We start from the raw sequence: 286,890 nt of genomic DNA, 5'->3' as shown, positions 1-286,890 counted from the left end.
AAAGAAAGAAAGAAAGAAAGAAAGGAATGAAGGAAGGAAGAAAGAGGTCTGGCATTTATAAGGCTTATCAAACCAACCAGAATCGTATTAATAATGTATATTCAATTATATGTTCACCCTGGAGTCTGAAATGCGAAGCACACAGTTGTACTATCACATATGGGTATTAGTTTTGTTCCTTCTAACAAGAATGTGACAATCATAAACATCTCAATTTTAAATTAAGAGTACACTTAGTATTATTGATTTTCAACAGTCACTTAAAAATAAAAGAGACTATGCCAAAAGCTGAGAAAGGTTTAGCAAGTATTTCAAAAGACAAAAATCTTTCATTAGTAAGGATTAGTGAAATAATTTTTGAAGACAGGAATAAAACCAGCAAATGAAATACGAAAATAAAAGCAAATTACCTGCCAATGAGCTTTTAAAAATTCAGCGTTCTATTAAGCAGCTATGATCAAAAATAGATCCCAATCATTAGAACCCTCTAAATAGCAACTGGGAAATTGTCCATTTGTGTAATTTTTTTTCTACACAGTCTCTAAACCTCCTAGGAAGCAAAACCTCAGGCCATTAGGAGAAAGAAGTAAAGCCTAACACCCCCTTGCACAGGAAAACACGAATCATAGCTGTAGAAGGGTAGGAAAACAAAAAACAAAAAACCTTTCTACCTCTCTCTGGGGGAGGAACAGAGAACCACCTTTGGCCAAAGACCCCATACTGACACCATACAGGTTTTCCACTGCTGAGGGAGCAGCAGAAAATTCCTCAGAACCACTCAGAGTTTAGTTGCCAGAGATAGAAAGAACAGAAACAGTAAGGAGGCCCAGGCACACAGAGTCTCCCAGAGACTGAGGCTGACCAGAAGAACAGAACACCTCCTTAGCCCCACTGCAGCCTAGTACAGAATACCAAACAGCAGCTATCTGGCTCGTGAGGAGCTGCGAGAGCGCAAGGAGACGACCACCCTGGGGCTCGGCTGTGCAGGATGACTGAACACTGCTCGGTACTGACACTGAGAAAAACCCTCCGGCATGTAGGCCCCTGTGTTAAGGTAACAGCAGCCCAGTGACAAAGCGATGTGAAAGCTGTGATAAACTGACAGTAAGCACAGCAATAAAACCCCAAGTCAGCCTAGGTTCTGTTTAATTGACTCAACCTCCCTTATAATGGCATAAATACACTGATCTCATCAGCCTCTACAATTCTATTCAAAATTACTGGAGTATAACAAAAAAATGAGAAGACACACATAAAAGAAAAGCAGAACAAAATAAAATAAAACAACCCAAAACCAAAACCAAAACCCCATTTTCAAGAGGAAAAGCAATCAACAGAAACAGACTCAGAGATGACCTGAAATTTACAACTACACGACATGGACTTTCTATGTTAAAGAATCTAGAGAAAAAAGTGGTCAACACACCTATACAGATGAAGAATTTAAACAGGTAGATGGAATCTATAAGAAATAGTAAAATGGAAATGCAATACCAGAAAGAATCAGTGATAAAAATTCTTTCAACAAACTCATCAGTTGATTAAACATAGCTGAGGAAAAAATGACCCTAAAGATAAATCAATATAAATTATATGAACTGAAACACAAAAGGGAGAAAAAGGGGTGAAATAAAAAGAAAACATGGTATGTAAGAGTTGCTTACATACAAGTAACTGAAATCCCAGAAAGAAGAGAAAGAAAGGAGCAGAAGACATATTTGAAGAGCTGAAGGACATAAATAATGAAGGACACAAAACTACAGACTCAAGAATTCTAAGCAGGATAACTCCTGAACATATTAGTCAAACCAAAGAGAAAATCTTGATGGCAGTCATGAAAGAACTAGGAAAATAATTAGACCTCTTGTTTAAAACTATGTTTTAAGGCAGTAGAACAACATCTTCAAAGTGTGTATGTGTATACATATATATATATACACATATATTAAATATAAAATATATTATTTTATACTAATTAATATATATTAAATATATATATTTTATATAATACATTAAAAATATTTAAAAGTCAATACAGACTTGCATATGGAGTAAAAAATACCTTTCAAAAACGAAGGTAAATACTTTTTCAGACATCCCACCTCCAACCACCCTACTTAAAAAAGGAAGGCCAAGAGAAATTAATGTCAGTAGACATGTGCCTCAAGAAATGTTACAGAAGTTCTCTAGGCTAAAGTGGTTATTATTCCAGGACCCTCGAGACTCTAAGAAAACAGTTTGGCAATTTCTTATAAAACTACACATACACTTACCATATGACCCAGCAGTTTCAATTCCTAAGCATCTATTCAAGAAAATAAATATGTTTATGTCCACATAAAAACCTGTACACAAATGTTTATAGAGGTTTTAGTCACTGCCATAAACTAGAGATATTAAAAATGTCTATCAACCAGTGAATTAATAAACAAAGTGTGTTACAGCCATACAATGGAATACTACTCAAAAAAAAAAAAAAACTGCTGATACAAGCAGCAACAGGAATGAATGTCAAAAGCTAAATGGAGGGGCATGTGGGTGGCTCAGTGGGTTAAAGCCTCTGCTTTCGGCTCAGGTCATGATCCCAGGGTCCTGGGATTGAGCCCCATGTCGGGCTCTCTGCTCAGTGGGGAGCCTGCTTCCCTTCCTCTCTCTCTGCCTCCATCTCTGCCTACTTGTGGTCTCCGTGTGTCAAATAAATAAATAAAATCTTAAAAAAAAAAAAAAGCTAAATGGAAGCAGACAGACATAAAGACTATTATGAGCAACAAGAAATAGATGATTGTTGCCAGTAGCTGCAGTGAGTGGCAGAAGGGGTGGGAGGGAGACTGAACAAAGGGTCATGAGAACTTTTGGGGGGTGATGGAAATATTCTGTATCTTAATTGTAGTAACAGCTAGAAGACTGTATAGGTTTATCAAAATATACAGAACTTATACATAATAAGGGTGAATTTCACTTTCTATAAATTATACCTCATTAAAAAATTTTATTTAAAAAATCTTATAAATACAAAGTCAATGTGATAAGATAATAAAAGAATCTTCTCTCAATTTTAAATATGAAACCATTTTAACAAAATAAAAACACATTAGTCATGCTGTATAAAGTTTATTCCTCAAAAAAATCTCATCTATTTTAGAGGATGTTTTTTATATTTTATAGCACATTAATGGAAATCAAAGAAGCATATTATCTAAGCACATAAGTACCAACACTAGAGTTTTAGACTAGCATACTAAACAGCTGGATTTCAATCATTTAAAGTTGTATAAGAACAGCTAAATTATAAAATGCTGATTAAAGGGCCAGGGAAGGTTAATGGGATTCGGGCACATTGTCCTTTCCATAAATTATTCTAAATCAGGTAACGTCTAAAGTACTTAGAGACTAGCAGGGGTTTTGACCTTTATGATAAAAAAAGCTCTTAGAAACACCGCGAAGATTCTGAAAAACTATAAATTTATTGTAGTTGGTAATTATTTTTAGTGCATTATGAAGCTCTGACCATTATTCACAGTGATAATAAAAAATGAACAAAGATGAAACAATCTCTTTTGTAAAAATCATTTTGTGTTATTTTTATGCTTTTATTACTGTGATGGCATGACTGGGCTAAATATTTAGCCCATTAGTCACCATTTAAAATACATATATGCACCTTTACAATACATGTATACTTAAATAATCAGAGGTACTGAAGTACCTTTCTCTAAGCTCTTGAAGTATGTTGTTTCTTAAATGGGTCTCTTTTTTTTTTTTAAAGATTTTATTTATTTGAGAGAGAGAGAGAGAGAGAGCATGAGAAGGGCGAGGGGCAGAGGGAGAAGCCAGCTCCCTGATGAGCAGAGGGCCTGATGTAGGACTTGATCCTGGGACTCCAGGATCATGACCTGAGCCGAAGGCAGTTGCTTAACCAACTGAGCCACCCAGGTGCCCCTTAAATGGGTCTTTTTTTTTTTTTTTTAAAGATTTTATTTATTTATCAGAGAGAGAGAGAGACAGAGAGGGCATATATGCAGAGGGAGAGGGAGAAGCAGACTCCCTGCCAAGCAGGGAGCCTGATATGGGGCTCGATCCCAGGACACTGGGATCATGACCTGGGCCGAAGGCAGATGCTTAACAACTGAGCCACCCAGGTGCCCCTTAAATGGGTCTCTTGATAAGATACACATTCAGTTGTGTATTCATCCACAGTATTTTTCATTCTTTACCTAATCTATTGTTTTTTAAAGTTCAATTTTTTTTTTTAATTTATTTGACAGACAGATCACAAGTAGGCAGAGAGGCAGGCAGAGAGAGAGACAGGAGGAGGAGGCAGGCTCCCTGCTGAGCAGAGAGCCCCATGCGGGACTAGATCCCAGGACCCTGAGACCATAAAGTTCAATTTTTAATTAAACATACATACAGGGGCGCCTGGGTGGCTCAGTGGGTTAAAGCCTCTGCCTTCGGCTCAGGTCATGATCTCAGGGTCCTGGGATTGAGCCCCGCATTGGGTTCTCTGCTCAGCAGGGAGCCTGCTTCCCCCCTCTCTCTCTGCCCGCCTCTCTGCCTACTTGTGATCTCTCTCCGTCAAATAAATAAATAAAACCTTAAAAAAATTAAAAAAAAAAATACGTACAAAAGGATGCCTTATATATAAAGTTTAATAACTAAAAATCCATGCACACAACCAAGCCGAAGAAGAATATTATTTGAAAACCTCATGTATCCTTCCATGATCATATCCCCTCTTTTTCCCACAAGGAACCACTAGTCTAAAAATTTGTTTTTCATACTTTTATTTTCTTTTTTAATTTTACTATGTCTGGATGGATCTCTCAATGTACAGTTGACCACTGAAAACAGGTCTGAACTACATGGGTCCACTTATGCACAGATTTTTTTCAATCAATACAGTATAGTACTGTAATTGTATTTTCTCTTATGATTTTTTTTTAAGATTTTATTTATTTATTTGACAGATAGAGATCACAAGTAGGCAGAGAGGCAGGCAGAGAGAGAGAGGAGGAAGCAGGCTCCCTGCCGGGCAGAGAGCCCGATGCAGGGCTCAATCCCAGAACCCTAGGATCATGACCTGAGCCGAAGGCAGAGGCTTAACCCATTGAGCCACTCAGGTGCCCCTCTCTTATGATTTTCTTAACATTTTCTTTTGTCTAGGTTACTTTTTTGTAAGAATACAGTATATAGCGACGCCTGGGTGACTCAGTTGCTGAAGTGTCTGCCTGTGGCTCAGGGCATGATCCCAGGATGCTGGGATCTAGTGTTATATTAGGCTCCCTGCTCAGTAGGGAGCCTGCTTCTCCCTCTCCCTCTGCTGCTTTCCCTGCTTGCATGCTCCCTCTAACAAACAAATGAACAAAATCTTAAAAAAAAAAACAACACAGCATAAAATACATACAATATACAAACTACGTGTCAATCAACTGTTCAAGCTGCCAGTAAGGCTTCCAGTTAACAGTAGGCTATTAATAGTTCAGTTTTGGGAGCGTCAAAGATACATGCAGATTCTTCCCTGGGGGGAGGTCAGTGTCCCTAACCCCTGCATATGCAAAGGTCAATTGTATAGTCTTGCTTCGTAGTCAACTTTCTGTAAGAGAAATCATATTTAGGTCTCTTCTGTACCTTGAGGTCTTACTCAGATGCCTGAGACTTGTCTGCAAATGCTAGCTGTAGCTGGGGGCCATTGTCTGCACTGCAGGATAGCCTAATGGAGGAAGATACCACAACCCCGAATCTAGTTTCCATGTTTTCCTCCTGATAATTCCATCCTCTCTCAAACTCACAACTATACCAGAATTTCACAAATATTCTCTTAAAGTGTTAAAAAACCTAAGTGTTTAGAGAAACGATTTTTCTAAGCTAGTCCCCTTCAAGTTGCGTTTAATTCCACATCTGTTTAAACTAGTTGTACGATTACATAATTTATTTATATAGCAACCAATTCACTAAGAATGCAAATGGAAAGCTCTTTTTATGAAAACAAAATTGAATACTTCGGAAAGACTTAATAAAAGCAAGCAGCCAAGTCAAATTGTTAAACTAAGCGTGGAAAGACAATTGAAAGAGTAAGTTAAAAACGCTGCAGCCCTCAGACTTCCTTCCAAGTGTTTCAAAATTCTCATCATACTTTAAGGAAACCCAAACAGTTGATATGGAGTGGTACAAGACTGTCAGAGGCTACATGACGGCTTTGGTCCTACATCAAAAGATTGCCTTTAAAATGTACATTTGTGGGGCACCTGGGTGGCTCAGTGGGTTAAAGCCTCTGCCTTTGGCTCAGGTCATGATCTCTGGGTCCTGGGATCAAGCCCCACATCAGACTCTCTGCTCGGCAGGGAGACTGCTTCCTCCTCTCTCTCTGCCTGCCACTCTGCCTACTTGTGATCTCTGTCAAATAAATAAATAAAATATTTTTAAAAAATGTTCATTTGTAATTCTTAGAAGAAAGTATTTTTACTTTTATGATTCCCAGATTTAAAAGATTTTTTTCCCAATATGGACCAATTATAGTCAATCACATCAGTAATGGATTCTACTTCATTTACTTTTTATTTCCACAGAGGATTCAGGTAGTGTACAAAGAAATACCAATAAATTTAAAACAAAAAATTGAAGCAGTCAGTAAATAGGGTAGAAAAGAGATGCAGCTGTACTCATAGCAAAAAATGAATGCCGGGGTTCCTGGGTGGCTCAGTGGGTTAAGCCTCTGCCTTTGCTCAGGTCATGATCTCAGCTTCCTGGGATCGAGCCCTGCATCAGGCTCTCTGCTCAGCGGAGAGCCTGCCTCCCCCCGCCACCCCACCACCTGCCTCTCTGCCTACTTGTGATCTCCGTCAAATAAACAAATAAAATCTTAAAAATAAAAAAAGAATGCCATGTTTCCATTATACTTTACTAACGATAACTTGTCTCCCTGTTTTCTAGCAATCAGTACAACAAAGCAAATAAAATCAGTTGTGATATTCAAATTATCAAGAGCTTAAATCAAACTTAATACTTAGGAAAAAAGTATTATCTATAATATAGAGATCAGAAAAAAATTTCTCTAGTAGAGAAATTTATTTATAAGATAATGACTGAACTACCAACAAACCCCTACAGTAAAAATCATAACGTGTCCCAAAGGACTCTATTTTGATGAAATACGTACTATCAAACACATATACACACATACAGATATATATGTGTTGATACATTTTTTAATGAATGACATGATGCCAAAATACTATTTAGTAAAAACAACTGTAAGAACAAATACCACCTTCCCCATACTCTGACAATATACACTAATCCAGGACTAGATTTTAGAGTATTTGAGAGCAGTGGCTCTGAAAATGCTTTCGGGTAATGTACAACTTTGAAATTCCGATGAAAAACTGACCAATTCCCTCAAATCTTTCTAAGACTTACTTTATTTATTTATTTATTTATTTATTTATTTATTTATTTGACACAGAGAGAAGGAACACAAGCAGGAGGAGTGGGAGAGGGAGAAGCAGACTTGCCACAGAGCAGGGAGCCTGATGAGGGGCTTGATCCCAGGATCCTGGGATCATCACGAGTCGAAGGCAGACCCTTCACTGACTGAGTCACCCAGGTGCACTCTGCCCCCCTGCAAATCTTATACAGAATTTCTGAGAAGTTTAAGTGCCTCAAAAAAGCCTAACCAGGGGGCGCCTGGGTGGCTCGGTGGGTTGAGCCGCTGCCTTCGGCTCGGGTCATGATCTCGGGGTCCTGGGATTGAGCCCCACATCGGGCTCTCTGCTCGGCGGGGAGCCTGCTTCCTCCTCTCTCTCTGACTGCCTCTCTGCCTGCTTGTGGTCTCTCTCTGTCAGATAAATAAATAAAATCTTTGGAAAAAAAAGAAAAAAAAAAAAAGCCTAACCAGGAATGCCTGGGGTATACGACTGAAGGTTAAAAACTCTTCTACTAGAGCAGTCATTGTGATTACAGGTCCTTCATATAGTGCCTGAAAACCATTTTCTCTTAATACTTTGAAAGGTGTTAAGCTTGAGTGCATTCAAGATTATGTACCTGGAGTGAAGCTATTCTAAGTCATAAGTGAAATATAGAGCCATATGCTCTTAATGATCTGTTAAGCTAAGGCAGGACTCACTTCCCTTATCGAGAACTTGAGCTTAATAAAGACGGCAGTCTCAGCACATTACTCCAGTTGGAAGCTGGGAGGGTACTTGTCTCTACAGCCAAGATTTCCCTTAGAAAACAATTTGGGTGCATTCTCAATAGGAAATAAACAACCAGAGATTCCATGCTATGAAGTATGAAAATCTTTTAGCCTAGAAAAAATTCTTAAAGAAATCCAACTAAATAAAGTATCCAGTAAAGTATATCCTGTTTTTAAGCAATGCAAATTGATTTATGTGGCAGACGGAATTAACTAGTTTTAATTCTTCACTCCTCGGTTGTAGTACTGTACATCCATACCCTTACCATGTCCTCAATGCAGGCAAAGTGCATGTCCCTGCTCCATGACTTTGAGCTTACTCGTGTGATATGCTTAGTAACAGTAAGTAAGCAGATACGACATGAGCAAAGGCTTAAAAAGTGTTTCACTGGGTTTACTCTCCTGTGATCCTGCCTTTTGGCAAAAGAATACGCTTCAGACAGCAGCTGGTTCAAAGAGGCTGAGGAACAAACGGGGCAGATCTAGACCCAAGAAACAGCCTGGAACTTAGTCCAGGCTTAGCCTTCATCAGCTGAACCCCAATCCTATATATATATGAGTAAGAAATAAAGCGTGAGGTTTGTATGAGTTTTGGGATGATTTCTTACGAAGTGTTATTGTAGCAATTACTAACAAATACAGTAAATACAAGTTGTAAGTTGCAAAACATAAATATCTTTAACTGAAATGTTATATGCACTATTAGCTTCAAATCCCTGGGGGCTTACATGCTAACCAGAGAAAAATTTTTTTTTCCCATGAGGGAGGGTGACACCATATACCGAAGTAACCATTCTCATCCACTTTGACTATTTTACTGAGAGACAGGTTTCAAACTATTTTTCTGTCTATAAGGTTTATGTTCAAATAGCTCAGTGAATCAAAGGCAGGGAGGCAGGGCTGATAGATAAGTCCTGGTGGGGATAAGAATTTTTAACCCTGAAATATTTAGAATTGAGGGAGCACGGTGACAAAAAGAAGCCTGAACTATAGCTGCTTTTACTACTGTTTTAAAATTCTCTGCATATATACCCTTATTGATTGTGCCTTGGGACACTGCTCCCCTCCCTTCCCAACCCTTCTCCCTGTGAGCCACTGAAACAACTCATGCTTATTAGGACACAGAATTCCAAAAATAAAAGTCACAAAGTAACTTATGCAAATACCCAAGTTGTTATTATTAAGTGCAGTAGTACCAGAAGTTCATTCAATTATTTTATGAATATTAAAAGCTTTATAAAGTTAATCACAATGGAAAAAATTAAGGTCTTTGAATTATAACCAGATTAACATCACAATAGGAAATTATCTCAAATGTAAAGCCACTAAACTAAGCTAATGCTTATTCACTCTATAAATATAATTCAGATCATACAAACCGTTTAGTCCCAAATTCTATTTTCAATGTATTCTATTAACTTTCTTTATTCATTACTCTGGTTTTACATAATAGGTTACTATCTCAGAATCACTGAGGGCCAATGAAAAATAAGAGTACTAATGCTCCAAGATTATTTTTAGTCAATTAATGCAAGTAATAAAGTTATAAAGATAATGTAAATCTCATCCATTATCAATATCTACATAATTTAGTAAAGTTTTTTTAAATTATCCAAATGGAGCTATTAATATTTCAATGCAAATTTTAATAATCTAAAAAAAAAACCAGCTATCATTTCTTGATTTCATATTAGAGCAAATAAAAAGGACATTTTTAAATAGCACAGTTCATGAATAATCACTTTAGGTTCTGAAACTACAATCTTTCCAATTTAAAACTATTCAGAACTGTATTAATTGGAAACTGCAGCTCAGACAAAATTTTTTAACATTAGAGTAATATATAGTCTATCTTGTGTATAAAATATAATACATGACTCCACAGTCAAGATGGCGGAGAAGTAGCAGGCTGATACTACTTCAGGTAGCGGGAGATCTTCTAGATAGCTTATCTAAAGATTGCAAACACCTACAAATCCAACGGGAGATCGAAGAGAAGAAGAACAGCAATTCTAGAAACAGAAAATCAACCACTTTCTGAAAGCATATTTTCCTGGGGTTGTTGCCACCCTTTTAGTATTTTACTTGCTCCTTCATATACTCTTATCTGGACAAAATGACAAGGCGGAAAAATTCACCACAAAAAAAAAGAACAAGAGGCAGTACCAAACGCTAGGGACCTAATCAATACAGACATTGGTAATATGTCAGATCTAGAGTTCAGAATGACGATTCTTAAGGTTCTAGCCAGGCTCGAAAAAGGCATGGAAGATATTAGAGAAACCCTCTCCGGAGAGATAAAAGCCCTTTCTGGAGAAATAAAAGAACTAAAATCTAACCAAGTTGAAATAAAAAAAGCTATTAATGAGGTGCAATCAAAAACGGAGGCTCTCACTGCTAGGATAAATGAGGCAGAAGAAAGAATTAGCAATACAGAAGACCAAATGACAGAGAATAAAGAAGCTGAGCAAAAGAGGGACAAACAGCTACTGGACCACGAGGGGAGAATTCGAGAGATAAGTGACACCATAAGACGAAACAACATTAGAATAATTGGGATTCCAGAAGAAGAAGAGAGAGGGGAGCAGAAGGTATATTGGAGAGAATTATTGGAGAGAATTTCCCCAATATGGCAAAGGGAACAAGTATCAAAATCTAGGAGGTTCAGAGAACCCCCCTCAAAATCAATAAGAATAGGTCCACACCCCGTCACCTAACAGTAAAATTGACAAGTCTCAGTGACAAAGAGAAAATCCTGAAAGCAGCCCGGGAAAAGAAGTCTGTAACATACAATGGTAAAAATATTAGATTGGCAGCAGACTTATTCACAGAGACCTGGCAGGCCAGAAAGAGCTGGCATGATATATTCAGAGCACTAAACGAAAAAAACATGCAGCCAAGAATACTATATCCAGCTAGGCTATCATTGAAAATAGAAGGAGAGATTAAAAGCTTCCAGGACAAACAAAAACTGAAAGAATTTGCAAACACCAAACCAGCTCTACAGGAAATATTGAAAGGGGTCCTCTAAGCAAAGAGAGACCCTAAAACTAGTAGATCAGAAAGGAACAGAAACAATATACAATAACAGTCACCTTACAGGCAATACAATGGCACTAAATTCATATCTCCCAATAGTTACCCTGAATGTTAATGGGCTAAATGCCCCAATCAAAAGACACAGGGTATCAGAATGGATAAAAAAACAAAACCCATCTATATGTTGCCTACAAGAAACTCATTTTAAACCCGAAGACACTTCCAGATTTAAAGTGAGGGGGTGGAAAAGAATTTACCATGCTAATGGACATCAGAAGAAAGCAGGAGTGGCAATCCTTATATCAGATCAATTAGATTTTAAGCCAAAGACTATAATAAGAGATGAGGAAGGACACTGTATCATCCTCAAAGGATCTGTCCAACAAGAAGATCTAACAATTTTAAATATCTATGCCCCTAACGTGGGAGCAGCCAACTATATAAACCAATTAATAACAAAATCAAAGAAACACATCAACAATAATACATAATAGTAGGGGACTTTAACACTCCCCTCACTGAAATGGACAGATCATCCAAGCAAAAGATCAACAAGGAAATAAAGGCCTTAAATGACACACTGGACCAGATGGACATCACAGATATATTCAGAACATTTCATCCCAAAGCAACAGAATACACATTCTTCTCTAGTGCACACGGAACATTCTCCAGAACAGATCACATCCTCAGTCCTAAATCAGGTCTCAACCGGTATCAAAAGATTGGGATCATTCCCTGCATATTTTCAGACCACAATGCTCTGAAGCTAGAACTCAATCACAAGAGGAAATTTGGAAAGAACCCAAATACATGGAGACTAAACAGCATCCTTCTAAAGAATGAATGGGTCAACCAGGAAATTAAAGAAGAATTGAAAAAATTTATGGAAACAAATGATAATGAAAACACAACGGTTCAGAATCTGTGGGACACAACAAAGGCAGTCCTGAGAGGAAAATATAAGTGGTACAAGCCTTTCTCAAGAAACAAGAAAGGTCTCGGGTACACAACCTAACCCTACACCTAAAGAAGCTGGAGAAAGAACAAGAAAGAAACCCTAAACCCAGCAGGAGAAGAGAAATCATAAAGATCAGAGCAGAAATCAATGAAATAGAAACCAAAAAAAACCAATAGAACAAATCAACGAAACTAGGAGCTGGTTCTTTGAAAGAATTAATAAGATTGATAAACCCCCGGCCAGACTTATCAAAAAGAAAAGAGAAAGGACCCAAATAAATAAAATCATGAATGAAAAACACCAAAGAAATACAGACAATTATAAGAACATACTATGAGCAACTCTACGCCAACAAATTTGACAATCTGGAAGAAATGGATGCATTCCTAGAGACATATAAACTACCACAACTGAACCAGGAAGAAATAGAAAGCCTGAACAGACCCATAACCAGTAAGGAGATTGAAACAGTCATCAAAAATCTCCAAACAAACAAAAGCCCAGGGCCAGACGGCTTCCCGGGGGAATTCTACCAAACATTTAAAGAAGAACTAATTCCTATTCTCCTGAAACTGTTCCAAAAAATAGAAATGGAAGGAAAACTTCCAAACTCATTTTATGAGGCCAGCATCACCTTGATCCCAAAACCAGACAAGGATCCCATCAAAAAAGAGAACTACAGACCAATATCCTTGATGAACACAGATGCAAAAATTCTCACCAAAATACTAACCAATAGGATTCAACAGTACATTAAAAGGATTATTCACCACGACCAAGTGGGATTTATTCCAGGGCTGCAAGGTTGGTTCAACATCTGCAAATCAATCAATGTGATACAACACATTAATAAAAGAAAGAACAAGAACCATATGATACTCTCCATAGATGCTAAAAAAGCATTGACAAAGTACAGTATCCCTTCCTGATCAAAACTCTTCAAAGTGTAGGGATAGAGGGCACATACCTCAATATTATCAAAGCCATATATGAAAAACCCACCACAAATATCATTCTCAATGGAGAAAAACTGAAAGCTTTTCCGCTAAGGTCAGGAACACGGCAGGGATGTCCGTTATCACCACTGCTATTCAACATAGTACTAGAAGTCCTAGCCTCAGCAATCAGACAACAAAAGGAAATTAAAGGCATCCAAATTGGCAAAGAAGTCAAACTATCACTCTTCACAGATGATATGATACTATATGTGGAAAACCCAAAAGACTCCACTCCAAAACTGCTAGAACTTGTACAGGAATTCAGTAAAGTGTCAGGATATAAAATCAATGCACAGAAATCAGTTGCATTTCTCTACACCAACAACAAGACAGAAGAAAGAGAAATTAAGCAGTCCATCCCATTTACAATTGCACCCAAAACTATAAGATACCTAGGAATAAACCTAACCAAAGAGACTAAGAATCTATACACAGAAAACTATAAAGTACTCATGAAAGAAATTGAGGAAGACACAAAGAAATGGAAAAATGTTCCATGCTCCTGGATTGGAAGAATAAATATTGTGAAAATGTCTATGCTGCCTAAAGCAATCTACACATTTAAAGCAATTCCTATCAAAGTACCATCCATTTTTTTCAAAGAAATGGAACAAATAATCCTAAAATTTATATGGAACCAGAAAAGACCTTGAATAGCCAAAGGAATATTGAAAAAGAAAGCCAAAGTTGGTGGCATCACAATTCTGGACTTCAAGCTCTATTACAAAGCTGTCATCATCAAGACAGCATGGTACTGGCACAAAAACAGACACATAGATCAATGGAACAGAATAGAGAGCCCAGAAATAGACCCTCAACTCTATGGTCAACTCATCTTCGACAAAGCAGGAAAGAATGTCCAGTGGAAAAAAGACAGCCTCTTCAATAAATGGTGTTGGGGAAATTGGACAGCCACATGCAGAAAAATGAAATTGGATCATTTCCTTACACCACACACGAAAATAGACTCAAAATGGATGAAGGACCTCAATGTGAGAAAGGAATCCATCAAAATCCTTGAAGAGAGGGGTGCCTGGGTGGCTCAGTGGGTTAAGCCGCTGCCTTCGGCTCAGGTCATGATCTCAGGGTCCTGGGATCGAGTCCCGCATCGGGCTCTCTGCTCGGCAGGGAGCCTGCTTCCCTCTCTCTCTCTCTCTGCCTGCCTCTCTGTCTACTTGTGATCTCTCTGTCAAATAAATAAATAAAATCTTAAAAAAAAAAAAAATCCTTGAAGAGAACACAGGCAGCAACCTCTTCGACCTCAGCTGCAGCAACATCTTCCTAGGAACATCGCCAAAGGCAATGGAAGCAAGGGCAAAAATGAACTATTGGGATTTTATCAAGATCAAAAGCTTTTGCACAGCAAAGGAAACAGTTAACAAAACCAAAAGACAACTGACAGAATGGGAGAAGATATTTGCAAATGACATATCAGATAAAGGGCTAGTGTCCAAAATCTATAAAGAACTTAGCAAACTCAACACCCAAAGAACAAATAATCCAATCAAGAAATGGGCAGAAGACATGAACAGACATTTCTGCAAAGAAAACATTCAGATGGCCAATAGACACATGAAAAAGTGCTCCATATCACTCGGCATCAGGGAAATACAAATCAAAACCACAATGAGATATCACCTCACACCAGTCAGAATGGCTAAAATTAACAAGTCAGGAAATGACAGATGCTGGCGAGGATGCGGAGAAAGGGGAACCCTCCTACACTGTTGGTGGGAATGCAAGCTGGTGCAACCACTCTGGAAAACAGCATGGAGGTTCCTCAAAATGTTGAAAATAGAACTACCCTATGACCCAGCAATTGCACTGCTGGGTATTTACCCTAAAGATACAAACGTAGTGATCCGAAGGGGCACGTGCACCCGAATGTTTATAGCAGCAATGTCTACAATAGCCAAACTATGGAAAGAACCTAGATGTCCATCAACAGACGAATGGATAAAGAAGAGGTGGTATATATACACAATGGAATACTATGCAGCCAACAAAAGAAATGAAATCTTGCCATTTGCGATGACGTGGATGGAACTAGAGGGTATGTTTAGCGAAATAAGTCAATTGGAGAAAGACAACTATCATATGATCTCCCTGATATGAGGGAGAGGAGATGCAACATGGGGGGTTAAGGGGGTAGGAGAAGAGTAAATGAAACAAGATGGGATTGGGAGGGAGACAAACCATAAGTGACTCTCAATCTCACAAAACAAACTGAGGGTTGATGGGGGGAGGGGGGTTGGGAGAGGGGGGGTGGGGTTATGGATATTGGGGAGGGTATGTGCTATGGTGAGTGCTGTGAAGTGTGTAAACCTGGTGATTCACAGACCTGTACCCCTGGGGATAAAAATATATGTTTATAAAAAATAAAATTAAAATAAATAAATGCTATTTCAAGGGAAAACAAAAAAAATATAATACATAATGTTATATGTAACAATGTATACTATAAGTTATATTTATTACTGCTGGCTTTATTTTTACACAATAAATCCCACCATAGGCAATAAAAGTATAATACAAGTAGCAATTAGAATTAATCCAAATAAATGTCCCCAGAATATTTTAAGAATCTTACATTTGTTAAGCAAAGTTTACTTATATTTAGTATTAAAAGTTTACATACCTGAAGTTCCAAAAACTACATCCCAAGGGGAACTAATGGGCTGTTCTTCTCCTTGAGCTCCGCCTTCTTTATCTGTACCTTGAATTCCAATGCCAGCTACAGTGCTCACCATCTCAGCTTCTAGATCAATCTATAAAAATTAACATATTTTACGCAATGTATGTCACCTTTGTTTTTTTTTTTTCCTTTTGGTACACGAAGATTTCCAATAGAACATATAGAAAGTTTTTGCAACACAAATACTCCTAAAAAATAAAAAGCTAAAAAAGGACTAATCAAGAATAGGGGAAGCTTGTTATTCAAATGCACAAAACACAGTCCTTTTCATTTCCCCACCCATCCACTCCCCGCTTTCCTCATCATTGTACTCTACAAGGATTGGTGTTGATGTCATCTTAACTATAAAAGGTGTTGAAGAAAGTGAAATTTGAAATTTCAAAGCAAAATCTAGAAAGATGCATGTTTCTTAAAAGTAAACATATGTATTTCAATTATGCTTGACTAGTAATTGACAAATATAGATTTTAATATGTGCTAGGCACTGATCCAAGAATCATCCATCCATCCACCCTCACAATAACCTATGACTGGGATTTTAATTTTTTTTATTTTTTATAAACATATAATGAATTTTAATCCCCAGGTAGGACTGTGATTTTGATTAATATTAAGGAAACTGATGCACAGATCATAAAGGCAAGACAAAGATCTGGGATTTAAACCCAGTTAGTTCTAGCTCTATTACATTACATGGCCTCCACTTTATAAACTGGAAAAATGAAGTCTACTGTAAAAAGGCACTTCGGTTTAATCTCCTAAAATCCTTCCACCCACATTTACCATGAAAATTATCAAACACAAAAGTCAAAAGAATTTTGCAGCAAAGATCCATATACCCACTACCTCCTATCAACATTTCATTTACTTGCTTTTCACGTATCTTACTGAGCTATCTATCCATGTACACTTTAAGATGCATTTCAAAGTACACCATAAACATCAGTACACTGGCCCTAAATATCTCAACAGGCTTATAATTAACAAGAATTCTGTATTTTTTCGGTTCCCTTTTTTTTGGAGCCGAGACTTACAAGGAAATGCACATATCTTAAGTGTACCATTCAATGAATTCTCATAAATGCATCGTAGCCTCAACTTACATAAAGATACTGAATGTTATCTTCACTCCAGTAAGTCCCTGCAAGCCTCCTTCCAAACTCTCCTACCCCCAAAGGCAAATAGTACTGTTTTTCCATCATAGGTCAGTCAGCTGTAGCTCTTCCAGGACTTGAGATAAACAGAATCAAACAGTACGGACTCTTGTGTAGGAGGCGTCTTTCACTTAGCAGGTTTTTGAGATTTATTCGTATATATGTAGTTTGTTCCTTTTTACTGCTGAACAGTATTCCATGATAGGAATATACCACAGCTTATTTACTTATTTTCCTACTGATGGATACCTGGACTATCCTTCAATAGAGCTGCTCTCAATATTCTTGTTTAAGTCTTTTGGTGAAGGTATCTTTTAACTTCTCTTTTGTACATATCCAGGACGGTCACTGCCGTGTTACAGGATTAGTTTGATTAAAAAAAAAGGGGGGGGGGCGCCTGGGTGGCTCAGTGGGTTAAAGCCTCTGCCTTCAGCTCAGGTCATGATCCCAGGGTCCTGTGATCGAGCCCCACATGGGGCTCTCTGCTCAGCAGGAAGCCTGCTTCCTCCTCTCTCTCTCTCTCTGACTGCCTCTCTGCCTACTTGTGATCTGTCAAATAAATAAATAAAATCTTTAAAAAAAACCAAAAAATTAAAAAAAAAAAACAAACTGCCTGAGGAGTGGTCTATAAATGATAAATACATTTCTGTATTCCCTCCAATGTATATAAGTTCCAATTACTCCACATCCTTGCCTTGCAAACCTATGGCTTAGTCGTTCTTTCTTTCTTTCTTTTTTTGTCAGTCTTTTTAATTTTAACCATTATAGTGGATGTATTTCATTATGGTTTCACTTTGCGTTTCCTTTTTAACCCATGATGTTCATTACTTTATGGGTTTGTGGTCATTCTTACATCTTTTTAAAGAGGTCTGTTCAAATCCTTGCCCATTTTTTATCTGTAGGAAACTTTATATTTCATGGATCTTAGTCCCTTCGGATACATTTTGTAAATTTTTGTGACTAATTTCTGACAGCCTGTAGCTTGTCTTCATTGTCTTAACAGTGAATTTTGGTAAGTTTTAAATTTTGATAAATTCAAATTTATCTTTTTTATGACTGTATGTGTTCTGTCTTTGAGAAACCTTGCCTATCTGCAAGTCACAAAGATTCTCATGTTTTCTTCTAAAAACTTCATGGCTTTAACATTTACATTTAGGTCTGTGATGCATACTGAATAGATGTTTGTAATATGATGTGTGAGATAGGGGTCATGTGTCTTTTTTTCCCCCCAAATGAGTATCTAGTTGTTCAAGCACAATAGGTAGAAATGACTTTCCTTTCTCCCTTATTACTTTGATGCTTTTTGAAAAATATGAGGTTACTTCTAGAAATGCCATTCTTTTTTATTGAAATACACATCTATCCTTATAAAAGTATCACACTGTCTTGACTTAGTATAATATTACACTAAGTCTTTAAATCACATGGTGTATCTTTTAACTTTATTTTCCCAAGATTGTTATAGATACAATAAATCCTTTGTTTTCAAACCTCCATGTAAAAATATTGGAATCCACTTGTCATTATCTTTAAAACAAAAGAAAACAAAAAAGCCTGATGGAATTTTTATTTCAGATTGCATTAAATCTACAGGTCAATTTGGAGAGACTAGATATCTTAATCTTGAGCCTTCCAATCCAATCATTGGATTAATTTTTCTCAGCAATGTTAAATTTATTTTGTGTTTTATTACTATAAAATTTTAAAATTCCTGTATTTTGTTAACTTATTCTCTGTATTTTCTGTTACTGTAAATAAAATTATAAAATTCTAACCTATTACTAGTATATAAAAATACTGTTGATCTTTTTATACTGATCAGCAACCTTCCTAAATTGACTTATTCAAGCAGTTTTTCTCATAGATTTCTTAGAATTTTCTACGTAGCTGATAAGCAATTACCAAATAAAGACAGTTCTTCTTTTTCAGCCTGTATGCCTTTTCTCTTTCTTGCCTTATTACAATGGCTAGTACTTCCAGTATAATTTTTAACAGGTGTGGTGAGAATGGGGATCCTTGCCTTGTTACCAATCTTGGAGGAAAGGCATTCAATAATTTGCATTAAGCATAGCTCTAAGATTCTTGTAGATGCCCTTTATCATACTGAAGATGTTCATTTCATGTTTACTAATTTTATCATAAATAGAAAAACATTTAAAAACATTTAATAGCTAATCTAGCAAAGCAATCGTATGGTTATTATCTTTTATTCTGTTACTATGGTAAATTACATTGAATTAGTTAAGCAGTATCCTCCTGCATTATTTTTAGTGGCCATTCTTTAATCTCCTGAAAATGTAAAGAATATTCATCAATGTAACCTTATTTATATTTTTACTGAACCTAATCTGCAAAAATACAATAGGCATCTAGGGATGGGTCCTTGAAATACATCTTGACTTAAGAAATGTATTTAAGACTTGGGGCACCTGAGTGGCTCAGTAGGTTAAGTGTCTGCCTTCAGCTCAGGTCATGATCCTGGAGTCCTGGGATCAAGCCCACATTGGGCTCCCTGCTCAGCAGGGAGTTTGCCTCTCCCTCTGTGTGCTGCTCCTTGTGCTTGTGCTCTCTCTCTCTCTCACTCTCATTCTATCTCAAATAAATAAATACAATTTTAAAAAGAGAGAGATGTACCAAAGACTTGTTATAATAATTCCTCTTGCAAAAGCCACAGGTCCAGGTGATGTTAAGAGGAGTTTTAATGAATATTCAAAAACTATTAATTCTAATGTTAGACAAATTATTAAAAAAAAAAAGAAAAAGAGCAAAAATTAATTAGCTCATTTGATGAAGCTGGTGTGACCTTGATTTCAAAATCAGGTGAGAACAGTATAAGAAAATATAGAGCCATTTAATTTATGAACATGAATTTTTAAAATATTTAATTTGGGATAATCAAATCCAACTTGACTTTTAAAAAAAAATCATGATTAGGCAAGATTTATCACAAGAATAAAAAGGTGACTGAACATCAAAAATCTATTAACTCATTATATCAAGACATCAAGGGCAAAAAATTATTTCAATAAATGTAGAAAATGCATTTCACAAAATTATAAAATAATTCTTAGTAACCAGGAATAGAAAGTTTAGCCTCATGAATAATTTTATTTCCCAAAGTTATAAAAAAATATTAAACTTCTGGAGAAAATTTACTCCCTTTAAGATTATGAGCATGACAAGACATATACTATTACTGCCAATGTTTAAAGGCATTTGAGGTTTTTGCCAACAATAAGATGTATAAAAATAAGAAAAGATAAAACTCCCATTTGTTTTTCCAGACAATATAATTATTTATATGAGAAACAAACAGAACTTTACAGGAATGGATAGGCTAATCCTAAAATTCACATGGAATTGAAAGGGGCTCAGAACAGTCACAACGATGCTGAAAAAGAAGAAAATGGGAGGACTCCTACTTCCTGATTTAAAAACTTATTAAAAGTTACTGTGATACAGGCATAAGAACTGATATATATGTCAGTGGAATAGACTTGAAAGTCCAGAAATAAACCCATGCAGGTATGAGTAATTATTTTCTAAAGGTTGCCATGACTACTCAATGGATAAAAAAAATTTCACAAAATTATATGTTTTGTGGGGAAAATGGAGATAAAAGTCTCTTTAATACACGATTCTGGGATAACTGGATATCCACATTCAAAAGAATTAAGTTGGACCCCTACCTCACATCATATAAAAAAAACAAATTCAAAATGGAGCAAAGACTGAACTCAAGGGGCCATAACTATCAAACTCTCAGACGAAAACACAGGAGTAAATCTTCATGATCTTGCATTTGGCAATGTAATCTTACATAGGATACCAAAAGCATAAGCAATGAAAGAAAAAAATTGGGAATCATCAAAATTTAAAACTCTTAACATCAAAAGATATGATTAAGAAAGTGAAAAAAACAACCCACCAATGTGGATTGTGAGAAAGTGTCTGAAAAATCACATATCCCATAGGGATTTGTATCTAGAATATACAGAGAACTCTTACAAGTCACTTAGAAGAAATGCAACCAGGTTAAAAAACAGGTAAAGAATCCAGACAGACACTTCTCAAAAGAAGACATACAAGAGCTCCATAAGGATGGGAACAGACTTCTTTACTCATTAGGGAAATTATTAACAAAACCACAGAGGCCAAATCATACCTAGTAAGAGGGCTAGAACTTAAAAAATGGAAAATAACAAATAATGGTGAAGATATGGAAAAAATGGAACCCACAAATATTGCAGGTAGAAATGTAAAATGGTACCACCACTGTGGAAAAGTTCAGCAGTTTCTTAAGAAGTTAAACATAAAATATAAAACATATAATTCAACAATTCCTTTACTTAGGTATCTACCCAGGAGAAATGAAAATATGTGTTTACATAAAACTTATACATGAATTCATAACAACCAAAAACTGGAAACACACTAAATGTCCATCAACTGGTGGAAAAAATACGGTATAGCTATACAATGGAATGCTATTCAGCAATACAAAAGAATAAACTGCTGATAAGCTACATCACAGATGAACTTCAAAAACATTGTTCAGAATAAAAGATGACACAAAAGGCCATATATTATATGATTCTATTTCTATGATATGTTCAAAAGAGGCAAATTTATAGACAGTAAATAGATTAGGACTAGGCCTAAAAACAGGGATTAACTGTAATTGGGCATGAGGGTTCTTTTTATTTTTTTATTTTTATTTTATTTTTTTTAATTTATTTGACAGAGATCACAGGTAGGCAGAGAGGCAGGCAGAGAGAGAGGAAGGAAAGCAGGCTCCTTGCTGAGCAGAGAGCCCAATGCGGGGCTCGATCCCAGGACCCTGGGATCATGACCTGAGCCGAAAGCAGAGGCTTTAACCCACTGAGCCACCCAGGGGCCCCTTGGGCATGAGGGTTCTTATGGGGGACTGAAAATGTTCTAAAACCAACTTACAGTTATGGCTGTACAACTTATGTACATTTCCTAAAAATTCTTGGATTGTATACCTGAAATGAGTGCTATATAAAATACATCACAATAAAGTTGTTAGAAAAACACACGCAAACATTACATCTTACAAGGTCATATACAAATAGAAAGATGTGAATTAAACATGCCAGAATGACTGGCTACAGGTCTGTTTATGTAGGGGAACAGCAAGAGTGGGGCTAAAAAGGAATTTATAAATTACTAAAGAAATTATTCTAAACAAAAGTCAGGTCTGCATGAAACAGTGATATTTGGGGCACCTGGGTGGCTCAGTGGGTTAAAGCCTCTGCCTTCGGCTCAGGTCATGATCTCAGGGTCCTGGGATCGAGCCCCGCATCGGGCTCTCTGCTCAGTGGAGAGCCTGCTTCCTCCTCTCTCTCTCTCTGCCTGCCTCTCTGCCTACATGTGATCTCTGTCTGTCAAATAAATAAATAAAATCTTTAAAAAAAAAAAAAAGAAACAGTGATATTTGTGAAATATGAACGTATATGATCAATCTTCTGCAAATGCGGCCTTAAACAAAAGTAAACTGCAGTCCGTATTTTTATATATTTAAAAAGAGAAGAAATAATAATTCCATCTCACTTTATTTTGCAGACATTAAACTAAGTCATATAATTTAAAAATAAGTTCATGTAGTCTAAATTTTTGTGATTATGCTACTTAAAATGTATTTGAAATGCAGCGAATACTCTAAAACCCATTACATTCTAAAGCAAGAAAAAACCCACAGAATTATAAAAAGTACACTCTGAATATTGTGGGCTAAATATCTATTTTAACACCTTGTTAGATATCCAAGACACCATGCTGAATTATAGAAGCATGAATACAACCCTGAAAAGACAATGATAAACAAACAGTGACCTTTAAGGATTTGGTAACAACAGAAAGGCACTTTTTCCCAAAGCAGGAAATGGTGACATACCATAAAATCATTAATCCTACAAAAGGGTCTGCCTAAAAAAGACTCTTCTGTCAAATAAATTCAGAAATATTGCACATATATATCCCCCCACTAACGTATTCACAATATATTAACATATTAAAGTCTCTAAGAACAAAGTCTCCAAGACTTATAAAGAATAAATCTGCTTTAATTAACAAATCCACAAAATCCTTGCCTCAGATGTTTTCAAATTAAAAGGAATACACACTTCAGAAACTATTTCACTAAATAGGTTATTTGCTCAAAAATTCATTCAACAAATATCTATTGAACACCTATAATGGGCCAGCCTCTGTCCCAGGTGCTTAAGATTTCAGCAGTAAAAATAAATTTTGTGACCTCATGGAAATTTACCTTAAAGTGGTATACAAGTTCTATACATGTTTTTTCCTATTATATTACATGATAATATTGCCAAATGGCACAAATATCAATACAGAGAAAAAAGAGAAAAGCAAGGAAGTACCTGAAACAATGTGTTTTGGCAGGATGGGTTAGATGAACTTAATCACTTTCTAAATAGACAGCAACTTAAAGGCCAATGCATTATAGCCAAAATATTCATTAATATGAAATGTTTAAAATAACTGAGTACTTCTACAGTGGGATACTATGCAGTCGTATCACTCACGTGACTAGTATGGAAAACAAATTTGAAAGACCTGCAGGAGATTATGTCCAGTATGATTTCATTTGTTTAAAAAAGGATTCTCTAGAGACAGCCTTTTAAATATAAATTTATTTGTACAGGAGTAGAAAATTACTGAAAAGACAAATATTTTAACAATGATTAGTTATCTCTAGGGACCCAGAATAGATGGTACAGCCTTTTTTGCCTTTATGTATTAATTCATGTCTAGTACATAAAAATCCTATATAACTTTTATAATGAGGTAAAATGAGGGGTGCCTGGGTGGCTCAATCGGCTAAGCATCTGCCTTTGGCTCAGGTCATGATCTCTGTACCAGGATCCTGGTACAGAGTTCCGCATCGGGCTCTCTGCTCAGCAGGGAAGTCTGTTTCTCCCTTTCCTTCTGCCTCCTCTCCCTGCTCGTGCTCTGTCACTGTTTGTCTATCTCTTGCCCCCAAATAAATAAAATCTTTTAAAAATAATTTTAAAAAATGAGGTAAAACAAATTTTAAGACTAACTGATAATTATTTCCAGGCAAAGCACTAGAGCTGAAGGGAGGTGGGAATGGTATGATTTTTTTTTCTAGGTTTGAGAAAATTTAACTGAAAAAAGGACATAGCATCACTCTGTAAACAGTGGTTAGGAAAATATCGCAAAATGAGGAGTTTTGGGGTGATGAGGCACTTTGAAAAAACGGATTAAAAAAAAAACCTGATCGACAGGTTTGTCTTCTGTGACAACTACAGGCTGACACACAGAAAAACAAGCTACCTAAGAATAAAACAGAAGCAGTTACCTCTGAAAAGAGTTCCATTCCAAATATTTAATGTAGCACGTAAATGCCATTTTTTTTCTGAGTAGAAGATTAAAACTTTCCTTAAAATTGAAAATTACCTTTCTTATAAGGTGGTTTTCAGTATCTGCCACATATATGATATTATTCCTTATGGCTACACCCTGCGGTGAATTAAAAGTTGACTCTGAAAATACTCCATCTTTTCTTCCAGGGTTGGGTCCTAAAAGACAAGATTGCCACAAGACAATTTTTTTCACTTAAAAAGTTATCTCAACCCCCCTCCCCCAAATATTTTTCTTTCCTTTATTTTCTTTTTATTGTATCTATAGGGGAAGACGGATGTTAGCTGAACCTATTATGGTAATCATCTTATAACATATATAAATCAAACCAAAATAAATAAATAAAATTTGTATTTAAAGCTGGGATTTTAATATAAATAGCATGATACTTTCACCTAAAAACTATTTCTCAAGATATATTTTTCTCAAGATTAAGTTTTGCTAGTGACAGGGCTTACTGGATAATGGTTACTATAGTAGCATACATCAGAAAATATATTTTTTAAACTATTTTAATTATCTACTACCTGGACTAGAAAGAATTAAAAATAATTTTAATCTTTTCACATCTAGATGAATGATTTTTTAACAAATTTGGAAGATATACTCCTTTGGCAATACACAGAAAATTATGAACCTTTTTCTTAGAAAACTATATATGCCCATAAGATGTCACAAACAATTTCAAGGGGTTCCTAGATCCTGAGGGCCATTCAAGCATTTCTTAATAGTCTATGTACCCCAGGTTAAGAAACCTGCATATGTACTATTTCACTTTGCCACAAAGTTCTGTAATATCCTATAAATGCTTGGAGAGACAAAGAGTGGTTCTGGTTCTAATGGTTCTAATGGCCTACTTCTCAACTTCTCTAATACATGCAGAGTTTCAAGGATGGAGAGTACACAACATAAAAACATGTAAGTGTTATTTCTGTGACCAGACAATAAGCCATACAGAGCCTGTAAGTCAGCACTCCCAAACTATGCCTTGCAGAACTCTGCTGTCCTAGATGTTAGTAAGAGAAGTAGTATAACGTAGTGGCCAGGAACATGAACTCAAGAGCCCACGTGACTTAGTTTAAGCTCAACTTCTTCCTAGCTAATGATCTAAGCAAGTTCTTTATATCTCAATTTCTCTTCTGTAAAATGGAGTAATAATATACCTAACTTATAGCACTGTGAGGACTAAATTAATACAGGTAAAGTGCTTAGAATAATGCCAGGCATATATATGTTTGCTATTATTACTATTATTAATAATACTATTATTGTTGTTAATGGGAATTTCCTGTGGGAAAAAGGGAGAGTATCATGGTCCCTTTAGATTGGAAAATATTGTATGGTATAACCTCTTTTGAATAGTCATGAGGTACATAAGCAAAGTAAAAGACTGAGGAGTAGAGGGACACCAACACCAATAAATGTCTCTTAAACACCTAACCAATATTTCTAATTGTATCTGACCACAGAATTTTAAAAATTATTGTAGATAACTTTCAATTTATCACAAGTTACTATTATTCCTAAAAACAGGTTTGGGAAAGGTAGCTTACTGCTGGTTTTTCTGTTTAACAAAGGAAAATATTTATTTATACCATTCTTAAAATTATACAATTAAAAACCTTTTAACCACTTAAATGAACCTACCAAAACATAATTTTTAAGCAACAATTCTCGTAACTGCCTGTCATCAACTCAAACATCAAGTTGCTGAAACAAAAGAAACATAAACACTAACATACACTCTAACAAAACAAAAACAAAAAAGAAGAAATGTGAAAAATTCAAGAGCTAGGGGAATAATATCTAGGCATCCTAAGAATAGCACCAGGCTTAGGAATAAGACTAGTTTATTTGCATTGGTAATGCAGATAACCCCTACTCTATGTATTAATGCTGCATATGTTACCAAAGCAGGATTGCAAAGAGATGAATTACTTTTGACTGTTATGTTACTAGATGTCAATTCAACTTGAGTAAGCCGGATTAATAAGAATGTGCTTAACAGGTTTTATTAACTATGTAGATGTCAGTATAAGCCTGTTTTAGATCTAAAACCAGCGTGATAAATTTCAATTTTAATACATTTCCTTGAGCTTTTTCACTGTAAAATATATTATGTATCATAACTAGAAGCAAACTTTACCTCCAATGCTGTACTGAATTTCTCCATTCTTCCAGACGACCAAAATTCTATGATGTCCAGTATCTGCTATTACCAATCTATTAGAAACATGGTCTACTGTTACTTTGCCAGGAAACAGCAATGGTGAAGGTGGCAAAGAATCTTTATAGAGTTTTACTTCAATTTTATTATCTCGGATCTGTCCCCTGTCTTTGTAATACTTTAACGCCATGGAAGTATATAAAAATAGTTTATCTTTGTGTCCCTCTCCAATCAAAGAAAATAACATATTTCCACGGGGTCCAAGTATGACCAGAGTTGGCCAGCAGGAAACTTCTAGTTCTTGCCAAAGACTGGCATCTGCATCATTAACCACAGGATGGGTGATGTTGTATCGAAGAACAGCGCTCTTAATGTTATCCAGGACTTTTTCATTTGGAAACTTAGCCGAGTGAACGCCAACAATCAGAAGACCATCTAAATGGGAAAAATTGTAAGTTAAACATCACGAAGCATTGAAGTTTGAATGTCACCATCCACACATTAGGTTATGGGTCATTAATGAACAGTCCAGAGTTTTTGTTTTTGTCTTTTTTTTTTTAAGGGCAGAACTAAAATAGTGTTTTCAACTGCATTTAAACATGAATAAAAAAATTAACATTTAAATCTGATGACAATCTTGATTACATAAAAATACATACGATCAAAATAATGTGGGTATTTCAGGACTGAACCTCTTTGTGTCCTTTATCTAGACAAATTTTTTAAAAACAATTTTTTTAAAGATTTTATTTATTTATTTGACAGAGATCACAAGTAGGCAGAGAGGTGGGCAGAGAGGGTGGGGGAAGCAGGCTCCCTGCTGAGCAGAGAGCCCGATGCGGGGCTTGATCCCAGGACCCTGAGATCATGACCTGAGCCGAAGGCAGAGGCTTAACCCACTGAGCCACCCAGGCACCCCAATGTTTGCACACTCTTGAGCACGCATTCTCTCTTTGTTGAATAAATGAAATCTTTAGGGAAAACAAAAACAAAATTTGGAAATGAAATAGACTATAAAAAAGATTCCTTTTGTCAATCTACTTACCCCATAACACTCATTTAAAATTTGATGTATTTCATTGACGTTGCTTATATGGAGAGGTTATTTATTGCAGTTTTCCCCTTTAAAATTCATAGTGGCTATGAGTGCTTTTTGCTAGTATTTATTGTCGTATTATCCTCTTAGGTTTTTCTGGCCTACATACATTACAGATTAACAGAAGGAATATAAGATGATTCTATAATATAAGGTCTTTATTTAAAATTACTATTAAATGGGGGCGCCTGGGTGGCTCAGTTGGTTAAGCAAGTGCCTTCGGCTCAGGTCATGATTCTGGAGTCTCAAGATCAGGTCTCACCTCCAGGTCCCTGCTTGGCGGGGAGTCTGCATCTTCCTCTGACCTCTCCCCTCTCATGTTCTCTCTCAAATAAATAAATAAAATCTTAAAAAAAAATACTATTAAATGGTTCTTAAAACAAGCCTCAATTTCAGATAGCAGAACTGCTAAAAACTAAGAGCAACATATTTCTTTTACCTAATCAACACAGTGTGTCAAGAAGATGATATAGGAAAAAAAAAAGTAAAAAGCATTTGGCTGGATTCAGAGAAAGAACTCAATACTGACTACCAAGATAACAGAGGTAATATTTAAATTATAATTTCCTAACCCACTCATCAAAAAATATGCACATCAGCATGAAGAAAAAATAAAACCACACAAATTACATAACAGAGGTGATATGTAAATTACAATTTCCCAACCCACTCATCAAAAACTATGCACATCAGCATGAAGAAAAAATAAAACCACACAAATTCGGAGGTGTAATTTCCTGATAGCCCATCCTTCCATTTGCAACTATTAACTCCCAACAAAACACATACATCACACACATACACACAGAGCCCCTCTGTATAAGGAACCAGAAAAGTACACAAAAGCAGGTACATTGTTAGCAGGGGGTCAAAACTTGGAGAAGTCGACCCTGAAGGGGAGTTTCCAGTTTCCCTTTCTCTTTCATGGCTTTGCCCTCAAGATGGGCCTCAGTTTAGAAGTAATGCAGGTGGTGAAAACAATGGAACTCCCTTCCTGGCCCAAGGAGCCAGGGAGACTGGAGGGTGTGGAGAAAACCTCAAGGGGAGGAGAGCAGGAGACGGGGACCCCCCACATCTAAGTATGAACACTCACAAGTCTTGGCTTAACTCCTAAACTATACCTGTTTGAGGCAGGCCTACAAAAGTGTAGCAGAGGCTGGAGTTGAAGAATCAAGGATTGAGTTGCTGAGCTGATGAAAGCAGAGCAGAGCTGATTGAAGATGAGACAGAACTTAGAGTCTGAACCAACAAAGCTGAATGCCTGTGAAAACAAGTGACAGACCCCAGCACCAAAATAAAGCCGAAGTATGAATTAGTAGACAAAGACTTTAAAGGAACTATAACTATGCTCCATGAGGTAAAGAAAAACACACTTGAAATAAATGAAAAGATAGGAAATACAGACAGAAATAGAAACTCTAAGAAAGAGCTAAATGAAAATTTTAGAACGTAAAAATACTATATTTAAAATAAATTCACAGGATGCCTGCGTGGTTCAGTCAATTAAGCAGCTGCCTTCGGCCCGGGTCATGATCCCAGCATCTTGGGATCGAGTCCCACATGGGGCTCCTTGCTCAGCAGGGAGCCTGATTCTCCTTCTGCCTGCCATTCTGTCTGCCTGTGCTCTCTCTCTCTGACAAATAAATAAAATCTTTAAAAAATTAAAAAAAAAAAATTCACTGGATGGCAATGGTAAAAAAGAGATGACAGAGAAAAGAGTCAATAAACCTAAAAATAGCTCAATGGAAATTATCCAATATAAAGAACACAAAGAAAGAAGACTGGAAAGCAAAAATGAACAGAACTTCACGGACCTGCGGAACAGTTTAAATGATTTAATGTAAGTAGATTTGGAATCACTGAAGAAGAAGAAAGACTGGGCAGAAAAAAAGTCTGAATAATACCAAAACTTCCAAAATTCAACTGACGATATAAATTTACAGAATTCAAGAAATTCAAGAACTCAAGAAATTTACTCTAAATAGGATAAATCAAAAGAAAATCATGTTAAGACTCTGAAAACCAAAGATTAAAAACCAAACCCCACAAACATTTTGAAAGAAAATACACACAGAAATGACATTGTGATTAGTGGTTGTTCAGGCACTGGGAAGAATGGTGGTGGGGAGGAGTGGGAAGAATTATACACTTAAAATATGTGTAGTTTACTGGGTGTCAAATATACAAAAATACAGTTTTTAAAAAATTCATTAGCTCTGGAGTCATACTCCCTGTAATCAAAATCTGGCTTTACGACTTGCTGAGTTACTTTGGGCAAGTTACTTAACCTCTCTGGGCATTAGTTTTCTTATTCATAAAATTGGGAAAATAATAGTAACTGCCTCATAGGTCAGTTTTGAGGATTAAAAGAGATCATCTGGGGTGCCTGGGTGGCTCAGTGGCTTAAGTGTCTACCTTCGGCTCAGGTCATGATCCTGGGGTCCTGGGATCGAGTCCTGCATCAGGCTCCCTGCTCGGTGGGGAGTCTGCTTCTCCCTCCCACTCCCCCTGCTTGTGTTCCTGCTCTCACTGTGACTCTCTCTGTCAAATACATAAATAAAATCTTAAAAAAAAAAAGATAATCTGTATAAGACATTTAGCATAGTACCTTGTATACTATAAAAGCTCAACGAATGTTTACCATCCTTTTTTAAAGTTATAGGTACAAAAATAAATAAAAGAAAAATACATTTTCTAACTAAAGCAATTACTAAAATAAAATAGCAAGGAAGATACATCGTTTGAACAAACACAAAAAATAAAAGCTAATACATACAATGCTTATGCATAATAATCATAAATAAATATGAATGGGCTTCACTCATCTATTGAAAGAAAAAAATCTGGATATATTCTGTATACCAGAAATACAACTAAAACAAAGTTAACCAAAAAAGCTAAAAATAAAGGGGTAGGCAAAGGTGCACCAGGAAAAGAAAGCAATACAAGGTCATGATCCTAATATTAGACAAGGCAGATTTCAAGCACCAAAGCATTAAACGTGACAAACATTTTAATGCAAAAAGCATTCACAAGAAAGATAAAACAGTAACAGGCTAAAACAGTAATGAATATCCATGTACCAAATAATGAAAGCAGCAATCTAATAAAGCAGAAACATGCCACTCTCAGTGTGAACCAGATCAAGCAGATATAGAAAGCCTAATTAACATAATCAGTGAGGTAGATCTTATTGATACATATCAAATTATACTGTGATAATATATTTTCTTCTGAAATATACCCAGAGTATTGATAAATACTGATCACATAAAGAAAGCACTATGAAGAATACACTCTAACCACATTATAATAAAACTAAATATTAATAACAAAAAACAAAAGTAGCCTCCATGCCCAGTGTTGAGCCCAATGCGGGGCTTGAACTCTCAACCAACCCTGAGATCAACACCTGAGCTGAAATCAACAGTCAGACACTCAACCTACTGAGCCACAGGGGCATACAAAAAAGACTTTTGTTTAGGAGAAACACACTATTTCTGTGTATTTCTCCTTTACTCTCACATTACGACCACACTCACAACACTTTTGACACCAGAAATGTGGGTTTTTGCCCCATTAGGCAATTGTCTGTAACACTGAATGGGTGTCCCATGATTCAATTCTGATATTAACCACAGTCAGTGCAGACACCACAGGTTAAGGGTTCAATCCTATAAGACAGATGGCCCTGCCACTTTAGATGCCAATCACAAGTAATAGGTCCCCAAATTATCCTCAACTTCTGTTGCACTTGTCTACAAATGAGAGATTTGACTTTTCCCTTGGATTCAATTATTTGTTAGAACAGCTCACAAAACTCAAGGCAACGGTTATGTTTATCAGTTTATTATAAAAAGATATAATAAAGGATACAAATACACAGGACAAGTTGTGGGAGTGGGGGTGGAGCTTCCACTCTCTCACCAAGGCCTTCACTTTCCCAGCACCTTCATTTGTTTACCAACTTGGAGGTTCTCTGAATTCCGTACCTCTGGAATTTTTATGGAGGGTTTATCACATAAGCATTATAGATCATTAGCTCCATTTCCAGCCCCTTTCTCCTCTGGAAAATGGGGTATAGGGCTCAAAATCCCTTGCTTCTAATCATGGCTTACCAACCAAAGTTCACCTCAGAATAAAACACACTGTTAATCTCCCAGGAAATTCCAAGGGATTCAGGAACTCTGTCAAGAACTGGGGGGGTCAAAAACCAAATATTAAAACAAATGATGCCCTAGTGCTCTTATCACTTGGGAAGTCACAAGAGTTTCAGGACCTATGTGCCAGGAACCCAGGACAGAGACCAATATACATATTTTCTATTATCTCAACACCTGTCCACTTAAAAATTTTAAAACTATCAGCTCGACAGAAAGATGAAACAAAAGTTGAAATTACAGAATTTCTAAAAAATGATAATGAACATACTATATAATTTATGACAGAAGAAAACTCATAGTCTTCAATTCAGAGCCTTAAACATTTATATCAAAAATTAAAATAGATGATTAAATACCCTGCTATAAAAATCTAGGAAAACACATAAAAGACCTCAAATAGCCAAAGCTATCTTGAAAAAGAAAAACAGGGGTGCCTGGGTGGGTCAGTTGGCTAAGCATCTGCCTTCAGCTCAGGTCAGGATCCTGGGGTTCCAGGATCAAGCCCCACATCAGGCTCCCTGCTCAGTGGGGAGCCTGCTTCTCCATCTCTCTCTGCCTGCTGCTCTGCCTACTTGTGCTCTCCCCTTCTCTCTCTATCAAATAACTAAAGAAAATCTTAAAACAAAACTGGAGGTCTCCTAACTCCAGACTTCAAGTTATACTACAAAGTGGTAGCAATTAAAACTGTATGGTACCGGCATAAAAATAGACACAATGATCAATGGAATAGAAAACCCAGAAATAAACCTGTAATTACATGGTCAATTAATCTTTGACAAAGGAGGAATGAATAAACAATGAGAAAAAGACAGTGTCTTTTTCAAATGGTGTTGGGAAAACTGGACAGCTACATGCAAAAGAATGAAAGTGGACCAATTTTTCACCATACACAAAAATAAACTCAAAATGGATTAAAGACCTAAACGTGAGACCTGAAACCATAAAAATCTTTGACAAAAACACAGGCAGTAATTTCTCTAACAACAGGATAGCAATATTTTTCTAGATATGTCTCCTGAAGCAAGAGAAGTAAAAGCAAAAATAAACTATTGGGTTGAAATCAAAACAAAATGTTTCTGCACAGCAAAGAAAACAATCAACAAAACTAAAAGGCAACCTACTGAATGGGAGAGAGATTTGCAAATGACACATCCGATAAAGGGTTAGTATCCAAAATATATAAAGAGCAGATACAACTCAACACCCAAGAAACAAATAACCCAATTTAAAAATGGGCAAAAGACATGAACATTTTTCCAAAGAAGATATCCAGATGGCTAAAAGACACATGAAAAGATACTCAACATTACTCATCAGCAGCAAAAATGCAAATCAGAACCACAATGAGGTATCACCTCACCCCTGCCAGAATGGCTAAAATCAAAAACACAGGAAACAAACAGAGAGGATGTGGAAAAAAAGGAACCCTCTTGCACTGTTGGTCGGAACACAAACTGGTGCAGCCACTGTGAAAAACAGTATGGAGGTTCCTCAAAAAATTAAAAATAGAACTATCCTACAATCCAGTAATCACAGAAATGGGTATTTACTCCCAAAATACAAAAACACTAACTCAAAAAGATACATGCACTCCTGTATTTATTGCAGCATTATTTATAACAGCCAAACTATGGAAGCAGCCCAAATGTCCATCCATAAATGAGCAGATAAAGATGTGTATATACACACACACACACACACACACTGGAATATTATTCAGCCATAAAAAAGAATGAAATCTTAACATTTGCAACAACATGGATAGTTAGAGAGTATAATGTTAAGTGAAATAAGTCAGTCAGAGAAAGACAAATACCATATAATTTCACTCATATGTGGAATTTAAGAAACAAATGAGCAAAAGAAAAAAGAGAAAGAGACAAGCCAAGAAACAGACTCTTAACTATAGATAACAAACTGATGGTTACCAGAGGGGAGGAAGTGGGGATGGATGAAATAGGGGATGGGGATTAAGAGTATACTTGTCATGATGAGCACTATGTGCTCATAGAATAGAATTGTTGAGACACTATATTGTACACCTGAAACTAATGTAACACTGTATCTTAACTATACTGTAATTAATATTAAAAAACATGTTCTTTGGGTTTCAGGAGGGTTTCTACTTTTAATCCAGTGGTTACCTTTGTAATAATACCTTTTATCATTTTACAAAAGTATTAATCCCCATTTTTCATAAACTTTTATTATCTGGTCAATAATTTTTTAAATTAATTAATTAGAGAGAGAGAGAGAGCAAGCACGCAGGGGGAGGAACAGAAGGAGAGAGAGAATCTCAAGCAGACTCTGCACTGAGTGTGGAGGCTGATGCAAGGCTGATCCCACCACCCTAAGATCCTGACCTGAGCAGAAACCAAGAGTCAGACATTCAACTGACCAAGACATCCAGGCACCCCAGTCAATCATTTTTAAATGGCATCCTTTAATTCCCACCTATCACCTATACAATAATCAATAGTTCTGTTTTCCATTCTCTCCTTTTTTCCCTTTCTTTTTACTTGTATTCTATCTCTATATGATTTTACATTATTCTTCTACTCACAGGTGACAGTTATATTTTGTCAATTTAGCTAAAGTGATACTGTTTTCCAGTATTCTAGTCCCTGCTTAGTTCTTATCCTTTAGTGAAAGAGATACTTTACGAGCGAACTGGAGGCGCAGAGGCAGCAGCAGCCATATTCTCTTTTGCCTGGAAGACTGGTGCAGCGACCATGCGCTACTGCATTTCACACTCTGCAGCTTATGTGCCGTCTCACCTTGCTGGCTGGCTGGTTGTGGGACAGCAGCTAAGCCCCCCACAGCTGAACCACAGCTCCTGCCAGACCTCCTCCCTCAGCTGCTCCAACTCCTAGGTCAGATGAGTGTATAACTCCATAACAAAGGACAACAACTTACTCTGTTGGTCACCTCACTACTTAGCTTGGAAGTCTGCATGGGTCCCAGTTCATGCTCGCAGGTGGCAGCCGCTTCTGCTCTCCCTTATTTCATCTCTATCTTTCCTTTTCAACTGCCTGACCAGCTGACTTCAAGTTGAGGCACCAGACACACAAGTAACAGTCATATGCAGACTAGATAAGCAGCTCCTGCAACTATATTAGGTCAAGCGCCCATAATAAATCCTTTATTATTTCTCATCACGGATATACATATGAAACCTTCAGCCATCCATCTCTCAAGTGGATTCACCAGAAAGTAGATTCACAGGTGCATCTATTCACAGGTGATTCTCTGAGTTCTTGAACATTCAAAACTAGTTTTCTATAAGCCTGATTGAATCTTGAAAGATAGCTGGTTAGCTATAACATCCTTGGTTTATAGTTTCTCTATATAAGATTCTTTAAAATGTACTGTTGCTTTGCTTTGTATGTTATGTATGTAAAGACTGTCCTGTCCAATTTACGTGCTTCTGAAAGTCATAATTTTTCTTGGAGGTCCTGAAATTTTTTTTTTTTAAGATTTTTATTTATTTGACAGGGAGAGAGATCACAAGTAGGCAGAGAGGCAGGCGGGGGGGGGGGAAGGCAGGTTCCCTGCGGAGCAGAGACCCCCCCCCCCCGATGTGGGGTTTGATCCCAGGACCCCGAGATCATGACCTGAGCTGAAGGCAGAGGCTTAACCCACTGAGCCACCCAGGCGCCCTAGGTCCTGAAATTTCTTGAACATCTCTAACGTATATAATAGTTTAAAACAGCATACTTCTTGGGCTGTTATTCTGTCAGTTTTCCCTGGTATCTGGTAGTACCTTTCAATATATAGATCCAAGGTTTCTTTTACTTTCAGAGCATTTTTTGGATTCTAATTTTACATTATTAGTTTTGGTCAGTTGTTTTGATTTTTGTCTTTAGTCTCTAAGCAGTCTTGTGTTTGATCTCTTCTGCCTGTCTTTGTATTCAATCATTTCCTCTGTTTCTACTTTTTTTTCTAGCTAATTTTCATTCTCTAAGTTTGTTTACCTCCCACTTTACTTCAATGCCCCTTATTCATTTTATATGAATTTATTGCCCCTTAGGCACCTTGTAATTTAGTCTTCATTTCTAACATAATTCTGATCTTTTTTACTCCTTTTCTGAGTTCAAGCACCACTCATTTCTTACACCTTTGGGTGGGGGGGGGGGGGACATTTCCATTCTTAGTTTTTGAATTTCTGAATCAAGATCCTTTTCCAGTATTCCTAAATGCTGTTTGAGGATTGATCGATTGATCTTTCTATAATTCAGTATGGGTTGTGTTACAGTTTTTATCATTTTTTTGATCACTTTTAAAAAAGATTTTATTTTACAGAGAGAGACATAGGAAGAGAGGGAACACAAGCAGAGGGAGTGGGAGAGGCAGGCCTCCCGCTGAGCGGGGAGCCTGATGCGGGGCTCGATCCCAGGACTCTGGGACCATGACCTGAACCGAAGGCAGCCGCCAGCAAACTGAGCCACCCAGCCACCCCCTGATCATTTTTAAGGAAGAATGTTCATCAGCATTTCAACTCTGAACCACATTTTCAGCTTTTTATAGTTTACATGGATGTGATCTGCTTTGTAATATTTGTAATATTTCCATCCATTTTGTGGACAGGGCTCCTAGGCTTTTCCAATAGTTCCCTTTTTCTATGTAGTTTCATTTTTGGGTAGCATCGTTAGAAGGAGGGATTGATGTGTATTTTCTTTCTTTTTTTTTTTTTCCCCTGCAAGATCCTTAACTTTTCCCTCTTATTTAAAAAAAATTTTTTTGGGGCGCCTGGGTGGCTCAGTGGGTTAAGCCGCTGCCTTCGGCTCAGGTCATGATCCCAGGTCCTGGGTTCGAGCCCCACATCGGACATTCTGCTTAGCGCGGAGCCTGCTTCCTCCTCTCTCTCTGCCTGCCTCTCTGCTTACTTGTGATTTCTCTCTGTCAAATAAATAAATAAAATCTTTAAAAAGAAAAAAAATTTTTTTTAAGTAGACTATCTTCAAGGGAAACTACACCTCTGTATCCAATTCACTCTAAGAAGCAATGCTTCTCTCAGGCTTCTGTTCTTAGTCCCATACTCCTCCTTCAAAAGCTAGTATTATGATCTAAAACTGTGTTCAATATTTGGCATCTAATTTGGAGTTTCTCTTTCTACTGGTTAAGGGGTCACTCTGTGCCTTGCCCAAGACCTGTGATCCACTCTTCTTTTTTTCATGGAGTCTTTTAGCCTCTCCCATTCCTGTTCCAGCACCTGCAGGCTTGCAGAAGAGGTCCTTTAATGGAATTCAGTTTATTTCTCAACCTACAGGTAATTTGAAGGCCATGATATTCTGTTGTTTACTATTGCTGAATGAATGATCAAGCGTGGTTTTAGTTACTCTTTTTGTTTTTATATTTGAGGAAGATGAAAAGATAAATGAGGAGATTCAAAAACAGGTGGCCTTCCTTCTCCTCCAAACCCAGAAGTAGGAGAGATAAATTACTGTTTTTAACATCAGTTATACTGAGATATAATTTACTTAAAGTAAATTTTGTCCCTCAATACTTTGTTAACTGATTAAATAAATATAACTAAACCCTAAAACCAGCCTCTTACTTAACGGGAAAAAATGAGAAGTATTTCCAGTAAGATAAAGAAAAGGCAAAGGTGCTCACCGTCTCTACTACTACTGAATAATGAATTGGGAGGGGATTTTTAGCCAACAAAATTAGATAAGAGAAATCAATTATAAATAAGATTTGGAAAATTTCTTTGAAGATAATATAGCATGTTAGGGAAACCACAGAGAAACAATTGTAAAACCAAACCAAGTAATAAAAGATTCGGGAAGCAGAACATAAAATTAATAGATAAAAATCAATAGCCTTTATATACCTATACAACAACCAGTTAGAGTATTTAATGCTAGACGAAACCCCACTTAAAATAAATAGCCACAAGTAAATGAAAACACTTCTAACCACATTCTAAAATGCAATTTAAAACTACATCAAGGGGTACCTGGCTGGCTCAGTCAGAAAAGCATGCAACCCTTGGTGTCAGGATAAGTTTGAGTCCCATGCTGGATGCAGCGTTTACTTAAAAAATAAATAAAACTACACCAAGGTACCACTCACCTATTAAATCAGTACAAATTAAAAAGCATGTCAATACATTTTACTGGGGCAGCAGTGGGGGAAAGAAGCATCTTACCCTCTCTTAGTAGGAATGTAAACTAGTACAAGTCTCCTGGTGCTGAATATAGCAATACCCAACAAAACTATGCCTTATGTATTTAACTTTGACCCAGAAATGCCCCTTCTAAGAACTTACCCTTAAGATATGCCACCAGCAATATAAAAACATATTCACGAAGTTATTCACTGTTTGTAACTGTTAAATATTGAAAACAAACTAGAGGCTGATACAAAGGATAGGACAATGGCTGAATTATTTATTATTCTAAATTACAACACACACACACACAATGGGGTGCTATGTACTATTAAAAATAATCAGGAAGTTCTCTATATGGAGTGGCTACCAGGATACACTGATATATTAAAAAAGCAAAATGCACAAAAGCAGAGTAGGTCACCATTAGTATTTTTCTAAGAAAGAAAATAGAAAGAATGGAAGAATGGGATGGAAAGAATAAGAAACAGGCAGAAGAAATGGGTAGATGGAACTGTACTATCTACACAGTTCTGACTTTCAGGACCCTGTTTAAATTTTATATCCTCAAAAACAAACAAAATCAACTAAAAATACAAACAAATGAATCTAACTGTACTTCAAATGAATAACATAACCTCATGGGGAGTGGGAAAGCCTAATCTAAGTTAGTTTTTAATTAATTGAGAAGACTAGAAGCAAAGACACCCCAGTAGCAATAAGCACAAGTAGCAAAGATCTTGTTTTCTCAAAACCCATTCCCAATATTCAATGCTAAAAGGAATCAGAGCTCCCTGGAGAAATGGCTGATTCAGAGAAGGGGCTGGGAAAGTACAAGAGGAAACTTTAAATATTTTGTTGTGACAAGTAAAGAAGTACTCAAAGAATGGTAAGGGCATGTCAAAATAACACAGGTGATAGCCTGACGAGGATTCCATTCATCAAACAGGGAAAATATGAACATCTAAATACTGATGGTGATGATTATAACCCAATGAATTAAATAAGAATTCATGAGTCAATGGGACGCCTGGGTGGCTCAGTTGGTTAAGCGGCTGCCTTCAGCTCAGGTCATGATCCCAGTCTCCTGGGATGGAGTCCCGCATCAGGCTCCTTGCTCTGCAGGGAGCCTCCTTCTCCCTCTGCCACTCTGTCTGCCTGTGCTCACTCTCTCTCTCACTCTCTCTGACAAATAAATAAATAAAATCTTAAAAAAAAAAAAAAGAATTCATGAGTCAAATCTCTATATATTTTATATGTGTAACATGCATACACACAATATATATACAGCAAAACACACATTACATCAACATACACATACATATACTCCTTCTGATAAACATACTTAACAGTTCTTCGAAGAAGTGAAGATTAGGGGGAGATGGGAATCCCGAGAAGGTGTTAACTAGGTGAAGAAAATAAGGAAGGAGATTCATGGAGCGAAAACAACACACATAAAACACAGTGCATGAAAGATAGAAGAGATTAAAGACGGTATGTGACTAAGCACAGAGAACAAAGGGAAGCAGGGGACAAAATAAGAAAAAAAAACCTATAGAGGCAGGATCAAAATTGTAAGTCATGTAAAGGATGTTTTAGATTGTTATCCTTAAGAGCAATGGAAGTCATTTGGAGAATGAAGTGCAAATCTCAAAGATAATTTACACTAAATCCATGACCTTCTCTTCCAAAACTGTCCTTTCTATAGTGTGTCCTTTCACTGAATGGCACCAGCATCTGTCCAATTATACAAGCCAAATACCTACCTAGGAGATCTCTGTAATAACCAAAGAGCCCTCTCTCATCATCCATATTTAATCCATAACCAAATGCTATTAATTTTATTCCTCTGTAACTAGTTTCAAGCTAGTACCAGGTCCCAGAGGGAGCACAACAACCTTGTCCTAGATCTCTTACATCCGTTCTTGAACACTAATTAGTTACCCATCCAGGAGTGCGACTAATCTTTAAACAAACACAAATCTCATCATATCACCCTCTTCCAGAAAATCTTTCATTGCCGTTTGTATAAAAACCAAATCTCATCTCCCCAGTATATTTATCACTCCTTCTTCCCTCCCCTCAGGGTGCTACAGTAACCTGGCCTTCTTCCGGTTCATCCAGAATATCATTATTCCTCTTGCTTTGATGCCTTAACACATAATGCTCCTTCGGCCTGGAATGTTCTTCACCCTCTTTTACCCAGTAAAGCCACATTTTTCATCTAGATCTCAAGCTCAATTTTTACTCTTAAGCTTTAAATTCCTCCAGATTAAACTCCATTATTTGTTTTCATAGCACCCTATAATCTTCCTTAGCACTAATCAGAAATTATAAAGCTATTGGTGAGTATTTGATTATAAGTCTTGCCCCTGTTAACAAGACTATAATTCCCATTAATTATTTAGGTATCATGCATGTTTCATTATTCACTAGCACAGTGCTTAGTACACAGTAGGAAACAAAACAATGACTAGATGGGACATAAACAGTGAAGAAATTTATGTATTTATACAATATATAAACCATATTATATTGTCTAAGTAGACTGTATTAATCTACAAAGACAACTGCTAAGTAACAATGCCTCACATTTTTTCAGTGTCAATAATCTTAAACAGATTAAAAAAATACTTTGCTTTTTCTGTTAACCATACACAATAAAAAAATAGGATGTAAAAGATCCTTCACTTTATGAATCTTTTGCCAGCACAGGGATCAAAACTACTCCATATGGAAGGAAAGGAGGGAGAGGGAAATGGAGGAGGGAAAACTGGGAGGGAAGTGGGAAGGAGAAGCCATATAAAAAGAATAACCACTTCTAAAATAATAGTAATAAAATAATAACTTCAAAAAATCATTTTAAAAACTTCAAAGGTCTTATTTTTCAGAGATACAAATATACAGAATTGTACTAGATTATAACTGTATATAGCAGTATATATAACATTATATTTATATAATATATAGTAGAAAGCACAGTTTAATCACAAACACTGTAATAACCTAGGTAAATGCAAGGACTGAAAAACAGTTGAGGAGTTTTACATGCTAGGAAATTGTAAATGGAGACATTCTGAGATCTAAACGACAAGGATGACACTTCCCTAGGTTAGAAAAGATAAGGGTATTCCAAGCAGAGTGAACACTAAGTGTCAGGGCCTTAAAGCAAGAGGAGCCGTGACACTGAGGAACTAAAGGCAGGCCAGGGAGGCTAGAACATCGTGAGGAAGAGGAGTAGGGTGTGGACAGGTAGGATTTTAGGTTTCGTACTAAAAGCAATAGATACATGAAAAGACCAAAATCACTGAACACTAAAGCATAGAGCTGAAACGTATTTGAATTTTTTAAGAAGTTTTTTTTTTATAGGGGCGCCTGGGTGGCTCAGTGGGTTAAAGCCTCTGCCTTCGGCTCAGGTCATGATCCCAGAGTCCTGGGATCGAGCCCGCGTTGGGGGGGGGGGGGGTCTCTGCTCAGCAGGGAGCCTGCTTCCTCCTCTCTCTCTCTCTGCCTGCCTCTCTGACTACTTGTGATCTGTCAAATAAATAAAATCTTAAAAAATAAAAAAAATTAAAAGTTTTTTTTTATAATTTCAAAAAAGGACGTTGCCCTGTGTCTCTCCTGACATACCCTCAAAGTGCCACAAACTGACCAATATTTCCATCGTACTTCATCTATTCAGAATATATGGACTGCTTCAGAGAGAAAATATAAAGTGTGTACATATTAAGAATTAACATAGTATGTCTGACTGGTATTCTTTTGAAGGCCTGCTTATAAGGGTGGCCCTTGCCAGGATTTCAGGAGGGTGCCTGCCATTCCCAGAACGGTAAGAGTGGCTTGCTAAGCCTAAACTGGTGTACAAATAATATGGTTTATGCTGGGGACGCCTGGGTGGCTCAGTGGGTTAGACCTCTGCCTTCGGCTCAGGTCATGATCTCAGGGTCCTGGGATCAAGTCTCAAGTCGGGCTCTTTGCTCAGCGGGGAGCCTGCTTCTCCCCCCTTCTCTCTCTCTGCCTGCTTCTCTGCCTACTTGTGATCTCTCTGTGTCCATGAATAAATAAAAATCTTAAAAAAAAATATGGTTTATGCTGAACACCTGCTTTCTTTCTGGGACTCTAGAATTTTCCTGCAGAAAATTCCTCCAGAAGCTGCCTATTTTGGCCACCCCCCAAGGAAAAACCTTGGTTGCTGAGTCTCTAATGAGAGTCCCTGGTAACATCTCAAATGTGCTATAACAACTCCTTGCTGGGGAATTAAGTTGTCCGGTATGACTCCACTAAGGGAAGAGGAAGCCTGTGTTTTGTCTCCTCTGGACTTAGCCTCATTCAGGCACCTCTTCCCTTTGCTGCTTTCACGTTGCATCCTTTAGCTGTAACCAATTACAGCTGTGAGTCCTCCTAAAGAATTGTGGAACCTGGGGATGGTACTGGGAAACCTGACACACCATCAAATTATATATGGAGTCACTGGAAGGTTTAGTTTCATTATAAAATTAGAACTCATTCTTCTAATTTTTAATAAAGTTAAAACAGAAAAATAGCATCTACTACATAGTGAGAATACCAGCATTTACCCAGTAGTAATCCTAGCATTTAGGTTGTTAAGTCTGATTTAATTATGCATTAACATAGACATATTAAAATATGTCAAGTGTTCCTAATAGATTTTTTTATGAAATAAGAACACTTTTCCTTAATAGCCATTGTGCTACATTTGTGTATTGTATAATAACATTATCATTAATGCATCCAGCATAAAAAGGCAATAAATTTTATATATTCTCAAGTACAAAGAGGAAAATAAAACCCCCAAATGTGAGCTACCTATCAGTTAATGTAAGTTAATCAGTTAATGTAAACATGTGCTAAATCATTATGAATTAATAACAAGCTTAGGGCACGGCTACATTTAAGAATTTCCTAAAGATCAAAAGGCATTTATAATGTCTCATGCTATCCTGAAAATGATACCGGTCACCGTTAAAAACTTAATTTTAAAAGCTATTTTACAGAGGAAGGAGACTGGGTATTAATTTGGACCCTTTTCAGGCTGTTTTTGAATTAATAAGCACTTCCTCAGTTGGCTGAGCATTTCTGGCTTACTGATGAGATGAGCTGAATATTCCATGGAATTTAAAATAGGCTGCTGAATGTCACTTCAAAAACTATTAGCATTGCTGCAAATATGTTCAGAAACATAGCAGATAGTGATGATACATTCGCTGTAAGAAAGCAAATTAATTTAGTGACAGCTTATTGAGCTTTCATATGAAAATCTCTGGGTATACCTGCTTTTGTGAATATGAATTGAATGTATATTTTGAATAAAAAATATTTTGAAGTTACCAGCATTTTCATAAAGTAGCATATTACTGAAGTAATGTTTCTTTGAAATTACAGTGTTGGGATCACTTCAAGTATCTCACTTCTCAGAAGTGCATTTGCATGTAGAAATAGTTTTTATTTTGTGTCACAATGTGCTATAAAAATGATGCTCCAGTAAACGGATAAAGAGATTACAAAGACCCATTCCAATAAATTCTTGAATTTGCTTCAGGTGTGCGGTAATTAAGTTAACCACATACAGTCTTTTACAGGTTATCTAAGTATGGAAACAGTTAATTCTGGAATTCTTAACCCAGTCTTTCATCCTCCTATTAAACAAACAAACAGGGATGCCTGCGTGGCTCAGCAGTTAAGTGTCTGCCTTTGAGTCAAGTCAGAATCCTAGGGTCCTGGGATTGAGCCCCGCATCACAAGGCTCCCTGCTCAGCGGGGAGCCTGTTTTCCCTCAGCCTGCTGCCACCCCCCCACCCCCCACCCCTACCCCCACCCCCGGCTCCTGCGCGTGCACGCTCGCGCTAGCTTTCATTCTCAATCTCTCTCTCTGGCAAGTGAGATAATAAATCTTTTTTAAAAATAAATAAATCAAAAACAACTTTAAATATCTCTGTATCTTCAGTGGAAGAGAAAGGCTAAGCTATTAAGAATGTTAACTCTTTTTTTTTTTAAAGATTTTTTTTTTAATTTATTTGACAGAGAGAGATCACAAGCAGACGGAGAGGCAGGCAGAGAGAGAGAGAGAGAGAGAGAGAGAGAGAGAAGCAGGCTCCCCGCTGAGCAGAGAGCCTGACCCGGGACTCGATCCCAGGACCCTGAGATCATGACCTGAGCCGAAGGCAGCGGCTCAACCCACTGAGCCACCCAGGCGCCCCAAGAATGTTAACTCTTAATAACGAAACTTTTCACAGCTGGTCTGAACCTAAGGCACCTTCCCCTCATCTTTCCCAGAAGTCCCTACAATCCGGCCACACTCAACTACTGACCTCTCCCCAAGCAGCCTACTCTCCCATGCCTCCCTACTTATCTACCTGTCACTTCCTCAGCCAGCTTTGTCCAGCTCACTTCTCATTTTCAGCTGTAGTAAGTTCAAGCTTAACTGTCTGCTCCTCTGTGAAATCTTTTCCAATGCTTCCAAGCAAAGTGAATTACTCTTTTCCACAGGTTCCATGATGCTTTTTATTCAACTCTGTTACATTATTTCCTCAGCAGCTAGCAGAGTACTCCGCATATATCACATGTTCAAAAAATACACTCACTTGCATGGGCTTGACCAAAACACACAGGGATCCAAAACTAGCGCTAATAAGATACTTTTACTTCTTAAATCAATACAGATAAACTTTTGAAAACATGAGTTAGCTGCCAGTAATACCAGAGACCTTTATAAAGCTCACTGACTGGCAATTTTAAGATAAAATATATTATAATTTATAAGCATCTGAGGTTTCACTTGCACTGAAGAGTTTAACCCAGCATTCCTTTTTTAAATTCACTTTTTTTTTAAACCAAGTTATCTTTCAATTCTGTAATATATTCTCGTTTTTGCTCTAAGATCAGTGATCCTCTATCCCTTTTATCACTCCAATTGTGTTAATTTAAGCCTAATTAAATCAAACCTTTAATTAGTTGCATTAACCTCATATGCTCTTCTTTAGAAAAAAGAAAAGAGAAAGATCTGAAAAAATTTCAAAGTTCTAAAGCAAATATTAAGTATAATCTCTTACATCTTCAGAATTTGTAATACCATAAAAGAGGATTTCCTAGTGTGCTTTGGAAAACATTAACCTTTATAAATCATTTTTTAATAAAGCAGGGTCAAAGAAAAAGTATCTGCTATAATATTTGGCATTCCACTGTAGTTCATGTCATCTGAAATTAAAGGAAGTATAATCACATTTCCTAATAAGAACTTTAAACCTTTATATCTTAGTGAGAAGAGTGTAAGATTAGAGTCACAAGTTTTATTTTCTCATAAGACAAATTTAGGTAAGTCTAAATATACAAAATGAACTTTTAAAAAATACTTGATCATAAAAAAGTAAATCATGTCCTTAACCTCAGAGGAAAAAAAAATATACTAAATCCTGGCTCCTTAGGAAGCTAAACCATTATCACTAAGCTTAACTCTTCATGAGAAGGTACAGGGAGTCCTTAAATCATAGATTAGAAATTACTTTTAGAATCACTGAAGTCTTGCCAAATGTTCATTTTCCTATGAGCAAATGAGTCAGCTACTCCTCCAGTGCCTATGCCTGGACAGTCTGCTAGAAACCAATTAAAGGGCAGATACCTTTATCGGAGTATGTGTGTTCTAATGCATGAAGATCAGGCAATAGGTGAATGCAGTTTATGCAGCAGTAGGTGAAGAAATCCAGGATGACTACTTTTCCACACAGATCCTTGTAGACAGAAATAGGCTCTCTGGTGTTCAGCCATTCTAATCCTGAAATTTACACAAAACAGACTATCATGATTAAAGGAAAAGGCAGAGATAACTTATCTAAAACTTTCCATTAAAACATAAACCATTACTATTTCTAAGGAAGGGCTGAGTGGGTGGGGTAGATGGTAAAGATTCTATAATGGGGCAGTATGCAAATATAGTCAGAAAAAGCTACTAAATTCTTTCAGAAATAGTACACTAGTCTGTGTGTGAAAGAAAGCAAGATCAACACACCTAGGTAAAAAGCGAGAGTAAACAGCAAATATTAAGAGGACCTAAGTACACAATCAGGTTCGAATGAGGCTATCTTAAAAGCAAAACAGGACGAAACTCAAAAAGGGGTAAAGTGTTAAAATATAAACATACAAAATGCCTACGCCAATTTCATAAGAACTAAAGTGCTCTGGATTTGAATGAAACCTTAAATACAAAATATTTTAAATGCAAAGTTAAGCAAAATACACTATTACAGATTTCATGGAAGCAACATTAATATTGATGAAGAACATGTTTCCTTCCCTCCAAAGAAAGGGAGAATCTTATTAATCTGTACTTTGATAAATCAGAATTTATAATTACTTGAGCATGACTTACAATTTTAACTATGGACTGTAAAGATTTTGTTAAAGATTAAAAGTACAACATCTCTACTTAACCAATCTAGAAAAACAAAGATAATGAGCTCATTGTTTATAAGTACAGCCACTAACACTATTAATTACATCTCGAAAGGTATTCAGAAATATTTTATAGAAACTGAAAAACAAAACTGGGTGGCATTAAGTGAATAACAGCAACTAATGACTAGTAACAGTAACTGGAGTTACTCAATTAAAACAAAATTCTAATAAATAAATAAATAACCTGCAAATCAAACTAGTCTTTTGCCTTAACGAGTCCAACCTAGTGAAGTTTTGGGGCAGAGTAAGCTCTTAATTATGCATTTTAATAAAGTGTTAATTGTATACCAGATCACGTAATCATATAAAACTTCAAATTTATGTATGTTTCACATCTTAACTGCAAAATATTTATGAATCGGTCTTTTAAATTTATTTTCTGTAAATACTCAAGAGTGACTTAGATTGGAGAGTAAAGAAAGTATTATTACATGTCAGTTATTGTGCTAGCCAGGCTTAATAATAATAATAAATTTTACAATAACAATTACAATAAATATAATTTTTAAAAACTTAACATCCATTGAGCTGTCCTACAAACTAAGAACTTTAGATATACTACCTCTAATCCGCATTATTCACCTGAAAGCTAAATACTTGTTCTTTTTTATGAGGAGTAAAGTAAGGCTTGGAGAATCAAGTAACTTGCTCAAAATCATGCAACTAGCAAATGAAATAACTAGGATTTAATCCCAATTCTGTCTGAATCCATCCATTACACCACAGTTTCCCATAAACACATCTCTTTTAAGAAATGAACAAGGCATACTGTTTCTGAGATAGTTGTTTATAGTTGATTATAGCTTAAAGAAACCAAGAAAAACTTACCTAGTATTCTGAGCTCAATAATCAGACCCTTCAGAAAATTTGACTAGGTCACATATGAAGCCTGAATATTTTGTTGTATTATTTATGAGTCACTAAGGTCAAATCTCATGGTAATAAAATACACCCACTGTAAATATAAACAGGACTAGAAAATAAAAACACTGGCCCAAAACCTAACTGGTAGCCTGTTTATAACACTATACTATGTAACTAACTTCTTACAAAGTTTTTTAAAAACATGCACATATGTATATTATCTGTTAAAGTTCTTTTGATGGGAGAAGCAGTCATGAACCCAATTCTTTCATAATAACTCCACAATATTTCAAATTCAGGATAGGATTCGTAATGGAAAAAAATAAGCATTTTTGAAGGTGGGAGCAAAAGGCTTGGAAAGACAGGTAAGACTATTTTCAAAGGCAAGGTTCTGGTGTATCTCCCATGAGATACCGAACCCTGCCACAGCCAACCAATTAACTATACATGTGGTTTCAGTGTCACGCCAGGAGACATGCCAACACCAACAAAACAATGCCAGTCTCAACCAAAGAAGGGAAAGTACGGTTTCATTTATCATTCCAAGATGTTCTTCCCATATAGCACTACAGGGAGTATCCGTTCCCTGGTGTTCCAAACCCTCACAGAGCTGGGGTTCAAACCCTGGAGACAGGCCGTAATTGATGCAGATTTTTAAAAAACTACAAATTTCAAGACTTTGAACAGCGAAGTGTGGTACAGCTAAGACACTTGCCAGTCTGGGGTCTGCATAATCCGGCTGCGGCGGTTATTAGTTGCGAAGCCTTGAGGAAATTACTTAGCCGTCTTGTGGCTGAGTTCCCTCAACTATAAAAACTATAATACTAGGTCTTTAAGAGGTCTCAACGAGTTGTAGAGAGGATTAACTAAAACAGTCCCCCGATGTGTTTACAATTGCATGTGGCACAGAAGGGATCAGTAAATGTCAGCATTACGCGCAGAGGAGGACAGTGACGATGCTGGGCAGCCAGACTGAAAGGAGAGGGTGGCATGGACGTTTCAATCCTTGCCAACCGGGGCCACTAAACATTCATGGAATGTCTACTGAGTTAACACAAGGCCCCGGCAGGGACTCGGGATACAGAGGCGAATGTGCACGTCCCCGCGCACCAGAAAACCACCCTTTCCCGCCGCCTGCGGACCCGGGGAAGCCGCAGAGCTGGCGATCCGCCGGGGCGCGGTCGCACAACCCCGCCTCGCCCCCCGCTTCAGGGGAGGGCTCCGTCCCCGAGGAAGGGGAGGTTCCGGGAAGGGTCCCCACCCCAAAGCCTGTCCCTCACCTTCCGGAAACTCGGGCACTGACAAGTCCTGCTCCCAGCCGTCCACCTTCTGCAGATACTGGTAGACCAGACTGTCCTTCTCCTCCTGGGTGACGGCGTCGAGCAGGGCGTACTCCAGCGGGGTCTGCGCGGGGAGCAGGCCCGCGAGGCTACAGCCCCGGGCTCCGGGGGCCGCCATGTTCTCTCCGGACAGTCCGGAGGCGGCCGCCGGGCCCGCGGGAGAGTCTACAGTAGGGAGAGAGGAAGCGATTACGGTCCTTTGGTTTCAAAACGGCACATTCACCTCACTCGCCACCGGCCCCCGCTTCACGTAAACAACACCTTTTTCTTTTGTAATCATGCATTCCAATGTTAAGGTACAAACTGTCGGAATTCCCGGGCCCGTAGTTTAGCCACCCGCCCAAACCACCCCGCCCCTTCCAGAGCGTCCCGGCACAACCGAGCCTGGACATTCAGAGCGCCAGATTCAGCATGGGGAAAGTCTCTGGGTCCGCGTTCCTGGAGCTCTGAGAACCATTCCCCCCACACTTCACTTTGGAAATTAGCAGATTTTAGAACAAAAATAAGATAAAATAATATAAATCAGTAGGACCTAAAAGGACACAAACTTTTTCAAAATCCCGCCCTTAGACCAGGATCAGCCGATTCGACACGGCGCTGGCAAGAGGAAGTTGTTCCCGCCAAGACACCAGAGGTAAAGCGGGTAGGGATATCCTCATGGGGTGGGGTTTTGTTTTGTTTTGTTTCTTTTAAGTTGAGAGTGACTGGCAATGGCTTTGGCTTATACACAAATACAGTATCTTGTCACCCTGCAGTGCTGAAAGTGCGAGCACGAACAGATTGTCAGCGGAGCTGGGGGAGGTGGGTGCCGAGAGCAGCGGAAGCAGCTGGAGCTACTCCCGAGGGTGTACGGGTGGCAGGTGGGCTCCGGCGAGGATCCGGGTGGGCTGGGCCTCCGACTTCAGAAGCGGAGGGCTCTTAGAGCTTTTATGGAACCGGCTGTGCTCGCAGCTTACTCATTCCCTTTCCTAGAAGGGGTAAGGCCTTTCTCACCGAAAGTTGGCCTTGCAGCCTCCTGAGCACAAGGAGAAGGCAGAGCAGGTGGGAGGCATCAGGCAGGTGACCCTTGGTTTTGAGGCTCGTGGAGAGAGGGCTGACTACATCTAGGGTAGACCACTTCTGCAGCTGGAGTTAGGAGTGTGGGTGCCCTCAATGCAGGCACAACTTCACATATTTGAATTTTGTTTGTTCATTGTGCAGTGTGTGCTCATTGCTGCTGAAGAAGACACGGGACAGACCCAGGAAGCTGAAGTGGTCAGATATCCAAGAGACAAGAAGGGCATTTACTAACCCTCCTCTCCCGAATCACATACCTCATTGATTATGGTGTGATTATGGTTGTACTAGCAAGCTGAGATAGCCATTTAATGTTTGGAAACCCTGCTACGCAATTGCCCAGAGACTGTGGTTTTATTTGTGAATAATTTGGACATCGTCCAGTTGAAAGGGAACTGACAGGAGCTTTATAACAATTTTACAAAGGTCATTCTAAGGTTAAGCTCTTGGACCAATATTTCTATGAGTGCTTAATTTTCAAAGTATTACTGATTCTTATATTTATGAATCAAGTCCTTGGAAAGGCTAACACACTGGAATGAAATAGTGGTCGCAATGGGAAAATTCTCAGATGCTACTCCTGGGGTAGGTTCTCTTAATTTTATAGTGGTATAAATGGAATAGCTGGTGTTCTCAGGTATAAGGTTTGTAGTTTGCCAATATATTCATTATCAAAGCTTTAGATTCCCATCAAGTTAGGGGGGTTTTGTTATTTTTTTTCCCTCAGAAAAATAGTTCCATTAAAAATTTTTATAACAAGAAATAGATTCTCTATTTACTTAAAAATCATTTTGCCATGTTAGAAGATGATTTTTTGGAAGAAGACATCTGGGAATACAAATCTAAAAGAAAACCAAAACCAGTACATACAAATAATTGCTCTGAGAATATTCCAAAATCTGTTGAAAAAGCAACAGATGGAAAATACCGGTCAAAACGCAACAGAAATAAAAAAAGAACTGCAGAACCTAAAGAGAAGACAAAGGACCCCGAAGTGTGCTTCGGAGAAACAGATAGTCAGAATTCCGTAGCTTCTAGTCAGAATTCTAGCTGTGGAGATGGTATTCACCAGTCCCAAGACAAGGAGACAACTCCAGGAAAGCACAATAGGACTCGCAAAAACAAACAAGTATCTCCAAAGATACGTCCAGTTTATGATGGATACTGCCCAAACTGCCAGATGCCTTTTTCCTCATTGCTAGGTCAGACACCTCGATGGCATGTTTTTGAGTGTTTGGATTCTCCACCAGTTTCTGAAACAGGTAAGATGACAAAAAAGGGAGTAGTCTTTAAATAGTCTAAAAAACCTGCATTCGGCCGATGAATCAGTCCAATGGAACGAGCAAGGCAAACAGTAAAGTGAAAGGGAGATGAGGCACTGAAGTGTAAATGACTTAGAAGGAAACAAGGAAACCCTTCTTCAGGGCGGTTAAGAGATCATCATCGTCAGTGGTTTAATTGTAAAGAATGTTGCAAACTTGAAAGCAATTGAAATGCATTGTATTACTTCGTAGAAGTTCCTAAACATCTCAGTGATTTTTCATAAATGTTAATTGAGCACAGACTCTGCTACCTTCATTCCTTACTTACTTGACTCTCACAATGACTGCAGAAGGTAGGTGGTATTGATGTTTTACAGATGAGCATTCTTGAAAGTTAAACTCCCCATTTGTTACCTTTTGTGAAACAGAAATTTAGAGAATTATGCATATAGTCGAGTCTTCTAAATGTTGAATTTATCATGCTATTTTACAGGAAGGAGATCTGGGAAGGAGTCTTAGATTTTTAAGACTTGAATTAAAAATGTGCCAAATGATAACTGAAGTAACGTTATGCTTTTATTATCTTTTGAGATATACAATGTCATGTTTAACATGTAGGTAGTCCTACTTGGGAGTATTTGGAGAATGCGTTGTTAGGATGATTTGTATATTTCAAGTTATATATACCATATATGGATTTTTAAATCTCAAAGAGTTAGAATTCAGCAAAATAAATATACTACTCAGTATGGCTTTCATGTTATTTATGATTCAGAGGACATCTTATTATTAATCTCTAGTTATTTTAAAGTACTGTATAAAGACACAAAAGAACTTAAAAATTTTTGGTATTAGCTTTTTTGTTTAAAGATTTTATTTATTTATTTGACAGAGAGAGAGAGAGAGAGAGAGATCACAAGTAGGCAGAGAGTCAGGCAGAAAGAGAGGGGGGAGTCAGGCTCTCCACTCAGCAGGAATGCTGAGGCAGATGGGGGGCTCGATCCCAGGACCCTGAGATCACGACTTGAGCCCAAGGCAGCTGCTTAATCCACTGAGCCACCCAGGCGCCCCTGGTATTAGCTTTTTTTTTTTTTTTTTTTTTTTTTTATAAAGTGGAAGTCTCGTCAAATGCTGCTAATTTGCTTTTAAGTGGCTTGAAAATCAGAAATGGAAGTTGGAGTCTCATGGTGAGCTTCTCAGGGTGAAATGTCTTTGATGAAGCCACCTCAAAGAGATTTTTCTTTTGGTTTTTCACTGACTAAACTCCTTTGAATAGAATCTCAGATGGACTCTTGAACTGAATTCTGTGCCACAACAAATACTTTTTGAGGTGGTTTTAAGTTAAGCAGCGAGGTCTTCTAATTTAATGTAACGTCTTTTTTAGGAGGGAGAGTGGGTCATTTTTTGGATAAACCTGGAAATTGGGCACCTGGCTGGCTCAGTCCGAAGAGCATGCAACCCTTGATCTCAGGGTCATGAGTTCAAGCCCCACACTCGGTGTAGAGATTGCTTAAATAAATAAAACTGAAAACAACCTGGAAATTAACATACAAGGGGTTACGCCATGATGGTTTACAGACTGTTTCTCTATTATGTTATGACGGGGAATACTTCCCCGATTATTATTAAAGTTCATCAAATTTAATTTCAAATCTTAGAATCTATTCAGTGTATGAACAGCTATAACTAATTAAGATTGTTATTACTTTTACTATATGCGGTGTAAATATTAAATAACGGACCGTAATTGGGTACTTTTAATTGTCACAAATCCGTATTACTTGATAAGATAAAAACTGGGGTTGAACTTCAGTCAACTAGTGAACTAGTCTTTTTCACTCTTTATTACTGGAACAATAATAAACTAGTGAGCACCTATAAACACCTTGTGTAAATATGGAGGGTAATTGAAGGGGCTCACGTTTATGAGAGTTTCTAAGGGAGGAAAAGGTGTTAGTCTTAACAAAATTTTTTTGGGAAAAAGATCATCTGAAAAGAAATTTAGAAAAGTATTTGATTTAGAGATAATACGTAGCATGTTGCAAAACCATGCTGGATTATTATTATTTTATGCTGGATCTTTTGACTGTATAAAGATAGGCATGGTGCTAAGGCCTCAAAGTAGGACTGAAGACTTCCGACTTAGGTTTTAAAGCTGTCTGTGCTTTGATCCTGCATTACCTTTTTTTAAAAATTTTCAGAGTGTCCTGACGGTCTTCTGTGCACCTCAACAATTCCTTCTCATTTCAAGAGATACACTCACCTCCTGCTGGCTCAGAGCAGGGCAAGCAATAGTTCCTTCAGCAGCCCACCACCTGGGTCAGAGGATTGCTTCAGTGAGACTAATTCAGGCCTTCTCTGTGGCCTTGAGGAAAGATGGTCTCTGCATCAGAAGCCAACGGAAAGCTTAAGAAATGTTGCAGCTCACCCCTCGTTAGTGATACCGTGTCTAAGGAAATCTCAGTCTCCACCTGAAACCAATAAAAAGATTTCTTCTTCTTCGACAGCTATCCAAACGTCCCAACAAATCCCACAATTTCCAGAAAGTGTTAATAAGGACAAACTGGTAGGAGTCAGTTTGGCTCTTGCTGAAGAACGAGACAGCCAAAGCAACTCAGAATGCATATACTCCCCACTGCCAGGAAATGACTTTAGTAGCTGTGAAATCTCTTATTCTCCACTTCAAAGTGATGAGGAAACTTACAGTATGGATGAAAAGCTGGGTGATTCGCAGCAGGAGATACTCTTTACGGGGAGCTCTAAAGATGGCAGCATGGAAGAAGATGGCAGCGTGGAAGAAGATGACAGCAGCTCCACTTTGTTTCGAAAACTCCATGGGTCCTTCCTGAAGGACCAGCAGGAGAGCGGCCCCTACGTGGATGGCTTCTTAACTCAGGATAAATACCACGAAGTATTGTATAAATTCAGCACTCTACCTGATTCATCTCAGCTTTTTTTCCAAAATAGGGATGTTTTTCCGTGCGATGACCCTGTGCACACCGATAATGATTTTGCGCTGTTTCCATCTGCTTTAGCACAAGGGTTTACTTCTAGTTATCAGGCTGCTAATGCAAAACTTGGTAAGCCAGAATGTCACCCATCTCAGTCAAATAAACAGAAACAGGTAGTTGAAGAATCAGCTGTTTGCAATCAGGTTTCTCTTCCGTTGCTTAATAGTGAGATGCCCAAAGCTCTCGAGGGGCAGAGAGAAGGGGATCTTTCTTTCCGTCCAACCCAAAGTAAAATTAGAAAATCATCAAGTAAGAACTTCAAAGCAAAGAACAATGCTAATTCAGCATGTGTCTGCAGAAAGGCATTAGGTGGTCGACCAGACAGTAAAGTTACAGTTCCCAATACAGAGAATTCTTCCAGTTCTCTTAATACTCCCGAGTCTCGGAAAATGTTGCCATCTGGTCCCAACTGTCCTGCAACACCGCCTTCTTCCAAAGTAATGAAACAAATGGATATAGGTGTTTATTTTGGACTACCACCCAAAAGAAAAGAAGAGAAATTGCAGGAGGGAGGTGCAGTGGAAGGGATGAACTTAAATCCAGTTGTAAGTCCTAATGAAAAGAGGTCCCCCCGGCAGCGCAAGAGGAAAGCAGAAAAATCTTTAAGTGATTTAGAATTTGATGCAATGAATTTAAGTGAGAGTCAGGCCTCTGTAGAACTTCCTAGTGAGAGGTCACGGCGTCAAAGAAAGAGACCTAAAAAGTCAGATTCACTACAGGAAGGAGAACATCAGAAGAGGTCACATCACCTTAACAGGGCAGAATCCAGAAGAGTCAATTTAAGGAAAGACAAAGTCTTCGTAAAATCACCTTACAGCAGGCTGCAGAGAGGGAACTCGAAAATCCCAGAGTCACCTAATGCAGGACAATTAAGAACAAGGACATGTCCATTCTATAAGAAAATACCTGGTAAGTTGAAATACCAGTACTTTACGTATCTACAAAGAATCAGCTTTCAAAAATTGTGTGTTTATTGCCTATGTTGTGTGTGTTTGTACAGAACAATTTTTTGTATGTATTTCCTTAGTTTTTCATACATCATTGACGTGTAACATAGATTTTTTTTGCCTATTTAAATGTTTTTGTCCCATTCAACTCAGCAAACTTTTATTAAATAAATTTTGTGTACAAGATACTATACTAGTAGGTAGATTTCACAGATTTGACCCAGAGGAGTAAAGGTCAACTTAATATGGAAAGAGGAGAGGCTCTCTGTAAGTAATTATAATAAAGACCTATATAAATTATAATTAAATTTAATTAAAGTGAAGTAACGTTTCTAAGCACTTAAGAGAAATACAAAGTGCTTAATAGCCTTAAAGAAGGAAAATTAACAGATTGTATAGGTCATAATAAGTGCTGAACATTTTTTTATCATGTTCAGTTAGCCACTGTATAGTTCACAATTAGTTTTTGATGTAGTGTTCAGTGATTCATTAATTAAGTGTAACACCCAGTGTTACACTTATCACTCATCACAGCACGTGCCCTCAATACCCATCATCCTGTTACCTCCTCCCCTCTGAAACGCCCCAATTGTTTCTCAGGGTCCATAGTCTCTCATGGTTCATCTCCCTCTCTGGTTTCTCCCCCTTCAAATTTCCCTCCCTCCCCCTATGGTCCTCCATGCTATTGCTCATGTTCTGCATATGAGTGAAACCATATGATAATAGTCTTTCTTTGCTTGACTTACTTCACTTAACATAATCCCCTCCAGTTCCATCCATATCGATACAAATGGTGGGTGTTCATCCTTTCTGATGGCTGAGTAATATTCCATTGTGTATATGGACCACATCTCCTTTATCCATTCAGCTGCCAAAGGGCACCTTGGCTCCTTCCAGTTTGGATGCCAGATATTTTTAATCCCTATCATAATAACTCAGTTTCTCATCCTTTTTTTATTTTGTAAGTTCGCATGCCTTCATAGATGAGTTAGACAAATATGTCCTAAATGAATTTTATGAAACCAGTAATTCTTATCCTGAAAAGGATATGAAATCTGCCAAAATATACCTGGTTTCAGAAAGATTGTTTAAAGTACTTTGATAGTTGCAATCCATAATTTGCTCAAAAGGTTTGTGTAGGGATTATCATATTTGTACATCACAGCACCAGTTTTGTTTTATAGTACTTATGGTGATGAATTTTCTGTATTTTAAGTGAGCTTGAGACTAGTAGGCCATATGTAGGGATAAGCCTCAGTGAGTTGTGAAGGTGGGTTTATTGACTTACCCATCACAATTCACACGCTTGGTTATTTCTTCCATGAACACTTTTCAGAAGAGCTCAGCCATTTTTTTTTCTTTATTGCTCCTCTAGGTAGCCTGTCTTTGGCATTTATTTTCTTCTTTCCCTTCTTCCTCCCCTACCTCCTGTTCTCCACAATGAAATTCAAATGCTACGGACATGCTGTCCATCTGTTACTGTACTGTGACCCAATGGAGGGCCATGACCACTGTAATATGTATGATTATTTGGGCCTGCGATCATTTCTGTGCCAGTATCAATTGCCACAATAGAATAATACAAGAAGAACATTAGCATTTTCCTTTCGCTGTTTCTCAGAAGTAAAGGATTTTAGGTCAGTAAAAAAAATAATAACTCATTTGTAGCTTAATTTTTTTAGTACAGTTATTCACTTAAAAAAAAAAAAAAGCCTGGGCACCTCCGTTGGTTAAGCATCAGACTCTTGGTCTTAGGTCAGGTCTTAATCTCAGGTCATGAATTCAAGCCTTGTGTTGGGTTCTATGCTGGGCATGGAGCCTACTTAACAAAACAAACAAAACTAAAAAAAAAAAAAAAAAAATTTTTTTTAAAGCCAATCCTGGGATGTTTAGTAGAAACTTAAAAGACTAATTTTCATCTCTAGTTTGCCTTTTTGCTGAATTTATTTTGCATAAGTTTTTAAGTTATGAAGCTTATTTGGAATCAAGATATAAAGGCATTAGGGGGTTCACTGTTTACACTCAGACTGGCCCTCTTTCACTGTGTCGGCTCTTGCTCAAGCAGCCGTATGCTCTTCTGTTGCAGGGACGGGCTGTACCGTGGACGCCTTCCAGTATGGACTGGTTGAAGGGTGCACAGCCTATTTTCTCACACATTTTCATTCTGATCACTATGCTGGATTGTCTAAAAACTTCACATTTCCAATTTATTGTAGTGAGGTAAGTGTTGGCCTGCCTAATTCTAAATTTATGACATGTAGTGAATTTCTAAGCGATTTGGTTAAAAAAGAATAACATTTGAAGATCTATCATTCTACTAGAAGAGATGTGAGAAAACAGATTCCACATTAAGATTCTAAGATGAGTTATTGTCAGTAGTTAAAAAAGACTTTTTAAAAAATTCTTTAGTATATGGAAACAGTAAACAACCTTACAGTGTAACTAAAACACCTAAGTTCCATTCAGTAAACATTTATTGATGCCCAAAAAGACATTCAGGGGGAAATACCCAGGTTCAAGGAGCTCACAGCCTTCAGGGGACACATTCACAGATACACTGCAATGGAATCTGTATTGTGACCAAAAACGGAAGGAAACACCAGCCAAGTAGAAGAAAGTGCTTTATTCTGGCCCAGGCCAAGGTTAGAGAAAGTTTCACAGTAGAAGAGATACCTTGAGTTAATTATTAAAAGGTGACTATTTTAATGCCACTACTAAGGGCTTCTACTAGAATTCAGTTTAATCCTCAAGCATTCTTGAATTATTTTATTGAAATAAAATGAATTTCTTTTTACTAATGAAGCAACCGAGGCTGGGAGAGATTAAGTGATGTGCCCTAAGTCCAGAGCCAATAATGGCAGAGTCAGAATTCGCAGGTCTGTCTGATTCCAGAACCAGGCAGAGGAAATAGGAGCGGACATCCCAAGTAGAGAGCAGAGTTTGCATTCAGGCGTAGACAACCGAGAAATCTACCCATTGCAGGCTCTTCAGATAATTCCGAACGGCTAACCGTGAGATAGGGAAAAACAGAAGATAAACCCCCAGAAATGAGCAGGGGCCGGATCATAAAGGGTTTTGTATGTCATCTGGGGATGAGGGACTTTTCATAGGTGAGGGAGAGTCCGTGAACTGTGTGTAAGCAGAGTTGTGACATAGTCATGGTAGGAAATTCTTCCTGGCATTCTGGAGGGTTTCCATGAATGTAAGTAAGTGGGAGTACAAAGAGACTAAGATACTTGGTTCTAAACTAGATCTGAGGTAAATGACTTATCTAGTGTCCTGCTGTATCAGCAATAAGCACATTCTGTTTTGCAGATAACTGGAAATTTGTTGAAGAGCAAACTTCACATACAAAAACAGTACATCCATCCATTGCCGATGGACACGGAATGTATAGTAAATGGTATAAAAGTTGTTTTGCTTGATGCCAATCAGTAAGTATTAAAGTTACTTTCTGACTAGCCTAGTTTTAAAAACGATTTAAAATAAAATAAAAACATATTAGTTTGGGTATTAAAGAACGTTCTTGTATTGGAACTAATATGGTTGATATTTTAAAAACTTTGAGTAAAACATGTTTCTCCTTCTGAAAAAAATAATGTATGCAATTACAGAATAGAAATTAAATGTACTGAGAGATCCTTTAAATGTTACCTAATTCATTTTTAATGCATTTTAAATTACTATCCTTCACATATGAGACCATCTTATTTTTTAGAAAAAAATTTTAACATGATGCTGCTGTTTTGAAGAGCTAATCTTTTGCCATTTTCTTTATTTTTTTTAATTTTTTTGCTATTTTCTTTAATATCACTTTTATAGGTTAACAGCTTGCACTCCATTTAGATACCAAAGGATTTTTTTTTCCCCCTTTTAAGAAATCCTTCAGGCTTTCAATACTAAAGACTTGGAAGATTTTTTTTCTTAGAAGTAGTTTCCCTTTTTCCCTCATTTTTTCTTTTTAGTGTAAAGCACTGTTGGTATCCTGTTACCAAAATGCAACTGTCAACTGCACTTCTGTCTTGTTTTCATAGGATTTTAGCCATCACAGATGCTTTAAGAATTAAAATTAAGACTAGGTCTCCAAAAATCCAGACCCATGCTCTGTCTTCAGGTTGCTTTTAACTTTTTGTCTGCTAACTTTGCTGTTGTTTCTTTTTTCTTTCTTTTTTTTTTTTTTAAAGAGGGAGTGGGGGGTGCAGCGGGAGAAGGAGAGAGAGAATCCCAAGCAAACTCCCCGCTGAGCGCAGAGCCTGAGGCAGGGATCCACACAGGGCTCAATCTCACCACCCACAGATCATGACCTGAACCTAAACCAAGACTCAGACGCTCAACCAATTGAGCCACCCAGGCTCCCCTGCTGGTGCTTCTTTTTTAATCGATGATTATAACAGCCAAGTTCTGATATTTTTAGTCAACTTTATTAGGTACAATTTACATAAATGAAATAGACCTATTTTAAGTGTTTGCTGAAAATGCACACCCATGTAATACCCACTTATAGAAAAATATAGGAAATTTCCCCCACCCCAGAAGGTTTCCTTGTGCTCCTTCCCAGTCAATCCCCAAGCCCAACTCTAGCTCAGGGGACCATTGATCTATATTCTATCACTATGTCTTAAATTTGTCTTTCCTAGGGATTCAGTGAAATGAAATCCCATAGTATCTACTCTTTAGCCTCCAGCATCTGTCACTCATCATGTTTTTGAGATTCATCCATGCCGATGTGTGTATCAGTAGTTTGTTTCTTTTTATTGCTGAGTAGTATCTACTGTAAGGGCACACTAAGATGTCTTTATTCACCTCTTGATGGACAGCTGATTTTTGTGTATTGACCTCGTATCCTGAGACCTTGCTAAACTTGCACATTAGTCATAGTAGGTTTTTTATAGATTTCTGAAAATTTTCTGCACATACTATCATGTCATCTGTAAATATAGACAGTTTTGTTTTACTTCTTACTTTCTGTTCAGAGTGCTTCCCCCGCCCCAAACTTGTCTATGATCCTGGATCAGACTTCAGTAAAGTGTTGAATGGGAGTGGTGAGAGCAGATACTACCTTGTTCCTGACCCTACAAGGAAAGCTTATAGTCTTTCTCCCTTTAACTTGATGTCAGCAATACAGTTTTCATAGATGCCATTTATCAGGTTAAGGAAGATTCCCTCCATTCCTAGTCTACAGAGAGTTTGTAATCACAAATGGGTGTTGACTTTTGTCAAATGCTTCTTTAGCATCTACTGAGGTGATCACATAATTTTTCTCCTCTATAATGTTAACAGGGTAAACAATAATGAGGGACTTTTTTGAATTTTAAATCAGTCTTGCTTCATTGGGTTAAACTCCACTTAGCCTTTAAAATATATATATATTTTTGGGGCACCTGGTTGGCTCAGTTGGTTAAGTGACTGCCTTCGGCTCAGGTCATGATCCTGGAGTCCTGGGATCAAGTCCCGCATCGGGCTCCCTGCTCTGCAGGGAGTCTGCTTCTCTCGCCGACCTCTCTCCTCTCATGCTCTCTCTCTCTCAAATAAATAAAATCATTTAAAAAATTAAAAATAAATAAATAAAAAAATATATATATTTTTAAAATATATATATTTTGCTTTAAAAATAAATATATTGCTGGATTTGATATGCTAAATATTTTGTTAAAGACTTCTTTGTCTGTTTTCCTAATGGATATTGGTCTGTAGTTTTTTTAATAATACTTTTGTCTGGTGTTGATATTAGGATAATACTGGCCTCACAAACTATTCCTTTCTACTCCATTCTGAAAGTTGTTGTATAGTATTGGGGCTATTTCTTCCCTAGGTGTTTGATAGAATTACCCAGTAAAGTGATTGCGGTCTGAAGTTTTGGGGAGGGAGGTAAGGGGAAATTTTTAGTTACAAAAGTAATTATTTCCTTTCAAAGTGAAGTTTCAGATTGAAAGTTCTATGTGTTTTGGCAGTAATTTCCAAGCCCCAGTGTGTCAGGGGTCCCCAAGACCACGCTGAGGCTCAGTGGTTCTCTAGAAGGACCCACCGGACTCAGAAGGGCTGTTGTACTTACCGTTATAGCGACAGGATACAGATTAAAATCAGCAAAGGAAAAAGGCAAATGGGGGCAAAGTGCAGGAGAAAGCAGGCACGAGTTTCCAGATATCCTGTGTCCGACGGAGTAGCACAGATGCACTGGTTCTCCCAGCAGCGGCATTCACCACACGTGCCATGCGTGGCCAAGCAGGGAGGCTCATCTGAGCCTTGAGTCCAGCCAGGGCTTTCACTGAAGGTCGGTCATGTACACATGCAACGCCTGTGTGACTTGCCTCAGCTCCTCAGACTCCTGTCCCCAGACAGACAGTTGATGCCAATGATGTTATCTATGGTGACTGTCCAGTTAAACTAGGGACGCACAGGCCCCTGCCTCAGGCATACAAAGCGCTCTTATCAGGCAGAATATTCCAAGAGTTCAACTCCTCTCTCAAGAGCCAGCCAAGGACTCGTCCTAAAGGCAGGCTTAGGTGGGGAAGTGTGGAGTTGGAACAAACAAGCCGAATTAGTCCTTTCCCACACACCACTTTTTTTTCCCTTACTATTGCGACGTAGACTTCGTAAAATGCAGCATTTCCTGTGTAGTACCGTGTTGTACCGTCATGTGTATTACCTTGCTGAGCGTGAGAAGCCCTCTTCCTTCAGCTGCCTCATGTGTGTTAAGACTATTCCTTTGAAATGTTTGTGTTCAGCTGTCCAGGTGCTGTCATGATCCTGTTTCATCTTCCTAATGGTAATGTCTTCTTACACACGGGTGACTTCCGAGCAGATCCCACCATGGAACGTTCTCGTCTTGCAGGCCAGAAAATCCACACGCTTTACTTAGATACAACGTAAGAGAAGCTTTCTTTGTGTTTTTCCACTGACAATATTTGCCCTGCTTTTTATGAACAATGTGTATGGTTGCTTAGGTAATCAAAACAATGGCTTATTGTAAAAAAAAAAAAAAAAAGACGACTTATTTTCAATTACCATTTTAAGATCATTTATCAGAGAACTGCTTTTGAAAACGTAGTGGCTTAAGAACAAATTTGGGATGACATGTCTTAACTAACTACAACTCAATTTTTTCTTTTCTGTGATTTCCTCTGGTTTATTGAGAATCCTGTTACTGAAACAAGGAAGAAAAATTGGGGGGCAAACTTTAGGAAAACCCCTTTTTAGGTTATCTTTTCAAAGTTCCTATGTAACTATTAAGTATAATTGTGAAGAAGAAACAGAGGCCAAAATGTGATTCTGTTTCTGAATATTCAAAATTACTTTGTTCCTTCTCCAAAAGGTAATTTAAAAGTGACAACTTTGAATTTCTAAATGTTATAAACATAATGGTACCAGCCATTTTTTATTACATATTAAAATATCTCATCAATTTGTTAGAAATGAATTATGTCAACTATTTCAACCTGTTTTGAGAAGTGAATTTGGATGGTATACTTTAGTAAAAAAGATGGTCTTCCCACATCCAGTTTTCTAACACTGTAGCTAATTTTTCCATTCTTTTATATGTACTCTAAATAAATTAAGAAAATAATAAGTAACTCCCCCCCCTTTTTTTTTGCCTCGTGTTCTCTACATAGAATTCTGAATTTCTTTGTGGGTTTTTCACAGAGAGAAGACAAATGTTTTCTCTTCTTATGGCTGACTCACAAAAACAATATATTTTTTTTGATGTTTGTACTTTATGACTTTTTTTTTTTTTAAAGATTTTATTTATTTATTTGACAGAGATCACAAGTAGAGAGAGAGGCAGGCGGAGAGAGAGGAGGGAGCAGGCTCCCTGCTGAGCAGAGAGCCCGATGCGGGACTCGATCCCAGGACCCTGAGATCATGACCTGAGTCGAAGGCAGCGGCTTAACCCACTGAGCCACCCAGGCGCCCCATGACTTCTTTTTTTAGTGAAAAAATGCTTAATTTTCATCCCAAATAGAGATAGCTATCTCGTAGTCTTAGGGTTAATTTTTCATTGGGTGTTACTGTATTGAGGTAGACTGGATCTGTTGTATTGTTGTAATACTGCATATATTTCTCTATCTCCTCAGAAGAGCGGATAACCATGAGAATATTAACTATTTGATTTAAAGCTGTTTCATTAAATTCACGTTTCATTTTATTATTTTAAGAATTTTTTAAACTAAATCAGAATTCTTTAGTTCAAAGGTAAACCCTGTCACTTGTATTTTCTTCAGTAGTGATTAGAGTTAAAATAAAGAGATGCTGAAGTATACAATTCACAGCTAAACTAGTCAGCTAGAAATGTCCTTGAAGAAAAAGAGGTGATTTCCTTATATGAGGGCAATAAAAAAAACACACTGTAAAAGCCGTATTGGAAATGTAGAATTCCATCATAAATTATCCATAGCTTGTAACAAATATTTTAACCACAGGCAGTGGAATGACTGTGGCGGGGTTAATGTACCGTTACAAGTAAGTTTGCTAGAGCTTGGTTTCTAAAATAGCATCTGCCTTAATGCTGTGGCTTTTCTGTTGCTCATTTAATAAGTACCGTATTTCCATCTTACAGATACTGCAGCCCAGAATACTCCTTTCCATCTCAGCAAGAGGTTATCCAATTTGCCATCAACACTGCCTTTGAGGCAGTAACTCTAAACCCACGTGTTCTCATCGTCTGTGGCACTTACTCTATTGGAAAAGAGAAAGTCTTCCTAGGTGGGTGGTGGTTGTCTCTAATTTACATTAATATATTATAAAGATCAGATTCTCTTTTGCATAAAAGCCCTTTCAGTCTGGGTGCTTGCACTCGATCCTTATTTCCTGAAATGGTGCAGTATTACCTTTGAAGAAAAATTTGGTAGAGTTGGATTCATTTAAACTTTGAAAGGCTTCCCTTTACGGAAACCCTCGATAAGTGTGTTTATGGTAGCCTTTACATCTGCAGAATGTTTATAGAGCAAATGTCCGCACTACACTAGTATTTCAGAAAACTTTGAAAAATGACAAGTGCAGAGTCACATTGCTGCCTCCTTTGAGGATAACCATCAATTAATTATTTTAGAAAACAGTTTTAGTTTTTGTACATAAATGATTTTGGATATGTAATTGTAGTTTGTCTAGATGGCATAATACTATTTCACAAAATACTTTCTGTGTCTCCCTAATTATGGTCACGTCATGTCAAACACTAAGATAGGAAATAATAAAGCCTGGGTTTTAACTCCTTCAACTTTGCTGCTTTTCCTCTACCCCTCTCTGTATATCTTTTGCAGTTTTTAAATACTAGGTCTTTAAAAAGAAATTCTTCGCATTTCTCATAATTTACTTCCTACAGTTAACCAACAAAAGTATTTAGCCTTTTAGAAATATAGCAAAAGCATGAATGTTTTGAATTTTTGTTGTTGGTGGTGGTGGTAAATTCTTATTTTAAATTTTGATAAAGTTGTAACTTAATTATTTTTTTCATAAGCTGCAGTTTTACCATTTTTAACCTTTTCCTTTGCCTGTAGCCATTGCTGATGTTTTAGGTTCAAAAGTGGGCATGTCCCAAGAAAAATATAAAACCTTGCAGTGCCTCAACATACCAGAACTTAATTCCTTCATCACTACAGACATGTGTAGTTCACTGGTTCACCTTCTCCCAATGATGCAGATTAACTTTAAGGTAAGCATCCACGAGACACGCATTTTTAGGATGGACTAGAAAAGGTAATACAATGATTATAATCTGGAATCCCATCATAGCTGCATTTAATGCAGAGGAATTCAATTACAGTGGAGTCATAGTAAACCTTGTGCTAGATGATCTTTTAAGTGGAAATAAAAATGTTTTTATTTGTTGTGTGTGTGTGCAGCTGTGTGGAATAATTCATGGGCCTATAGGAACTAGAGAATTATTATAAAAGAAACAAAAATATAAAAGTATGCAACTATCTGCTCATCCAAATCTTCTGTGTTTAGGATTGTGTTCCATTTCTTTCCATTGAGTGTGGAAATGAACAGAGAACTTTTCTTTAGGTCTTTTCTGTGTTAATATTAATCCCTGATAACACTGATATATGTTAGAATATGACTCGTTGTGAGGATTAAGTGAAACAGTGGAAGTGTATCCTAAGAGCAAGTTCTGGTATCAGCTCTGAGGTGTGGATTAAGATACAGAGAGGTTGGGACACCCTGGCTGGCTCAGTCAGTAGAGCATGTGACTCTTGATCTCAGGGTCGTGGGTTCAAGCTCCATGCTGGGCACAGAGCCTACTTAAAAACAAATAAATAAGAAAAAGATACCTGTTAGGACCTCACTGTGATTTGGAGGACTTCTCTGTCAGATTTATTCATATACTAAGATTCTTTCCATTTACTAACATTTTGATACCTAGCGATGGAAAACATCAGACCTGTGTATTAGAAACAAATCAGAACATAATGTACACCAAAGAATGTATTTTCACTTTTGCTATAATTTCATGAACTAACTTTTATAGAACTTTTTGAAGTAGCTTAGGATGTCCATTACTGTATCTGCCTTATAAATAATAACACTTAAAATTTATTAATAAAATGAATATTTTATCTCTATCCCTGGAATTACAAGGAAATTGTAACTGATGGAAATCCTTTCTTCATGAGATTAAGGTGAAATTTTTATGGCCTATCATGAGTATATACTTCATAAAAATTTCAGGGATAAACAAGGCAGTGTTTTGCCTCTTTAAAGCCATGTTTGGAAACATATTTTAAATTTGGGAGGCTGCTAATTTGTATGGCAGTTAATGAAGTGTTAATTATAAAATGAACATTGATACCTTGAGGAGATAGCATTATTTTTAATGATTTTATCTTACAGTTTTATTTTCTACTAACTTAGTTTGTTCCATTTGGACAAATGATCCATTTAGGAAGATAAGGGGTGGAAGAGTCGGAGTTTTATAGAAACGAAGGGACTAGAACTTTTCATGAAAGAGTTTTTAAAGGTTCCCAGTGCTGCTGGGAGGTCATAGAAGGAAAGAATGGCAATTTGGCGATTAGAACATCTTTGGTGACCTGCACAAAAAATGTTTTAGTGAAGTGATATTGGGAGGGACCAGATGGCAGAAGGCTAAGGAGTGAATGAGAAGGTGTAAATAGCCTAAAAACATGAAAAAAGAAAACCAACATTACTGGAGCTCCTGGGTGGCTCAGTCAGTTAAGTGTCTGCTCTCAGCTCAGGTCATGATCACAGGGTCCTGGGATTGAGTCTCACATCAGGCTCCACTCAGCTAGGAGTCTGCTTCTCCCTCTCCATCTGCCCTTCCCTTCTTACCCTCTTGTGCTCTTTCTCAAATAAAGAAATAAAACCTTAAAAAAAAAAAGCAAGAAAGCTGATGGTCACATGAGACTGTATTTTTGTTAGTACTTAAAGGCAATGTTTTGCCACCAAAAATAGTTTTGTTGCATCAGAGCCAATGCCATTTTGTGAAAATGTCAGTGGATACGATTTTCAGTGTTCATAAGGCAGGCTTGAAAGCCCTAGAAACCCCATAAAACCATTCATGCTATCCAGTTTGACATCCCAGATCCACTTATGTGATACGGATTGACTACCACCTCTGATTTAAACCCAGCCAACCGAATGTGGTAAAACATTATAGTAATAAACAATAATGTAATAGATGATCATTTACCTGTGAGAAACAATTCTAAGGGCATATACCAAAACCATTTTTGTCACAAATAGGTTACCAATAAACAGACAAGTCATGGATCAGAGACTTTATGTTGACTAGATCATTCTTTTTTTTTCTTTTTTTAAGATTTTATTTATTTGAAAGAAAGGGAGCATGGCGGGAGTGGGGGGTGCAGAAGGATAAGGACAATCAGACTCCCCGCTGAGCAGGGTTGCTGCACCACTGATCCCAGGACCCTGGCATCATGACCTGAGCCGAAGGCAGACACTTAATCAACTGAGCCACCCAGGTACCCCTTGACTAGTTCATTTTTAATAATATTATTAATAAAATGGCAGTAGTTCCCAGATTGTGGTTTATGATTTAGTCAGTGGCTGCTGGCAGTCTTTTCTGTGTGTTTGGGTTGGATGAGAATCTCTTTCTGTTTGTGGCATAGGTTAATGATATTTTTATGGTAACTCTAATTTGTTTTATGAAAAGCATAAATTCTCACTTAATTCTACTGAATGATTTTGTGGAGCAAATAGAAATGGATGTGTTTGATGATGTATTGAAAAGTGGACTCTCACTTTATATTAAATGTGTAATTGCTCTAAACCTCGGTTTTGTATTATTTCCTTTTCCTTTTAGTTAGATCCTAGACTAAGCGAGACAAAACTCCGAAAATTTGTAGAGCCAGATTATAATGAAAGCTTAGTTTTTGATCCATAACTTAAACTTTTTTGTAGGGAGGCAGTAGTTGGTAAGAAATACGACTGTTTAAATGGTAGGTATTGGGCTCCTGGGGGGCTCACTTGGTTAAGCAGCTGTCTTTGTCTCAGTTCATGATCTCAGGGTCCTGGGATCGAGCCCCATGTCAGGATGTCTGCTCAGTGGGGAACCTGCTTCGCCCTCTCACTCTCACTCTGCCTGCCACTCCCCCGCTTGTGCTCTCTCTGTCACTCTCTCGCTCTCTCTGTCAAATAAATAAAATCTTTAAAAATAAATGGTAGGTATTTAAATTAACAAGAGATCATTGATTGATACAGAGGAGAAATCAGAAGATTATTTAATTCACCAGTGAAATATAAATATCTGATAAACACAATCAGATGTTTAGCCTCTAACTAGTAATCAAACATAAAACTAACAAAACAAGGATATGTTTGTCTCCTACCAAATTGGCATACTTTTTAAAAAAAGTAATATTCCTATGCTGTGACTTAGAGAAATTAGCACTCTCGTCCACTTGGGTAGAATTAGAAGTTAGGGGTAAATCCTTTAACTCAACAATCCCATTTCTAGGAATTCCTACACAAAATGAGTCCTTTGTGAAAAGGTCAGACTGCAAGGCTTCTAGTTGCTAATGGTATAATAGATGATGAGAATTAGAAAAAGTTAAGAAAGGAAACAGTTTCCATTAAAAAAAAAAAAAGACCCAGGAAGTGGTTTTTTTTTAACCATCTCCCTTCTAGGCTCTAAGCTTCCAGAAGGTTGAAGGGCTATGTCTCTTATCCACCACTCTGACACCCACAACATGGCCTGATCCTGGAACAGACATGTATTAGATGAGGAGTGAGTTGATGGATGCATGGGTTTGTCTTTTGTTTTCTTCAGAACTTTCTACCAGCATCTCCTACAACACTTTAATAATTCAGAATATGGGTGATGAAGGAAGAAAAAGCAGAATATGGATGATGAAGGCAGAAAAAGCAAACCTGGGGAAATCCAAAGTGATACCATGGGCAGTTTAGATTTTTTTATTATTTTAAATAATGCTAAAACTTTATTATTAATTTACACTAAGCCCTCAACACTGTGGGTTTTGCCTGAAGACCAAAAGTATTAGACTTTTGTATCTCTTCTGCCATCACTGTTTTTATTTGGATTTTTCTTATCTTTCAAAGATTGAACCTTGGTCGTTGATTTTCAGATTTCATCAAATGTCATCACTTTCGATAACTTTAGTTTGGAAAGTGGTACTCAAGGTTTTTTAGGGAAGCATAGTACTCCGAATTATAGCAGCAGGAAAAGTTTTACAAGTATTCTAGTTCATGTTTAAAGAGTGAAATGGAGTAAGACCCTGAGAAGAGTGCTAGTGCACTCTTGGAAATGTACGTGCATGTTGAATATAATGCCGTTCATAGAATTATTCCCATCCTTCTATCCACCTGTCAGTCCTCCTTTGTACATATGCATATGGATATGTTTGGGCTGTTGTTTACCAGTGTTAATATTGGTACCTCTAACACCCTAACAGTATATTCAATATCCTAATAGTAGTAGGATTTGGAGAGTTCCTTCTTTCTATTTTCTTTTCTGTCTCTTTCTATCATTCTTTCTTTCTTTCTTTCCTTTTTTGGTAGCTATCTGAATTGTAATCTTTCAATTCATAATTCTTATGTTGCCTCACTTTACTTTTTTTCAGGCTGCGCTTAAGCTTGTTTAACTTTAGATAAAGTTAAAGATAAAGAATCATTAAAGTTTAATGATTCTGTTTTTTTCTGGAAGTACGGATCTAGGTTATTACAAATTAATGTTTACCAAGTGCACACTCTCTGAGACTATACCAATGTGATCATTCTGTTTTATTCCCCATAAGCCACCTTCACTGACTGTTAAATAAATATTCTGTTTTTATTTAACAGGCTTTACAGAGTCATTTGAAGAAGTGTGGTGGAATATATGATCAGATTTTGGCTTTTCGACCTACGGGATGGACGCATTCTAACAAGTTAACGAGGATAGCAGACATTATCCCCCAGACCAAAGGAAACATCTCAATATATGGTATAATTATTAAATTTTTTCACTTTTAATGTTTGTTATGACATTTTTAAAAAGGAACTGTAAAAATTAGATCTAAGAAAAATGGACACCAGTGGATCTTTAAAAATCGAGTTTCAAATTGTTCTACACTCTCTAAAGCTGTCCCTTTAGTACATCATACACTGATAGACAGGAACATGGCAGGAGGAAAAAGTCATGGGCTAATAAGACATGGTTCGTTTGCATGCTTGATGCTGTGTCGAGGAACGCGTAGAAGAGGGACAGATGGTGCCACTGGGCCTGGAAGCTCAGGAGCCACCCACTGTCCAACTGTCAGCAGGAAGACTGGATTAGATGCCATGACGGCAATAGGTACAGGCTTGACTCCTTTTTCTCATTTCCCGGTGGAGGTTTACCTTTGTCCTCAGAAATCGCTTATTGTAATCGTGGCTGATGGAAACGTTTTTGATATGTCCCTAGACTAGTGACTTAATTTCATCCCCTAAAGATCCCAGTTAAAGCAGGACCCCTCTTCCCTTTCTCTGTGCCACTTGATCTTTAGGAAAGATGAAGGGATTTTTTTAAGATTTTATTTATTTATTTATTTTGCTTATTTTTTTTCTGTGTACAAAGCTCAGGGACTAGAATCTGCTTACTTGCTCTGGAAACCAAGAGTCTCTTGCTTGTCACTCTTCACATCTTTCTCCTATTTTTTCCAGGATATTCCTGAAATCCATAGCTGAGTGAAGTGCTTCAGAGAAGTCTAATTTAAAAAGAAAGCCTGATTAAAAATAAGAGTCTATAGAAATACATACGAAGTATCTACACAGAAAAGTAATAGGATTATTTAATGTTCAAAGTTTCTGTATCATTTTAATGTTTTAATCTTTATTTTCCATAAAAGTCATTAACAAACTTTTTTATCGGAAATAAAGTACCAAGGAGTTTTTGACAATACTCTGGATTGCTTTCCTTTTTTATTTTACTTTGGGCTTGTGTATTTTTTTTTTTAATAATTGGATTTTTTGTCTGCAATATCTTTTGTGTTACAGGAATCCCCTACAGTGAACACAGCAGCTACCTAGAAATGAAACGCTTTGTTCAGTGGCTGAAGCCCCAGAAAATCATACCAACCGTGAATGTTGGCACCTTGAAATCTAGGAGGACAATGGAGAAATATTTTAAAGAGTGGAAATTGGAAGCTGGATATTGATGTTACCCGAAAGGACTCAGATCTAGTTAAGTAACTTAGGTAGAGCTCGTTACTAGTTAAACATTTGGTGATCTGAAATATGCTGTGTGTGGAAAACCTCGTGAAGGCTGCTCGGATAGCTTGTTTTCTCATTTATGTGTAGTATATGTGCCGCCGAAGCGAGCACGCTCATTTATGTTTAAATAGCGTGTTGCTGGTGCCAGGCATCTCTCAGCATCATCAGTGATGATGGAGACTGCTCTCCCAAGCCCTGGATTCTTGCTCCTTCATTGGGAGCAGGTATCCTCTGCATCTAGCCTCAGGAGAGGCAGCAAAGGTAGCCTTAGGGACCAAAGGTCTCATGATCATAGATAAAGGACACTGAAAGCTTTATATATAAGTAATTATGTATCTTTAAAATTATTTAATATGGAGCATATTTTTATGAAATAACTTTTATAATGTACTTAAATAAAAAAATCTTAAATTTGCCATAGTGTCTTTTGGTTTTTAGGATTTATAGCTGTGATGTTCATGCAATTTTATTTTACTTTTTTTTAAGATTTTATTTATTTATTTGATGGACAGAGATCACAAGTAGGCAGAGAGGCAGGCAGAGAGAGAGGAAGGGAAGCAGGCTCCCTGCTGAGCAGAGAGCCTGATGCGGGGCTCCATCCCAAGTCCCTGGGATCATGACCTGAGCCGAAGGTGGAGGCTTTAACCCACTGAGCCACCCAGGTGCCCCTGTTCTTGCAATTTTAAAAAATTTCAAGGGAAATAATTCAACATTTGATACTAAAGAAGAGGATTCAGAGAACCTAGGTAATCACCCAGTAAAGGATGGGGAAAAGTTTGCATGAATAGATGTTTATCTAAACTGTTTACTCAAGATGTCAGATAACTAGAAATTCAGATTGCAACATTGTTTGTTTTTTAAGTGAGATTATGTAATTTATGAATCTTGCTGTCGCCCACCACAGACAAAGTAGCTGATCCAAAATAAAAATTCGAGACAGGGGCGCCTGGGTGGGTCAGTGGGTTGAGCCTCTGCCTTCAGCTCGGGTCATGATCCCAGAGTCCTGGGATCTAAGCCCACATTGAGCTCTCTGCTCAGCGGGGAGCCTATTTCCCTCTCTCTCTCTGCCTGCCTCTCTGCCTACTTGTGATCTCTCTCTCTGTCAAATAAATAAATAAAATCTTTAAAAAAAAAATTTGAGACAGGCCAATGCATGTTAAAAATGTGTTTATGGGATTTAAATGAGAAAACACTTATAATGCACATATGCATGTGTGTGTATATGCATATTTTTACATTACCTCTAGCAATGAAATTATCTGGGGGAATTTCTTAATTAATGTTTTCATGGAAAATTATTTCCAGTAATGATTTCAGTAAGGATAGTATTCTCCATGAACTTTATTTTCACAAGCTTGGATTTTACATTGCTGTGGAGGTCAGAGTTAGAGGGATCGCATTTTTTTTTTAAGATTTATTTATTAATTTGACAGAGATCACAAGTAGGCAGAAAGGCAGGTGGAGAGAGAGGGGGAAGCAGGCTCCCTGCTGAGCAGAGACCCCCCCCTCCCCATGCGGGCTCAATCCCAGGTCCCCGGGATCATGACCTGAGTCGAAGGCAGATGCGTAACAACTGAGCCACCCAGGCGCCCCTAGAGGGATCACATTTAAGGAAGGAAAAGCTTTTAGGGGCACAGTGGCAATAAGCCCAGTTTACCTGTGCTCTCTGCTGACTTCAATTACACATTTAAAATATTCTAACTTACTTTTCTATAAAATATTCTAACTTGTTCGGGCTTTTGATGTTTTAAACTTTTTGTAACTTATAAATTGTTCCAACTTATAATTAGAAAAAACTTTGTGTAGTCCTCAAAAACAGGCATTTTGGGGAGATGGTCAAGTCACTTATAGTCATTTTAGTTTATTATTTGAGTAATACTTTTTTCTTAGAACTGTCCTTTTTCATTGGTAAAAAGATTTTTCATGATTTTGGAGGTTTGACTTCAAAAACCCAAGCATGTTATTTAAGGGCAGCCTCAGCCTTTTTATTATCCAATGCATAAAACCTCTTTCGACACAAACAGCACTATTTACAGCAGCTCGGAATGATTTCGTTCGCTGCCATTGCCGCAGAACATGCAGAACCTCATTTAGGGACCACCCCAAAGAGTTTTAAATATAAGTCACAATCACAGCCAAACTCCCCGAGGCTCAGTCGAGAGCTATATATGAAATTCTTAGTTCCAACACCTCACACTTCGGTAGATAAAAAATTTCAATTTTAAAGTGAAATGAAAGAAGAAGAAATCTACCATCAACCCAAAATAAACGGATGACAGCTCTTGAACATCTTAAACACGTGTAGGGGGAAATAGGATTAAGCCAGTGCAGAGGAAAATGTTTTACTCCGTATTTGGGACTTTTCAGAAAGCTGCTTCACAACCTTACCTGACACTGAGCATTGAATTCCCAGACACAGTGACACTTGACAGGCCGATTCCAAGTTGTCATGACTTGGGTGTCACGGGAAAATCTTTTCTACTTGATGTCAGTGCCTTCTTAAATCTAAATCACTTATCCCCGATTCTGTATTTATTAGTGTACCTAAATCAACTACTGAGTTATAGGCCTATCAACCCAAGGCATCCAGAATTTCCATATTTGGTGCTGAATAACCATCAATAAGAAGACGAAGGAACTAAGAAGGGAGTCATCTTCAAGTAGTAGTCCTCGAAATAATCTGTCTTGAAAGAATATTAATATTGTCTTGTAACCTTTCTGGTGGTTTTGCTACCGCTTGTTCTGTTCACTTGAGGTTGATCTTGGAAAAACGCCAATTAAAAAGTTACTGGAGGGGCGGCTGGGTGGCACAGTTGGTTGAATGTCTGGCTCTTGGTTTGGGCTCAGGTCGTGATCTCAGTCCTGACATTAAGCCTCATGTCAGGCTCTGCACTGGGTGGGGAGCGTGCTTAGTCTCCTACCGCTCTCTCAGCCCTTTCCCCCCTCCACCCCGCGCTTATGCTCGCACTGTCTCTCTCGAACAAATGGGTAAATCCTTAAAAAAAAAAAAAAAAGTTACTTGAAGCCAGCAAACCCATAAATTAATGGTTATAAATAATAGAACAGTTTAGATATAAGAACTACTTCTAATCTGAATAGTTGGCAGCTTTGAACTTGGCAGTCATTATACGATGCTAATTATGTTGCCTCTTTCCCTTAATATCTACCCCTACCTCCAAAAAGTAGACCTGCTCTTTGCATAGGTCTCATTCCCCCCATGATTTCACAGTTCCATTTTTGGTAAGCCAGAAATAATCTGTAAAGCATTTGTTATAAAGTGTACCAAGTCTACAAAACTGACTATAAATGCAAAATGATTATTTTCTTAAATATTCGTAGCCGGGCCAGAACTAGGGTGAGGCAGAAGAGGTTAGGGTGTGTGATTTTAAGGGGACACTGGTTCTCAAGGCTGACCCTGCACTTGCATGGACTGAGGAACTGGGGAGGGAGAGCCTCCTTACATTTTACACTAGGAAACTCTCTTGCCTAACCCTATTTCCAAGCCCAGCTTCATAGCATCTGATTATATGTTTTGCTGTTTTGGTGAATCCAAAGTGGTTTTCTAAATAAAATACTATTAAAGCTTTGTTTTCAATATACATTGACATGTAATTTTTTTTTTTTAAGATTTTTATTTATTTATTTGTCAGGGACAGAGGGAGAGAGAGCGAGCGAGCACAGGCAGACAGAGAGGCAGGCAGAGGCAGAGGGAGAAGCAGGTTCCCTGCCCAGCAAGGAGCCTGATGTGGGACTCGATCCCAGGACGCTGGGATCATGACCTGAGCCGAAGGCAGCCGCTTAACCAACTGAGCCACCCAGGCGTCCCTGACATGTAATTTTTATAATCTGAACTGAAGAGGGTACATTTTCTATTTTTTAGATTTTTTTTTTTTTTTAATTATTTGACAGAGAGAGACAGCAAGAGAGGGAACACAAGCAGGGGGAGTGGGAGAGGGAGAAGCAGGCTTCCTGCTGGGCAGGGAGCCCAATGTGGGGCTTGATCCCAGGATCCTGGGATCCTGACCTGAGCCAAAGGCAGATGCTTAACAACTGAGCTACACAGGTGCCCCTGAAGAGTGTACATTTTAAAGAACTTCCAGATTCATCAGCATAGGGCTAATTAGTACCTGTTTTTCTAAGGCACCAAAACCCAGATTCCTTTGAGACTTACCTTCCAGAATATGTAAACACCTTCAGGGCAAGGTTTATCATATTCATTTTATGATCTAGTTCCTTTTTCTGTGTCTGGTCTAGAGACATTTCTAAGTGCTTGAATGAATCTTGAATAGACAGTGAAAAATCCATTCACATCCTAAGAATTTGACTTCCAAAATTCTTTCACGTGTTTTCCTCAGGTAAAAATAGTTTCTCTCCAGAAGAACCACTGAAAATAAAAATATATTGAAACTACTCCATTGATTGTTTTCGGTACATCAAGACATCTGTTATTTAGACCCAATTCAGTGCCAGAGCAATTTAGAGAATTAGAAAATACGCTTTTCTTTGTCAAGATGTCATTGAGCTCCCCCCAACCAGAGCTCTTATCAGTCAACATTATTTGTTAATTAACTGCTATGTGCTCCACACTATCCTTGGTGTTGTAGGGAAATTAAGATAAGAACTATTCAATCTAGGGGTGCCGGGTTCAGTCAGTGAAGCGTCTGCCTTCAGCTCAGATCATGATCCTGGGGTCCTGGGATTGAGCCCCGAGTTGGGCCGCCTTGGCAGGGAGCCTGCTTCTCCCTTTCCCTCTGCCCCACCCTGCTGCTTGTGCGATCGCTTGCTTGCTTGCTCTCTCAAATAAATAAAATCTTTAAAAAAAAAATTCAATCTAGCAAGCACGTATTGCGTGATTATTCTGTATAGGCGAAGGGGTTACAAACCTTCGTTGGGGGACTTCTGCATGAATAAAATGGTCTCAAACATAAGAGAATATTAGGAAAGAAAGACCTGCACAGAAGCACTGTAACAGGCAAGCTGTGAGATGTGAAGGGCGTGGGAGCACTTAAAAGGAAAAATTTAAAAAAAAAAAAAAGGGGGAAGGAAAGATTCATTCTCATAAGGGAGAGTCCATCGAGAAGACAACTTTTTACATGGTCTTTAAAAGATTGACAGAAAATAATAAAATAAAAATAAATAAATAAAAGACTGACAGACTTCTCATACCATAAACTGGAGAGCCACACAAGAAACCACCAGGTCCTGGAGGCGTGAGCAGCCAAGAGTGGTGGGGGAACCTGGAGCACTGGTGTGTTGGTGTTGGTGGGTCATGCTCGAGCTAGAAAGGCAGGTGGGGGAAGATGACTTTCGAGAGCCATACTAAGTTGTTGGCGTTGGGCCCATGGTCAAAGGAACGAGACTGATACAAAGCAAGGTCAAGCAAAGCTTTATTTTGCGCCAAGCATCTAAAATCAAACCGAACGTTTGGGGCCGCGCCTCTTACAGAGAAGGCGACCTCTCTCTGCTTCACATACTAACTTTTTTTTTTTTTTAAGATTTTATTTATTTATTTGACAGACAGAGATCACAAGTAGGCAGAGAAGCAGGCAGAGAGAGAGGAGGAAGCAGGCTCCCCGCTGAGCAGAGAGCCCGATGCGGGGCTCCATCCCAGGACCCTGAGATCATGACCTGAGCCAAAGACAAAGGCTTAACCCACTAGCCACCCAGGCGCCCCCACAGACTAACTTTTAAGGGCAAAGGCCATGTGGTTGGGCCTGGCCACGCATAGGTGGCCAATGAGATTGTAAACAGAGAAAGCTGCACAGTCATGCTAGTTCACACATAAGTGACCAATTGAATCACAATTTATCCTATAGTAGATATTTGAACTAGCCTATCACCTTGGTCAGAATTGGCGCCCAAAAGATGCCCAAAGGGCCGGGCCCATACTCCTTGGTAGCTAGGGAGACAGTATGTGCCCCCACTGATTGGATACCTCCACCTGGCCTGACCCACCCTTGTATTTGGGCTTTGTTACCTGGGACTGGTTTCCAGGACTTGTTTTTAAATAAATCCCCTGGGGGAAGAGGGGGGCAGGGACAGTTTAAGTTTTGTTGCATAAACAACAAAATCACTGTTTAACCAGATGGAATCGCTCTGTCTAAACAGGCCCTTACAGTCAGGAGGTTATTCTGAAGGTTATTCAAGAGGTTTTGAAGATTTCGGGGCAGTCGACACAAATGTATGTGTTAGAAATGAAGAAAACGTGAGTTAGAAATCGATACACACACATGAATAGTATAAAAGTATACGAATTAGAGATTAACAGGAGAACTGGGCCAACTCTTGAACCTCGACAAACACATTGTAATTATGGGGTCTCGGTGAGGTGTTGATGTTTAAGACAAGGCCCTTGCCTTGGAGAAGCTTAGAATTTTCTTGGGGGCCTGGGTAAAAGCTAACAGACGTAAAATAGTTAAGAGATAGATTTGCGCGGTTTTATATCTTGAAAAGGAGAGAGAGGGGTAAGTTGGAGTTGTTTGAGCTACTTAGTGAAAGAGGATATATGAGAAACTAATTTAGCAACACAAAACACAGTATGTAAATAATTCACGAGTGACCAATTGAACTGCTCTTTAAAAAGCTCATTTAATTTAAATAAAACTTGGTTATGTAAGTGTTGCTCTTATGTTTGGGATGGTATTCGCTGGCTTAACTCCCTGTAGAGCTCTTGTAGATTATGGATTTAAAAACACCTAAGAACGCTGTTTGCTTTGTCCTAAATATGATAGACGTTTTTTCAAGAAGAAAAAGTTTCATAAAGTCAAATTACATTCTCTGTATAAGCCCCTCTGTTATTTCGAAATGGAAAGCAAGAGCTTGAGATCATAAAATGGCATCAAAGCAGTGCAAAGCAGTGCTTTATACACTATTAGATAATGTTATTAAACTGTTTTTTTAAGTTTGTTTGAAAGAACGGTTACAGACTTCCTGTTGAGGCTCTGAGCTCTGATTACATATCACATGGGATAAGTAGATAAAATTTTAAGTGAACTAAAAGCAACAGTGTCTGGAAGGGGAATAAAAACCAAATACCCTGGTTTTGCTAAATCAGCCAGTTTCTATGTATGAAGGTCTTTTATCCACAGAAAGAGTGCTGAACTCTGTTATGTTTTGAGTTTTTGAAATAGGTTTATTGAGATATAGTTACATACTGATTAATCCACTCATTTAAAGAATGCAATTCTGGATGCCTGGATGGCTCAGGTCATGATCCCAGCATCCTGGGATCGAGTCCCACATCGGGCTCCTTGCTCGGCAGGAAGCCTGCTTCTCCCTCTGTCTCTGCCTGCCTCTCTGCCTACTTGTGATCTCTCTCTCTCTGACAAATAAATAAATAAAATCTTTAAAAAAATGTGATATATAACCATAAATCTTAACCCAGATTTAAAATTTTTAAAATTGCAGCATGCTATTTAAGATCTTCTCTGAAAGCTAGATAAGGAAATAAATAACTTATCTGGGTCCTGTTTAGCCCTGAATCCTATAATTATATAATCCCTGGCTAACATCAAGTTTTCCTTTAAGAACATAATAAGAGCATATACTGTTTTAAACAACCCAGCGATTCATATGTCACGAGAATAATCAGCCAAGAAACTTATCTTTTTGTTTCAAAGCTGTTGACTTTTATGTAAGAACTCTATACTCCTTCCAGGTTGTGCTCTGGTAATTTATTCATTGGTATTACAAATGTTAACAAGTTTCTGACAAAGAACAGGTGACATAAGTTGGGAGTCCTTAGAAGTTCAGCATAAAGTTCTTTTTGTCACCCTTCAAAATCCCTGGACAGGAGGAAACAGATGGGTTTGGTTATATTAGCCTTGCTGTGCCAAATAAACAGTCAAAGAAAACGTTAACTATCCTTTTGCTGCGTGTCTGTAGCTAGGCTAGGAATGGTGCTTGATGCTAACCACGCAAGCTTGTCAGCTGCTAAATATTTAACAATAGAAGCTGGAAATTTTAAAAATACGCGACATTAAAAAGCGTGTTTGAATCCCCATTGGTTGACTTTATTTATTTATGAAGTCATCATAAAATAGACGCTGATTAAGGGTGAGACCCAGAACACATTGAGTAGAGGAAGGGGTTTGGATTCCTTAGGGAAGTCCTCAGGGATCAGGTAGCATTCCAAGTGGGCTTTTAAACATGAGTACAATTGGGATTCTCAGAGGGAAGATAAAGCTAAAAGCGGCATTTACATCTTAAAAAAAAAAAATCGAACATAGTTATGAGTAAAAGCTTCCTCTCAAGAAAGAGATGGAATAACATTCTCACATCCAAGAAATAGGTAAATGTCCATTGAAGTCGTTCAGGTGAGAAGCAGAGCAGTTCAAAAACCACCAACAAGACAGATGCCTGCCTCTACAGGGCTAGAGGAATAAACAGAGCAAATGAGACAATCCATGATAGTGGAAATGGAATGGCGTGGGCAGAAGCAGAGTCCAAAATGGGGGTGGAAGGATAGAGGAGAGTCGCCGGACGAAAGCCAAGCCAGCTCATGGTCCCCTCCTGGCATTCAGTCACATTCAAAGCAACAACTCGACAAAGACAAATCGGAAGGCTTTTGAATCTTTCCTGCAGTGTCACAAAAAGGTCAGAAGGAGAGCCTCATTTTCAGTGTATTTTACCAAGTTACAGTTTACTGCAAAGGAGAGAGTTCTTAAGCTACAATGTTCATGGAATTTCAATTAAATTGATGGCCAGATCATGCTTATTTTTTTTCTCCTCTCTCTATCCCAAGACTCCTTTAATACCTGAGAGGTATTAAAAAGGAATCGGTTCAGAAGGATGAGAGATTTCAACAGTAAATGTCTGGAGGACAGAAAAAAATAAGCTGGCCTGCATAGATGATAGATAGTCTGATAGAGGATCTGCAGTGAAATGAAGCCGTGTATTCGTGTGCATTGTGTGCGTATAATGATGTAAGCGAAAAACTAATGACGCTGTTAACTTGAGGCGAAATAACAGCTGTAGAAGAAAGGAAATGGAACCTACAAGAAAGTAAATGGAACCAGTATGCTGTGTGGTTCTGCAATGAACGATATGTACATACTCATGCTGATGTAAATAGTGATGAATGATTCAATCAAAATCAACCATAGGGTGCTATTAAGGAATGGGGAAAGGGGAAGGTGTGAGAGAGAATGGCTACGTCAGCTCCCTGCTGAAAACTCTGCCATTGCTTCCAACAGAATAAAAGTGAAATTCCTGGCTGTGGTTTTGAAACCCCCACATCATCTGGTCCCTGTCTGCCTCCCTGTTCTCATATCCTCCAGCTCTCCCTTTTGCAACCACCAAGGCATGGCACAGACTTCTTTCTCTTCTTTAAACAAGTCAGGGTCTTTCTTTCCTCAAGGCCTTTGTTCCCGATCATTTCTCTGTGTGAATTGTTCTTTTGGCTGAGAATAAGTCCATCCCCGATACCCATTCTCCTCTTCTTCCACAGTAACAGAACTTTAGCTCAGCTCATGGCTGCCCAGAAGAGAAACCATTTCAAGCTTCTCTTGCAGCTAGGTATGTCTATGTGACTACATTCTAGCCAAAAGGAGGTAGGCAGAAGAGGTGAGAAATTGCTGAACTGTGCCCTTAGAGAGAGGTGACTTGCCCTTCTCCTTCTCCCATGTTGCTAGTGGAACACAGATGTGGTGCCGCCATCTTGGACCATACAGATGGTGGAGCAAGAAACTAGAAGGGGCCTGGACCCTGGAAGACCTACCCTCAGGCTGTTCTCTAAGGCAAAAAAATAGACTTCACTCCCTTAAACAATTGCAGTGTCTGTTACATGCACCCAACCCATATCCTAATTAACACAGCTCTTACCATAGATCTTCACAATGCAACTCAACTCAGATGCTGTTGTCAGAGGAATGTGTCTTGACCACCTTACCTGAAGTTGGTCTTTTTTTTTAAAAGATTTATTTATTGAGAGAGTGAGAGAGAGAATGAGAGGGGAGAAGGTCAGAGGGAGAAGCAGACTCCCCATGGTGCTGGGAGCCCGATGTGGGACTCAGTCCCGGGACTCCGGGATCATGACCTGAGCCGAAGGCGGTTGCTTAACCAACTGAGCCACCCAGGCAGCCCGAAGTTGGTCTTTTTAATCTCTACTACTATGTTTTATTTTCTTTATAGCACACGATGGTATACTAAATTGTTTTATTTAGTTATTTGTTTTGTAATTGTCTTTCTCCTAGAATATAAGTTTCATGAATGCAATGATCGTATTTGTTTTGTTCATTGCCTGGAATAGTGCCTGGCCCTGTGAATAATATATATTTTTGAATGATTGGCTATATCACACTGCGAGTTGATAGGTAAAATAGATGAATCAATTTAAAAAAAAGTGTCAGGGTGCCTGGGGATGGCAGAGTACATTAAGCATCTGAGTCTTGGTTTTGGCTCAGGTTGTGATCTTGGGGTCATGAGATTGAGCCCTGAGTCAGGCTCCATGCTCAGTGCAGAGTCTGCTCCAGATTCTCTTTCTTCCTCTCCCTCTGCCCCTCCCCCCACTCATGCAGGTTCTCTCTCAAATAAATAAATAAATCCTTAAAAAAAAATGCCATACCCAAATTATTTAGAAATATAGAGATAAGTTTGGAGAAATAGCAGATAAAATATTCTTAAATGGCTGCTTCTAGAAACCAGGGCTGAAATGGGGACAGGCGACACAGGGTGCTGCTGCTTTTTATTATAAATGCTTTAACATTATTTGATTTTTTTTAAACTTTGGAAGAGGTCAAAGTTAGAAATAAACAAATCAATAAAACACTGTGGAGTCATCAAGTGATGTGTGGAAGAATGGCTAATAATGTGGAAAGACAGCCATGACATGAAAATAAAGTGAGTGGGTTACATAACAGATTGGTATGTAGAACAAGATCCAGTTTGGTATATGTACAAAACACATACGCATAAAAAAGACCGTATTATAGTCAATGCATATGGCAAATTCCTAACTTTAGATGGAAGTGGATATTCAATTTTTTATTAATAGAATCAGTTTTTCCTCATTAACAATGTTGAATGAATATAAGACTTCAGGTTTGAAGGGATACCGTGTTGCCACAGGCCTTGGCCAAGCCCTTGCTTTAGCCATCTAATGAGAAGTTTTACCCATTCTAAGAGCAGTAAGGAGCCACTGAAGATATTAAGCAGAGCTGGTGCGAAAAAAAAAATCGGTTGTAGGTAGATTTTTCTCCCCTGTATTGTGGAAATGGTTTGGAAAGGCAAGCTTTGAATCACAGAAATGAATTAGGAAGGAGGTGAGGCCATCAAGGCAAGAAAGGAGGGATAGGAACCTATCATAGGAGAGTAGCAGTCTGGTAGAGAGAAGGCGGCTGTCTCAGAAACAAGAGGGTGCTGTTAGCAGGATGGGTGGTGAGAGTGAGAAGTGTCCGAGGCTGTGAGCTCCTGGAAGGCAAGGACCTTTTTGACCTCATAGATTACTCCATCCCTGGCCCACCTAGCACAGTCTCTAGTCCATTCTGCCATGAGTAAACGTTGAGATCTAAAGAAGAAGAGAGAATCAAAGATGAGGCTCAGAAGTCTGATGAGGTTACCTGGGTGAGGGATGGGGTGTTCGTTGAACAGTGACACGAGGACCGGCGTGGGTAGAAGGAGACCAGGGAGGAGCTTGGACTTGCACTGTTGAAATTCCTGGTGCTCATTCATCATGAACACCTATCACGATCTCACCTCGAGATAGGTTTGCGGTCACCAGAATAAAGATGGTGCCTTGAGTCAGAGAAGGGAATAGTGCTTCGTTAGAAGAGTATTGGGTGAGAGGAGAAGATAGGACAGACCCTCTGAGCAGCTCCCAAATTAAAGGACAGTTGGCTAAGGAGGAGAATCAAAGGAAGTGACCTGAGAGGCAGAGGCGGGGATATCTGGCATCACAAAAGAAGGGAGAGTCCGCAGTGAGAACAGTTGCCAACAGAGCATCAGGATCAGTCCTGAAAAACACCCGTTGCGTTTAAAACAAAAGGGTTGTTGGTGACATCGAGTGGGGGTTTCAGGATGCCCAGGGCAACTGGAGATTGGGAACCATTTTACTGTGTTAAGGAGACTGGTGGAATGATCTACGACCTTTCCTCCTTTTTAGTTCTCTCCCCACTTTTTTTTTAATGTGTCTCTGAACTTGTACCCACCACTGCACTGTCACCTTCTTATCAACGTTCCAGTGGCGAGTTTGGCAGCAGGGAGGTTTTTCCACTTGGTCACACTGGTAATCTGTGCACTATCAGGAGGCTGACAGGGACTTGTTTGTGGTGGTTCTGAATGGGGCTGCCACAAAACCAGTCCTCCAAGTACTTGGCTTTCCCTGCTGCATGATTATACCCGTAGTTCCTGCATGTCCTTTCCATCTTTCCTGGAATAAAGACACATACACATGCACAAATCCAGAAAAAGGATAATCAACTTTGTGATATTAAAAATTACACTACCAGGGGTGCCTGGGTGGCTCAGTCGGTTAAGTGGCTGCCTTCGACTCAGGTCATGATCCCAGGGTCCTGGGATCGAGTCCCACATCGGGCTCTCTGCTCAGCGAGTGGAGAGCCTGCTTCTCCCTCTCCCTCTCCTTCTCCCTCTGCCTGCCACTCTGCCTACTTGTGCTCGCTCTCTCTGTGTCAAATAAGTTAGTAATAAGTAAATAAATAAATATTTAAAAAATTAAAATTACACTGCCACCATAGTCTAGATTATTGATTGACATTTGCATTGTGTATTTTCTGAACTTTCTTGCCCAAGGATGTTCTCACCCCTGGGCTATTTTCTGAATATAGCCTTTTCCTCTTCTTTGTTCATCCCTCAAGCCATTATTTCACTTTCTATCCTAGCTCCATAATACTTTTCCTTTATAATCAACCAGCCCTGTTTCTTGATTCTCCTTGAACAACACAAAATCTCTATCATTTTTCTCATCTTTCATGATTTCCTCTTTGTAATAACTCTTGGAAGCAGTGATTTGGAAAATTATATTGGAATATTAAGAGCATGTTGATTTTGTGGTAGAGTGTACTGTGTTCAAACGAAGTGCTTCTAATTATATACTACCTGTTTTATCATCAAAACATTCATTCAAAAAACACTTCACTGAGCACCTTCCTACTGGTGGGTCCCACACATGTGCCGTAAATACCCATAGCAAATACAAGCCCCAGCAATTATGCCATACATTTGTGAATGACTGAGAGACCTCAAGCAGCCACTGACAGGAGGTTTGGGGGACAAGATGAGATGAGATTAGTCTTCACACTTGGAAAATCCGGGAGATAAAGCCAGGGTCGCGTTCCACAGGGGGAGTGGTGGTCTCTGTTACAGCAGTCCAGACAAGGGCAGCTGAAGCGATGAATGGCAAGTCTTGAGTACCTTTTAGTGATGAACAGGAGTGGATAAAGCACCCCACACTCCACCATGCCTCTCTGGTGATGAACACCTCTTGACTGGAATAGCGACCAACCAAAGGGAAAGGGGGGTTTTTCCAGTTCCATTTAAACCTGGTGAAATTAGCCAGAGGAGCTGGGAATATAACATCATTTTTTGATGGTCTGAGGGGCCAGGGGTTAGCTCTGCACAAATTGTCATCATACAACTTGTAATTAATGTAGGGCTCTACATTAAGAAGAAATCTTGCTTAGGCATCAGATATAGTAATGAAAACCTTTGGCTTAATGTCCAGAGGCTATAATTTAGGCCTGGTTCTGCCACTAATTTTGTGACTTTTAGCAAATTAATTCACTTCTCCAAATTAATGAAACCCGGTCTCAGTTTCCTCCACTACAGTCGAGAGAGCGGATTGCTCTCTAGATCATGCTTCTACAATTCTGTGTGTCTTTTAGCTCAGTTTCTTTCTTTCCTTCTTTTTTTTTTTCAGTGTGTTTCATGTTAGTGTTTCATGTTTCATTTTTCCAGGGCTTAGGCATAATGGTATTTATCAGCCTAATTATTGCAATGAATCTGTTCTACAGTATTAAAATATGTCAGATGAGAAAATGTTTTGTGTACTCCTCACTTAATATTTACCTTTCTTGTGTATAAACAGCAGAACTCCCCCGGCTTAGATATGGGATCACAGAGGTGGACCAATGGGGAATCATTCCCTTGTAAGGGTACTAACTGCAATATGGTTATATTAACTCTAAAATAGGGCCAGATGCCCACAGCAACAGAACAGGCTGTCAGTAAGTGGTGGAAAGAGAGAGCAGAGCACATTCATTCTTTAGTATTCTCAGGGTATAAGCAACACATAGAAACAAAACAAACCCACAGAGGTAGATTATTCATTTTGATCAATAAGGTATTGGTACAGATCATTGGTACAGATCATTGATAAGGTGTTGGTACAGATCATATTATATCAATTGCCAAATGATCATTTATGGTTCAGAAGTGCCATTTCCAGAATCACCTAGTGATGCGTTGCATTAACAGGCTTTGGCAGGACTAAGGGAACTCTTTGATGATTCCCTGTGTGGCTAACACACCACGGTATCTGTGTGGTACATAAAATAAAGTGATGGTCCAAGAGGCATCAAAGAAAAGGATGCATTTAAAGGTTTGAGGTGGTTATGGGGAGAATCGAAAATTGAAACATAAGGAAGTTGAATGGCCCTGAGTGAGAACTGCTCATTTCGACCCGTAGGAGAAAACTTTGGCATCCCATTGCCTTCCACGCATCCAGGATTCCCTCTATAGGCTTAAGATAGTCACGTTTCCAGAGGGGGGATGGGTCTATTCCCAGTAAGGAAACGCAAGACCAGGCAATGGCCTCTGGTGGGGGCACAAGGAAACAGAGCTATTTTGCTTTTGAAAAAAAGAGTAGCTTTTCAAATTCTCCTCTCTTTTCCCTCTCCAGATTATTCTCCAGAGGCAGCTCCTCAACCACAAAAAGCAGGGCTACAAACAGTGCCAGGGGTCAAACCACTGCTAACGCTCACCCATTCTTTCAACTCCTTTCTTCCTGACCGCATAGCTAAATGTTCACGAGATAATAAGCATTTCCCTCTGTTTATCCCTAAAGGGGTCCATGGAGACATTTTTTTCACCATTTCCTGGCTTGGTGAGAGAGGATGTTGTCAACCAACTGCCATTTTACTGGTGAGATTACAGTGTCAAGACCAAAGGGCAGCTGGTTTGCTTCACCGATAAAAGAATGAAAGCCCTTGCTTGTAAATAGCTTTGTCTGTGTTAGCAACCTCTTACATGGTCTTGCTACCCTCACATTCCCCAACTGCAGCTTCAAAAGCTCTGCTCCATTCCTAGGCTATGTTACCCTGGTGACTGATCTTAATAATCAGCTCTTGGAGTTTTCCTTGGAGGCAGTGTCTTAGCACCTGTGTATGATGGCTTTGAATGCGGTGGGACAGATGACTGTGGCCTGTGGCAGGTGTGCCTGTGCCTGGTAATGGCGGTGATGGGGTAAGGTGGGGAGTTGAGGGGGAAACGCTCCCTTGCTACGATCTGAACAATGGTGTGCTACTGAATTTTGCCACCACTTTGCATCGCATGTGTGATGGTTATCTTAAACATATGAAAGGGGATTTATTCCCAGCCAATGCTGAGGTGCTGGAGAGGCGGCCTCTTGGCTTTCTGGAAGTTCTGAATCTCACGTCCAAGTTCTGCTAGGAGTTGATACTGACCTACTTTGTCTTCTAAAAATGGTCATGTGACAGAGTTTGCAACAGTTTCTGGAAAAAGAGGTAGGTAGGGTGAGAGGAGAAAAGAGTATAGTGCCTAAATGAACCAAAAAAGGAGGAGTCAGAGGAGAAGGGAAGGAGAAGAGGAAAGGGAAGAGGAAGAGAGGAAGGGAGAGGGAAGAGGAAAAGGAGGAGGGGGAGAAGGGGGGGGCTAGTGGAGAGAACAGGAAGGGGAAGAAGGAGAGGGAGGAGGGGAAGGAAGGTAACCAGATGATGAAATGAGGCCAGTTTTGGGGCGGGGGGGGAAGCATTTGCCATTATATCTTCCCAAAGCTTCCAGAAACTTCCCACTGTGTAATGCTTAGTTCACTCACAAAAGGGTCTTTTAACTCCTCATGGGTTTCTTTCTGAGCTTAGGCAGAAATTATTCCAGATGGCAGCTTAGTAAGTGGGTGGGAAGAGCTAAACCAGCTCTCCCTCATTCTAGGCTTTCTCAGAGCTTGGTCCATGGGCCTTTCTTAGAGTCACCTAGGGCTCTAGTTTAAAAAAAAAAAAGGACAGATTCCTGGACCTAAATCATATCTTCAGGGGTGGATTCTGGGGATTTGTAATTTTCAGGTGTTTTTACTTCTGTATTTAAGGAGGAAGGGCCCCAGATGCTTCTTAATGCCCATAAAAATTCACGAGCCACTGCTTTAATCCATAGGACTCAGAGCTCTGTTTTTCTCTCTGTAAAAGATAGCATTTAACAGCTTTTTAGCGTTTGAATCATCAGCCAAGACACGTGGGTGTTGCTTAGCTCTAAGCATCCTGAAGCATTAGAGAAATATGTGGGTACAAATACTGAAAGAGAAAACTGTGGCTACATCGTTACGACACAGAGTCAGAGAGCATAAAAGATATTAGTTTAATAGGTCACTTAAAACAGTGGCAACCAGGAACCATATGAGCCAATGGCTTAAGCACGTAAGTAAGCACATGTCCTGAGAAAGAAGGTGCACCTGAAAACGGAGCTCCAAGAAGGAAGTGGCTTTGCTGGGGATCCCTTCACAGGCTGCCCTGCAGTGAATTTCTAGCACATGGCTCAGCACGCACAATCTGTGGGCTACCAGGCCAGCTACTGTAATCTAAGGCAGAAACACATCACGATCTAGTGCCTAGCCAGGTGGCTAGCTTACCCCCATCCTACAAACCCATGCTGCCATGTTTTCTCTGGTGGGCTTGATGGGCCTGAGCTTCCAGAAGCTACTCATGAATGACCCACAAAGCAGAGGGAAGTAAGGATCATGGAGAGGGGCACAGATTGCCGATGGTGTGGTGAAAAATAAAACACAGAGTGCACGGAAAGCCTGGTGTCCTAGAATACTGAAGGCAACAGACAAAACAGCCATGTAGAAGTCCCTATGCTTTCCATTTTGTGTCCCATAATGACACATCCATTAAACATCATTTTTCTCTGGTAGGAGTTGAACAAAGAAATTCCTGTATGCATTTTAGCTTAAACCAAACTAAATCTATTAAAAATAGGATCTGAAAGACAATCTGAGGGTTTTGAAGGGGCGGGGGGGTGGGAGGTTGGGGGAGTCTGATGGTGGGTATTATGGAGGGCACGTATTGCATGGAGCACTGGGTGTGGTGCATAAACAATGAATTCTGTTACACTGAAAAGAAATTAAACAAACAAACAAACATAAATAAATAAAAATAGGATCATTAAATAAACAGGATCAAAGAATCAAACATTCTGAGAAGAAAACAGTCAATGGTAGCTTGCTTTTGGTCTCCAAAATTAAAGATTTTTGGCAGTCAGTAATTCCCTTTGAGTGGATTAAGTGAACATTTTGTGAAGTGATGAATAGAAAACAATTCTGGGGGCGGCTGCCTGGCTCAGCTGGTGGAACATGCAACTCTTGATCTTGGGGTTATGAGTTTGAGCCCTGCATTGGGGGTAAAGATTTCTTAAAAATAAAATATTTAAAAAAAAAAGAAAGGAAACAATTCTGGTTTTTTTGTTTATAAAGGTTTATGTTGATAAATTAGTCCTCTGCTTTTCCTTCATCCTAGTAGGGTTTGATAAATACTGCTTACCTATTGACCCTACATCTTTTGTTGTTGTTGTTGTTTTCTAACAAAAAACCTAGTAGGTGACTAGGGAGATGTGCCCAGCAGGGACAGAGGAAGAAAAATCTGGTTAGGAAGAGGGAACAGCAATGTGCATACATCTCGAGGCGAGGAAGAACTTAGAGCCTTTCAGGAGCTAAGTGGAAACCAGTAACTGGAGTGTGGGAAGCTCAGGGACGGTGACCATGATGGTGGGACTGCCATCACGTGGGGCCTGCGTGATGGTGACAAGACAGCTAGTTTCCATGTGGGTGACAGAATGCTGTCAGAAGAGTTGGGAGTGACCTGATCCACATGTTCAAAGATGTGAATTTGTTTCTCAAAATTTGCAATAAATAAAGGTAGAAGAAGAGGAAAATAAAATAGTCCATATTTTGTTGTTATCCTGATTTTTTTGGTTGGTCAACTATTGTTGCTGACAATTAATTGATTAGACTTTATATTATTTTATTTAATTTATTTATGTTTAAAAGATTTTTATTTATTTTATTTGACCGAGAGAGAGCTCAAGCAGGGGGAAGCAGCAGAGGAAGAGGGAGAAGCAGGCTCCCCACTGAGCAGGGAGCCAGACAAGGAGCTCGATTCCTGGAGTCGTGACCTGAACCGAAGGCAGACGCTTAACCAACTGAGATACCCAGGTGCCCCTAGACTTTGTATTATTTTAAAAAGTAATAAATACAGGTACCCCCCACTTTTCAAAAATTCACATTCCACCACTTTGCTTTTCCGAAGGTACTACCTGAGTACCTGCTCTCACTAACCATGAGAAAACCAGAGGGGCTTTTTGCTCTGGGGGAAAAAAAGATAGAAAGAGAAAACAGGGGTCAGTGTTTCTTTGGTGTTTGGTGGCAATCCCCTACAGAGGCAGCACACCCGAGCAGTGAGGGTGTCGATGCCAACTTCCCTCCCTGGGGGCGACAATCAGCATCTTGGCATGAAGCCTCCGGAGCTCTGAACTGTGTCTGTGAGCAACTGTGCTTTATCTCCATTTATTTTGTGCACCCATTAACAGGATGTGTCTGTCCTAGGCATCAGAAAAGCCTAAGGAGCACCTGGCTGGCTCAGTCACTTGAGCGTCCAACTCTCGATTTTGGCTCAGGTCACGATCTCAGGGTCCTGAGATCGAGCCCTGCATTGGGCTCCACACTGGGCATGGAGCCTGCTTAAGATTCACTCTCTCCCTCCCTGTCTGCCCCTCCCCAACTCACCCTCTTTTTAAAAAAAGAAAAAGAAAAAGAAAAGCCTAAGAGAGGTTATCTTTTGAGTCTGGAAATGCTCAAAAATTTTCCATGTAAATGAACGGTAATTACCTCCAAGCTTTACAACATTGGCTCACTTAGGGTTTCATAGGAGCAGTCTACTCTTTGTTGGTAGGGGTGGGGGTGGGGGGCTGAGGGGGTGGGCAACCTGTGCTTAAAACAAGGACCACACTTTGGGGTGACTAAGCATCCATAGCCAGCCACCAGCCCGGGACCCCCAAGTCATGATAGACACTTGATAATTTCTTCTTGCTAATGCTGCTTACTCTACTTCTGTCTGGAAAGGAAAAGACCCAGATAAGGAATATAAATCCATGATGTCTGTAAAACATTATCAAAAGGGATACAAAAGGAGGCTAGGAACGCAGTGAATAGAAACCACAGAAAAACTTGTCGTGGAATAGGTGTTGAACTTCTGAGTTGTTGACTACACACATGAAGCCACTGTTAACGATTTGTATTACTCCTTACGACATAAGCTTTTTATCTGTTTACTTGTTAAATTTTGCTGTGTTATCAGGCTCCATTAAGATTACTGACCAGGGCTCCTGGGTGGTTCAGTCAGTGAAGCGTCTGCCTTCGGCTCAGGTCATGATGCTGGGATCCTGGGCTCCCTTCTCAGTGGGGAGCCTGCTTCTCCCTCCCCCTCTGTCCTACCCGCCCCCCCGCACTCATGCTTTCTCTCTCATTCTTGCTCTCCATCTCAAATAAATAATATCTTTAAAAAAATAAAAATAAATTTTGAGAGTTTACTGACCATTCATCACTTATATATTTTGAAAGAAAAATCCAGTGTATTTCCAATTTCTTGCCATTTCTGTATTTATCGTTGCTTTGGTAATCAGTCCATTCATCAATTTTTCAGAAGCCCAGCTTCAAAATTCCACCCCCATACTCTCCCAAATAAAATTGTTGACACTCAGAAACATAAAGAAACTTAGGTAAAAATTTTGCACGTACATGTGACCCTAATTCATCCAGTGTAAAAATGACTTTTGAGAGTAAAAATAAGAGGAAAAAAATCACTGTTGAGAGGGGATGGGATTTCAATGTTGTACCACTTCCAAAGCATTAGATACGTCCCTTAGACATTCCCAGTGTCTTTTATTAATCCATTGGGTATATCACTCAGAAACTTACTTAACCCTTTTTGAGCACAATTATGCTTTCAACCTGTACCTCTTAATGGGGTGAGGAATTCCTTGATTTTATAGGTATTTGGAAATGTGTTTATCTTAAATTCACTTCCTTAAATTATACTTTCAAAATGTCCCTAGTGCTCTATGCTCAGTCTCCACCTAAGCTCAGTGACCCCCTCCTTCTGGGGCAACTTTGCAGGGGGAGGGACAACAGCACTCCTTTGTACTCCTAGGAGAGGGGTTGATGAGGAGCACTCTGGGGAGAGGGACACCAACCAGACACAATAAAAAAGGAGCCTGTACAAACTGTAGCCTGGGTTCCTTAAGAGAAAGGAAATTAAAGCTTGATGGAAAGCCTAAGGACAGGAGGTGGCCATAGTCACAGGCTGGGGAGTCAGGCAGCCTGGGGTGAGTTCTTGTCCTTACCAGCACGTTGTTTAACGTCTCTAAGCCTCATCCCTTCTTCTGCAAAATAGGTTAATAATTAGTCCTCATTTCCTGGGGTGCCTGTGTATAAAAAATGAGAAGATGGGTGTATGCTAGCTGCTCAGCACAGGGCTGCCATGTCAGAGGTCTAGAACGTTCATCTTGATTGGCTCCAGCTGGCTCTGACTTTACAGAGGGTCATCACCATGGCAAACTTTCATCTCTAGGACTCTGGACACAGCAGCCCCCCAGGCCCTCCCTGTGCAGCTCTGACCCCTCTCCAATGCAGCTTGGAACGTGGCATTGAAATCCCCTGATGGTGTCTTGAGTGTGCTACGGTATATAGAGAATTTCGGTTGCACATCCCTTCCCCAGGACACGATGTTTCATTAGTATTTGTTTTCAGCTGTGGGATTTTGAGCCCATGCTTTCAGAATACTCCATTACGACTTTGCAGGAGTCGAGGTGATACCTGGATCCCAGGGTTCCTGAAGCACGGTTGCTTACACTGAAACTTTCTATTTCCATTCTGGCCACTCTCGGAACTCAGCAAGCCCTTCTACCATTTATCCTTATCCACTTGGCATTCCGCTTCTGGAAAAACTTAGCATGATGTACGAACTTGTACGAACCCAATTCTGGGTCATTTGTAAAAATTTAGGACTAATTTGAGCACACATTCCTAAGAAGTCACTAATATTGGCAGTTTCTATTTAGAGAAGAATCATCCATCTATCCCTAATCTTTGAGTTCCCAGCTCTTCTGGTCTGGATTTATTTTATTTTAGGACTAAAGCCATGGGTCCAGGCTAATTTGCATGTTAGCTTTACATGGTTAGGTCCATCTGTATTTGAGATTTGACTTTTTGCACGATTAGCTTTTAGCTCCTGAGAACCATCCCTGAGACTCAGTACAGACCTCAGGTTGGAGACACCAAGTCTGACCCCCAAGCATGCAGCCATATTGGCTCTTCTGCTAACTCTCCTTTGCTGGGCATTGTGCCAACATGCATGCTCGGACTTCACTAGGGGACACAAATTGCAATTCTATTTTTCTTAATGTCTTTATGCCCCCGAGAGTTCTTGTCATGAATTAAGTAACATAGCTGAAATTGATATCTAACTTGATAAACTTCAAGTGCTGGAAAGCCTGAAATCACCAAATTCCATGGGAATCACTTGCAAAGCTTTCCTTCTGTTGTTGTGTTTTGTCAGTCCTGAAATATTAGCCAGGTATGGTTTTCAATCCAATGAAAGCTATGTGCTTCCTGCATACAGCAGGGTAAGGAAGTCATGAGGTACCTTCCCTGCTAGCAGCTGGGCCTTTCCCCTGATGACAGTAACAAGTGCGGCCACTCTGGGTTTTTTGTTTTGTTTTGTTATTTATTTGACAGACAGAGATCACAAGTAGGCAGAGAGGCAGGCAGAGAGAGAGAGAGAGAGAGAGAGGGGAGGAAGCAGGCTCCCTGCTAAGCAGAGAGCCCGATTCGGGGCTCAATCCCAGGACTCTGGGATCATGACCTGAGCGGAAGGCAGAGGCTTTAACTCACTGAGCCACCCAGGCACCCCCGCTCTGGGTTTTAAAGATTTTATTTACTTATTTATTTGAGAGAGAGAGAGAGAGAGAGAAAGAGAGAGCATAAGGCGGGTGGGGCAGAGGGAGAAGGAAAGAAACTCAACCCTGGGCTCAATCTCATGACCCAGAGATCATGAGATCATGGCCTCGGCTGGAATTAAGAGTCAGACGCTTAACCCACAGAGCCACCCAGGCGCCCTGCCACTCTTCAGTTTAAAAGCCAAGAGTGAATCCTGCATCCTTGATACTTTTTTGTTCTGACTCCAAATTCCAACAATATACATGAAAGCCAGGCCTCTCTTGCATTAAAATGCATGGTGGACAGCAATCTCCCTCTTGCTTGTCTGGTGCACCATTATTTACAAATCCCTATCCCACTCCCTCTGCTTCCCAAATCCAGACCAGTATGGGCAGATATCCCAAAAGCCTTGACTCAGAGCTTTGGTAAATCAGTTTGTTCTCTTTCAAGAACCAGGTCTGGACCAGCTGGGAAAGTTCCCGGGGGCAGGCTGGGATAGAAGAACCTACCTACTGTTTCTCTGTATCCTTCTATCCTCCTGAATGCCACCAGTTCTGCCTTTGTGTGTTCTACTCAGTAACCTAGTGTCCTTCCATCACAGGGGACCAGCAAGGTGCTGGGGGATTAGAGCAACTCCACGCCTCTTACTCCTTCTCCACGTCAGCCTTTGAAACCCTCGAGTCTTCTGTGAGCTTTTCAAGGCTTCTTGTTATTTCATCCAACGAATCTGGGAGTGAGGAGTCCTAGGTTCAGGTTCTCATTTTGCTACTAACTGAGCTACCTCGGGCAAGTCCTTCCACTTTCCCCTCCCCCATCTTTCAACCTCAGTCGGGAGATGAGAATGTTAGATCTGATGGCATCCCACACTCCCTTTAGCTCTGGGACTCCATGGAGGAAGAATCTTTGAGTGTCTGCTCCGAATGAGACAGGGAACAGAAGTCCTGGAGCCCGCCCATCAGTAACTATGGTGTAGTCCGTGCCCGCAGGCATACCAACGAGAGTCAAGTTTATCAGTCTCAGGCTACGTGTTATGAAATGCCCGAGCAGCTGACTTCTGAGGCTCACAATTTTGACTGCAAAGCCTGAAAATAATACTGATTATAGTTTGTAAACAAATCTGTGAGCTCTGGGGAGGCCAAATATCAACAGTCTTTTGCAATTTGTTGGCACAGGGACAGACATCTGCAAATTGTAGATATTTACATAGATGAAATACAATACTCAAAGGGGATTAGACGACATTTCAGTAAAAATGAAATGTCCAGTCACCGTATCATAAATTTAATTCCAACCAGAATCTTTATTAAGCCTTTTGGGGCAGGAGGACATGGGGATATAAACATTTTAAAACTCGGCTGCTCTCCAGAAGCCCGCAGTCTAAAATGCAGCAATGTTCTTTCCAGTTGCTGAGAAGAGAATGTCCTATTTTAGTCACATTTAAGTAACTTTAATTGAACCGTTAACTCCTTGTTAGATAGTTCTTGAGACACCGAGAAAAAGTCAAGGCATGTACAGGTATCTAGAAAAATGGCTACATTTTGGGATGTGTATTCTCGGCCACACTTGACAATGAGTCAGGGTCGTTATTAGACCGTGGCCCTTAGGGTAAAGCTGTACACATGGGAGGCTCTCGAAAAATGATTGCTGATGAAATGACCTTGAGATTCCAATATACCCGAAAGTAAATTTTAATTAAAGGAAGTGATTAGCACTTATACACTTGAAAATTGTATAAATGGTTTGGATTTCCCTTGCTTTTCTACCTAATCTCCATTTTACAAATAAAGAAACTGAGGCTCGCGGAGATTAACTTGCCCACGATCACCTTGTCAGGGCATCAAGAGTCCTCCACCTTTAATTTTAAATTCCATAGTTCTTTCCAAAGTCCTGATGGTGTAAACCATAGATAAGCACAGACATAAATATGGATAGAGATATTTCTCCCATTAATTGTATGCTTTTGGAGGTAAGGAAGTCCTTGAGAAAGAACAGTATTTTTGTTCCGCGGTTTTTTTTTTGTTGTTTTTTTTTTTCCCTCTGCTTCTCCTCCCCTATCTTCCAGGCTTTCCTATATACCTTGTTTTGATTGCATGTGTCAAATTTTTAAAAAATGGTATTAATTTACTTGATAGAGGGAGACACAGCGAGAGAGGAAACACAAGCAAGGGGAGTGGGAGAGGGAGAAACAGGCTTTCCGCTGAGCAGGGAGCCCAAGGTGGGGCTCGATCCCAGGACGCTGGGATCATGACCTGAGCCAAAGGCAGACACTTAGCAACTGAGCCACCCAGGTGCCCTGCATATGTTTGAATTTCTGAAATATCGTACCCAGATAAAACTTTCAGAAAAGCCAAAAAACACGACCTTGAGAATATATTTTTAAAAAAGATTTATGTATTTATTTATTTGAGACAGAGAGAGAGAATGAGTGGATGGGAGGGGCAGAGGGAGAGGAATGAATCCTCAAGCAGACTCCGCACTGAGCAGGGAGCTCGACAAGGGGCTCCATCTCAGGACCCTGAGATCACAACTTGAGCCAAAATCAAGAGTCCAACTCTTAACCGACTGAACCAACCAGGCCCCCTGAGAATAATTTTTAAGAAGTCCTTCAATCTTTAAATATTCCTTTTGGGGGTGCCTAGGTGGCTCAGTGGGTTAAAGCCTCTGGCTTCAGCTCAGGTCAAGATCCCAGGGTCCTGGGATCAAGCACCGCATCAGGCTCTTTGCTCAGCAGGGAACCTGCTTCCCCAACTCTCTCTGCCTGCCTCTCTGCCTACTTGTGATTTCTGTCTGTCAAATAAATAAATAAAATCTTAAAGAATAAATAAACAAATAAATAACAATAAATATTCCTTTTGGTGCCCAATGTGCATTGACCTGGCTTCTTAACCAGCCTGGCATCTGGCCTGGTTTTTTATTTCCCTCTACTGCTACCTACTGGTGGTAGATCTGCAACGGCATCTTCCAGAACATAGACCACGTGATCCATCATGTTTCTAGGGTCAGATTCTCCGTTAAGACCTAAATCAGTGATTCTCAACTCTGGTTGCATATTAGAATCAGATGGGATGTTTCCAAAAACTCTGATTGCCAAGCCCTTCCTCCCCACGAGGGATTCTGATTCAATGTGGTCTGGGAGGGGGCACATGCATTGGTATTTTTTTGAAAGGCTCACCAGAGAATTCTAATATGCAGCCAGGATTGAGAACTACTGACCTTCTCTATCAAATGTACTAGTACAGAGATAATTAGGAAGGTTAATGTAACCATGAAAAATATGCATTCAATTTTGTCATATCTAGACCGGTTTTCTAATTTATGAACAATTTGCTTCAACTCTATGTGACTTTAATGAATTAAGAAAGATTGAAATTATTTTCTCTGTAAACTTTTAGGATTTTCCTCATGACTAAACAGGAGTCCAGCCTAAAATGAGTCAGCCTTATTATTTCTCACATTACATATTTATAACCTATGATATAAACAAATGCTAAAAATAAAATGAATTATGAAAAATGTATGATTCAGAGAGATAGGCTTACATTTCAAATTCGTGTTCCTATAAAGTTAGTGTTCCTTTACCACGAGTCTGAGTTAGACTAAGAAATCAGAGGCTTTCTTACTGTTTTACGCAGACAGATTGAAAAGGTAATTTATCGGAGATTGAATTTCTGTTCGGTCATGAAGAAAACCGAAATTTGCAGAAGGAGAAAATAATATATGATTTAAACACACACAGACACACACACACACACCATACGCACATCATGTATAGATCTCATGTATTTTCACAAATTGCAAATGAGTGGGAATAAGGGTTTGATCTTCTTGGAAATGAATTTAACAAATGATTCACAGAACATATGTTAGAATAAGTAAATATTTATGCTATGTTCCCAGGAGATGTTCCGTAGGCCTGCAGGTTAGGAAATGTCTCCATACCATAGTCAACCCCAATCCCAAACCCAAAGAAAGACGTGGCTTACTTATTCTATGAATGTCAGAATCTTTAATCCTTACCTGTACTGCAAGGCCTTGACCCTTTGACCTGCTACACTCCGTGGGATCAGGGAAACTGTAGCTGGGGCATTTTCTCCCTCACTGTGTGAACTTTCTGGGAAAAAAACCAAAACCTAAAACTGAACCAAAACCCAAAAATCCCACCCAGTATCTTCTTAGCTTAAAAAATTTCAGGAACACGCAAGGGATTCATAGACTTGTTAGGGGGTGTTTTCTCAGTCTAATGGGGGAGGATTGTCACTGTTATTAGTCTCCATGACAATTTGTACTAGAAAAGAAAAAGTTACATAATATAATCCATTCCTCAGTAAAATGAATCTGAAATTTCCACTGAACTTAAGAGATTTCCAATAAATTCAACTCTTACAAAAAAATAAGGAAATGGTGAAGAGAGGCAGAGTAAATTCAGTTGGTTTTAGTCTTATTGCCTGATTTCAACCAGATTTAAGTTCTGAAAATATTGTGCAGTTATTTATTTCCATGGCTGAAGGAATAAGTTGCAAAACTAGGGAGATGGAATCTTGAAATAATCTGAAAACAATCCCCCAGCCCGGTCTCATCCTTTTGTTATCTATAGGATTAGACTGTAGTCCTGTGACTTTCCTAATGTTGTAATTTTGGATTGGGCAAGATTCTATTTCTGATCACTCAAAACAGACCTCGGGGAAGTAATGGGACTTTGTAAACTTCTGTTAAAATCATTTTGTACATGGAAGGAAATAACTTCAGTGCCCTTTGGTACCAAAAAGTAGACAGCCCGCTCTAAATTCCTGAGATTATAGTGTGGATGTATGAACCAAAATGCTATCACTAAGATGAATTGTTCCACCTGGTTCCATTTAAAACCAAATGGGATTACTCACAGAGATCCAATCTACTTGACTTAAACATCAATTTCTTTGGGAGGGAAGGTTCATTATCTGGAATCCAGATGTGGGTTTAAAATGGAGCTGGTGGGGAACCAGAGAGCTTGTCCCTTAGCTGGGGTCGTTACGGTCGGTGTTGGAGCTCAGACTAAATCCAGATGTTTTGCTGTTCGCCAACACCCCACCGCCTTGGGAACCCTACTGTTGAGTTCATGGGTAACATTACCCTCTTTTTGCTTCTTCTGAGAAATGCCAACCTCTGCAAGTTTTTAACTGATTTCTTCCTTTTTTTTTTTCTGGATGGTGCACTGTATCATTCGAACGTTAAATTCAGAGATCTGTGTATCCAAAAGAGGTTGCTAGGAAATGTCTGATCCCTTCCAGCTTCCTTGCAGAAATGCAGCAAAATTATGAAGTGAAAAATGCCTGAAGTCTTTACAAGGGTACACATGTGGGGTTACTACTTCTCAGAACAAAAACAAGTTATTTAAGAGATTACATTTGTCAGGAAGGGAAAGATTAGGCTGACAGTTAGAAACCACAATCCAGCAAGACCAAAGATTTTAGGAATAACAGAAAATCTGTGAAAGTGTTTTGATATTGTTAGCATGTTAAGTGTATTTAATATTTTCAAACAATTAAAATATATGTATTTCAATGAATTCTGGTACACTGAAAAGAAATAAAAAAAAGAGAAAAATGTTAAAATAAAATGAAATAATAAAAAATAAAATAAAATATATGTATTTAATCAATAGCATAGTTATACTTAACTATAGAGTAAATACATTACCAATTTTTAAAATATGTATATAGTTAAGTAATAATCAGCATGCACAGTGTTTAGAAGAATTTATTTTCAATTCAGAAGTCGGTCCTAGGAAAAAAATTTGTAGAAAATATATAGTCTCTGTCAATTTTGATGGAAAACACATCTATTATTATAAATTCTTTCCTCTTTTTAAAAAAGATTTATTTATTTATTTATTTGAGAAAGAGAGTAAGAAGGAGAGAGATAGAGAGCATGAGATGGGGTAGGGTCAGAGGGAGAAGCAGACTCCCCCACTGAGCAGGGAGCCTGATGTGGGACTCCATCCTGAGGCTCCAGGAACATGACCTGAGCCAAAGGTAGTCGCTTAACCGACTAAACCACAGGCAGTCGCTTAACCAACTGAGCCACAGGCAGTCACTTAACCGACAGAGCCACCCAGGCACCCTATTATTATAATTTCTATGCTGGAGGTGATGATTTTACCAAAATACAAGCTCTATGAGAGCAGCAACTTGGGCTTTTTTTGTTTATTGCTGTAGCTTTGGTGCCTTGAATAGTACCGGGAAGGTAACAGGTGCTGGAAATTGTTGAACCAATGGCTTTTCTTAAACAGGTGTAAGTTGGTCAATGAGTAGCCAGGACTAGAAACTTGGGAGGATTTACGAAGGATTAAGAACATTTCATACTTGGATCTTTGTCTCAGTTTCAGGTTGAGGTTGATCATGCATTTGGGAATAAGGAAGTGATTTCAGCTTTGACTCTGATTTCTGTTTTCCAAATCTTCAGCCCATATGTTTACGGGGCGGTGTTCACCTTGACGATCTTTAATGCCACAGATGACAATAGAAAGAAGTGTGCTTCCTTCCTCCCGTCTCTCTTCAGGGTTAGGTATTTACTACATATTTGTAGAGTTGCGCTGGACTGTGGAACTCAGGTGTTAAGGGTTGCTTCCTATTTTTCTTGGCAAATGTTAACCTGGAAACAAATTGACATCAGGCCTCAACATATAGACATCTTGTTATTCAGGCCTGCCACAATGATTAAGTTTGGTTTTATTTCCAGGCCTGAAACGAAAAGCAGTTAACATATGGAGAAATGCTGCACAACTCCTTTGCACTTGCCAGTTACTTTCAAAATAAGTGCTATCTGCAGAATTTTCCATGCAGTTTGGTGATAGATTTATGTTCGATTAAGATGCTCTGGTTAGGGGGCACCTGGGTGGCTCAGTGGGTTAAAGCCTCTGCCTTTGGCTCAGGTCATGATATCAGGGTCCCGGGATGGAACCCCACATCAGGTTCTCTGCCTGGCGGGGAGCCTGCTTCCTCCTCTCTCTCTGCCTGCCACTCTGCCTACTTGTGATCTCTCTCTGTGTCAAATAAATAAATAAATAAATAAATAAAATCTTTAAAAAAACCCCCCAAAACAAAAAAACCCCCACAAGGTGCTCTGGTTAAGTATTTCAACAGGAGGCCCCCTATGGGGTCAGGTGGTTGACATCAAGGGGCTAAATTTGCTCTATGTATCCCCCACCCAACCAGGAAGACTCTTGTGAGACCCTGTGGCTGAATTTTCGCAGGACGGTGCCAGGGGGAGTTGAGCACCCAAGGAGAGGGAGCAGGGAGTGCACTTCCTTACCTCCCTGCCACACCTTCTGTCCCTACATAGTCCTCAGAGTAGGTACAGTCGTCATCATTACATGCCAACTTTCAACACCCTTTACTTCCTTTCCAGGTAGGAATCTTCACAGTCTAGGGTCATGGGATCTCCAGTTTTCCCATCTGAAAACACTTATGGTTTTGCTGGGTATTCAGCTTGGTTTTTAATAATGGATGTCTTGAGAGAGTCTAAGCAAATGCAGTGTGTGATAGTAGAAGCTGTACCTGAAGGGCACTGAGTCTTCAAGTGATTTGCTCCTGCCATACACTCTGGCCACAAACTCCCCTATTGGCTGGGAGCTCCAACTTGAAGGTACAATATATATTTTTTAAGATTTTATTTATTTGACAGAGATCACAAGTAGGCAGAGAGAGGAGAGAGTCTGATGTGGGGCTTGATCCCCGGACCCCGAGATTATGACCTGAGCTGAAGGCAGAGGCTTTAACCCACTGAGCCACCCAGGCACCCCGAAGGCACAATATTTATGCCATGAAGTTGGGTGGCAGGTCAACGGAGTCTTTGCCACCGTGGGGGAATAAAAGCAGGTAGGGATGCTTCCTACCTTAATGGTCATCTAAAGAGTGTTTGGTTTTTTTCCTGAACCAAAAAGGTGCATGATCAAAGGAGGCTTAACGTGAAGCCAGATCACTTCTTGACCCCCCAAACCATAAATTCACAGCCTTTGATTGTTCTGTTTTGTACAAGGAGGTGAGAAAGTGACTTCTATCACGTCATTGCTATACTATAGGTCTCGCTTTAAATTCTTGAATTGCTTGGAGCACGTGGACCAAATACATGCTAGAACCGAACAAAGCCTCTAGCCTAGAAATTTTCCGATACAGTAACACATAGAAAGAGTTGTCTTAGTTACACAGCACAATGAGAATAGCGGAGAATTAAAAGCCTGGGAGAAAGAGATAGAGGGAAAAAAAATGCCAATAGGTACATAAGAAATGCATCTAGGTAGTAATAATAATAAAACTTGGGACTCTTTGCTAAACCTAATGAAATTCAAAGAAATTTAGACAAAGATCTCAAAGACCTATCTTCCTCTGAAGAATCCCTGAGAGATAAATTCTCTGTAAAAATGATTCCTGTGACTGCAGTCTATTTGATGGGATTAAAGGAATAATCCTGCTAATTCAGTGACCAGCCAACCTCTCATTATTGTCTTTCGATACAGATAATAGCCAATTTAACCAGCAAAAAAAAGTTTTTAGGTATTAACCTTAAAAAGGGGAAGAAAGGATAATTTTCCAAAGGGAAAGTAGTTACTGGAAACCACCTTGATTTTATGTTGACATTAGGATTTAAAAACAAAACATGAAATCTGACATCAGTAAAACTGAAATGATTTGGGGAATACCCAGGAAAGGTCAAGTCAGATGAGTTGGATTTGTCATTCCAGCAAAAGGTAAGGCAAATTTTAGGAATTTGGGGGAGGTATCTATAAGGTTTTGCATTTCTTAACATTTTGTGGGGAATATTAGCTCAGGTAGACCTATCATCCCAGTGCGTCAGAACACCCTGGCATATCTCTCTCGTAACCCATCTGTAATTTGTGCCCTATTTCCGGGTCAGTCAAGAGCGTGGAGCCGGACTTCTCCTGCAACTTAATAACTATGTGACCCCAGGCAAATAATTTCACTTTTCTGCTCCTTCATTTTTGCATGAGTACAATGGAGGTGATCAAAGAGGTAGGTAACCGCTTAAGATTGGTGTGAAGATTCAATGAAAGTATGCTACCAAAGGACTGGGCATAATTCCCGCTGTACCCCAAACACAAAAATAAATGGTATGTTTCACGGGGCGTCTGTGTTCCTCAATAATCAAAATCTTTCTAAAAATGGTAATTTTCATTATTGTTATGTGCAGTGATATTTTCACTATCTTGCTCATTTCAAACTCATCTTTCTCCCTTTGCTCAACTTGCTTTCTCCCTCATCTTCCCAAATATCACTCATCCTTTTAGGCCAAGTTTAAGCCTGATCTGTTCCAAGGGGCTTTAGACATTCCCTTGTAGGCACCTCTTGTTCCTCTGAAATCCCTCATCGCCTGTTGTTTGTAAGGTAGATTTTAGCATTTAAATACCTTCTTTCTTCTGTTACTTAGGTTACTTGGCTCAGGATAGCCACATCTCTCTGAGTGGATTTAGAATGACAGGCCTGAGGGTAATCAAGGATTCCTTAAAAGATTAGATGATCATTTCTCCCGCAAGGTAGTATTATTTCCATTTTACAGATGCGGTAACTGAGGCCCGAGAAGCGAAGTATATGCTCTAGGCCCCAGGTCAAACTAAATGAAAGGTCAGTAGGACTGTTCCATGGGCTTGGGAGCCAGGCCAACCTGGGTTTGAATCTGTGACCTTGGGACGATGACTCAACCTCTGTGAGCTTCTGCCTCCTCTTCTACAAAATGAGGTCTTTCACGTGTGAAATGATAGCACTTACCTTGAAGTGTTGTTACCTTGAAAGTGTTGTTTATGAAATACTGTACATAAAGCCCCTGGGAAGGGCATATGTTGTTCAATAGATGCTCCAAAAAACAAAACAAAACAAAAAAAAACAGACCCTTTCCATTCCTTTCTGTAACTGTAAGAAAAGAAAGCACTTTAAGGCACCTTTTAAGCTCCAGGCCTGTATTAAGCAGCACTGAGTAAATACTTGTTTATCGACTCAGGGCAAAGTGAAGGATATTTGCTAATGAAAAATGTGAGAATTCTATTATCCGGAGAGTGTCTGAGCAGCATGCCTTTATCATGAGTCTGAGAGCTCTCAAAGACCCTAACACAATAGCAGTGACAAGACACAGCTTGCTTGCAAAGAATCCAGACTTATGTGCAATAACATGTTTATTGACAAATATCCTTAATAGATTTACGTGTCACAGAGGAAGTAGGTACAAAGTGATGTGGAAACACAGGCAGGCAATTGGTTCTACCTGAGATAGAGGAAGGATGATACTTGGTCAGACCTTGTGGGGTCAAGTGTTTAAATGAGTAAAAAGTGAGTAAATCCTCCATTATAAAAGTGCTCACAGCACTGGGGTTAGCTTTACTTTTATTTTTTTTCCATTAATTTCTGAATCCTAGAGAGTTAATCAGGCAGTTCTGGTACGGTTTTAATGATGCAGATCGTCTACATTCTCAAATTCAGCAAAACTCAAGGATTGGGAACTCAAGGAGGGAAGGATTGCAGGAGGCAGAGGTGGCTATGGAAAAGCTCTGAAGCAGTGAATGATGGGCACATGACTCCCAGCCCCCGTCAGACCCGGGGAAGAGAAGCATCTTTCCTAAACTGATGATGACACTAGTATCAAGTCTATTTATACAGCTCAGTAAATAAATAGTGCATTAAAAATGTTCACAGCGCTGCCTAATAAATCCACAGCCCAGCTCAAGCTTGGCTTATGTAAGCTGAGAGGAGTCCTGGCAGACTTCTCCACGGTCTCACCCACTTTGTTTGGAAGTGTGAGATATTAATTAAAGAAAAGCGGGATTACTGCATGCAGGCTGATTAGAGCTGGCAGCGCCTTGCTAGCCATCTGCAATTGGTGAAGACTGATTCCTCCCCGCATCTCTCCCTTGACTCCAAGCCTTACTCCTTCTCTGCTTTGCTCATTGCTAGAGCTTCTCCTCTCCTCACTGCATCCTCATGATTTGGTCGTTGTTCAGGCGCTGTGAAGACGTTTCTACGACAACGTTAAATTTTGTGATTTTCGTCGTTTTTGTTTTGTTTTGTTATTGTGTTTTTTTGTGTTTTGTTTTGTTGTTACTGCTGTTGCTGTTAGGGTTTTTTTTGTTTGTTTTGTTTTGTTTTTTGGTGCTAAGTTTATGAGAAAGCAGGATCCGATTAGCAAATAAGGCAAAAAAACATTTGATCAAGGAGTTATCTTTCCTCTTTTTCTATGGTCTAGCCCTGCATGTCCTACCCTTGTAAGTACTGAGGCCTCTTTTGTCCTCTCTAGCCATCATCCTTCTGCTCTAAGTTAAGACTCAGTGTTATTTACCCCTTAGTATGAATGAGTCTTTAAGCAGGTTCTGTAGTCCTTGAGGTACTTTTATTTACTTTTTTAATTTTTAAAAATATTTATTAATTTATTATAGAGAGAGAAAGAGAGTGTGAGCAGGGGAGAGGCAGAGGGAGAGAGAGAATCTTAAACAGACTCCACCCTGAGTGCTGAGCCCAATATGGGGCTCAATCTCACGACCCCGAGATCACGAACTGAGCCAGAATCAGAAGTCAATGCTTAACTGACTGAGCCTCCCAGGTGACCCGAAGTACTTTTAAGATTTAATGGTAATAAGAATTATTACCTATAAGAGAGTTAAAGATTTTTGTTAATCAGGCAATCAATTGTTTCTTACATAGGGATGCCCTTACCATCTTCACATGAGGTAATGTTTTAGAAAAGACTGCTCCATCCGTCCCTGGAAGGAGAAGACTGTACCTGCCTTTAGTCTTCATCAGTTCTAAATGGAGCCTGTCTCCAAGGTTGGGGGAAATGCCTTGGTATCCAATATCCAATTTCCCTACCCGAGTTGAGAGTTTATGAGTGAAATTTTTTTATTTTTTTTTAAAGATTTTATTCATTTATTTGACAGACAGAGATCACAAGTAGGCAGAGAGAGAGGAGGAAGCAGGCTCCTCGCTGAGCAGAGAGCCCGATGAGGGCCTCGATCCCAGGACCCTGGGATCATGACCTGAGCTGAAGGCAGAGGCTTTAACCCACTGAGCCACCCAGGTGCCCCATATTTTTGTTGAGATATAATCTACATATCATAAAATTCACCTTTTTAAAATGTACAATTTGGTGGGTTTTAGTGTATTCCCAGAGTTGTACACACATCACCACCATCTAATTCCACACATTTTTTACCATTCCAAAAAGAAACCCCATCAGTATCCACGAGCAGTTATGCCCCCCATTTCCATCTCTCCCCTTAATCTACTTTCTGCCTATACAATTGTGTGAATTCTGGGCCTTTGTGACTGGCTTCTTTCACTCAGCCCAATGTTTAGAAGATTCCTCCATCTGTAGCGGTTGTCAGTACCTCATTCCTGTTTCTGACTACATCATATTTCTGCATATCATATGGACAGATCACATTTTACTTATCCCTACATCAGTTGATGGACACTTCCATTGTTGGGCTATTGTGAATAATGGTGCTATGAATATTTATGGACAACTTTTGTATGACTATATACCTCAGTTCTAGTTGACAAGTTTTTACCCCTGAGCAATTTTTACAACCATATCCTTAATTAGGTTATCACCTCCTTGAGGTCCCATCTTTTGTTCTTGTTAATATCACCAGTGTGTGGCACTGTGCCCTGATCCCAAGAGGTGCTCCAAAGGTACTGACTGGTGAGAGTTCAAACAGCTCGAATTGTATAAGGACTAAGGAGTTCTCTACTACGGACTTTGAGAACTTCTCTGGTCCTGACAATTATATTGTGATGGTTACACTGGGGGATTGACCAGAGGTAAAATTCCAGCACCCCCCCACCTGTAAGAGAAGAAGTCACCTTTCCTATGAAGCTTTTCCCAAACCTCCTACATAGGATTAGTCTTTAAATTGCTTACTCATTTAAGGGGCACCTGGGTGGCTCAGTCAATTAAGCATCTGCCTTCGGCCCAGGTCATGTTCCCAGGGTCCTGGGATTGAGCCCCACATTGGGATCCCTGCTCAGTGGGGAGTCTGCTTCTCCCTCTTCCTCTGCTCCTCCCCATGCTCGTGCTGTCTCTTTCGTTCACTTTCTCTCTCTCAAATAAAGAAATACAATAAAAAAAATAAATTGTTCACTCATTTAACACTGAATTTGTACTTTAACTAAGGATTTAGGATCACGGACTTGCCTCGTAGCTCTCTATGTGTATGTTTGTATCACCCCCACTCAAGGAGAAGGCTTACAAAGTCAAGGATCCTTCATTACTTGTCTTCTGTCCAGAGGACCAGCCCAGCGGCCTTTGTTAATGGAGCTGGGCGTTCATCACTTGTTAATGTGAACGTTACATGGATCCAGATGACCATCTAAAAGGAGAGATGTAAAAAATGCTGAACAGTCATGAACAGGAGCCTCCAGAGAATTCTCCCAGTTCCTGAAACATACGGTGTGGACTTTTAAGGTTCTCCTGGGCGAGTGGCCCAGAAGATGAATGGATATTCTTGAAACCAGCGGTGGATGAGAAAACTGAGTCATTCCACACATTCCCTGTTTTCCTTGGGAAAGTGCGCTCCAGGCTCGCCGTCTACATCTCTGAGCCTTGGGGGTTATCCTCTTCAGGAGCTCAAGCCGCCTCCTCCTCCAGGAGGCTTTCAGCACAGTGTAGAGCTCAGCTTGCGGCCTCCAGAGCTAATCCATCTGGCTTAACTTTTTGCTCTGTCATGTACTAACCACGAACGAGTTAACTGCCCCATCCAGAACAAAGCTCCGGGAAGATTCCGTAGCATGGCCAGGCTGGACGGAAGCCACGACCAGCCCTCCTTTCCACCATCATCGCTTGCCTCTCCAAACGCCTGCATCACCACACGGTTTGGTAGTTCGTCGTTCTCCACTTTTTCTCACCGAGTACTTGTACTTGGCTTCTGCTCATTTTCCTGGCGGTCTCACCCACGCGGACCACACTTGGAAACCAAGAGGCAAGCAAATGACAGCACCACAGACATCACTGTCAAGAGAACTGAGCAGCCCACACCAGTGTCATGGAACCCTATACTAGAAGCGAGCGGGCATTAGTCACAAGATCTCTCACACTCAGAGCCTATATTGACTCTTAGTTTGTGTAGGTTTAAGACAAGCTGCACCGTCTGCTTCCTCAGCCCCCAGCAGGAACACAAGCAATCCGGGATCACTTGGTAGAGAAGGAGATAGTCTTCAGGTCTCAGTACTCCTTAGGAAATATGCAGGGTGTGGCGAAGGAATACCACAGCCATGACCCCGAGTAAGAGGAGTTGAGAAAGGGAAAAAAGGGCTGGCAAGTTTTAGAAAGATGATGAACATAATTTTAAAATTAAACTTATGGAATAGTGCTTCCTCAAATGACATCAGGTAAACCAGAAATTACAAGTCATTTTTCCCTTTGTCACCACGTCATAAACTCTTGTGAAAGGGTTTTAGATCTTGTGTTTGTGTGTGTGTGTGTGTGTGTGTGTGTGTGTGTGTGTATCTCTACAGCTCCCAAGTCAATGTACTTGGAGAAATCTGCTAACTCTTGAGAAAACAGATTACATTAAAAAGGCCCACAGTTTGGCTTTAAAAATCAATTGGATCTGGCCCCGTACCCCCAAAAGATAGGTTATCGGAATCACTGATGTATTTGAAAACACCATCAAAAAGAATGCTTAGGAATTATATAATATAACCCCAAATTTAGTGATTCCTTCTTTCAAATATATTGGTCAAGCACTCATCATGAATGACACACTGTATTTACATGCTAGGATCATGATGATGAACAAGACAGATGTAAGTTATTTACCCCTCTTGGGGGTTTGACATTCTGGAGCGCGCTGTCCACCAGGACGTCCTGTGAGGATAGTCTCTATCCGTGCTGTCCAATACTGCAGCCTCTTGCCACACAGGGCTACTGACCACTCCAAATGTGGCTAGTGTAACTGGAAAATGCAATTTGAATTTTATTTAATTTTTGTTAGTTCAAATTGTAAAAGTCACATGTGGCTATTAGCTACCGAATCGGGCAGCTCCAGAGCCTAGGACTGTGAGTGCAAGATTCCCATAAACCCTTAGTTTTCCAGAACCATCTAGCCAGAGTTGGTATTGACAATGCCTTCTGAGATCCTTCCAGATCCTTGACCATTAGACAAAGAATTCATTAACTCAGACCCTTTTAAAGACTTTTTGCAATAAAACACATTTCTTGCATATCTGGAAATTCAGCTTCACTAAAGAACTCTGAGTTAATCCACATTCTGAATCTGAAAGACCTCTCCCTTTGGGCCTGTTTATGATACTTTAAATTCTCCTTATCCTAAAAGAAACTCTCTTGGCATCAGCTCTGAAGAGAAAGGTGGGGGGCGAGGGCCATTGTGGGCTTGGGCTTCTCAGTTTAGTAAAGAATTATTGTTACCTGGTGCCTGAATGGCTTAGTGGGTTAAGCGTCTGTGTTCCGCTCAGGTCATGATCCCAAGGTCTTGGGATCGAGTCCTGCATCAGGCTCCTTGCTCCCTGGGGAGCCAGCTTCTCCCTCTGCCCCTCTCCCGCCACTCGTGCGTGCTCGCTTTCTCTTGCGCAAAAATAAAATCTTTAAAAAATAAGGAATTATTATTTCCCACCTGTCTTCTCTGTCTCTCCCTCTCTCAACACAAACACGTACATATACGTGTGTGGCTCACTCTACATAACCCCAGGTGCCTTTCTTAGAATCGACTGAACCGTTTGTGTCCTCAGCAGAGAGACAAAGTGGGAAGACAGAGACTCCCTCTGGTGTGGGTTCTAGAGGCTCGAGGCCATGAGCAGGAGGGAGCGCCCAGGGAGATGGTGAAGGCCTTGAGGTGAAGCTGTTGGCCTGGGAGATGGAGGCGTGGCCCGGGCCTCAGGGAGCCCAGGTCAGCCTCTTTCCCATGTCTGGGCTCTGGTTTCTTCCCCAGCCAGACTGCAGCGCTGCACCAGAACAGTTTATAATCCGTTCTTGTTACTGCCTTTCCTCTACAAGTATGCCTAGAACAGGGCCTCCCTGTGGGGATAAGGGTCAGTCACTCTGCGGGCCCTAGCCCCACCTTTGCCCATGTTTATCCGCCTGGAACCAAGTTAGAATGAACATCAAGACAGTTCTGGAAGCAGAGAGGTCACAGATGGTGTAATGCACTGAGGAGGGGTGTGGATGTGGCTGGGGGTGGGCAGTGTGAGGCGGTCTGTCCCACCCTCTCTGCTCTGGGGAAATTATATGAGGCACACGTCTGTTCAGCCCTGGCCTGGAGACCTGCCCCCACCTCAGCAGACCATCCTCCAGCTCTCAGCCCAGGGACAGAAGACGACTCCAAAAGCTGGGGGACACACGCCTTGATCACCAGACTTCCGGGCCAGTTCAGTCAGCAGCTTTCCTTGGGGTCACTACCTTTGTTGGGAGGAAGAAAGGCCCCTCACTGGGCAGGGACCTAGGTTGAATCCTGGGGGAGAGTGGCTGGCCCCTGGCTTGGGGAAGGGGAGGCACAGAACAACAAAGGCTGAGGAGGAGGAATGGCCTGCAGGAATGGCTTTACCGGAAGCCAAGCAGTAGGTTCCTGTCTCCATCCAATACCAGCTGCATCTAATGGCCTGTGGAGGCAGCAGGGTCAGGATCCTATGGCCTCTGGCAGGCCCTGGTTAGGACATCTCCCACCCCCCCACCCCCCTGGGACCAAGAGCAAGGAGCGACACTGGGCTTCTCACCTCTGGAACAGAGTTCTCTTTGGAAGAGGAGGAGGCAAGGGGTTGCCACCATTAGCCTTTTCCAGAATTATTGAGAACTGTGGGCCCTCACCCGTCAAAACCACCCACGTGCCCATTCCATGTCCTGCAGCCTCTCAGAAGCCACTTTGCCTCTTACCATGACCCCGGGGCTGCTGCCCCTCAAGGGTCCCTTGTCCACCTAATCCAATCATCTGGAAGTGGCCGTTAAAATGCAGATTTCAGGGCCCACCCTGGACCTAAGGAATCAGATTGGGTTGTGGGTGGGGGAATCTGGGAATGTGCCCTGAGGCTTCCCTTTGGAAGCAAAGCCCTCAAGTGGGAGGTGCCCCTAGAGCAGGACCCGGCTTAACATGCCCCCAGCTGATTTGGCTACAATAGGAGGGCTGGCGGACCCAAGGCTGGCACAGCGCTCTCATGCTGGAGGGCAGAGAAGAGCCTGGTAAGGATATAGTTCATCCCAGGAAGGGCTTAGGGCCTGGTGGCTAAGCTCTGTCCATCTAATTTTAGCTTTTATTAGCATTGTGGTGTAGACTTCTGAGCCAAACAACGGGAGGACCTTTGGGCTTCAAAGGAGTGTATCTCCCCACATTGCTGGTTGCTGGACAGTTTTACTTCGATGGTTTTGCATTTCCTTTCCTGAAGTGGCTTGGTTTCTTACTTTTAAAGATTAAAAAAATATATATATTTATGTAAATTCTCTATTTTTATAGAAACATACTTATTTAAATGTATGTTTATATAATAAATGTAAATAAGATATAAATATAAATCTATTTTAATAAGAAATATACATTTATATAAGTATATATTTATATAATAAATATATATTTATATAAATATATAAAATTTACTTATTTTCCACTTGTATTTTTTTAAATAAAAGTGACATGCTCATTGCAAAAAAAAAAAAAAAATTCAAACATAATAGAAATGCCTCCCCCACATGGCCAACCGTGCTCCTACTTCTCAGAGATTATTCTTACGGAACAAAACAGCATTGTCAAAGCAGCAGCTGCATAACCAGCACTGAGTGCTCACTGCGTATTGGGCAGTGTCCTAGCTGCCGTCCATACCTCACCCATTTAAACCTCACGACAACCAGATGAGCTAGGCATTTCTCTCTTATTAGGGTTGGGGAAATTTTGTATACACATATACATAAATGTAAATACCAATAATTTATTTTTGTAAAAATAGGACGATGTCATGCCTGCTGTTCTGCAAATTGCTTTTTTCTTTTTCTTTTTCTTTAAGATTTTATTTATTTTTTTTAGAGAGAGAGAGAGCACAAGCAGGGGGAATGGCAGAGGCAGAAGGAGAAGCAGGCTCCCTGCTGAGCAAGGAGCCTGATTCGGGGGTCAATCCCAGGATCCTGAGATCATGACCTGAGCCAAAGGTAGACGCTTAACCGACTGAGTCACCCAGGCACACCGCAACTTGCTTCTGTCATTCTTACTATATTGCAAACATCTTTCTGTGACTCACATGTAGAATATTTAACATCTTCAGAGCAACCAATCCCAGGAAGTGGGATTCCCAGGAAGTCCTCATAATTAAGCAATTCCTAAAGAATTTATTTTTTATTACAAAAATGCAGTGAACATTACAGAACAATCTGGGTTGGGTGAGTATTTCCATTGGACAGATTTCTGGAAGTAGGAACAGTAGGTGAATCCACACACATCAGATCATTCCGTTGTATACCTTGACCTGATACCATGCCATGTGTCAATGACATTTCAATAAAACTAGGGAGAAAGCAGAGTCTTCAATCCAGCTTAAAAAAAGAAACAGGAGGTAAGGATTTTTAGACAATCTGGATAACAGATCTGTATTTGGATGTGTCTTCTGTCTGCTGAAGGTCTTTTCAAACCTCAGTCCAAAAACAAAGTGAAGATCAGGACATCTGTTTCTCAGATTCTTAGATTTCTTAGATTCTTTTCTGCCACTATACAGCTATGAAACTGGGAACCACAGAGGATACAGCTTTACTATTGTTCCTTTCTGACATGCTGTGTTCTGTCAGTTTCAGGCCTACAACAGAGTGATTTGACAATCTTGTACATTACGCTCTGCTCACCACAGTTAAGTGTGGTCACCAAACAATATTATTGTGGTATCATTGCCTCTATTCCCCAGGCTGCACTCTCCATCCCGGAGACTGCCTTATTTGATAACTGGAAGTTTGTACCTTTTAATCTCCTTTGCCTACTTCTCCTGTCCCCTCCTTCTGGCTGGCCACCACCAGTTTGTTCTCTGTATTTATGAGCCTGTTTCTGTTTTGTTTGTATTAAACGTTTGGGGCCTTGATGTCTTCCGGCACAAAATGACAACGTGGTAAGACATATTTCCTGAAGCCTCCTTATGCTCTAACGTTCCCAGATTTGATTAGTCCTTTCACTCTCTGCCTCCGTTTTCCTGTTTATGAAAAAAGACTTGATGTTTTTGGCTTGTAGGATCAATTACTGTATCAATTAGTTAAAACCTTTCAAATTCAGAAGTGTTAAGTCATTGCCTTAATTCCTTGTAGAGAAAACAGATCTTTACTGTATATGACCTGAAACTGCTTTGACTTCTAGAATAGTTACTGGGTCTTTAAGAAAACAAGATAATTATTGAGTCCAAGAGACGACTCTGCCCGGCATTTTGGACCAAGGACATGACAAGGAGCAGGAGGTGTTTGGGAGAACTGATATGATATCACATCTCTCTGGAACCTTGCGTTCCTGGAATGAGCATTTCCAACCGTATGTTCCCAACAGAGAAGGGATTACGTGGGGTACCGCCTCACAGAACACACCGTGTTCATCTTACATGAGGGACTTACCCAATCTCGGTGGTGTGTGGGACAAAGTCTGAGATATTGAGGCCTTCCATTTCCTCTGTGTTCCACAGTCATTACCACCCTTGGCCCTCTCAACATCCCGGATGCAAATAGCCAGAGAGGGGAGTTATCCCCGCCGTTAAGATGTAGATGCCGAAAATCAGAGAGCTGTGTTAACTTGCCTCGTCTCACACAGCGGTGAGGGGCAGAGCCCCTGCAGAGTCCAGGGACCCTCTTTGCTCCTCTGCGGGTCTTGGCCTGTTACTCTCCACTTCCTTTGCACTGACCCTTTCTAATGGCCGGACTCCTCTTCAGTGTCTTCCCAGGTCCAGACTTACCCAGTTGACAAGGTAAAACACGCTCATTTTTTAAGGAGCACGTGCAGGAGACAGCATGAAATTTCTCTGAATTTGGGATCCGGCCGATGGTGAGTTTTATTTTCTACAAGTAAGAAGGAAACTAAATGACTAAAGATTATCCTTATGATTGATTGTTCTCAGTCTGTCCTCATTAACACCCTCTGAAGCTGGTTTTGAAGAAAATCCTACCATGAACCACAAAATCTGGGCAGAGGAGCAACGATGACTTACATAGTCAGGTGGAGGATGGATTTTACTTTCTGGCGGCCGCCAGCCTGAGTCTTTAGGGTAGACCCGATGGGCCCAGTTGTACCAGGATGTAAAAGCTTCTTGAAACTAGAAAATCCAGATAAAACCATAAAAAACCAGCACAAACAAGGCTGGACAAGCCCCGGACAAGATCAGGGGGAAATTAAAATTTGATGTGTTTCCCCTATAATCTAGCATCTCCTCCTTTCTTTTTTTATACACACCCCTTCCCCCCAACCCTTTAAATCTCACATGGCCTTCTCTCAATGTCCCTACCCTGTCCTCAACCCAACCTCCTCGTCTCTCAACTGTAGCCCAACAGGAGGGAAAGTAGATGGGATCAGTCCAAATGCTCTAAAACAATTAGGGCCCTTGGCTGCCCCTCCTTTGGTTCCACACATCCCCCTCCTTCCAACATTCTTTTCCCTTCCAAGGACCAGCTATTTGAATTTTTAAAGAGAACTGGACATCCATTTTAACATAAACAATAGTCAGGAATGGGAGGGGGGATGGGAAAGTAGAAGTTTTTGATTTCCCAGATAACCATGTTGGCGAACGTCCCATATTTCTCCATAACATCTAATTGTTATCCAATAGAAAGGGACAGTCAAAGTCAGCACAGGAGAAATGCTGTTGTTGCCTTCCACACAAGATGCTTCACAGTCTAGAAAGGAAGTCTTGGTACTCTGTAGTTAGGAGTGCCCAAGTGAACTTCCTGCATTTGCTCCCCAGCAAACCCTTCTCCACACCCCACCCACCCCTCTTTTTGGCTTCAGAGCTGATGCCTAGCTCTTTGGATCAAAGTACTGTTTGGTAACATTCAGAAGATTATATTGAACACTTGGCCGCAGGGTAGGTTTCTGGCCAAGGAAATACATTATAGTCCCCTGATTGTTGGACTGAGCCCCTGACATCTACTTCTTTTCCAAACTCCTTTCCGGTCTTCAAAACCCAAGCCAGACACCACCTTCTCTGAGATGCCTTTCTGGTCTTCCTCAGATAGATTCACTCCTTTTCCCTCTCTGTTCCCATGGCCCTCTGTTCACATCTTAAAGCACACACTGTACTGTAACTAGCATATAATGTGCCTATTTGATCCATAATATGTGAGCTCCTTAAGCTTTGGCTGAGGCCATTTATGTAGCTCTAGGACTTAGCCCAGGATCCAGCATAAAGGAAGTGTTCAGTCAATGGTGAATGAGTGACTGAAGGGAGGAATGAGTCCTTGCCCTGCCACTAACTAGTTATGTCCCTTAGATAATTCCCTCACCCTTGCTGGATTTCCCCATTTAGAGAATATGGATATGTTTTTTGGTTAACCAATGAGGTTATTGTATAATGCAGAAGAGATAAGAATTATAAACCTTGGAAGAAATTGGAGAGATCATCAAGCACAGTGGTTTTCAGGAATTTTAAGCCAAGGAAACGTTTCTTCCGGGAGAGCTAACAGAGCCAATGTAGGAAGCAGATAAATGACAAATGTAGATGATTCTTGTTGAAATCTTATATGCATACTGTCCCCTTATTCACCTCTTCCTCAAGTCCTTGTCTCTTACGGGCCCAAGGAGCACAGGTTGAAAACCAACTATCTCACCGTAGAGAGACAAAGGTGAAGCCCAGAGAAGAAAATGATTTTCCCAAGGTCATGTGGCATGTTAGAAATAAACATAGGCCGGGGAAGGAATTTGCCCCACTGAACCAGCACCCACAGGAAGAGCCATGGCTAGCCCTTTGAGAACATACATAGTTAATACACACTCACACGTTCTGTTTAATTCTTCTAATAACTCTGTGAGGAAGATATGGTGAGGCCAATTTCTGAGATAAGGAGCCTGAAGAGTTAAAAAGGGGACCCTGGCCCACGTGCCCCAGCCAATAGTTGGAGAAGGAAAAGCAGTAAACGCAACAGAGTGCCTAGTGTGGGCCAGTCCCATTTGTAAGCACGTGATACCAATTATGACAGTTAATTCTCCAACAATGAGTATGAGCCTTACTCCCGATTTTGCAGAAGAGAAAGTTGAGGCACAAATTGGCTAAAGGAAATGGGACACACACCCTGAGCCAATGGGATTCCCTTGCAAGCTCCTTCCACCACCTCATGCTGTGTCTGAGGTCTTGGACCCTGATGTTCAGTCTCCTACCCCTGGCCCTCTCCAAATACTCCTTTATATGAAACAGTTTTGAAAAGCTTCTAAAATAACATTCTGTCGGGGCGCCTGGGTGGCTCAGAGGGTTAAGCCGCTGCCTTCGGCTCAGGTTATGATCTCAGGTCTTGGGTTCGAGCCCCGCATCGGCCTTTCTGCTCAGCAGGGAGCCTGCTTCCTCCTCTCTCTCTGCCTGCCTCTCTGCCTGCTTGTGATTTCTCTCTGTCAAATAAATAAATAAAATCTTAAAAAAAAAAAAATAACATTCTGTCATTTGCATGTATTTGCATGCACTGTTTAGACTCCACCCAAGACCTTGGTCTTATTCCTGGCCAGGGCCGGGCAGCAGGACTCACCTCCTTCTGGACAGACCGGCTGAGAAACAAGGAGGCCTCGTCCAGGCCATGGGGCTTCAGGTCGTTCACGGCCAAAAGATGATCTCCGTGAAAAAATAAGCATCCCAGGCGTGGGGGGCCTTGCCACTGAGCCACACTGCAATGAGACACGGCATTCAACTCAAGTGTGAGACTGCGCCCGCAGGACACAGACTAGGGTTCCCTGATGACCATCACAAGCTTCTTAAGCTATTGTGCACCACATCTGACGCAGACAAACTCCATTTTCTTTCGGAATATTCGCTCATCTGTCACTACTGTTGGACCCTACCCTTCTTCCAAAACCAACTCTAATCATACCGTCTCTACACAGTCCTCCTACATTCCCCTTCCTTTAATGACTCTCCCTGCCCCAGGACTTCTATTGCACGGTGGGAACACCCAATCCTTGTATATTTAAATCACATGCATTTTATATTTGCTTGTTTATGTGACTGTCTTTTTCACCAGGCTATGAGACCCCAGAAGACAGCACTACCTTCAAAAAATATTGTTTTACAGCCACGTAACTCCAAATAAACAGAAGCTGTTTAATAGGTATTTACTGAAAGGGAGCACGTGATGATTACACAATGACTATCTAATGAATAATACGTGAATGGAGGGATGAGCAAGCCCAGGCACAGAGAAGTCAACAGTTTCAGTCAAGTATTTACGAAACCTCTGAGATTGTTAGGAAATTTGAAAAAGTGGAAGATCGCGTTTCCTGCCCTCTTACAGAACTTGTCACCCCTTTACATTGAAGGGGTTTCTTCCCTTGTAAAAATGTAATCTTCCACCCAAACAAATTGCAAAGGTTTTAAAAGGATTTAGAATCAAATAAACAGTGCTGATTTTAAGAAAATTCTCTCTTTTGCTTCTGTCCCTGACCAAGAGGTGTCTGGAAGTCTTTGACCTTGGTCCTACCTTTTCTTTTAGACCTTAGATTCTTGTTGACTTCACACACTTCATTCATTTATCCCATAGTCATTGCTCAGTGATTAATGACTTAATAGTCATTGCTCAGAATGATTTCCCCGGACCATACCTATTCCTTTCTGCTTTTCTTTACCTTCCAAGTATCAGAATCTTGCTGCTTACTGGACTTTTGGGTCCTCCTATCTGCAACCCACAGCAACACCCTTCTTTCTGCCTCTAACCAAAGACCTTTGGTGATAACAGCAACACTACCATCCAAGCTCTCTGTTTTGCCACATACAGAGTTTCAAGATAATTGTTGTCTCCCTATCTTCCCACCCCATTTATAATCAAGAACCCTCAGATCTCCCACCTACCATATCTGACCTGCGGCTTCTGTGAGAGTGAGATAATTGATGATGTCGGAAGGAGAAAGGAACACATTTAGTTGCTCCACTTGGCCTTCATCAGGGATGTTACTATGAGATAAAATGTTTGTAAAAGTCACATCAGGCCATAGTCTCTGGTTCTGAACTGACTTCCTGAGTAGACTTTGCCCTCTTACATCTAAGATGGTATTTTCCAGCTAAAGATTGCCCCCCAGATTTGCAGAATATGAATTTAAGTTATTCATTAATGCCCTCCCTACCCCTCTTGGAATGTGGTAGTGCATGGCAGATAGTAGAGTAAAAAATGGACTAAGTTGATAATATATCACATCTATCTGCTCATTTCTCCACTGGAAATGATTCATAGAAACGACAATGGGAAGAGTGAAAATGGAGAACAATCTCATCAGATACCTCTTGGTATCACTCAAAGCCTATCCCTTCCCCCTCCCATTCTATAACCAGACACCATGCAACTTGTGTGCCCGTAATTTTAACTGTAGACATTGGGGGACACGCTACTTAGTTCAGCATGATCCAAAGTTCCAGGGCCTGAAATACTAGCCAGGGGAGAATTTTTAGAAATATTTGAAAATGTTACCCACAGCCCAGGGGACCGCTTTACTTCTAGCTCTGTTACTCACTGTCCATCTCATCAGTGAGAAGGGGAAGCTGGTCAAAATGTTGGCTGACTTGGAGATTTTTAGGAATTACTTTAAAATTCAAATTCTGAGTTAAAAAAGGAAAGCTGCCTTGCTCTAAGGGCCCATAAAGTTTTAGAAATTAGAACTTTACTTGATTAGAATAGATAATTGCACAACATTAAGCGAGGCCAACCCCTTTTTGTCATTCACGGTCTGTGCTTCCATATTGGCAGGTGGAAGACAAGAGTCACTTTGTGAGTCTTGTTCTTGTAAGTGAAGTCCCCTGTTCTGGATCTCTGGAACGGCCTGGGATTCCTTGTTGCTATCAGCAGTCTCGTGGGACATCTCTCTGAAAACACTACGGTATGAGAAATTAATACAATATCCTTTTTCAGCAGGTCTGTTTACAGCTTTCTATGGTCTGTGAATCAGATTTCAGTAGCTAGGAGCCTTGTGAAAACTAACAAGGTCTTCAAGTATGCCTAGCCTTCAGAATCACAGAATCAAACTTGACAGACTTTTCTTCTGAAAATGGAAATGGCATCAAAATAACCCTTGACATTGGGAGGACTTAGAGCGCAGAAGGGAGAATGCGAGTATACATTCAGAATAGAAAATAAGTTCCCCAGGAGATAGAATATGGTCTGAGGTGATCACTCAATGGTTTTCAGGAGGTAGAGAAATCATTCTCACGTCTTCTTGTTTTGAGACTATGGAATAATGGAGTAACTTGGTCTATGGCAACGCTTTTGAATTAATATGTCAACAGTAATGGTTCTAAAAGACTGCGTTGGTTAAAAATCAGTTTTAAGAACACGGCAATTTTACATACTAGGATTTCATTGACATGTAGTGATTCTCAGTTGTCTCGGAGAACTGGTCTAGACTGTCAGCCTCGGCAGATTCACCAGAGTCACTGGAAGCAACGAAAGTATTCAACTGCAGACAAGAAGAATGGACGTAAACGCAAGTCCACCAATAGCCAGGGACCTCGTAACCCTTCCATGATGGCCCTGGGCCCTGAAATGGTAAGTACATCCCCCACGGGATGAACAGTGGCCTTCATTCTAGGAGACTGGACTCGGAAAGCCTCTCCAACTCCAAGTCTGTTTCCTCCTCCTGGGTTCCCCCATGCTCCCAATATAGCGTTTTATTGGACTGCATTGCTGGACTGCATTTATTTTTCTGTTTCATCCCCAGGCACTTAATGATATGAACTCTTTTTCACAGCCGGTGCTACTGGAGGACCCTGTCACCTGGCTGGGCCAGACTTCCACACAACACAGGGCTGCAGAAGTCCTAGAAGTGCATCCTCCCCCCCAAGCCCCAAGAGGCTCTCCACAAACCCCTCATGACTAAGTCATTGGGGGAAATGGTTGATCCAGAACCCTGAGGGTTTTTAGCTGCCTGCCTAACAGATTCATCATGAACCCATAACTGGAAAAATCAGTTTTTCCGCTGCTCCCCTATAAATGGTGGACTTCCAGGGCCAGCTTTCAGGCCCCTGGCTTCACGTGGATGGCACCTTTGCCCTCTGGCCTGACGAAGCTGTGTTCAGGCTTTGTGAGGTCCCACAGCCCCCTCTGACCTCCTTGCCTTCACCCATGTATCTCCTCCTTCTCTGAACTTCTACTGCACAGTTTTGTACTTAATTTGCGGGGGCAGGGAGGGGGATCTTTTTTACCAATGGCCTTTTAGCCTAGTTTTACCAGCCTTACTAGTTCAGTTTTACGTGGTCTTCTCTCTGGAAATCACCTCCCCTGCCTTCCTTCCCTCGTGCACTCCATGCATTTTCCGAGCATCTCTCATCAGCATGGAGTCCTTTCTGTCTGGTATCCTGGGTGCTCCTATTCAAGAGTCAACACTGTGACACATCACCTGTGCCCCATTCATCACTCTGTTCCACAGAAGCCCGCCTAGTCCCCCAGGAACAGCACGCAGCCAGGGCCCAGCAAATATCTGTACAAGGAATGAAGGGTTAATGGATGGAGGGGGTTACCTCTAAAAGAATGCTTTTAGGACTAACATAATAACTCTCTTCTTCTGTATCTTCTGTAGTCTCTGACAAGAAATCATGTAGTAAATGGGCTTGTCTGAGTCCTGGAGAATTTTTTTCCATTAAATGCTGGATAAAGAGATGAAGACAGAATTAATTATTTTCTTTCTTTCTCCCTTTCTCCATCTTTCTTTCCTTTCTTCCTTCCTTCCTATCTTCCTCCCCTCCTTCCTTCCTTCCTTCCTTCCTTCCTTCCTTTCTTTCTCTCTCTCTCTCTTCTTTTTGCAGGGGACAGAATTAAACCATATGCTCTTTGGAAAAGCCATCCTAGATTAATTGAGTTGAGAAGATCAGAGGATCTTCCAAGGTTACAAGAAGAAGCCCACACAACTTGAACTTGCCTCTTGCATCTGGATCACCTTGGTGATATAAAAATATAAGCCCATCTTTCCGGCTTTCTCTACAATTGGGATCTGTAACTCAGAACAAGTGGTTCACTCCGGCGGGGCTGGGGGAGTTTGGGGGAGTGGTGTTCTAAAGGCACTTAGCTCTGCCATGGAGGTCCCCACCCGCACCTACTAGTTTTCACCCAGTGCCATCTGAGAAGGTAATTAGCCCACGATCAAGGCACCACACCTTCCCTCTTCCTGCTCAATATTCCTCTTTTGTGTTCTGCTCACATACTTCTATTGTTTCCATAGAAATGGAATTTGCTCATGTTGATCATGCGATAGCATGAATTATAGTCTTCAAGGTAATGCAGGTTCAACCAACTACCACCTTCCCTCCCCAGCAGATACAGGATAGTGTACTGAAGTAGCTGCTGTGCGTGGCAGGAGAATTGTTCTAAGTACAACTTAATTCTTCTAAGAACAATGCCTGGGAGCAGGGGGGTTTGAAAAGGTCTTGAATGTGTTCTAAGAAGTCCTTGAAGGAAAGGGATTTTAAAAACATAATCCTTTCACCTGTGTCCATTTCTCTGGTGCCAAGATCATGAAGCCAGACCACGCCTAGCTGGGGGTGAAGAAGGGTTCCCACTTAGTTTGGGCAACAACAAGCCCTAACAAGGCAGACAGTACTTGTAACTGGAGCTGACTGAAAAATCACGGAGTTGGAACACAGCGTGTGAAAAGGCAAGACAACCCCCAATGTTATCTTTAGGGAGAGGGGTATGTGCGTGAAAAACAAGAGGCATTTACTGAAAAGAGTTATCTTTTGCAACCCATTTCCTGCAAATACCAAATGAGGTGTTTGGGCTGGTGAATTTGATCCACTATAGAAAGCTTTTAAAATAGTTGGAGAGCTCCAGCTAGAAAGAACAGGAGCTTATGCTGTATTCACACCTGCTGCATACCCAGGGAGAAGGGAAAGTCAATGGTTATATCTCTGAAGGACAAAAGGTATCCATGGCAGAAAAAAAAGCAAGCAAACAATTACTCAGCCCACTTATCCAGACTTGGGAAGATTACAAATCTGAGCAAACCAGAGAGTATAATCACAAATCACTTTCAAGGGCCAGGTGCATTTTTTCCCCTCAAATGGATTTCACTAGAAAGAAAGACGAAGTCACACGCGCGCGCACACACACACACACACACACACAGGGAAGCAAGATTGATCTGGGTAAGTGAAGGAAATTAACAAGAACCTTGGTGTTCCCCCAGAAGTACAGATGATAGGGCAGAAAATCAAGTGGTGTTTCAGGAATCTTTTCACAGAGGTACTCTGTGCCCTCTGTGTGAAAGGGAGGAAAAGGCTGGCAGCCAGGCTTTTGGTTAGCTGGAGGGCTCCCCAGCTCACATACGTGGATGCAGGACGAGGGGCGCCCAGAATGAGTACCTTTCGAGGTAGGCAGGGCGAGCAGTAAGACTCATTGTGGTACAAGAAACAGACTGAACGTAAGACCATCACTAGCGCTATGAGTCATTCTTATGGTGGGTTAGGCTTAGAGCAAAGTGTCAGATACATTGGTAAGACTTCTGAAGCATCCGCGGACCCCCAGGCAGGGCGTCTGAGAAGGAGAGAGAGAGACGGGAGTCTGATTACCATGTCTGGAAGACTGTTTCTTGGTGTGGTGGGGCCGACCGCTTCTGATGTGCTGGAAGGACCAAGGAGAGGGCTGGGGTCTGAAGAGGGCCTTTTACCGCCCAGTGAGAATTTCTCCTGCTTACGGAAAAGAAATGTTACAATCAGGGCACGACTGATCTTTTCCCTGGAATTAAACAACAGCCTTGTGTCTGGGCTTCCTACCTCCTGTCTTTTACCACGAACATTTTTACCCCAGCCAGCCTTCTCTCACTAAGACAGGACGCAATCGTGCCTCTCTGCCGCTTCCAAACCTTTGAGGACTTCCAGCCTGGCCTTCAGATGCCCTGAGTTTCCCTAGACCCACCTTTCCAAAGCGACCCCTCTCTGCAGCCCACCCCTTGGCTCTGATCATTTTACTTATAGACCCGTCTCACTTTCCTTCCTCCTTGGCCTCCGCTTTCTTTGTCAGCATCGAACAACTTAGAAAACACGTCAAAACAATGCCTAGAGACCGAGTTTCATTTATAAAGGTCTGCCCTAAGAAAGGACACGTGTAAATTCGCGAAGGTTCTTGGGAAGTAAATGAAACACTTAAACCTATTAGTCTTTACATGAAAGAGATATTGCATTGAAAACGCAAGAGATAGGAAAAAGCATTTTTACAGAAACCACCCTAGACATAGTCATTCAAAAGGTAGCCGTTATGCACCTAGCATAACAATGATGGAAAATACTCTAGCTTCAGCGACTCTTAATATAATGCCACAGTTCCCCTTCACTCCTCTGGCCCCAGTAATGAAGACCTGAAGTGTCTTGCAAGACACAAAAGTATTTCTTCCTATTGTTACTCATAAAAATGACAAGGATGTACATTCTCCCACTTATTTATTCCTCATATTAATGCCAGTGGCTGAGAAGGAAAAGAAAAAGCTACCATTGTTTCCTCGTGAAATAGGGTGTGCTCGTGTGCCCTGGCGTTTCATGAGGGAGGGAGTCACCTGTGGGCTGTGGCGTGCTGTCTCTCCCCCAAGGCAGAATGATGACACGAAGGAGACCCAGTCTTTAATCTTCTCCCTGTAGATAGGAATAAACTCGCAGCTGGTGTGTGGCAACAATAGCACCTGTGTTCCTTTTGAACCAGAGAAGGGTTCTTTTATTAAGGTCGGAACAGGCAGTGGGAGCAGGTACCGGGGAAATAAAGATTTTTTTCTGAAGTAGCTTCAATGACCCACGGACTCCTCACCACCTCCACACTTGTGCACTAGAATTAATCTTCACCCCGCCTCTGTGAGGCGAGCGCAGGGAAATGGGGGAAGAACGCTGGAAAATAATGGTAATAATCACAGGGTTTGGAGCTCTTGGCTTTGACACTGATTTCTTTTGTGTTCTTAAGCGAGCCCCTTCACCTGTCAGTGCCACTTTTGTGTAGCTATTCTGGTATGCCTCCCTTCGGGGAAGGCATGTGTTTATGAAGAATGGGTTTGAATGCATTTATATAAATCACATCGTCTTTTCTATTGACTTTTCACGACGATGTAAAAAGAGAGCCTTTGGCCTTGGGCTTCATCTGCAACAGATCAAGGGTCTTCATACTTAGGGCGTTCGCTACCTCCTCTTCCTCCCCTGACCCTGGCCTTCCTGCCAAGCAGATGATCATCTATAAAGGATCCATTAGGCACTCTGCTAGCCCCAGGAGCCCCTCTTAAAAACTGAAGACCCCCTCAGGGATGAGTACTGCCCCTCCCTAACATAGGCAGCTTGTATAGTTGTTTGTGAATTTTTTTTTTTTTAAGATTTATTTATTTAAGAGAGGGAGAGAGCGGGTGGGGGGGGGTGGGAAGAGGCAGAGGGAGAGGGGGACAAGCAGACTCCTTGCTCCACAGGGAGCTCATTCTCACAACCCATGAGATTGTGACCTGAGCTGAAATCAAGAGTTGGACGCTGACCCAGGGGAGCCACCCAGGCATCCCTGAGTGTATTGGGTCCTTTCACATGAAGTGCATCTGGGGTGATGGTGATAGGGGTATGGGTTGAATTGTGTCCCCTCAAAAATTTGGATACTGAAGTCCCAACCCCCAGTACCTCAGGATAGGACCTTATTTGGAAATCGGGTTGTGTTGTTGTAGCTGTAATTAGTTCAGATGACATCGTACTGGCCTCCTAATCCAATAAAACAAGTGTCCTTATAAAAAGTTTGGATGCAGAGACACACACTCAGGGAGAATGCTGTGTGACCCTTAGAATTCTGCTACCACGAGTCCAAGAACTACCAGAAGTTAGGAGAGACTGAAACAGAACTTCCCTAGGACTTCAGAGGGAGGATGGCCCTGGGACAGCCTGATTTCAGATGCCTAGCCTCCAGAACAGTGAGACAATACATCTCTGTTGTTCTAGGACACCCAGTTTGTGGTCCTTTGGTATGGCCGCCCTAGGAAACGAATACTGGGATTTTTCAAGATATTGTCACAAATGGGGAAGACTATCAAGATGGTCTTGAAGGGTGTAGGCATGGGCTGCTGATCAAAGGGTGTTGTTTATCGGTTTATAATGTTTCATTTGTCTGTGTGTCTATTTTTTATTGGGCGCACAGGAAACACTCTGTGCTGTCTTACGACTTACCTGTCCTGGCCAATGAGGAAGTATTCCCTGTTAGTAGTTCGTATGGACATCACCTCATCAGGGAGACATTTAAACATCTTCTGTACAGATTGCATTTTTTCCTGGCCGTGTATGCCAACTTCTACACTGGAATTCCTGTCAGATACAGACACAAAGTGTTAAACAGATTTGAACATGAAGACTAGCGTTTCATATTAGGATTCAAAGTGAATAAAATTTAGATCTGTTTGATCAATGTCTGATAATTTCAGAAAAGACGTTTAGATCTGGTTCACCACTGATAGAGAATACTTTACTTAGCCTCAAACTTAATTCAGAGATTCTTTTTTCGGTTAGAGTCTTTGTTCTACAAAGTATCATGTTTTCTACTTTTCTTTTTGTACAAAATTTCTGAAAGCAAAGACAAAAAAAAGCCAATCTAAATACTTTTTAAAAATCCATGTTGACTTTATGAAGTGATGATTTTATCAGCCCTCATCCATAAATTAGTGAATCAAAATCTTTTGTAACTAGATGCTTATTGAGTAATAACTTATGAACTATAGCATACAAAACAAAATAAGTATTTTGCTATGTTTTACTCAAAAATGTTCCTCATTTTAACTTCTTTTCAGCAACAACTACTGTTGAGTGTGAAGCCTTTGGTTCTTTCAGTCAATGATTTAAATTTCGATTTGCAGGCAACTTGTTTATATTCTCAATTGGATACACACCGGTCGATTTCAATGGACCCTCGGCGATGTTGGTCTTTGTAATAGGAAAGACGAAGGCTCCTTTCCCCACTCTTGGAAAGAATGAAAAACCGCCTTTTCCAAGAAGACTGAAAAAAAAAAAAAAAAAAAAACGAAACCATTTTGCATCTTAGTTAAATCTCAGAAGAAAAGAAAGGATTTTTAAAATGCTCACAAGCCGGTGGGAGGCCTGTTAAATCATGGTACACACTTACAGCAGAGAAGAAAAGCTGAGGAGGTGGGGATTTAATAAAGTAATCTTGTTTGCAGACTTCATTTTCATAATAAAATGCCAATGGTTTGCCTAATAAAAGAAAGTGAACAGATTCAGTTTTTTCCCTGTAAATTTTGGAAAAGAGAACTGCTGCAATCGGAAAACACTATTTACCTCTGGAAAGGTCTGCAAATTATTCAGTTATGGGAAAGAACATCTCTAATGGGGCCAGGAAAACAAAGAAGACAAAGGACCACCACGGTTCCTCTTACTTGTCCACAATCAGGGCCTTCCTTCAGAAGACATGTGGAAGCTCCTTAATGTCTAGCTCTAGCGTCTGGGGGCACCTTGCTGGCTCGCTAGCTGTGAGCCAAGGTTTGTCTCTACTCTTGGAAGAACCAGGCTGAGGAGCAGGGTAATTCTGCCTCGCCTTGGCTTAGCAAACAAAAGCAAAACCACCTGCTATTGAAAATGAGGTGTCAGAGTGGTTAAATCACAAGGTTTCCCAAATATGAACTGCTTCTCAGTAAGTACTGACATGTATAGGGTCTTTTTTTTCCCCTGTATTTTCAAAAATGTCTTCCAGAAATCTGCACTACTTTTATTATTTAGAAAAACATAATGTTGTTATAATAAAATTTATTAAAAAAACAAAAAGAGCTTGGTTTTGCTTTCACATCCAGGCTGTTCTAGTTTGTCCTTGATTTTATAAAAGACAGACTTTACTAAAGAGTTAGAGCTTTTATATTAAGTGGAAACAGAGTCAGGATTAGGTAGCACAGTTGATGGGGCTACTATGCTATCGTCTATCTAGTAATTCTTTTTTTACACTTTTTTTAGAATAGTTTTTTTTTTCTTTTAAGATTTTATTTATTCATTTGAGAGAAAGAGGGAGAGGGAGCAGGAGCAGGGGGAGGGGCAGAGGGAAAAGCAGGCTCCCCACTGAGCAGGGAGCCCTGGGTGGGGCTCCATCCTAGGACCCTATGATCATGACTGAGCTGAAGGTAGATCCTTAACCGACTGAGCCACTCAGGTGTCCCTTCTTCAACATTTTTTTTAGAAAGTTTATTTATTGGGCACCTGGGTGGCTCAGTCATTAAGTGTCTGCCTTCAGCTCAGGTCATGATCTCAGGGTCATGGGATCGAGCCCTGCATTGGGCTATCTGCTCAGTGGGAAACCTGCTTCTCCCTCTCCCTCTGCCACTCCCCTTGTTTGTGTTCCCTCTCTTGCTGTCTCTCTCTCTCTGTCAAATAAATAAAATCTTAAAAAAAATAAAAAGTTTATTTAAGTAATCCCTACATCCAACTCAAATTCATGACCCTGGGATGTCACATACTCTTCCAACTGAGCCAGCCAGGTGTCCACAGAATTGAGTAATTCTTAGGCAGCTGTCCTCACCTTGCCTCCCTCTCGTCCCTCTGAAGCAACTCTGTCTGCTTCCCATCCCTCATCCCTATACACACACACCCCACACACACTGGAAAAGGAAAAGAAAAAGAAAAAAAGAGAAGGAAACAATATTGCTATTAGCTCTTCTTTAAAATCATCATGTGGCCTTGGATGAACACAGGTTTATTTACTGAACAAGTATTTGTAGAGCACCTTGGATCACCATCTCTCTGTTTCCTCATCTGTAAAATGGAGACAATAGCACTGACCTTACGAATTTGTGGTGAGGACTGAAGGAGTTAATACATGGAAATATCTCAGCACTGGGCCAGGCACACAGTAGGGCTCACTGAAGAGTAGCTATTATTAATCTGCCTATAACATAGGTCCTCTTTGGTGGTACTAAATTTAGAGGATTCAAGGGATGTAGGTATTTTATGAAAATTTGGTGTTGGAAGTCTCTAATAACATTGTATACAATTAGATGAATCTTTTTTTTAAGGTGGGGAAGGGCAGAGGGAGAGGGAGAGAGAATCTCAAGCAGGGTTCATACCCAGCATGGAGCCAGACATGGGACTCGATCTCATAACCCTGAGATCATGACCAGAGTTGAAATCAAGAGTCAGATGTCCAGCTGACTGAGCCACCCAGGTGTCCCTACAAGTAGCAGAATCTCAAAGTAAAGTAAGGGCGCCTGGGTGGCTCAGTGGTTAAAGCCTCTGCCTTCGGCTCAGGTCATGATCTCAGGGTCCTGGGATCGAGTCCCGCATCGGGCTCTCTGCTCAGCAGGGAGCCTGCCTCCTCCTCCTGTCTCTCTCTGCCTGCCTCTCTGCCTACTTGTGATCTGTCTGTCAAATTAAAAAATAAATAAATAAATAAAGTAAACATCTGTGAAGACATTGCCCAGTTTAGACATTCCCAGGGTGTCCCCAGTATTCACACAGACTACCAGCTCCAGAGCATAAAACCTCTGATAGTGTTTGTTGACCATGGCAATGGTATTGTTTTCTCCAGAACTGATGCTGAAGAATCACCAGCTCTCACCCTTCCATCAGCCTTATGGCCAGCCAATGATTAAATCATGCCTGTTTCACTTCCCAAATACTTCTGGGATCCATCCCTATTTCCCTGTTCCTATCAGCACCGCCTTCAAGATCTTCAGACGCTTCAGTACGTTTCAGTTCATGTGAATTCGAGAACTTTGCATGTTTTTCACTGTACTGTTTCCGTAGCTGTCCATTTGGACCCCCTAATTCCAGTCTTGACATCTTCAAATCCATTCCTGACATACCGTTGAGACTAAACACCAAATCTGACTGATCTAGGGCTTTGGGCAAAGACAGAAAAACAGAGACTGGGTCTACCAGACAGAGATATAAAATAGTGGTTTTCAAGACACTGAGCATGGGCAGCTAATGTCACTGATCCGTAAGAGATGGGAAACAATCCCAGTAAGTCCTACAATCCCCTTGAGAGAGATTCCAGGCTACAGCACAGGAAAGGGGAACTGAGGTGGAACCAGGCGATGGCTGGGTTGAGGAGACAGAGCTAAGGGTTCAGGGAGATCAAGGCTCTAGGGTTCACAGGACAGAGTGCTGGAGAGGGAAAAGAGAGGGAAGAGCTTCACACAAAGAATCACAGAAACATGCATCAAGTTCTTAAGTATTCAAGAATATAAATCAATATGTGGGTGTGAGGAAACTACCCGAGGCCAAAGAACCACTAGAAAAGATTAGAGGGAACAGTGTCTGTGCTCTTACAGAACCAGAAGAATTAACTGTTCCCTCCAGCCAGACTGGTAACATTTATAATTTATGGGGCATTGGGTAGGGTGCTTCAAGAGGTCTTGACTCAGTATTGAGGGATAATTATCTCTAGGCTGAGGACTGTTCCTTAAAAGGATCACATTGTTTCCAAAAAACTTAACTGCCTCCCAGGACAAAGCTCAAGGTTTTATTGAAATACAAAAATATGCAGCACCCAACAAGGTCAAATTTTTAATGTCTGGCAATGAATCAGAGACTACCAACTATGCAAAGAGGCAGGAAAATCATGGCCCATAATTGGGAAAATAATTGATTGAAATGAGCCTAGAACTGACACAGATGTTCCAATAACCAGAGAAAGCCATAAATACAGTTACTATAACTGTGCTTTATAGATATGAGAAATTAGGTGGAGATACAGGTGATATCAAAAAGATCCAAAGTGAACTTCTAAAGGTAAAGACTGCAATGTCCCAGCAACAAACAGACAAAAATACAGGACAGATAGCATGAACAGCAGATTTAGTGCAAGTGAAGACAAAGTACTAGGGACTATCGACATGAATGCAGAGGAAAAAGAATAAAAAAACATTAACAGAGCAGCAGTGCACTGTGGGACAATTTCAGTGGCCTACAACATAAGTAATAAAATCCCTAAGTGGGAAAGTGGACAGGAAAACATTTGAAGAAATAGTGCCAAAAAGTTTATAAATTTAAGGAAAATTATAAATCCACAGATCCAAACAAGGTCAGGAACCCCAAACACAGGTACATGAAGAAAATGGCATGAAAGCACATCGTAATCAAACTGCTCAGAACCAGTGATAAAGGAAAAAAAATCTTAAAATCAGCTGGTGGTGGAGGGATGGTGGTGGTGTTTGGAATATGTACACAGAAGGAAAAGGAAAAAAAAAACTAAGATATTAGATTTCTCACCAGATACAATGTAAGCCAAAAAAACAGTGGAGCAACATATTTAAAGTACTGAAAGAAAAACACTGTCATTCAAGAATTCTAAATGCAGCAAAAATATCTTTCAAAAATAAAGGCAATTTCAAGACATTTTTCAGACATACAAAAGCTAAAGGAATTCATCAACAGGAGGCCTGCATTGTAAGAAACATTAAAGGAAGTCCTCTGGCTGGGAAAAAAAATGGTATCAGTAGAAATCTGAATTTTATTTCCTGTTTTCCTTTTTATTTTCTTTTATTTTTTAAAATTACCATAAAATGTATTATTTGCTTCAGGGGTATAGGTTTCTGAATCATCAGTCTTATACAATTCACAGCACTCACCATAGCACATACCCTCCCCAATGTCCATCACCCAGCCACACTATCCCATCCCCTCCCACACCCCCCAGCAACCCTCAGTTTGTTTCCTGAGATTAAGAGTCTCTTATGGGGGGCACCTGGGTGGCTCAGTGGGTTAAGGCCTCTGCCTTCAGCTCAGGTCATGATCCCAGGGTCCTGGGATCGAACCCCGTATCGGGCTCTCTGCTCAGTGGGGAGCTGGCTTCCTCCTCTCTCTCTCCCTCTGCCTGCCTCTCCGCCTACTTGTGATCTCTCTCTCTGTCACATAAATTAAAAAAAAAAAAAAATCTAAAAAAAAAAAAAAAGAGTCTCTTAAGGTTTGTCTCCCTCCCCGGGCCCATCCTGTCTCATTTCTTCCCTCCCTACCCACGACGCCCTGTCCTAATGAAATCCTGCCACTTGCAATGATGTGGATGGAACTAGAGGGTACTATGCTAAGCAAAATAAGTCAATTGGAGAAAGATAATTATCATATGTTTTCTCTGATGTGAATATTTTTTGTAATAATTGTTTTTTATTTTAAGATTTCATTTATCTATTTGAGAGAAAGAGAGATAGTGAGAGAGAGCATGAGCAGGGGTGTGGAGAGGGAGAAGCAGACTCCCTACTGAGCAGGAAGCCCAATGTAGGGCTTGATCAGAGGATCCCAGGATCATGACCCAACCTGAAGGCAGACACTTAACTGACTAAGCCACCCAGGTGCCCCTGGAAATCTGAATTTATATAAATAAATGAAGAACACTGAATGGTAACTGGAGAGGTAAATATTTGAATTGTTTTTTTATTTTTAAATCATTTAAAATTCAACTGATTGTTCAAACAAAATACTAACAATATGTTGGGCAGGTTGTAGCATATGTGTAAGAAAAATACAGTTTCAATAAGTAAAATGCATGAAGGTCAGGAGGGGAAAATAGAAGTATACTTTTGTAAAATTCTTATATAGTATGTGAATTGGTATAATATCACTTGTAATAAGATAGACTGGGTTATGTTAAAGATACATACTATCAGCCCTAAAGCAACCACTAAAATAACAAAACAGTTACAACTAATAAGCCAAGAAAGAAGATGAATAGTATCATAGGAATACTCAATTAGTTCAAAAAGGGGCAAAGAGGAAGAAAAAGGGGAACAAACTAAAAAACGAGACAAATAGAAAACACCACGATGATAGACTCAGGTCTGATCATTTCAATAATCACATTAAGTATACATATCTAAACAATTCAATTAAAAGACAGAGATTAGTCAGAGTGGACAAAAAAGCAAGACCCAACCGTATGATACTTACAAGAAATGTATTTCAAATATAAAAAATATATAAATATATAAAAAAATATATATATTCAAATATAACAAATTTTTCATTTTTTTGGAAAATATTTTTAAAAAATACATTCAAATATTAAAAATGATATACTCAAATATTTTTTAAAAACCTGTATAGTACTTACAAGAAACATATTTCAAATATAAAGACACTAATAGGTTATAAATAAAAGGTCAGCAAAAGGACATACTATGCCAACAGCAGTCCAAAGAAAGCTGGGCTGGCTATTTTAACAACATATTTCAAAGCAAAAAAATATTACCAGGGATAAAGGTTTTTTTTTTTTTTATAATGATAAAGGGGTCAATTAATCAAGAGGACATAACAATCCTAATTACGTACCTAATAATAGAGCTTCATCATACATGAAGCAAAAACTGATAAAACAGCATAGAGAAATAGACAAATCCACAATTAGTCAGGGATTTCAATACCTCTCTCTCCATAACGGATAAAAAGAAATAGGAAGAATATCATAAAGATATAATGGACTTGGACAATTTGTTCAACACTATCAACAAACTCGTGCTGACTGATCTTTATAGAACACTCAACGACAGCAGAATGAACACCTTTCTCAAGGGCACATGCAATGCGTACCCAGGCAAGTCATGTTCTGGGCCATAAAACCAGTCTCAACACATTTGAAAGGATCCAAGGTTTACAAAGTATATTTTCAGAACATCATGGAATCAAACTGGAAATCAATAACTGAAAACTTTTAGGAGGGATGTATATGTTCATTATCCTGATTGCGGTGATGGTTTCCCAGGCATATACACATATCAAAACTCATCAAATTGTACATTTTAAATATGTGCGGTTTCTTGTATGCCATTTTCACCGCAAAAAGCTATTTCAAAAAAATACGACCAGCCTAAAACGCAAATCTAATGATGCCTTTCTCTTGCTCAAAAGGCTACAAGGATTCCTGGTCTTATGAGATCAAGGTCAGGCACGGTAGAGTGCCATGGCCTCATCCTCAACTCTCCCCTGTCCTACTTTCTACACCCGTTGTCCTTTGACACACCCTGCCTCTAACCCACCCACTGCCTTTTGTTCATGCCACCCCTCTCTGCTGAGACCTGCCCTTTTCCAATCTCTTTTCTTTCTTTCTTTCTTTCTTTAAAGATTTTATTTATTTATTTGACAGAGAGAGTGATCACAAGTAGGCAGAGAGACAGGCAGTGAGAGGGAGGGAAGCAGGCTCCCCGCTGAGCAGAGAGCCCAATAGCTCAAGGTCATGGTCTCAGGGTCTTGGGATCGAGCCCCGCATTGGGCTCTCTGCTCAGAGGGAAGTGTGCTTCCCCCTCTCTCTCTGCCTACTTGTGATCTCTCTGTCAAATAAATAAATAAAATCTTAAAAAAAAAAAAAAAGAGGAGAAACAAGATGGGATTGGGAGGGAGACAAACCATAAGAGACTCTTAATCTCACAAAACAAACTGAGGGTTGCTGGGGGGAAGGGGGTAGGGAGAGGGTGGCTGGGTTATGGACATTGGGGAGGGTATGTGCTATGGTGAATGCTGTGAAGTGTGTAAACCTGGTGATTCACAGACCTGTACCCCTGAGGCTAATAATACATTATATGTTAATTAAAAAATTAAAAAAAGGATTAGGGTCGCTAGCATCCTTTAAAAAAAATTAAAATAAATTACAAAATACTCTTCAGTCTTTTCTGGTCTAGTGTGTGTTTGAGTAACATCTCCAAGCGACAGATGGAACAGCTGGTTGATGAAAATCAGAAAATGTCAAATTTCTAGACAGGTGAGCTCTTACAAAAAAATGAACCGAATCCAACAGCCCCTGCCACACTCTCCATACCAAGAATCATTGTCCCCGAATGCCACCCCTTAGCCTCACTAAAACTGTCTTCTGGATCCTGGTTAGCTTGATGAGAATTGTTTGTCACGTTCAATAGTTTTTTACTTCAGAGAGTATACGCCCTGGGTACCTGGACTCTTCTGAGGTCTGGGTTCCATGATGGCTGTCTGTTCTCCTCTGTCAAAAGGAAGAGTGAAAGGCCAGTTAGTCCTCAAACAACAGTGTGCTTCACTGATAAGCCACTGGATCGTGGAGCCTTAGGACGGTGCCCACAAATGTCCCTGCGATGGGTTATCAGCCTTCCTCTTTCCAGTCTGCTCCTGAGGCTGATAGTCGCCACAGTAACAAGGTCACATCCGGGCAACTTGTGTTCACTGAGGGGCAGTTCTGTGGAGGTGTTGGAAGGAGCCCTGTTCCCTGGACTTTCCTGCTCCATAAGGGACTGTGACAACAAAGTCCCTGCGGGAAGCAGCACCAAGGAGGAGAGATAAGGACAGGGCACCAGCAGGAGGCTATGGACCCAATGCAGCTGAGGAAGCCTGTTTCGCCAAGAGGAAGCATAAGATAAACCCTCCTCCATGCCAGGAACTTGCTTCCTCCAGAGGGAAACTCAAGAGCAAGGACCAGGGCATAGCCCCGTTCTTTTAACCCGTCTCAGGTGCCTGCCTGGCTCTGGGGGTGAAACGGACTCCCGAGAGCTGGAGCTCTTTCCTGGTAGCTGTGGGGAGATCCCTTGACCACCTTGGCACCCCGCGAGAAGGGGGACCCCACAGGGGAAGGGCCTGGGGGCAGGGGAGATCTTTCCAACCAGGGATGTGTTGGTGATCAGAGCAAGACTCAAAATAGAGAACTGCGTCAAGCAAAGCAGAGCCAGAGCAGTCCCAGGAAGATGGGAGGCAGCCAAGGGCTCTTTATCTGCATTTTGCATGTTACATATAATACATATAAAATGTGTTAACATGTGTTAACATGCAAAAATTGTGTCAACCAACTCTAAGGCTCCTGGTTAATAGTAGGCTGTTTGTGGTTTTGGGGGGGAGTCAAAAGTCACCCGTGGATTTTCCACTCGGGGCGGGGGTCATCGCCCCTAACCTCCATGTTGTTCAAGACTCAACTGTGTATGTAGAGAAACAATGGATTTCCTACGGGACATATATTTTATATTATATGTATGAATTTCATATTACATATTTGCAATCTATGTATACATACATGAAATCCATTATATATGAAACCTATTATATAAATTTTGCTTCGATAACATAAGCAGTACAAACATAAGCTTATGTTATAGAAACAAAATTCTACATTATATATGAAATCTCATTCAATTTCATATATATATGTATAAAATACATAGATTTCACATATATTGTTCCATATACTACAGAACTGACACTACTTTTACAATTGTGTAATAAAATACATGGATTTCACATATATTGTTACAATACTACAGAACTACTTTTATAATGGTGTAGTACCCATTTTACAGATGAGAAACTGTTATCAGGGATACTAAGCAATTTGCCTTTAACCACATAACTAAAAAGAAGCAGAGCCAGAATTCTAACCTCAGAGTTGTCTGAACCACTTTGCTTTTCCTATTTAAGAAAGAAGAATTAAATCTTTTCATAGTTCGGCTTGCATTTCTTGTCATTGCCCACAAACAAAAAAAGCCTTTCAGATTTATCTCTTTGATCTATTCAGGAGAATCGACCCACTATCATTACCTATGACCTGTTTATTTTAACGTCATTTGGGATTTGATCGGTGTGATACCAAGAGGTCTTATTTCCTTCTGACTGTACAATTATGAACCAAGAACCCCAAACAGCAATTTTGCTCAATTAATATTTCAGATTACCACAGCCTTGGGAACCTAAAACATTCAAACCAAGCAGTACTTACTAGTAGCCGGGGGGTCGCTGGTTCAGTTCTCAGCAGAATGCCCCATCCATCGGTCTCCTGACCATATCACTGTTCGGTCTGAGCACTAACTGGTGAGGTGAAAATTAAATACAATCTGTTTGAAATGTAAACCAACAGGAAGTTCCTAAACTGCTACCTTAGGGAAGATTTTGTGCTGGCCTTTAGCTAGTGTGGAAGCTGACGTCCTAGGGGAAATCCCGGCCTTTCATTTTTGTGGCTTGGCACAGAACTGCCCTTGGCATTCCAACTGTCTAGCATCAAAAAAATAAGAGCAAACAAATTAAAAAAAAAAACAAACCCACAGTCTTTGTTCACAATCACAACGTTTCTTATTGAGAACATTGTCAGCCTTGCCTTGACCTCATACACTCATTACTGTTGCAATAATGCCGTTGCTTCCCCCCCACCCATATCCTCCCAACATCCTCCTGGGGAAGGTAGGGGAGATTCCTTTGTACCAGACGAGGAAACAAAAGCCTGACTTCAACACACTTGCACATGCCAAGGGTCCCCAGGACAATTTGCTTCTTCATCCATAACAGTTGTCATCAACAGGGTGGCACGAGGCAGACTCCTAAAAATAAAAGTTTTGCTCACTCTCCACCCCCTCTCCACTGCTTGTGTGCTCTCTCTCTCTCTCTCTCAAATAAATACCAAATAAAATCTTTAAAAAAAAAGGAGTGTTGCTCACAAGAGGCATGGTAGTCAAACCTTATTGAAATTCTCTTTTTGCTTCCAGTGTACTCTTCTCATCTGGTTCTCTTCTGCTTTGTCTCTTTGTTGGCTCCTCTACCTGCATGCACGGTCTTCATTTCAGAATCCCCAGTTCCTTCCTTATACATTCCCCCCCCCCACAAGTACTTCTTGATGCTGGGAATGTTGAAAGTCTCTTGAGATTGGTGACCTTGAATTTAGCAAGATTCCTGTCTGACTGATGTGTGGCATTCAGTTGTTCAGGAACAGAATGGGGGGAGCTGAGGGGTGAGGTTCATTTCAGGTTAATGGTTTTATTTTATTTATTTATTTATTTATTTAGTGCCAGGGAGTTACCACAGATAGACAAAGGACCAAGGGAACGTACCATATTTGCAAAAGCCTTCCCCAAAGGATGAACCATGGAATCCGAGGCACATACAGAGGAGAGAGAATAGAAGGGGACTCTTAGCAGGGAAGTGCTGGTGAGATTAAAGAAAGATGGAGCAAATTGGTGGAAAAGTATGAGGTCTGCATAGAGACAGCATGACTGACGATCTTAAAAGTAGAGCAGTTGCAGGGAGTGGGTGGCTTTGCTATCGTGTAAAAGGAAGATCATTGGGGATGAGGAGGTCAAGGAACTGAGAGGGTAGGGTGTTTGGTCATCCACTTGGACATCCAGGTTATCCTTTTTGAAGGTCTCTAAAGGTTTTTGAAATATGAGAAAGAGATTAAAGGTAATCATCTACACACCCCCCCAACACATACACAACACTGTCTATTTTTATACTTGGATTCATTCGTAGAAGCAAAAGCAGATACAGATGTCTAAGGATGACCCTTGGATCCATAGAAGATCAAAGTTAGAATATTCTTTATTTCAAAAGAATACTTTGGTCCAGTTCCTGGGGAATACGGATGTCTATAGGTGATAGAGGATGGCCTGAAGATTGTGGCTTAGGGTGACAGATAAGAAGACCACCACTGGGGCCAGATGAGGGATGATGGGGTTTCTTTTTTCTTCCTCTCCTTTCACCTTATTGCCCTAAATCCTTATATGGCCCACTTGGCTGGCATTGGAGCAGTGGGATCAGGTTTGTTAGGGAAGGGGTGGCAATGTAGCTCACAATAGGAAGAGAGAGAAACAAGCAAAGTAGGATAAAGACTCCCAAAAGTTGGGACCCCACAGAGTAGCTTTTTTCCCAAAAGCCCATCTCTTGCATAGGGTTGGATGCAATTCCTGGCACCCTCTGTTTCTTAGATCCTCCTGTTGGTCAGCCATGAGGCTTCCCTGCTTCTCAGTTATTTGGACTTTGATTTCTATTGTAACAGAAATAACTGTCTTTCTTTTCTGGGCTTGGAGAAGAAAAAGCCTGTTCCATATGGATTTTGAATAAACTGAATTTGAGGAATCAGGCAAAACCCATAAAGTCAGCACTTAGCATTATTTCATTCTTCTGCTTTTGCTTTCTGACAGATGTGTGCATGTGTTATGTGTGTGTGTGTGTATGTGTGTGTGTGTATGTGTGTGTGTCCATGTGTGTGTGTGTGTGTCTATTTTCTAATGTTTATATCACTTTCATTTTGTGTTCATGTTGAAGGCAGTTAATAAGAAAGAATATTTTATTTCAGCATTTATTTGTCCCAATTGGATAGCAAGCACTATTGGGGAGAAAAGAAGAATTAAACACAGACATGGTTCTTAGTGGCCTTATAAGCTACTATGGGAGGTAAGCGGCAAAACAAAATCAAGCAGTGTGTTAGTCAGGGTGCTAGCAGGGGACAGCACTCTCCAAGGATTTATGGAAGAGAGCTATTGAAGGGACTGTCTATAGCGGTGTGGGCTGGATTAAGAGAGCCAACAAGGGGTGGAGAAGCATTCAGTGTCTAGCAACAGTGGGAAACTGTTACCACCTCCAGGCCTGCTGGGGTAAGAGGAGGGAGTGGTGTTTCCAGATTCTGATGAGAGTGGTAGCTGTGAGTGAGGTGCCATGACACAGAAGCAGTGGTTTTAGGAAGGTGAATGTGCCAACTGTCAAAACCATGGTCCTCATGGAGAAAGCAGGGTTGGGTAGAGGTGGGATAGGAAGGGGAGAAGCCAGCAAAGGACATTAGGAAGGAGCAGGGGAGTACGTGACAACACAGAAGCATGTGGTATCTGAAAGTGGAAGCCAGTGTTTTGGAAGGAGAGAGGGGTCATCCACGGCAAATGCTGTCAAGAGGGTGAGAAAGATGAGAACTGAGAACTGGTCGCTGAATTTGGCAAGATGAAGGCCATCATGACCTTGGCAAGAGCTATTTTAGTTGAGTGGTGTAGAGTAGAAAATCTGATGGGAATGGGTTAAAAAGAGAAATGGTCCATCTGCTGGGGTACAGAATGTAGCATAGAGGAGTAGAGAATAGGGGAGAGTTGTTTTGGAGAAGCAAGTGAAGATGATCCAAAAGGGAATCCAAAATGAAGATTATGAAGTGGTGAGTGCTGTCAGAGCAATGCAGAGCAGAAGTAATGGGAATCCAGAGGAAGGACGTGTTCTTCCAAAGATGGAAGAAGATGAAACCAAAAGGGAGATCTCATGGAGGAGGTGACATGACACCTCAGCTGGGTCCTGAAGACTCTTACCCTCCCACTCCCCAATTATCCCTGGCACACATGTGAATCTTGGATAGTAGACACTGTCTTGATCCCAGCCTTGGCCTCACCCACTGGTTCAGCAGAGGAATCTGTCTTGTGAGAGGGATGCTGGGTCAAAGGCTCCCTTTCTTCCTCTGGGAGGTGCAATATGTGGATGGAAGAGCATTTTGCTTCCTTGAGGGAAGTCAACCTGAAAATGAAGCTGACACAAGGAAAGAATAGAGCTGAAAGAATCACAGAGATGCAGGGCATTCCTCTTGATGACTGGGACATCTGGGATCAAACCATGCTTGAATTCCACCCTTCCTCTGGACTAATAGATTAGGAGAAACTGATACTCCCTTGACTATCTAAGTCAATTACATTAAATGGTCTTATGCAAATGGAAATGATTTTGGCTGAGAGATGTTATGATTTGAACATTAGGAATTAACCCAGGGATAGAGAGGGGAGAGGGAGTTTGGGAGGAAAGAAAGGATAAAAAAGGTATGGTAAAAAAGAAGGAGCGAGCACACTATTTTTGAGCATGGAGTCAGAATTTTCAGATTCATTGCTATGCTCTGTAACTTAGAGAAGGCACTTAACCTCTCCATGCCTCAGTTTCCCCATCTTGAAAGTGAGATTGATAATAGTAGTTACTTGATAAAGTTGTGATGAGGATTAAATGAGCAGATATTTATTTTTTTAAAGATTTATTTATTTGAGAGAGAGCGAGACAGAGAGTGCAAATATAAATGGGGGAGGGGCAGAGGGAAAGGGAGAGAAAATCAAACAGACTTCCTGCTAGAGCAGAGTCCCCACATGAGGCTCAATCTCATGACCTGAGCCGAAATCGAATTGGGTGCCAAACAGACGGAACCACCCAGATGCGCCTGAACTAGTTTTTGTTAGATGCTCTTTTATCTCTGTGCATGCCTAGTTGCCTTGCTCGGGTACTGGTCATAATATTTGGAACATCATATGTAGAAAGCAATTTGAAGGCGAAGGTGATATCCTCCTTGAGAGATTTTAAATTTATTTCTCTCAGGTCTCTGATGGTACTAGCTATCTAGTTTTTTCACCCATTCAGATGTGGCAAAATGAGCAGATATTTGTGAAGAGCTTACAAGAGTTCTCGGAAGGTGGTAAGTACTTTACAAGTATTTGTCAAATAAATCAACGGCATTGTGTCTGCAATCTGCAACTGTGCATGAGCCCCACATCTAAGGAGAGGCGCTGAGCTCCCTGATTTGGAAGACTCTCCAAAATACTCCACATAGTGACAGTGTGGGTGCCAGATGACTCTTCCTATGTTTCACACGAATAAAGAGAGTCCCTAAGGGCTTAGAAATCATCTAAGAGAGAACTGATAACAAACATCATGATGGAGCCGAACCCATCAAATCCAGAATCAAATCACCAAATTTATGTTGTGGTCTGCTTCAATTCACTAGGAGAACTTGGGGTTGTCCCCTTTCTCCTTCTAAGGGTAGGGGGTGACAAGATGACTGCCAGGTACCTAACATCCCTAAAAGTCTACGGTTTCATAACGCCACCTTAATTGATTCTGTAGTTTACCATTTACAAAGCCTTTGCAGTGCCTCCTTCTGTTCACACAAAAACCTCTGAGGGAGGGCAAGGCAGATATTCTTCTTCCTGTTTTACAACCATGAAGGGAAACTAGCTGATAAGAGGTTTGATACCAGGGGCGCCTGGGTGGCTCAGTCGGTTGAGCATCCGTTTTTTGATTTCGGCTCAGGTCATGATCTTGGGGTCCTGGGATTGAGCCCTGTGTCGAGCTTCGTGCTCAGTGGGGAGTCTGATTGAGGATTTCTCTTCCTTTCCCTCTGCCCCTCCCCGCCATGCTCACATGCTCTCTCTCCCTCTCTCTGTCTATCTCAAATAAATGAATAAATCTTAAAAAAAAAAAAAAAAGGTTTGATATTAGATAAGTTACCACTGAGGGTAACAGGAGCTGAATCTCCTGAAAAACTCTGGGAGCTGGTGTAGCATCTGCCAGTCATCTCATCTGGGGGTGAGGGAGTTGGGGTATTTTCATGCCAGCTCTTATCAGTCATCAGGGGAGATTAATTTCTGGCACTTCTGGCTTGTCGCACATGTAGCAAAGTGGGCTCAGGGACCAGAGGGACTCCTAAGGGGAAGAACGTGCCTGTCTGCCCTTCAGAGCTGGCCACTGCACTACAGTGTTGAGCATGAGGGGCTACTGACCACCACCGGCGTGTGCTGGTTTCCTTTGGTGGGATGCTCTAGTTCCCTTTATGTGCAAATAGGTCTGTGAAATGTGGTGTTTTGGTTAGGCACATTGCTCTTTTGACCTCAGTCATGTTTCTGAGGATAAGAAAGTCATGACAGGCTAAATAATGACCTGCCCCAAAGATGTCCACATCCTAATCCCTGGAACCTATGAATATATTACCTTATATTACCTTACATGCAGATGTGAGTAAGCTAGGGACCTTGAGATGGGAAGGTTATCCTGCCTCAGCCAGGTGGACCTGATGTGACCACAAGGGTCCTTATAAGAGGGAGGTATTTGGTCACAGGAGAGAGAAGATGCTATATTGCCGGGTTGAAGATAGAGAAAGGGCCCAAGGGGTAAGGAATGTGGGCAGACTCTAGGAGTTGGCAAAAGCCAGGATATAGATTTTCCCCTTAAGTCTTCAAAAGAAACACAGCTCTGCTAAGACCTTGATTTCCGATTTTTGACCTCTAGAACTCTAAGAGGATAAATTAGTGTTGTTTTAAGCCACGAACTTCATGTTCATTCGTTACAGCAGCAATTGGAAACAAATACAAGGAGAATGGATATCAGATGGGTTCATGGAAGGGTCTACTTCAGGTGTCCGGTAGATAACTCACACAACTTGTGCGAAATAGAAATGTTCATTTCACCAATTTCATCCCTCCCACAAAACATGTTCCTGGTTTCAGGGAATGGCACCATTTATCTACCTGTTTGTGCCATAAACATGGGAGCCATCCTCCATTTCTAGATTTTTCTTACAATCCCATTTCAAATCTACCAGCAAATCCTGCTGGCTCTACCTCTTAAATAAAGCCCAAACCTGACCACTATGTCATGGCCACTCCAGCCTGCCATCAGCCTACCAAGCAACCTACAGCAACAGCTTCCTACCCGGGCTCCCTGCTTCTATTCCTTCTCTCTTTAATCCAGTCTTCATAGTGTCTTTTATAGGAGTTCATCAGATCTTATTACTTCCCAGCTCATATCCCTCCAATGACTTCCAGTTGCTTTAGCATAAAATCCAAGGTGCTCACCATGTCTGAAAGCCCTACATGATCTGGCCCTGCCTGCCTTTCATCCTTATTACCCAGCACCCTGCTCTGTAGCACTTGCTTTCATGATGTTTCTTCAACAGGGCCAGGTGGTAGCTGCCTCAGGGCCTTTGCACTTGCTGCTTGCTCTGCTTAGAACCATCCTTTTCCACATATCCACATGGTGCACCCCCCTCCCCTGCCACTCTACTCAAGTTTCTGCTCAGATGTAGGCATTGGAAAGGGCTTTCCCAGGCTTCTACCTAACTTAACTTTCCCTTCTCCCATTTCTCCTTATCCTGCTTTATCTTTCTTTCTTTCTTTCTTTCTTTTTTTAAGTTTTATTAATTTGTCAGAGAGAGAAAGCACAAGCAGGGGGAGCGGCAGATAGAGGGAGAAGCATGCTCCCTGCTGAGCAAGGAGCCCAATGTGGGACTCAATCTGAGGACCCTGGGATCATGACCTGTGCAAATGCTTAACTGACTGAGCTTCCCGGGAGTCCCCTAATCTATCTTTCTTTATAACATTTCTCACTGTATGGAAGTATATGAACTATCTGTATTTTCTACTAAAATATAAATTCCATGAGGACTGGGACTTTTCTGCTACCTGTTCTATCCCCAATGCCAGGAACAGTGCTTAGCACATAGTTCAATGGATATTTGTTGATTAAAAATGTATGTATATATAAAAGGTTATTTCCTGGTAGGTGACTGTCATGGTTAGTTAGTCAAAGACAAGTGCTGACTTCTCCTGTAGGTGTGACTTACTCAGCACAAGATTTCCTACATTTTTACATAACCACCCACACCTTCTAAATCTTTATGCCTGAGAGGGAAATTGGTCCTCAGCTACCACAAGTCCTTTAAGAAGTTAGAGGAAAAATTATGAGCCATCTGTGATTTCATGGAAAGTACAAATCCTCCGACACAGCCCCTTTCAATCACAAATGGATCATTTTGCCCTCTTGAATGAGAGGGACCGCTGTTCCCAATGGATGTGGCTGTTAGGTGCTGGTGGGTTAATTACAGAAAATTCTCACTTGCTTTTCTTATCTCACCCACTGCTTTTTGCTCACATCCAAATCTCCTGGTTTTAAAAGTAGCCATTCTCATTTGTTCTTGGTACTTATTTTAAAGTGTTTATAATGGTTGTTTTTCTTTTTTAAGCAGATGGAATGTACCTATCTTTACAAATTCCCTCCTCTCTTTGTTTTTCTTTGATCCCTCTTCCCTTCTTGGGGAAGGTCACACTACAGGGTGTCACCGTCCCTTAGCACCCTCCCTAGGAACCAAGTTTTCTAACCCGTTGAACTTCCCTTTCACAGGTTATTCTACCACTACTTTGCAAGGTTGGCTGCAAATTGGAATCACATGGAGGGGGGTTAACAACACGGATTCCTGGTCCCACTCTCAGTGTCCTGGCTTAGTAGGTCTAGGTGCTGCTTGGGGACTGGAGAAGCGCTCCATGTGATTCTCAGGTGCAACCACAGCTAAGAATCAGCATATCTAGTCCCTCTCATTGAGGTCTTAGAACCTCCCCTTCTGAATAACCTCCCCAACTCCTTGGAATTTTCCATACGTCTCCTTAAATTTACAAAGACCTGGCTTTTGCTTGATGAGTCAGAGTTTTCATAATGACACCCACCAAAGGAAATGTATCCTTACTCGATTTGATAGTTCTGCGGAGTTTGCACAGCCATTCCACACACATGACTTCTCTGACTCCTCCCCACTTCCCCGTGAGATGGGAATTGGGGGTTGGGGTGCGGTGACGGCAGCCGGAGCAGCTCTCTGCAGTTTGGGCCAGAGTGGCCGCTGTGAGCAAATAAACAAACAAACAAGCAAAGCAACAGACAAAATCAAAGCAAGAATGACAAACAACACAGAGCAAAACAAATGGAAACGAGATCCCTCAAAAACAGGATGCCAGGTTAAATCGAAATTCCAGGGAAACAATAATTTTTTAATGTAAGTCTGTTCCATGCAATATTTGGGACATACACTAAAACCAATTGCTCTGAGAGTCTAACGTAACTGGGCACCCTGTATCTTATTGGGCATCTGTGCACTGTGTGCCCATTCCTCTCCTGAAGCTCGGGCTGGTGGCTCTGCCATTCTCTTGTCTTCCTGTGATCTCCTAGCAACTCGTCAGCTTGAGCTCCTGCCCACGTTCCTCCTCCCTTCTGTATGGGTAGCCATTCTCCTCGGAAAGAGCCTCCTCTGGATATTAGAATCTACTTGTACTTCCTTTCCCATCCCCCCCTTTCCTTTCTCCTGTGGCCTAATTATTTATAGGTTCAAGCTGGTTTAAAAAATATAATCAGGGGCGCCTGGGTGGCTCAGTGGGTTAAGCCTCTGCCTTCGGCTCAGGTCATGGTCCCAGGATCCTGGGATCGAGCCCCGCATCCAGCTCCCTGCTCAGCGAGGAGCCTGCTTCCTCCTCTCTCTCTGCTTGCCTCTCTGCCTACTTGTGATCTCTCTCTGCCAAATAAATAAATAAAATCTTTAAAAAACCAAAAAACAGAATCAAACATTTATCCGGTCCTGTGTGCCGGGCATTGCGCTAAATGCTGTGCCTTCATTATTTCATTTACTCCTTACATGGCTCCTGGAGGTTGATGCTGTTTCCTAGGTACCTACACAGGACTCTTTCCCTTTTAAGATGGAAAAACAAGGTTTATGGAGGTTGAGAGGTTATGCCACTTGGAAGTTGTCAAAGCTAGAGTTGAATGGGGCTGTCTGACTCCAGAGCCCTGGTTCTTGACTGGCGTTCTAGGAAATCAAGGTGGGTCTCAGAGCCTTGTGGAGTTGCTAGTCAAATCTTCTACCTTGTTCTCAAACTCATGGCATTTGGAACCACCCCTGGATGGACCTCTTCCGTGCCATGTGGGTGGCCTGAGAGATTAAGTGTTGACAGTAGAGCAATCCATAAGATGAATATATATTTTTGGAAACTTATTTTTAACTATGAGAAAAAGAAGGCTTTTGAAGAAAGACCTTGGCGGCCATTGCCAGCCAAGCAAACACTAAATCAACCCAGGGACAATGTTCTTTAAACACGTTTGCTGAGACTAAGGGGCAGATAGTTTACATGGATTCTGGGGAGGTGGCCACAAATATACTGTGTCAGAGAGGCTTTTTTTGAGAGTTCCATATCTTTTTGGGTATAAGCTGTCCCTGTCCTTTAGCAGTCTGTAAATATTTGTGCAATCAATGTACGCTGGCAAATGTCTCAAGAGGAAAGCAGGCTTCATCAGGCTAAGCAAAATTGTAATTAGCAACACAAAAGAAAAAGAATTTGTCTCTTTCATCTCAGTGCTTAAAAACTGTCAGCATTTAATACAGCTGGAAGCTTCAGAAAGGATAATTTGCAAAAGCTGATTTTCCTAAGCTTTTAAGAGTTAGCCCTTTACCCTAGGATAAAAAACATTCCCTTGAAAATTATTTTTTCCCTTCCCTACTTAACATTAATCCTGTTAATACTAATTATGAAAGGTGATGTAGACGGAATTAAACATGTTAGTTATGCTGTCAAAGGGAGTGTTTTGCATTGTGATATCCACAAAGAACCAGAGGAAGGAAAAACATGAGTGGCCCAGCTTGTTTAGAAATGATTGCCTAAGTGATTAGAGAGGAAGAGGAAAGAAGTGGGCCTGCTGACACCAGCTGGGGAAGCAGGGCACCTGGACCTATTCACTGCAAGCTGTGTGCTTTCTGTTCCTTCCTTGCAACTGGTGGGCTGCCTCACAAGTTGCCATGGCCTTGAAGGTCATGGAGAGCCTCTGAAGTTCCTGGGCAAGTGTTCTCGAGACCTGAGCACATCAGCACCTTTGATCCTTTGCCATTCAATCTTGGGGTAAGATGGCTAGCCAGGTGTTAGTTTGTGTCCCCCTAAAATTCTTGTGTTGGAATCCTAGTTCCTAAATATGATGATATGTGAAGGTGGGGCCTTTGGGAGGTGATTAGATCATGAGGGTGGAGTCCTCATGAATGGACTCATGCCCTCATAAAAGAGACCTCCCGACCCCCCCAAAGCTCCTTCCCCTCTCTGCTGTATTCAAGTGAGAATACAGCAAAAAGGTGAAACCTATGATCCAGGAAGCTGACCCTCACCAGACATGGAATCTGCCAGTGCCTTGATGTTGGACTTCCCAACATCCAGGACTGTGAGAAATATTTGTTTGTTGTTTAAGCTGCCGACTTCATGGTGCTGTTACAGCAGCCTGAGCTGATAAGACTGTGAATAACCAAGTGTGCGAATAGTCAGTGCATTGCTGGCCCTTTGCTGGTCTTTTTCCAGCTGCTTAATTTAGGCCTTGCTGCCACTCGAGCTGATCTGCAAAGCAGCCTTTTGATAGCAGTATAACACACCTGCATCAGAATATCCAGGCAGGTTGTTAAATGAGCAGATTCCTGGTCTCCATCCCAGGAATACTGGGTGCAGGGTTCTGCTTCATGCACAGATCCCCAGGGATCCTCAGGTAGGTACACAGAGCTTGCGAATCTCTTAAGTAAAAATGTCAGCTTCTACCCACCGACCTTAATTTCCCCTTCTGTACTGCCTCCTCTCAGCCTTTCTTGGGTGGCTAACCTGAAAGGGGATTAGATATTTCCCCCGGGAGCCCCTCCCTCAATCCCCAAGTGGAGGGACACCCCCTCATCTGCATTCTGGAGCAATGTACGCACAGTTCCTCTACAACTTGCCATGCATGTTTATAGTGCCTTGAAAATCAAAACTCATGGAAAAGCCAACTCATCATATCTGGCTTGTGTGTTTTTGACTGTGGGCCAAGTAATTTTTAATGGCTGTTCATGCATTAGCCTGCAAGCTACTGGGGTTTCCAAGTCCACTTCAGTACTGTGGCAGTAGCCGGGTCCTTCCAAGATCGGTGTGTTTGTGTTAATTACGAAGGAAAAAGAATTACTTGCCATCTGATCTCAAACAAAGCTCTGAGGTTTATCCAAGGGTGATCTATGTCCTGAGGGCACAGTGGCAGGGAGAAGTAAAATTCTCTTGGCATCCCCCGGGGCTCTGAGGATGGGTGGGAAGAGACAAGCTCTGAGGCTTCAATGCCCAGTAGCTCCTGAATCAAGGAAAACATGCAAGCATTGGCTCCCATAATCCCTTTCTACCTATGCAGACAATTGAAAGGCTGCAATTCACATCTGAAGACACTTTGAGGGACACCTGAGTGGCTCAGTCGGTTAAGTGGCTGCCTTTGCTCAGGTCATGATCCCAAGGTCCTGGGATCAAGTCCCGCATCGGGGTCCTTGCTCAGCTGGGAGCCCGCTTCTCCCTCTGCCTGCCACTCTCCCTGCTTCTGCTCACTCTCAGGCAAGTAAATAAATAAAATCTTAAAAAAAAAAAAAGACACTTTGAAAACAGAGAAGCAATCCTATTATGTGGCTCAGAAGGCTCATTTAAAATGCGGACGGGCATAAAACATCTACCATGTAAATCAAGGGCAACATGTCATTTCATGAGAAGATATTAGGGTTAAGAGATGCTTAAACAGGTGTCTTCTGTGGAAGCTTCAAAATATACCTGTTCTTTCCCTAATTCCTTGTAGGACTATTCTGTATTTGTGGTTCCACGTTCAGAAGTGCAAAGGGCAAGCAACAATGTATAAACAAGGGAGCCTTGCCCTCCAAACTGAGCTTCTCAGACCCTAAGATGCACCTGGATCCCCCTGGGGACCTGGTTACAGGGCAGATTCGTGTTGAGCAGGTGTGGGGCGGAACCCAAGACCTTGCCTTTCTGACAAGCTCCCCGGGGATGCTGACATCACTGTGCACACACTCACACACTCGATGCTGCAAGACTGAGTGACCCATCTACAAGGCAAACAGTGTCAACTAACCTTCTGATCTATGTGTCTTTGAAGAACTCTTAAGGATCCCATTCCTTTGGAAATTAGAGATACCTGGGCTGAGGCTCCTTGTCTCCTGGCTAATGACGCAGATGAACTCTTGCTTGAACCTGGTGATCATTACAGCTTCTCCCTTGGCCAGATATTTGCTGGAAAGGGGCATGAAAGATGAAAGGCTAGAAGGAGGGAGACATCTGCTCCTCCAGAGTCCAAAGGCAGTCTTTGGTTCCCAGAGCAGCTGGTGCCAAGATTTTCAGGCGATGGGCTGCAAGACTGGACAGAATAAAGGATTTGTCACGTAGGGCCTGTGCCCTTCCAGAGGACATCATCTTCCTTCTCCCAGAGGGGCCTTCCTTTCCTGGAGGTTTTAAACCATGTGAATACACTGAACTCCAGCACTTTGAGACCTATTTTGGGCAATTCATAAACACAATAGGCTTAGCTGGTTTATGGAAATTTGCTCAGAGAAAAGGCCCAGGGCAGAGCTTAAAGCTGACTGTGAATGTATTAAAAGTTAACACTTAAAATTGGCTAATGGCACCTTGAGAAAAAAACAAAGATAAGCCCAGATTTGAGCCCATGATGCCAGTGAGGATAGCATAGGCCACTGGCTTCCTTGGGAGCCAAGATGGGGCTCTGCCTGTTACCCCTGCAAGGGGCAGGTTGGGTTGTAAATAATGGGAACTAGGAATGTGTATTCACCAGGATTGAGTTCTTATCAGAATTCTGGTTTATAGGAAGATAAGAAAGTTTAAGAACGGAGATGTTGACTGACTATATACCCAACTTGAAATAGGATCTCTGATCTTGATTAACAAGGGTGTCTGCCCAACGAAGTGTTGGAGGGGGAAGGCTCTTTCTTAACAGCCCTTTCTATCTCTGGTCTAAAGGACACGAAGGAATATTCATTATTTGTGAGCTTAGTACCTATGATCGCTCAGAGAATTTTTAAAGGAACCCCAAACCCTGACACTGGGGATCTTTAATGAAGCCTACGAGGGGAAGAACTAGAATGTTGTAATTTCTACTTTCATTTACAATGCTCTTAAGCCCATTTATTTCTACGAGAGGTTCCTTTAGTAGGATATTCTGTTTTCCAAAGAACGGCTGGTGAATTCTGAGAACGGTGGGGAGGATGCTTGTTGATTCTTGATTCATGATCTGCACTTAAATTTTGTACATTTGGTGTATTTTAGATGGCAGGAAACCAGGGACAGATTGAATAAACTGGCCCTAAATTAGCTTTCTTATTGAAACAAGATAACTTCTACTTGCTCTGATTTTATTGCCAAATTAATAAATGGTAGCCCATGGCAAATAGCTTTCTAATTAACCCTTTATGTGAAGAGTTTAAGCTTCCAAAGGGACTGACTTATTGCTGTATTCGTGTTCCAGCTTCAAAAGAGACAGGAATTATATTTTGTGTGGAGGTGAAGTCAGTGGGGTTGATTCTTACCATGGTTTTCCATTTTTCCACTGCTATAAAAAACTTTAGAAGGAAAGCAAACTGAGCAGGTTAGGAATTAAGCAACCAGATTGTAATCAATAAATATGAATATCTGTGTGTTAACCAGTTATTGGGCCAGAATAGAATTGTCAAAAATTCAAAAGGTAACCTTGAAAACAAAGTGCAAAAATCTTTGCCATAAACGTTTCCCCCATAGAGAATTAGAGGCAACAAAAAATTTTACTCAGAAAAAGGATCGGAATAATCTAAAAAGTTCCAGGTAGATTTCAAAGCTAAAAAAGATTATTTTGCACATAGTGGGCAATACGAAGATTATCTGACAATTCCATGAATAAACTGAAGGGAGGAATTGTTGCACATCCGGGAACAGGATTACTTATATTCATATTATGGGCCGTTCTGATATGCATTCCTTGTTCCTGCCCTGCCTCACTAGGCTTTGCTGTGCTCTGTATTTGCAGGAAATCACATTTCCCAGGGTCCTTGCAGCTGGCTTCCAGGTAAGGCACAGAAGGAAGACTCAACGGTGGGAGAGATGAAGGCAGGGTATCTCTCCATATCTGACCCAGCTGGTCTTGCCTCATCTCAGGCCAGAGCTTTGTCTCTGCCATGGCTCCAATTCCCAATTCTTGGAGGTCTCAGCTCTCACCAGGCAGCCCCCATGACCCTTCCGGCTCCTGTGGGCTACTCCAGTTTCTGGATCGAGGGGACCACACCTTTTCATAGTTCTAGGTGATCATAGATTCCTTTCATTTGGCTTCTCTTTTACTATTTTTGTAGGTCAATTTCCTCTGTTAAATTCCTTCTTTGAAATACCTAAAACAGTTTCTGTTTTCTATCTGATACATATTAGAATCACGAACATTCCACCCGGCGCCTCCCACCACCCCCACTTTATCTGGGAAGTTTTGCATGAGAATCTGTCCTAAGCCAATGAAAAATCACTCAAATCACACTCAATACCCACTTTCTGCAACACAGGGGAATACAGCCTGCTTTTTTTCAAGCACTGGAATGCTCTGGGCCAGGTGGACCCTGTCTGCCATGTCAACACAATCATGGTGGACACAGCCAAGAGTCTGTGGAGGTTGTTTCTGTTGTATGTACTAAGTGGGACAACAAGGAGAAAGACATGAACAGAAAATTAGTCTTAAGAAGAAATGACAAAGCCATTGAATGGATAACATTGTAAAAAATAAAAAAAATCTCCAAAAGACTTAAGAATGTAAGACAGCACCAGAAAGTTTCCTTCCTGTTGAATCAATAAATGTTCCTGAATTAAAATCCTTTAGAATTTCCAGGTATTTCAAGACCGTTAAAAAAAAAAAAAAAAAAAGACTCATGAACAAATGATCCATAGCTTTTCCGCTTGAGTGCATCCCTGAAATGGTTACTTTTTCAGAAGTAGAGTTCCTTGGTGAGCATGGAGACCACACATGAGATCTGCTTCTTCTCATGGAAGTGGGGGTCATCAGACTGGGACTCGAAGTGCCTGGCCACCCTGTTGTTCACCCTGGTGAGGATATGCAAGATCTCCAGGCTCTTGCCATGCTCGTTCAGGGTGGAGCATAGGGCCTGTACAAACCAAGACCCACTTCCTGGGTTCCTCCATGAGTAATAGCCTTCAACAAAACAGAAAGGAGACGATCAAATCAGCTGAGCTGGCTGCTGCCCCACGTGCCACCTAGAAGGAGCTCTTGGTGCATGAAAATGCCCAGCCTAAGTGTTCTTGCACAGATAAATATGAAACACCTAAGTGTGCAGGAGACAAATGGGCACATGGAGCGGAAATGCTTGAGAAGCACTCTGGAACTCCTCACTGCCCTTTGCGTGGGGGGTGGGGGGGTGGGGAGCTACTTTCTAATTCAAGCCTCAAGAGAGGAATTTGCAGGAGAGAAGAGTCACAAAGATGCTAGGTTGCTGGCTTTGAAGGTGGAGATGGGGGACAACGAGTCAGGGAATTCTAACATGCTGGAAAAGGCACAGATGTGGATATCCCCCCTAGAGCCTCCAGAATATTCCTTCTGGGATTCTCGTCACCCTGCCAACCCATTTGCAATTCTGGCCTCCAGAACTGTAAGATAATAGGCTTGTAAGGTCTGAAGCCACTGCGTTTCGGGTAATTTATCACTGCAGCAACAGGAAACCCATACAGCCCCCACCCTGCGTTCTGATGGTGGAGTGCCCCTGTCTGGTTCACAGGCAATGGACCTGATACCTGGAACTGTAGAATAGGCGAAGAGGAAGTCGGCTTCAACGGGGATCTTATATCGAGGATTGGCATCTGTGTCATTGATCGGCCCTGAGTCGGCCTGGACCCCATCATCGAGCTCTGTCCCCCGGCAAGCCTAAGTACCAAAGCAGAGATCACTTCCTGGAGTCAGGAATAGGGACATGCGAGCTCTTCATGGCTGCGTCCTGGTGCCTAGGGATCCACTCGGTGTGCCCTAGTGGCTGAATAAGCATTCGATATAGAAATACATAATGAACAAAGCTTGTGTCAAATTAGCAAGCAAAGCAAATGAAAATATCGCAGTGTCTTAAAGAAACCCTCACAAGCACTGATCTGATGCAAACAGAGGTGCCAAGCACAGCAGGGTAGAGAAACGAATCCCGGATTTGCAAATCCCAACTGAAACAGCGCGTATATCTGTAAAAGTGCTAGAACCCGTCACTCTGTCATCCCTGTCATCTTTTTCCTCTTTTAACGGCACGGGCTTTGAAAAGGGATTACCTGAATGAAGAAGAGTTTGGGTTTCTCTAGAAGGCTTCTGCATCTGTCCCCCCTAAAATGGGCCGTCAAGTCCTTTATTGCTGTCACACCATCTGTCCCATAAATTAAATTCTCTTCTCCGTGGCTTAGCAAGATACAGGCGAAGCAAGCGGAATTTCTGTGGTCCTCTTCAGAGGCTGCGAGCAAGCAGTTTGAGGATGGAAAGATTAAGATGTAAGGCCTTAGTGGGTTCTCCAAAGGGTTCTCCCTCCCAGCTTGGCAGGGGCTGCCGACTGTCAGACAGGTGTGCAGGGGAAGGAGCCCCTCTCTGGAGAGAAGGAAGCCCAGGGGAGAGAAGTTAGAGACAGGGAGAAAATCTAGAATTCTCACACGGTGTGAAACCTAGAGGGGGTTGCCTCATGAGGAGGTGTGCTGCCCTGTATGGGAGGGGTTCAGGCGGCTGCTGGGAGGCAGCATGGGGGCAGTGGGGTGCTAAATGGGCACAGCCCTGGTCTCTGTTAGGTCTGCGACACTAGGCAAGTTACGTTGCCATTTTGTGCCTTAGTCCCGTCTCTGCAAAGTCTGTTTAAAACATAAACAACTGAAATATAGGGAGATGATTAATCTCTCTCTGCCACCAGGGAAAAGCTGACACTTCCACTCCATTCTGGACAGAAAGATACTGACTTGTTCCTTCCCTACGAATCAGCTTTTGGAAATTGAGACTGTTCCGTAGATACCAAACCTATCCTCTGCTGTCCTACTTGCTGATTTCAGCAGTTTCCTGAAAAGGTCTCAGCCTGGGCCAGAGTAGCCCAGAGGAAGGAAAGGCTCCCAGGGCTGAGACTGCTGTGTGCCAACTGCCCTCCAGAGACCCCTGGCAGGCTGCCCCTTTCCCCGACAGGGAGGAGGTGGGCGGGGCGGGTAGGGGAGCGGGGAGGAGGCAGGCGCGCACCTTGCTTCAGCAGGTCGTGCATCTTGGCACAGGAGCAGTCATTATGGACGACCACATCAAAACCCAGGTTTCTGAAGCACTTGAACAGAGCCTCGGCATCTTTGTCCGTTCCATTGCGGACGCCCATGCCTGTGGGAATGAAGGCCACGGTGAGCGATCCCTGGCTGAGAGCGGCCTGCCATCTGCCTCCTGTCTGGGCGCTCAGCACAAGCCTCGCGGGCCCTGGTGTCAATGCTCGCAAGGTCATAGTTTAAATGAGCAACTGCGATAAGAAGCGAACTCCAAGGAGAAGGTCACTCAGCCTGCCCACGGAAGGTGAGCCTTTCATGGCAACTCTGCCTCAGTCAAAACCAACAGCACACTTGGATTCTTAGCCCTTCGGTCCAAGTCCCGCATCAGCTAATGCACGTGGTGGGACCTCAGACTCGAAGCTCCCGATGTCCCTCATGCCTTCTTCCTGGACACCTAAGTAGCATCGACACTGACCTGTCTTTTTGTCGAAGTTCTTGTTGTTTATGATGATGCACTTGCCCACCTTCTCGAAATTCATGTTATACTGGTATGTAGGCACTCGCTCCTGGGCTGTCTTGATTGATTTCCCTGGGTCATTTTTCTTCTTCTTACTGGGGAAACAGAAAGCCAGTCAGGGGCTGTGGGAGATGTGGGGACAGGAATGGCCTCCTGACTCTACAGTGAGCATGGAAGGGGCGCCCAGGAAAGCCGGAACCCCTGTAAGAACAGGCGCGAGGGGGGCAGACGGCTCCCTTTAAAAAATCGTCGTATTTAAAACAAACAGGCTCTCCTGCTCTGTTTCGTCAGCTGTCGGAGAGAGGAAGGCTAAAACGGCACCGTGAGGAGCTGCGCTGACACGCCCACTGGCACGGCGACAGGGCACCGGTGACCCAGAGAACGGCACCTGTCACCCTCCCGCGTAGCCGCTGGGAACCGACATTGTACTTCCACTGTGGAAAACTGGCAGAATCTACCCAAACTGAGTTTAAACACATCCTAGGACAGAGCAACTCCACTCCTGGGAATACATCCTTGAGTGGAACAAACGCGTTTGCAGAAAGGACCCAACTATGCATGCGCACAGTGGTGCGGTCCAGCAAGGACCCCGAGCCGCAGGTACCCCAAACGTCCATCCCCAGGGAACAAGCCGCTGAACACGCACGTGAGGAGAGACTGCGTTATGAGAATGAGCAACCATGGCAACGCGGACCCAGTCTCACAACGATACTATTGAATGAAAGAACCCACACTCAGAACACTATTACCTGAGGTTAGACACGGTTACGTTAAAAAAGGGGGGAAAAGGAGCAGCAACTTAAAAAAGAAAGTAATCCCCTTCCAATCTCCTGACAACCACTGTCCAGTTTACCAAAAGTCTGGCACAGAGGCTGGAACATGCAGCATCATTGAGAGGACACAGAAAACAATGTCAAGTGTGAGTGGAAAGCCGCCGTGCTGGTCGTCCATGGGAATGGAAACGCCGCGAGAGAAAAGATTTTTTTTTAATCTGTTCTGAAAAATCCCTGAATCCCCAATATCTAGAACAGTGCCTAGCATATAAGTTGTTCCATATTTTTTTTTAATACACTACGGACCAATATCCCTTATGAGTACAGATGAATTTATTTATTCATTTTTTTAAGAGAGAGAGAGAGAGAGAGACAGCACGCAAATGGGTAGGGGCATCTTTTTTAAATATTTCATTTATTTATTTGACAGAAAGAGCCAAAGAGCACACATTGGGGGAATGGTAGAGGGAGGCAAGCTCCCTGTGGAGCAGGGAACCTGATGTGGGACTTGATCACAGGACACTGGGATCATGACCTGAGCTGAAGGCAGATGCTTAACCAACTGAGCCACCCAGGTGCCCCAAGAAGGAGAGTATCTTAAGCAGACTCCATGCTCAGCGTGAAGCCTGAGGCAGGGCTCAATCTCATGGCCTTGAGATCATGACCTGAGCTGAAATCAAGAGCTGGATGCCCAACTGACTGAGCCACCCGGGCACCTAAATGCAAAAATTCTTGAGCAAATGTTAGCAAGCCGAATCTGGCGATCTATGAGTAGGATTATTCATCATCACCAACTGTGACCAATTTCAGGAATTTAAGGTAGTTTAACATCCAAAAATCAATTAATGTAATCCATCACTTTAATAGACAAAGATAAAGGACAAAAACCAAATAATCAGCTCCACTGATGCAAAAAAAAAAAAAGCAATTGACAAAATTCAATACTCTGTAATGATAAAAATGCTAAATAAACTAGGATTACATTGGGTCTAACTCAACCTGAAAAGGGCATCTATGAAAAACTCACAGATAATATCATCCTTAATGAGGAGACACTGAATGCTTTCCCTGTAAGGTCGAAAACAAGTCAAACATGCCCACTCTGGCTGCTTCTGTTAAATACTGTATGAGGGGTTCTTGTCTGGGCAGTTAGGTTAAAAAGATGTGTTCTAGGAATGAATGCATCCAGTCTTGTGCCCTCATTTTACACACTTGGAAACAGGTGCACAGGACGGTAGGGGTTGTTCAAGGTCAGCCAGGCAGGGATGAGCAAAGTGAGACCATGAGACCACCACGTGGGCCTCAGGTGATGTCAGCCTCTTGAGTCGCCCCACACTCCAGAGCATTTGTAAGAAGACTCGTCCGCCACTGTTCCCAGATTCTCTTCAAATGCTGGAAGGAGTAGAGTGAAAATAAAAACTCAGCTTGTTACCTGACAAAGGTGGGCCTTTCACCCTGAGTTTCGCTGAACCTCGCCTGTTGTAGTTTCTTAGAACCTCTGGAAGGACGTGGCCTTTGCCGCCGCCCCTCCTACCTGGGTCCAGGTCACAGTGTGGCTCTGTGGGTCCAATCTCCAGAGTGCTTACTGCTGTCTTTCAACGGCAACCCCGCTCTATCCTCCACTTCTCTAAGGCCAACTGTCTTCTGTGACACCACTTGATGTCTAAAAGAGAAACAACCTCCACCTTCTCCAGATTTTTCCTCCCTACCCTTTCTGTCATGCTTCTTTCCCCAGGGAGGCCGCACAAATGAGCGCTGGGCTGAGACACAGGCATCTGCCCACGGGATCCTTCACAGAGCCTTGACCTCCTCTCCTGGAAAACAGAGCCTTCTGTGACCCTCGTGGAATGACGTGGTCGATTTCATGGGCAGGAAATACTCTCGTGTTCTCTCCCTCTCCTGAGCCTCCATAAAAGCTCAGTGGAGATGCATATCAGCAAATCGAGCTTCTGCAGTGTTCAAGGACACACCATGCGCGGGGGAGCAGGATTTACTTCTGAATTCCCTGACGACCCATCCCGACAGTGTTCTCTGTGCATGTGGAAAATTATCTGTATGTGGTCTTTCACTTGCACATAAAATCTTCAGTTTATGCCTCTGAAGGAGGTGGAAGCGGCTCCATTGTACCCATTCTATAGGTTATAATAACCACTAACAGTGGTCAGGGCTTACGAGGGACCAGGACCTTGTTGAAATTCTGCCTGCATTTTCTCATTGCCTCTTGACAGGTCTTTAGCTAACTGAAGGCCACTCAAAGACCCTAATAAGACTAGGGCCAAGTCTAACAGGCTGGAGGTCTTTAAGAGATAAAAGTCTACTTCTACCTTCTGCAATATGAATTATTCTAAAACAAACTGTACAACAACATCCAAGTAAGAAACTCACTGTGATTATCTTAAAGCTGCTGCCATCAGCCCATCCACAATGATAAGCAAAACAAAACTGGTGAGCCTCTTTTATAAGAAAAACTGGCTTGGCTATGAGTTACATGAAACAAAAAAGGACTCCGCTTCTATTAGAATAGATTTGGGAGGTAAACTTTTTTTTAAAAAGGAATACAAAAGGGGAATAAAGATATACACTCTTTAAAGAAAATACTTTCTATGGCTACAAAAAGTACCTTAAAATTGAATATGAAATGTGATTCTTATCCCTGGTAAACATTTCAAAAGGGAGGGAATTCCCTTACCTAGCCTGCCCCTTTCTTGAACTCTCATTTTTCACAACGAAATAAAGTATTTGCTTCCTCTTTCTGGATTTGAGTCAGTCAATATTTATTTTTCCTTCTAACCCAAAGAGCTTTTTGCTAAGCCCAGATCTTCCCAGACCACAGATGTGTCTTAGGGAGCAGTCCATTCCATCCCCCTGACCTCTTCTTCCTAAGAGGCACCAGCCTGGGGAAAACACCATCTGTAGCTTAACTTTGGGGATGCAACACCTGTGATCAGTTTAAAGCACGTAACTGGAGAGACAAACAAAAGGAAGAAATGATGATCAAGATGCAGAAAGCACCAGGAAAAAAAAAAAAAAGTGGACCAGAGTCCACGACATAAAAGATACATTCTGCTAGGATCAGAGTCCAAGTCTGCCGCCTACTACTAGTCGCAAGGCTTCTGAGCACCCTCTCCTGGGGATTAGGGCCCTTTCTGTTCCACTTTCCCTTCAAGACCCCACAAGAGCCGTGGCTTCACTTCCATTCTGCTAATTCTGGCTGCAAGGCTGCTGCAGAGAAAGAAGTATTGCCTCCCATTTAGAATGAGAAATGAATTCCAAGAGGCGACTGTTTTAGGACAGCTGCTGGTGGCTGCTTCTGCATGCACCTGGGGCAGTGGTCTGGCTTGAGTATTTGTCTTGTGCGTGACACCTCACGCTACCTGGAAACACAGGGGACTGGCGAGTCTTCTCCCTTTCCCCACTGCCGCTCTTACTTCCAATCGTCAACCTTAAGAGCATGCCTCAGTTAAAAGACCTGGCGGGCGGACAGGACTTTGTCCAGCTGGCCACTCCCATCAGGACCTGAAGGACAGGTGTAAAGATCTAGTTCAGCCTCTGCTTCCTGGTTGAACCACGCGGGGGAGGGTCTTTTGTCCGGATAACACAACCCTGCAAGAAAGCATAAGGAAGTTCCCTGTGTCCTGATGTGGGATTTCCCAGAACGCAGATGAAGCATGAAAGAAAACAAAGGGGCAGGACAATGAGAATAGTATACTACCATTTGGGGAAAAAAAATGAGGGGAAAATACCGTATCTTTATGTTCGCTTATATTTGCATAAAGACTCTTGAAGGGTCACATAATGGATAAACCCATTAATTCCAGGGCTGGACGGCTGGTCTTTGAAACCTGGTTCTACCACATAGCTGAGTGATCACGGGCAAGTTACTTAACCTCTCTAGGCTTTGCTTTCTCCTTTGTAAAAAGAATAAAATTATATCCTCTGCTTCACAGCCTGTGAACAAGTTGATATTCACAAAGCATTTAGGACAGTGTGTGGTCTGCAGTCAACAGTGCACCAATGTTATTGTTATTAGTAATGGTATTTGTTGTATAGAATAACGAGTGGCTACCCGTGTGATGGGGGCCAGGGGCAAGGACAGCAGGAAGGAGGAAGAACATGACTGTATTTCTTTTTTAGTACATGTGAATCAGTTATTGAAAAGGTTAAAATACAGATTATTTAGTAGTTAAAAATCACCTGCTGCAAATGGATTTCATTTTCTGGCCTATTTTGAAGATTACTGGATTCATACTTTTTTGTGCTACTCATTCCAAGGGCTCCTAAGACACCCCGTGATTCTGTGTTTCACTGTGATTTCACATGTGACTTTATTCTCCAGTCTTCTGAGCTTCCTCCTCTTCTGTGTCAGTAACAACGGTGTTAATAAATACAGTCACAATAAGTACCACTTTGGAAGACTCACTGACTTGTACACATGACCCCGTAGGTCTTTCCAACAACTCTGTAGGGTATTGGCCCCATCCCATAGGAAAAGATGACACGAGGTTACCTGAGAACACAATGCCAGACTGGGATGAGAGCCCAGACCCAGTCACAGGCCCAAAACCAACTCCCCTATTCCAGTATTTCTTGCCTCTGTTACGATCCAGATTCCAGGACCTTGGCCTAGACTTAGAGAATCAGAGCGTCCTAGAGATACCCACACCCTCCCTCTGATGTGTGAGGGCCTCAGCACTAGCCTGTCTTCCTACCACCCGGGCCCTTTTTCAAAAAAAGATTTTATTTATTTATTTGAGAAAGAGAGAGAGAGCGTGAGCACATGGTGGGGAGGGGAGGAGCAGAGGGAGAAGGAGAAGCAGACTTCCTGCTGAGCAGGGTGCCTGATGTAGGGTTCATCCCAGGACCCCAAGATCATGACCCAAGCCAAAGGCAGACACTTGACCGAGTGAACCACCCAGGTGCCCCTGCATGGGCCCTCTTGACTCTAACATTTCACGGCTGAGCCCCAAGCTGGCCCTCTCCTGTCAAAGGCCACTTCCCAACATGGGTGCAGCCTTCAGGACCCTTGATTTGTGGCCAGAAGGTCGAACCAGGTACACCTGGGGAAGCACGGCCTGTGCATGGTGCCCGTCGGCAACAGCGAGGCTGTCTGCAGGGTCACGTGTGTGATTTACAATTTCCTGCAAGGTCTCCCGGGGGTGCCAGGCAAACAGAATGGGGGGGGCCTGCAATTACTTGAACACCACAACCGAAATGCTCCCAGGAAATGCCACCCCTCTTCTGCCTCATTTGCCCAGTGTCTGGAGAGTCCCCTGCATGGCCTTGGTGGTACAGTAACCGAGAGTCCAGGGCGGGAAGCTTTGCAATCCCCGAGCCAGCAACTCATGAAGAGTTACTGTCTGTTTGGAAATCAATTGCTGGAGCCAAGCAGATCCTCAGATAAACAACTGCTGTTGGACATGGGCAAAGGCCTCTGGGGCTCCAAAGAGATTGTGGTCATTAATTAGCCATTGCAGAAAGATGCCAACAGTCCACAGCACGGCAGGCTCGCCCGGGGCTGGGGAACGAGAAGGATACTAAGAAGCTTTCAGGGCTTCCAGATGAGCCATTTCTTCAGCTGGTAATCCTCCCCCAGAGACAGGATCTCCTAAAAGTGCCCATTTTCACTGCCTTGAGTTCAGAGGACTTTTCTGCAGAAGATCCGGGAACACGTGTGCATGGCTATGGCACAGTCCCCAAAAGGGAGGGTGCGTGGAGCCTCTTTCAGGACTAGATCGATGGAAGCGAGCCCTTCCCCTGAATCTGACCAACGGCGCAAACGGTTCAAGAACCCCTTCCCATTTCCCTACGTCACCAGCAACAAGGATTGTTAATGTCTGTGTGATGCTTTATGTTTTACAGAGCCTGTTCATAATCATTATCCCACTCATCCTGCGAAGGATAGATGAGAGACGTGCAAAGACACAGCAAATTAAAGCTGGCCATGGTATTTTTTTAAGTCAGATTCTAGTATTTCGGGTTCTACCTGCTCTCCATTCCCTGACCCCTTCTCCTCTGTCTCTGCTAATTCTCTGCTGATAAACCCAGCTTTTATCTTGACCTTTTTCACTTTCTGAAGACTTTGGCCAAGATTACCATGCTGAGAAGAAACACAGGATTCTTGTTTTGAAACCTGCTATTAATTGCAAGGCTCATGATAAACCAGAAGAGTGAATTAAAAGTTCCAAATCCTCTTAAAAGATCCTGTGTTTCACAATTGGCTACAGATTTTAAAAAATAAATCTGGCCGTGAAATCACTGTTCTTAGGGCCAGATAAGCACGACTGCACTAACCAGGACAGGCTGGCTGAACGACCTAGCAAGTGTTTGTAAGTGTGCACTAAAATGCAACAGGAAGTTCATGTACAGCCATGCTTCCTAACCATCTTTCTCGTTTCTCTGTGCTGCCTTTCCTCACCCGTATGAGCAAGGACCGTTATCTTCTCTTCCCAAACGTATTCACATAAGCTCAAATATCTGCTAGGAACACAGATCAAGACAGCATTGATTCTCAGGAAGAAACTAGATGACCCTCACTTCTTAGGTTAGAGACCCATTTTTTTGGAACCTCAAATTCCACAGTGCAAGGCCAACTCAGTCAATTCAACAAAGTCAGGAGGCAAAAAATTACAACCAAGCTCTGATGGTTGTTTATATAAAGAGACGTCCTTGAAGAGCCTACAGCAACTTGTACCAGAAAACATTAGAGGATAAAAATACTCTGCCTCCTTTACGAAGAAGTAAAAAACCTCAGAAAGTGCACAATGAATTTTTACAATCCACTCTGGGTGTGAATGTAATTTTCCCCATCACCGAGTGGATAAATACAGGTTTTATCCTCTTAACAGATCCCCTAGGCTACTCGAGATGTGAATTATACCTTTCTATATTTGGAAGGGGATAGAAACATGCAAACCTGCTACTGTTTATTTTCTAAAGCGTCTCCATGAATAGGATCCCCAGAAGCTCTATCTGTTTGCAGACATTCATCAGCAGGAAAGTAAACACACCACCAGGCACACATTTCCCCAGGGCTGTTTCATTCGGAACTAGAGCTCTGGTTTTCGTAGCTGTTTTGTCTAAATATTTTTGGGATGATTCATTCATGGTTTCAACATCTGAACGGCGGGTATCCCCGACACTCCTGACATAGCGAGGCAGAGAGGAAAGGAAAGAGTGAAGGTGGTACCTCGTGTCTCCATCCGGAAGCACCCCCCTGTGCGTCAGAACAAGGCTTCGTCCGACAACTATGGGCAGCGAGTTTCCTTCTTCTCTGTAATAATAAAAACTCAACATGCTCGGGGCTCAGCCGGGGACAGCAGACTGGCACAGCCCGCCCAGCCCTGAAGGCCCGTGACTGAATCAGCAGTGAACTACAGGCTGGAGTTTTCCATGGGACCATTCACACTGGGGCTGGGAAAGTCACACTGGCCTCCCCCTTCTCTGCTGACCGGCAGAAATGCCCAGGCCCACACTGATGCATCCTCCCCGCTCTGGGACGGCTCCCTAAAGAAAAAGTGACTTTCTAGGAGCATGGGATCCGAAGGGTGGGGGGAACCCCAAACGTCCACAAAGATACAACCAGCAGCACCATTTGTAAGAGTGAAAACATGGAAAGAGGGGAATGGCTAAGCAAGAGACTGTCAGTAGAATAACAAACCGCACAGCTTTCTAAAGTGATGAGCATGCAAATGGGGGTGACCCACCAAAGTGCCCGTCTACAAAAGGTGGCAGAACGGCACACACAGAAATGGCAAAGTATGTGAAATTATATGCAAGTAAATGAACAAAAATAGGAGGTGACTCTGTGATTAATCGGAGTTCAAATTCTTTAGGCTATTTTTGTCCTTATAAAAGTACTCAAGGTATTAACACAAATAATAAAAACAAAAGGCTACAGAGGCAGGCCAAACACCTTAGTTTTCAAATAAGGCAGATAAGACCTTTTTCAATGGTCTTGAATAAAGTGAGTGATCCAGGAGTTCCTACCCCTTTCCCATCTCACCCCTCCAAAGGCAATGAGGAAAATGTGAACACATGAAAACGAAACAAATGGTTTAACGATGCTTTCCTCAACTTCCTGGTTCAAAGTCACGGCCAGGGGAAGGTGTGGAGCTCAGCACCTGCTACCCCTCAGCAAACTGAAACATTTGCCATCCTCAGGTCTGTGAACAAAGGGAAAAACATCTCTGTACATTCTTTTCTGAAACTCAAATTTGCAAGCATACACCTACTTTGGGAAACAAAGTTAGTTTAAAATAGGCTGGGGAGAAAAAGAGTCCTTCCCCCAAACTTATCCACGTGCATGTTTCCCTCCTCCCCACAAACAACGAAGCACAGAGACCTCTGACAATAAAAATTGATAAAGGGGCACCCGGGTGGCTTAGTTGGTTAAGTGACTGACTCTTGATTTCAGCTCAGGTCATGATCTCAGGGTGGTAGAATCGAGCCCCATCTCGGGCTCTGTAATAGGGCTCTCTCTCCCTCTCTCTGCCCTGCCACCCCCTGCTCAGGCACGCTCTCGCTCTCTCTCTTAAAGAAAAAGGAAAAAAAAATTTGATAAAAGAGTAAAAGAAATTAGCCAGGGGGGGAATCAAGGACAGGATTCCCTTTTAAGAGTCTGAAACTCATGTCTGTATTATGGCTACAGGCTCCAGAACTTAGAGTGGCTAACAGGACCCAGCCTGCACTCTGACAAACTCATTGCATTTATCCTTTCTGCCTTCAGAGGAACGGCAGACTCTCCGTAACAGAAGCATGCCAGACAGAACACCCTGAGTTCTCCAGTGAGCTTTGGGTTTGAAAGTGCAAGGCCACGCTGTGCCTCTATTACTTGTGACCACATGTGCCCCAGAGAAACAGAGGCCTTGGTTTCACAGTATTCCTTCCTTCCTGCCCCCCCCTTCCTTTCTTAACAATTTTAATTATTTATTTTAGATGGGGGGAGGGGCCAGAGGGAGAGGCAGAGAGAATCTCAAGCAGACTCCCTGCTGAGCTTGGAGCCCGACATGGGGCTCGATCTCATGACCCTGAGATCATGACCTGAGTGGAAACCAAGAGTCGGATGCTCAACCGACTGAGCCACCCAGGCATTCCTCATAGTACTTCTCTATAACTAGACTTGCTTCTAGAATAGTGATTTTTTAAAGATTTTATTTTTTTTATAATTTTATATGTCAGAGAGAGAGAGAGAGAGAGAGAGCGTGAGTGAGCACAAGCAGGGGGAGCACCAGGCAGAGGGAGAAGCAGGAGCTGGATGCAAGATTGGGTTCCAGGACCCTGAGATCATGACCTGAGCCGAAGGCAGCCGCTTAACCAACGGAGCCACCCATGCGTCCCTAGAACAGTGTTTTAACATTTTCATTACTATGAAAACTGGATCATTGACTCGTCTTCTTCATTTGTTTTCTTTTAACCCTCCAGCTCACTTCTCCCTTCTAGGAGAGCAATGACCTAAAATAACTGGTGGGATTCTCCACGTGTGGAGCTTCAAAGTCTCTAGATCCCGTGACCCTGTTTGAGAAGCGTGGCTCTCTGCTCCTGTAACGGGTACTTGGCTCTCTTAATCAGAAAGCCCATCGCCAGCCCTGCTGGAACGCATCCATCCCTCGGCTGAAGTGAGGCAGAAAGGGAGCAAGTTCAATGAAGAATTAAATCTGCTGACCCACTTGGGCAGGAGAGAAAAACCGCACTGCTGGGGGATTCATGCGGCTGGAAAGCTCCGCGCCACCATGGTCAGGACTGGCGCTCGAAATAAGGGGTGGCGGTCTGGACCCTAAGTTAGAGCTGGGTGTTGGGTCCGGTCTTGCTGGGTGACCGTGGGTAAAGAAAGCACTTTACCTCCCTGGTCTTAACTTTCCTTGACCATTAGAGGAGGGAATTGGGAGACTTCCCATTTTCAGTAGTCTTCTAGTTTTAAACATTACAATGGGAGGATTTCCTCCCTCTCAGGAAGGATGTCGGTTTCTTCTTCCTCATCACTCTGTTCAGCAAACTGACAGTTACTTTATTCAAGCCTCACAGAAAATCCCAGGGGCGGGTATTCATATCCCCATTATGCAGAGAAGAAAACTGAGGCTCAGAAAAGTCAAAGGACTTGCTAGTCCCTCAACGAGTGATTGGGAGGCCAGGACTAGAACCTGGGATGTCTGCCTCCAGACCACCCCTGCGGTGTCATCACCGCTTCAAACACAGCACTGAACCCTGGGTACTGTTTATATACACATTTGGGAGACAGGCATCTGGTATTCTATCACCTAGAATTCAAAGACTTCCTTTATGGAAAAGCCAACTCCTTGGGTTATATTTTAACATTCCTTTTTTTTTTTTTTTTTTTTTTTTTGCGGGGGGCTGGGGGTGGCCAGGCGTCCCTGGCTCTCTTTGAATCAATGGGTGTGACGGAAAGAGCTTTTGCTTCATTTGGAACATACTCTTTCGAATGAGCTAACGGTCTGCTATCTTTGTCCTTTCCTCTAATTCCAAAACATCACTTCTCCTGAAACACCCCCTCACCTCCAAATGAAAAGATAGGCCACCTGGATCTTTCTCATAATTATACAAAGAACACATATTTTCACGGGGATCTGTTTACATATAACACTTAGCTGGTGGAGAAACCCGAGTGGCCATGGAGGAGAAAGAATTAGAAGCCAGTGGCTGTCACGAAATACACCAGAGGAGCACAAAGGCCGGAGCACAGAGGGGACACCAAGCAGAACGCCCGTGGGCTCTGAACCAGGGCTGCAAAGACTGGGAGTTTATCAAGTTTTGAAAATGAGGCTTTTCTCCTGCTCCCTTGGCTCGGGGACTAGAAGGATAAACAACCACCCACCCCCTGCAGGGAGGCAGAAGTTTCCAGCAAGATCCCGGGGAAATTTGAGGGTGTGAAATGTTTGCTACTTTGCCTTTTATTTCCTTTAGCAGGGAGGGGAAAGGAGCCTCTGATTTCACAGCTCAAGTGTGTTCCAGGGAGGATCTGCAGGAAGGTGCCAGGCGGGCCGGTCTTGGACCTACAGCGGTACCTCCAGGACCCCACGCATCCTGTCCGGGGCCTCCACGCACGTTCCCGTGCTTCAAGGCCCAGCCTATCCTCACTTTCACGGTGGCTTGGCCCTGACAGGCCGGCTCCTCCTGTCCTCTGATAACTCCATTTCCAACTCTCCGGCCCTCCCTGCCCCTGCCTCCACAGTTCCCAGTACACTACCATTCAGCAATTAGCTCTTTGTACTCATTTCCGGAGCCGTGCCTAGGCATTCAATAAGAACCCGAGTTCACACCAAGGCAGGGACAAGGCGGTGACCTTGGATGGTGGGTACCCCTGGGCCGGGTGCTAGGGTTTCCTTTACCTTAACTTCAAGAGGAAACCCTCTTCACCTGCACAGATGATTCTAGAACTTGTTCCATAAACTGTGGTTCATAACGAACACTGACGGCGCACGTACTGATTTCTTTGAAGTCTTTTCTGTTTACAAGTCCAAACACTTTGACTCATTTTAAATTAATATCTCGAATATTTTTCCTTTGTGGTTTCCTGTGTTTTCCAAATGTTCTTCAATAATCAGGAAATTAGAAAACATTTTAATAAGATTTTTTTTAAAAGTAGAGTTAAAGAACAGCCGGGTATACCCAGGGCCCACGGAACAGAAATAAAACGATGCTGTGATGCCATCTAGTGACACTGAGGCGACAAAGCCAAGGTAAGTCAGAGCTTGGGACTACCTGGGGCCAGTGAGTCCTCCCTGGCATTGGGGGGTGGGGGGAAGGGGACTTCTTTTTGTTTCCCCAAATCCTTACAGTCGGAAGGGGAAGGCAGGTGTCCTGAATTAGAAATGGGCAGGGGGCACCACTGTCCCCCACCCACTGCCTTACCAGACAGAATTCTTACACTTTGTAGAAGGGAGCTGGGGACGGGATAGGCTGGCAGGGTGCCCGCTACTGGGGGCAGGAGAACCAGAAGCAGCCCGGATGCTCACACACTGGCAGATTCGCTCTGCCGTCTTCACGTCCCCCCTCCATGAGTTAAATTCAGCAGAATTTAGAATCTCAAGACACAGAGCTGAAGGCACAGGGTGTCGACCCTGCCAATGGGCCAGGTATGCCCATGGACACCCACCCTTCGCGGCAAATCACATTGTTCTGAGTCTCGCCCCATCTCAGGCCAAGTCACTGGCACCACCCAAATCTGTCACACGCTCTCGGGCAGCGAAGCCAATGCAGCAGGAATGTTCAGGGAAGCGGTGAAAGGTGGCAAACGCTGGTGCCCTTCTGTCATTATGACAATAGAAATAGGGATTTCATCACCCCTTTCTCTAGCTGGAGGACTCAGGGCTCACCACATGACTCCAGTCTTCTGTGGAGTTCAGGTGCCACTTTCCTCAGCATCTCTCCCCTCTTCGGCCCTTCCTCCTTTTGGTCACAAAGTCCCGTTGCTTCTACCTCTTGCCACCTCTGGGGTCTAGCTGCTCCGCTCCACCTGCTGCATTCAACTGGCAACAGCTCCCTCTTCAGGACCTGCCCTGCACTCCAGCTTAACCCACTGAGCCACCCAGGCACCCCTAAGTCAATCTACTTCTTAAACTCTTTCATGATTTCCTTGTTCTTAGGATCGATTCCAAATCTTTAATGTGACTTACACACAAGCCCTTCTAAACTCTGGCCCCTGCCTATTTCTCTGGTCTCCTCTTCTGGGGTACCTGCCACACCCCACACCCCTGCCAGCATGCATCGCCCTGACCTCACACACCTATACCCCCCTTCACCACCCTCCTGCCCCCATCAAGTCTCAGCACACATCACATCTCCCGGGGAAGCTTCTTTCACCCAAGACCAGGCTATGCCTCCTTTTCAATCTTACTCCCCCAGCACCCTGCTCTGCCCTGCCGACCGCCACCCTGCCTCGGTTACCTGTTGCATGCCTGCCTTTCCAGCAGGAACGTGAGTGTCTGGGGCTGGGGTCTTGTGGGTCTTGTTGACCTTGTTTCCAGCTGCAGCTCTGGGCCAAACACAGAGCCTGATATGTTAAGGCAGCAGCTGAGAAGGCAGCCGCAGGTGAGTGCAGGTTCAAATTCACTAATCAACTACGGGACTTGGTACAAGGGGCTTAACTTCTCACTGTTGCTCCATAGATATTTAATGAATGACTGGAAGAATGAATTAGTGACCCAAAATAGCACCTGACATGGTTAATTTTATTCATTTATTTAAATACTTCACTTATTTATGAGAGAGAGAAAGAGTGAGAGAGAGAAGCAGGCTCCCGGATCAGCAGGGAGCCCGATGATGTCGATGACGTCGGGGCTCCATCCCAGGACCCCTCCAAGGACCCCAGGATCATGACCTGAGCTGAAGGCAGACTCTTAACCGACTGAGCCACCGAGGCACCCCCTGATATGGTTAATTTTAAAGCCATATGAAAGAACCTTCCATCTTAAGTTAAAAAACAAATGAAAGGAAAAACCTAAATTTTAAGGGTTCATCACAAATTCTGGAAGAAGTTTATTTGAATTGACTGCCTCCTTGGCAGGTGGCCTGTGCCTCACATAATACAGGATTTGGGTTCGATGCCCGGCGAAGGCAGAGAAAATAAGCAACTAACAATTCACAGCCTGGAAGAGTAAGACATTCAGTTGCCATTTACCGTAGCAAAGTATTGTTTGCTAATTCAACAGTCCTGTCTTGTAACCCATACAACGAATATAGACAGCCTCTAAATCCCGAACGTGACTGACAGACAAGCCCTTTTAAAATCTGGCCCCTGCTCATTTAATTTAATTCAAATATTTAATTGGAAAATGGAATATGATTCAAGTATTTTGCAAGGATAATTACTGTTTATTTTGATAACATGAAGCTTGAGGTCAACGTCAGCCATGCTATTAAAGAAAAAAGGTCAGCACACTAGAATACAGAAGACTATGAGGGCTTATTGACCTTTCCAAAGGATGTAAGGGGGTTAAAAAAAAAACAAAACCAAACCCATATCACAGACTGTATCTATTTTTGCAAAATGATGCACCTGTAAGGCAGAGGTCTTCAAACAGGGCACTAAAAGACCTTCCAAGGGGTGCAGACATAGGCAGCTTTAAGGAAATGATCAGATCCTCAATTTCCATATGCATTTTTCCTAAAACTTGTCTGCCTGATTTACTGCCTACCCTTTCTCAGTTTCCTATCTCCCAATATATGAAAAAAGAGCAGAATCTCATCCATCCTAATTCCTAGGTAATGTCAAAACCTTCTTATCCTCTAACAAACAGACAATTCAAGTGTTAGTATCTGTGGGTCTCCTTGGATGAGGCACCACGATGGGCTTCCTATTTGTGTTAAGAGTCTAGAGAGGGTGAAGGATGGCATTAGAAATGGGGCTGTTGGGGCGCCTGGGTGGCTCAGTGGGTTAAGCCGCTGCCTTCGGCTCAGGTCATGATCCCAGGTCCTGGGTTCGAGCCCCACATCGGGCTTACTGCTCGGCGGGGAGCCTGCTTCCTCCTCTCTCTCTGCCTGCCTCTCTGCTTACTTGTGATTTCTCTCTGTCAAATAAATAAAATCTTTAAAAAAAAAAAAAAAAAAAGAAATGGGGCTGTTGGGGGACACACTGGGCTGTTCCAAACTCAATTATATGTTTAAAAATATACTAATAAAAATATGTAATATAGTAGAATGGAATGGGAGCGATGTGGTTTTTAATATGACTTTGATTTTTTTATCCCCTGATTATTTCCAAAGACTATCACTTTTGGGTTAGAGTTCTGTGACAGCAAAGCAAATAAACACTGATTCAGGGAGGTAAGCACAGCATTTTCTTTGTGCCTTTCCTTCCTCCTTCCTTTCCTCTCTCCCCGCCCTACCTACCTTCATCAATCCATCCATCCATCCAACCTTCCTTCCATCCATCCACCCATCCATCCACCCACTATCCTCCAAGAATCAGAAACATGGCTGGTTGTCATAGGGATACCTAATAACACATTTGCTGAACTGAAAATGGTATCAGACCTTTACTGGTTGCAAGCAAATCTGGTGAGTCCAAGAAGGACTGGCTTTGTCAACTGGAAGACAGAACAGACATTTTACCTAAGTGAATGAGCTACATTTGCAGCTCCAAGGTCTTAACAATGAAATATTTTAAAAGCAGATAGTTTAAAATAAACATTTACCAAAAAGAGGGAAAAAAAGGATATCAACAAATGTTTAGCATTGCTGTTTAATTATCTTATCTCTGTCAGGAATATCTGGGGTTACATAAGTTGCCTCTAAGTAAAGAGGAACAGGTTTAATGTACAGTTTTGAGAAGTTTTCAAGTAGCAATAATTGTGCCTTGGATAAACCTCATTGGCTACGATACTGCCACTGCGCAAAGCTTTTCGAGAAGTTTTGATGAAGCCTTCTGAATGTACTTCCCAGAAAGGAAAAAAAAGTAAATGTTTCTAAGGGCTGAAGAACATTCCTTTTGTAAGTCAGGTAATTTCTAATCATTCTCAATGCAACTGCAGAAGGAACTAATTGATTTGTCAGTTTTTGGCAGAGAACTCAGAAGGAATTCAAAGAATTAAGTGGCATTATTAGAGTAGAACTGCTGTCATCCCATGTACTTATTCATGGTTTCTCAGAGCTTCTACCCCTAAAAATGATAAGTAGGCAAAAAGAGGGGATATGGAACTTCCTTATTCTAGCAATGACTATTTGTCCATTTATTTGTAAACTAGTTTTTAAAAGCCTGATTTCCCATAAGTTGCAATTTAAATGCAATTTCTATGTATTATTGTGATGAAGAACAATTTTATAGCACTGATGATTTATCAACATTTCTGTTTGGACCAACTGTGAATCAGTAATAGCCAGGACAGAAAATTAGTCTAGGAGAAATTATTAGTAACTTAATATAGGAGAAATTTCATTTAATACTCCTGATACCTGGAAAAAGGCCTTATAGTTTATGCATCTGTTTACATGCACAGCTATATGGTACAGAGATTCATGATGAGGTGAGCAATAAAAGACTTTCAAGCAACTACACCCATTACAGCAGAATAAAATACTGTGTGGGAGGGGAAAACAAGAGTTTGAGGAAAAAAGAAACAGCAAAAATTCTAGCCATTAAAGACAGCTTGCTCGTGTCCATTCTTAATGGAGAAATGCGGTCATAAAACGCCTGTGGACAGGGCACCTGGGTGGCTCAGTGGGTTAAGCCTTTGCCTTCAGCTCAGTTCATGATCTCAGGGTCCTGGGATCGAATCCTGCATCAGACTCTATGCCCAGCAGGGAGCCTGCTTCTCCCCTTCCTTCTGTCCAGTCACCCCACTCACATACACAGACTCTCTTTCTCTCAAATAAATAAAATTTAAAACAACAACAACTCTTGTGGATTTAGATTCTACTGTATACACACAAACAAGTGATTTTTAAATGTCAATAGTTACAACACACCACTGGTTTTCATAATTTCTGGCAAGTATACCACAGGGCTTGATCAAGCCTTGTGAAATGGCCATTACACAGTTCCTCTTCCTTTGTCACCACAGGCAACCCGCTTCACCCAAAGCCTCAAAGAGGAGGGAAAACTGAAATATTCTCACATCATTCGCAACTATTTGACAAGAAATTTCTGTGTCGCCTTAAAATGGATGAGTGCACGCGTAGTTCTACAAGATCATTTTGCAGCTACGTGAACGAAACATCTGATGGGCATCGTTCTAAGGGGCTTGGGCTTGCACTGGGGAGGGGTTTAGCTTGGATGGACTGATCTACCAAGGCCGGTGGAATTCGGGTCCAGGATGTTGGGGCCCTTCCCACGTTTTCGAGTCTTGTCTGGGATGGTGAGATCCCAGAGTCTCTCCAGGATGTTGTAGGGAGCCAGGCCGCCCCTCATCACCAACTCTTCCCCTCCTGAGCACTGCTTGGGAGCACTCCCTAACCTCAACTTTTATCTCTGTCACTGTCCTTCCCAGGTGGGGTCTGGCTTAGGAGATGCCCAATAGTCAGAAGCTTCGGATCCACAAAGCACTCTAGCTTCTGGCCAGGAAGCCCTACCGCCTGCCATTCCATGACCAGGGTTGAATGGAGTAAGGGACCCCTCCTCTCTGTCCTTGCAGCCCCAAGTTTAACTGGAAAGCACAGTAGAGCTGTTGATGATGCTGGTACCGTGTATGTTCTAATCTCTGTCATCAGAGAGGCAAGCTAGCAAACCTCTTTGTGCCTCAGTTTCCCTACCTATTAAGTGATGATAACAACAGAACTATCGCCTGAGATTGTGAGGGCTACAGGCAACACTGAGCCAGCATACAAGAATGTAATAAAAGAAGCTATTATTCTTACTAAATGCAAAATTTAGAATTTTAGAAGTGAACTCAAGAAAAGACAAGGTGAGAATGACTAGACAGGTGGCTTCCTCCATTGGAGTGCTACCCTACAACCCCGTCCCATGTCCCTGGATTCTGCTTTTCAGCCAAACCTGGCCCCAACTGGCAGCAGCAGCTCATAGACTCTGCCGCAAAGGAGGTTGGCTGCAAATCACCTCCATGGAGGACAGCTCCTTACTCCTGGGCGGCTGCTGTCCAGAGGCACAGCCACTGAGCAGGAAGACCCCCCTGCCCCCGCCAACCACCAAGTCTGGCTTGCTCCCAGAGACAGGGAGTGCACACGGGCTTCCTAGTGTTGTCACAGACAGCTGGCAGGATTCTGTGCAAATCTTCTAGGCGCAGCACAGACCGCTGGCCCAGACGATCCCTCACCCGGGCATGTGTGGCAATGGCAGAGACACAGCAGGCTGAAGAGGCCCAGGCCGAGGAAGGAAACTTACCTGAAGAGTGACGGGACAAAGGAGGACCGGTCTGGCTTGGCATCAACTGCGTCTGGGCTGCCTGTGTCCCCAGCTGCCTGCTCCACACCACAGCCTTGATCGTCTGCCATCTGGAAGGAGAAAAACCAACCACAACCAACATCACAAGCCTCAGGATATTTCCAAGCAGCACTCACTAGTGACACGGTTTTTTTTTTTTTTTTTAAAGGTTATTTATTTATTTGACAGACAGATCACAAGTAGGCAGAGAGGCAGGCAGAGAGAAAGAAAGGGAAGCAGGCTCCCTGCCAAGCAGAGACCCCGACGTGGGGCTCGATCCCAGAACCCTGGGATCATGACCTCAGCCGAAGGCAGAGGCTTTAACCCACTGAGCCACCCAGGCGCCCCGGTGACATGGGTTTTAATTAAGCTGGCAGGTGGGCCACTTTGCATATTTAGGCTCCAGGGAATCGTGCACCAACCAGTCATTCAAATGCTTGAGCACCAGCTTTATTTCCGGCATTGTATGAGAGATGGATGAGACAGCAGCAAAGGAAACAAAATCCATGCCCTCGGGGAGCGTCGCATTGGGCCTCCATGGCCTCCAGGATTTTGTTAAAGGTTCCCTGTGTAGGAGACGCTGTGGGAGTTCGGTCAAGGTTTGTAGGACAAGAAACTCTCCCTTACATTCCTGACAGGTTATAAGGTGCTCATCCTCTTCCTGGCATCACTCAAACCCAGTTCAAACACAACAGCAACCTGGGGTACAAAGCTGTTTGTATCAGATTCTTTTATTTACATGGTTGTACCAGGAGAGATTTCCATAAATTATTCTCCCACTCAAGAATCTTCAAGAGAGCCCTATGATCTAAAAAGTTCAAATCTAAACCCATCTCCTTGAATTTTAAGACCCGTCTTATCTAGTACTGGCGCCTGCAAACTACGGCCCACCACCTGCTTCTGCAAATAAAACTTTATTGGAATTCAGAGATACCCATCCATTTCCATACTGTCGGCAACCAGAGTGGAGCAATTGTGGCAGAAACCATGTGGCCTGAAAAGCCTAGAATATTTACTACCTAGCCTTTTCCAAAAAATGTCGGATCTCCTACTAATCTACTATTCCCTCTACTTTAAAGAATAAAAAATAACAGTAAGAATAGAAACTGACTGGGGCACCTAGTGGCTCAGTCTGTTGAACGTCAGCCTTTGGCTCAGGTCGTGATCTGGGGGTCCTGGGACCAAGCTTCGTGTCAGCCTCCCAACTTGGTGAGGAGTCTGCTTCTCCTTCTCCCCCTCCCACCTGCTCATTCTCTCTCTCAAATAAATAAATCAAATCTTAAGAAAAGAACAGAAAATTATTATTTATGTAGTAATTGTTTTGTGAGCGTTACCTTATTTAACACTTTCGATAATGCTGTTAGACCACCCCTGTGATAACTGCTTTTTGAGATGAGGTAGGCGAGGCTAGAAAAAGTTATCTAGCTTGTTCTAGGCTACCTAACTTCTCTATCTGAAGCCAGCAGTAGGCACCCCAGAGCACCCCCCACCTCCATCATTACGCCATGTAGCCGCTCAGTGTCTTCGGCATATTATGTTCATTTCAGGTTCTGTCTTTCTGGAAGTCACCACCCACATGTTTGCTGGACAGGACATCTCTGCCCAGTGCCCAGCTTGCTAATAATCAGTCCTCAGAATTCAGCTAAAATGGCAGCACCACAGGGCAATCTGCCTTGAGGACACCTATCGCATCAGCTCCCCCCACCCCCATTTTCTTTATTTGTCTTTTGTTTTCACTCTGCTTATTGTTTAGCTCAAACAAGACAGTTCTAAGCTCATCCCAGCAGAAGCCCCCAACACACAGAAGGTGCTTACTGAATAAATATTAATTGACTGGAGCGGTTAGAAACCAACGGCCCAAAGGAAAAGAAACAGCTAAAAGTGATGCAGCCGGTTTGAAGAAGAGGCATTGTCATGTCACCGTGCAACTTCCCTTAGGGGTGAGCTGGAGAGTGAGGAGGGAACCAAGAGGGAGGGAGGGTCCCCCACTGGCTCTCTCCAAGGACTATGGGAAGCCAGGTGGCCATCTTGTTTCTCAAGACCCAACCCGAGTGTCCGGTTGGTGGCGGTTAGATTTTTCAGATTAGAGTGCAAAACTTTCTTGAAAACAGAGATTAGGGCGCCTGGGTGGCTCAGTGGGTTAAGCCGCTGCCTTCAGCTCAGGTCATGATCTCAGGGTCCTGGGATCGAGTCCCAGGTCGGGCTCTCTGCTCAGCAGGGAGCCTGCTTCCCTCTCTCTCTCTCTCTCTGCCTGCCTCTCTGTCTACTTGTGATCTCTCTCTGTCAAATAAATAAATAAAATCTTTAAAAAAAAAACAAAAAAAACAAAACAAAAACAGAGATTAACCTCATCCCTGGATCAGAGAAGCATAAACCCAGGCATGCGGAAACACTCAATAGTTTTTATTTCATCCCTTTTATATAGACCGAGTTACTTTTCCATAGGGATTGTCCTTAGCAAAGCACAGAAATATTTTAAAAATTAGCAAGTTAGAGTTGGACAAAATCCATCAGAAAAGGACGCTACCTTCGGCTTGTGGTATTTAAGCCTCAGGCCTTTTGCTGATGCTGTCTTCAAGGCTGAGTCTAGGACATACGATGATAAAACAAGGGGACCAGTTTTTTAAGAAAGGACAACCCTAAGCAAAACAGCTCCTAAGCAAGCCAGACATTGGTTCTGATGTTGGGGGAGCGCTGAGAAGAGTTTTGGTGATTCCTCTTCATTCATTCAGTGAATGTTTACTGGGGGTCTGACACATCAGGCTGGGTGCTAGAAGTCAGGGATGCAGCTGCGGGCACAGTGACTTGGTGCTGCCTTGATAGGGCTTTGAGAAAAGGATGGCATAGATGTCACGCTGCCACTGCAGTGAGTGTCACGAGGAGCCACTATCTGTGGTCACGTGAGGGAACTGGACTTAGCCTTAGAGGAATTCGGGAAGGTTCTCAGGGGAGGGGATATTTGACCTGAGGTCTGAGAAGGGGAAGCCGAGAGGGTGGGGACGGGGCTCTGCAGGCAGAGGGGAGCTGCACACATGCTACATCAGAGCAGGGGTGAAGCTGAAACTCCTCTTCCTTCCCAGCCATGTGGATGGGACTTTGGACTTCCCCACTGGGACATAAAATTCAGGGCTTTCCAGAGCTCTTCCTCCAAACACGAGGCCACAGGGGTCTTCTGTGTCTCCACTTCCTAGACAGTGGGGACAGCAAACGTTCAGTGACTTTCGGACTCCTATGAGGCTGGGCTTCATTTCTGGGTAAAATAAAGTTCACCCGGGACATGGGTGCTGACCCAGCGGGTGCCTAATCCTGGCCACATCATTTCGGTCAAGCCCAGACTTGGTGTTGACCCCGCATTTCCACTCACTCTCGGAGCCCACCAAGAAAATCCAGGCCTATCTCACCTCTGCTGCGCCTGGAGAGGGCAGAGACTCTGTTGTTTTCTGGTGTCTGTCGCCTTTGTAGGGCTCAGGCTGCCAAGACAGTTAGTCATGGAATGGCTGCTGCTCATGTGTGTCTTCAGTGAAAGGTGTCTATCTTCTCTTTAAATGAATCAATATGTGATGCTCAGAAAGCATTAGATATTTTATTTTATTTATTTGACAGAGATCACAAGTAGGCAGAGAGGCAGGCAGAGAAAGAGGGGGAAGCAGGCTCCCCGCTGAGCAGAGAGCCCGATGCGGGACTCTATCCCAGGACCCCGGGATCATGACCTGAGACGAAGGCAGAGGCTTAACCCACTGAACCACCCAGGCGCCCGCTCAGAAAGCATTAGAGCTGCCAGGAGCTCGGTGTAAGCCCTCTACGTTAGCTATTGCCATTCTTGTTGTCACTAGAATCTTGTTGTCACTAGAATATCTGCAGACTGAGAGTGTATCTTAATCATCCTTTTCTTCTTCTAGTCATAGAAAAGTGCCCAGTACACAGTGGGCACTCAATAAATATTTTTTGTTCCTTTTTTTAAAAAGGATTTTATTTATTTATTTGACAGAGACACAGCAAGGGAAGGGACACAAGCAAGGGGAGGGTCAGAGGGAGAAACAGGCTTCCCGCTGATCAGGGAGCCCCACGCAGGGCTTGATCCCAGGACACTAGGATCATTACTTGAGCTGAGAGCAGACACTAATGACTGAGCCACCCAGGCATCCCCCACCCCCAATTTTTTTTAAGAGAGGGAAGGTGGGGGGTTGGCAGAGGGAGAGAAAGTCTTAACCAGGCTCCACACCCAGCCCTGAGGCTGATGCAGGGGCTGGAGCCTGAGATCCTAAGACCCTGATTCGAGGCCAAATTGAGTCAGATGCTTAACAGACTGAGCCACTCAGGCACCCCAATAAATACTTCCTTATAAATGTTTTAACTAAAACGTACTTAAAATGTTTAAGTCATTCAGTGCCCCAAATAAACTGTTGATACAGGACAGACAACACAACCACGTTCAGAGCCCAGTCAGGGGAGGGGCAGATCAGGAGTTAAACTGGCTCCTCCATCGATTAGCCATGGGGCCTTGAACAAAGTGCTCCATGTCTCTGAGCCTCAGCTTCTTCATCTGTGAAATGGGAAGATAACGATGCCCACACCACAGGCTGGCTGTGGGGATGAATGGAGAAATGCACGTCAAGTGCTAAGCCCAGTGTAGCACATTCTAGATGTTCAACAATTATTCCTCATTATCACCACTGTTGGCAGAACTCAAGACTAAAAAGTATTCAGCTGTCAACCTTCACCTATATTTTAAAATCACATCCACATCTTAAGCAGCTTTTGTGGAGAAAAAAAAAATTCCTCTAGCGATGATTTCTAAACACATTTTCATAGGCAACTGGTAGGCACTTCTGGTCGGAAATCACTTCGCGGCTATATCCTGAACTGGTTTTTTTTTTTTTTTTTTTTTTTTCCCATGGGCGGGAGGATGGACTCATTGCAGCTGCTTCCTCTGAAATGTGACCTAACACAACCTGCACCCACTCTTGCCCCCGTGGAGACAATCCCCCCGAAGGCTCAAAGAGAAGCTGCCCTGATGGCCTCCACCGTTCACCGTTGGCACTTGGAGAAGGAGCTCTGCTGGCACGCGAGTACCCCCATCGCCAGAGGCTCACAGCCCTGCTACAGGCTGGCTCCTTCCTCCCATGTTGCAGAAGAAACATGGGATTCTTCAGAGTTTAAGGAACCTGCCCCGGGGCCGCACAACTAACAGGAAGCAAAGGTGGATTGTGAACCCAGGTGAGGGCTGTCTATGCAGGCTGAAGTTCAGGAGCCCCTGAAGGAGGAAACAGCCTTTAAGTAAACAAAGTTCAGGGCCACGCAGTCCACCAGAGCAATGACAAACTCAATACAAAGGTCGCCTGGGGTCCTGCCTTTTTTCACTTCCTCCAGGGATCTTCAAGAGCCCTGCACCTGCGGCCCTGGCCAGGCTGACAGCAGCTCCCGCACACGGAGCCCAGACCGAGGCACTGCCCTGTGCGCCATCGCCTCCTTCCATCCTCGCAGCGACCCTCAGCCCGCGGTCACCACCGTTCCCATTTAACGGACAGGCAGAGGGAGGCCCACAGCTGACAAACTGGGGCGCGGGGACCGGCGCTCAGACAGCCCTGGGGGCGCTCGCTGGCCAGCCCGGCGAGATCACGATCCCCTATCGCCGGTCTCAATCCACGCCCCCTTTTCCAAATCCCGCGGCCAGCCGGGAAGTGAGGACCTGCGGAGCCGAGCAAGCGGTGCCCGGCCCTCTCCCCAAAGTGTCGGCGCAGGCCGGCCGAGGGGGGCGGCTCGGGGGTTGGTGATGGGAGGAGCGCCGGGCTGGGTGGGAGGGAGGCGGCGGGCAGAGGCCGGGAAAGAGCGCGCGCGGCTCGGGCGGAAGGGGCGCGAGCGGAGGCGGGGGCCGAAGTTACCGTGTCCGCCGCGGCCGGGCTGCCCGAGCTGGCGTCCGTCTCGGTCCCTCGGCGGCGAGGGTCTGGGCCGCCCCAGCGAAAGCGAAAGTAAAAGGCCGGGCGCGACAGGAGGAGGAGTCGCGCGGGGCAGGGGCCCGGGCCCGGCTGGGCCACGGGCGCCGCCTCCCTCTCGCGCCGGTGCGCTCCCCGGAGTCGCCCGCGAGCCCAGCGCCGCCGCTCCACCGCGCGTCGGGTCCGGGGAGGGCGCCCCCTGCGGGACCGGTCGCCGGGTCTGCACCGTGGCCCGAGCGCGCCGCCCGGGGGGAAGGCGCGCTGGCGGAGTTGGCCGCGTCCCGGGAGAGCGCGCTGGGTGAAGTTTGCCGACAGCTCTACGACCCCGACGCCGCGCTCACAGCCCCTGGGGGGAGCACCTTCTGCACCCCCGGCGGTGGTCGGACTGATCCGGAAGCGCGCTCTGCAGACCGGCCGCGCGCACAGTCCCAGTCGCGCACGCGGAGGAGCGCGCTGCGGGGACTTCGCGGCGCTCGACGACGACCCGGCGCTGGCTAGGGGCGCCCCTCCTTCTCTCCTGCTGCTGCTGCTCCCCCGTCTGCACCTCCCCTCGGGCTTCCGCACCAGTACCCGGAACCCAGCCCCACAGCCAGAGGGCTTCTCCCCAGCCAGGCCCCCGACCCCAGTCTGTGCTCTTGGCGCCCCAACCCTGGGGAGGAGGGGTGCTCGGCGCCCGCAGAGGCTGAAGTTACCTTCTCCGGGGCCGGGCTTCTGGGGCCAGCCGTGGAGTCGCGGGTGGGTTTCCCGTGTCCGCTCTGGGGGCGCCTCGGTTCGCGCGAGGACGGTAGGCGAGTTCTCTCGCAGGCGAGTTCCCGCCTCGCAACTGGGCGAACTTGTCCGGAGGAAGCGCCAGAATCAGTCCCGCTGTGTTTATTGAGCGCCCCCAAGTGTCAGCCGCTGGGCATGGGGCCCTGACTGTCCAACGTGGGAGGGACCCTGCACTTCCGCGCTCCCACCTCGCTCCTACCCCTACAGCCCCGCATAGGTGCACGAACGCGCGCGCGCACACACACACACACGCACCACTCACACTTTTGCCTTTCTTCACCCTTGGGCCTCCAACCGGCGCCTCCAAAGCCTTTCTCTCCCAGGCTCCTCAGGACCGCAACTAATTAACTCGGTCACACTGCCGTGTGATTTTGTGATTTTTGTGATTTTTATCGATACCAGAAATAATTGCTTTTAAAGAACTTTTTACACCTTGAATCTCTCATGGCGTGAGATCAGGCAAGAACCACATCTTGTTCTTTGTGTTTGCGGACTTCACCCTGCGCCTCAGACTTCAGGATTGTCTCTAGAATCTTGCCAGGTAAGGACACTTCCTTGGTTTAAGGAAGACTGGCAGCAGGTAAGGGTCAGGGCATAATTATAATTTATTAACTTCAGCAAAAATCTCTAATTCCTGAATATTTTAAACAGTTACACTATTTCCCATGTGGCCAATGCAGTAGGCTGAAAGTTGGTGTCCACTGCACCCCTATTAATATGCTGAAACTTAATGCTCAAAGTGCTGGCATCTGACATCAGGAGTTATGGGTGGGGCCCTAGTGAGGAGGATTAGTGCCCTTATCTTAAAAAAGGCTGGACAGAGCTTTCTAGTCCCTTCTACCCTATGAGGACATAGGCAGAAGTTGCTGTCTGCATCCCCAAGGAGAGCTCTTACCACAACCTGGTTATGCTGGCACCCTAACCTTGGACTTCAAGCCTCCAGAACACTGAGAATTAAGTTCCTGGTGTTTATAAGCTACGTGGTCTGTAGTATTTTGTTAGAGCAGCCCACACAGATTAAGACAAATTGTGTTACTCTAGCATCTGTATTTCTGAAATGTGTGTGATAACAAAGTCTTGTAGACACTAAGATAATTTACGTTCTAAAGGAATTCAATTGCAAATCATTTAAGAAATGAAAAGTCCCTACAGTAAAGAAAATTCATTACTGATTTATACATTTAAGTTTGAAACACAGTGTTAGATTTTGGAAGGGGCCTTAACAACTAATCCCTGTGCTCATTTCGTAGATAAAGAATCTGAGACTCGGAGAAGTGGCCTGTATCACAAATTTGCTAGTGGCAGAACCAGGATCAGGTTGCCTTTAAAAAAAAAAAGAATTTTCCTTCTCCTTCTTGTCCTTTCCTGGAGAATCAGGCTCTTACAGAGGCTTCTCCAGTGCCCAGCTACTGCTATGCCTGGTAGCCAGTAGTACCCAGCAACACTGACATTCCTTCAGATGGTTTTATAGCAGAATTCTTCCCTTGAGATAACTTCCTATGAACAACTCTCTCTGGCACCCAGAGGGTAGACTTCCAGAAAGTTCTAGAGGACAGATTTCTAGGAGTTCCTCCAGCGTGACACCACAGTGACTTTTCTGCCATCTAGTGAGCCACAGACATCCTCTCTTCAGCAAGGTTTGGATCTTGGTCCTGAGGTGGGGAAAGGAGGGGGGGGTTCTGTATCTCAGCTCTAAGTAGGGGTAGCAGCATGTTATGTTATGTGTTGTTATGTGTTGTTACGTGTTGTTATAGGCCGCCCACCGTGGTAATTACTTCAGAATAAAACATTTGACTTTACTGGCTCACTCAAACCCTCGCTCCTGCCTTGTGGAAGCCCTCCCCAAATAAACTGTGCATCCAAGTCCTCACCTCAAGCTCTGCTTTTGGGAGAACCTAAGCTAAGGTAGACACGGCGTAGGAGGAACAGCTCCAGTTTAAGGAAAGTGACAGTGACAGAGCAAAAGGTATGGAGCTTTCTCCTCAGTCTGAATTTGTCATCTCTGCAATTTCAAAACCATTTCACATCCACGGCCCTGGAGGGCACTGGAAATGACTCAGAGCTAGGAAGAATTACCTCATATTCTGGGTGACAGAACCAAGGTACCAGAAACTCTAGACCAGCTGCAGAAATGGGGCCACCGTCAACGGGAGGAAATCGAAGAGATCAATCAGTGCTGTGTTTAAGTTCGAAAAGAAAATCAACCACCCACACATTGAACATGAGAGCCATTAATGTGAAACAAAATGTGAGGGTTTTTCACTGATCACAATCTCCCTATGAGTCAAGACTTAAAAAAAAAAAAAAAAAAAAAAGCCAAAGAAACATGAGGCAGTGTTGGCAGAAGCAACCAAACCAAGGACCAAGACTCTCCACCATCTGGCTTTGGCTTGTGACAACCAAGCCCAAGTCCCCAACGCTCTGTGGGCTGGACAGCATATCAGACATGTGTCAAGAGCCACTTCTGATCCACACAGCTCACCTGTCTTAGGACCTCGGCCTGCCTGTGCTGGCCCAGGCTCAGCAGGGGTGGCAGGCTCTGTGTGGGCTTGCCATCTTCAATGGGGGCATGACCAACAGCATCTTTGGCCTTCTGTTGCCCTTGCTTTTTCCCTGTTGTTGTTGAGCCATAAGATGCTGTGGGACGCCATGGGCATACCCGCAGCATAGACACGTAGGGGAGTTAACACCCAATGGGACAAAACTTTCACCAAACGGAGACAGGGGCCACAGATACGTTCTTCCCCCTTCCTTCCTGTTGCACATGTTCCCAAGGAGCACGGCTCAGAAGATGGTGCTCAAGCAGTCCAAGGCACCTCGCATCAGTTAGCAGCTACTTTGACAATGAACCTTCATACTCAGTGTCACCCCTCTATTTCCTGCCTCCTTGCTTCTGCTCCCTGGGACTACAGTGCTTAATAAAGTCCTTGAATGTAAGCCTTTGCCTCACATTCTGTTTTCTGGGGACTCCGGGCTAAGACCTATTGTCTGAACCAATCCCAAAGGCCACGCTGTTGTGTGCTCGTGGGCTAAGGCTTGGATGGCTTGAGGTAGTCACCGTGGCAAGGGCGAGGGCTCTACCTGATGTGAGGTGGGGTGGGATGGACAAAGGAAAGCTGGCCCATGGTGCTGGCCAGGCAGACAAGGGCTGCGTGGTGCTTACCCCAGCAGTGAGTGGTCACCGAGTTTCTTATAGGGTCCATTTCCAGTTCACTGGGGTGGTTTCTCTGCATGGCTTCTGATACCTAATACCTGCCTTTTAAAAGCAGAAGTGATGGTACAAGTCAAATTCAACCTCTTCGTTCTGGTAATTACGTTTTCAGGAGGGTGAGCCAGAAGCGACCACACACACCTTAGAGAAGTGTTAACATGGCTTTTACCTTAAATGAAATCTGACTGTGATTCCGCATCCCTCTGAATTGGGGCCTGCAGCCAGCCCCACTTCCCAGGTCAGGCCTGAGAAGTCTGGTATAGAGCAGAATGTTCTGGGAAGGCTCCAAGTTTTTGTCCTTTGTTGTTCCCATCCGCTCAAGCTGCCCTGCACCACCTTCCAGAGTGGGAATCTTCCAGAGCCTGGAGTCTCTACCTAGGGTCCCCGTCGTGCTGACAGAAAAGCCTTGGGCCCCACTCTCTATCCTTGGGAACCTCAGACCGCAGCCTCTCTCAGGCTTGTGTCATGTGAATGCTACTTTCTACTTTTCTTCACTTGCTTTGCAGCCTTCCCCATGGCCTTACAACACAAAGAAACTGTGACATCTCTCCACCTGGGGACCCCCCAATGTCACCTCAGCTTTTAGACCAGAGGTCCCTAAGTGGTAGCCTACCCAGGTCCTAGACTCTCAGCTGCCCCCGGCCTGGTGTAATTCCCAGTGTCTCACAAAAAACACGGACTCTGATGTGTAAATGCAAGTATTTGGCTTCTCTGGCAAAGTTTCAGTATTTGGCAGGGCTGGGTACTGATTCCCTCATGACAAGTCGACTGGGACTGAGGAGTGGTTGCTGCCTCAGATGGGGTGTGTGGCCACCCGCTTGGGAAGGTTCCTAATATGATCTGTGACTTCACTTCTGGCTTCCGTAGGCATTTTGGTGAGAGTATTAAATTTGTTTCATTAATTCAGTAAGTACTTATTGAGCATCTCTTCTGTGTCAGGCCTTGTTCTAGGCACTAGAGATAGAAATGACAAAGACCAGGGATCCTGTTTTGATGGAATTTATATTTTGAAGGAGGAGACAGATAATTTTAAAAAGCAGAGATTCTAATATTCAGGATCTCAGGTGGCAGTTCACTGCAATTAAGAACATAAAACAGGGTAAGGCTCGTGGGAGGTAGTTAGCTGAGGAATGGGAACAGGTCAGGTGCCATTTTTTTTAAGCTGTTCCCAGAAGGCTGTTTTAATGTGACACTTAGTGGACACTGAAGATAATGGAGGGGCTAACAAAGCCAAGAGGAGAGGGTTTGTCTTCAAGCTGCCCCACTTCAGGCCCAGGAGGGAAGAGAGTAAACAATCAGAACTTGGAACAGTTCGGGATAACATAGGGGCCAAGACACTGAGCGTTCTAGCATGTTCCTAGTTTTGCATTCTCATAGAAGCTAAACACAAATATCTTGATCAGTTTGCAGCCTCGCTTTAAACCATTAAAAAAAATTTTTTTTTTAGATTTATTTATGTATTTGAGATAGATGTGAGGGGGAGGGACGAAGGGAGAGACTCTTTAGGCAGACAACCCCGCTGAGTGTGGAGCCTAAGACGGGACGGGGCTGCATCTCAGAACCCTGAGATCACGACCTGAGCCACAACCAAGAATTGGATGTTCAACCGACTGAGCCACCCAAGCGCCCTGTGTTGTAAACATTTTTAATAGATAAAGCCAAAATTTCAAATATGGTGTTTACCCTTCCCATGGATTGGATCAATCCTGTTTTATTTCTTATATTTTTGGGGAGCTGGCCTTTCTACTTTAGTCACAGGCCTCACAGAGTGAGCTTTTCTAAATTGGATTGTTGGATGAGTGTATGGCCTATCTCTTTGTATTCTTTTCTTGGGTTATGATCACAGTTCGTGTTAAACTACTACATGCTGCCTAGTCATACACGAGGATTTGGTCACCCACATAAACATGATGCTGTTGTGAGTTCATTTTTCTATTTAGAGAAGCATGTCAGCTAGAAATACCTCCACCTAATGTCCCGGGCGCATGCGTGCTGTGTGAGTCGCCAAAATAGCCCCTTGAGTAAGTGGCAGCTTTAAAAACCATCCAGCTGCTGACTTCAAACTAGAAGGTCAGCAAAGGAAAGTGGAAGTTGGATTTTGAATGATCAAGATCCCCGCGGGGATTGAACTGTGGTCAGGATTTGGGAAACTTGCACAGCTAGCCTGGGACTTTTCCTTGGATTTCTTGCCTGTTGCCTAGATTTGTCTTCTCTCTTCGGATATCAAGATGAATGTGCAGGCTTGCTCTAGGTGTGGGTATGGAGTTTATCCTGCCGAGAAGATCAGCTGTCTAGATCAGGTCAGTGGACATTTCTCGGCCTTTGGAAATAATAACCAATATGGTAGATTTATCTTCTTACAGAGGGATATGTAGGGTTTTTTGAACCATCAAAAGAAGATGCATTTCTCATCTTTCTTCAGTTCTACTCATTTCTATCTCTGTCTTCTATGTTTCTTTGGGAAAAAAAAGGTTATTCATTCATTTAACATATTATAGTCATGTTTGTGTCTATGTGTGTGTACATTACCATTTTATCTCTAAGGATCCATTTTTACCTGGAAATGTATAAGAATCCTGAGTTTGGAAGAAAAGGTAATTTTGCCACATCTTCTCTATGATTTCTAGATCTGGCATAAAGCATGTTTTCACTGTGAAGTTTGCAAGATGATGTTATCGGTGAATAACTTCGTGAGTCACCAGAAAAAGCCGTACTGTCACGCGTAAGTGTTTGGTGCCCGCCTCCACCACTTCTCGAGTTTTATTTATTTTTCAACAAGTAGCCAATCAGAGTTTCCAATCACACAGCCCAGAGTTAAATCCAAGAAATATCTTCCCCAAAGTTTTCATTTACATAAAATCACTGACGAGCCCTAAGGCAGGATTTTATGCAAAGGACAGAAAGTTGGAATTTTCAAATTTCTTCCAAGTAAAAAGTCAAATCTATCTGCTATAACCACATGTCAAATCATTAGTACTGTGCAGAACAGTGTAATTGCCATAGATATGCCTAAAGAGCTTTAATTTTTTTCTTTTAAATAATTCCAGAATCCATTTCTATATTTTTTTTCCTGAAAGTTTTTAAGTGGCCGTTTCCAGTTAGATTTGGTCTTGTAGTAATATATACTAAATTTATTTGATTTCCTTTTTTTTTTTCCTTTAAGACATTGCCTGGAAAGTCATAAACTTAATTATTAAGTTTTATATTTATCAACTTAAAAAATGACTATACCTTTAGGGATACTCAATCATCTTGGGTAAAAGTACATTTCTAATTTTGGTTTATGTCTATTTTTTCTAGCCATAACCCCAAGAACAACACTTTCACAAGTGTCTATCATACTCCATTAAATCTAAACGTGAGGAAGTCCCCAGAAGCCATCCATGGGGTAAGTGACTTAATTTTGAACTTCAAAATAGCCTTTGAAGAAAATTTCTTACCTCAGGTTTTTAAGTGTCTGTGTCAACATTGAACCTGCTCATGTTTTTCATTTAGAGGCGCAAAATGTATTTAAGTAACAGATATTGCTCTTTGTCCTACCACAATGTAAGGTAGGACCCAAGATAATCCAGCTTGAATATCTGACGCCTTTGTAATCTCTGCCTGCCAGCTCTGTTCACATTGATGATGGTTTACCCGGCAAACCCTGTACCCAGTAGGTGCCTAATAACCCAAAAGTTTATATAGCTGGAACACAGTACAAGAGCCTTTCCTTACTTTCTCCCATGATTATTTTGATATAGAAAATTAAAAACCTCTAGTTCCACACTCTTAAAATCTCTCTGAATTCAGGAGTGTTTACCATTACTAGCAGTTTCTCTTTCCCCTGGGGGCAGGGGTAGGTCAGAGATAATTTGATTTGGAAGTGATGTTGGGATAGACCAGGTAGCCTTGTTAATACACCAACCTCTTTTGAAAAACCAACAATGGGGTCTTGTCAAATAGCTAGGGATGGCTTGGATGCCTGCATTTATTAAGATGATGACTCATTTCACTTTTTTCCCCCTGCCCCACAGAAGCTGCTCTGTGGGATGGAGCTAACAACTTTCTAAAATTAGAACATTGCACAGGAGGTGGAAGTCTGTTAGAGATCTGCCCTCCTCACGTCACCTTGCCTCAGACTGCCTCTCCGGCTGGCCCAGGCCGCCGGTTTCCTCAGGAAAACGTGTGTTGGAGGGAGCTTCCCCCACACCTCCTGCCAAACAGCTTATTTTGCTAAGAGCCCTGGACTCATTGTGAGCTTATTATTTTTTTCAAGATGCTTATGTAACGTTTACTGCACAATCATTTAATTCACTTAATACACATGACTGCCCACTAGGGTAAGTACTATTGTTATCTCACTCTGCGGATGAGGAGCCCGAGGTGCCGAGCTGCTTAAACATCACTGATTTCGAAGGATTTGCAAACCTTAAGAATTCACAAGCAATCTTACATTACTGAGAGCATTCGTTCTATGGGGATCTTGTTCTCCTCTCTTGATGTCTAAGGGCAGCTACCCAAAACTGTAATGAATACTGAGTGTAGCTCTTACTTAAACAGAGGACCTCATGTGGGACTCTTCTCCTGGGCTCTTTCTCTATCTTATCTCATTTCTTCTTCGCAAGAATCCTCTGTAATATTACCGTTTTACAGCCGAGGAGGCTGAGGCTCGGAGAGGTTAAGTAATCTGCCTAGTTTTACCCAGATACTGGAGTGGGTACAAATCCAGATCTATCGGACTCTAGAACGCTTACCCTAAACTGCTCCATTGGCCTATTTCTATGCACATAGCATAAACTGTCCAGGAGGAGAAAAGCATTTGTTTACGTTAATGAAAATCCAGACGTTTCTACCATTGGATAGCCAGGGTTTTACAGATTCAACACCAGGAGAAGTACTTACACCATCCGAGTGCTGTTTGTAGGTATAACACACTCTACAACAAGATCCCGAATGTCTTTACTTTTCCACGCCACGCTAGCTCCTAACTGGCCTGTCCCTACCTTCCAATCATACAACAGGTCGCACAATGTTACCTTTCTTTGAGGTGGTAGTGGATTCATTCTCTTTTTACTGTGTGTGACAGGCCCGAGCTGGAGTGAGAATTGTGCTGGTTCTGGTGCTAGCCACAGACAGTGATGTGAACTTACCGGGACGCGTGTGTGTGTGCGTTTGTTTGCTTCTGTGCGAATATGTGTGCGTGCGTATGCATATGGTTGTGCGTGTATGGGGAGCGTATGTATGTGTGGGTGTAGGTGTGAATAGGCATTCACGGACACACATATGTGTGTATGTGGTGCGTGCATATACCCATGTGCATATGCATGCCCATGTGTGCATATGTATATGTGTGTGTGGTGTGTGTGTGTGTGTATGTGTACGTCTCTGTGTATATTTTTGTGTACATGGTATGTGTGTGTATACATGCATATTTGTGTGCATGTGTGTGTATGTGTGTGTTATGCCAAACAATTGGCTGTTGAGATCACTTTCTCCTTCTTCCCCATCAGGAAAAATTTCAAATGGACAGCTGTGCCCCTTCTAGGCCCTGGGTCTCATAGGCACCTGAGGAAGTGGAATGGATGACTTTTTTGCCTAACTCTTGCATCTCTGAGTTTGCCAATTGAGTAAAAACAAATTCATTGCACTTGTGCTAAAGGAGGGAAAAAAAGGGATGCTTCAGTGATGGTAATGAAGGAGAAAAGGAAAGTTTGAGCTGGCATTCAAAGTAGGCTGACAGTTTTGTGTTTCCTAAATGTCACCCGTTTAAAAATAAATAAATGTCTAAGCCAAAATTTCCTGTTTGGTAGGTGTGCATGGAATTTTTAGGAAAAGAAAACATCTAGATTCTCTTTTATTTAGCGAGGGGATTTCAGCTTTTAATGCTTCTTCCTTACCCTAATAGCGACACTTACTATTTTTCCCCTTCTTCCTACTTCCTCAGAATAATCCAGAATCTCATGAAAAGTCTCTGGGGAGGCAGGCACTCCCCAGTGATGGATTTGTTCCATGGGTGGAGAACAAGCAAATAAGTCTTTCTATCTATTTTGATCATGCGATTCTGATTCCTTAAGGCAATGGCTCTCTAGGAGGGCAATTTTATTCCTCACAGGACACTTGTGATGTCTGGGGATGTTTTAGAATGTCACAGCTGGCAGGGAGGGGTACTGTGGGTATCTGATGGGCAGGGAGCAGCTATGCTGCTAAACATTGTGCCATGCCAAGGACAGGGCCCAGGAGAAAGACTTAACTGGCCTCCAGTATCAGCAGTGTTGCCACCCAGAAATGCTGCCTTCAGTCTATGTCACGTTTGTGGTAGTTTCTCAAAATCCAGGGGAAGAAGCAGGTAAAGCACTCTCAATTTCTATATTTAAAAGTACACATATTGTAGCTGCACTGGGTGGTAGCCAGCCTAGAAATTCGATGAGAGGAAGTGCCTTTCGTGTGGAAATAGAATTCCTAGATTCTAAGCCTGGCTCTGATTACCTGTTGAATGATTGAATGACTTTGGTAAGGTCACTTCTTTGCCTTCAGTTTCTTTCTTCATCTGTAAAATCCATGATTTCAATTTCCACTTGTAAAAATCGTAGGTTTCTGGGCCCATTTTAGACCTCATTATTATGATATCTGGGTTGGGACCTAGGACCTTTTGATTTTTTTCTTTTACGGCGGGTCCTTCTTATGTTATCTTTAAGAACTCTTGGCTTACACCCAAGGCTCTGAAGATACCATCGTAATGTCAGTTCCGCCCAAATTGATCTACATGTTCACAGTAATTCCAGTGTAAGTCTTGGCATTTTTCGTAGAAATTAACCTATAGATTCTAAAAATGATGTGAACCATACGAAGATTCTAGAATAGCCAAGAAATTCTGAAGAACAAAATGGAAGGACTTCAGTTATGAGATTTCAAGATTTACTACCAAAGGAGTAGTCATGAACTTAGCGTAGTATTGCGTAAGAATAGACCAGCTAGTGGAAAGCAACCCAAGGTCCAGAAATAGAGCTGTGCCTATGCGGTTACTTGGATTATGACAGATGTGCCACTGCAGTCCAGTGTGGCAAGGACGATCTGGAGTTATTGGATATTTGCATGGAAAAGAATGGACCTGGACCCCTACCTCACACCTGTACACAAAAACTAACTCAAGATGTATTACAGGTCAAGATAGGAAAGGTAAAATTATAAAGCACAGGGGAACATATACATGAGTCTGGGGAGCCAACCTGTTAACCAAGTTCCCCAGGTGATTTTCACACAGACTAAAATTAAGAACCACTACTCTGGTATCTAGCGTTTTCTGAGGTTACTCTAACCTGAATACTGGGTGTCGTGTGATAAGTTCATTGAGACCCTCAGTCTTTTTAATTACACTGCTAGCTAGAGCTTTGCACACTGCAGGGGCTCTGCACGCCTCACCTGGCTCGTGGAGCTGGTGAAGCCACAGTGCGACAGACCGACCCAGTGTGTGTCTTTGTGCACTTACGAAGCTTTGCCTTTGCGATTTAGAACAATCCCTCCGATTTAACTCTATGTTGTCTATTTTCCTTCTCTTCTCCGATGGAAACGTTACTGACAATGTCTCCGTGGTGCAGATTGATGACCAAGATGAGGGCGGACAGTTTAAGTCAGTTTTTCACTGGGACATGAAATCCAGGGATGGAACAGCTGCACCTAACGGGCAGCCCCCGATAAACGAGGTGAGAGGAGACGTGTGACCAGGTTTGGGTAAAAGGGAAGAGAACCACGCACTCTGCAAGTGAGACGCATCATGAGTATTACTTCTAGAGAAATGGATTAGGCTTTCATTTACCCACTTTGTGATTCCAGCTGTCTACAGAAGACATCCCGCAGCCTGTCGTGGGGTCATCTCCACTGTTTCTGCTTCCAGCCCAAACCCACTAGTCAGTTTTTCCCTTCCAACTACTGTGTTTCTGTCCCTGGGAACCACGGCTGCCCTTCCTCCCTCTGATACTTCCCTCAGCTCTGCCCCTTCTCCTGCATTTCACTCTCCCTGCTCCAATCCACATCAGCTCCTGCCTGGACCTTCGCTAGGGCCCCCTGGATGGCCTTCTCCCTTCTGGCTTTGCCTCTGTCCAGCCTGTCCAGTGACCTTCGTCACGCACAGCTTCCTAGATGGCCCTAACTTACTCTTCCTGCCCTCTGAGAATTTATGCTCACTAGGGAGAGTCTCATCATTTCAAAAGTCCTCAGCCATTTACTTTTCATTATACACATAATATTTGTGTTTTCCTTGTTGTGTAAAAAAAAAAATAATCCGAAGTACAAAGCTAACCCCTTGTGCACCGTCTCCAATCAGTCCCTCTAGAGAGGGACCTGTATATTCGTTCAGACTTGACTCAATTACAAATATAGATCTATGTCATCTGTCTCTTAGTAATCCCATTGGAATACGACCACCGCCATGTACTGAGGGGCCTTTGATGAATTATTTAACCATTCTTTTCTTTGGCTTTCTCATCTGTAAACTGAACTTCTGACAATTCCTGACTCACAGAAAAATGGCGAAGGTTAAGAGAGTATATAAATGTAAAGACCTTAGAACAATGGAAGGCACAACAAATATTAGCCATTATTTTCGCTGAAAATTGCATATGTATATTGCAATTGCATATTATATGTATTATATGCATGCATTATATGTATGCATATGCATACATATTGCCTATGTATATTTCTATTGGGATATTTCTATTTTTTCCCTATGAAACAGCATGCCTTGTTTTGCAGCTTATATTTTTCAGTCAACAAATATCTTGGAGATATTTCTGTGTCAGCCTCCTTTTAAGTTATTTTGGATGGATATGTCATGAATGCAACCATTAAGAATGGATGTATCATGCTCTTCTGTTGATGGGCAGGATTCTTTCCATTTTTTTTTTTTTTTTCTATTATGAAGTTGCAGTGGACATCCTGTGTGTGACCTCTTTTGGACACAAATGAGTGTTTCTCTAGAACAGGTAATGGAAAATGAAAGGACACATGCCTTTTAATTTCCATGGCTGCTGTCAAATTGCACTCTGAAATGGCTGTGCATTTGATATTCCTACAGGCAGAGGATGGGAAGACTTATTCCTCCATACTCTCACTGATCCTTGGTATTTCCAGATAAAAGTTTTTGACAATTTTTTTTATCTTGTCGTTTTAAGTTAAATTTCCCTGATTGCTAGTATGGTTGAGCATATTTTCACATATGAACTATCTGTCTTTCTAGATCTCCAAAGCATGGTTCTACCCAACCTGTTCAATTTGCCCTACGTCTAGCCCACTTGGCTCCCATCTCTTCCCCCCGAATTCCAACCAAACCCATCTCCTTATGGTCTTTCACATGAAGCCCATCATTGCCTTCATGCTTTTATTCACGGTAGCTCCCACTCCTGGAATTTATGCAACAAATATTTCTCGAGTCTTATGTGCCAGGTGCTGTTCCAGGCTATTAGAATACATCAATAAGCAAAACTGATGGAAATCCCTGTCTTCATGGAACTTACCTTCCAGAATGGATGTCCTTTCTCCTTTTGCCCCTGTTAACTGACCTCAGCCTTGACCAGCTCAGTTCCATCTTCCTATCCAGAATGGGGTCCATCACATACAGATCGCTTCTTAAAACCTCATGTTTGTCATCAATACAGTACACTTAAGCACACAGACATTTTCTAATCATTACTTGTTTCCTGTGTTGGTTTCATGTCCCTATGGAGGCCACAGATATCTTAAATAAGGAACTGCCTTCTCTGTTTTTTTTTTTTTTAAAGATTTTATTTATTTATTTGACAGAGAGAGATCACAAGTAGACGGAGAGGCAGGCAGAGAGAGAGAGAGAGAGGGAAGCAGGCTTCTTGCTAAGCAGAGAGCCCGATGTGGGACTCGATCCCAGGACCCTGAGATCATGACCTGAGCCGAAGGCAGCGGCTTAACCCACTGAGCCACCCAGGCGCCCTGCCTTCTCTGTTTTTGGCTTTTCTTTTCCCAGTGTTAATTGCTTATCCCAATATTAGGCACATGACAAGTAGTAGGGTTTTGCATCATGTCTGAATCATGCTGGTTTAGCTCGTATTGCCTGTCCATAGCAACTCCCCACTGGCTCAGTCTAGGTACAGTGATGAGCCAAGAAATGCCAAGTTACATTTGAAATCCTTCTAGAATATAAATGACTCCCAGAAAGTTCTACTTTTTAGGATATTGGATTATTTTCTAGGTGAAAAAGTTGAACATTTCTTTTAGCTGAGACCCACCATAGGCCACTAGGAGTTTATAGTTTTTAGAGAATTTCTCTTATGTTGACAGTGTATGTGAGCATTGCTAAGAGGGTGGGGTAGGTCTTACCAACCAAATGTGTGGGGTATGTGTTTATGCATTTGTGTGTTTCCTTTATAGAGAGCCTATTGGATTGGGTATGGGGAAGGGAATGCTTGGTGCCCAGGAGATCTGCCAGAACCCGAAATCGTAAGGATGGTTGAGGCCCGAAAGTCTCTTGGTGAGGTAAGGGCTTTAGAACTTATTCTAGGAATGAGTTTGAATGTTTCTTTATCTTAAGATTGTGCTAGACTACCGGCCTCTCCCCTAAAGATTACCATGTCCCAACCCCAGGAACTGTGTATCTGTTACATTACTGGCCAAAGGGACTTCGCTGATATGATTAAGTTAAGGATCTGGAGATAGGAATGTTACCCAGGATCGAAAGGGTGGATGAATATAATCACAAGGGTCTTTTATAAGGAGGGAGGCAAGATGGCCAGAGTCAGAGACAAGGTGATGTGATAACAGGAACAGAGGTCAAAGCCATTGGGAACCAGACACTAAGAAATGCAAGTGGTCTCTAGAAAAGGTAAAGAAATGGAGTCTCCTTGAGAGCCCCCAGAAAAGACCAGCCCTGATAGCCCATTTTAGACTCCTGCCCCCTAGCCTGGTAAGGGAGATTTTATTAGATTTTCATGTAGAGAAAGCAGTTTTGGCCCAGACTGTGGAAGTCCTTAACGATTTACACACAGTACCTTCTGGTTCTCTCCACACACCCTGGGCACTTGCCCTTTGAAGAAACCACTTTGGAAACCATTTTAGGTCTTTAGTGACTTAGCCTTTAGCAGATGGAAAGAAAACAGAGACACAAATGCTAGGAGCCATGTCTCAGTAGGAAGACTAATCATCAGCGATATTCAAAAAGTGAGAAGGGAAGCCTAACACTTCATTCTCAATGCTGTAGAACTAATTCTAGCAGACAAGTTATAGAAAAGACTCCCAACATTAACTGCTGCATTATCATACAAGCCTTTGAGTCAAAGGGGTGGTGCTCTCTTTGGGTCCCTTGGGTTGGGCCAGGTTCCACACAATTTGATATAAGCACTGAAGGGGAATCCCCTTGACCTGGAAAATAGGATTTCTTTAGTGTTGAAAGTGCTATTCAAGTCACCAATGGAATAACATTTTTGAATTCACTCCAGGTGATTGAAATGGTTTCTAACTACCTTATAAATTCAGTTGCATTGATTCTGATGATGCTCACAGTTACAGTTTGTTCATTCTTATCTGATATCATATTGGTTCTCATGCTGATATTGACTCTGACCAGCAGGAGTATACAGAAGACTATGAGCAGCAGAGAGGCAAGGGGAGCTTTCCAGCCATGATCACGCCTGCTTATCAAAGAGCCAAGAAAGCCAACCAGCTGGCCAGCCAAGTGAGTATCCCAGTGCTTATTCACCATAGATTATGCTAATTTTTGTCACTAATGAAACTCTGGGATTCAGATAAAAACCAGTAAGAGAGTGCTTGTGGACAGTAGGTGTTATTAGTGTGATATTATGAAGAGAACTGTGCTGTTATGTTTTCCCTCTTCTTTGAGGGAAGACTCTCTCTCAAGAGTTTATCTTGCCTTGAGAGATCCTCTCTGCCTTGACTGGGCCACATCTATCAAATGGAGAGATGAGGTAACTCCTCCAAAGACTGGACCAAATAATTTCTTGAGGTCAATTTAACATTTTAGATACTGATTCTTGTTAAGTAGATGGCACGTCCTCCTGAGGAATAGAAAGCTTGTTGGCTAAGAGCTCGGATTTTAGAGTGAGAGTGCTAGGATTGGAATCCTGGTTCTCTCATTTACTAGCTGTGTACCATGAGCAAATGACGAAGCTTCTCTATTCCTCAGTGGCTCATTTAAAAAAATGGGGACAGTAAGAGTCTTGCCACATGCAATGGTTATAGAGATGAGGTGGGTTAATATTTGTTAATGGTTAGCCATGCCTAGCATTCTCTTGGACTTAACACAGTAAGCACTGACTTAAAAAAGTAGCACAGTAGCTTTTTGAAGAGGAGCCTAGGAAACCTGTACTAAAGACTTGGTCATAGGCTTGTGTTGAGTCTAACCTGATGGTATAGCTTCAGGACAGCTGCAAGGAAGGGTCCTCACAAAGGCTGGTGAGTATGACCTTGACTCCATGCTATCTCTTCATCAGGTGGAATACAAGAGAGGGCATGACAAGCGTGTTTCCAGGTTCACCACGGTGGCGGATACTCCTGAGCTGCTACGGTCCAAGGCAGGGGGACAGCTTCAAAGTGATGTAAGAAACGATGGAGGCCTAGAGGCTTTTAAGATTCTCCATTCCTTCCTTCCTTAAAGGTAGAGAGAGGAAGAATGGTGGAGACCTCTTGGTCCTGCGTGAGAGCCAGGGGGAACTTTCTAAGGTCAAGGACAGTCAAGTCCCATAAGTTAGCCAGCACAGACCTTGTGAAATCTCTTCCTTAGAGAGAAAGCTTAGTATCAGTCACAAGTCAGATGTATGTGATTAATCCAAAAAATTTCAATCCTTGTTGCTGCAAATAGAGAATGTAACTTCTAAGGGTTTTCTACCATTTGCCTTTTCACAGCCCCATTGTTCCCTAACATAACAAGACCAAGAACTTTGTCTTTTTCTGAGCAGGAAGTGTAAGCACAAATCTAGGTCCAGCTTAACAAGTAGCTTCTGCTTACCTTGGTTTGAGAAGCCTCTTTTGTCTCCTAGACTTGACTGGTGGCCCCTTGAGGGCAAAAGCCTCCTCTCCTTCCTCTGCCTAGCCTTACCACCTGGCCCACAGCATGTGCTTCATGTGTTGAATTTTGCATTGAGTGTCTCCATGTGCCAGGGACTGTGCTGGGTTTGGGGGAATAAAAAGGTAAAGAAGATGTATATGGTACATCAAGCCATAAGCCATTGATGGTGCCATAGGGGCTGTGAGTGGCGATGTGAGGGTTTCATGCAAACCCTTGGCAGGGCTTCTCATCAGACAACCTCATACATAGCACGATTGTGGCATGAGATTCCTTTTCTTTTTTCATCTTCCAGGTGAGATACATGGAAGACTATGAACAGCAGAGAGGGAAAGGCAGTTTTCCTGCCATGATCACACCCGCTTATCAGATCGCCAAGAGAGCCAATGAGCTGGCCAGTGATGTGAGTGTCCCTGACAGTGTATTCGTGGTAGGAGAGGAAACAGGAAGTTACCTGTGCCGGGTGACTACAACTTCCTGTCTGCTTTTGTATGCACCATGGTCCAGGAAGTAGCTTTCCTTCATAGTTTTTTTTTTTTTTAAGATTTTATTTATATATTTGACAGAGAGCAATCACAAGTAGGCAGAGAGGCAGGCAGAGAGAAAGGAAGGGAAGCAGGTTCCCTGCTGAGCAGAGATCCTGATGCGGGGCTCTATCCCAGGACCCTGAGATCATGACCTGAGCCTGAAGACAGAGGCTTAACCCACTGAGCCACCCCTTCATAGTTTTTAATGGGTTTTATCAAGACCATGATCTGGCACTTTGATGTCTAAGACACAATCCCTGGACCCAAGCAGAAAAAGAATATTCCATGAGACGTTTGTTTTTACTCTTCTGGCTTCTGTGCATAGAAAGTGAAACTCACACCAGGTTTGTCCTTCCCCTTCATTTAGGTGAGGTACCATCAACAATATCAAAGGGAAATGAAGGGAATGGCTAGTTCGGCTGCTGGAGCTGCAGGCACAAGGGAATGCATGGACCAATATGGCCAGGTAGGTAATGAAATTACTCCCTGGGAGACTGCCCTTTCTGATGGTCAGTAGCTCGCTGGCCTGTCACACAACCGATGGACCTGGAGTTAGGGGTTGGGTTGTGGTTTATCTAGCCCTGTTTATGAAAGGTGGATTTTCTAAATCAGAAAGCAACGATAAACAATTACATTGAGCTCAAACTGATCCATGTAGGAAAAGAGTTTCTAAGCACTTTTCTTTTTCTTTTTTATTTTTTTAAAAGATTTTATTTATTTATTTGACAGAGAGAAAGAGATCCCAAGTAGGCAGAGAGGCAGGCAGAGAGAGAGGGAAGCAGGCTCCCTGCTGAGCAGAGAGCCCGATGCAGGGCTTGGTCCCAGGATGCTGGGATCATGACCTGAGCTGAAGCCAGAGGCTTAACCCACTGAGCCACCCAGGCGCCCCTCCTTTTCTTTTTTAAAAATAAAGAACCCCTGTCAAGATGGTGAATTTGTCAAGAGTAAAACATTCTCACCTATTCAATGAAGAATGGTCCCAAGGCCCAAGACTGGCTAATTTTAGCTCATCACTGTGTAAGCACGAAAGGGATCCAAAGGCATGTCTGGAAAAATATTGGGCACTTCACTGAGTAGCAAGTCTCATTTCTTAGAAACTACATATCTTATCTAGGTTGTTAGATGAAGCAATTTGGCAGAGAATGCAAATTTTCCCCCCAATTTCACTTCTCACGTGAACTACCTACTGATAGGGGGTAAAAAGTTTGAGATGATAATTGGAAGCTAATTTTTATTTGCACATCCCTCTGTATTTTCTGGTACTAAACAGGTATAGGAAAGAAAGGGAATATTATCTTTTCATAGTTGTAAGTAAAGAATACCGGAAGGCTAAGTATGTGTACCAGAAGAATGCACTCAGTGGGCTTAGTTGATTTTTTAAAAAATTGATTGGAAAGTTGTTTGAATTTTTCATCAGTGGGCAGATTCTACAACATACATGATTTATTCAACATACATAATTTATGACAGAAAAAACTTGTTTATTTTCTTTAAAGGAGTGTCTAGGCAGACACTCACGGAAGACTAAGGATGTGTATGAAGATGGGGGTGTGACCCCTTTGCAAAAGTCTGTCTGAACAAAAATGTTCAATCTTAAAAGAAAAAGTCCATTTTGCTAAATTCTGTAAGTTACTTAAATGGCCTCAGTGCTTAGCCTCAATAAAATTATGCTTTTAGAGATTTCATGTTTTAAATCTGTTGTATAGAAGGCTCAAGTCGACTTTTAAAAATCACTTTAAAAAATATTTGGTTCCTATATTCGGCAGAAAATATTTTGTTGTAAATGTGGCCAGCACGTTCTGGCAGGACATGAACGTGTTTAGACATGTCTGTACCCGTCACGGAGATGCAACCTCACAGTGTGGTAGTTGGTTCTCGCTTATTAGGACATGTTGGCTGAAGTTCCCCGTCATGGTAATAACAAATCTTAGGATCAAAGTGGGTGATGTTTGATAGGACCGCCAACAACTGTCGAGAGGATCAGCCTCGTGTGGCATTTCCTGGTGTGATTTAGCAGGACCCGCCAGGCACGAGGAGGAGGGAGTGAGAGAGAAGCAGACAGACAGTCAGATAAACTAGAAATATCTGTAATGCCTAAAATGCCAAACAATTCATTCTTCCTTTTCACGAATAACGTTTTTTTTTAGGTCAATGGACTATATCGTGTAATTGACTTACTGTTTGTAACCAGCCAACTCCCCGGTAGGATTGAGTGTCTCACTGAAAGATTTACACACCCAACGTGGATACTTATAAGCAGAGAAGTTAAAATAAAGTTCTAAGCCAGCCCCACCCATACAGCAGAAGGGGCAAAAGGAGATTACCAAAGAATTTGGGAGCCTTCATCATTATTATTTTTTTAGCTTAACTTTTTTTACTTGCTGCATTTGGCCCAGAACAGTTTGGCAGTCAAACATAAAGGAGCACTCGGGCTGAACAATTGTCATTACTGGATAAAAGGGAAGCCTGGACTTTCTAATTCGACCGAAGTGTTTTATTTTTAAAAATGTGTGTGCTGGATTCTGACCCCGCTGTGGGAGTAGGGCAGGCCCTTGCCTTGGAGGAGGCCATAGGAAGATGGAGTCATGAGCTTGAGGGAGCACTTGGGTTTCTTCAGATTGATGGGAACACGGAAGAGGAAGCAGCTGACTCTGCCTGGGGGAGGACTGGGAATGAGGGAGGCGTTTCCCGGAGAGCAGGTAGCATCAGATGGGGTCTTTAAGTACATCCCATCCCATCCCAGGAAAGTTTTATGCTACTGACATCATGACAGGTCCATGAGAGAGAAAGTTTTGTTTTGTGGGAGTGGGTGGGTGGTGTGGGGAAGAGGAAGGAAGAAACAGGCTCAGATTATAATAGTCTGAAAATTCACATTTAGCCTCATTTAGAGCCTCTTAGGGCAATTTGAAATTTCTCCCTGAATACAAAAAATTCAAATAGTTATAAAATGCTTTTCTTGGCACATGGGAAAACAGTATCTGGGATATTAATGGGTTTCTCTGCATAGATCTGCAGGCCCAACAAAGGCAGCTTTTGGGATTACTAGAAGGCAGACAGACATCCCTGGTGTCAGATAGGGGATGAGAACTCCATAATCCATGGGTCTGACAGACTTGTAGAATGTCTGGATTTATCCAGTGGGAATGTTGATGATGTTAGCTAGCATTTATTTAGTGCCGACTGTGTGCCAGGCACCATTTAAGTACACCTGACCACAGAGTCCACAGTCTTAGTCACCTCATGGTTCTGCTCCTAGGGTGTTCCCTGCAATGTCCATGGTGGACGGGCCTCTATAGGAACAGGCTCTAGGAGCGATCGTTTCCAACCCCCCACACTCTTGAGGGAGGGGAACATCACTGAGGGACATTTTTGATTCTCCCAGCAGGGCTACTTGGAGGACTATCAGGAGCACAGAGGAAAAGGCAGCTTCCCCGCCATGATTACCCCCGCTTATCAGAATGCCAAGAAAGCCAACGAACTCGCCAGTGATGTAAGTACCATATTGGGATGACCCGCAGAGCCGCCAAAGCAGAGGAGAAATGAGATTCTGGAAACTATGTTTAACGGAAGCCTACACACAGATCAATTAGCGCTTGATTTCTCTCCAAATTTCTGACACCTTCTTTCAGACCGTTTGGTCACGTTTACCTGCTTCAAAGGAGCGTGACACCGACAGATGGTGGAACTTACTTTAGGCGAGTTGAAGCAGGTGCCAATGCTAGTCCAGCCAGATAAGCTGGGGTTAGGAGAGGCTTTGCAAAAGAAGCCATCTAGAAACCTAGCACTTTAGGGGAATAGCTGATGAAAACAGGTCACATGACTATCAAACTGGGTATAACCCAGTGGATGAAATGATTTTAATTTGCAGAATGCTGGCCAGCTGGCGGTCCTTGAAAGATAGACTATAATTAAACTCGGTCGAGCGATGTGCCCATGTAGATCCAACACACCAACTTGAGCTTGGTCTATATATAGTCAGAAGCCGCACATGAATTTCACACCCCCTTTGCCCTTCTCCTTTGCTCTGTGCTCTTCAGTTATTAAATCCATTTGCCCAGGACAGTGCATTCTTGGCCCAACAGGGGATGTAAAACATGTGACTCACTTGGCCCCTCGTTAGCGGGTTAGATGAGAAAAGACGTTGAAACCATGGGCAGACTGGGTTTGGAATTACACTTTTTGGCATGTTTGTTTCAAGACGTTTCTTCATGCAGAATTAGAATATAAAGTACACAAAATGTGAAAAGGGCCAGTAAAACTTTAATACAAAAGGGACTGAGTGGTTTATGGATTTCATGGAGGAAAAAAAAAAAGCCTATGTAGTTTTTTTTTTTTTCCCCCTTCAGAAAATTCTCTTAAGTAACTATTGACATGAAATGCTGGGTCATTTTGGAGTAATTTCTCTCACGGAGCATGAAAATAACAACTCTGGGCCCTCGTTGTGTGCTTCTTTCAGATAAAATACAAGCAGGACTTCAATAAGATGAAAGGCCCTGCACATTATCACTCCCTCCCAGCCCAAGACAACTTGGTCCTCAAGCGGGCCCAGAGCGTGAACAAGCTTGTGAGCGAGGTGCGTACGGGGCACTGTGGACGGGGCAAGCCCAGCGTGAAAAATTTTGTTCAGTGCCGTAGGAGCTGCACACGGTTGCCACTTTCCATGGAACAAATGGGCAGTAAAGAGAGCAACTCACGAGAGAGCCTAGAATCAAACAAATTAAACAAATTAAGTTTCTCCAAGGGTTCCGAAGTTTCTTCTCAAATTCTCACAGAGCTTCTCACAGAAGTTTCAGGCAGTCAACTTTTAGTTGCAGAATAGTGCCCCAGCCAACCTTTATAACCATACGTCACTCATACGGAGTGGTAATCAAAGATCAGAAAGTGTTTCCAACACGGAACCTCTCTCATTGTCTTGTTATCGGAGTCCGGTTTCCCAGAAGCTGTGTGTCTCCTCTGAATTCCTGTAGGTTAGAGGCTGGACTGGCCGCCAGATGGTGCGTTTTGTTCAGTCTACTCTGTGATTCAGATTTTTTTGAATTGCTGAGACTTTGGCAAGGAAATAACCCCTTGAGCTCCCAAATCCTTATCAGGCCCTCCAGTCTTTTCTTTCACAGCAGGGCCTCATTGGCATTTCCTCTCTAGACCCTAAAGGCATCTGAGTTAACAACCTCTTTCAATGGGAAGAAGGAGGGCTATTAAAAGTACTCCCATAACAAGTTATCTGCAATTCAGAAGAGGATATTTAAGTATCCTAAAATATTTTTCTTCCCTAACTTCTAAAGGCCAGTCTTCAGGCCCCCAACTATGCATCTGTGGCCCTCTAACTGTGGGCTGCTCAGAATCTCCAGGAGTGACATTTTCCTGATCTCAAGTATTTCGAAGTAATAGATAGGTGCCTAGGTCTTGGAATCTGCATTTTAAACAGATGCTTGAGATGGTTCTGATACTCTAGGCCAGAGGTCAGCCAACCATGATAACCTGAGTGCCAAATCTAACCTGTAGCCTGGTTTTATAAATAAAGTTTTATTGGAACACAGCCACGTCCTGCTTGGTTACATATCATCTCTGGCTACTTTCATACCACAAGAGCAGAGTCAAGTAGTTGCCAAACCTTCCTCTTGATTCACGGAATATTAGGTCTAGATGGGACCTCAGCAATCTTTAGGTCCTGATTTTGTCATAGGTCTAGAGAAGTAATGTATCTTATTCTGGTTCAGAGAGAATTTTAGGGAGAGAGTTGGAACCAGATCCCTGAAAGTACATTTTTATCACCCAGGAAAAATACTGTTAACATTTTGGCCTTTTACTATGTGAAGATATTATAAACAAGTATATGAATATAAAGACATTTATAGATTAGAATTAAACTCTATTTATAGCTTGGTATACTTTTTTCACTTCTTATCAGATTGTGAGCATTATAATGTATCTTGCAAACTTTAAAAAGCATGTTTCCACCATGTTTTGTAAGATAGGATCACAAATTGTGGGGTTTTTTGTTTTGTTTTGTTTTGGTAAGAGGTCACAAGAGAAACTTCCATTTCTTTTTGCCCTTATGTTTACCCAGTAGGACAAATCAGTCCTGCTCTATTTGTGGTAATCGGCCTTCAGCTGGCTCCTCCAATTAATTACCTGGGACGACTTGGGGCCTTTTCAGTAACTATAACCTCTCATCTTACATCCAGCTACCCAGGGGAGCTCAACTAGCCAACCCAGTTAAAATTAGAAGATGTTCTGTGCATCTGTGAGTGGTCTCATTTACTATACTCTTCTGTCAAATAACTTTTGTGGTTAGATTTTATTGAAGTGTACATATAGAGAAATGTACACGCCATTTGTGCCTGATGGGAGAGATTTCTGCAAGTGGACACATCCATGTAGCTAACACCAGATCATGAAACAGAACGTGATTCAGATATACCCCCACCCCTGACCCACAGACACTTTTCCCCAAGAGTAACTGCCATCCTGATTTCTAAAACCTATTTTTCCACATTTTGGGCTGTATGATCTCTTACTGGATTTTCTCTTGGAAGGGACCATGTTTCTTTAAATTTCCAGAGCCAAACTACTTATTTACTTATTTATTATTTGAAAGGAACACATGTACTGTTAACTTACGGTGTCCAATGCCTGGTATTTTTAAATGTTGGGTTGAAAGTTTTCTAAAAATAACCTAGTAAAGTCCTGGGGACATTTTCAAGAGTGGCTTTGGGCCTGGTTCTATTGTGCGTCTGGTGTTTTGGTTTCCAAGGTGGAATATAAGAAGGACCTGGAAAGTAGTAAAGGTCACAGTATCAACTACTGTGAGACGCCTCAATTCAGGAACGTGAGCAAGATCTCAAAATTCACCAGCGATGTGAGTTTTTAACACCTAAGCATTTGTTTGGGCTTTTTTTTTTAATGAGCTAATCTCCAGGTCTCTTAAGAGACAGTCTATGTGAATATATCTGTTTGTCTCGGAGAAGCATGGCGTCTTAGGCACAAATACCTAAGAGTGTTGATTAAGATTGCCTGCAGGGAGTAGTCCACCTGGTGTTAATTCTGTCCTACCATGCACTTGACCTTGAATCTTTAATAGTAGCACCTTTCCTCTCGTGTTCTCCCTGTGTAGCAATATCGGCTCCTGCTGGTGAATGCTGGGAGTCTGGCTGAGCATGCGACATCCCCTCTCAACGCAACTTTGTGCTTCTTAGTTAACGTCTGATCTCTTCTCACCTGGGGACCGAGATGTGCTTTCCTCATTTTACAGAGGAACAGATGGCATTTGTAAATTTGGAAATTCTCAGCGAAGTTCTGGGGATATTTCCGTGAGAACATCAAGGACTTTATACTAGATGATGTGATTTTATTTCTGCCTCGCGGCATACTGTAGTAGAATTTAAGATCACGAGGGACTTTGTAAGGCTCAGGGAGGAATTTCTTTTGGCTAAAGGTAGTGGTGAAGAGCACCAGCCTTGGAGCTGACAGTCCCGGCTCCAGAATTAGTCAAGTGTTTGACTTTGGGCATGTCGTTTAAGCCCCCTGGAGCCCCTTTGTCCATGTGTAAAATGGGGATGATACTAAGTCCTTCCTCCTCATGGAGTCCTTGTGAAGACGAACTGAGTAGAATCATGTCTGATACGTGGTTAATAGTATTTGTTTAAATAATCTCAGTGCGTAGAACTTCGTGGCTTCCCAGGGAAGGTGATTTTAATGCAGCTTCATTAGGAGCTACCCAGATTTTCCTATTTATGACTTCTTGGCATCCTGTTTTGGCTTTCCCTTCACTTGGTAAGCTGCATTTGGGACGTGACATCCTTATTTCACATGGCTTTAGTAGCCACCAATTTGTGTATAAAAAAAAAACAGAATTTGGTGAAGCTCAGGTTATATTCTTCATGTGATTAGAAACGGAGGTAACAGCATGTAGTGATTTGTACCATCCCCTAGTGTGGGGCTTTGTACCCAGTGTCTGCACGACCAGTCTTGTCCATTGGAAAGGCCCCGCTCATGGGAGGTTTTCACATGGGGAAAATTGGACACATTCCCAAGTGAAAACGTTAAAAAGAAAATTGGGTCTGTTTCCTGCTGCCTGTACTCACCAGATCCTATGTTTGGCTGTGTGCTTCTGTGCTTGTCTCCCTCCATCTTCCTGTGCTTGCTTGAAATTCAAGTGGTTTTTTGAAAGAAGGTTTGGGGACACCTGGGTGGCTCAGTGGGTTAAAACCTCAGCCTTTGGCTCAGGTCATGATCCCAGGGTCCTGGGATCGAGCCCCACATCAGGCTCTCTGCTCAGCAGGGAGTCTGCTTCCCTTCCTCTCTCTCTGCCTGCCTCTCTGCCTACTTGTGATCTCTGTCTGTCAAATAAATAAAATAAAATCTTTAAAAAAAAAAAGAAAGAAGATTTGGCTTCTTTTTTATTCAATGATACATTGACTACTTAAATAGGTTCTATTTAGTTGTTTTTATTTCCAGTTCGTTGCATTAAGATGGGAAGCGAAGTCTTTTATTGAGTCTTTTATTGAAAGCTTTGTGTTTCCTTCTAGAATAAATATAAGGAAAATTATCAGAACCACATGAGAGGCCACTATGAAGGAGTTGGTATGGACAGACGGACTCTCCATGCTATGAAGGTTGGAAGCTTGGCCAGCAATGTGAGTCCAGGTTTGAAGGGCCTGTAGGTCTGGGGACCTGTTGGGGTGGAGGGAGGTGAAATTTGAAGAATTCAGCCAACTCTTTTTCAAACTTCCTTTTTAAAAGTCGGTGTCCTGTTGTATAAAGACTGACCCATAAAAGCCCCTAAACATTAACCAATATAACGAAAGCTAGGTAAAACCCTTGAAAATTTTCAAAAGCTTCCATTTATTTATCTCCGTTTTCTCTGGCTTGAAGAGTACTTAGATCTGTTATCTTTGATCCAGTGTGAGAAAAACATCCCGTTTCTGAGACATAAAGAGAAATGGATGAACATATTCTTATTCGAAATTTCTCAAACTTCCAAAGCATTTGTGATTTCTTTGGAGTTGGTTGGTGGGTTGGTTGGTTCATTCATTTATTCAACTGTAGTGTTCAGTGAAGACCTCCTATGGGCAAGTACTGGTCAAAGTAGTGGGGTAACAAAATAGATCAGATCCCATAGCACCGAATCTCTTAATCCCTCCTTGGCTTTGTCAGTTTCCCTGATAGTTTGTAAATGCCAAGTTGTAAATCTTGAAGGTAAAGGGCGCTTCAAAGGAACCGATTTCATTAGTAAAACATACAAAGGTCAAATTTCCTCTGCTTGAGAATGTCAAATTTGACCTTTAGGAAAAAAATTTAAATACTCTGAAGACTCTTGACTTTTCATTTATTTTCTAGGGGGTTAGCCAAGAAGACCTTTCATCATACACCCACATGCCGGTGTTTCTTTTTAACAAAAACTATAAGGAGTTCCATAATTAATAAGAAAGATAAAATAAATGTGCTACAGATGGAAGTTAGCTAATTTTGGATTAATTAGGAAGAATTCAAATTAATTAAAGGCAAAGTATGAACATAATTTAATTTTCCTTGGAGGTGATGAAATGGAATTAATTTTATTTCTCGTTACTTTTTTAAAAATTTCCTATGACATTCAAATAAGGTCAAAACAAAGAAAGTGCGGACTAATTTCTTTTTTCTCTTTCTTTCTTTCTTTCTTTCTTTCTTTCTTTCTTTCTTTCTTTCTTTCTTTCTTCGTGTGTGTGTGTGTGTGTGTTTTAGATTGCCTACAAGGCTGATTATAAACATGATGTTGTGGACTACAACTACCCAGCCACTCTCACTCCTTCCTATCAAACAACAATGAAACTGGTTCCCTTGAAAGATGTAAGTCCTCCTCCAAGAGCATCTTCTGCTTTATTCCTTGCTACTTCCTCTTGTGGAGTGATTCTTAAGTAGCAAGATGGGAAGAAAAAAGTTCTAAAAGCTCCTCACAGATGGAAGGGATAGAGAAAGGGAACTCTTCCACTAGGAGAGTCTATTCATGCATGTGTGGAAACTCTTAGATATTCCATGTAAGGTGGGGACAATTCTGTTTTCATCCTGAAAATAATCTGAAGTTCAGTTAGAATTTGGTAGAATATGTCTGCCTTTGGGCCCTAAATTTATTCTTCCTTAACAATGAGGAAGAATCTTTCTTTCTTTGCTCCTATTTGAAGTTTTGGAGTGTGTTATGTTGAGGGACTAAAGGAAGTAAAATATAAAAAATAAAATAGTTATAAGTTGAGAGGAAGTAGTAATGTTGACTTAATGTTGACTCAGGAGCACTTGGGAAGGTAGAAGTATTTCTTCATTATTATAGCAGTGATTTTATTTCTTCACAGTTTGGCTTATCTTGGTGAAATACATATAATTAATTAAATTTATTATTTTCTATTATAGGAATTTTACTATATATGTTTGTTACAGGAGATTTAGAAAATTCTGAAAAACACAAGGAAAAAGATTAAAATCATCTATTTTCTTAAAAAGTAGTTAAGGTGGTTTAGATCTGAGTGCATATCATAGTTATTTGTCAGTGATGATTATCTCTAACCAATTAATAATTTAACAAATAATTCAGCATATACTTACTAAGTACCCAGTGCTACTTTCCTTCACATTCCTTTGGGCTCAGCGTGACCCTAGTACATTGACTTGGGTTTTGCTCTTGGTAAATGGTCTTCACATTGCTCTCCCTTTTGCTCAGATTGAGAACAGTGGGGGTCCTGCTGGACATCTTTAGTGTTTAACATGGTTTATAGGACAACAAAGGAGGATCATTGGCAAATGATAGTTTAATGGATGAAATGGGCTTTCCAAATGTATAGTAAAGCAAAGGATGGGAAGTTGAGGAATATAAAGGGAGACTAAGCCTTGCTTCTTCTTTTCCCAAGAAGTTTGGTTGTATTGACTTACCACTGCGCTTCATGAAACCCAAGGATACACTTGACTACCTAAGCTACTTCCTTCCTTTTTTGGCTGCATGCATCACCTGGGACTTGAGGACTGAGAGCACCTCATAAGAATGGGAGCTATTCTGTTTGTAGATCTCCATCAACCATGTTCGAGAGCCCAGTGAAAACTAGAGAGATTCTTACAACTTTGTACTTCTGTTGTAACATGACTTGCTATTATGTTTGTTTGTGTAAGACTGTGGATCAAACTAAGCACATGAAATATAGCCTGCTCACCTGGGCAAACCCGAAAGAAGAATGAAACCAGCCTGGGTTAGAAGGATTAATTAGAAGCAGAGGGAGATTCTGAACTGAAAGCCGAGGAGCCTGATTGAGGTTGCAGAGGTGTTTAGTTTGGCCACACAGTATTTAAAAAACAATGGTGCCAACATATAGAGATTTGGGGGGTTGATAAAAAAATTCATATTTTCACCTATTCTAGAACAATCTAGAAACTCTGGAAATGACAGCCCCAGTTCCCATGTGGTAGCAGCTGCCTGGGACTGAGTGGCAGGTGCTCTGTCTTATCTTATTCTCTTTGGCCTTCCCTTCCTGGTTCCTGGGTGAATTTGAGTTTACCACCCCTAGTGCAGGGACTTAAATATTCAGGAAGTTTGGGAAATCCATTACAAGAGCATTTATGGTCTCTCTGTCTGGTGGCTCTAAAGGTGGTCAAATAGATATGAAATTAAATAAACAGGCATGGGTGTTTAATTAGAGGGCATTCCTTTCAGAAGGATTTGATCAGCACTAATAGCATTAAAATGAGACTCCATCCTCAGCAAAGCGTTCCTTCAGAAAGTAGATGGAAGCAATGGCCAAGGATCTATGATGTTGCAAGGATGTGATTAATCATGGAAACTGTTAATTATGTCCTGCAGAGGAGAGTAATTGTGCTCTGCAGCACTTTAATGCAAAATTATTGGGAAGGAATATGCCTTTTAAAAAATACAGTTTTCATGACATTTTATCATGCACAATTCTGAACTCTAATAGACTCTTTATTATGAGATGATAATTTCCCCTCTGAGTAAATGCATTAGGACACCAGAGCACTCTAGTCTCATTAATGGTTGACATTGAAATGACTTTGTATTTCCTACTTTTTCTATATACCCTACATCTGCAACTGAGAATGAGCAAAACTTCTGTCATTGAACCATTAACCCAAAAGCACAAAGTGATGCTGTTCTTTAGCTCTGAATCCAACAAAATACCCCGTGTCCCGCTGTCAGGAACACTCTGTTTTTCCTAGATGCTGTCCTAGAAATTAATCTATAAGTCATTTGTTTGTACTCAGAATATATTTCCCTGTCTAAACAGTAGTAGCTTTGGCTACAGGGGACCCCAAGTTCATCTGTAAAATAAAAGTTCCAAGCACACTACACTAGCTTTGGTAAACCGGGTTTAAGTGCAGTGGATGAGAGCCACTTCGGGAGGCAGAGTGCTAGAATTTGAATCCTGACATTAGCTGGGTGACCTTGGGACAGTCACTTCAGTCCTCTGGGCCTCAGTTTTCACATTGTAAGGTAGGGATAATAAGAGGATGGTGGCCAGAGGAACATGGCCAGAGGCGGTCAGTGGAGGTCGGGGCAGAGATGGCAGCAGACAGTGGGGACACAGCAAAGAGGTGTTATGTTCTTAGGCTTGGTGTAAGCCTAAAGAAGCTGCCCCACTGTTTGGGATACCAGGTGGGGTCCTGGGCTTCAGGCAAGAAAACAGAGGCATGAAGCTTAGGTGTGAGAGGTTCAATGGTTCGATTGCTGTGAATAAACCCAGAGGGTCGCTGATGGATAGGGCCTCACGGAGCCTGTAAGTGGGAGGGGGGGTAGTGTCAGGTGTCCCCAGGACTGAGTCAGTTTGGGGTCCTGAGAGCAAGGACCCAGCTGAGATATCTACATAGACAGGGCTGTGTCTGAGTGTGCTCACTCTGTGCAGAGTAGATGCTCTGTGACTGTTTGTTTAAGCCATGAATGAATGAATAAATGAAGGACAGGGGACCACGCCAGCAGAGGTCATTCACCGTCCACAACCTCACACTCTTTCTCTTCACTTGTCTGCATCCTGCCTCCCCTTGCCCCCTTGCGGGTCCCTGGGGCTCTCAGTCAGCTCCCCTCTACCCCTTGCCCTTATTCCTTGCCCTCAAGCCTCCAACATGCTCTTCTACCTCCCTGCTCAAGTCCCCATTCCCTCTGCAGTGGCTCTTAGGAGGTTTGGAGGAAAATAAGATGATTGGATGAATATCTTCTCATGGGCAAATGGCTAATAATCCTTGAGTCTCTGAGGGGCAAATTGTACTTTCAGAAGGGAAAATCCATGAATCACCAGTTTCTTGAAATGGTGGGAAACCAGAAGTCCCTGCACCAGGCAGTCCTGGAGGCTTCTCTTCTAAACCCACCCACCCTTCTTCTTTCAGGAAAGTGCCTAGCTTCCATCCCTTTTCTCAGGGACTCGGACAAGGCCAAAGTGAGGGCCAGGCAGGGGCTGGCATACAGGGTGAAGCCATGTTTAGAATATCCTCACCCAGAGCCTGATGTGCCATTGCCTCCCACTTACCATATCAGCTGGACTTTTTGTCTCTCTTTCATTTTTCTTTCCCGTTTTAAAAAACCTCTTTTCTTTTGAAGTATAAAACATATATAGAAAAGTACATTAAGTATAGACAGGCAGCTTGAATTATTATAGAGTGACCTTGTGCATGTGTTTTCTTTGGAAGTGCACCTAGGAATAGAATTGTGGAGACTTGGGGTACGTGTGTGCCAAAGCGCCATATTGGTTCCCAAAGTGGCTGTGCCAACCCTCACTTCCGCCAGCTGTGTTGTGAGAGTCTCCGCAGCTCCACATCCTTGCCAGCCCTTGGTGTAGTCGGCAGTTTAAATTTTCACTCTTCAGGCGAATGTCGAGGGGTGTCTCATTGCAGTTTTAATATACATTTCTCTGATTCATAATAACAATGTGGATGGGTGCCTGGGTGGCTCAGTCGGTTCAGTGTCTGCCTTGGGCTCAGGTCATGATCCTGGGGTCCTGGGGTAGAGTCCCGCATCGGGCTCTCTGCTCAGTGGGGAGCCTACTTCTCCCTCTGCGCTCCCCCTGCTTGTGCTCTCTTTCTGTCAAATAAATAAAATCCTTAAAAAAAAAAAAATAACAACGTGGATGAGCAGCTTTTCCTATGCTTACTGGCAGTTTAGTTGACCTCTTCTATAGTTGACCTGTTCAAGTCACTCACTCATCAATGTACTGGGGTTTTTTTGTTTTTGTTTTTGGGTGTTTTTTTTGTTTTGTTTTGCTTTGGTTTGGTTTGTTTGTTTATCTGTGGGCTTGGAGTATCTGTTGGTTTCCAGTTGGAATCTTCGATCCTTCTTTTGTAATAGGAGAATTAATAATAGGAGAAAAGAATAGGAGAATTAGCTCTGCTGGGCTTGGGGTAGGGAACTAAGCAAATCTTAGAGAAAACTGCTGGTGACATCTTCTTGTATCTTTTCTTTTCTTTCTTTCTTTTTTTTTAATCAGGTCAATTACAGGCAAAGCATCGACAAGTTGAAGTACAGTTCTGTGACCAACACTCCTCAGATTATCCAAGCCAAAATCAATGCCCAGCAACTGAGTCACGTAAGTCCCCGGCCCTTGCCCAGCCAGATGTGGGGGATTCAAGTGCTTTGTGGCCCCTGGATAACTGGTTCCCCAAGGGTTTGGCGTTCATTAACAGTAATAGATGTCTTGTGACAACCACAAGATGACCCCCCCTTAATTTAAACTTTTTATTATGGAACATTCCAAATACATCTAATTGTAGAAAGGATAGTGTTATGAGTCTCCATGTATCCCTCATTCAGCTTCTATCCATCATGGCCAGTCTTGCTTCATTTGTATGCCCATCCCCTTCTCCCTCCTCTGTTATTTTGAAGAAAATCCCAGAGATTAAATAATATAATCTATCAATATTTTAGGGTACCTCTCTAAAAGATAAAAAAAATTTAAGCATATTTATACAATTTAATACATCACACCAAAAACGAATAATAATTCTTGGTGTCACTAGTATCTTATTAGCATTTAACATTCCAGTGATCTCATAAAGTTATAATTCTACAGTTTTACATTTTGTTTGAATCAGGATCTGAATGAGGTCCATGCTTGTGGCTGGTTGATAGGTCTTTAAGATTCTTTTCATCTTTAAGGTTTCCTATTTATCTCTCTTCTTTCCTCGCAAGTGGTTTATGGAAGAAGCTGGAGTGTTGATCCTGTTATGTTTCCCATGGTCTGAGCCTTGTGAACTGCATCCCAGTGTGGACTTCATGTGTTCTTCTGGCCTACAAATGTCTTATAAAATAGTATTTGCATCTGTAGGTTTGATCAGGGTTAGGTTCAGTTTTGGGACAAGGATGCTTTGCAGATGATGCTGTATTTTTCCACTGGAAGTCACATAATGTCTGATTGACCTTTCTTTAGGTGACTTAAGGTGGCTTTTTTTTTTCAGTGTGGGCAGCCATGGGATAATTACTCTCTGAGTATCTTCTCTGTATGTAAGCAAGATGTTCAGCACTGTGGCCGTTAAAAAAAAAACACACAAAAAAACAAAAAAGCAAAAAACAAGTTCTCTACCCTCTAGTGCTTCACGGAGAGTTGGTGAAGTAACCACAGGGAACTCTTTTATAAACTCATAACCCTGAATGTGCCTTTGAATCGTTTTTCTTTTCATTCAACCTCTTTAATCAGTTCATTTAAACCATTCCTAAAATTGCAGGCTTCCTTGTCAAATGCCTTTTCTAGAAACTCCTTCTCAGCTATGGGCCCAAGGGGAAAGTAAAAAAGAGAGCGTTGCATCCAGAATTCACCTCTGTCTATCTAGACACCTTGCACTTACTCTGTGGGTTTATTTTAAATCCAACAGGTGAATTATCGTGCTGACTATGAGAAAAATAAGTTGAATTACACCTTGCCACAGGATGTACCTCAGCTGGTGAAGGCCAAAACCAATGCTGAACTATTTAGTGAGGTGAGCAAGCAATGGAGGTGAGAACATGGTAGAGTTTAACTAACCAACGTGAGGATGAGGGCACCAGGCCTGGCAAGCAGAGACTATTGTCGTTGTGAGAGACGTTCATCAAAGGCGCCCATCATGTTATGGTTTTGAATTTTGCTGTCTCATGGCAAGTGGTTGTTCCCTGGGGATAAACTGATCACAGGAATTTAATTTTTATTATGTAGACATGTGTTCAAATGCACACACACCACCGTCATCATTGTCATGGTCCTGGTGAATTCTGACTGCTGCTTTGCTGTGCAAAGAAAATTTAAGGTTTTGTGTTTTTTTTTTTCTCTAAGATTTCTGTTATTTATTTGAGAGGGAGAGTGAGAGAGAGAGGGAGCACAAGCAGTGGGGAGAGGAAGAAGCAGTGTCCTCACTGAGCAGGGAGCCTGAACCGGGGCTCGATCCCAGGACCCTGGGATCATAACCTGAGCCCAAGGCAGACGCTTAACCAATTAAGCCACCCAGGTGCCCTGAAAATTTCAGTTTTAAGATTAATCTTAATCACTAGATTGTTCCTGGAGTCACAAGAGGGCTATGATTAGGCTTTTTGTCCTAGATGGGGGCAGGAGAAGAAGAAAAGGAGCCACCATTTATTAAATGCCTGCTTTATGGCTGCTCATTGAGATGGCCACCTTACATTTGAAATTACTGAGTCATCCTAACCCCTAGCACCTATTTATGGCATAGATACAGTAGCATGGGCTTTGGTATCAGAATGCCCTGAGTCAGAAATTGGTACTGCCATTCTTAAGCTGTGTGACCTACGTAAGGTCGTTCGATGTCTCTGAGCCTCACAGGCCTAAAGCAAAGATTGACCGTTGGAGAGTAGAAGGCGATTTGATAGGTGTTGTTACCATGCCAACATTAGTAACTTATGTCTTTACCAGCTTAGTTCCCAGGTGCATGTTCTTTATCCAATTTATCCCCACAGCAACCCTGAGACAGGTAATAGGAGGTTTTATGCTGTTTTTTTGTTTTCTTTTCTTTTTTTCTCTTTTTCCCTTTTTCTTGCAAATGGCAAAGCAAGGCTGAAAGAGGTAATGTGCTTTGCCCAAAGTCTCATGATCAGGAAACAGCACAGCCCGGATAGACACGTGACTCTACTCTTTGTTCTGTCCCATCACCGCTGCCCTGCATGGCCCCACAGCTCAGGAATCAATGTACTGTCTCCAAAATTGCTATTTTGACAATAATAGCCGAGATTCTGGTCTGTAAACAGATGAAGAAACCAGCTTTGTTGTTGTTGTTGTTTAGAGAGGGAGAGAGGGGAAGGGCAGAGGGAGAGAGAGAGAATCTTAAGCAGGTTCCACACCCAGCACAGACCTCGGTCTCACTACCCAGAGGTCATGACCTGAGTCAAAGCCAAGAGTTGGATGCTTAAGCGACTGGGCCACCCAGGTGCCCCTGTTGTTGTTCTTATAAATGTCTTTTTAACTTTGGGCAGGAATTTGGATCATGACTCTTAGTCACCTGTGTTTCTGTTTGCCAGGTTAAGTACAAAGAAGGCTGGGAGAAGGCCAAGGGGAAAGGATTTGAGATGAAGCTGGATGCGATTTCTCTGCTAGCTGCCAAAGCCTCCGGAGAGCTCGCTAGCAACGTAGGTTTCCTCTCATTAACTCAGAAATGTATAAGAAATGGTTCCCATAAAAATGTCGGCGGTCCCGCAGAAAAAAATAATGACTGCTTACATTGTAAACATCCCAGGACTTTAATCTTCTTCTGGGTTCGCGGAAGACCCGGGAGGTTGTTTTCAGAATTGCTCCCATTACCTTGAGAATACCAAAGCCCCTGAGGTGGCACAGTTTCTCTTCCCCTCACCGTAGACTTTCTTCTTTCTCTCAAGATTAAATATAAAGAAGAGTATGAGAAAACAAAAGGCAAAGTCATGGGCACTACAGACTCGAGGCTTCTGCACTCCCTGCAGGTGGCCAAGATGAGCAGTGAGGTAAACTCTTTCCTGTCCCTCAACCCCTTCCTCAGACTTGTGCTGCTTTAAGTGTCCTTCCGGGGCCAACTTCACCTGGGACCTTATGGTTGACTTCCACCTACAAATTCTCTCCTGGCTTATGCGAGGAGTTTGTTCACTTTCTTTATTTAGATGAGGCGTGTGGGCCCACAGGGTGACTGGCATCTACGGCTCAAGGTACAAAGGTGTCTGTCCACCTGTATTAATTCTGCAGAAGTCTACCAAGCAACTACGATGAGCAAGATCCTGTTAAGACACCAGGGCTGTAGGAATGAACAACACATAACAGTTTCCTCCCCAGGGGAGCTTAATCTTATAGGGAGAGTCAGACACTAAGCATCCTGCTTGTTGTGGCAATGTCCCCAGTGGGTCCTGTGGCCGTGACACACTTGATGTACAAAGTCGTTAGCAAACAACTGGAGCATGGAGACTTCATCTGACCAAAGTGACGCTGCTTGTAAACAGCTATAATGGCTGGAGATTAACCCTCTTAGGTGTCACTTACCAAGATGCTTTGGGGGGGAGGATAGACTTGGTGTCAGGTCAGGTCTTCCCTGACGATGCTGAGCAGGCCAAAAGGACACAGGAGCGTTGAGTTTCTGCTTTACAGTTGCTGCTCCTAGTTAGGAGGCCAGCTTATGCTGCTCCCATGGTGCGGCCAGATATAATTACCTGGTGAGTCATTTAGGAGCCATGGTTTGACTAGAATAAGAGAGTTGGCATCTGGGTTGCCATTTTGGATGTGACTATGGAACAAGTCCTGTGAAGTACATAATCATGAAATATACTAAGACATTGAGAATTTGGCTTCTTTTTAGACAGAGAACAAAATGACATTTCTTATTTGCAGTGGAGCAGTTGGGACCAAAAAGATTATGTCTTGTCCAAAACCATATAGTAGTCAGTGATAAAAGTGGAGGGGTAGCGTTAGAGCCTAGGACTCTTAGTACTGGCACCATACTGCTTCTTCTGTAGCATGCCACCTCTCCCACCACCATTACCACCATCACCATCATTACCATCATCATCATTATTACAACCATCATCACCACCACCACCACCATCATCACTATCACCACCCTCAACACCACCACCATCACCACCACCATCATCACATATTCACTATAATCACTATCATCATTGTCACCACCACCATCATTACCATCACCATCACTACCACCATCACCATCATTACCATCATTATCATTATAACAACCATCACCATCACCACCATCACCGTCATTACCACCACCATCACCACTACTACCACCATCATTGTCACTATCACCACCACCACCACCACTATGACCACCCTCAACACCACCATCATCACCACATATTCACTATAATCACTATCATCATTGTCACCATCACCATCACTACCACCATCATCATCACCACCATTACCACCATAACCATTCATTACCACTGTCATCACTATCACTATCACCAACACCACCATCACTATCACCACCACCACCATCACCACATATTCACAATTATCACCATCACCACTGTTACCACTATTTTCACTATCATCACTATCACCACTGTCATCACCACCATCACTACCATCATCACCATTATTACCACCATCGTCATCACTATCAACATTATTACCACCATCATCACTATCATCACTATCACCACCATCGTCATTATCATCCTCACTGTGAACATTTTTCAGGTGTTTGCTCTATGCCAGTCCTTGTACTAGGTGGATTTCAACTACTATTTTGCTTGCTTATCACAATAGTCCCCTGAGAACATTAGCCCTTATAGAGGTGATGTAACTTTCCAGAGGTCATCCAGCTGGCAAGGGATAGACCAGCTTGAACTCAGGCTCATCTGGCTCTGGAGCCCAACCTTGTCATTCTGCCTCTTAAAGAGTCTACAGAAACCTTGGATAGAGGCTTCTCCTCCTGGATCAGCCAGATAAAAAGGTTTAATATTGGTGAGAGGCATTCCTCCTACAGACAAAGTAGTGTGGAACCATAGCTCCCCAGCACTGCCCCCTTCTAGACCCAGAAATTGAGTCACACTTTTCTGATAGATGAGTGGCATTGCCAATTCCTCATGAAAGCCCAGGCTTCTTTCCTGTGTTGTAAATCACTTCTGCAAAGGCAGATTTCAAATAATGGCCTTGTTGATAACATTCAAGGTTGAATACAAGAAAGGCTTTGAGGAGAGTAAGTCCCACTTTCACCTCCCCATGGATATGGTACACATCAAGCATGCTAAGAAGGCCCAAGCTCTGGCCAGTGACCTAGACTACAGGACAAAGCTGCATGAATATACCGTACTGCCTGAAGACATGAAGACTCAGTGGGCCAAGAAAGCCTATGGGCTTCAGAGTGAGGTGAGCCCCCACTCACTGCCAGTTCTCCTCACGCCTCTCCTGCAGTTGAGTACAGGGACATTTTGAGGGTGATTTGGAACCTGTGCATGAGTCTATGATGTAACTCATAGGAGCAGGAAGAACTGCCAAGAGGGGCTGGACCCAGGGAGGATGGGCGGGGAGGTAGAGCTATGGATATTAGTCAAGACAGTGGAGGCTAGAGCGTGGAGACCTGGGGCTCCGAGCTATTGCAGGAGTCAAGATGTGCTGGTAATGGTGACGAGCAAAGAGGAAGAAGCAAGTGTTGAAGATGGCAAGTAAATCTTGGAAATTTAGCAGGGTGGTAGATAAGATTTTGGTGAAAAAGTCTGAAAAGCCCTCTTTGTCGTCAGTGGTGGGGTTCTAACACTGAGACAGAACATGCTACAAGGTGGGCACAGTGGCTTCACCCCCAAGGAGAGTGCTATAAAAGTGTAGGGGGACAGTTCTTTTAGGAAAACCAAGGCAAGAGTATGGATTCCCCTAAGTCTCCCATCACCTTTGCCCCATCTGCCTCCCTGTGTCCCATTACAGCCTGGGTTTTCTCTCGCAGCTGCAGTACAAGGCCGACCTAGCATGGATGAAAGGAGTCGGGTGGCTGACGGAGGGAAGTCTCAATCTGGAACAGGCCAAGAAGGCTGGGGAGCTGGTCAGCGAGGTAACCCGAGCGCAGGCCCTGGCTTCTAGTGGCTCTCAGTCCACGAGACCCTGAGAGCCGTCTTTCCCTCTGCTTCTCCCTCCCCAAGCCCTGTGGTTGTTTGAGGCCTGACTCAGAGGAGTCCTTCTTCATTTTGGCACCTGCAGTGCACTCTGGGTAGTCTTCCACACCCTTACCCATCCTGGGCAGGTGTCTGCAAGGAGCCTATCGGTTTACATAGAGTAGCAGTGGCATCCAGAGAAAAATTCGGAAGGGAGGTCATACTCAGTCGATGGGCACGTGGGGAAATGTGTTTGTCACGGAGGTGTGTGCGATTCCTCCTGAATCAGAGAACCTGATGTTCCGAGGTCAGTGTTCCCATGATGCCGGTGCCTTACCCTCACTGCAGACTCCGGGCAAGTTTCTGGAACCTTCCGATCCTCTTCCTCTTGGGTAAAACCGAGACTGTTAGAGCATCCCTGCGGCTCTAAGCCTCTGCTTCTCTTTGCACCCTGTAAAGCTGGCTTTGGCAGAGGGCAGAGAAGGACTTTTGAAGGGCATTTCATTCGGAAGTGTGACTATTTCAGGAACTCTGTTTGGGCTCTTCAAAGGGAACTCTTGCTTCAGGATCGGGAAGGCTGAGTCGGCATATCTCTTGCAAATGGTAATGATAGTGATAATGGAGCTGACCTTCATGGGCTGATAATAATTATGTCATTATTTGACGGCTTCGAGAGCATTACATGCATATGGTGCATTTATGGCTCACAACCGTCCTATGGGAGTAGACACTCTGACTAACCTATCAATATCCTCATTTTCATGAGGAAAGAGATGGAGAGTCACATTTCGAGCAGGTAGCAGAGCTGGGCTCTGTTCCGGTGTGTGTGATCCGAGGCCCCAGCTCCTGCCCACGAAGTGGTCTTATATCCCCAAAGCACGTTTTATAAATTAATCTTATTTTTCCTGCTCATCATTCTCTCAGACACAGACACACTAAGGGTTGGAACATAGAAATAAGGAAGGTAGAGAAAAGTGAACGACACGTTAGGGTTCCTCTTACTTAGCTTCTTTTCCAGCCTGCTCAACTCCAGGTGGAGCAAACAAAGCCCCGTGTGTCTTGGATAAAGGTTTGGGGAGGAGACCCAGCTGGCTGACCTCCATCCTTGGGAATTCCCATCTCTGCCTGACTTCCTGTGCCTACTAGTTATTAAGCTCCTCAAGGGCCAGGAAGACAGCACCCTCTTCTCCTGTTTTATATTTCTATTGTACCCTGTACAGGGTGGATTCTTGGCTCCTCAGTAAGTTCTTACGATTTGACCAAAGGCAGAGTCTGGAACGATCGGGAATTTCCCACCATGGAAGGGTAATGCGACTTCCTTCAATTGTGTGGTGAAGTTTTCCCATTCAACACACTGGAACGAGAGAGGAGAATAACAAGTCTCTTTGGAATATTGTCTCTAGAATTTCTTTTTTTTTTTTTAAGATTTTATTTATTTATTTGACAGAGAGAAAGAGATCAGAAGTAGGCAGAGAGGCAGGCAGAGAGAGAGGGGGAAGCAGGTTTCCTGCTGAGCAGAGAGCCCGATGCGGGGCTCGATTCCAGGACCCTGAGATCATGACCTGAGCTGAAGGCAGAGGCTTTGACCCACTGAGCTACCCAGTCGCCCCTATAATTTCTTTTTCCTCAAGGGAGGACACTTGGAAGCTTCGATATTCCAAACCCTATTCTGGGCTCAGCTGGTATCCGTGACCCTCTTGCTGACGGCACCGGGGGTTTGCTCCTCTCGGCTCTCCCCTCCACGTGAAGCTTCAGCTTCAGTCCGCCATGCTCAGCTGCCTCCTTTCCCGTCAACTTTGGCATGTCCCATGGAAAAGCCGAAGGAGCCAACCTCCGGGAAGGACAAGGAGTCCCTGTGGGGAGACAGAATTAGCACATCTGAAATATTGCCAGTTACTGTGTGGCTGGGAGGTGGGAACACCAGGAGGACAAGACCTCAGTGATCTGGAACACGGAGAAACTGTGAGGGTGAATCCCACCAGGCCGCCAGCCTGCTCTGTCCGCGACCCCCCACATGTCCTCTCCCTAGAGCACAGGGCTCTTTGGATGGTTGCAACAGCACCGCGCGCTCCGGCGATGGCTCACGTGAACACTCTTATGCCCCCGGACTGCCCTTACCGAGAGCAGAGCCGTGAAGCTTCTGCCCCTCCCACAGTGGGGCAGCTGCTATTTTTTGTACCATTGTGGCCAGAGTGGCTCTGGGGATTAAGGGATGTGCCCAAGGCCACGAAGCTGGAAAGAGGCGGAGGCGAGCTTTGGCCTCTGTCTTCCGAGGGGTAAAGTCCCAGTTCCCTCCGCCTCCCTTCCTATGCCAGATCTCGATTTACAAAATGGATGCATCTCGGGGCACAAGGAGGGATGTAAGGGTTAGTGGGGAGGACAAGTTCAGGGCCTCGCTCAGGACCAGCAGCTAAGAGAAGCTCCCCAGAGCAGGCTGTGTCAGGTCTGTGGGGTCCCGATGGAGCTGCAGGCCCCACGGGAGGGCTCCCGCCCAGAAGATGGGGGAATCCCTGAGAACGTGCATGTGGTCGTGAGCACAAGTGCGGTGGTGGGGACAGCCAATCCGAATGCCACAGGGTCCCTTTTCTTTGGAAACAGAAAAACTACCGGCAGAGGGTGGATAAGCTGAAGTTCACCAGCGTGGCCGACAGCTCCCAGATGGAGCACGCCAGGAGGAGCCAGGAGCTGCAGAGCGGGGTGAGTCCCAGGCTGCCCCAGCCCCGCAGGGCCGCTGTGTCGCAGGCTGGGCCCAGGCGCAGTCTAGGAACCGTGAGCCTTTGCTTTTGACAGGCTGGGCTCGGCTTGCCCGGAGGCCTCCAGGCTGTGTGTGGGAACCAGAGTCCCTGCTCTCCCTGCCTCACCCACTCCCCTCCTCGGCTGGTTTGAGGGAGAGACCCACTGACATTCTTCTCTTCCGGCTCTCAGAATTGCCCACTCTCTTCTCTCTCCCTCTCCTCTCTCTCTTCAAAGACTCCATAATTCTGCAGCCAGTAGAGAATTACCTTTGAGGAGGGTGACCTGATCTCAGATCTGGGTGGCACGACAATGAAACAGCACGTGCCTTATTTACACATCAGTGTTCGGCACTCGCCACCCCCACCCCCGCCACCGAGCAGGTGCCAAGCTGCTACAATGGGGCCAGGACCTTACTGGCCTTCCTTCCTAAAGGTCTAAGTACACGTGCCAGAAAAGGTGCCACCCACAGAGCTCAGAGTCAGCAGGGAGCCGCTGTGTGGGTGGGTGGGAGGGAGGGAGAGTGAGAGAGAGCAGCGTGCTCAGATGCCCACCGACGCTGACTTTCAGGTCACTGCTCACTTTCCGGGTGTCAGCACCTGTGAATGCACTGGGATTATTGGGATTGATGGTGGGGGGTGCAGGCGGCAGTGTAGGCTTCGAGTTTTTCTCCTTCGGGGAGTCTGTGCTCATCCGAGACCTCTGGGGGGTTATTTCCTGCGGCTGTGGGCGGTGTAGATGGGAACAGCTTGGGAAGGTTGATGCCTTCTCATGGCAGAAGTGTGGGGACAGAGACCCTGGCGGTGTTGGTTCCCCAGCCACATTCTCCTCTCAGCTCCTTACTGCCGCTGCTTCTGCCTTCACCCCTCCGGCCGGAAGCCTCCTTTATTGCATTCTGCTGGCCAGTGTCTGGTCTGGGCTGGTTTGTAAAGGACTGCCTGTGCAAGTCACAGAGGCGGCAAGCAGATCTGAAGACGCGTCAGTGATGCCGGCCCACCCCGCACCACCTGCTCCTGACCCAGGGCTCTCTCCCAACAGGTGGCCTATAAGGCAGGAAACGAGCGGTCTGTCCATCAGTACAGCATCAGCAACGACGAGCCTCTCTTCTTACAGGCCCGAGCCAACGCTGCCCATCTCAGTGAGGTATGGCAAGAGGGAGAAGGCAGCTGTAGCCTCTGCTTCCCCATGTAGGCCCCTGGGCAGCAAGACCCACCCACCGTATTGGTGTGTCAAGGGAGGTTCCACACATCTGGGCACTGTAAATAGCCCATCCAGCAGACCTTGATCCTGGCCAGTGTCTTAAGGGGAGGGAAGGACCACCTTTCCTAGAACAGAGCGGGTGGGAATCTTGAACGACTGAGAATATAACAGGGTAAGAGGCAGTGGTGATTGCTGGTCCTATTTAGAACAACATTAGGGTATTGGTAAGCAAGTGAAACTTCAAGGTGTTCACGCCACACTGCTTGGGTTTGCTCCTTGGGTCTACCACTTACTACGTATGTGGCCTTGGGCAAGTTCTTTGCTCTCAGTTGTCCCATTGGTAAAATCAGGGTCATACTAGTTCCTGTCTCATTGGGTTGTCACAGGCTTCAGTGAGTTAATATACAGAAATCCCTGGAAGGAGTATGTACAATGTAGCTATTACTCCTAGACACAAAAGCATGCATGGTCCCAACTTCCTTCTCTCTGTCTGCTAGGAGAGGCCTTCCTTAGCTCTCACACTCAGCAACCTGGTCCTTGGAGTCCTGGTCCAAGTAATAGGTAGAGGGGAGAATTAGAAGGAGCAACAGAGGCTAAATCAATTCACACACATAGAAAGAGCAGGAGACTTGCAGAGGAAGGAACTTGAAATCTGCAGGAGGGGGCAGGACAAGAGATAGGAGGAGCAAGGACAGACCCAGGGGGACTAGAGACTGGGGGCAGGAAGACAAAGGGAGGTAGTAGCTGTAAATGCAGCAGCAGCTGGTCTGGGGTGTGAGTAGGCGGGGGTGGGGAACAGGCCTTTCAGAAATGTTGCTGTGGGTTTTGGAACGTTGCACCTCGGCCATGTGTTTGAGACCTCCCTGAAGACTCCTAGTATTTTTCAAGGTCTCTGGAGTTTGAATTCTGCTTCTTTTGACGGAAGCCCTGTGTGTCAGGAGGCCCTGAGGCAGGAACAAGGAGGTCCGGTGGTATTGCGGGTACCAGTTTGCTGTGGAGGGACGGTCAGTGTTGGCCTCTGAGAGAGAGCATTACAGAGGCCAGGGTAGCCCTCGCACGGGAGGGTGATCTCTTCTCTCCTGCCTCTCCTCAGAAACTGTATAAGAGCAGCTGGGAAAACCAGAAGGCAAAAGGGTTTGAGCTGCGTCTCGACTCCTTGGGCTTCCTGGCAGCCAAAGCCAACAGGGACCTGGCCAGTGAGGTGAGTCGGTGCTCAATGAAGGCTGCCATTTTCCGTCTGGGAGAGTCAGAGAGTTTCTGCACAGGCTCTTCAGCTCTCTGAGTGTCAGGGTCCAATCTGTGAAGTGGGGAGAGAGGTGACCACTTTGCAGTGAGACTGCCACATAAGTGCCCAGCACACTGCCTGCCACACGTTGGTTTTTAGTAGCTGGAAGCATTAGTAGTAGTAGTAGCAAGACTGGTGAGCTAAATGGGTTATTTGACAGATTAACTGATGCCCAGAGACCTTCCAGGACTATCTAAGGACGTTGTGGCTGGTCACCGACTAAGAGTACGGGCTCTGGTAGCAGGTGGACCTTGATAAAATCCTCACTCTATCCCCTCTCAGCATTGTGACTCTGGGAAGGCTGTGCCACCTTGCACCTCTCCATTAACTCATCGGGAAATTGGCAGTTGCAAAGCAGTTATGAGGAAAGGAAACGATTTCATGCGTACTGAGTTTCCGTCGTCCAAAGCCATCTGCTGGGAGTCTGATGTGAGCTAAGAAGCCTAAGCCAGAATGTAAGGCCAAGTCCGCTCACTTCATCAAGACAGTCTGGCTTCCGAAATAGATGCACACCCATAAATGTACTTGTCTCTATAAATATATGGAGATATCAGCTGAACTAAACAGTGGCTTGGTGACGTGGTCGATCTACCTTCTGGCGTAAGCTCCTTCTCTGCTCACCTGGGAAGAGCTCACCAAGCATCCCTGGTCTGCAGACATGCTCTGAGGCCTGGAGTATGTGTGTATGTGGGGGGGTGCACGCTCACCTCAGAGTGAGGGTTCAGTAAAGACTGCTGTTGTAGCTGGTACAGAGGAGAGGAGAGCCCAGGTCTCCTGATAATGTTGAAAAGGTTGCCACATGCTTGTGTCCTGTTACAGTTTTCAAAGCATTTCCACACATATTTATTTCTTCTGATCTTGGCCTCACATCTTTTTCCAAGCCGGTGTGCTCCCTCGTGCTCCCCACATTCCTGCATATTTCTGTAAGCTCCATTGTGTCATTTGAACTCTTTTCTCAAACAGCAAGCATATTTTGGCTCTTCTGTGTCTTCTTTTCATGATGACTTTCTGCTTATGGTGTTTTCACTATTCCCAGGAAGGTATTTAAAGTGACTTTCATGAAAGCAGCAGGCCACTTAAAACTAAAGCCAGGAAAAACGAGGTTGAACAGTAGAGATAAGAGACAGAATGTCACCAGGAACTCGGGAAAAGACCGTAGCATAGCTGAGCCTTCAGTGTAGCTCTGAGCTGACGGGCAGCTGAGGTGAAAAGGGAAATAGTGAGTAATATTTTAGTTCACTGTGTGATGATAGGAGGCACACTCCTTATGACTCTAATTCTAATAACATTCTGTTGTGTGGCTGTGTTGGAATTGTCGTGCCTTCGGTTTGAAAGTGAGCAACGGCTTCAGGAGATGCTAAGGCACTCCACTCTCTTCCTCCCGTTTAGGTGAAGTACAAGGAAGATTACGAGAGGTCCCGAGGGAAGCTCATTGGGGCGAAGGACGCCCGGGGCGATTCACAAATGAGTCACTCACTGCAAATGTCCAAGCTGCAGAGTGAGCTCGAGTACAAGAAAGGGTTCGAGGACACCAGATCCCAGTGCCACGTCTCCCTGGACATGGTCCACCTCGTGCACGCCCGCAAGGCCCAGCATCTAGCCACAGACATCGGCTACAAGACAGCATCTCATCAGTTCACCTCTTTGCCCACGGACATGAAGGTGGAATGGGCCAAGAAGGCATACGATTTACAGAGTGATGTAAGCTCCGTGTGTGCACGTGTTCAAGTGTGCTAGTGCCCCCACCAGTGTTTGCCCGAGCCACCCCAGACAATAGCTGATACATCCAGATACCTGTTTCTGGATCGTAGGGCGGACCCATCCTCCCTCTCCTAGCGGCTCCACTTTTATTCCAGCTCTGCCCACTTTAGATCCTATACCAGCACCCAGAAAAATCACAAAGGGACTTTCTTCTCCTGGGGTTTGCTCTGCCTTCGTTTCCCCTGTTTCCTTTTACTATGGAGGGGGCAGATGTATGTGTGACATTCCTAACTGTGGCCTGTTCTGGGACAGCATCTCCCATCCTCCTTCCAACTTGGCAGTCCCTTTTCAGGAGCAGCAGGTTAACCCCCCAGAGCCCTCTCCCCTTTCTCCCTGTGTGCCCCACCTGGCTGTTCCACGAGGGGCTGGGGAGGGCAGTGCTGACACCCCCTTCCTCGATGAGCTGTTTCCGGATAGATGGGTGATATGCTAGTTTTAGACAAGTGTCCATTTAAATGGCTTTCCATGAAAACGACTCCTTCAATGGCGAGTAAAGAAATGAGAACCCCCCCCCCGCCCCACCCACCCCCGCGCCACACCGAGGTGTAGGAAGGAATACGGCGCTGTGGGAAGCCTCGGCTGTCTTGTGAAATTCCCTCAAATAGCTCCCCACCTGGGTTCTGTTGTGAATTCTCATTTTCTTCTCCCCTGCTTGTCATTTTAAGCAAGGAAACGGGGAAAGCAGACAATGAGGATGCTCCTCTTCCCGAGGTAGACACGCGTCCTTAATGAGGGACCAGGTGGATGAGCCCCGCCCGCTCCACCCCGGGCGCTGCTGGGCGGGGCCTAACGCGCTGGCCTGGGGACGCTCCAATTACAGGGGAAATTAATTGACATTTTGGAGCCCTACCTGTGACTGTACAGAAATGGATAAGACAAAAGTGGCATCTAATTTGACTCAGCTGGCACCAAGGCGACATCTGGGCGCCGTTAATAGCCCTTTAAATGTCTGCGCACCGACAATGGCCTGCCTTTTTTTTTTTTCCCTCTCTCCTTTGTCAGAACCGATACAGGGCAGATGTGAGGTGGATGAAAGGCACGGGCTGGGTCGCCACCGGGTCATTAAATGTGGAGCAGGCGAAGAAGGCAGGAGCACTCATTAGCGAGGTGAGACTTCCTGACAGCGTGCAACAGGCCTGGCTGCACGAGGCATGTGGCATTTCTGTATAAAATTAAAATAATTTCCACTCAAAAGGCAAAGAAAAAGGCAAAGCTACATGAAAGGCCTGGAAACCCAGACGAGGGCTGGTAATTAGGGGGAAACTGCATACCAAACACACACCAGTAGGGGCCCACTGAGCCCTGGCAAAAACAAAGTTGGTGACAAATGGTATTAGGAATAGTAACGACAATCAAAAAAGAGCTCAATTGCTACCCACCAACTTACCTTTTTAATGAAGCAACAAGGGAGAGATGAGGAAAAGACCCATTTATTGCACCCAGAAAGCTCTTTCATGACTTTCTGTGCATATTCTCCCTCTCCTTCTGCTACAGTGTAAACAGTTTGAATATTCACGTGGAGTGGAGCATGTGACTTGGGTCTCTCCTGATTGGGGAGGGGGGTCTCATTTCTATTTAAATCTCACTCCTGTCTACTTGTAGCCTCCCTGGCTGGACCCGAAGGTGTCATGGCATGTTAAAAAGAGCCGTCTGCTCATATTTTAGGAGAGTTTCACTAAACAGATCGTTTAAAGACTAGATTAAGTTTTCTCAGTCTCAAGACTATTGACATTTTGAAAACTCTTGCTTGGGGGGAGCGGGGGGCTGTCCTGAGTCTTGTGAGGTGTTTGGCAGCACCCCTGGCCTCTACCTTCTAGGTGCCAGTAGCACCCTCTTCCTGGTTGTGACAACCAAAAATGTCTCCAGACTCTGCCAAAAGGTAGAGAGCCACCAGACTAGACAGGCCAGGGAGTAGTCCTTGCCTCATGTTCACACTGTGGCTGCACACCCTCCAACAACCCAAGTCCCCCTCTGTTCATGTCTGTTTGCTCAGGAGGCAAGTGAGAATTTTTTTGGTTGCTTTCAGAGTAATCTGGTCTTTCTAGACTTTTCTGGGTTGGAGGGAGACCACAATGACATAGCCCCAGGAAAACCTGTAGCCTTAGTTACTAGTCTCCTGGGACCTTGTTTTGAGAAGACTTTCCTACTAAGTGAGTAGGTAAAACAGAAAGACCCCTCAGTTGTTTTTTCAAACACATCTGCCTAGCATTGATATTTTCCTGGGGGAGGTTATTCTGACATGTCACAGAGTGGGTTCTGAAAGTAGGATCGGTCTGAGTGGCCTAATTTTTTGGAATCTTAGTCAACATGCAAGCCTTAGAAGACCCTGGGAGCTCTGTGGCTATTGTACTACCCTAAGTAATTCAGTCTGATTGAGGAAAGGCCTTCTTAAAAGGATGATTTTGAGAAACTTGCAGGAGCAAACATCTAGGTTTGAGGACTCATGATCCTAAACTCTCACTGGACCCACTCATAAAAGGATGTAAAAAATGAATTATACACTCAATTTAGACTTCAAGATGATCCCTTCATGCATCTAAGTCTGGCACCCAAGGGATCTTTCTGGAACTATTTATCCCATGGTGGGCTTAATTTTCCACCTCAACAAATGTGCTTATCTTCTACGCTTCACACCAGTTCTCAACTTCAGTCAGGCAAGAAAATCCTTCGGCAACTTTCCCCAATCATCTCATTTCAGTTTGGCACATTTCCAGTTTAGTGTTAAATTGCCTGACCTCTTAATTTTCAGACAGAATGCCACACACTGTTGAAAGAGCCACAAATGTACACACGCCTATCACTTAAAGCAGGAGCTGGCAGACCTTATTTGTCAAGGACCAGATAGTAAATATTTTCAGCTTTATGGGCTACACGATTTCTCTTGCAGTTCCTCAACTCTGCCATGTAAATGAATGAGCACGGCTGTGTTCCAATAAAACTTTATTTATAAGAACAGGTGACAAAACAGAGAGGGCTGGATTTTGAACTGTATCTGCTTTAAACAAAACAGCATACAAAAATGGAACCTGATAAATGAGGAAGTGTTTATAAAATATTCAATTTGTGGAAAGATACACTTTATAATTCAATTGAGATAGCAACTGTGCTAGTCTTCTGGAAGTGTATTTGGATTAAAAAAAAAAAACCAACAGGAATTAAGTGTGACTTTTAGAATCTGAATGGGGTATCTAGATCTTTGCCAGCATTTGAATTCTTTGTAATTCTTTGTTTTTTTTTTTTTTTCCCCCAATGTCTTTCAAAATGTATGATGGCTCCTTTCAATAATAGCGGTCTTCTTTGTGTTATTGTAACATTTTAAAGAATTCTTGCTTGTGTTAACTGGGTCCTAAAGTGATTGAATTGTTATATCATTGGCTGTTAAATGCAAAGGTTTTGACTGTGATGATCTCTGCGGTGTCCTTTTGGGGAAGGAAAACGGGACACCTCAATTGATAAATGTGACTTCCTTCTTGCTTGGGGGACCCAAACTAAGATAAGTAAACAACCGTGACACAGTATTTGAAGCCTATAAAAAGAATCCTTCCCTAAGTGTGCATCCCGCAGTATTTTACAGGAATAGCCTAATTTTGCGATGTTTTCTTTGCACCAGGTAGAAATACTTTAATGTTAATTGACATGAGGTTATTCTTAAATTGAAACAAATATTAACCTGAAGGCACCGAGGATATAAAGATGGAGGAAGCCGAATAATAATTATGTTCACAAATTCACTCTAATCTCAAGCAACCTATGATTTTCCCTTTCAAATGGCATGAAAGAGCAGCACAAAATTCACAGCTTTGATCTTTTTCTGCTCAACAGAAGAAGTACCGTCAGCATCCAGGTGCTTTGAAGTTTACCAGTATTAAAGACACTCCGGAGATGGTCCAGGCCAGAATTAGTTATACCCAAGCAGTGGATGTAAGTGATAATATATATACATTATGACTCTAAGAGTGGGCTCCTCTTTCAACACCGCGATTGAAGCCGAGGGGTTCTTGTCTTGCTCCTTCTGTTGTTCTAAGGATGAAGGAACTTGTTGTCCTTTTGCCAAGACACACCTTAGCGGGGGTGCCTCCTCATTAGGATGCAAATGGGGTGCTACTGCTCTTCGGATGCCAAGCGGGGCTCCGCCACCCCGCCGTCCCCATGCTCTCCTATCTTCCCATTTGCATGTTTTCAAGAATTGTCTGTGGTGGGGCCTTTCCCCCCTGCCCTTCTTGTTTTGAAGTGTTGTTTTCAGAACTGGAACTTTGAGGGCCAAAATTCTTGGTGATTGGGAGACTCAGCCCTGCTAGGACTCCTTGGGACCCAAGGGCAGAAATTCTTGCTCTCTGAATTCCCCTAACGACTTTGAAAACGATTTGGGTCTTGTGTACGTAAGACTAACTTAGAAGTCATTTCCCAAATTCCTTTTATAATGTGGAACTGAGATCTGGCTTTTTGCCCTCATGGCACAGTGTTTGTTGGGGACTAAATTGAACCATGAGATCCTATAAAAACTCACTTTAGGGTATGGATCAACCCCATTTGGCTGATTTTATTGAGACAGGCCCACAGATCCTTATGCAGGGCAGGCGCACCTTAGAGATATCTTCAAACCATTCAACTTGCCGTAAGGAAAATTTACAAAAATTGATGGGAGAGGAGTTTTAAGATTCTCTCTTGCTTCCCAGTTGAATACATTATTCTGGGGATGCCTTACTCAACAGGCACTTGGAAATGTCCTCAGTGCCTGTCAGAACATGTTATGGGATGATTTACACACTTACAGGTTTAGGAATTTATAATTTATTGACAAGCAGCCCAGCAGAAGCACCCTGAATTCTGAGAAACACAGATGGTCAAACAAGAACTTTTATATGAAGGAAAACACCACCAGATTCTTCCTTACCCTAACCGACTCTAGGGGGCACTGCTGTGATACGGAGAAACTTGGACACACTAATAAGATTTAGGATAGAAAAGGCTGGTTTAGAAACTCTCTCCGGTGGTCGATGCCAACTTCGTGTGTCGTCTCTACGAGGATGTCATGAGCCCAAATCAGAGTTCTGGGTGACTAGTACCCCAGACCCACCGTGTGGACATTTATTAGCACAAGAATCCTTGAGATGAAGAGAGGGAACAAGGACTGAAGTTGGCCCAGGGCAGATCTCACCTGTGGAAGAGCCATCTCTCATGCTTCTAGATTTCGATGCCCTCTCACGGTTTATAGGGCATAACAGAATTACTAAGGTTGAACTAGATCTTGTTTTCTGCTCACCCATGGTCAGCAGATGCTACAAGTGGAGAGTGTTCGCTGAGCGGCGAGTTTCAGCCTGTCTTGTCCCGAGCTGGGAAGGGGGGCTCGGGAGGGGATGAGGCGCACGTCGCCGTGCTGGCTGTGAGATCTCGGTAGAGGCACCCAGCATCCTGTCTCTACGGGGAGGGGGCAGCCACCCCACCCTTGTCCCCGGGAGTGCAGCATGGCTGTTGCCTGCATGGAGGAGGCTCCCGGGTCTAATACAGAACCTCTCTTCATCCACAGAGGTTGTACAGGGAACAAGGAGAAAACATAAAGCATCATTACACTCAGACAGCCGACCTCCCTGAAGTCCTGCTGGCCAAGCTGAATGCCATGAATATCAGTGAGGTGAGGCGGATAGAAGGGGTCCTGGTTTTAATTAGGGGAGACCAGGGGGCCTGGGCAGGGCACAACAGCCTGGGCTCAGAAGGGCCTGGAGCCTAGTTTAACGCTCTGCTGTCGCCATCTTAAAATGTGTCATATCTTCATTGGCATGGAGCTCTGCAGATTAGGGAGGCTGTCCTGCAGAAGAGTCAAGCCCATTTATGAGAAGGAGACTGGGAAAACTGCCTTAGTATGAAGGGCATTTGTACTGAGGGGCTGAAATATGGAAGCATCAGAATATAGGCAAGTGCATCCAATGGCTCTGCCAAGGAGAGACCCTGCCCTCCCGGGATCGTGATCAGCAACATCCCCCCGCCCTGTCCTTTGATAGAGACTGTTGAGTTTTCTGTATTTTACGTAAAGAGCTCTGCACACTCAACCTTATGCTTGCTGCTTCCTATTCAGAGACATGTGGGTGTGTCTGACTCCAAGGAGTCCCCGCCAGGAGGCTCTACCCCCATCATGGGTGGACACAAGGCAGGATCCAACTCTTGGTGTTTGCTAAGACACTGTGATTTCGAGCTTCAAGGGGGGGGCGGGTTGGCGGGGGGCGGTGTGTGGGGAGAAAACCCAACAACAAAGCAGATCCCCATGTCGGTAATGAGAATTTCAGAACCGCCAGATCCCATGACGTCTTTATTTGTCCACATCTTCCCAACAGACACGTTATAAGGAATCCTGGAGCAAACTTCGGGACGGTGGCTATAAGCTGAGATTGGATGCCATTCCGTTCCAGGCAGCAAAGGCTTCTGGCGAAATCATAAGTGATGTGAGCATCCATCCCCATTACCGTGTCAATGCTTAATACTGACCAATTTTTACCGCATTTTGCCCCTCACCCCTGCCTTCTTTTGCCTGTGGATACAATCCTCTGCTCTCCCGAATGACTGTGTTAGGGCGATCGGATAACGACCAGTGAGAAAGAACAGACCAGACAACAAAAAAATCCCTGGGCCCGGGTACAAAGCCCAATGCCGGACTGTAACTCCAGACCCCGGGCAGATGAAATGCACCCTCCGCCAGGCACTTTCCTAAAGCAAGTCCGCAGGCAGAGACTGCTAACAATGCACCCACCTTCCTCCAGCGTGGGCCGCCCAAGTGCTAGCGCGTCCTGCCACTTCATACCCAGCCCTTTAGTCATTGGGAGTCTTGCATATGAAAGACTGGGCCTTTTGACGACTCCCGCGCGTTTTCTTTTAACTCACCCAGTCACTGTCAAAAGAACAAAACATTTTCGCCCAATACCCACCTCTCCCATTCCGTGTCCCTTGTCCCCGAGCTGTTACTCTCTCCCGCTCTCTTTCCCTTTAGTACAAATACAAAGAGGCATTTGAGAAAATGAAAGGGCAGATGCTTGGCTCCCGGAGCTTGGAAGACGATCTCAGCCTCGCACATTCAGTGTATGCGAACTCGCTGCAGAGCGAAGTAAGTGGGAGAAAATACGGTGGAGCTGGTCCCCCACACCCCCGGCTAATGATGTCCAGCCAGCTTACGTCCTTGGTCCTTCTGGTTGTGGCCAATGGTTCTGTCCAGATGAACTCTGTGTCGCTGTTAGGTCCCTTGGCTCCTCTGGGCTTCCACTTCTTCCTCCATCAAGAGAGACTTAGCTCCCTTTGGGACTGGACATTCTGTGATTTGACTGGTGGCCCCAAATGAGGGCTTGTGGGTTAGATTTGCACAGCAGAAGTACTCTCTTTGGTCTGCAGAGTGAATCGATTGCAAACCTTTAAAAATGGAAATTTTCACATAAAAGTTTTAGACTTCTGGCCAGAAGCTGGGCCTGGACCCCTCAAGGCTAGAGTTGAAGTGGACTGCAGAGAGCTCCATTGAGAAGGGATCTCTGTTTCCCTGGTCATGCAGCTCCCCCCCAACCCCCCACCACACCTGCTTTACTCCCTGGTGCTACTTGTCTGGGCCCTGGAAACATCTGGGTGTGCAGCCCTTGATTTCGATCTCCTGGGTGCTGGCACGAGTGTGTACATGCTGTCCCCTTGCACACATGTGAGTTGGCTGATGGATCCACTATGTCACAGAGGACTAAGCCCTTTTGCACGTTGAGCCTCACTTGACCATCAAACTGACCTAAGAATGTGGGGTTGGACATGAATTGTCCTTGGCTTTATGCTGGGAGTTGGGGAGGATTCATGGAGATGGGAGCAGGAGGTTAGGGAGGAGTAGCTGGAGCTCTGGGAAGGATGGAGGAAGTGGAGATTATGCATCAGAGTTCCAAGAAAGCCCGGAGTGAGTTTCATCGATCTTTCAACAGCTTCTCTGAGGACTGCAGTGGGGCTCATGGTCTGAAATAGGCCTCTCCTTTCTTCCTTCAGCATGCATGTTGGGCTCTTGGGAGCACCATCCCTCAAAGCTGACCCCACTGCTCCTGGCCCCCAGATTTCTTAGGAGGTCTCATCTGGTGCTTTGAAGAAGCTCTTCACAAGCTCACCCAAGTAGACAATCCCTGGTGTGAAAAATCTGAACTTGAGAGGGTGACGGGGAGAATCTGGTATGTGACAGGGAGAAAACCAGGTTAGCCTGTAGCTTCTTCCTTCTGGAAGACAGGAAGATCTAAAGACTCGAGCAAGGGAATCACTGACATTATGTCTGTTTCTTGAACTTTTGTATGGTCTCCAACTGGGGGAGCCATGGGCCTTCGTCATCCAAATCAGGATGACCTCCAGGAACTGGGGGTGGTTAGTGTCAGCCCCGGTCCCCACTTCTGAAGCCTGTCCCTGCAGGAAGGGAGCACTGGTCTGGCCAGGATTGTCTCCCCAGCTTATCTGGGACAACTGCATTGCTACCACTCTCCCTGATGGTCCTTCTGCAAATGGTGGCTTTGAAACAGGCACTGTTGTTCTGTCTGCCCCTCTAGGTGAATTACAAGAAAGGCTTTGAACTCTCAAAGGCACACTTCCATCTGCCGTTGGACATGGTAACCCTGGTGCATGCCAAAAAGGCTCAGGGCCTGGCCAGCGACCAGGACTACAGACACCCGCTCCCCCAGTACACTTCCTTGGCCGAAGACCTGAGGCTCAGCTGTGCCAAGAAAGCTCATAAGTTGCAGAGCGAGGTAAGGAGACCTGGCATCTCTCTCGGGGCTCCATCAGCTGAAATTTGACCATGATCATGACCATGAAGCTCCTGTTGGCACTGTAGGGGTCTCTGGAGGTGAGAAATCCTAAACCTGGGTTTTCTTTGGAAACACTGCCCGGTGTTCCTGCCCAGCACGATTGTACGGATTTAACAGCAGCAGGAAACATTTACTGTTTCTGAGCATTACGTTTTCATGCATGATCTCATTTCTACCTCAAAAGAACCCTAAGTCAATAGTCTTTATCCTATTTTAAGGATACATTACAGTGAGGCTCAAAGGAGGGGAAAATGTAGCTTGCCCTAGGTCACACAACCATCAGTGAGAAGAGGGGGCTCGAACTTACACGGTGTCTGACCAAGATGCCCTCGGTTCACAGGTCTGCATGTTTAGGATTTGCCAATGGCATTGCCTCTGGCCTTAGCTCGGACTGGGGGTTCTTTATGGGGCTCAGTACATTCCTGAGCTGCCCATTTTCTGCAGGAGCCTATGCTCTGTTGGGAGAGGGTGGGTCAGAGCGGACCCACTTCAAGCAGAGGAGAGTGTCCAGCGGAGGGCAGGACATCGGGCCCCAGAGATCCTTCCTGGGTCCCTGAAGGGAGTTGTAGAGGCCTTGATGGGCCTCCCACATGCATTTCAAGCTCATGCTGCCTGTTTGCTGAAGGAGGTGGCCCGGGATTGTTGGGAAGTTTTGAGGATTTCCTTACTCTCAAAGAGAGCCTGGATGTCTCCTCTCAACAGGCAGGGGCATCCTGTTCAGTGCTCGCCTTATTTCCCAGCTTGCTGGGTTTCCCTGGGATGGGGTTTGCAACTAACGCGCCAGGATTGGAAAGCAAAACACCGTACAAGGACTGCTTCCTGTTCCGGCAGGGGCTGGAAGCAGAGGGGTGCTCAGATTAGGGATGTCTGTCATCCATTCGAATCTTCCGGCTGTGTGCAGTGTTTATCGGATGACATGAACTGTCAGGAACCCCAGAGCCACTGCAGGAACGAGGGAGCAGCCACAGTCCACTTGGAACCCGTGTGTTGCCTGAGCAGAGCCCTCGCCTGCCGTGTCTCTCATTGTGAGAGCAGTTGGAAGACAGCACGCCCGGGGGTGGGGGGCAGGGGCAAAAAGGGGGGGACACTTGGTGGCTCTGCAGGGGAGTGAATTTGGGGACCCTTTAAACCGTCAGCCCAAATCACTCAGGTGCACGCACTCGCGCCTACCCACGATAGACTCAGACAGGCCTGTGCCAGATGATTCTGGATTCATTTATTAGTTCTTTCTTAACCCATGATTCATTAATGCCATCCTCTGCTGCTGGGTTTTGTTTTAGAAGATCTATTAAACCATCATTTCCACATTTGCCCCAAGACGACTGACTTCCTAACCACATTATTTTCTGATAGCCCACATTAAGATAAAAACCCACTTTCCGTCCTTCTGCAGCTCCTGAGACAAGTGACAGCAGAAAAATCTTTTGTCCTGACCTACGTTTTTGTTTCCCCGATGAGCGTTAACCGAGGGGCATCGTGTGTGCACCGAGGGTGACCGCTCCAGAGAGACTGGCGTGGCCTGGTGTCCTAATTCTGATGTGGCCCTGCCTTGGGTCCTCCGTTTTTTCTTCGCTTCCTTGTTCCGTGAGTTTGGCTAATCTGATGCCTCGTGTTTTCTTACAGAATTTGTACCGGTCAGACCTGAACTTCATGCGAGGCGTTCCCTGTGTCATCCCGGGCACGTTGGAGATCGAAGGGAGAAAGAAAGCGTCTGAACTCATCAGTGAGGTAACCGGGGATCCTGGATGGCCCGGTGATGGGGGTCAGTCTATTGCCATGGCAGAAGTTCCCTCCCAGCACTCAGCTTGCTGCTCACTGCTAGAGCGAGTGAGACGTTCAGCTTAACAGTGGCCACTCACGGCATTATCTCTCAGCCGGCCCTTCTTCTTACTAGATTCTCCAATCCGACTGGATGTCATTTAACACAGTTTTGCAAATATTGAGCCGGCTCCTCGATATTCTTATAGGTTCCTCGGTGAACCTATAAGAATTATTCATTGACTCGTAAGATCTGCTTTCCTAGGGTACAATGATAAGAAGGCAGGCCTTGGAGACCAACAGAGAGGGAGACTGAGATTCTAGGCCAGCGCTCGTTGGCTGTATGACTTCTAGCTCTCACATGCCCCCTCGGTCTCAACTTCTTAATCAGTGAAATGCTCCTACCTCCCTCATTTAGTTTTTAGGGGATTAGCACTAACAATCTAAGCAACAGTCCTACTCTAGTGGCCAGGAAATGATTGATAGAAGCTTGCTGGTAATTTCATAGTAAAAATACAGAAGACTAGGATTCTAAGCTCTTTGAGCGCCTGAGGAATCTTACTTAGACCTGCGAGGGCTCTGGGACTTCCACTCGCTTACAGATGCAAGGACAGGAGGGCATGTTGGAAGGCACTGGAAGTGTCATGTGGGCTCACACATTGATCAGAAGCTCTGAGAAAATGGAACTGACCTCACCGTGGGAGTTTAGACTGAACTCTGTGCTTTCTTTTTCCAGTGAAATCTCAAAAGAGAGTGGTTTCTGAACCTGGTGGGTGCGTCAGAATCCTCTTTGGAACTTTAAAAGAAACACAGAGGCCTGGGCCCATGGGCTCCAGGGTGGAATGCAGGCATTATATATATATATTATATATATCTATATATATATCTATATATCTATAGATATCTATATATCTATAGATATATAGATATATATAGATATATATAATATATATATATATTTTAAAGCCACACAGTTGTTTCTTGGATACTCCCAAAGCTGAGCACCTCTGGATCTCCCGTGAGCAAAGGTTGGAAGCAAAATGTGGATGTCAATGGTCACGTTCACAGAGGTCATGAGAGCAGGTGTCAGACTGGGTTCCGGGGGCGGACAAGCAGTTGAAAAGTGAGGTTTTGTAACTAGTGTTTATAGCACTTGTTCCGCTACTGCTTTGGTGCCTTATCACGTCATCTTCCTCCCTCAGAGTAAATACCGTCAGCATCCCCAGTCATTCAAGTACACAGCAGTGACAGACACGCCCAGCCTCCTTCATGCAAAACTCAGCAACCAGATTACCAATGAGGTAAAATTGGATAGCTTTAGAATGGGCTTTTACAAAACTGCTAGATTGTTCAAAATACGCCTGAACATGTGTGGGTCTGGGGCTGGGAGAAAGAACGTGTGTTTGCACGAAGTCTGGAAAGAGCGACCTAAATGGGATGTAAACATTTTCCAGAAGGGAGGCAGGCGGAGTTGGAAATCAGGTTTAGTCTCTGGTTCCACGGGCAGTCATGGGCCAGCAGCACCAGCATCTCCTGGGGTCTTGTTAGTAGCACCAACTCGGGCCCCGCCCCAGACCCACGGAATCCACAAGGTCATTGAGCAGGATCCTTGCGGGTTTCCTCCGTGCTCTGAAGTTGAGATGTACTGATGGGTCGCTCACCTGTTCTGTCTAGGCGCATACTGGCTAACCGCATGTGTACGTGTAGTCGTCCTGATGATCAGCAGAGGGAGGGTGTGTGGTTAGGGGTGGCTACCCAAGGGCGGTCATGTGGTGTGTTATGGGTCAGCCTTCTGGAATTTCTGCCTCCTCCCCTCACCTGCTGTGGGCTCATTTCATTTAATCGTCTCTAGCAGAGAGGCACACAGGGGAAGGAATCTCATGGCATCAGATCATCGTTCCAGCCCCTCTGGCGGCTCTCTTGCAAGTTTGAAATAGAAATTGAGCTTGGCAGAGAATTAAATTTGGCATCGTCCTTAGTTTTAAAAATTCTCCTTCTGACTCTTCTGGAAGTCAGCTGAGACTTGGCTACTTATGCAGTGAGGTTCCACTCTCACCAAAGTCAAAAAGTAAGACAGAGCAGCTTGGGAGAAGAATGCCCCCAAAGGCTTGTGTAGCAACGTTCGCAATTTTCAGTCCCTCTGGGGTCTTTCCTGCCTGCTGTGTGAGCTGAGTGCTGTGGGCTAACAGTGCCTCTTACGGCGGCCTCTGGCCTCAGAGAACTCCCCAGTCACAGACCCATTTCTGAGCATGAGAATAGGTGTTTCTGGAACAAGCTGAGGCCTCTCAGGGCAACACTGCAGTGAGTTCGTTCATGGGAGGAGCTGGGCTTTAGGAAAGGATGCAGAACAGAGTTTGGGAGCCTCTTTTCCACCAACAAGAGCTTCTCCTAAATTTCCCAGCTCTTAGTATTTATTATCTTTATACCATATCCTCAAGGGAAAAGAGAATAATGAGAAGAACCTTAATGGTGTTCCTAAATGTATTTTTCTTTCCTCAGCCTATTGTTGAGTAAAGTGTAAGGGAGGAAAAAAAAAAAACCACCTTTTCTTTCCCCATCTTGGGTTCTCAGTGGGGATACTGTCACAAAAGCAGATTAACAAAAGAAAAGCATACGAGTTTATTTAATGTAAGTTTTACACGATATGGGAACCTTTATAAGGAGCTGGAGACCAGAAGAAACAATTAAACTTGAACGTTTTTGTACGAGGTTCAATGAAGAGCGGAAAGTCATGGGCAGATGTGATAGAGTTAAGAATGGGAATCCTGAGGAAGGTCTGTTCACTCAGCTTCCTCTCAGCAGCCCTCTGTTTTCTAAGAGAAGGATGCTCGGTTCCTCTGGGTGTAGGGAGGGCGCCTTTCACAGGAGGATCTCATGACCTGCGTCAGGAGAGGAGAGAAGGAAGAGCTCTTCTAACCCCCGCTGTGTCTCACATTTTCAGCTTGAAGGTTCCATATTCCGGGGTAACCTGTCCTGAACCCCGTCAAAAGCAACTTGCAATTCCTTACACATTCCTTTTATGTCACTCAATTTGACTCTTGAAAGACTGTCTTTATTGAAAGAAAGATCTTCCCCAAGGCAGCAGGTGTATCCATGACCCGGTGAGGGGCCTTCCGGGAACCTATCTCCCACTTGCAAACGAGGGACCTCCAGCATTGCAGAAACCAAAGCCTTGTCTCCTTGCTTGTTTTCTCTTCTCTTTTACCCAGCGCCTCTATAAAGCAGCCGGAGCAGATGAAATGCACCGCTACACCCTGACCCTGGGGCTGCCCGAGCTGGTCCGAGCGAAAGCAAACGCAGCCAATCTGAGTGACGTAAGCCTTTCTTGTTGCCAAGCTTCGGACGGGCTCCGAAGCCACGCATGTCTGTGGCTGGGATGGGATCTCACAGCGACCCTTCCGGTGTTCCCAGAAACCTAAAAAAAAATGTCTTTTCGGGACTCACAGTACATACACCTTTTCGCAAGTGTGTTGTGTCCAAATGCGTCAGCACGCACTACAGTGTGTGTGTTAATGAGATTGTCTTCGCAAAAGAGAGAGATTTCACTCGTCAGGGATTGATTCTGGAACACTGTATTACAAATGAAAGGGGTAGCCTTTGTTCCCCAAAACATGTCATTTTTTTTTTTTTAAGAAGATCTACATGTGTTCCTACTGTAGGCAAAATACCAGGAGTCTTGGCGTAATCTTCGTGCTCAAGGCTACAAGCTGACAATAGATGCTCTCCCCTTCCAGGCTGCTCGTGTCTCTGGAGATCGAGCCAGTGATGTGAGTTGAATGATATGACCTTCCATCTTGCCTAATGTCTGTTAACTTCATGTAGAACAACGTCTAGGGCTGATTTTCCTGAATTAAAACAAAGCTATCACCCTGTGAGACAGGATGTCACCTGCAGAATATATTAGTTAGAAATGAAATTCTTTGACGGAGGGAGGGAAAGAAAGACTCTGTTAATCAGGGGCTAAATTCAGGCAAAGTTCTCCAGCAGGAGAGAGATGATGATCTATTTCTAATTGCAGTTCCTGAGTCACAATCACAACCACCCCCCAACGCCCCAGCCCCCAGTAACATGTGCACTGCCTAACTTCACCTGGAATTTGAAGCAGAACTTGCTCTAGAAACCGTAACACAGCCCTAACACATCTTCCTCTTGGCTCTCTGTAGTTTCACATAGTTGGCGTGAGGAATTGCCAGCTGTGTTTCAGCCACTCTGTCGATAGCGTCCATAGCTTTGGGACATGAAGGTGACTTTCTCTTTCCCACAAACAAATCACAGAAAATGTGGACTTCAAAAAAATGGATCCTGTCTTTTGGGTTTCATGTTTTGCCAAGTACGCACGGTTAAAGCACAAGTTTCTCTTTTACCTTTTTTGATAAATTCCTTTTGGCCACAGGACACGTTTAATGGAGTGGGGCCTTTTCTTTGGTTCTGAGGATCTGGTTTTAATTAGATAGGAAGAATGGAGCGATGTTTTAATTGTTCATCCCCCAGGGAGGAAGCATGCTCTCGGGCCAACCTCACTGTGGTTCTTCTTATAATCATCACGTCCTCACGAAAGACTAGGTGATTTTTCTAGGGTCTGCAGTGAAAATGTGCAGATGGAATTGAAGCAGGCCGAATGTCGGCCCCTGACAGCAGTCCTCCCTTGCAGTTTCTCTACAGACATGACTTTGTGAAGGAGCGAGGAAGGCTGATTGGGGTCCGGAGTGTGAGCGACGACCCCCGGCTCCAGCACTGCTGGCGGGTGGGCCAGCTGCAGAGCGAGCTTCAGTACAGGCGCGGGGCGGCCAGCAGCCACGCCCAGTGTCACCTGCCCTTGGACATGGTGCACCTGGTCCATGCCAGGAAGGCCCAGGCCCTCGCCAGCGACCACGACTACAGGACACGGTGCCACGAGTTCACGGCTCTGCCTGAGGACCTGAAGATGTCCTGGGCCAAGAGAGCTCATGCCCTGCAGAGTGAGGTAGGGGGCCTTCGGGCTGCACACCAGCCTTTCTCCTCCCACCAAGACTGGGTGTAATCTCTGCTTCTCCCTTACCCTCCCCACCCCATTAAAACCAGGACTTGCTGGGTCTCTGTGTTAGGTCATCTGAGTTGGAATCAATCAATCAAGTTGTTTCTTGATTGATTAATCAATCAATCAATCAATTAACCAATTAATCAATCAATCAAGAAACAACTGTTTCATGAGCACCTGCTATATATCAGGCATCATTCCAGGCCCTGGGGATACCACAGTCAGTAAGAGTAAAAAAACTGCTGTGCTCATGGGGCTTCTACGATATGGGAGGGAGGCAGAATATGAGAAGAAGGATACGTGGTATGTCTGATGGCGACACACATCTGATGGTGATGCATGTTGTGGAGACAGACAAAGCAGAGCGGCGGGGTAGGTGCGAAGGTGTGTGTGGACCTGCACACGTGCAATTTAAAATCAGGGGTGGGGGGGCGCCTGGGTGGCTCAGTGGGTTAAAGCCTCTGCCTTCGGTTCAGGTCATGATCCCAACGTCCTGGGATCGGGCCCCGCATCGGGCTCTCTGCTCAGCGGAGAGCCTGCTCCCTCCTCTCTCTCTGTTTGCCTCTCTGGCTACTTGAGATCTCTCTCTCTCTCTCTTTCTCTGTCAAATAAATAAATAAAATCTTAAAAAAAAAAAAATCAGGGGTGGGGTCCGGGCAGTTACCACTGAAAAGGCGACATTTGAGCAAAGACCAAAGTTGATAAGGGAAGGGGATACCACTCCAGCCAACAGAAGAGCAAATCCCAAAGCCAAGTCCCTCAGTGGGAGGAGCCTCAGCTTATTTGAGGCTGCCGAGAAGCAAGTGGGCGAGTGAGGAGGACGTGGCCTGCAGTGGGGTCCGAGAGAGCTCTGGGGCTGGACGCTGAGTGGTGGGGGTGAAGGTCATGACCGGAAAACAGTAGATCCAATCATGGCTGATGCTGACTGACTGACCGCCATTACTGTCCCTCTTGCTCTCATGCCATGAGGCAGGGACAGTTATGACTCATCTTTAACAGACAAGGTCATGCGGGAGATGCCCAGGCAGGACTGGCCGTAGAACCCACGATCTCACCCACCTTGCTTTCGGGGAGGGAGTTCAAGGCGGGGGAGTGATGCTTCCCACAACCCCAGTGTAGACAACAGACACAGAAGGGAGAGGTCCTCACCCAGGCAAGGGACCCAAACAGGTTGGTGGGGAGCTCCCCCAACGTGTGCCGGAGTCCGTCCCATCCCCCTCCACTCCTCAGCTTCCTCCACTTGGACGTGTCAACAACACAGTGTGGGTGTGGTCAGCACCTAGGAACCCGCTAATGAGGCAGTGTGGGCGTGGTCGGCACCTAGGAACCCGCTAACCATCCAGTGTGGGCGTGGTCGGCACGTGTGAAGCACGTGTTGTGCAGCAGGTGCTGTGCCACGAGACCGGGCACATGCTGTCTCTCTATACCTCGGAGCAGCCCTAAGAGGAAGGAACTCTCATTTTAGAACACAGCCCGTGGGACTGTTGTCACATTAACCCTTCCCATCCATATCAGGATTTCTCAACTCCAGCAACCTGGATGTTCTGGGCCAGAGAATTCTTTGCTGTGGGCCCCGCCCCGTGCCTTGCAGCATCCCTGGCCGACTGGTTGGTCTATATGAAGCACCTAGTGTGGCGTCTGGTCCATAGAAACGGGCCAGGAAGTGTAAGCTATTTGGATTGTTCTCTACACCAAGCCTTACAATTACGGTTGTCTTTAGGGCAACGACTGCTCTTAGGTTGAATGATGTGGCACAGGTAGAAAATCATAAACACATGAGTGGGGGTTACTTATGAGTCAGGGCGGTGATGGTTTAAGGATCACCTAATTATTCATCACAGTCTGCTGGAAGAGCAGCCACACAGGGTTCACGAGCAAGTCCAGTGTGGAGAAGGGGGAGCTCACGGGGCTCCATACAGAGGGCGTGGTCACTGCGGCGCCCGCTGCGTTCTGCTGGAAAGGCCTTCCGCTTGCTAGATGGCCAAGCCCCGTCTGCAAGAAGAGCTCGCGGCCTGACCCTCTTGTCAGTGGGCTGTTCCTTGGACACAGGAACGGGGAGACAAACCTCTGGGGCAGGGCATATCCCAGAGGGAGATACATAGGCCATCTAGCACCGAGCTGGGAACCCGAAGATGTTGGTCGGAAGCCCCACTTTGTCCCTTACGGGCTACGTGTCCTTGAGCTGTCTCTTCACTTCCTAGGCAACAGAAGACCAGAGAGGGTTGATTTGATTGGTGACCTCAGATTTCAGGGTTTGTGGGTAGATGTTTATAAGAAGGTGGCATCCATATATTGTGAGATTTTTTTTTTTTTTAGCTAAGTGAGAAAAAAAAAGCATTACCTCAAGCTACCATTTATATCACTTTTTTTTTTCTGAAAAGAAAGGATATTTTAGCCCTAAAGCCAGTAGGAAGAATAATTTTAAAAAGAAGAGGACTTTCCAGGAAATGGTGGTTGGCACCCTTAAACGGACATTTTACGAGATAGGCTGTGGACTACAATTTTGAATGCTGAGAACCTGTTGCTTAACTTTTAAAATCACCGTATTGTGCTTCATACAGGGCTTTATAGATCTGAAGTTTGATAGTTTGGGAGTGTGGATTCCAAGCTGCTATGAACAGAGGACACCCCATAAAGCCCAGCTGCTTTTGAGGCTTCCGTTTTCTTGTGGTCGTTATTAAAAATCTAATTTCATGTGGTTATGATGCATAGGAAAAGGAACAAAGGCTCTATGTGTGTTCATTCAATTCAGCAGAGTCTGGGGGAGGAGCAGGACCCCTGGCCTGCAGCTGCTTCTCCTGCCTTCTCCTACCTAGGCCAGAAAGAAAGCTGTGGGTTGGGCCAGAGGGAGCCAAGAGGTGCTCACCTCTCTGGCGAAGGTTTCAGGCCATGATCGCTCAAGCCTTGCCTGTCCTGTGCTTGGCTCTGGAACGTATCTGAGACTCATACTCTGCCCAGGGAATGCTCTACTGTGAATGGCCATGATTTTGCACAGAAGCTGCAGGGAGACCTGAAAAACACCTGCAGGGACTGTCAAGGAGACAGCCCTGGCCCCACCTTTTACAGCTGCATGACCTTGGGCAGACTCTGTAAGCATTTTGAGCCTCAGTTTCTCCATCGGAAACAACAATAACAATAGCTAAAATGTATAGGATGTCTATTCTGAACCTGGCATTTGCTTCAATACTTTGCACGAACTATCTCATTTAGTATCTAAGTATGTGCTGATATGACTCCCACTTTTACAGATGTGGTGACTAGAGTACTATGATTTTAAATAACTTGCCCAGGGTCACAGGCTGGCAGGGAAATGACTTGCTCCAGACCTCACCACAAGTCAGAGTGGAAGCTGGGCTCTGGTCTCCAGACTCCTGGTTTGGTGCTCTTTGGCTCCCTCCGGTGGCTGGATTAGGAACCCAGGCTCTCTGGCTCCTGCGGGTTCTGTTAAGGACCCTCTGTCTGGTTCATCCAGAGAACAGCCATCCACGGCTCTTCTGAATCTGAACAGTCCCTTGAACACCAAAATTGTTCTGCAGATGTGTATAAGAACCCCGCCTTTGCAGGGTGGTGTGAACGTTGCGTGAGGTGATGAGTCTAAGGCAAACCACGGTTGGCAAGAGGGTGATTATAAAGCAAACCTCTCCAGAGGGTGAGTATAAAGATTTTCATTAATAGGACCCAGATACCTCCTCTCCCGGTCACCTCCTGGGTGCAGTTGTTGACATTGTTAGGAATTGGGGACCCAAAACTGCAGCCTGTGCTCCAGAACAAGGGTGCCAGGAACCCCCACGTAAGAATCTGAAGGTAGCTTCCAGGCCTTAATCCGTGCAAGGGAAAACAGCAAGACGGCCATCTGGGGAAGCCAGGTGCAGCTGGACAGCGTGAGAGGGTCTCTTATTATCTTAGAATCCTCCTTCAAATCCTTCTTTGGGTAGCTGATTCTTCTCGACTCCCCTCCTCTCTCCCCTTCTTTCATCGTGAAGTCCGGGGCAGGCATGTTGTTTTTAGGGTCTGCGTGAATAGTCAAACCTGGGCTGGGAGCTGAGCTATCAAGAGACAATCCATTTATAAGAGAGTCTGAGGCCCAGTCAGATCTTTGGGGAACCAGCATCTTGCTTTCTGACTTACCTACCATTGTACTGCTCAGCACAACAAACGGCGAGTTGAAAGCGCGCTCCCCACTTCATCTTGCGTATGAAAGGAGCAAGGCCCGGCTGTGAAGAGGCCCTGTAGGATTATTCTCTCTAACTTAGAAATTTATCCAATTTTCTCTGTTCTTTATCAGAGTGGAAGGCAAAAGCTTTGCCGGTGTAGACCGAAAGATCGCGGCATACAAAGCAATCTCACTGACATGGGGTTTTGAGACCTGCTCCTGAACTTGAGTGATGCCTCCCTTCACCAGTTGGAAGGCAGAGTGGAATTTGCACAGGAGCATTAACCAGCAGACAGTAGATCAGAAACGGACCCTCTTTGAGGCCAGCTGTGAGGGACGCTGTGAATCCTGAAATGAAAGGAAACTAAAAAGGCCAGAAGACTGGTTTCTAGAGTGGTATTTGGCGTTACAGCAGAGCTTATATCTAAATTAGAGAAACGCTATCAACCTCGTTTAGATCCAGATTTTAGATTTCCTTGGAGAGTCCTTTTCCACCTTTAAAAATGCCGAATTTCCATAAAGTAGAGAAGAAAAGCATTCCTACACCCGTCTTGTCCTAGGTAATGGTGGGCAGATCATGGAAGGGTAATAAGATTTAACGTGTTAGGAGACTCCTAATCAGACCTATTGTCCCACTCACTGCTTAGGATTTTCACCCAGGAATGCTGCTGTAGTTCTAATCTTCTGAGTCCTTAAAATGAAGAAAATGGATGAGACCTAGCCCGTCATTGTGATATAAGCAAATCCCGAGCCAACAGCGGGAAGGGGAGGTAAATCCAGGCACAAAAAAATTAAAATGCCTCTCATGCTTTGGGCCGGTTGTATCTAAGTGTGTGTGGTCCTTAGAGTCCTGCTGGCATTGTCTCTGCCCCCTCGCTCCCCCCCTACCACCACGAGACAAAACCAGATCCAACGCATTGAGTGGCCTTTGCTCTCGAGGCCTCTCAGGAGTTCTCATGAGAACAGAAGGGTTGTGATGACCTTTAGCTATCACAGAGAGAAACTGAGTCACATTTTGGTAAAGCGATTTGCTCTGAGTCCCAGCAGGTTTGACCCAGGGCTCTGGGCCCTTTGATCACCTGAAGGTGGGTAAAACTGTTCTCTTTAGGCAGGCAGGAAGGCGGGCAGGCAGTCTCCTCGCTGCCAGAAGGGAACAGAATAATCCAGGCTGATGGCTGGGCTTGGGTGTGGGTCTCTACTCTTTTTTTAAGCAGTCATGTGCATCCATTCCCTTGACTTCTAACCCTGCCCATTCACAGGTGGGGCCTGCTTGGATCTTTTCTGCATGACCCATTATTTAATTCCTGGCAGAGTACATACCCTTGTACGGTTTGACTTAATGATGTGCACAATGCACTCTGAATGAAGATGTTGACGTGTTATGATGAAGATGAATACAGACGCTATTACAAATCAAGCACCTTGAAATAACCTGATGGTCTTTGGCCCTCTGTTGGTAAAAGCCAATGATCTTCTTCCCACAGTTTCGCTACAAGTCAGACCTGATGGGCATGAAGGGAACGGGATGGCTGACACTGAGTTCCCCCCAGCTAGAGAGTGCAAAGAAGGCTGGAGAACTCATCAGCGAGGTACCACTCACCCAACTCTCTCATAAATGCAACCTGGCATTTATTTCCTCCTGAAGAGGGAACCTGTTTATGGGGTGAAAACCCCAAGAGGACCCCATGGCCACTAGACCCCCAGTTTTTTCCTGGCCTTTTGCAACCAAATCACAAGACAGAACAAGATTTCCCTCCAAATGAGTTCACTTGCTGGGGAGTGAAATTCATGTTCTGTACTGGGCAGTGAGAGACAGATGATACACTAGAAGATTCCTGGTAGGTACATTAGATGGCTATGAGCTAAACTGGCTCATTGTTTTCTTGGGGGCAGAATTTGCCATCCACCTACAGAGTTTATGCAAAGCGTTGTGTCTGCAGTTATCTGATTTCAGATAACATCACGCACTGCAGAGGGATGGTTACCTTTCCCAAACTCCCCACAATATTGCTGGCCTGCAGATTCAGGCCTAGGGATCCCCTCAAGGGTGGCGCTGCGTCCTTCCATCTCTTAGTAGCCAAACTGATTTGGACGGGGTCTGCATTGATGCTGAGTCCTTCCCTCTACTGAATTCCTTTCCTGTGATATGCCTTGGAATTGTGCAGGAGCGTGAATACTTGTAAAATGCTCCTTATCACAGAGACAGCTTAGAGACCCTGTGAGGTGCCCACCAAGAAGAGAGACTTGTTTTTCAGTAGTGTCATTGGCACATCCAGTACCCAGTGGGTGGAGTGAAGCTGCATTCAGAAAAATACATCATATTCAGCTGTTTCGTGGGAATCCGTGTCTTTCTCTTATAGACCAAATACCGTAAGAAACCAGATAGTATCAAGTTCACCACGGTGGTTGACTCCCCAGACCTGGTTCATGCCAAGAACAGCTACATGCATTGCAATGAGGTGGGTATGTTTTCATCATCAACTGTAGGTGCCCAGGAGTGGGTGGTGTTGCTCAGTACTCAGTGCTTAAGAGCAGGGGCTTGGGATAGATGGGAATGCAAACCTTCTGTCTACTACCTGGGTGATGTAGGGCCAGTTAACTTGTTCTCTCCTAACCTCCATTCCCTTATTTGAAAGGAGGGCAATTAAGTGAATTAAATGAGAAATAAATAAATAAACATATGTGAACCTTTTAGCAAGTATGGGGAACGTAGTAGGTCCTCAATACAGGCTCCTTATTATGGTTTGGTTCATAATCATAACAATATTAATACTGTCTATTATTGATGATCTTTTACTAACACTAGATGAGATACATCTGAATTATTGATAGATGGTAATGGAATTAAAAGCTGAACATAACCCAGTTAGAAAAAAGAAAGAACAGCTATATTAAAGGCTTTTTTTCTGTTTCTGTTCTCTCTGTATGATTTAGCCTCATTTCTTCTCTCCTATATTTATTTTGAAGTATAGGAACTTAAATATTTTTTCTCTGACCTCGTCGAGGGATTTGATTTTGCACACACAGTGACAAAGCTGACCCCTGGTCACACAGAGTCCAAATATACCGACAGGTTCACATTCGTGAAGCCCAAACTGAATTTGGAAAAGGATCAGAATATTCAATACTATATTATCCTCTCTAAAAGGAGATGAGACTCTATCCTGTTCTAAAATTCTTTGTAGCTCTTAGATCACTGCTCTAAAAATAGCAACTATGAGAAAGCTTGAGTTTTAAACTTGTGTCTTCCTGGGACCCAGGTAGACTCTGAAAACTTTAATTTTCTTAAAACATATTAAGGCATTTTAGGATTAATGGTTGTGTCTTTTTATTATTACGATTCATTTATTATTAAGCAATAAGGGCATTAATCCTTCTTCATACTAGTAGAAAACTTAACAATACTCAATTGCAAAGAGTCTCAAAAGAGCCCCACACCTTATACTGTTTGTAAAACCACACAGGGAGGCCAACCAGGGTGCTGGTTTGGGGCCTATTTGGAGCAGATCTTGATAAATATTTAAATGGGGGCTACTTACCGTCAGCCAACCCTCCCTGACTCTCGGCCCATGGGCGCGGTGGGTCCGGTGGTGGGTTCTGGAGGGATGCTCTCCCGTGGGCAGGGCTGGGTTCTGTCCCATGGCACCCGGTGGGGGAGGGGCAGCCTGCTTCTCACCCATAACCTCGGCCAGCTGCCTGTTTTGCATTGACCGCAGCCTGTCTCCCCCACAGCGCCTGTACAGGCTGGGGGATGCGGAATCCCTGCACAGGTACACCCCGATCCCCGACCACCCGGATTTCGCCCGAGCCCGCCTCAACGCACTGCATCTGAGTGACGTAAGTGGAGCCATGCTTGGTGGGGCGCGCCCCTCCTTCTGCAAATGTGTCTACACCCGCACTGGATTGTATTTGTTGCGGGGAGAAAAGTCCCAGGAAGGAGAGGACTTGAGACAGGAAGAACCCAGAACCAAGAGGGAGACAGACAGCACGTGTGAGTCTGAGCCACTTTCCTCTCCGGGCCCCAGTTTCCTCAACTGGAAAATAGGATGGAGCAGGGCCCACCGATGGCGGCGGCTCCTTCCGGCTTGAAAGCTCTGGTTCCGGGCACGATGGGCGAAGGCTGCCGTCAGGGGCTCCCCGGGCCCTGGCAGGTGTAGACCCCTGCTCCGTTTCTTTCCCGGACACGTCTCTCGGAGCCGGGTGACTCGGCAGGCCCGGCGGCCCTCTCTCGCCGCGCAATTGTCGTCCATCGGGCACAAACACAAGCGCCCCCTTTGTGCAGGAGGCGGCGGCCTCCGCACTTCTGTCCCCCTCAGATGTCTGCCCTTTGCGTGCATAACCAAGATGCTGTTTCCTAAACCCGGGCGTGTTGTTAGCGGGGGTTGGAGGCCCGGTTGCCACAGAATAGGCCGCCGATGGGCCGGCGACGCTGTGATCTGGGGATGACAGGTAGGCGGGCGGCAGAATCAAACGACGGCGTCAGATCAGAATCACACAGGCTGAGTGTGTCGGCCTGGGGCCGCGCGGGGCCTCCCAGAGTCCAGCCATTCTTCCCTCCCTGGCCTGGCCATTGTGTCCTGGGGCTGCGCGCGGATCGACAGCTGCTCCCGCGCCCCCCAGAGGTGGCTGCCTCGCGGGGGGCGGCGCCAGGCGCCTTCTAGTTAGCGTGTGTATTAGTTTGTGGCGTTTGTAAAGCCCTGTGGGATCCCACGCGGTGAATGCGACGGTGCTTTGTAAATATGAGTTATTATGACCATTTGAGGCTTTTGAGGGATGTGTGAGGGATAATTTTAGAACAGCAGCTCTGGTGGGCTGACCTCCATCTGGGGGAAGCGGGACCTCCCCCTCAGCAGAGCTGGGACAAAACCTCCAAGGCGTTCGTGCTCCGAGGATGCGGGGGGAAGGCCCGGCCTCCACCGGCCGCCGGGATTGGAAGCCCTGAGCCGGGAAAACCGGGGTGAGACTGCTAGTCCCTTTGGGGCCCGGCCGAAGGAGGACGGCCACCCTGGGCTGGCGACAGAGCGCCTCTCGGCTCACGAGGGATGCCAGTCTGCAGAGTCCCGGAGCTGAAATGAGCCGCTGGGGCATGTGGGATGTGGGGAACTCGTGAACCTCTTTTGAAAGAGCACTTCTTCGGGGGCGTGGAGAACGCTCACAATTGGATCAAGTGCTCTGTGAGGAAGATGTGCGGGGAGAGTGACCTTCCTGGGCAAAGAAAGCCGTTGAGATGTGTAAGGCAGCCGAAATAACTAAAAATCAAATGACTCTAATGTGTGAGGATGAGGACAAAACTGCGCCCACTGTGATAAAGAAGAGGACGCCCAGGGTTCCAAATCAAAGGGCCTGCGGAATCTAAAGGCTCCCAGTGGCAAGGCAGAAACCTCAACAGAATAAAAAAAAAACTCAGGCAGGAAGTGATCGCCATCAAGCAAATAGTATACAGGGGGAAGGAGCAGGGGACATGGAGGGGGCGCCTTGGGGAGAACCCCAATTTCGGCCCCTTGCACTAGGTGAGCCTCCATTGTGGAGGCTGGAGAGCTGGGGTGCATCAGATGCCAGAGTGGGGTGACGTCGGAGCTTGGTGCTGAGGAAAGTTTGGCATCCTTGCCTAGCTCAGATCTGGCGTGGAGACCCTTTGTAGGAAGGCACCAGCTGTCCCTTTCCCAGGGGATGCTAAGGGCTTGGACTCTATTTGCTGTATATGCTACTGTTTGTGGGGCCACTGTATCAGGGGGCGGAATGCTAAAGGTGATGCTTGCTCTGTCCTTATCTGAATGTTGCTCTCTGTCTACCTATCATTCCATCCTGCCTGCTCCATCCATGGTGACCCAGTAAACTGAATTCTCGAGGCTATGTGTGACCCATCAATTAGGCAAATAGGCCCCTGAACACAGCAGGTATTTGGCTCGTGGTTGGTGGGTTTGGATGTTGGAGTTGGAGATGATGATGATGGTGAAGGGGTGAAGGTGGTGGAGGGTGAGCTCCACAACAATGTGGCTCCTTCTCCGTGGGCCCCTCTGGTTCCAGGCCCAGCTGTGCAGTGGTGTGAGGCCCTTTGCTTTTTATCTGCCATCCCTCCTTTGCTTAATCCCCTCAATCCCCTGTAGATCATAGCCTCAGCCATGACCTCTATTTCCAAGTGACAAAAGTAAGGTTCTTCAGGGGCCTCCTGATCTGCTGTGACTCTTGGAATGAGTGAGCCACTGACACGGTCTGGGGCTGTCACTTTGTCGTCTGCTGCTGATGTGTCTCACCTGCTGTCCCCCTTCTCTGTGGCCGAATAAAGGACAGCCCTCCGCTGGGATCTCCAGATGGTTCCTTTCATGGAGCCATTCCCTTATCTTAAAAAAAAAAAATAGTAGCTACATGAAGGCATGGGAGATTTTGATGCTCTCTCCGGTATGTGGGTCTACCTGAGGACCAAGAGGATGTGATTACAGACTCCCGGAGGGTGTATGAGAACAACTTCAAAAGGGAAAAAATGAAAGAGGAAGATGTGAAATACATGGGTCAGGAACTCGGTCAGGTTCTTGGCAATCAATTTAATTCAGGTGAAGGCTCTTCCTTCCATGTGGGCACCAGGGGGCTACCTGTGGGAGGCGTAATGCTTCATTGTGATGGTGGGACTCGGCTTCAGAAGTAGCCGAGGGGGCCCCCAGGAAGTCATTGGAGCTAACAAACACATGGGTGCCTGGACCCAAGGAATGGAGAGCTTTTAGCATGAGGGAAGAAGCAGAGTTCTCAAACTTTGAGTTCTGGCATCCAGAAGCTGCAGACCCAAGGCACTGAAAGTGAATGCAAAGACAGGAAAGAGTAGGACAGGACCTCTGGTACCACCAGGATGTAGCAAATGAGCCAGACTCACAGACCCCAGACCCCCCAGAGCAGGGCCTGATGCTCAAACCAGGAACTTAGAGCTGAGCCCCCTGTGGCCAGCCCCACCAGTCCCAAGAGCTTGGGGAGCCCCTTGGGATGGATGTGAGGCCATGGCTCTGTCCTTGGACACCTGAAGGGTGGAGGGTATGCATTCCTTCCTGCTCAGAGCTAAAAACATACTAGGTATGGGGTTCTTGCTCCCTGTTCACTCAGTTTTCTGTTTTCCCCATCTAGAAAGCCTACAGAAGCTCTTGGGAACAGACCCGGGCTGGCGGCTATGACTTCAGGCTGGATGCCATTCCATTCCAGACTGCCCGGGCATCCAGGGAGATTGCCAGTGATGTAAGACCTTGGGCTCCCTGTCCCTCTGTCACTAATAGGTCTGACTGCTTTTCCCAGTTCTGTTGAAAAGCAAACCACCAGGCACCCAAACCTGACAAGTATTTCCAATGAAATTAAAAATAGGCCCTTAGTTTCTAGAACCTTAGCCAGAAATTTCAGGTTGGGGAGGACACTCTTAGAAGTTGTATGGGTCCCTAGAAGTGAACTAACATGTGACTGATGTGTTAATCCACAATAAAGGGACTTCTAGCTGAAGTGCAATGTGACAGGGTAGAAAGAGATTGAGTTTTTCCCCTAGATTGATTTTGAGTTCAAATCTTGGCTCAGTCACTTGGGACGTGGCTGTGTAGTGTTGGGCAAGTTGCTTACATTCTTCAAAAGCTCACATCTACATCTGTGAAATGGGGATACAATTTTCATCTCCTAGGATCAATGTAGGACTGAAAACAACATGGTTTCCAGTGCCATGCAAGTAACAGGTGTTCAAAACATGGCAGCCATTTTTATGGAAAAGGAAGGTAGATCACGGATCACTCGTGAATAGCTCGCATCTGCCCACAATTGGTCCAGAAATCAAGAACAAGCATTCAGAAACATTTTTGGCAACCAGTCGTTGTGACAACCAAGCCTGTGCCCGGGGGACTCGTCTGCGGCAAGGCAGAGGCTGGCTTGGGTGTTACCACGACATACGAATGAGATACTGTAGAACCACCTTTGGGTCTTTGATGGATTGGAAATTCAAAAACCAAAACAAAATGAATCTGATCCTTCCCTATAGATAGTTTGAGGAACCCTGGATGGGGTCCCTGGAGGCTGGAAGAATCAAAGGAAGAGTGGCCGCTGAGAGAGCGGGCGTGCTCCTCTTCCTGTTGAGTTATTCACTACAGCAGCCTTAGTACCCCCAGCTGCCGCTTGCTGGGCACTAACCTGAATCTCAGCCCCCAGCTCACTGAATCCTCTCCGTGTCCCGTGGGGTGGAGGCTCGTTCTCCCATTTTATCGGGTGAGGAAATGGAGGCTCAGAGAGACTCAGTAACTGGCCCCAGGCCACACAGCTAGAAGGTACCAGAGGGAGCTCTAGATTCCAGGTCTGCCTGAATCCGAAGCTGTCCTCTTACCCTGTGGTGCACTTCCTGCTGAGAATCCTGTGGGCTGGCCCGGGAGGGCAGGCAAGTCCCCAGGACCCATCTCTGCTTCTCTGACCTGCAGTTCCGGTATAAAGAGGCCTTCCTACGGGACCGGGGCCTGCAGATTGGTTACCGCAGCGTCAACGACGACCCAAGGATGAGGCATTTCCTCAGCGTCGGCAAACTCCAGAGTGACAATGAGTACAAGAAGGACTTTGCCAAGAGTCGGTCCCAGTTCCACAGCCGCCCGGACCAGCCCGGCTTCATCCAGGCCAGGAGGAGCCAGCAGCTGGCCAGCGACACAGGCTACAGGCAACCCCTGCCCCAGCCCACCTGCGACCCGGAGCAGCTAGGCCTGAAGCACGCAAAGAAGGCCCACCAACTGCAGAGCGATGTGAGCTGTCCGCCATGCCCCCCACTCCCGCCCAGCCAAGCCCCTCCTCCCCTGCCTCGGCCACCACACAGCATCCCCCATGACCTTCAAGGGGGGAGCTGGGCCGAGATAGAATCTGGGAGACCTAACACTGTAGAGCCAGAAGGACTAATAATTCTAATTTGTGGAGTCTCTACCGTGGACCAGGCCCGCTGCCAAATGCTTTTTCAAGCACAGCGTCCTGGAGCTTCCACAGCAACCCGTCCCTGCCTCAATTTCCAGATGAGAAAACGCAGGCCTGGAAAGGTTAGGGAACTGACTCAAGATCACCCAGCGAAAGAGGGTAGGCCTGGGATACGAACCCCATTTGGTTTGATGTGAGAGCTCAAGCTCTCAACGGTTCTGCGACATTGTTTCTAAGAGGTCTTAGCCGGTCCCTAACTCTGTCCTTGCACTTTCCCTGGGAGGCAGCTGAAGCCCAGAGAAGGAAAATGGCTTTCCTGAGGCCACGGAGAGAGTCAAGGTGGGAGCTCAGACTTGAACCGATCCTCCCCACCCTCGGCCCCCAGTGTCACTCCTGTTGCTTGAGTCAAAAGATGCAAAGCCCAGGGATGTGCCGGCCTGGCTCACAGCACATCGGGCCCTCCGCACAGCAGCTCTAGGAAGAGTTCACTCCCCTTGTCCTGGCTTTACTGGCAACGGCATATGTTCCACCACCCCAGACCCTGCTGACCTATTTGTCTTGCTTCCCTCCGTCCCCTAAGGTCAAGTATAAATCTGACTTGAACCTGACCAGAGGTATTGGCTGGACACCTCCCGGCTCCTACAAAGTGGAAATGGCTCGGCGGGCGGCAGAACTGGCCAAGGCGAGGGGCCTGAGTCTCCAGGGGGCTTCTGTGAGTAGCCAGCTGCAAACCCACCCCAGCCGGCAAGGCCGTGGGGAAAGGCAGACTCGTTGTTTCTTTTCAAACTTTATTTTTGGCCAAAGGTCAGCCGGCTCTGAAGAAGTGAGGAACATAGCTGGGGCAAGGCGCCTAATTTCATGGGTCTGAGATGGCCGGGCGGATGACACCCGGGTTAAACTTCCTGCAGGGTTTTCTCTGAAGTCACAGCCATTAGTTGTGCGGAGACAAACCTACCGGGGCTCCTTCAATCGCGGGCCACGGCAGCCCAGGCTGCGCTCACTGCTGGCTCGTTACATGCGTAGAAAGGATCAGGGACTCTCTGGCTGCAGCGGTCTGGGTTTTGAACCCTACTTTGTTCTGAAGAAAGACACCACGTCTAAATGAGAGATTGGCTTTGCTTCTTTCTCCTTCTTGCCTCGAGGATCCTTTCTCTTGGGGAGGGGGGAGGAGGGCCAGGGCGGGGTGGGGTAGCATCTCTCATCCTGTGGGAGCCGGGCGGAAACTTCACCCTGACTCAGGGACGTGTGTTTGATTTCCGCAGGGGGGGCCAGAGGCTGTGGGGCCCATGGATAATCAGAGGGGGGACGTGAACCCAGACGCCATGGAGATTCTACATGTCAACAGGAGGAAGGTTCTGTCGTTGTGAGTGAGCTGCGTCCGCCCAGGATTCTTGGGAAAGAGGCTCAGGAGGAAAGGTGCCCACCAGAGACGTGCTTCCGTTCGAGCGAGCTGAAAAACCGTGTGGCAGCCCTTCCCCGAGCCCCTTTACTAAAACAACGACTCTCAGAAAGCCACAGAGAATCTGGTATTGTTGGTCTCCCGTCTAATCCTGGAAGTGGGTGGCCCATTCTGTGGCATACCTTGGGTGTCTGGGATGAGGAATAAAGATGTCAAGGTGACTCCTGCTGGCTCTGGTCATTCTGAGATCCCACGTTTGCAAATATCTGAGGTGAAGGCGGTCTGTGATTTTTCTAGAAGGTGCCCATGTTTGAAGGGAAGCCAACAAAGTATCTATTGGGTGGGTTCTGGCACTTCTTGGGTTACCCACGAGGCAGCCTGATAAAGCAGTGGACGTGCTGGTCTGGGGTGGCCCCAGGCCGGGCGGCCGTTTTCTCTGCTTAGAGCATGGCCACTCGGCTATATGGCCTCCTGGGGGCTCCCGGGGCATCCAGTGCTGCCTATGAGGCCTGGCCTTGTCCAGGTGCTCAGGACAATGGGCTCTCAGGTTCAGAAGACACCTTAGAAGCTACCCTCCTTTTGGATGGTGGCTCTGATCCAACTCAGGAATTTGGTAACTTGGGTGTAGACTCCTGGCTTCTTCCCACATTCCAGGCCCCAGCTCACTATCCCATAGATGTAGTAGGTGCCATTCTTCTCACAGGTCAGAGGGCCTCCAGAGTCACCCTGAGGGAAAAAAGACACCTGAGTTCAGCTTTATGAATCAGGATATATTCAGAGACATGCTCCGCCTTCCATGAGGAGATGCCAGGGGGCAATGGAGGAAATCGCCCCAGTGGATTTCTCTGGAAAGTGGTGGCAGGGCTCTTCCAATGCCTCCTAAGACACAAAGCTCTGAAGGGAGAGAAGCGAGTACCACCATAGGCCCCTGAGTCCACGAGGGGTTGGCAGAGAAGCCACAGGGCTGGATCACAGTGGTCACGCCCCTGCTTCCACACACTTAGTCATGACTCGTAGTTATAGTGAGTTCTCAGGGGCCCCCAACTTCTCATTCCTGCAAGGTCTGGTAGGGGGGGTGGTACCCTGTTTGGACAGAGTCCTCCCAGGCCCCACAGGGCACACACAGTGTGGGGAGGACGGGGCTCAGAGACAGCATAGTCTAGATTGTCAACACGGTCTATGGGATTAGATCTTCTTAGTTCCAAACCAGGCCCGCTGAAGTGGGCCTCAGTTTCTCACATGGTGGGTTGTGGAGAACAACAGGCCTCCCCCGACCCCACCCCAGCTCCTGTGCAGATTAATGTCTGTCAAGTACATAGAACAGTGCCCAGTTCTGGTTGAGCCCAGCTCACATGGCAGGAGGAGGCTGGTGAGAAGGGACGGCTCTCACCATGCACCATGGCTTACACTAGCCAGTGAGAGGATTTTTAGTGAATCATCTCTTTGAATCTTAGCCACACCTTAGGATTTTATGCATACGTTATTTCCATACTGTAGATTAGGCACCCGAGATTGGAGAATTATTTCAGTGTAATGAACTGAAATGTGTTCCTCCCCAAAATCCCGATGTTGAAGCCTAACTCCCCAATGTGATGCTATCGGTGGGTGGGGCGTTTGGGAGGAGATGAGGCGAAGTCATGGAGCATGGGATTAGTTCCCTGGGGAAAGGGACCCCACAGGGGTAGCCCCCTGTTTCCTCCGTGTGAGGTCACAAGGAGTCAGCGGTCTGTAACCTGGGAGAGGGCGTCCCCTGGAGCCTGACCATGCTGACACCCTGATCTGGACAGCCAGCCTCCAGAACTGGGAGAAATACATCCATGCTATTTAAGTCAATCTATGGGGATTTACTAGAGCAGCCCGAGCTGACAAAGCAATTCAGTGATGGACAAAAGTCAAAAGAGAAAGAGCCAGGATTCAAACCCATGACTGTTTCCAAAGCTTGCGAGCAAAGCCCTCGAAATACCTAGAGAACGAAATGATCTGTTTCCTTACTCATCTTCCAGGGGGTTCAGACAAATCACACCCATCAGCCCACGACCCTCCTTTGAGTAGGTGGATATCTGCGGCCCCTTAGGAAGGGACAAACCTGAGAGAGAGTGATGGTGATTTCCCATCCCAGCTCAAGGCCGGCAGATCATCGCTGGGCCCCTTTCTAAGAGGGGGAGCTGAGGTTTGAGTGTGTCCACACTGGGGTTTCCCGGACAGCTGGGGGACTTTTGAGGATGACAGACAGAAAAATCTAAGCTTAGGTGTTCCTCGGAGTCTAGGAAGGATGTCTCTGGTGAGATATGACCTCTATAGAGAGAGACACCATGGGGCCTGGTCTCCAACTTGAGGGAAAGGCTTGAGAGCCCTTGGCACCAGTCAATGGAACCTCCACCCTCTCCCTGTCCTGCAACCTCTGAGTCACCATAGGCCTCCATGGCTTGAGGTCCCCCAAAGTCCTAGACTGGAAGGAAGGCCAGCAGGCTAAGGAGCCACTCAATCACTTAGTTTGCTACAGCTGAATCCCCACCCCCATCTTGGTCTCGCTCTCACATACACATGCACATACATATGCAAATCCCAATGCTTAGTTATTATTATTGCAAATTCTCGAGGCCTGTCATCTTTCTCCTAGACACTGGTCTCTTACCTGGGTCCTCGTTGGGATTTTTAGCCCCGTTGCCCAGGGCCGAGACCAGAGGCACCATCTTCACATTTAAACACAGGGAAGCAAATTCTCGCTCTGCCACTCACCACCTAGGTACTCTAGGCCAAGATCATTTCTCGAAATGTCTGTGATCTGGTGATGATGATATCCCCTTCACCAGGGTCATGGGAATTAAATTAGACAAGGCAGGCCAAGTGGCCGCTATAGTCACTGTGCCGGATCCTCCTGGATGGATATGGGTACCAACTTGCCAGAGGACAGGTACACCTGCCTGAGCCTCAGCTTTATGGCAGGTGGGCCTCTGAACCATTCTCCCAGCCCTGGGCTCTCAGTCTGGCCTCTGCCCAGCACAAGCTCTCACCCACGTCCCCTTCTCCAAGTGCCATTTGGAACCTCTGACCTGGCAGGAATCTTTCCCAGGCTTCTGCAGGTTTCCTGCACAAATCATGCTGTCGTCGATCATGTGGTCATAGAGTTGGTGGGAGTTGCACAAGGTGTTGGCAATCAGCTTGACCTTGGCATCCAGGAGATGGCGGGAGCCTTCCCCTGTGGGGTAGAGGAAAGAAGTCACCACTGTGGGGACCCGGGTAACACCTGCCCCACCAGAAGCTAGCATGGATAAGAAGATGGCCCCAGGTCTAAGCTGGGCTTAGGAGTCTCCTCTTTCAAGGACGGGAGCTCTTGGCCTCCTGGCTTCACCGTGGTTTTTTAGACCTTCCACGCTGTGCTTATATCACAGTGGAACAGAGACATTTATTCTCTCTTCTGTCTTCCCAACTAGACCAGCAGGTCAGAAGGGCAGGGATAGTGTCTTAAACCACTTTTTAAATTTCCTAGCGGAGGGCTGGCACACAGTAGATTCCTAATGACAGGTACAGTGTCCTGGTTGCTCTGTTAGATTACCCACTTCCCAGAGCAGGTCCTCTGGTCTGTTCAGTGTGCTCTGGTCAGCACGGTGATATTGAAAGGTTTAGGTGCACGACAGTGATGATCCCTGTGAAGACTGGTCTCCCGTTAACCCTAGATCTGATTAACCCAAAATCTTCTTTCCCAAAAGCCTTCTGGCAAATTTGTATATTACATTTCATTTTCTTCATGAATACAGGTCTATTTAAAGTATTTCTTGCTTTCTATTATTAAGGACAAGATTTTTTTCGGGGGGAGAAATCTATTTTGAGTCTTTGAGAAAGACTTGAAACACACTTCTGAAGTTTATATGTTAGAGAATATAATCTTGTCAGCACATGAAGAAATTAATCCTGCAGTTACTTTTTTGGATAAGACCACATCCTAGAGACAAATCAATAGCTTGGTTTAAGAAAGTTTATAGAATGCCTACAATGTGAAGACCCCTGAGCAAAGTACTCCAGGGGAGACAGGTGAACAAGCACGGACCCTGCGCTCCAGGGGCTGACTTAGTGAATATCTCCATAGAACTCTATCAGCTCCTTTTATCATGATTCCAAACCTAGGAGGTAAGTGTGGTTGTGGAGGAACTAAAACTCAACTGTCCAAGTGACAAAACCAACAACCTAACCCAAGTCTGTCTGACGTCAAACCCATCTTGTTTATAATCTATCCTCTTTCCAATCTACCTAGGGAAGGAGAGAGATCTCTGTGGATACAGGATCAATACTTGATGGAGGTCAAGGTAGGGGACAGGGACAGAGAGAAAGATCAAGGAAGGCTCCTTGGAAGTAATGAGATTTAACTAGAGCTTTAGCCATGAGGTAATCTCTTCTTTTGGTAATACATCTTCAACAGAACACTGATTTCAAGTTCAGAAGAGATGTTGAGTTTGACCCCTTTCTTCTCTGGTTAATGCAACCCACCTTCATCTCAGGAGGGTGCACAGCCAGACTTACCTGTTTCTGTCACACCCCAGCCAGAGATGTGACACTCAGTCCCAGAGGGGAAAATGTTTTCCGGCAAACATACAGTCTTCACGTATTTGGATTCCAAAGCACAGTGACCATCCACTGGCTTTAGCTTGAGCAAAGCTAGTAGGGAGGGAGAGAAAGAGGAAATGAATAATGATATCTTCTCTGTCATTAGCTTCATCTTGATCAGGAGGTAGACATAGCAAAGCCCCACTCCCAGTGCCTAACGAACAAATGCCTCGCTCCTTGGCCACTGCATTCTTTTGACTTCTCTTGGGGAAGGAGTCACTCTTCAGGCTGAGCATAATATTAAAAAAAAAATAGAGGAGTTTGAAATAATTTCTAATCCATTTTTTAAAGAACAAGCTTCAAGAGGGAAAAAATAAGATATTGAGGAAATAGAGTGACAGTTTGCAGGAATGGAGAATTGGGGTATACGCTGAGCAGCCAGCAGCTTAACATCATTGCCTTTACATCCAAGCACCTACCAGATGCCAGATGTACATGGGGACATATGCACGTCGTGTCACTGACCACACAGGAAACTGACTGTTGTACACCAGTGTATTCATTTTACAGAAGAGGAGCTGAGACTTGGAGGAGTGAAGCCAGCTAGAAAGGGAGGAGCTGGGATTCAAGGCTGACTTCTTTGTACAATGTAGCCTTGCTAGCACTTCTTCCCCTCATTTATCCATAACATCAACACAGACCCTTAAAACTAAAAGGTTCTGGAATAAATTCTCCACCTTATAGAGTCTGTGAGGGACCAAAAAGATAAAAGCATCTTCTAGGACCAAACCTCAACTTTCCATCAGTCATGAAATCTACCCAAGAACAGGACCCATAGATCTGCCATCGAGGAGACTTGCCAATGTCATTGTGGGGAATCTCTTCTCTTTCATTATAGTCGGTGTATTTGAAGATCTTCTCCACCCCAAATCTCTGCTCATGGAATTCTGTCTTCTTTAGGTCCTGGTCCCCTAACACCACTTTCAGATGTTTGGTCTTTATGCTGCAAGGGAAGGTAAAAAGGTCCAGTATTTGAGAGACTGAAGCTGAGCACTGGTTGCTGGCTGAACTTGGACGAATGACCCAACCTTCTGCAGTCTTGGTATCCTCATCTATAACTATTGTCTTGCTCACAGAACCTTGCTGTGTGGTCCAAATAAGAAAATGTGAGGAAACACAGTCTCCAAACGTAAGCTGTGACGTGTATCCCACATTTACTGAGAGACCTCCTGTTCCCCCTGGGATTTGCTAAAGAGCAGTCAATGAACTTCTTGAACAACTATTCTCTGTTGAGGTTAATGTTTGTGTGTTTGAGGAATGCCAGAAGAATTTGCTTAATGACACTGGATAGGAAGACTTTCAAGGCTGCCACAAAAGTTCATGGTCAGGGCTGGTCCCATGTAGCCCAGGCTACATGGGACCAGCCCTGACCATGAACTTGGGGAACTCAAGGGAAGTAGTGCTGGCTTCTTTAGGCCAAACAGGAGTCATGGCTGAAGACACACAAAACCAGGAGGTTCATGGTAATGGCATCCAATAGGAGCATGCTGTTGTCTCTGTTCAGGGCAAGACTGGAGAGGTTAAGGAAACAGGTCAATCTGGATTCATATCCCATTTACCAACTCACTTTACACATGACTTTACACAAGGTCCTAAACCTTCCCAAGACCCTGGGTCCTTGTTTACGAAATGAGAATAACAATAATTTTTTTCACTGCACAAATATTTTCTAAGGACGGGCACTGTATGAAGACCTGCATTAGGCATTGGGTATATTACAATAAATAAAAGTAAAAATCCCTGTCCTTTCTCAGCTTGTCTTCCCGCAGATTGTGTTCAGGATTAACTGTCATAATGCATGTAATGTCCGTGGTAAGCATTCTAGACATGGTAGCTCTTTTCCATCTGGTTTTAAGGAGCAACTCTTTTGCTCTTAGGGTTAGATCAACCCCTCTGGTCCTGCCAGAGTCACCAAAATGCTGATCTGATGCGAAGGGGAGAACACCCCCCAGAGACTCGAGTCTCTCTAGCCTCTGCTTTCAGTAGGCACCTACTCGGCACAGTGGGCAGCAGTAAGCACCCAGCAGGGGTGGATCAGCGCTCCCCCACAGAAGTGGCCTTGGGGCATGGAGGTGGCCAGTGGCAATGAGGTCTGCAGGGATGCCTGCCACGGGTGCTTGCCCGCCGTGCTCTTAAAGCCTCCATAGATCCTCTTGATCTTCTTCTCCGTCATCCCAGTCCTCCCACATGAGTCAAACCCTGGAAGCTTGGTCAGAGGCTCTGTGGGGCTTCCCTCTGGGTCAGCAATGTCTGTGGGACACAAGAAAGACAAATCCCACCACTCACTTTCCTTTCAGGGCCTCAGAAGGAGGCTGTCGGAGGTATGACTCCGAGTCCAGCAGCTTAGCAAGCTTCAGAGTTAAGAGACTGCACTGATGTATACCAGGCAGGCAGGTAGTAGGTGCACAATTAATATGTGTTAATACTTTGATTCCTATGAAGCAAGTCTATAGAATTAATGATAAACGTGTTGCTTTTTACTTCTTATTCTGACATGTATACAAAAACTTGTGTATAAATATGTAAATCTATCACTGGAGGAAGCGTTACTTGAGTTGATTTTTAAAGAATAGTTGGAGATGGACAAAATCAGACATATGTCAGTATTCTAGACATGACCATGAAAGCAAAGGCACAGAATTGAAACTATCCAGGGAGGTAATCCCATCGACCAAGGTGCGAGGGTGCTACGTTCCCGACGTGGTTAGAGAGGTGGGCCAGAGAGGACTGCCATGAAGATCATGAGGCTGGAATTCTGTCCGTGTCGCATCCTGAGAGGCTGTGGAGTCTCAGCCAATATTTGATCACCACTGTATACTGAAGATCTGGGATAGTACTGGGCATATATTGAGAAATCCACAAGTATTTGCTGAGTACACTGACTGGGAGTCAGGAAACCTGAGTTTATAATTGGATCACTGGCCTCAGTTTACAAAGGTATCCAGTCATGCTAGGCATCCTGAAAGGGGAGCAGAGGATTGGGCATTTGGGTTTCCACTGGGATGGCAATTGGTAAAACAGGTATGGTGGGTGGACAGTGTAGAAGAGATGGGGTGCAGGAACATCTATCTATTGACATGCAACCTCACCCTTACTGGGACTTTGGGACAACCGTGATCTTACCTAGGGCTGAGCAAGCTGAGATATCACAGTACTCCCATTTCACCTTTGCATTGTTGGCTTTAATGAAACACCAGGGCTTTTTATCTCCATCTGGGTTTCTAAAATGAAAACACAAAATAATCTAAGGTTAAGGCTTGGTGAAGCCACTGAACTTCATCAAAGGACCTTTGGATAAGAGAGTACCAAGTTCCTACATTCTTCCAGGGACCACTTTCCATTCCATTCTTCCAAAAGCTTAACAAACCCTGGCACATAGTGTTTTTGGAAAAACTTAACTTGCAGAGAAGAATCCCAATGATCAGAAAATAGTCGACAAGGCTTGTGCCAGATCCATGGGACATATCAAATTGTTTGTAGGCAAAGAAATGAGATCCCTGTTGAAGATTCTCCTTGGTCAGGAAAGTGAAATAGGCACAGACACATGGTAAAAGAAGAGCTCCTCTGCCCAGACTTCTAAATCCTGTGCGTGTGAATTCTCTGAGGAAGCCTACCATGGGCATCACTCTGAAGAACCTTCCAAGAAAGAAACAGCTCAAAGTGAGTGAAAGTGGGAGATAATTTGTATTTCACGCAAGGGAAATCCTCTGGCTTAATGGAACCAGTTTAAAGCCATAAAAAAAAATTCCTGTCCCTTGTAAGCAGATGATATGCATCCTTGGCCTTGGTTAGAGCAGTGGAGGAAGCCATCAGAGGTGTCTGGAGACAGCAGAAGGGGAAGAAGGTAACTAGTCATCACCATAGTAGAAATGGGGTTATCCTGATGTGGGAAAACCTGAGCATCCTTGTGGCAGAGATTGTAATGCTGACTAGACATTCCATTTTTTTTTTAAATTTTATTTTTTATAAACATATAATATATTTTTATCCCCAGGGGTACAGGTCTGTGAATCACCAGGTTTACACACTTCACAGCACTCACCATAGCACATACCCTCCCCAGTGTCCATAATCCCACCCCCCTCCCCCCATCAACCCTCAGTTTGTTTTGTGAAATTAAGAGTCACTTATGGTTTGTCTCCCTCCCAATTCCATCTTGTTTCATTTACTCTTCTCCTACCCCCTTAACCCCACATGTTGCATCTTAGACATTCCATTTTATCTTTTACATTTTTCCCTTGAAGTCAGGCAGGATAAAGCATGACTATTTCTGTCCAATAAAATATATATGCAGAGATGATGCATCCATTCTAGATTCAGGCAGTAAAAAAAATTCATGCTCTATTTTCGAATCTCTCCTTGCCTTTCCTGGGTATTTGAGTAACTCTGTGGAGCTAAGATTCTCCCTCACTCCTCATTCCCCAGCCCTCATGACACATGCAGCCACAGTGAAAATTAAACCTCACGGTATTCAAGCCACTAGGATTTGGGAGCTGTTTGTTACAGCAGCAAAACCTAGCATATCCTGTGTAGGAAAACCTTCCCAGAAAGAAAGCTGATGAGTTTCAGTGTTCCGCTCCCCATTTCTAAGCTGGCGGAGGAACACTAGGAGCAGGGGAAATGGACAGAGAAACCCTTACACTGACAAGCGCCCAAGACTGCTCATGGAGAAGAATGTTAGTTTTACCTGCAGAAGTTGTGTTCCCCAATCCCATGGGTCTCAGCATCTTCCATAAACATGTTGTAATTCTCCTGCAAGAGGAGGTGGGAGTTCCAGTAAAGGCATGAGTGTTGGTTGACTGTCTTACTCACTTTCCCTCGGTAGGAGTAGCCATCACCAACATAGCAGTCATCAGGACCTTGGAAAGAGTAGACAGGGACACGGGAACTGAGAGGGACTGGCATGTTGCTCCTGAAGAGGACATGGCAGGTGCATCAAGTAGGTAGAGGATTGGGCCTGAATACTGATCACCCTGAGATTCCACCATGAATTCTAGAAAGAGAGTGGCTTGTATATCCCATGTTCAACCCAGCTTAAAAACATGAAACACAGTGGTTGTGGGTTGATGGAAATTAATTCTTTAAGTTTGGCTCACGCAAGGGCTGGTGGCCTGTGGGTTGAGGCCCAGGGAGGCCCAGGTGTGCTCGATTGTCCTATACTACATCCCAGTTTGTGACTTTATTTACACAGAGTCAGGCGCACCCTATGCCCTTTGGTTGGAAGGCCAAGGCAATAGTAGAGTTTCGGAATCTTGACGTGAACTCCATTCTGGGAACAAAACCCAAACATAAAAGGATCCCAAAGGCCTCCCTGTGGCCCAGAGTTTCTGTTGAAGAGGCGGTAGAGACCCATACCTATTTCACAGAATCTCCCCTTGAACTGGTCATGGCAGGTACAGGTGAACTTGGTTCTCCGCCTATGCCGGGAGCAGGTGCCACCATTTTGGCAGGGATTTGGCCTGCACGCAGGAGCCGCTGTGAACACAGGAAGTGGGGCCAGGAAGTCTCTTTAGAAGGAATTGTAGCTACATCAGAGATGATGAGGAGATATTGGTGGCACTCTTTTGGTGCCCATCCTTTCATAAAAGTTGGGTTACCACAGGGGAAAGACAGACCCACTGACACGCTAGTCAATGTACACACAAACCTTAAGAACATAAGCAAACCTGGTTGAGTCAATATGATGGAGGCCATGCAAAGAAGAACACCTAAATAGATGAGTCACCCAGTAAGGAACAAGGAGTATAGACTGAGCAGGAAACTGGGGGCCATTCTGGGCTAGGTTGAAACCTGGCTCTGCCCTTCGATGGCTGTGTGACTGTAAACAAGTTAGTTAACTTCTCTGAACTTCAGTTCCTTCGTCGGTAAAGCTCTTCCTTGTGGCATTTTTGGAAGAATGTAAGAAAAAACATAAATCCCTTGGGACAATGCCTGACTCATAGCAGTGATTAAGTACAGATTTAATCCCCTACACAGATTTAATCCCCATTCCAGAAATAGACCAGGCTTACTTCCTGGAGGAAATGAGTTTCAAGATTATTCTTTTTGGATGGGAAGGAACACAGGTTAGTTAATTCCCCCAGACTCTCTAGGGGTGATGCATTTTATTTTTTTCGAGATTTTATTTTTAAGTAATCTCTACGCCCAACATGGGGCTCGAACTCAGAGCCCCCAAATCAAGAGTCGCACGCTTTACTGACTGAGCCAACCAGGCGCCCTGGGATAATGCAGTTTTAAAAAGTCCTAGTTAAGGGGCACCTGGGTGGCTCAGTGGTTTAAGCCTCTGCCTTGGGCTCAGGTCATGATTTCAGGGTTCTGGGATTGAGCCCCACGTCGGACTCTCTGCTCAGCGGGGAGCCTGCTTTCCTCTCTCTCTCTGCCTGCCTCTCTGCCTACTTATGATCTCTCTCTGTCAAATAAATAAATTCTTTAAAAAAATAAAAATAAAAAGTCCTAGTTAAAAGGGCCATCTTGGATGCCACTAAAGCATCAGAGGTATCTGGACTTCCACACCATAGTTTGCAGACATCCCAGGCACAAGCCAGAGAGAAAACCTAGCAGAGAAGGGGCGGGCCTTTAGCACTTACCTGTGGAGCAGTCAGGTCCCCTGTAAGGGTGTTTACAGGCGCAGCGGTAATAGGGAGGACTCTGGGTAATGAGACATTCGCCCCGGTCACATGGGTTGTTCTTGCACTTGTTTTGCACTATGGGAGATCCATAAAGAAGTGAGTGACATGATTGGGGACACATTTTACTTACCGGGGTACCTGCACAATATGATGTTTGGGGATGGGTGGTGAGGGGCAACTGACAGAATGCGTGCCCTTGTCTGTGGTCTGGAAACACCACGCTACTCCTGGACAATTAAAAAAAAAAAATCCTTGGGTCATGAATGATTGCATCCCAGTTCCTCCCAGGGCTCATATTCTTTTTTTTGCTCTATCTTGATTAAAAAAAAAATAACTTAATAATTTTTGTACCTTCCACAAACAAATAGAACTGTAATTTCAGTTTCTCTACTTTGTAGTTGATTTTATATTCTGTTGACAGTTTTTTCGTTCTTTGGGGAAGTTGAGGGATGAACCCAGATATTATGTTAATGCCTGATACCCCAAACCATCCTGATACATTTATTGAAGGACTTACAGGATTGCAAATGGAAGGAAGGGGCGAAGAGGGCACAGGGAAAACAAGGCAATCATAAAGTCCTATTTAAAGGTCCTCACTGGCCCCCTCACTCCAGTTAGATGGTGGCTGGATGAAACAGAACCATGTTCTCTCCAGGGGTGCACTTAGCCCGTAAGAGTTCTAGTTTCAATATCTTATCACATAGCTTCATGTTATGCCCGGAAGAGGTCACTGAAGTCAGACATCGTGAGGATGGCAGGAAGAAAGAACATGGGGATGGGAGCCAGGCACCAGGGCTCTAATTTCTGCTCTTCGAACTAGCTGTGTGACCATGAGCAAGTCCCCTGTATCTCTGGGCTTCCTTTCTCTAACTGGATTGGGCCTCATGTGCCTTCAGATTCTTCCCGCTCTCTCATTCAGGAACAGTATTTCTCTGTTGTAGTTAGTCTAAAAACTCTAAACAACAAGCCCTGAGTGGAGAATACAGCTTGGTCAGAGTCCAGCTCTTATCTCCTCTTAGCCTCAGTGTTCTCATCTGTAGAATGGACATACCAGTCTATCCGACAGGCATGGGGGAGGATTAATGAGATGCTGCTTGTTATCATGCCAAGGAGTCCGTTATGGGGGATACAATATGTGTAGTTATTACCTTTTCCACGGAATCATTCCGCCCTTTCTGGCCCCTAGAGCTGGAGGAGGAATAGCCTCTTGTTCAACTCAGAGGGAAGAGGAAAGCCAGTGAAAGCACACTCACCATTCTGACACCTGTTTCCAGAAAAAGGGGCCGGACAGCTGCACGTGAAGGTGTCGCCACTGACAAGGCAGTCCCCGCCATGTTCACAGGGGTTTGACAGGCACGGATCTATGAGGGCAGAAGTCAATGATTGTGATTCACAGCAGGTGAGAAGCCCCCTGCTGGCCCATCAGCCTTCAGCCTCCTGCCCGGAATGAGAGAGGGAATGAGTCGCCGGTGATTGGGGAAAGGGGGAAATATGAATTCCCCTTAAAGAGCAAGGAAAACCGCAGTCACAGGACCAGAGAGAGATTCAGGTTAGTAAGAGGACAGGCGAGAAGGAATCTCATTGAGTTTCTCATTGAGAAACTCCCCTTTTCCACCATCAGTGTTTTTCTCCTCCCAGTCTCGCTGGGAGTGCCACGGGGTCTGCCTCTGATGCTGAAGGCATTTCATAAGCCTGAAGACCTCCCCTACTCCCAGTGCCCGGGGGTGGAGGTCAGGAGTGGGGAAAGAAAACCCACCCCTAATGAAACACAAGCTTTCTGAACATCAGGAAAGAAGACCAAAGGCAAGAGGGCGACAGAAGAATTGGCGGCGAGGAGGAAATGACCCAGTGGCCTTCATCTTTCTTCAACTACTTGTTCAGTTAGATTTTGTCATATTTCATCTGTGCCTTTGGCTTTTCATGGTTGTCTGAATGGATCTTCCCTTGGGGAATTCTTTATCCTTCTGTTCACACACATTGTTCTTTGGTTCAGGAACTAGGATCCCTGGGCCCAGCTCTTGTTTTGATGGTCCCTTCTGATGTTCCCCTGATGCCCTGTATCTTGGCCCTGCCTTCCTGGCCACTTCGCACAGTTACAGTTTTTATTCCAGCGGCTAAGTACGTTCCATGCCTTCTCCTGGCTTCATCACATGGTTTTGCTCGGGCCCCACTTCTCATTTTTCCTTCTGTCCCATTTCTTGGGTTAAGAAGCCATAAAAACAAAAACAAATGTAGAAGCCCATGTGTGAGTGCACGTGCACACACACACACACACACACAAACAACGATGCAAAGCTTCCGAGGAGTGTAAAGAGAAAGAAAAACACAGCCCAAGGGGAAGGTGAGTTTCAATGCCAAATTTGTGAAGCCTACCATCTGATGCTGAATGCCAACCCAGTCTTTTCTGCATAATTAGGACCTTCCTGTATAGCAAAGCTAGGAAGTGATTTTGAGCATGACTTTTAATTACCCATCTGGAGACCCAGATGATGATACACTACCTTGCTGTACGACCCTCACTAAGTCAACACCACTCCTGGCCTCAGCTGCTTCCTCTGTCACTTGAAGGTAGGAGAAAGAATCTCTAGGAACCCCTCCTCCCCCAGTCCTCCTAGTGTATGATTCGAACTGAAAAAAGCCAGTCTTAGTCATTTACTCGATACCCATTCTCTGACGCTGGTCAGAGAGGAAAGAGAGGTGCTTGCATACAGTCACACACAAACTCTGTTCTAGCAGTGCTCCCTCCTCCCAGGAGGGCCCCTGAAGAGTGTTGGAACCTACCATCCTCCATGTAGTACCAGTCAGGATTCTCCTGGTAGGCAGGAGCATTACTGCTGTTCTCTTCCTGGTTGTATTCCTCATAGCTATCCTCGTAGTAGTCAGGGGTCCAATCTGCAGAAGTAGGAAGAGAACGGAAGAAACCCTAATCATTCAACCCAAAGATTTCCAGATCCTGAAGGAGCACCCAGGTGTCTTTCTAGCTCCTCGACTGATAGGGTGGGCAGAGGGGGTTAGGTGCCGTGAGTTTTCATTGGGTGAGTTATGCCCAGCAAGGCAGTGTTGGCATTTGTCAGGGTCAAGAGCACCTGACTGGAAATGAGGAGAAGTCAAGATCTGGCTTTCCACCGACTGTGATGTTGGACAAGTTACTTGTATTCTCGGGGCCTCGGTTTGCTTATCTGTAAACAGTAGGAAGATGATTGGGGTCTAGAAGGTCTCCAAGGTCCTACACAAGATGTGCCCATGGTCAGACCCAATGGTGCCTGAGCACCTCGTTGGGCGGTTCTGTGAATTAACTTTCTCCCTGGGCCTTTATTAGTCACCTTAATTTATGAAGTCAAAGAAACTCATCACTTTCCTCTTGGTCACGGCACCAAACTACTTTCCTTGTATCTCTATCCTCATTCTAACAGCTAGGATTTATTGAGCTGTTACTATGCACTGAGCCCTGCACCAAGCACCTGGACTAGGGCAGCTAATCCCCATAGAACCCCTAAATTGCATCAGCTTGATTGCATTCAGCTGGTCTCTTCCACTGCCTCCATTAATTCACACTTATCCTTGGGGAACGGGGTCCAACCATCCCCATCACATACCCAGCCTGCTATGTAGGATTGGCCCAAGGACAGCCTAGAGAAGGTTCCTGGATTTTGTCCAGGGAAAGACAAGACAGGGTGTGGTGCAGCCCCCAGTTGTCGATCTCATGCTAGTCAGGTCCATTGGGAAGAGCAAGTGCCTGTGTAAGGCTCAGCTCTCTGTCCTCTGGGGACTTAGAGGGTGCTGGTAACTCTGTGGCTAGTGGAGAGAAGTTTGGGATTTGACGAAAGTTGGACTGACTTTGCTCTCTCCGGCTGGCAGGAGTGTGGCAAGGCGGCAACTTAAAGCTAGAAGGACAAGGTCCGGAGATGCATATGGTAATGAGGCCGGAGCAAATCCAGCTTGCGAGACTTGCAAAGGCGCTCCCACCGAGCCCGCCGGTGGCTCCGAGCGTGGCACTTTACCTCAGCCTGATTATCAACCGCATTATCTCCCTCGTCTCTCAGTCATTCCCTTCTAGTCTTTATCTCTTTGGCTTTTGAAAAATCGACTTTTGCACAATGGCTGTTTTATATTTCCCATTAAAATGGAACGATCTTTTTATTTCCTTTTTGAATACGCCAACTCTGGTTCCTTGCCAAAGTTTCACCTCATTTATCACAGTGTCAAGTCAAGACTCCCTTTGCCTGCTCATTATTTCTCGTGAGCTGCTTTTCCCCACTATGAAAATGCTCCCAGAGGAGGCCACCTTTCCAGGGACGAGGATCTAGGTTGAAGATAAGGCCATTGTCTTCCTGGAGCAAATAAAGTTTCTTTCCATCTAGCACGATAAAGCGGAGAAAGAGAGTGAGAAAGTGAGGGGGTGGGGAGAAAAACCATTTTTCAGAGTTTGACATGAAAGATTTCAAACTGACATTTGGGAGAGACAATGGGCTGGTAATGAGCTGATTACATCATTTATTTATTTCTTTCTTGGTTTAGAGAATTTATTTTTGTTTTTCCAACAGGTGTGTGTAGATAAGTGCCTCCAGAGTGCTCCTGTAATTTCTCCCGTCCCACCCCCGGGCTGAAGGTCGGCTGGGCTAATCTCAGCTCAACCATTAAGAATCATTCCTTTTGCAGATATTTGGAAATGGGGAAGGTTTTTACATAACTGGAATCGCGTGACTTTTCTAGGCGGTGGGGGATGGCTGAAATGTCTGCTGGTGTATTTTAACTGGAATCCAGCCTTGTTAACAAGATCTGCTCAGCCTTCAGTGATGCTGATGAGGGAATGAGACATGCAGTCTTTGAGTCATATTTCTGCTAAACAAAGCAAAAAGTCCCGGCTCTTCCCCAGGGGGCCCAGGGCCCTTGGTTAAGATGGAGAGAAGCAACAGAGGCTCAGTGGCCCCATGTCCCCAGAAGCCAGCCGGCTGGAGTTCTGTGCGAGGGAGAGCACTGGGATGCTCTGCAGCTCCTGCCTCATGTGTTCAGAGTGCTGTATAGAAGCATACCCTCCATGGCAGGGGTTCTCCTCCTCCAAACTTAAAGTTTATTTTGTCTTTTTTATGCTGTTGGCACTTAATCCCATTGTCTACATAAGGAAAGGGTGCTGTGCACCTACGATGGGCCAATATGACACCAGGTTCAGGAAGGCACTGGGAATAATGGAGAGATATACAGAAAAGAGTGGAATGCAGCCTCCAACACAATAGTTTCTGGGCCAGGGTGAATGGGGGAGGAAAGCCAGCCAAGAAGGGAGATGAGCAGGGAATGGAGAGGCAGGGGAGCTAGATATGGCCAAGTTTAGGTGAGTTTGCTTCACATTCTACGTTGGCAAGTTCAGGCTATATGAGCCAATCTGATGGGGGAAGACGGTCCCGACTCCCCACCCTTCCCTGTCACTTCATCTTTGGCAGTGAGACTTCATAGCTCCTCCTACCAAGAGATGGAGTTGATTCCCGCCCTCCCCCCTTGGGTGTAAACTGGCCTTGGGACTTGTGTTAGAAGGACAATGTGCCTGTTCCAAGCTTAGGTCTCTAAAGTCTGGCGTACTTCCTCTCTCTTTTCTCTCGGGCCTCTGTGACTGCCCTGTCGTACAAGTCTGGCCTATTCTATAGAGGATAAGAGAATGTGTGGGCAACAGAAGGTCCAGTGCTTCCAGTCAAGGCCTCCAATGTATAAGAGCCCAGCTGATCCATCAGCTGACTGCGGACACAAGAGAAGGCCCGGCCAACATCAGCCGAGACTGGTCTAGACCAGAGGAACTGCCCGGCTGAACCCGGTCCAAATTGCCAACCCAAAGAATTGACACACTATTCTTCTAGGAAGAATACTCATGGGTGAAGGCACTAAGTTTAGGGTAGTATACTCTGTAGTAATAATGAATGAACACACAGGGATTTATTGATCCTGGGTTGCCAATGGGATAAGAATTTTAGAAACTCCAGCATTCCTTAGCAGCCTTGTAGAATGTTAAGTTTCATGGCTGGTGCTCAGATGGTTTATTATGCAACTTTGTCCATCTGATTGTTCCCTCCAAGTAGGCAGTTGGTGTCTTAAGAGCGAGGGCCTTGTCTTTTCCTCAAACCCAGCACAGAGCCCTATATGCAGTTAATGGTTGTGTTCAACAAGTGAGTTTTTCCCTCTGTGGTGGGACCTCCCTTCCTTCTGACTAGCCAGCACACAGCAGGCATGGAGCTCAGCCAGCAAAGTTGGTATCTGCTTGGAGCAGAGGAAACAGGGAACTTAGGAGAGAAACTATGTGAGTTCCGGGTCAGAGGTATTTGGTGAGGAAGATGCCTGATGGGCTCTGTAGAGTCTAGAAATTTGTCCAAGTACTTTCCTGCCTGCTTTCCTGGCCCCCTCCTCTGCCACCCACGGTTTACAGTCTGCCATGGAATTTGCTTTCTTTGCTGGACTGGAGAAAAACACTCCAGGACCGAATACAGATTTTTGGAGACATTCTCTAGACTGTAGAAAAGGAGAATGCTTCAGGTGAAGAATGGAGCAGCTGTTGGGAGCATCTTATACTAGGCATCAAAAGAAATCCTTGTGGATTTGTCTAGTTACCAGAGTCTGTTTCTAGAACTTACCAGAAAGGATGGTGAGAGTATCCTGAACTTCCTCAAATCATCCTGATAACTGGTTATTATCTATGTCCCGGACACTATACTAAATAAATGTGGTGGTGGAGATAGGAGGACGTGGCGTCACAAGCCAGGTCTACCTCATGCCAAATCTGGTTTGCTTTTCTACTGGCCCAGGAGCCTCTTGTGGGTTTGTGTTTCAGGAAACTCCATGGGTTTCAGCTTCCAGGAAGTAACACACATCGAGAAATCTTTTTTAGCACATGCTCCAAGTCCCTCGACTGGGATTACCGTGGTCTGGACCCAGGGTCTCTAGGAAAAAGTTCCGCGTTTGTGCGATGGGGACTCTGCAGCTGCTTGATTAAGGAGCTTGCCAGATGTGCGGAACGGAATGAAAATCTCCGGAATGCTGTCCCTGTTGGCGTCATCCATCACCGTGGCACAGACGGGTCCTCTGAGGGCCTCCCCCAACCCCAGCCCTGTTGGCCCGTATTTGACGCTTCCCATCCAGCTGACAGGGCAAGCTCAGTCGAGACCCTCACTGGCAGGCGGCAGGACAGCTGATGGATGGGCTTTAGCTTGTGTTTGCTGGGCAGAGCCCAGCCAGCTTTGAAGAGGCATTTCCTCAGGCCCGTTGGCTGTCACGGCACCTGCTTTGGGGAGATGAGCGGAGTCTGTGCTGTTTGATGGCCTCCCCCTCTGCCACCCACGGGGGACTGTGGCCCAGGCGCCTTCTGCTCCCGCCAAACCCTCGCCATGTGCTGTGTCCAGCAAGACAAGCTACAGAAGCCGCTTGCCTGTGGACACTGGCATGGTGTTTCCTTGGCCACGCTGCTCTCTAAAGCCAGCTGGGATCTGACAAATTCCATCAAAGCACCACCCCCACGTGCAATTAAAGCAGACACTAACAGGGGCATTTTTAAAACCTAACCTGCTCTGTAGAAAGGCCCAGCTACACATCTCACCCCACTCCCTAGCCAGAGGTCGACAGAGCACCTCGAGACGGACTTGGGAGTCCGGGGATGGTGGGCTCCAGCGTCCCTTCATCTACTCACCAAACTGACAGAAGCTATTGACAGAGTTCTTCTAGAGCCTAGAATTTCAGAACGTTAAATCCAACACTCTCCACTCCCTCCTAAGCAGCCTGTGTTTAAAGCTGGCCAGTGATGGAGAACTTACTACCTCCCAAGGGCCCAACAGCCCATTCAGATTTTTTTGATGACTTTGATGGTGAGGAAGTTCTCCTGTTTGCAGACCAAATCTGATCCTATCGCTTCTAATCTCTTTCATTAAAGCTAAAAGCCTTGTGAACACAGAGATTGAATCTTCCCTTTCCTGTGATCCAAGTTTAGTGGGGCTACTGCTTCCAGTTGTTCACGTTGTTCACTGCACAACTTCAGTGCCAGAGTGTCAGAAACTCATGGTCACTGTAGATGTCTTCCGCAATTTTCTGGAAGATGGCAATACCGTGTCTTGGGGTAAAGACACCTCTTAATTCTCAAAGTTGACCTCATGGACTAGGGGTGGTTCTGCTTTTCAAATCCTTGAAGAGAATGAGGTTTCTGGACTCCACTATGCTCCCCACCCAGTGTGTGACCCCACAGTTCTGGAGCTCCATCTGTAGGACACCCGGTACCTGAGTGGTGTGTGCTGAAGGCCATGGAGGGGGCAGCTCTGCCAGTCCCCTTGGCTTTGGACCCCCTGAGCTCCACATGTGGATGCTGATGTGGGCAGCTGGGGGAGCCCCCTGAAACACAATTCCTCCAAGAACTAAATTATATGTTGTTGAGTAGGACAGTCTCCTTTGCACTGGGGAAAGACATAGACCCTTTCAAAAGCCACATGCCGTGCTCAATTCCATAAGGAGTGGACAAAGATTGGACATCATCTGTCTTGAGCCAGCCGCGGCTTTGCTGCAGGAGAATATTGACTGTCACATGGATTTTGACCCAGTTGTCTCCACCTTGACTCCAAATAAGCCCTTGACCCAAAGTTCAGACATGACTGCCATCTCCATGTGCTGTCTCCCTGGCTATGGTCCTCTGTGGAGTGACCAGCACAGGTCACCGCCAGTGGGAATGCCAGTCTCCGCCCTGATGGGAGTTTTGTGTAGCATTTCCTCCCTTCGATCTTGGAGCAGAGAAGGGAGACTTGGGCCCAGAGTCAAAGACCAAGATTGGATGATGGCAGAAGGAGCAGCTCTCCTTGGCTTGGGCACAGCTGAGGGCACCGGGCAGTGGGTCGTTGTTGGGGGTGCTGGTGGGAGGCCGCCACAGGGGCAGATCAGCCTGGGGACTGCCTGCGTGGCACAGCACAGAGGACCTGGCTCCCCACCCAAGAAGTGGAGTGAGTCGGGGCCCAGGGTGGGCCTGCAGGGGGCCAGTAAGTGCCCAGTGCCACCCTGGCTTTGTGTTGGCCTTTTCATCTCATCGCATCTCTAATGGGCTGTGTGACCTGTAGCCTCCCCTCCCAGGACCTCGATTCCCTTCTCTGTAAAATGAAGAGATTTAACTGTACCAGCAATTTTCCCCTTGGGGTCCTGACAGGGGACCAGGGGTATCCATGGGCAACTCAGAATTGAATAAAGCATGGTGTTTGTGCACAGAGACACAAATACCGGGAGTGCATTTTTCTGGGAAATTTCTCGAAAGGGGTCTACAACACTTCTGAATCATTTGAACCCTGAGCTTGTGACAGCACTTACATGCGTGGGTCCCCTTTCTTCCATCCCAGAACCAGCCTGTGGTTTGTGAGGAGCCCCAGGGCGATCCACACACTCACCTGGGTCCGGGTCTAGGAGTAAAGACATCAGGGAGAACTGAAAAAAACAAAAACAAAGATAAACCCACACAGTGCTGAGCTAGGTCGAGTCAGCTGACTGGCTGGGTGCCTCCCTGACTTATGGGGCTTGTGCTAACCTGCTCTCCTGCTGGGGCCTGGCTGCCCAGGTATGGACAACCTGTCTGTGATAGGGATTAGCATGGATTGAGCATCTCCTGTCTGCCTGATTGTGCATTGCTGCATCTCATTCTTATAAAAGCCCTCTGAAGAGGCTTTTGTCGGCCCATTGACAGATGAGAAATTTGAGGCTCAGAGGTCACACAGTTGTGATAGAATTCAGATTCACACTCAAGTCTAGGTGATGGTCTTGGTTGACAGCTCTTTGGGCTGGGGATGGACACATGCTTAAAACTCTCCAGTGGCTTCCCATTGTTCTTGGAATAAAATACAAACACCAGCCACAACTTATAAACCTCCTTCCATACCCTTCCCTTCCACTGACACTAATCTCCAGCCACATGTGGGTTCTAACTAGCACTAGCCAAGCTCCCCTCACCCCAGGGCCTTTGCACTTGCTCTTCCTTCTGTCTGGAAAGCTGTCTCCATGACCATCACTAGGTCCCAGCTTAAATGCCATCTTCTCAAGGAGGACTTCCCCAACTCCCCTATGGGTATGACCCCTCCCCATTGTTTCATCACTATGTCCATTCATTTGCTCCATAGTTCTTTTTTTTTTTAAGATTTTATTCATTTATCTGACAGAGAGAGATCACAACTAGGCAGAGAGGCAGGCAGAGAGAGAGAGAGGGAAGCAGGCTCCCTGCCGAGCAGAGAGCCCGATGCGGGGCTCGATCCCAGGACCCTGAGATCATGACCTGAGCCGAAGGCAATGGTTTAACCCACTGAGCCACCCAGGCGCCCTGCTCCATAGTTCTTATTGCGACACATAGTTTACATCTGTTTATCTGCACGCTATCTGTTTCTCACATTGGCTCTGTCCTCCAGAAAGGCAAAGATCTTGTCTGTTTCATCACTGATGTATTACCCCATACTGAGCATAGTGCTCGGCGCACGGCAATCCTCAAAGAGTTTTTGCTGAATAAATAAATAGTGTTATGAACAGTTCCTTCTAGAACACAGTACTTACCGGAAAAAGAAAGCATTACTCATTTAATAGCTGGAACGTTTGCTTTTACTTAATTCAAGGGTCAGCAAACTAAGGCCCCTGGGGCTAAACCCGGAAATGTGGCTTTACAAATTGAATTTGATTGGGACGCATCCAAGCCTGTTTTTAAGTATTCTTTGAAACCTCTTTTGTGCTACACCGCTGAAGTCGTGACAGAGACCAGACAGCCCCAAATATTTCCTATCTGGCACTTTACAAAGTTTGCTGACCTCCTATCTAGAAAAAGAAGTTTCTAGCCCCTGACAGGTCTCCCTTTGGGTCTTAGCCACCAAAAAGCTTTGGTCAATGTGGTCATCCCTTTGGGTCTTAGCCACCAAAAAGCTGTGGTCAATGTGGTCATCTTCCCAGTACCCACATCAACCTTCCTCTCCCCGCAGTGGTAGTTTTGATTTTCTGTTTTACTGTCGGCCTCTTTAACCATTTTGGGAATTAGGCAGATGGACAATAAATTAGAAAAGACAGGAAAAAGAAAGACTGCGTTCTGATGGGAGGTACCGAGTACACAACATCAACAGGGGATTCTTGACAAAAATGCTTATCCTGTGTCTGTCCATGAGGAATACGACAGGTGCAGACAGTGGCCATTTCAACAAAACAACCAGCCCCGACCTTACAAAAATGTCAGTGTGTGTCATGAAAGACTAAGAAGATGGGAAGGCTGGTTTTTTTTTTTTATGTTTTTTTAATGTTTTTATGTTTTTTTTTAAAATGAGACCTGACAACCAAATGCAGGGAGTGATCCTTGATTTAAAAAAAAAAAAGCTATAAAAGACATTATTGGGGCAACCGGGAAACTCAAATATAAACTCATATTAAAGAATATTAGTGTATCAATGTGGAACTTCTCAAGAATGATAATGGCATCGTGAATATATCTATATTCACGCTCAGTGTGCTGTTCCTTCCACCCTCTGTAGACTGGACAACATCTACCACATACAGCTGAGGAGGGAGGTAGATGCAGAGCGCTGAGGACATTTGCTCTCTGGGTGATGCCTGTCCCCGTTTAATTGTCTCACGGCCACCTGGCTTGATTTCTGCAAAGAATGAGACAAAGCCTGGGCATTTTGTTTGGGAAGGGGGTTCCGAGTGGGGAGCCTGACAGAGGAAGACTGAGTTCGGGTCTCAGGGGGTATTCCCGGGCCTGAGGTCTTGAACGGGGAGCATCTGATGTTGACCCCTCCAGGCTTGAGGGGCAGGGTGGTGCCAAAAGAGGCCCAAAAGACAGCCCCAGATGCCAACGTTACCCCTCCTGCCAATTCTGCCTTGATCCTGTCCCTTACCCCACCTCAGCTTCCCTCCATGAAGCTTGTCCAGAGCTTGTCTATCCGTTATTTGCCCAGCCCAGAGGCGGTACCACCTGAATTCTCCCATATAAACTGCCGTGCCTGTTCACTGTCGGCCCCGAGAAGTGGGCAGGACAGGAGGGAGGATTTGGAGGAACAGACTTTCTCGGCACCCAGTGCGGAAAAGGCCCTCTGACACCTGTGCCTGGACCAGAGCCCCAGATCGCGGCTCTGACCTGGACCAGGAGGGCGGGCCAGGTGCTGCGCCGCCCACAGCCAGCAGGTGGCAGACGTGCCCTTTCCAGGAGCAGGTGCGGGCGCTCTGAGGGAAACCGAACAAAAAGAAAGCTGGACCTTACGGGGCTGTGGGCCCTGAGGATCCCACTGGGTCTCTCGGAGTCGGAAGCTGCTGCCGCTCAGCTGTGCAGCTTGGGCTGTGTGTCAGGGGGTGCCAGGGATCCGAAGCCGGCCCACTTGTTTTGTGACTCACCGGGTCCTCCAGCAGAGGCCGCAGTGAAATGCAGAAACGGGGTGCCCCGGCACAGGCTGGGTAACTGGAGGCCCAGGTGGGAAAGGCCCGGCCGGTGGCCATTGTTTACGCCAGACGCCTGGATCCTGAAACTAACCTGGGTGGCGGGGCCAGGGGACTGGGTGGGCACAATATTTGTCTCTTTTCATCCCATTATGGCATTCCATTTTTCCACGGTGACAGGGAAATGAAACAGCTCCTAATCCTGGGGCTGGAAATCCAAGGAGGAAGACCCCTAAAGCAAAAGAATTAAGAAGAAAGAGGAGACAACTGTCGTCTCAGTCGACGTGTGTTGACAGCTGACAGTGTGCCAAGTGATGTATGTGCGTTTGGTCTCACTTGCTGTACACAATCCTTGATCATTGAGGTTCTATAATTATGCCCATTTTAGAGGCGAGCAAACAGATGTGCAGAGATTAAGCTGCCCAGAGGAGCTCGGCTGGCCCGCTGCTGCAGCCAGGATGGAACGGGGCCGGCCGGCCATCAGAGGCCTCAGTCTTAATCTCCATTACGATGGGGGATGAAGGTGCCATGGCAGGCATTTGCTGGGAAGGAAGAATGAAGAAGGAAACAGAAAAGCTACCTAATTCTGAGAGAGGCAGGGCATGGAACTGGGTGATGAGATCAGACCCCTGTCTGTCCCAGGAAAGGCCTGTTCAGACTAGCCCAGGCCTGGCAGGACACAGAGAGGGCCAATGGGCACCAGTGACAGCTGCTGAAGGTACAAAAGTCAGCTCCAGCCTCGCCGGTCCACTGTGGCTAATGCATCTCAACGCACATCTCCACCCAGATCGAGGGGCATGCCAGCCACGGCCTGCTTCTTCCACAACTTGTATTTCTCGTCTCAAAAGGACTAAAATAGCAGCTTCTAGTGTCTTCTAAGCTAAGGTTGGTTAGTGGGAAAGAAAAAGAGGGCAGAGAGAAAGATACTGTCTCTTAGTCTTACTGATTTATGGTGTAGTCTCCTTGGGGGTGAGGAGCATTGAAGTCTAGTCTGCTTTGTCCTCTCTTTAATCTAGTTTAATCTTTTTCTAGACTATTTCAATTATGGTTCTTCCCCTACCTTTCAGAACTCTAGATCTTCTGGAAAACAAACAAAAAGGCAGAGGTTAAAACCCTGAGTCGATGAATTCCAAGCTTGGAAAGCAGAAGATGGGAGATGGGGAGCTAGACCTGTCCCTTGGGGCCAGAAGCTTGGCGTGGTGTGAACAAACAACAGAAAAACCTTTCCCCTGGTAGGTAAAAAATGGGGACCCTAATCCTACCGTCCCTTCCTCCTTGGATGTTCTACCACGACCTGGTGGTAGATCAATGAGGAAGAATTGTGTTTGTCCCGGGGGCAGCTGGGTGGGAGAGAAGTCTGCCCTGTGGCCAGGTGAAGCCACAGCCTTGGGACTGGAAGGTGAGCCAGAGACAGGAGTGCACAGTTCAGCAGGCCAGTCCTCACTGTTGGACAAAGAGCTCAAGGTCAGGGTGAGAGGTGGCAGTGACAGAGGACAGAGGTTGTTAGGATTCCGGTCACCATCCCAACTATTGCCCCATACCATCCCCACACTGGGACTCCTGCTCCAGACAAGCGAGGTGATGAAATTAACAGTTGTGCAAAGCCACTTACACCTTTAAAAAAAAAAAAACACCAAAAAACGTAATAAAATACACTTAACCGAGTACTTTTTAACTTGAACCGTTTCTAAGTGGGCTATTCAGTGACATTAGCCACATTTCCGTTGTGCATAACGGTCCCTGCTCTCTTTCACCAAAACTTTCTCATCATCCCCAGCAGAAAGTCTGTAGTCACTAGACAACAACGCTTTCCTCCCTGCCCACAGCCCACTGTGTTGTCTTTTCTGTCTCTAGATTTGCCTACTCTAGGTACTGCATATGTGTGGAATCCCAGTGTCTGTCCTTGTGACTGGATTTGTTTCACGAGGCATAATGTTTTCGAGGGTCGTGTTGGTAGTGTATATCCAGATTTCATTCCTCCGAAGATGGAGTCGGATCCATCGTATATCCATTTGGTTTATCCCTTCGTGTGTTGAGGAACACCTGGGTTGTTTACATCTTTGGCTATGGTGAGTACTAGTGTCCAAATAGCGTCCAGTTCCTGCTTTCCATCCTTTTGGATTATACCTAGGAGTGGAATTTTCTGGGTGCTAGGATACTTCTACATTTACCTTTCTGAGGAACCACCATCCTGTTTTCCACGGCAGCTGCGCCATTTTACATTCCCACCAGCCACGTGTGAGGGCTCCAATTTCTCCACATCTTCACTGACCCTGGTTCCTTTCCATTTTTAAAAAAGCTCTAGCCATCCTAATAGGTGTCAAAGGGGTGCCACTTGGTTCTTTCTTTCTTTCTTTCTTTCTTTCTTTCTTTCTTTCTTTCTTTCTTTTTTTATGGTCACAAGGAATCTTGCCTTTCTTGCTTTAGCCCAGAAGCTGCACGATGCTCTCTCAAGACCGGCAGGTTCACTGTGGCTTTGCTTTAATCTGAAGACCCCGGCAAGGAGGCAAGGCTCTAAGAGGGAAGGAAAATAGGGAGGCCAAAGAAGAAAGCCCTGCCTAGTTGTCTGGGTGGGTGGTTTCCTTCTTGGGAGCCTGGGCGAAGCAGGACCATAGTGACCAGCAAGTGAGACTGCAGAGAGGAACAGGTCTAGAGCCTTCTTGTAAGGAGGAGGAAGCTAAGGCCCGGGGTGTGTGAGTGTGAAGTATTCCTTTAAGGACCTGAGCTGACTGGGGCAGGGGAGGGACTCAAGACCTGACTGCCTTTTTCTGAAGTCAGTCTCCTGTGCCTGGCTCGGAGGCACTCTGTACAGTTTCTCTGCTTTCAAGCTCAGAGCTGTAGAGCCCACTGAGTCCCCCCCCACCCCCTGGTAAGTAGGGGATAGACTGACTGTAGCTTCATGTGACAAGCAGAGAGGGGGTGGGGTGGAGGGAGGAGTTCCATGGCAGTTGTCATTCTTGGCTGGAGAGCTGGATGAAAATTCAGATTCCAGGGCCCGATCTGCAGGTGTCTTACGTCTCTGGGTCTGGAGTAAGCCTAGAATGTGAATTTCAAACCAGTACCCAGGTGACTTTACCCTCAGCCTCACTTTGATTGTATCTGCCTTAGGCATGAAGCTCCTGGCCAAGGAGACTGGGGGCTGATATTTGCTCCTATGCAAGGCGTTGGAATCCCTCCATGCCTCAGTTTCCCCAATTGTAAAACTAAAAATTTCCTTGCCCTGATGTGTTATTCAAGGGGATGCAGCTGCTCCCTGGGAGTGTAGTTTTCAAGGAATTGGGGAGGATTGAAGGTCATTCGGGACGGGGAGATGGCACAAAAACACTCCTTTCTAGATGTGATAATGCAGTTGGAAGCCCTTGGAAAGGCAAAAGAACAAATAAAACAAAAGAGTAGGATGGGTCTGAGGCCGGCCATAGGAGCATAACCCCTCAAGTTAACCTGGGCCAGTTGGCCTCAACAAATAGCTCAGGGGCTCAGAAAAGTCGCTGCCCGCTGATGGGAACCCAGTCCAGCCCCGAAGCTGTGTCTTCTAGGCGGGACCCAGGAATCTCCAGGCTGATGATGTGGGTGGTGCTTGGCCAGGGCGTGACAGCCAACACAGCAGGAGGCGGTCACTCCCTTCCCAATTCTATTGTCAACCCTTCGAAAGCCATCACAAAGAAAAACTCGCTGGAGCTGGTAAGTCTCTACCCTCTCCCCCTCTTGCTAGTCCCCCCTTCCCACAAGGAGAAAGCAGGCTTGAGGCTCTGACCATCTGCGTGACAAGTGTAGCCAGTAAGAATTCAATGACATCATTTTCTGTGATTTTTGTTTTTCCATTTATAGTAGTGACAATTTCCTCTAAAAATAAATCTATCGAGATAGAGAAAAGATAAGTATGTTTAAGGAACATATTAAGAAACTGGCTTGGGCTTTAACAAGATTTCATTCATGAGTAAAGTTTGAAAACACTGAACTAATTGGTTAGCCATCTGGCAAGCCTCGATGCTTCTGGGGTTAGAAAGAAAAACTTTAGGAACTGTGGAAGTTGCCTCCAGGTGGGAGTAACTTTGTCACCTGCTGGAAGCTGGAGTCTGAGACCACTGCCTCTTCTGACACCTTCCACACCACTGAACCTTCTCCTTTGTTCTTGGGTAGCACCTGACATGGCCAGCCTCTAGCGCAGTGGTCGTGAGCTTGGAACTGGGATTGGGCAGACTTGGGTTTGAATCTGCACTCTGTAACCGTGCCCCACCCCCCGCCCAGCCCCAGGCTGCATCTACAGCAGATCATTGAACTTTTCTATAGCTTAGTTTCTTATTTGTCCAATGAGGGTGACATGGTCCCTAACTTGTGGGGCTATTCGGAAACTTTAATGAAATCATAAGCAGTAGGCACATGATAGCTGATACACGGTAGAGACTTAATAAACTTAATAAATGGTTGCCACTATGATTATGATTATTAGCCACTGTTGTCAATGAGTTTGAATTTCTTTCTTCCTTTCTTTTTCTTTTTCTTTTTCTTTCCCCTTCCTTCCTTCCTTCCTCCCTTCCTTCCTTCCTTCCTTCTCTTTCTTCTTCCTTCCTTCCTTCCTCCCTCCCTCCCTCCCTCTCTCTCTTACTCTTCTTTCTTTCTTTCTTTCTTTCTTTCTTTCTTTCTCTCTCTCTCTCTCTCTCTCTTTCTTTCTTTCTTTTTCTCTCTTGTGGGCATGACTGAGGAGGGCTCCCTAAGCATAAACTCTTCCTGGGATATGTTTGTTGGGTCAGAGGCACATCACACCAACCCACCAACCCCCACCCCTTCATTTTTCCTGGGATCCTTGCCAGGTCCTAAGCCAGAAAATCTTGTTATATTAATTATGAAGAAAAGCATGTTTTATTTAAAATCCCGGCTGCCGAATATTCTGCCATGCTGTTTCTCTGTGACAGCAGCATGGCTTTTGCATTTAGGGAACCCTAATGAATTTCAAATATAAATATATCTGTGCCTATCTTCACGTGCGATTTCCTGAGACCTGATTTCCCTAAATACCAGTGCACACCGCCAAAGCTAATGAGTTGAAATTGTGCTTTGGATCAGTCAAAAAAAAAAAAATGTATGAGAAATCTCAGTGAAATTCAGTCGCTCTCTTTTCTATAAGACTCTGTGTGGGTTCCAGCAAGAGGGAGGGATGTCCCTCCTGGGTTTGAAAGAGACTTGGACATTCTGGAACACTGAAGCTTAGAAAGGGGTGGCCTGTATCTTCCCATCAAAGGCCTGGTTTAGTCCTGGGGGATGTGCAGGTTTGGATGCTCAAATGAATCAGACATTGAACCCAGTTATGTGACCATCCAAAATTGATTCCAATTCTTCAACATCCACACTGTTTCTGCGTCATAACAGACAAACAGGGCTCCCTCTTGTTTCTTTCTCTCTCTCCAAGCTAGAACCCAGCAGATAATGAACATCTGTCAAGCAAAAAGGTGTCAACAGTAGAAAGTGGTAAGGCCTATGGACTCAGGGGCTTGAGTTTCTTCTAAAAATGGGAGCAATAGCCCCTCATCTAGTTGGTGCCAAGCAAGAATGTGAGCCCCATGTTACTAAAATGTTTTCAAGAGAAGCTGGGAATTTGTATTTCTATGTAAAATGTTCTGATTTGCAAATGTCACCTAGCAATTGAAAGGAAATTAAAATACTCTTAGGCTGAACTTCTACCCACCAAATAAAACTCAGGCTGTGAGCAGAATGTACCCCAAGTTGCCAATCTGTAGACTCCAGTCTGTTCAAAAATTTCTGTGGTGCTCTGCCTGGGAGGATGATAGAGTTCTGGAGTTCTTAGGTCTAAACGCTAAGGTTTAAAATGTCCAGAAGTGGGAGCAAACACACTGGGGAAAGGAAGAGCCATTGTCGTCTGTCCTCTCTGGGGATGGGCTGAGCTAAGTAGGGCAGGCCTGACGAAGCCTTGTCCTTTGGCTTCTGACCCTGGAAGAGGTCAAATTCCACTATGACCAAGACCAGAGGCACCCCCAAATCACCCAAGAAACAGAGCAAGAAAAGATTTCTGAACCCTGGATGGCGGTGCCCGTGCTTCACAGAGTTGAGCGGGCTTCCTGTAAGGGGGGAGGAGTTGGGCAGATCTGGGCCTCAATCCTGGCTGGGAAGTTAGCTGAACAACTCTGGGTCTGATTCTCACCCATCAAATGGGGACAACCCTACAAGGCTATGCTGGTGACAGATGTTCATTAAGGAAAACCAAATGTAGCTCCGGCCAGGAAGAACCCATGGTTGCCTCTCTGGTGTTGACGGCCATCACATTTGACTGATACGTCTTCAGAACATGGGTATCTGAATAAAAATCTAAGGTAGATGAGCTCATAGAGAAGACATTATAAGGTTTGCTGCATGACCTAAATTCACGGGAGAGTGTCAACACATCCTTCCAAAAGATAGTGATCACAGGCCTTGTGAATGCCTTTCTCTAAGTTCCAGAAGCACGTGGAGCCATTACACCCCAACCAGCACACAGACTCCCGGTCTAAGAGATTCCTATTCCTATACAAAGGACCACGCCCCTGAAGCTCTGTGGACAGAAGAAATCTCATCTTTAACCGGGGTCCAGGCAAAAGACTTCGTCCAGACAGTGGACAGCAGCCCATAGTCTAGAGCTCAGCTCTGCCACTTCCCAGGTGTATGACTTGAGGCCAAGCTGTCCATCATCTCACCAGTAAAATGGGAGCAATAAAGGTACCTTCTTCTCTGGGTGCTTCCCGAGATGAACTAAGCCACCGGAAACACAGAGACCAGCTCACAGGACTTCTCATTAAATGATAGCAGTTAGTTATTATTTTTAGCTATGTGGGGTGGGAGACGCTCCCCAGCCCATCTGGCTGCGTGGCTTCCTCCCCCCCGATGATCTCCCGAACTCTCCAAAGCATCTGAGCAAGTTGGCTACTTTCCTCTGGATGTCTGTGGCCTGGCCCGTGGAATGCAAGCCGCCTTCCCGACCACCTGTCTGGCACACATCTGGGGTAAGAAAACATTCCAAAGCCCTGAATCCCCTCTCTGGAACCGACTAAGCTCATTGCCTGAAGGCTATCTCTCATATTTTCTCTTTTATCCATTATTGACTTATAATTTCATTGCTACCCCTAAAAATTCACTGGGGCTTGCAAAAAAGGGATTTTTGGGGACCATTATCGTTTTGTGAATTTCAAACAGACTGCATCAACCCTCTCCTTGCCTGCAAACTTTAGGCTCTATTTCTTTCCGACAGATACTTTCTCTGGGCCCCTTGTGCACCTCTGATAATTTCCACCTCTTCTTCTAGACCTGTGCAATTTCTGCTGGGCCTCTGCCCCAGACATCCAACAAGCAATCAAATGAGGTGGGGGCTTGAAAATTTGTAATTGCAACCCCAGCACACATATACAAGTCATCACTGTAAAAGAGAACTCTCTCAGAGGTGAGACAACTGACAGGTTAATATGGGGCTAAGGTAAGTGTCTGAGGACAGTTTGCCGAAAGGGAAGGAGAGGCTCTTGTTTTTGAAGTATAGATCAGAAAACCTAAAACTGAACCTGCTTCCTCCAGGAAAAGCTCTATGGAGTAAAATGGGAGATAAAAATGCAAAGGTATTTCATAAGATAAAGAGGCTATGACTTTTAATTCAGTTCCCATCCCCACCTCCTTCTCTATCCACCAACCCCCTGCCCTGACGCACAGCACAAAGGAGTGCATTCTTTGATTTTTACAGAGAAGTTGTATTCATTCTGGAAATTTTGAGGGAAAAGAGCTAACATTTATTGAAAGGCAATGCATTGCCTCATTCAATCAGCTGTGGCCCTCCCCAGATCAGTAAGATATTATCACTTTGTTTGCAGTAGAAGAAACTGAGGTTCCGAGAGATTATGTTGCCTGCCCAATATCCCACAGCTAGAATGTAGCAAAGCTGCGACTCAAGGCGCTGGCTCCCAGACCCACACTCTTGCTTAAACCACATCCAGTAGGGAACTCCCGAAGGCCCTACTTCTGTTGATGGCCCCTCTCCTGCGCCCACAGAGATCCAGTCAGTACTCCGGGACCACAATGGCACACAGCAGGAGCCAACCTCTCCTCTACCCCTCTGCTCCCAAATACCTAGTGCCCCATGCAAGACCGTTTGATGGCATTTCCTTTCCCTCCTCACCACTACCTCCCTTGGGTCCCTGCTTCCCCTTCCTGCCCCATCTACTAGGGTCCTGTGAAAAGAAAGAAACAATATTACCCACAAAGCTTTCTCCAAAACGAATTCGTCTAAATACACCTGTGGCCAGGATCATATGCAACCGACAAGATTTTCCTCTAGAGCCAAATCACAGGGGATCTTACCGTCGTGTTGCCTGAAATGGCTAGAAAACTGTGTCAGTCTATCAATAGGTACAAGGAGAGTCAATGGCTTTCAAAGGCTTCTCAAAGGGTTCTCCAAGATCCACCCCAGATCACAGCCCACTGTCTTAGCAGATTTTCTCACTCAGTCCCTTTAGTTGGAAGGTGCTCAGGGAGACTCTTTTCCAAGAGGGCTCAAGTCAGTTGCATGGCCCAGTGGAATGGACTTCTCAACAGCAACCAACATCCCAGGTGTGCATTGACGCTTACAATCAAGCCATATACAACATGGCAACACCAGCCCTTCACAACTGAAGTTTCTAGTCACTCCTGGCCCTTTGGTCCTCTTCATAACCTCAGTCTCTCCACTACAGATATTTGAAAGCAACACTTACCCCGACAGCTGTCTTCCCTGCTAGAACCATTAACAGCAGAATACGGAGAAGAGACATTCTGGCAAACATCTACGCAGTCTAAGAACCCTTGCGTGGCCCGACGCACAATTTCTTTTGTTGTCTGTGCCTTTAGGGGGGGAAATGTCAGTCTCCAGGGATTCAGGAACACATGAAGAGGATGCCAATTATTAACTAGGCATCAAATACTGTTTAATGTTTAATGTTTTGCAAACCAACTATCTTGATTAAACAAAGGGTAACTTTGCAGCTAGGCTGAGTCACGGGGTGGTTTCTTTTCTGGGGAGAAAGTCTCCAAAGAAAGTGGCAGAGTTCAAGAGCTCCGGCCCCTGTGTGCACCCCAGGGGCCTCTGAGGGTTCATTGCAGAAGGTCTGAGAGTTAACTACCATCCCAGTGGCAGGATGAAAGCCCCGGTTTGGGTAAGGCTTCTGCTATAGGCCTTGGCCATTGCTGATTCAGACAGAATGTTAACAGAGTTCTGATTCATCAAATCTCAAACAGAATTAAGGCATGGATGGGCTCCTAATAACATCACACTTTCTATTCATGAAAGATAAAGGATGCAAAACTGCTATTGACAAACATTGATTCTGGGCCCTTTGAAGCACTGCCCATCGTTGCTTGTTGGCTTCAAAAGTTTTCTTTTAAATCTCATTACATAAGGTTTTTACTTTTTAATTATTTTTTTTTCCCCTTTCATTGGAGTCTTTCTTTGATCAAGAGGGTGAAGAAACCACGATGCTCTCACTCGGGCCCCGTTGTTCCCTCTGTTCCTTATTTAGCTACGCTGGGTTTCAGGAACGACTATATAAGGCAACGTTACCCATGAAGCGTGGGTTCTTGGGAACACAATTGATTTCTTTAATAGGCATCATCTTGAGCTCTCATAATCACCTGATTGCCCGCAGTAATCTATGGAAGGGCTCCAGGAATCCTCCCGCCTGAGTTCTGAATCCAAGTTCTGAAACCTCGCTGTCAGCTGAGGCAGGTGCTCCCCTGGCCCTTCTGCTCACCCATCGGCCGTAACCTATTTGTCACACGTGCTTGGACAGCTGCGTGGCTGCTTCCAGCTTTGGAAGCCAAGTTGCTAACCAAGGAGGGCCCCATAGGTACCAGCCCTGGAGAAGGCCAAACTCAAGGTCTCGGCCACCAGATGTCTTTGGAGGACAGACCAAGTCACACTATTTTACCTCCTAAATAAGTCCAAATTTGTCTTTTTTTTTTAATTTTTTTTTTAAATTTATTTATTTGACAGAGAGAGACACAGTGAGAGAGGGAACACAAGCAGGGGGAGTGAGAGAGGGAGAAGCAGGCTTCCCACCAAGCCAGGAGCCTGATGCGGGGCTCGATCCCAGAACCCTGGGATCATGACCTGAGCCGAAGGCAGACGCTTAACGACTGAGCCACCCAGGTGCCCCCAAATTTGTCTTCTTTTCTAGACTTATTTTGTCTCCAGCTATTTTAGGCAGCCATCAACTCACTCTTGGTCAACATCCACCTGACCTCTAGGACAGTGGAAAGTTTTTTTTGGAAAGTTCTCTTTCTGGAAAGTTCTTTTCTGGAAAGTTCTTCTCTGGATTCACCCTATTCTTCCCCTAATCTTTACTCCACGCTAACTCTGTTCTTAACTCCAACCCTAATCACTCTTTAGCAAGTTTACTTAGTTAACGCACCTAGTTCATGCATCTTTCTGGTCTCAACACAGACATGACTTCCTCAGAAGCCCTGCGTGTGCTTTTCCTTC

The 286,890-nt window shown here is 43.7% G+C and overlaps 7 protein-coding genes and 1 non-coding gene across 21 annotated transcripts in view; 3 read left to right on the top strand and 5 right to left on the bottom strand.

The window, feature by feature from the left end:
- The window catches only part of NHLRC2 (NHL repeat containing 2), a 65,306-nt gene extending 16,299 nt beyond the window's left edge, over positions 1–49,007 (bottom strand). The window contains exons 1-5 of the mRNA XM_047701471.1: positions 48,618–49,007; positions 45,641–45,793; positions 26,610–27,065; positions 24,500–24,621; positions 15,825–15,954 (exon numbers count right to left, since the gene is read on the bottom strand). Of these exons, the coding sequence (XP_047557427.1) occupies positions 15,825–15,954; positions 24,500–24,621; positions 26,610–27,065; positions 45,641–45,793; positions 48,618–48,795 (1,039 nt within the window). The 5' untranslated portion in view covers positions 48,796–49,007. The remainder of the gene's footprint in view (positions 1–15,824; positions 15,955–24,499; positions 24,622–26,609; positions 27,066–45,640; positions 45,794–48,617) is intronic.
- A 133-nt stretch (positions 49,008–49,140) lies between these two features.
- DCLRE1A (DNA cross-link repair 1A) lies at positions 49,141–71,026 on the top strand. Of its 2 annotated transcripts, none has more exons than XM_047701469.1 (10): positions 49,141–49,311; positions 49,878–50,995; positions 53,197–54,915; positions 57,040–57,173; positions 58,269–58,387; positions 61,679–61,819; positions 63,508–63,653; positions 64,448–64,602; positions 69,228–69,369; positions 70,401–71,026. In XM_047701469.1, the coding sequence occupies exons 2-10, from the start codon at positions 50,530–50,532 to the stop codon at positions 70,559–70,561; spliced, it is 3,183 nt and encodes a 1,060-aa protein (XP_047557425.1). In that variant the 5' UTR covers positions 49,141–49,311; positions 49,878–50,529; the 3' UTR covers positions 70,562–71,026. The 2 variants fall into 2 exon arrangements, with proteins under 2 accessions (XP_047557425.1, XP_047557426.1); XM_047701470.1 differs by lacking the exon at positions 49,141–49,311 and adding an exon at positions 49,462–49,537.
- Positions 71,027–110,409: 39,383 nt separating this feature from the next.
- On the bottom strand, positions 110,410–147,555 carry PLEKHS1 (pleckstrin homology domain containing S1). Of its 4 annotated transcripts, none has more exons than XM_047702080.1 (16): positions 142,831–147,555; positions 135,274–138,089; positions 134,542–135,136; positions 133,682–133,772; positions 132,761–132,807; positions 125,008–125,096; positions 124,775–124,881; positions 124,062–124,196; positions 122,441–122,516; positions 121,461–121,577; positions 119,418–119,543; positions 118,251–118,357; positions 117,570–117,776; positions 116,763–116,864; positions 115,450–115,585; positions 110,410–112,782 (listed from the first exon to the last, which is right to left on the bottom strand). In XM_047702080.1, the coding sequence occupies exons 4-16, from the start codon at positions 133,726–133,728 to the stop codon at positions 112,603–112,605; spliced, it is 1,476 nt and encodes a 491-aa protein (XP_047558036.1). In that variant the 5' UTR covers positions 133,729–133,772; positions 134,542–135,136; positions 135,274–138,089; positions 142,831–147,555; the 3' UTR covers positions 110,410–112,602. The 4 variants fall into 4 exon arrangements, with proteins under 4 accessions (XP_047558036.1, XP_047558037.1, XP_047558038.1 ...); XM_047702081.1 differs by lacking the exon at positions 133,682–133,772 and having other exon boundaries at positions 121,461–121,580; positions 134,542–134,630; positions 135,055–135,136; XM_047702082.1 differs by lacking the exons at positions 133,682–133,772; positions 135,274–138,089 and having other exon boundaries at positions 121,461–121,580; positions 134,542–134,630.
- Positions 147,556–149,761: 2,206 nt separating this feature from the next.
- Positions 149,762–178,068, bottom strand: CASP7 (caspase 7). 2 transcript variants are annotated; one of them, XM_047702086.1, is made up of 7 exons: positions 177,928–178,068; positions 171,264–171,373; positions 152,658–152,794; positions 152,172–152,300; positions 151,238–151,413; positions 150,722–150,851; positions 149,762–150,125 (listed from the first exon to the last, which is right to left on the bottom strand). In XM_047702086.1, exons 2-7 carry the CDS (start codon positions 171,371–171,373, stop codon positions 149,902–149,904), a joined length of 906 nt encoding a protein of 301 aa, XP_047558042.1. In that variant the 5' UTR covers positions 177,928–178,068; the 3' UTR covers positions 149,762–149,901. The 2 variants fall into 2 exon arrangements, with proteins under 2 accessions (XP_047558042.1, XP_047558041.1); XM_047702085.1 differs by lacking the exon at positions 177,928–178,068 and adding an exon at positions 177,185–177,324.
- LOC125085312 (U4 spliceosomal RNA) lies at positions 168,688–168,826 on the bottom strand. The gene has a single exon (XR_007122851.1). It is a non-coding gene; the product is annotated as a U4 spliceosomal RNA (small nuclear RNA).
- On the top strand, positions 176,209–179,328 carry LOC125084414 (progesterone receptor-like). The gene is made up of 4 exons (XM_047701639.1): positions 176,209–176,371; positions 176,787–176,983; positions 177,279–177,648; positions 177,688–179,328. Exons 1-4 carry the CDS (start codon positions 176,209–176,211, stop codon positions 178,110–178,112), a joined length of 1,155 nt encoding a protein of 384 aa, XP_047557595.1. The 3' UTR covers positions 178,113–179,328.
- Positions 179,329–183,259: 3,931 nt separating this feature from the next.
- Positions 183,260–253,001, top strand: NRAP (nebulin related anchoring protein). 8 transcript variants are annotated; one of them, XM_047702300.1, is made up of 42 exons: positions 183,260–183,514; positions 183,842–183,936; positions 184,515–184,602; positions 188,792–188,896; positions 191,595–191,699; positions 192,790–192,894; positions 193,670–193,774; positions 194,537–194,644; positions 195,136–195,234; positions 198,154–198,258; positions 199,225–199,341; positions 201,523–201,627; positions 203,297–203,404; positions 204,492–204,596; positions 209,216–209,314; positions 210,597–210,701; positions 212,227–212,334; positions 212,581–212,682; positions 214,865–215,062; positions 215,634–215,738; positions 218,377–218,475; positions 219,550–219,654; positions 220,805–220,912; positions 222,386–222,697; positions 223,760–223,864; positions 226,580–226,678; positions 228,285–228,389; positions 229,087–229,194; positions 229,737–229,850; positions 231,295–231,492; positions 233,176–233,280; positions 234,513–234,611; positions 236,520–236,624; positions 236,970–237,077; positions 237,962–238,273; positions 243,965–244,069; positions 244,841–244,939; positions 246,213–246,317; positions 249,591–249,698; positions 250,907–251,218; positions 251,962–252,093; positions 252,644–253,001. In XM_047702300.1, the coding sequence occupies exons 1-42, from the start codon at positions 183,443–183,445 to the stop codon at positions 252,746–252,748; spliced, it is 5,187 nt and encodes a 1,728-aa protein (XP_047558256.1). In that variant the 5' UTR covers positions 183,260–183,442; the 3' UTR covers positions 252,749–253,001. The 8 variants fall into 8 exon arrangements, with proteins under 8 accessions (XP_047558256.1, XP_047558255.1, XP_047558254.1 ...); XM_047702299.1 differs by having other exon boundaries at positions 198,151–198,258; XM_047702298.1 differs by having other exon boundaries at positions 192,787–192,894.
- Positions 252,156–285,275, bottom strand: HABP2 (hyaluronan binding protein 2). 2 transcript variants are annotated; one of them, XM_047702305.1, is made up of 13 exons: positions 285,128–285,275; positions 273,401–273,437; positions 266,793–266,903; positions 265,265–265,372; positions 263,970–264,086; positions 262,738–262,857; positions 262,070–262,241; positions 260,506–260,603; positions 259,377–259,632; positions 258,183–258,325; positions 257,299–257,433; positions 255,834–255,979; positions 252,156–253,506 (listed from the first exon to the last, which is right to left on the bottom strand). In XM_047702305.1, the coding sequence occupies exons 1-13, from the start codon at positions 285,194–285,196 to the stop codon at positions 253,342–253,344; spliced, it is 1,677 nt and encodes a 558-aa protein (XP_047558261.1). In that variant the 5' UTR covers positions 285,197–285,275; the 3' UTR covers positions 252,156–253,341. The 2 variants fall into 2 exon arrangements, with proteins under 2 accessions (XP_047558261.1, XP_047558263.1); XM_047702307.1 differs by lacking the exon at positions 285,128–285,275 and adding an exon at positions 273,538–273,635.
- Positions 285,276–286,890: the final 1,615 nt, after the last annotated feature.

This window comes from Lutra lutra, chromosome 14, assembly GCF_902655055.1.
Source record: "Lutra lutra chromosome 14, mLutLut1.2, whole genome shotgun sequence".
NCBI lineage: Eukaryota > Metazoa > Chordata > Mammalia > Carnivora > Mustelidae > Lutra > Lutra lutra.
This window is presented reverse-complemented; position numbering and strand designations above follow the sequence as displayed.

Coding starts and splice junctions, on each gene's coding strand:
- DCLRE1A (XM_047701469.1), top strand. CDS start 50,530: ATGTTAGAAGATGATTTTTTGGAAGAAGACATCTGGGAATACAAATCT. Junction 61,820..63,507: donor ACGCTTTACTTAGATACAAC/GTAAGAGAAGCT, acceptor TCCATCTTACAG/ATACTGCAGCCCAGAATACT. Junction 63,654..64,447: donor AAAAGAGAAAGTCTTCCTAG/GTGGGTGGTGGT, acceptor CTTTGCCTGTAG/CCATTGCTGATGTTTTAGGT.
- PLEKHS1 (XM_047702080.1), bottom strand. CDS start 133,728: ATGGAGGTTAGGGGCGATGACCCCCGCCCCGAGTGGAAAATCCACGG. Junction 132,808..133,681: donor CCCGAGTGGAAAATCCACGG/GTGACTTTTGAC, acceptor TCCTTTTGACAG/AGGAGAACAGACAGCCATCA. Junction 121,578..122,440: donor CAGCACGCCACAGCCCACAG/GTGACTCCCTCC, acceptor TTCCGTAAGCAG/GAGAAATTCTCACTGGGCGG.
- CASP7 (XM_047702086.1), bottom strand. CDS start 171,373: ATGGCAGACGATCAAGGCTGTGGTGTGGAGCAGGCAGCTGGGGACACA. Junction 151,414..152,171: donor GCACGACCTGCTGAAGCAAG/GTGCGCGCCTGC, acceptor GCTTGCTCGCAG/CCTCTGAAGAGGACCACAGA. Junction 150,126..150,721: donor CGCCTATTCTACAGTTCCAG/GTATCAGGTCCA, acceptor GTTTTGTTGAAG/GCTATTACTCATGGAGGAAC.
- LOC125084414 (XM_047701639.1), top strand. CDS start 176,209: ATGGACTCATTGCAGCTGCTTCCTCTGAAATGTGACCTAACACAACCT. Junction 176,372..176,786: donor GGAGCTCTGCTGGCACGCGA/GTACCCCCATCG, acceptor CCATCCTCGCAG/CGACCCTCAGCCCGCGGTCA. Junction 177,649..177,687: donor GAAGCGCGCTCTGCAGACCG/GCCGCGCGCACA, acceptor GCGGAGGAGCGC/GCTGCGGGGACTTCGCGGCG.
- NRAP (XM_047702297.1), top strand. CDS start 183,443: ATGAATGTGCAGGCTTGCTCTAGGTGTGGGTATGGAGTTTATCCTGCC. Junction 199,342..201,522: donor TGAACAAGCTTGTGAGCGAG/GTGCGTACGGGG, acceptor TTGGTTTCCAAG/GTGGAATATAAGAAGGACCT. Junction 201,628..203,296: donor TCTCAAAATTCACCAGCGAT/GTGAGTTTTTAA, acceptor GTTTCCTTCTAG/AATAAATATAAGGAAAATTA.
- HABP2 (XM_047702305.1), bottom strand. CDS start 285,196: ATGTTTGCCAGAATGTCTCTTCTCCGTATTCTGCTGTTAATGGTTCTA. Junction 266,904..273,400: donor ACTCCTAGACCCGGACCCAG/GTGAGTGTGTGG, acceptor CTACTTCTGCAG/ATTGGACCCCTGACTACTAC. Junction 259,633..260,505: donor CTCAGCTTGCTCAGCCCTAG/GTAAGATCACGG, acceptor TGTGTCCCACAG/ACATTGCTGACCCAGAGGGA.